Source organism: Hypanus sabinus, chromosome 2, assembly GCF_030144855.1.
Source record: "Hypanus sabinus isolate sHypSab1 chromosome 2, sHypSab1.hap1, whole genome shotgun sequence".
Classification (NCBI taxonomy): Eukaryota; Metazoa; Chordata; class Chondrichthyes; order Myliobatiformes; family Dasyatidae; genus Hypanus; species Hypanus sabinus.
Window position 1 is genome coordinate 173,332,010 of NC_082707.1, and position 276,687 is coordinate 173,608,696.

The 276,687-nt window shown below is 40.7% G+C and overlaps 7 protein-coding genes and 1 long non-coding RNA gene across 15 annotated transcripts; 4 read left to right on the forward strand and 4 right to left on the reverse strand.

Moving 5' to 3' along the window:
- The first annotated feature begins 3,564 nt into the window (after nucleotides 1-3,564).
- Nucleotides 3,565-43,965, forward strand: tpp1 (tripeptidyl peptidase I). Its single transcript, XM_059959561.1, has 13 exons — nucleotides 3,565-3,703; nucleotides 3,827-3,913; nucleotides 19,585-19,724; nucleotides 20,964-21,114; nucleotides 25,086-25,207; nucleotides 29,221-29,399; nucleotides 30,542-30,740; nucleotides 32,837-33,025; nucleotides 33,561-33,633; nucleotides 34,822-34,939; nucleotides 35,927-36,088; nucleotides 36,367-36,504; nucleotides 42,994-43,965. The coding sequence occupies exons 1-13, from the start codon at nucleotides 3,693-3,695 to the stop codon at nucleotides 43,147-43,149; spliced, it is 1,725 nt and encodes a 574-aa protein (XP_059815544.1). The 5' UTR covers nucleotides 3,565-3,692; the 3' UTR covers nucleotides 43,150-43,965.
- A 10-nt stretch (nucleotides 43,966-43,975) lies between these two features.
- On the reverse strand, nucleotides 43,976-175,352 carry fancm (FA complementation group M). Its single transcript, XM_059959537.1, has 23 exons — nucleotides 174,650-175,352; nucleotides 153,664-153,836; nucleotides 153,491-153,568; nucleotides 151,020-151,178; nucleotides 118,105-118,236; nucleotides 113,604-113,736; nucleotides 112,323-112,433; nucleotides 109,044-109,142; nucleotides 103,598-103,788; nucleotides 97,930-98,136; nucleotides 85,026-85,272; nucleotides 76,848-76,999; nucleotides 75,618-75,770; nucleotides 65,370-67,575; nucleotides 60,913-60,992; nucleotides 57,800-57,865; nucleotides 56,636-56,737; nucleotides 54,671-54,815; nucleotides 53,571-53,671; nucleotides 52,237-52,833; nucleotides 49,732-50,110; nucleotides 44,751-45,042; nucleotides 43,976-44,135 (listed from the first exon to the last, which is right to left on the reverse strand). Exons 1-23 carry the CDS (start codon nucleotides 175,194-175,196, stop codon nucleotides 43,991-43,993), a joined length of 6,495 nt encoding a protein of 2,164 aa, XP_059815520.1. The 5' UTR covers nucleotides 175,197-175,352; the 3' UTR covers nucleotides 43,976-43,990.
- Nucleotides 123,112-137,665, forward strand: soul3 (heme-binding protein soul3). 3 transcript variants are annotated; one of them, XM_059959584.1, is made up of 6 exons: nucleotides 123,112-123,522; nucleotides 123,693-123,915; nucleotides 124,725-124,816; nucleotides 131,745-131,886; nucleotides 132,417-132,600; nucleotides 135,422-137,665. In XM_059959584.1, the coding sequence occupies exons 2-6, from the start codon at nucleotides 123,708-123,710 to the stop codon at nucleotides 135,591-135,593; spliced, it is 798 nt and encodes a 265-aa protein (XP_059815567.1). In that variant the 5' UTR covers nucleotides 123,112-123,522; nucleotides 123,693-123,707; the 3' UTR covers nucleotides 135,594-137,665. The 3 variants fall into 3 exon arrangements, with proteins under 3 accessions (XP_059815567.1, XP_059815555.1, XP_059815564.1); XM_059959572.1 differs by having other exon boundaries at nucleotides 123,115-123,522; nucleotides 123,669-123,915; XM_059959581.1 differs by having other exon boundaries at nucleotides 123,118-123,522; nucleotides 123,708-123,915.
- An 8,232-nt stretch (nucleotides 175,353-183,584) lies between the features above and the next one.
- On the forward strand, nucleotides 183,585-202,586 carry LOC132387123 (serpin A3-1-like). Of its 2 annotated transcripts, XM_059959480.1 has the most exons (5): nucleotides 183,585-183,672; nucleotides 193,493-194,148; nucleotides 196,378-196,651; nucleotides 196,766-196,916; nucleotides 200,935-202,586. In XM_059959480.1, the coding sequence occupies exons 2-5, from the start codon at nucleotides 193,512-193,514 to the stop codon at nucleotides 201,133-201,135; spliced, it is 1,263 nt and encodes a 420-aa protein (XP_059815463.1). In that variant the 5' UTR covers nucleotides 183,585-183,672; nucleotides 193,493-193,511; the 3' UTR covers nucleotides 201,136-202,586. The 2 variants fall into 2 exon arrangements, with proteins under 2 accessions (XP_059815463.1, XP_059815458.1); XM_059959475.1 differs by lacking the exon at nucleotides 183,585-183,672 and having other exon boundaries at nucleotides 192,305-194,148.
- On the reverse strand, nucleotides 193,927-209,912 carry LOC132387140 (uncharacterized). Of its 2 annotated transcripts, none has more exons than XR_009509783.1 (3): nucleotides 209,466-209,912; nucleotides 202,807-202,916; nucleotides 193,927-194,054 (listed from the first exon to the last, which is right to left on the reverse strand). It is a non-coding gene; the product is annotated as an uncharacterized LOC132387140 (long non-coding RNA). The 2 variants fall into 2 exon arrangements; XR_009509787.1 differs by having other exon boundaries at nucleotides 208,627-209,912.
- Nucleotides 209,913-210,291: 379 nt separating this feature from the next.
- Nucleotides 210,292-221,367, forward strand: fkbp3 (FKBP prolyl isomerase 3). Its single transcript, XM_059959503.1, has 7 exons — nucleotides 210,292-210,451; nucleotides 210,808-210,909; nucleotides 212,542-212,655; nucleotides 213,387-213,522; nucleotides 215,003-215,070; nucleotides 215,893-215,990; nucleotides 220,938-221,367. The coding sequence occupies exons 1-7, from the start codon at nucleotides 210,347-210,349 to the stop codon at nucleotides 220,990-220,992; spliced, it is 678 nt and encodes a 225-aa protein (XP_059815486.1). The 5' UTR covers nucleotides 210,292-210,346; the 3' UTR covers nucleotides 220,993-221,367.
- A 1,507-nt stretch (nucleotides 221,368-222,874) lies between these two features.
- On the reverse strand, nucleotides 222,875-225,856 carry faua (FAU ubiquitin like and ribosomal protein S30 fusion a). Its single transcript, XM_059959511.1, has 5 exons — nucleotides 225,730-225,856; nucleotides 224,568-224,649; nucleotides 224,212-224,356; nucleotides 223,498-223,553; nucleotides 222,875-223,149 (listed from the first exon to the last, which is right to left on the reverse strand). The coding sequence occupies exons 2-5, from the start codon at nucleotides 224,640-224,642 to the stop codon at nucleotides 223,024-223,026; spliced, it is 402 nt and encodes a 133-aa protein (XP_059815494.1). The 5' UTR covers nucleotides 224,643-224,649; nucleotides 225,730-225,856; the 3' UTR covers nucleotides 222,875-223,023.
- Nucleotides 225,857-235,803: 9,947 nt separating this feature from the next.
- prpf39 (PRP39 pre-mRNA processing factor 39 homolog (yeast)) lies at nucleotides 235,804-264,661 on the reverse strand. Of its 4 annotated transcripts, XM_059959517.1 has the most exons (14): nucleotides 264,586-264,661; nucleotides 261,170-261,630; nucleotides 257,974-258,099; nucleotides 257,159-257,277; nucleotides 254,162-254,329; nucleotides 253,314-253,476; nucleotides 251,258-251,365; nucleotides 247,602-247,766; nucleotides 246,910-247,036; nucleotides 246,489-246,757; nucleotides 244,371-244,555; nucleotides 241,921-241,995; nucleotides 240,021-240,138; nucleotides 235,804-236,276 (listed from the first exon to the last, which is right to left on the reverse strand). In XM_059959517.1, the coding sequence occupies exons 1-14, from the start codon at nucleotides 264,596-264,598 to the stop codon at nucleotides 236,220-236,222; spliced, it is 2,154 nt and encodes a 717-aa protein (XP_059815500.1). In that variant the 5' UTR covers nucleotides 264,599-264,661; the 3' UTR covers nucleotides 235,804-236,219. The 4 variants fall into 4 exon arrangements, with proteins under 4 accessions (XP_059815500.1, XP_059815504.1, XP_059815508.1 ...); XM_059959525.1 differs by lacking the exons at nucleotides 235,804-236,276; nucleotides 240,021-240,138; nucleotides 241,921-241,995 and adding exons at nucleotides 244,663-244,767; nucleotides 244,876-244,958 and having other exon boundaries at nucleotides 244,417-244,555; XM_059959521.1 differs by lacking the exons at nucleotides 235,804-236,276; nucleotides 240,021-240,138; nucleotides 241,921-241,995 and adding an exon at nucleotides 244,876-244,958 and having other exon boundaries at nucleotides 244,412-244,767.
- Between the last annotated feature and the right edge of the window lie 12,026 nt (nucleotides 264,662-276,687).

The window sequence follows — 276,687 nt, forward strand, 5'->3', positions numbered from 1 at the left end:
TTATATTTGCCAAATATAATTTCCAGAATTGATATGTAGAGAATTGGTCTAAGCAGATATGTTCTCTGATCCTATCAACCAGAATGTGAAGTAATTTCATTCAGTCCAGAAGAAAATACCCTGACCTAAAAGTTGTTCCACTGCAAAAGTGGTAGTTTGATTCTGTTCTTTTCCATTTTGGCTTTGAAATAAAGACTACTTTTGGTTACTCATCTTTGTCAGCTCATCCTAAAAGCTTGGTTTATCTTTGAAAGAGATTCTTGAATTTGAGGGAAGGAACCCATACGTACATTCAAGCAGCCTATTTACAACATATGCTTCTGTAAAGGTATAGGAATCCTGCCAGTTTTTCCAGTCCTCTCATAAGTACTGTGTTTGTCAGCAGTTTCTCTATCTTTGTGTATTTTTGCAGATAAATGTAGAATAATCAATAATCTTTTAACCAATTTTAATAGTGTGATATTTTCCTGTTGTCTAATTGCACAATCTACATATATATCAGAACTTTGGTTGTGTTTAAATGTTAGATCTGGCCATTCAATAAATATGCTGGATGCAGTTCATAATCTTGGTTATATAACAGAAGCTGGTGTCAATCTATATTCCTTTTTGTGCAAAGAGAGAGCACTGAGTAGCGCAGGTCGACGCAAAGCAGGTACCAATCATTTGAAGACAAAGAACAATGTGGACTGAGATGCTACTATTACTTAAGAAATGAGGTTTAAATTGGCTCTTTAAGAGAAATGCATTGACATATAATTTGGGGAGATTTTGATTACCACTATTGGAAATATGTAGCAAACTAAAGCAGAGAATGAGACTTTTGGTGGAAAATGAGTGGTTATAGATAGAACATGACCAAGGAGGGGAGTTAAGACTGTTGCAGCTACTGCTGTGAATATCCATTGTAAAGTGCCATCGTCACCTGAAGGGATCAGCTCTAAAACTTTGAATCATCCATTCTCAGGAAAAGTATTTCCACCCTTACTAATAAAGACAATTCTACATCTTGTGATGATGGTATTAGAGGAGGTTAGCTAGATCAAGGGCTACAAACATTGTAGAGAACATAAGGGCCTCTTGAATGCAGTCAGAGTATATAATAAATAACATGACTCCAAGATCAGTCTTCCGAATAGCGAATCTGCAAGGCATTCTGTGTCCTTAGATCCTGCACTTTTTTAGGGGCTCTGGCAGATATTTAAAACAATCTTGTCAATGGGTGAAATACAGAGGATTAGAGGATACCAATGTTCTTCTGTTTTTTTAAGAAAGGCTTTAAAATTACACTGGAAAATTATAATCCAGTGATCCTGACATCAGTAGTGGGTGAGTTATTGGAAGATATTCCAATAACTTAAGATAAGGGATCAAATATACAAGTATTTGGATATTCAGGGACTGACGGGGTAGTCAATGTGCTAGGCCATGTCTAACCAATCTGATAGTTTTTCAGGGAAATTACCAGGGAAGTTGATGAAGGCAAGGCAGTAGATGTTGTTGACATGGACTTCAGCAAGGTCCCGCAAGGGAGGTTAACAAAGAAACAGAAAACCTACAGCACAATACAGGCCCTTAAGCCTACCAAGTTGTGCCGAACATGTCCCTACCTTAGAAATTACTAGGCTTATGTATAGCCCTCTATTTTTCTAAGCTCCATGTACCTATCCAAAAGTCTCTTAAAAGACCCTATCGTATCCACTTCCACCACCGTTGCCGGCAGCCCACACCACGCACTCACCACTCTCTGAGTAAAAAACTTACCTCTGTACCTACTCCCCAGCACCTTAAACCTGTGTCTTCTTGTGGCAACCATTTCAGCCCTGGGAAAAACCTCTGACTATCCACGCAATCACTGCCTCTCATCAGAGGTTGATCTGAAGGTTAATTTACTTCGCACTCAGGATGAGGTGGTTAATTGAATTAGATGTTGGCTTCATGGGAGTGGTAGGCCTCTCTGAGTGGAGGCTTGTGCCAGTGGTTTGCCTCAGGGATAGATGGTGGGTCCATTGTTGTTTGTCATCTATATCAATGATCTGGATGATAACATGGTAAACTGGATCAGCAAATTTGCAGATGACACCAAGATTGGTGGTGTAGTGGACAGCAAGGAAGACTATTAAAGCTTGCAGCAGGATCTGGACCATCTCAAAAAAAATGGCAAATGGAATTTAATGCAGACAAGTGTGAGGTGTTGCTTTTTGCAAGACAAACCAGGATAGGACTTACACAGTGAGTGGTAGAGCACAGAAACGTTCACTAGAACAGAGGAATCTGGAAATACAGATTCATAATTCATTGAAGATGGCGTCACAAGTTGATAGGACCGTAAAGAGATCTTTTGGCACATTGGCCTTCGTAAATCAAGTGTTGCTTACAGGAGTTGGGATGTTATGTTTAAGATGTTGGAGTATTGTGTAAAGTTCTGGTTACCTACCTACAGAAAAGGTATTAATTAGTTTGAAAAAGTAGAGAAAATTTACAAGGATATTGCCAGGACCTGAGGACCTAAGTTATAGGGAAAAGTTGGATAGCTTAGGAATAGTTTTGTTTCCTAGAGCATAGGAGAATGAGAGATTTGATAGAAGTATAAAAATATGAAGGGTATAGATAGGGTAAATACAAGTGGGCTTTTACCACTAAGGTTGATTGAGAAAGTCGGGTGTTAATGGTGAAAAGAGAACATGAGGGGGAGAAGTGGTGGATTCAGGTTTGATTTCAATGTTTAAGAGGAGGCTGAGGTCCTTTGGAGTGTGCAGGCCTCTCCTTCACACGTTCTACCAGTCTGTTGTCAGCAGTACAATCTTCTATGTGGTGGCGTGCTGGGGCAATGGCATCAACATGGGTGATGCCAACAGAAAGGCTGGCTCTGTTTTAGGAGTCAAACTAGACACACTGGAGGCTGTGGAAGAACAAAGGCCCCTATGAAAATCCTGGCAATTCTGGACAATGTTTCTCACCCTCTGCATGCCAGCTTTATGGAACAGAGGAACACTTAAAAGTAATAGATCAGGACAACAACGCTGTCCCAAAGAGCACTCATTGGGCTCTATAACAGATCATCCTATAGCCAGGGAAGTGCTAACACCCTCCTCTTAAGACTGTTCTGAGGTAACTTATTTTTTCTTTTTTTTTGTTACATATCTCCTAATACAGTACTTGTACATCAGTGCACTTGTAATGCTAGTGTGGCACTGCAGTTTCCTTTGGGATCAATAAAGCATCTATCTAGCTATAGAAAAACTGTTGAAAAGTTATTTAAATTAATTGTTAAATAATTACAAAAACAATTTTAATTTGAGTTTTTTTTTAATGAAATCCTGAGAGTCACTTCAAATGAATGATACTGCGCTGAAGCACCGTTCCTCTCCTCCGATGGTTCGGGGGCTGGCCGTGCCAACAACGGCTGGGCTGCCATACCAGGTCATTTCACCAACAGCAGCGAAATCTGGCAAATAGTTTTAAAATCAGACATTCCAAAAATGTGTTCATTGTAAAGTATTTGGCTGGGAATGCGTCTTGAGAATCTTTTTGTCATTAAGTGAGTGCACCCTGCTCCTCTGTTCATTTCCCGTGCAGATTGGAGAGCAGGCGCGCAGGCGTCCAGCCCGTACTCCCGGAAGCGTTTCTGCAGACTCCCCGTCAGACCGAGTCGATGTGAGAGGTGATTCTGGTTCTCCCGACCTCCGGCGATGGCATCGGGGTGAGTGATAACCTGCCAGGAACAAACTCGTGATTGCAAAGCGATTTCTAAAACTTGTGCTTGTCCTGGTATTTTGAGGTTGCATACTAGACTTGTCGCTAATCTCAATGTTCATCTGGCTAGGAGGTGCTTGCTGAGCTGCTTTTGCTTATATTGTTCCGTGATCTCTTCCATCCGTGGTGTCTTTCTCGAACCAGATCAAGATGTTAGGTAAGTCAAATACTGTACTATGATCCCTGCAAAAGTAAACCCTATCAGACAATCTATGTAAGTAAGGAGAACTGCAAATGCTGAAAACCTGTGACCTGAAAAAAAAACCGATATTGCTAGAAAATCGCAATAGGTCAGACACCATCTGTGTGGTGGGACAGTTAAAATTGCAAGGTCCGGGACATTTGATTAGAATTTTCTCTGACGAAGAGTTTCAGATTGGGAATGTTAACTTTTTCTACAAGTGCCGCCTGCTTTGCAAGATGCTTCAGCATTTTCGGGTTTTGTTCCGTCAAACTGTTCGTTTGACGCGCTTTGGAGCGTTTAGTCTGTCAGGGCCACACTTTATTCCAAATATAGTCAGGGTACATTTTTAATGAACTTTCAGCACAAGCTGAAAAAGAAATGCAGAAGAGATTCCGCAGATGCTGAAAATCTAGAGCAACCCGTTCAACCAGGATAAAATACTGGTGGAATTAAGCAGGTAAAATCAGAATCAGGTTTATTATCACCGGTATGTGTCATGAAATTGGTTAACTTAGCAGCAGCAGTTCAATGCAATACATAATCTAACAGAGAGAGAGAAATAGTAAGTAAATGCTGCTGATAATAAACCTGATTCTGATTCTGAAATAAGTAAATTACACTGTGCATATATTGAATAGATTAGAAATCATAGTAAAAACAGAAATAATACATATTTTAGAAGTGAGGTGGTGTTCAAGGGTTCAATATCCATTTAGGAATTGGATGGCAGAGGGGAAGAAGCTGTTCCTGAATCGCTGAGTGTGTGCCTTCAAGTTTCTGTACCTCCTACCTGATGGTAACAGTGAGAAAAGGACACGCCCTGAGTGCTGAGGGTCCTTAATAATGGACACTGCCTTTCTGAGACACTGCTCTTTGAAGACGTGGTGTGTACTTTGTAGACTAGTACCCAAGATGGAGCCAACTAGATTTACAACCCTACTACAGCTTCTCTCGGTCCTGTGCAGTAGCCTCTCCATACCAGACAGTGATGCGGCCTGTCAGAATACTCCGTGACAGGCTTCTGTGGAAATGAACAAGCATTCCACATTTCAGCTGAGCCCCTTCCTTGGGACTGGAAAAGAAATGGGAGGAAGTGAGGATAAGCAGGTTGGGGTGGGGGTGCAGGTGGAGGACAAGTTTGAAGATGATATGTGAAACCAGGTGGGTGGGGGAGGGGGGGCGAGGTAAGAAGCTGGGAATTGATAAGTGGAAAACGCAATTAGCCCATGCATACTTTAATATAAATTGGTTTATCATTTAAACTTGTCTTGCATTAGGTTCTCACAGATAAATTCATTACAATGGTACATTGAGGTAGTACAAAATAAAAACAACAGGGAGCAGAATAAAATGTTACCAGGTAGATCGTGAGATCAAGAGTCCATCTTATAAGAGTCCATCTTATAGTACCAGGGAATCATTCAATAGTCTTCAATATCCTACTTTTAGTTATTTTGTGAATTCTTAGTATTTCTTGTCTCTAATAGTAAACGGTGTAATCTGTACAGAGGGGGATTCCATTTCTTAAGCAGCCACACCAGCTACACCAGCAAGCTTACAACCTTTGCGATATTTAGGGAACCTAGTAGTCTGTCCAGAGGAAGCAATACTCCGCATACACTTCTAATATATGGCATTCAGTGTTCTTAAAGTGGTCTCCTCTGTGAAGGAGACACCCAGTGCAAATAGAGTGACTGCTTTGCTGAGCATCATTGTTCAGTGTGCGTGGTCAGCCATTTTAATTCCTGGTACAGCTCTCACTCCCGTCTGTGGTCTGCAGCAGTATAAGAGCCCCAATGCAGAGAACACCAACGCCTCACCTTCCACCTGGGCACATAGCAGCCTTCCAGACTCACTATTGAATTCTCCATCTTCCGATTACCTCAACCCCCCCGTCTGTATCAGAACCGGCTATTTCTACCACAAGTTAACCATCGGTATTTACTTGGGATTTTCTGGTTTTATTCTACACTTCCAGTTTCTGCTGATTTTTTTTTTGTTCACTGAGAAATGAATTGTAGATGCACTTTTTCTTCATTCTAAAGTTGTTTCTAGATAATAGAATTTGATGAAATAAATTTGTCTGATACCGCTAAAGCTGCAATTTTGACTTTTTGGCAATTCTTCCAAGAGAAGGAAATCTGCTCTGCTTTGAACACAAGAAATGGAAATAGATTTAAGCCATTTAGCCCCAGTGTAGAAGAGCACAGTTGTTTTTGTATGTCAGCTCTACCTTTCTGCACAAACCCAAGATAATTTAGTTCTTTAATCATCTTGAAATTCTCTCATCTCCCAGTTAACTTTTCTAATTGTTTCAGTATTATGCAGTATATGGGCCGCAACTTCCTGATTTTGTGTTGCTAAACTCTTTAGAATGGTTTCTTATATTGCAGGGCATTTGTGGTTTGCCTTTCCTGACATAAATGATGACAGAGAGAAGACACAAGAGACCACAGATTTTAGAATCTGGTGAAATTCAATCCCGATGTAGGGGCTTGATCCAAAATGATGCATGGCCCTCTATGGATGCTGCATGAATTGCTGAGTTCCTCCAGCAGTTTGTGTGTTGCTGCCATGGTTGCATATAGAATTTGTGAAGAAGTTTCTTAAAAACACAGCCCTGATTAATGTCAATTGGTGGATGACAGTTCCTTGACTCTTGCCAGCATTTGTCATTGTCACTCAACATCCAAGTCCTAATGATTGGAAGTGCTTTATAAGTTGATACAGAAAAGCTTTACATAAGCCTGTTGGAATTCTGCATTATTATGTATTTATTTTCTTGCTTAGCAATACAGCACTATTGGATCTGACTGTTTAATTCTTAGATTAAACTGTTTAATTGTTATCTCCTTTGCAGTTTAACAATTATCTTCATGTATTTTAAGTAGCTCATATGCATATAACAGTGTACTATGCCGCTAGCAGCGATGCAAAGTATAGTTCTGGAAAGCTCTGGAAGCTTCTTTATTTGTATTACTTGAATAAGTTCTTTCTCATTGGAAAAAGAGCTTTGACCAGTGGTCAATCCAGACATGAAGTTTGGAGAAAAGGAGACTTCAATCAGGTCCACTGTCCGAGGACCAAAAAGTGGCAGCAAGAAGGAACTTTGACCAGCAATCAGTCGGCATTTGGGATTGATTAGTAAGAGCAAATTAAAGGAAGATGGACAAGCACACTGGCCTTTGGTGGAGTGGACATGGAGTGGTGATCTTGAGGCTTTAGCTCTTCGAGGTTTCATCAAAGAGAAGCTTCAGTCAGAGAAAGCAAAGGAAAGAAAAGCTCAAGTTTTTTTTCCCTTCTCTTCTTTATATCTGCACAGCTAGGACAGTTGAGATGCTAGGCAGGAAGGTGTTGTATTTGAATGCGTGCAGTGTACAGAATAAGGTAGAAGAACTTGTAGCACAGTTACAGATTGGCAGGTATAATCACTGAATCACAGATGGAAGATTATAGCTGGGAGTTTAATGTCCAAGGATGCACATTGGATCGAAAGGGTAGGCAGGAAGGCAGAGGGGGTGGCATTGCTCCGTTGGTAAAATATGAAATCAAATCATTGGAAAGAGGTGACATAGGGTCAGAAGGTGTTGAATCATTGTGGATAGAGCTAAGGAACTGCAGGGGTAAAAATACCCTGAAGGGAGTTGTGTACAGACCCCCAAACAGTAGTAAGGATGTGGCCTACAAACTACAAAGGGAGATAGAAAACACATACCAAAAGGGCAATATTACAATCATCATGGGGGATTTCAATATGCAGGTAGATTGGGAAAATCAGGTTGCAGCTGGGTTACAGGAGGGGGAATTTCTAGATTGCCGGCAAGATGACTTTTTAGAGCAGCTCATGGTTGAGCCCACTAGGGGATCAGTATTCTGAATTGGGTGTTGTGCAATAACCAGAATTGCTTAGAGACTATAAGGTAAAAGAACCCTTCTTTGATGATCGTGATATGATCAAATTCACCCTGAAATTTGAGAAGGGCAAGCTAAAGTCAGATGTATCAATCTTACAGAAGAGGAAAGGGAATTACAGAGACATAAGAGAGGAGTTGGTCAGAAATAATTGGAAAAGAACACTGGCAGGGATGATGGCACAGTAGCAATGGCTGGAATTTTTGGAAGCAAAGGCACAGGATATATACATCCCAAAGAGGAAGATGTAATCTAAAGGCAAGATGACACAACTATGACTAACAAGAGAAGTCAAAGCCATCATAAAAAGCCAAAGAGAGGGCATATAATAAAGCAAAAATTAGTGGGAAGCTTTCAAATACCAACAGAAAGCAACTAAAATGTCATTAAGAAGGTAAAGATGGAATAGGCTAGCCAGTAATAGTAAAGAAAATACCAAAGATTTCTTCAGATAGATTCATAAAGTGTAAAAGAGGGGTGAGAGTGGAGATTGGACCTCTGGAAAACAATGCTGGAGAGGTAGTAATGGGGGGTGACAAAATGGCAGATGAACTGAATAAGTATTTTGCATCACTGTGGAGAATGCTAGTAGTGTGCTGGAAGTTCCAGGTGTCGGGTCATGAAGTATGTGTTGATCTTGTGTACTTGGATTTTCAGAAGGCCTTTGACAAGGTGCCACACGTGAGGCTGCTTAACAAACTACGAGACCATGGTATTAGAGGAGAGATTCTAGCATGGATAAAGTAGTGGCTGATTGGCAGGGGGCAAAGAGTGGGAATAAAGGGAGCCTTTTCTGGCCTTTTCTGTGGTGTTCCAATTTTTTTTACGTTATATATTAATAATTTGGGTGATAGAATTGATGACTTTATTGCAAAGTTTGCAGACAGTATGAAGATAGGTGGAGGGGCAGGTAGTTTTGGGGGAAGTAGAGTGGCTACAGAAGGACTTAGATTGGAGAATGGCCAAAGAAATGGCAGATGGAATATAGTGTCGGAAAGTGTATGGTCATGCACTTTGGTATAAAAAATGAAAGGATTGACTATTTTCTAAATGGAGTAAAAAGGTCCAGAATATAAAAGCAAAGATGTAATGTTGATACTTTATAAAGCACTGTTGGGGCCTCACATATTTTGAGCAGATTTGGGCCCATTAGCTTAGAAAGGATATGCTAAAACTGGAGGGGGTTCAAAGGAGGTTCACGAAAATGATTCCAGGATTGAATAACTTGTCATATGAAGAGCTTTTGATGGCTCTGGGCCTGTATTCACTGGAATTCAGAACAATGAAGGCTGACCTCATTGAAACCTATGGAATGATGAAAGGCCTTGACAGAGTGGATGTGGAGAGGATGTTTCCTGTGGTGGGAATGCCTAAGAGGATACAACCTCAGAATAGAGGGGCATCCTTTTAGAACAGAGATGAGATGAATTTCTTTAGCCAGAGAGTGGTGAATCTGTGGAATTCTTTGCCACAGGCAGCTGTGGAAGCCAAGTCTTTATGTATATTTAAGGCAGACATTGAAAGATTCTTGATTGATTAGGGCACAAAGGGATACAGGGTGAAGGCAGGAGATTGGGTCTGAGAGGAAAATTGGATCAAATGCTGGAGCAGGCTTGATAGGTCAAATGGCCTAATTCAGCTCCTATATCTTATGGTTAACTTGGTACTGCAATATTCAAATAATAGCTTTCTAATTGGTTAATTCTTATCTATAAATCTGAATGAAATGTTTCCTTATCTCTTTGAGTATAAAATTGCTAAACACAAAGCAGCACATCTTAGTATCTTTAATCTTAGCTTTCTCCTCACTGGTGGACCCCTATCACTGTCTGTTGAACTGTACTCTGTTCTATGAAAACAATCATGAAGCAACAAACTTTGCACCTTTTCATGAGTTCCTAAAGAATCTTGGATCCTAAACATCAGAATCCGACAATTGGCATAGGCAGCTGAATATTACGGAGTTTAGGACTTGGAACAAATGAAGACAAAGGAGGAATTTTTAGCGCACCACAAGAAGGGTAAGAACTTCCTCTGCTCCCCTGTTGTCTGAGAGAGAAAGGGTTTTTGTTTCGAATATCAGGTGGAAATTAGGATTGAGAACTGCTGTGCTCCTACTTAAAAAGCAAAACAGTTGGGAAAATATTGGTTGCAATCTATTCGGTCACACTTTATTTTGGTCGCTAGTTGATCTATTAAAAATATTGGGTTTATATCTACTTGGCTGTGATCTATTTGATTGTTGAATCAACCTATTTGGTTGCTGGATCCATCTGTTTAGTTACAATCTGGTAATATTTCAGGATCGTATATGAATTAAGAGCAAATCCAACAATGGCCAAAGTCATGAAATTTACGAAGAGCTCTTAACTGCAGAAGTCTGATACAATTAATGAAAAAGTCCAGACTAAAAATACCAACAAAGTTAAGTTTATTAAGAAGGCCTGTGTTAAGATCCAGAAAATGCCTACTACTGATTTAGAGATATGATAGCGTGGTTGGTTTTATTGAATGTATGAGCAATTGAAAGAGTTAATAGACTCATAGAAAAGTACAGCATAGAAACAAGCCCTTCAGCCCATCTAGTCCATGTTGAAACCATTCAAACTGCCCACTCCCATCAACCTGCACCAAGACCATTGCCCTCCGTACCCCTACCATCCATGTACCTATTCAAACTTCAGTGTTGAAATTGAGCTCGGTTGTACTGGCAGCTCATTCCACACTCTCACGATCCTCTGAGTGAAGAAGTTTCCCCTCATGTTCCCTTTAAATTTTTCACCTTTCACTCTTAATCCATAACCTCTCGTTGCAGTGGAGAAAGACTGGTTTGCGTTTATCCTACCTAAACCCTTTTATAAAATTTCCTCTCAATCGTCAATGCAGTCCTAACCTATACAGTCTTTCCTTTTTTGCACCTCCATTTTTATCTCTCATACGATATGTGGATGCTGTCCTAATTGCATCTGAAGCTGCAGACCAGCATGAACACGATGTGCTTTATTTGTTTGGTTATCTATCCTCCAAAGGTCACAAAGCAAACACACATTTGCAACAAGAGGAAGTAATTTACTTGGGACAAAATATTTCGAGTCAAGACAAATCATGTCAAGTCACTTTTATTGTCATTTCGACCATAACTGCTGGTACAGTACATAGTAAAAATGAGACAACGTTTTTCAGGACCATGGTGTTACATGACACAGTACAAAAACTAGACTGAACTACGTTAAAAAGACAATACAGAGAAAGCTACACTAGACTACAGACCTACACAGGACTGCGTAAAGTGCACAAAAACATTGCAGGCATTACAATAAATAATAAACAGGACTATAGGGCAAGGTGTCAGTCCAGGCTCTGGGTATTGAGGAGTCTGATAGCTTGGGGGAAGAAACTGTTACCTAGTCTGGTTGTGAGAGCCCCAATGCTTCAGAGCCTTTTCCCAGATGGCAGGAGGGAGAAGAGATTGTATGAGGGGTGCATGGGGTCCTTCATAATGCTGTTTCCTTTGCAGATGCAGCGTGTAGTGTAAATGTCCGTGATGGCGGGAAGAGAGACCCTGATGATCTTCTCAGCTGACCTCACTATCCGCTGCAGGGTCTTACGATCTGAGGTGGTGCAATTTCCGAACCAGGCAGTGATGCAGCTGCTCAGGATGCTCTCAATACAACCCCTGTAGAATTTGATGAGGATGGGGGGTGGGAGATTGACTTTCCTCAGCCTTCGCAAAAAGTAGAGACGCTGCTGGACTTTCTTTGCTATGGAGCTGGTGTTGAGGGACCAGGTGAGATTCTCTGTCAGGTGAACATCAAGAAAATTGGTGCTCTTTCCGATCTCTACCGAGGAGCCGTCGATGTTCAGCGGGGAGTGGTCGCTCTGTGCCCTCCTGAAGTCAACAACCATCTCTTTTGTTTTGTTCACATTAAGAGACAGGTTGTTGGCTCTGCACCAGTCCGTTAGCCGCTGAACCTCCTCTCTGTAAGCTAACTCGTTGTTCTTGCTGATGAGACCCACCACGGTCGTGTCATCGGTGATCTTGATGATATAGTTCGAGCTGTGTGTTGCAGCACAGTCATGGGTCAGCAGAGTGAACAGCAGTGGACTGAACACACAGCCCTGGGGGGCCCCCGTGCTCAGTGTGATGGTGTTGGAGATACTGCTCCCGATCCGGACTGACTGAGGTCTCCCAGTCAGGGAGTCTAGGATCCAGTTGCAGAGGGAGGTGTTCAGGCCCAGTAGGCTCAGCTTTCCAATCAGTTTCTGAGGGATGATTGTGTTGAATGCTGAACTGAAGTCTATGAACAGCATCCGAACGTATGTGTCTTTTTTGTTCAGGTGGGTTAGGGCCAGGTGGAGGGTAATGGCAATGGCATCATCTGTTGAGCTGTTGGGATGGTACATAAACTGCAGGGGGTCCAGTGAGGGGGGCAGCAGGGTCTTGATATGCCTCATGACGAGCCTCTCAAAACACTTCCCCAAATAAACAGGAAATCAATGAGGATTGTGCAAAAACCATTGAATCAGCAAAGCCTCTTACACCAATTCAGCAACTTCGGTCATTTCTGGGTTTGTGCAATTATGACAGAGCATGGGTCGATTTATATGCTGAAATTGCTCAACCGGTCAACAATCTGCTGATGGGCTATGAATGCTGAGACAACCCTGTGACTTAATGAAGAACAACTGAAAGCATTTCAGACTTTAAAGACATTGTGTACTGCATCTGCATTAGGAATCATTGGTACAGATAGACTATTTATCCTGAATGTCAACAATAAACATGGCTTCATGATGACAGACTTAACTCAAGAACATAGAGACCAACAAAGCCCTGTTGGTTATTACTCTGTTAGGTTAGTTAATATAGCATTAAAGTGGGGTTCATGTTTGCAAGCAGAGCAGGCAACCCATCTGGCAGTCATGGCTGTTCCTAGCATTGTGCTGCATCAAACTTCAAACGTTTGATGTCCACCCTCTGTACACACTTTACTGACAATGAACAGGACCTCTCAGGTAACAGCTACTCAGCGGTCCAAGTGGTCTACCGTTCTTTGGGGCACCTAATATCATCATTCAGCGAGCAAGTCTGGCTACTCTGTTACCATTGGACACAGAAGACAATGATGACCATGACTGTGAAAAGACAAATTATTACAAAGAAGTGCCTTTATTGAACCTGGATCTGATTCTGTACTCTGATTGAGAGAGGAATTGGAATGGCTGGGTGAGCAGTTGTTTCTGAAACTGAAATGCTGGCGTCAGGAAGCATAGCTCCTGGTACCTCTGTGCAATAGGCTTTAATAAAGCCTGTAAACAGGCAGAAGGAAGATCAGCTAATATCTACACTAATTCTCAATTTTCTATTCACTAATTCTCTTTTGGAGTTATTCATGACTTTGGAAACTTATGGAGACAAAGATGATTTCTTATGACCTTAGGAACCCCAATCAAGAACTTACGGATGTCATACAACTGTGTTCAGAAGTTGGTGTATTAAAATGTAAAAGCTACTCCAAAATGACTACAATGGAAAGGCAGCATAGGAACGAGTAAAAGAGGTACCAAAGGCGTATGCAGTGAATGTGACAACTGGAATTACAGAAACGAATTTGAACTCGGTATCACAAACAAACATACTCGATGTCCAAGCAATGCAAACTCAATGCTCTTCACAGAATAAAGGTTCCAAATGGAGAGAGATGGGAGTGAGTATGGAGATATGGCAACAGTCACAGACTGGTAGTCCCAACTATGTTGCTTCCTCATCTGGCACAACAAATACACACTCTGGGACACATTGGAGTGGAAAAGATGATCAACAGATTCTCCTAATGGTGGTGGAATCCAAAGTCCAGCGCACAAGCTCAATAAACATTTGAGAGATGCATGACATGCCAGAAAATGAAAGCTGGAGCTGTATAGGAGCTACCACAATTAAATGCTCCTACCCTACGTGGTCCATTTTCACACTTACAAGTGGACTCTTTACCAAAGTCTCAAGGATACGCAGGTATACTATTAATAGTGGACAAGTTTTCAAGAAGTGTGAAAGCTATTGCAGCAAAGGAAAGCCACTGCTTCTGTTACGATGAGGCCACATTAAGGTTGGAGAAGTAATGGCTTCCCTTCTTTCCTTTCTATTCTATTTCATAGAAACATAGAAAATAGATGCAGGAGTAGGCCATTCGGCCCTTCGAGCCTGCACCGCCATTCAGTATGATCATGGCTGATCATCCAACTCAGAGCCCTGTACCTGCTTTCTCTCCATACCCCCCGATCCCTTTAGCCGCAAGGGCTGTATCTAACTTCCTCTTAAATATAGCCAATGAACCGGCCTCGACTGTTTCCTGTGGCAGAGAATTCCACCGATTCACCACGCTCTGTGTGAAGAAGTTTTTCCTCATCTCGGTCCTAAAAGGCTTCCCCTTTGTCCTTAAACTGTGACCCCTCGTTCTGGACTTCCCCAACATTGGGAACAACCTTCCTGCATCTAGCGTGTCCAATCCCTTCAGAATTTTAGATGTTTCAATAAGATCCCCCCTCAATCTTCTAAATTCCAGTGAGTATAAGCCTAAAAGTGAAAGTTCCACTTTAACCCCTTCTCCTCCTCTGTCCATCACCTCCCTCTGGTGCCCCTTCTCCTTCCCTTTCTTCTGTGGTTCACTGCCTTCTATTACCCATTACCTCTTCCACCTATCACCTCCCAGTTTACTTAATTCTTCGTCACCTGGTCTCGCCTATCACCAGCCAGCTTGTACACCTTCCCCTCCCCCACCATGTTATTTTGGCTCCTGCAGTTTTCCTTTCCAGTTCTGATGAAGGGTCTTGGCCCAAAATACCAACTGTTCATTCCTCTCCATGGATGCAGAGCACTTTGTGTGAATCGCTATAGTGTGCAAGTTTTAGACTATAAGACAGAAGAGCAGAAGTAGGCCATTTGACCCGTTGAGTCTGTTCCACGATTCCATCATGGCTGATTTATTCACCCTCTCAACCCTATCCTCTTGCCTCCTCATCCTAGAATCCTTTAATGCTCTGACCTATCAAGAACTTGTCAACCTCTGCTTTAAATATACTCAGTGACTTGCCTCCATAGCCCTCTGTGGCAATGAATTCTACAGGTTCACTACTGCCTGGCTGAAGAAATTCCTCATCATCTCTGTTCTAAATGGGCGTTCTTCGATTCTGAGCCTGTGCCCTCTGGTTCTAGGTTCACTCAAATTAGAAAAAAATTTTCTCCAAATCCACTCTATCTAGGTCTTTCAATGTTCGATAGGTTTCAGTGAGCTCCCCCCTCATTCTTCTAAGTGAGTACAGGCCCAGAGCCATACAATAACCCTTTTGTTACTGGAATTATTCTCATGAATCTCTTGCACCCTCTCCAATGAAAGCACGTCTGTTCTTAGATATAGGGCTCATAATACTCCACAAATGCAGTCTGGCCAATGCCTTATAAAGCCTTAGCATTACATCCTTGTTCTTGTATTCTAGTCCTCTTGAAATGAATGCTAACATTACATTTGCCTTCCTTACCACTGACTCAACCTCCACATTAACCTGTAGGAAATCCTGCACAAGGACTCCTTTTGCACCTCTGATTTTTGAATTTTCTCCCCGTTTAGAAAATAGTCTACGCTTTTACTTCTTCCATTCTATCAGCTTCTTCTGTGCCCATTCTCCCAATTTGTCTTCCTGCAGACTCCCTGCTTCCTCGACACTATCACCCCTTTGTATCATCCGCAAACTAGGCCACAAAGCCACCAATTCCATCATCCAAATCATTGACGTACAGCATGAAAGGAAGCAGTCCCAACACCAACCCCTGTGGAATACCACTAGTCAGCACAGCCCAACCACAAAAGGCCCCCTTTATTCCCACTCTTTGCCTCCTACCTGTCGGCCAATTTTCTATCCATGTTAGTATCTTTCCTGTAATAGCGTGGGCTCTTGTTAAGTGGTCTGATGTGCATACCTTGTCAAAGGCCTTCTGAAAATTGAAGTGAACAACATCTACCGACTGTCCTTTGTCTGTCTTGCCTGTTACTTCCTCAAAGAATTCCAGCAGAGTTCCCTTTAAGGAAACCACACTGACTATGGCCTATTTTATCATTTGCCTCCCAAGTTCCCCAAAATCTCAGCCTTAATAATGGACTCCAACATCTTCCCAGCCACTGAGGTCAGGGTAACTGGTCTATAATTTCCTTTCTTCTGTTCCCCTTCCTGCTTAAGTAGTTAAGTGACATTTGCAATTTCTGAGTCGCCTGGAACCATTCTAGAATCTCATGATTCTTGGAAGATCATTACTAATACCTTCTGCAATCTCTTCAGCTAACTTTTTCAGGACAATGGGGTACAGTCCACCTTATCCAGGTGACTATCTACCTTCGGCACTTCCAGCTTCCCAAGCACATTCTTCTTAGTAATAGCAACTGCTCACTTCTGCCCCAACACTCTTGAATTTCTGGCATATCGGTAGAGTCTTCCACAGTGAAGACTGACGCAAAATATTTATTAAAATTGCCCGCCACTTCTTTGTACCCCATTATCCACCTCTCCAGCATAATTTTCCAGGGTTCCGATAATCCACTCTCACCTCTCTTTTACTCTTTATGCTGTATATTTGAAAAAAACTTTTGATATCTTTTATATTATTGGCTAGCTTTCCTTCATATTTAATCTTTTCTCTCCTGATAACTTTTTAGTGGCCTTTTGTTGTATTTTTTTAAAGCTTCCCAATCTTCTAACTTCCCACTGATTTTTACTATATTATATGCCCTCTGTAATGCTTTTACGCTCTATTTGACTTCCCTCGTCAGCCATGGTTTTCTCATTCTCCCTTTATAATATTTCTTCATCTTTGAGATGCATCTATTCTGTGCCTTCTGAACTGCCCCCAGAAACTCCAGCCATTGTTTTTCTGCTGTCATCTCTGCTCGTGCCCCTTCCAATCAACTTTAGCTAGCTCCTCTCTCGTGCCTCTGTAGTTCCATTTACTCCACTATAATCCTGATAAGATAAAACTTTATTTATTCCGAAGGAAATTATTGTTGCAAGATTGCACAGAAATATATACTTTATACAAATATGCATTAAAAAATAGCGCAAAATGCAGATGTGCAATGAAACCATATATTTATACATCTGACTTAAGCTTTTCCCTCTCAAATTGCAGGGTGAATTCTATCATGTTATGACCACTGCCTTCTAAGCTTTCTTTAACTTAATCTGCCTTATCAATTCTGGTTCATTACACATCATTCAATGCAGAATTATCTTTCCCCTAGTGGGCTCAACCACAAACTGCTCTAAAATGCCACCTCTACAAATTCAGTCTCTTGTGTCTGCACCAAACTGATTTTCCCAATCGATCTGCACTTTGAAATCTCCCGCAACTATTATAACATTGCCCTTTTTACATGCCTTTTGTATTTCCCAATGTAATTTTTATCCCACACCCTGGCTACTGTTTGAAGGTCTGTATGTAACTCCCATCAGGGTCTTTTTACCCTTGCAGTTTCTTAAGGATTCTACATCTTTTCAAGGATATGATTTCATTTTTTACCAACAGAGCTACCCCACCCTTGGTCTACCTACCCGTCCTTTTGGTACAATTGGACGTGAAGCTCCTACCTATAATCTTCTTTCAGCCACAGCTCAGTGATGCCACAACATCATACCTGCCAATCTTTAAATGCGCTACAAGACCTTTTTCCATTCAAATATAACACCTTCCATCCTGTATTCATCACCCTTTTCAATTTTGCCCCCAAGTTGCACTTAAACTCATCCCACTGACTGCAATTTTGCTCTATCATCCTCCCTCAGTCTGCATCTACTTGTATACCAACTGTCCCATTGCTCTGGTTCCCATCCCCCTGCCAACTTAGTGTAGGTTAGTATTGTTCAGGAGACCAGGTGTCAATGCGAGTCCCCTCAGGACCCAATGGTGAGAAAATAGGAGCTGAAGTTTACTGAGTATAGAGAATTGGAAACTGACTATGCCAGTTTTGGAGTAGTCACATCAAGAAATGATAATGGCATAGATGAGGTTTTTAACTGAAGTATGGACAGAGGAAGTTAATGTCATGATGCCAGAATGTTTGGCTTGCAATGAGTCACAAAGGACACTTGATTGCAAAACACATTGATTCAGACTAAGGAAGGTGGACTTGGTGGCAGATGTATGTAGCAGAGACCAAATATCATTTTAGCATTATAGCTAATCAATCCCAGTGACCACACATTTTAATTTCACGTCCCATTCCCATTCTGATATGTCTATCCATGGCCTCTTCTATTGTCAAAATGAATCCAAACTCAGGTTGGAGGAACAACACCTTATATACCGGCTGGGTAGCCTCCAACCTGATGGCATGAACATTGACTTCCCTAACTTCTGTTAATGCCCCTCCTCCCCTTCTTACCCCATCCCTGACATATTTAGTTGTTTGCCTGTTCTCCATCTCCCTCTGGTGCTCCCCCCCTTTCTTTCTCCTGAGGCCTCCCGTCCCATGATCCTTTCCCTTCTCCAGCTCTGTATCACTTTCGCCAATCACCTTTCCAGCTCTTAGCTTCATCCCACCCCCTCTGGTCTATTCCTATCATTTCACATTTCCCCCTCCCCCCACTACTTTCAAATCTCTTACTATCTTTCCTTTCGGTTAGTCCTGACGAAGGGTCTCGGCCTGAAACGTTGACAGCACTTCTCTCTGTAGATGCTGCCTGGCCTGCTGTGTTCTACCAGCATTTTGTGTGTGTTAATTGGATGAAATGATGGCTTTATCAAGCAGATTATATGACAAGCTGGAAGCTTGGAACTGGCTTCGCAGAGCTAGTGTGTTATATAACTGAAGGAGGAGTGGAGATGAGGGGTAAGTTGGATAGTTGGCTACACTTGGATGGTTAGAAGATTTCCCACTGACCTGCACTGCAGACAATAGAAGAGGGTATGACTCATCATACTTAGAGGCTGCAGAAATGCATTATGCCCATAGAGAATATTACTGTTTTAGTGCAGTTACAGGAAACTTATTGGAGAGACTGAGGTAAGGAGCATAAGAAAGATAAATATTTGGGAGGTACAAACTCATTTGATGGGATTGGGGGAGTTTGCAGTGACAGGAGACTCAAGTGGGGAATATTGATGCCAGCGATTAAAGCGGTGGGGCTCGCAGAGGCCGGAAGGGGGTGTACCTGAGGAAAAGGATGTGTTTATGTTATCAGCAACTTAGTAAAGGGGAAAGCTTCAAGAGGGAAGGTTGGAGAGAACAAATAAGAGGAAGTAACTTCAGCAAGAAAAAGTTGTGACCTTACAGCATGCTCCAGGGATAGTGGGTAGCATCAATCGACTTAACAGCAGTCGATGTAATGAATGGTAAATCTGTTGTGAACCGAGCATGCATCAGGTAACGTTAAAAAAGACAGCAATTGAAAACAGAACAGACTAATTACCATAATGGTATATACTAAGGGTGTTACCGTGTAGCAAACCATCAAAGCTGAACGGGTAATTGCACAAATGCATAGCAGTGTAGGTATTGTGAGGAATCAAATTCAAGTGTCACTTTCCCACTTGACTTGAGCCAACTTACAACTAATTTTGGATTACTTAATTATTTTATTTGACAATGGGCTTTCTATTAATGGGTGTGTAAATAGCAAACCTGGGAAATTCCTGAGTTTAAAGTATTGCAGAGGCCTTTTCTAATGTATTTGCTGGTTTTGTGCAGTCTTCCTGCCGGGTGGAAATACGTGGAGCGGGCTTCATCCACGGACCAAGTTCTTCTCACGTTTGCACTGAAACAGCAGAATGTCGATAAGCTGAAGGAAAAGCTGGAGCAATTATCCAACCCAGATTCTTCCCAGTATGGTAATCTGTTGTTCATTTGGTGACTTTTGCATTAGTATTGCTGAATGGTTTGGTGACTTTACTCAGCAAGTATTTAATCAATTTAAGTGCTTGGCATAAAATCTGGTGGTTACGTGAGGAAAATCTTTTCAGGCAGAGATCTGTCTGAAAGAATGGCAGATGGAGATTCCTTTATGGTTTTCAACAGGACATTGAATAATTTTTTGAAGATAATATTTACAGAGACATGGGAAAAGGACTGTTGCCCTAATACAAAAGTTAGCACAGACCCTGAATCTCTGCTGGAATAACTGATTCTAAAATAATTAAGAAATTGCTGCCTAGGTTGGATAAAACTTATCAATGTGTATTAAAATAAAAGGTGGAGATTAATCCACTCAAGGGCTTCACAAAGAAAAGAAATAGATGATATAAATGCTTCAGGAATGCAGCTGAGATGGTTAACAAAGGCCTGGGAGTGCTGGTAGAGATTGTGCTTTACATGTAGAACAAATACAACGATCACCAAAAATGAGGGATAGCGAATTACATCACTAAAATGGTGCTACAAAGTCTAGACATCATGCTTTAGTGAGTCATATAATGTAATAGAGTATCTGTCTCTGATCACCAAGGAACAAGTGTTTGTAGCAGTGGAGAAAAACTGCAGTTCAATCCTCAGGGTGAGAGATTTGTGTTGTCATGAAAGGCTAGTGAGTACAGGACCAAATTATTTGGAAACATCTGTAACCATCACGTGGAATAAGTTTCACTCTGGGGAGCAGAGGCAAAACTTCTAGAATAATTTCAGAAACAATGGGATGCCTGCCAGGGAAGTTCTGGACATAGGGGATGAACCCATTTTGAATAGGTGAATTAGGAATTGAAGTTTTTACAATTTGTGTATTTATAGTCATAGAGCACTACAGCTCAGAAACAGGGCCTTTAGCCCAACTAGTCCATGGCAAACTATTGCTCTGCCTAGTTCCATTGACCCAGGCCTGGGTTACAGCCCATACGACTCCTCTTCATGTACTTATCAAACTTCTCTTCAATGTTGTTTTTATATTTCAGATTTCCAGCATTTGCTCTATGGCTTTTGTTGTGCCAAATCCAACAAACCAATTTAAAAGAATGTAACGCATCTGATTATATTTCCTCAGAGTAGATTTTTTAAATATTTAGTGACAATTTCTATGCTTTTAGGTGTTTTTTTTTTGTAAAATAATTCTTTAGACAAATTCACTGCTTTGTTTTCAGGTCAATATCTCTCCCTGGACAAGTTATCCAGAATGGTTCAGCCTTCAGAAGAAACTCTGCAAACTGTTTGGACGTGGTTGGGAAACTTTGGCGTGCAGAACTGCTCCATCGTCCAGACCTTAGATTTCTTGAATTGTTTCATGTCTTCCAGGTAACAACAGAACTGCACCATGGAATGTTCATTGTCTTCTGATTGTTAAGTTGTAAATGACTTCAAGGGTTCTGCTACCAATTGAGAGTTAGGGTATTTTTCCACAAATTGTATTTTAGGATGTAGAATTTTGTAATACATCCAAAAACATTGAATGTAACATAGTGGAATCTTTTTACATTTTAAGTGAATTCCATTTTCCTTTGTTACAACATTTAAGTTTGTTCCACTTGATCAAGTCCCATGCATCTCTTTAGAGATTAACACTGGGCTTTCCTTCATTGAGTTCTGCAGTACTGCATCTAATCGCAAAGATTTAATGTTCTTCAGTGGGACCTTTCACAAGGTTCCACATGGGAGACTAGAGCATAAGGTTAGGGCCCATGGGATCCAGGAGTTTGTAAATTAGATCCAAAGTTATTGGCTATTGGAAACAGAAGGAAATGGTAGAGGGTTGTTTTTGTGATTTGGTGTCTGTGGCTAGGAGTGTCCCACAAGGACTGGTACAGGGACCTTTGCGGTTTATAATGATTGATTTGAAGGATGCAGGAGTCGCAATTATTAAGTTAAAGGAGGGACCTTGCAGGTGACAATGCAGGTAGGTAACATGGTTAAGAAGCTTAATGGATTGCTGACCTTCATTAGTTGGGGCATTGAATACAAAAGCATGTTCCAACTTTATAAATCACTGGTCCGACCTCAGCTGGAGTCTGTGTGCAGTTCTAGACACCACGCCAGAGGAAAGAGGTGATAGTGTTGGAAAGGTTGCAGAGGAAATTTACCAGGGTGTTGCCCAGGATGGTGCATTTTATTAATGAGGATTTGTTTTCACTGGAGCAGGTAAGGTTAAAACTGTTCACAATTGAGATGTATACAATTACGGAGTATAAGTGGGTAGTTTTCAAGAAACTATGAGCCATATCGGAGGGTCATCTCAGAGGATATAGGTTTAGGGTAAGGGGGTCAGAGGGGATCTGAGGGGTCCTTTTACTTCCAGAGAGTGATAAGTATTTGGAATGTGTTGCTAGAGAGAGTGGTGGTAGCTTATAAGGAGTGTCCAGACAAGTACTGGAAGATGGGATGACTTGTGGATCAGCATGTGCGTGGTGGGCTGAATGGCCTGTGTCCATGCTGTGTGGCTCTTTGACTGGTTACTTTCTCAGGTGACAAATCACTGTCAGCTGGAACTTGCACTCTGTGGAGCAAGTCGTCATCTGGGGCTTGCAAAAAGGATTTAGGAGATCAGTTTTAGAATGCCAGAGAAAGAAATAGAAGTATTGCAAAATACTTGGATGTTTTTACTGGACTGTGAACTGCCTCCCGTATTGCATCATTTATCTGGTTTTTTACATGGCAATGCTGATAGTGGTTGTAAGAAAAATTATAAAGTGTAGTTTATGGATTTTAGAATTTTATCAGTTGAAAGGATTACACACAACAGGACCAAGTGTTTCTGATTAAAGATTAATTTGTCACACAAACATCGTAAGGTACAGTGAAAGGATTTAATTTGACAACCGAGTGTCACCACGCCTCTGGCACCGTCATAGCATGCCCAATTCTCAGTAACCCTGAGTGTGTGTCCTTGGAACGTGGAAGAAAACCGGAGCACCCTGAGGAAACCCACACGGGAGACCATACAAACTCCTTACAGACAGCGGTGGGAATTGACCTTGGATCTTACAGTTGTGCTGTAAAGCCATTGTGCTAAGTTTTATAATGTTCTGACTGATCACGTGAGAAGTAAGATCAAGTATTGAAACAATGACCATGAGGAGGAAGTGAAGCATACACTCTGATCCAGAATGAGTGGAGAGAGGCTGCGGGCCACTGTGTGGGTGATCCTTCAATTAAAGGGAGCTAGGTAATGCAAGATCAGGATCTTAAATTTGTTCAGTTGGCCAACAAAGCACGGCAATGATGAATAGAGAAACTAGACCATGGGTTAGCTTATATTTGTGAAGAGTGGCTGTCAAGGTTGGCTTTGGAGTAATTGTATTGGCAACTAAAGTAAAGATGGAGCTAAGTATTTTCTGTTTGAACAAAAAAAAACACATTACTTTAGTGAATCACCAGAAAAGGATTCTTCTTAGTTCCTACCTGACAGGAAAAGTCAACCATGTGATACTTTGCTTTGAAAATGCCACAGCTGGCTCTCAAAATAAGAGTGCAGACTGGCGACCAGTCCAGTTTGTCTGAGGAATGTACTGGTCAATAATACAATAGTGGTAACCTGGTAGACAGTGGTAGCTTTGATAAGTTAATATGATTTTGAAAGTAAATATTTTATTTTGAAAAGACAAAATTGATGCTTGACCAAGAATTTTTTAAATAATCCCAACTACTCAATTATTTTGAACATCATAAAAGTATTTTAAAATCAGAATCGGGTTTATTATCACCAGCATGTGACGTGAAGTTTGTTAACTTAGCAGCAGCAGTTCAATGAAATACATATTCTAGCAGAGAGAAAAAAATATATAATAATAATAAACAAGTCAAATCAATTACAGTATACATCTATTGAATAGATTTTTAAAAAACCATGCAAAAAGCAGAAATACTGTATATTAAAAAAAGTGAGGTAGTGTTCAAAGCTTCAATGTCCATTTAGGAATTGGATGACAGAGGGGAAGAAGCTGTTCCTGAATCACTGAGTGTGTGCCTTCAGGCTTCTGTACCACCTACTTGATGGTAACAGTGAGACAAGGACATGCTCTGGGTGCTGGAGGTCCATAATAATGGACATAATCTCTGAGGCAGCTCTCCCTGAAGATGTCCTGGGTACTTTGTAGGCTAGTACCTGAGATGGAGCTGACTAGATTTACAACCCTCTGGAGCTTCTTTCAGTCTTGTGCTGTAGCCCTTCCATACCAGACAGTGATGCAGCCTGTCAGAATGCTCTCCATGGTACAACTATAGAAGTCTGAGTGTATTTGTTGACATGCCAATTCTTCAAACTCCTAATGAAGTATAGTCACTGTCTTGCTTCTTTATAACTGCATTGATATGTTGGGACCAGGTTAGATCCTCAGAGATTTTGACACCCAGGAACTTGAAACTGCTCATTCTCTCCACTTCTGATCCCTCTATGAGGATTGGTGTGTGTTCCTTCATCTTACCCTTCCTGAAGTCCACGATCAGGTCTTTTGTCTTACTGACATTGAGTGCCAGGTTGTTGCTGTGACACCATTCCAGTAGTTGGCATATCTCACTCTTGTACACCCTCTCGTCATCACCTGAGATTCTACCATCAATGGTTGTATCATCAGCAAATTTATTGATGGTATTTAAGCTATGCCTAGTCACACAGTCATAGGTATATAGAGAGTAGAGCAGTGGGCTAAGCACACACCCCTGAGGTTCACCAGTGTTGACCATCAGTGAGGAGATGTTATCACCAATCTGGACAGATTGTGGTCTTCCGGTTAGGAAGCCGAGGATCCAATTGCAGAGGGAGGTACAGAGGCCCAGGTTCTGCAACTTCTCAGTCAGGATTGTGGGAATGATGGTGTTAAATGCTGAGCTTTAGTCGACGAACAGCATCCTGACGCAGGTGTTTGTGTTGTCCAGGTGGTCTAAAGCCATGTGGAGAGCCATTGAGATTTAAAAATTCCCTAGGCTGCATTAAAAATTAAAATTTGAACAATTGAAGACCCTCCCCAGGAAAATCGGGATTTTGCATTAGAATAATCACAGGCACGGCAGGAAAATGAGTATATGTAGTAGTGCTCATTTTGTAAATGTGAGGCAGGAAGATCAGCTTGCAACTGAGCAGGCTGTTATGCTTGACTCTCATTTGGTTCATTTTGAGGGGGCAATCGGGGTGTTTTATGAACCTAGTTGCTGCCAACAACCTGAAGATATGATGTTGGTTTTCCCTTTATTAGGTGGTGGGAAACATTGATCTCACATTCATGGATTGTTACTGTATGAATTGTGACAGCATTGTCTTTTATCCTCTATTTCAGCACTGCTGAAAAACTGTTGATTGGATCAAAGTTTAATCGTTATACAAATGGCCATCAGACCCTGATACGATCTAATTCTAGATATGAAGTCCCTGATGGAGTGGCAGAACATATTGATTTTGGTGAGCAATTATAACAATATCCTCATGGACGCTGCACACACAAAATGCTGGTAGAACACAGCAGGCCAGCCAGCATCCATAAGGAGAAGCACTGTCGACGTTTCGGGCCGAGACCCTTCGAAGGTTTTGAATGTTGTTTGAATTTCCAGCATCTGCAGATTTCCTCGTGTTTGCTCCTCATGGACACTGTTTGTGTTAGAACATAGAACAGTACTGCACAGTAATGGCCTATGTGCCCACGATATTGTACCAAACTGTTAACTTACTCCAAGATCAGTCTAAAGCTTTCCTTCATTTTCTTTCATCCATGTGCCATTCCAAGAGTCTCTTAAATGGCTGTAGAGTGGCACCACCCCTGACAGCACATTCCACGTACCCACCACTCTCTATAAAATGAAATACCTAGCTCAGATTTTTCCCTTTAATTTATTCCATTATGTAATCTCATATGAGCTGTTCCTGACCTGGGGAAAAGGTACTGGCTGTCCACTGTATTTATGCTTCTTATCATCTTATACAACGCTGTCAAGTCACCTTCATCTCTTTCGTTCCAAAGAAGAAAGCCCCAGCTCACTTAAGCTTTCCGCATAAGGCATGCTTCTAATCCAGGAAGCATCCTGGTAAATCTCCTCTGCACTCTCTGTGAAGCTTCCACCTCCTTCCTATAATGAAGCAACCGGAACAGAACACAGTTCTCCAAGTGTGGTCTAACCGGGGTTTATGAAGCTGCAACATAACCTTGCAGCTCTTGAACTCAATCCCCCAACTAATGAGGCCGACTCGCCGTACGCCGTAACAACCCTATGAACGTGTGTGGCAACTTTGAGGGGTCTGTGGGTGTGGACCACAAGATCCTCTGTTCTTCCACACTGCTAAGAATTTTACCATTAACCCTGTCCTCTGCCTTCAACTTCGACCTTCCAAAGTGCATCAGTCCATGTTTTTCCAGACTGAACTCGAAATACCACTTCACAGATGAGCTCTGCGTCCTGTCAATGTCCCAAAGTAACCTTCAACAACCTTCCACACCATCCACAACACCACCAACCTGCATGTCAGATGCAAACCTAGTAACCCACTCTTCCACTTCTTCATCGAGTCATTGATAAAAATCACAAAGAGCTTGGGGCCCAGAACGGATCCTTGAGGAACACAACCGGTCATTGATCTCCAGCAAAGTATGCCCCATCTACTACCACCCTCTGCCATCTGTGGGGAAGATAATTCTGAATCCAGGCAGCCAGGTTTCCCTGGATCCAGACATCCATTTCTGAATGAGTTTACCTTTGGGAACCTTATCAAGTGCCTTAATAAGATCCATATACATCAAACCCACTGTTCCACCTTCAACCATTTGTTCTGTCGCTTCCTCAAAGCATTCAGTCTGACTTACAGGGCACAACATGACCCTCCCAAAACCATACCTAATCAGGCTGTGCTTCTCCAAATGCTGGTAAATTCTCTCTCTTAAGAACCCTCTCCAATAGTTTGCCCACCATTGGTGTAAGACTCACTCGTCTTTTATTCCTGTAACCTTTCCTGCCACCCTCCAATCCAATAGCACTACTCCGGTTGCCAGTGAAGAGACAGATTGTTGCCAAAGCCACAGCAATCTCTTGCCTCTCTTCCTGTGGTAACCTGGGGTGTTTCCTGTTTGACCCTGGGGACTTGTATATCCTAATGTTTCCCCAGTGTTCCAGCTTATTGGCCTGTTCTGCTTTACACTGCCCTCACGTTCATTCGGGTCCCTCTCATTGGTGAATACTGAAGCAAAGAATTCCTTAAGGATCTCCCTTAACTCCATCAATTCCAGGCACGTTTCCTCTTTTATTCCTGATTGGGCCCAACCTCTCTCCAGTAAACCTTCTGTTCTTTATGTATTTTTTTTTATTAATTTTTTTATAAGTTTCTATAATGCAACAACAACAAAAAACAATAAAAAAGAGAGGTTCATACAGTGCAAAACAAATGTATCAAATGTACAGTTCATAACAGTTAAGGAAAAACACCCTTAGCAGAATTGTATAAAATTAGTTACCACCCCACCCTCCCACTACCCAACTCCAAGCAAGCCAACCTTACGATATATAGGAAAGTCAATCAGAACTTTTATCACCACAGAGCTGTATTTATAAAAAGGAGGTAGATTGCCTACTACCTGAGCTATAATATGTTTACACATCAAAAAAAACGTAAATCTTAACCAAAGGAAGCCAGAAGTAAGGGATCTAAATGCAAAAAAAAGGAGGGATGAACCCTTAATCTAAATGGGAATTATGAAAATATTCAAGAAAAGGTTCCCACACCTTTTGGAACTTTATGTCCGAATTAAAAAGTGAATAATAAATGTTTGTAATAACGTATGTTTTGAAGGCTTTAAGGTTTTTCTTAATCCCACTCAGCAAGGCATTCTCATGTCCCCTTCCAGTCATCCTAAGAGCTCTATATGCCCCTCCCATTGAATCTCCCATCTGTACCACTCCCCTCTTCTTCCCCCCCTTCCCTTCAGATCCATACTCAGTGCCAGAGACCTGGTTGCTGCAGCTTTCCCCTGCTGGATGACCTCCCAAAGTGGTATAATTGTTCTTGAGGAGACTGGCCACAGGGGTACTTTGCACTGTCTATCTGCCTGTTCCCTTTTCCTCTCCACACACTCACAGCCTCCTGCAACTTCAGTATTACTCCTTCCTGTACTCCTGTCTATCATTCTTTCTTTGAGTAATCGTTTGAGTTGAACAGATGGTTGTTTTGGTTAGTTGGCTATCTCCTACTTTGGTGTAAAGACCGATTGAATCTTGCAGTAGCTGTTGAATGTGCAGGGAGATTGTGAAGAAGGGCATCCAATAATTTCTTTTGATAATTAACATATAGATAGACCTTAGATTTTTCCATTCAAACTCAAACCAAAACAAAAGCTCACTGAAAATATTGGCGGAAGATAAACTAAACCTGGCTGTCAGTAAATGTCAATCATGCAGAATTTATGTTTTCATTCATTTTGCTCTGTAAATGCCATACTGGATTTCAAAATATAGATGCAGACTACCGACTGATCCTGTTTGTGTATGAATGTGCTGCTCATTGATATTTATGAGTTTTAAAACTAAGCTACTGAGAAATCAGCTTTTTTCATTATATTGCATACTCATCCTCTTTATTTAGGGCAGCCACTAAAACTCGTCCAGTAATCCATTTACAATGTAATTCTCTCTGAGCGCTCTAAAACTGGTTCCTCAACCATTTTTAAAATCACTTTCTACAAATCATCAGTCAACTTACAGATTTTTTTTCAGCTGAATGTTTTGTTGTGCTTTTGGGCGGTGATAACTTCTTCGAACTTGCCTTGGTACACTCTTAGCTCGTCAAGCAAACCTAGTCCAATCTTGGGTTCCGGTTTCTACCTTTCCACTTGTTTCGTACACTTTATCTTGGTACTGCTTGCCCATTTAAACAAATCTTTTCTTTTTGCTCTTTATCACAACTATAATCAAAAAGAGCAGTCTCTCTGCCTTTCTTCTTTGAAAGTCTGCTCGTGCGCATTTTAAGAATTACATTTTCCATTGACTCATTTGTCTACCAATCAAAAAGAGAATATTACTCCTTATTGTTTTTTTAGCCTGGTCTCATTTTTCCATCATCAGCCTAACTCTATTTCTTTATCCAGCATCTTATTTTAATATATATTCTCCAAACATGCTCATCAACATCCAGTGGGTAACCTGCCTCTGGTGTGAACTAGAGGCCAAGACAATTTACTCCAATGTCTCTTCATTTGGCCTCTACTAAAAACCATCTTGCACAAGCCTACCCACATTCTCCTAGCGATTCTCTTGCCTGCTCAGCATTGTGTTCACTATTGTCTTTTCCAACAGATCTGTCACACCAGCAATACATTTTGTTTGTATTTCCCCTTTAGAGTAAAACATAGCAATTTGTAGAAAGGAGATAAGAAAACTTGCTTTTCAGAGTGTATATTGTACAATTTTTTGAAGAAAAATATTTATTCATTGCAGTTGGAGGAGTGCATCGATTCCCTCCTCAAAAATCTGTGATAAGCAAGACAAGGAAAGTTGGCCAGCACAGCGAGGCAACCTTTCACTTGGGTGTGACACCTTCTGTTTTGAGGAAACGCTACAACCTCAGTGCGAGTGATGTTGGGTCTCATGAGAATAACAGCCAAGCAGTGGCTCAGGTAGGGTGTAAAATCGTCACTCAAAGAGGCAACTCTGCCTGCTGCTGGGTCTCAAATATCAGGTTCCATACAAAAGCTTGCAGCGTTCAAAAAGAAGAAGATGCTGACAGAAAGCGAAAACAGTCTATGGAGGGAGAGAGAAAGAGAGCAAAGATGGGGGTGGAGCAATATTATGGTATACCTGCTATATGCATTTCTCCAGTGGGAGCTCTGTAAGCATTCAAGTTTTCTACCACATCCCAGTGGGTTAGTAGGTTAATTGTCCATTCTCAATTGCCCCTGATACGTAGGTGAGGGGATGAATCTGAAGGTGGTTGATGGTGATTTGGGGGAGAATAATGTAGGATTTGTGTAATTGGATCCACGTGGATTTGTGGGGCTGAGGGACCTGTCACCATGCCTTACGACTGCATGCCCTGAGCTGGAACTGTGCAAAACTATTTGTGATGAAGGTGGAGGCAGTATGATTTCCTCGGTTACGGAGCATGGTTGTTGATGGATGTGGGGCTAGATCAGGAGTTCCCAACTGTTTTTATGCCATTGTCGCCTGCCATTAACCGAGGGGTCCGTGGACCCCGGGTTGGGAATCTGTGGGTCTAGATGTTTTCCATGCAGAGTGGGTCAATGGTAAAAAGGAACCTAGAACCAGATGCAGCAAAACTCCAGTCATCTAAATGTTACACATTATTATAATAAATGTTCCAGTGAATCCAAATGTTTTTTTTTAAATATGTCTATCAGTTTAGAAAGAGTGCAGCAAGAGAGAGCTCAACGAGTTGAAAGGGAGAACAGGAAAGGGAGTACCAAGGGTATCAGCTGTTGAGCCACGTGCTGAACCATCGGCATTGCCAGATAGCTGAATGATGAATTATTGGTGTTTCACTGCAATTTCCATTCATCTCAGTGCAGCGTCCCGGTGACTATTGACTAAGTTACGGCAGGGATCTTTTGTAATTCGTTTCTTTAATTTTATTTCCTCTGAACTTAATTTTGTTTTCACATTTTTTATTTTTCAGACATGATGCATTTATTTTACTATGAAATAATGATGGTGATCCCTAATAGAAATTGTAGAATTCAGTTAAGTTGATCAGTTGAATATTTCTGCAAATTAACAGTATTTTAACTGATTTATCCTTCAGTTTCTAGAGCAGTATTTTCACCAGTTGGACCTTGCAGAGTTTATGCGATTATTTGGTGGAAACTTTCTCCACCGCACCAGAGTAAATAAGATAATAGGACGCCAAGGAGGTATAAAGGCGGGTTTGGAAGCTAGTCTAGATGTGGAGTATATTATGAGCTCTGGTGCAAACATATCTACCTGGGTCTTCAGTAATGCAGGTAGGTTTTTATTGAATTTCAGACTATTTGCCAAACCATAGTGTTTTCTTCTTGAAATATTATAATCCACTGCTTATTCAAATATTTCCAGACTGGACCAAAACAAACCAGTGGTGGAATTCAGTGGAGCAGGCAGCATCTGTGGTGACAGATGGATAGTGAATTATATCTCTTCTTCCACAGATGCTGTCTGACCTGCTGAGTTCTTCCAGCATTTTGTTCTTTGTTCCATATCCCAGCATCAGTCTTGTGTTAGTTCATTCAAAGCAAAATGCTTAGAATTAATGAAGACTTAAGATGCTTTTTATTCCTGTCCATTACATAATTTAACATGTAGTTAGTCATTCAGGTTCAGTGATTGAAAGTTTGTATATATTTGCTGAGTAATTACCAAGGGTAAATCTAAATGTAGTTGTACAAGATAATTTATTTGAAACGTTTATGATTAGATACTATGAATGTAATAGTGACCTTACAAAGCAGTCAGAATCCAAGACAACAATTTTTTTTGAGTCTTTGACCATTTTCCCCTTTATTATTCGTTAAGTTACAAATAAATTCCTGGAAGATAAGCCTCAGGAAGAAATAATTGCTGACCCGTTGACTCTTACTATTTCACCTCTCATGTGGTCAGTCCTGTGCTTTTCTTCCTCTTTTTCAGAGAGCAAGTCCGTGTAACTGCACATCAGCTGAGTCTTAATGTGAAGCACCAGTCAGCATATGCATTTGAAAATAGCAACTCAGTCCATTGGTCGCCCCCAAGTCAATTTAACAGTCTCTAGAGTCTCATGATAGCAGACTGAGTCACACACATGAAGATCTAAGTCACTCTGGCTTTTGGCCTCTGCTTATGTTTGCAGGTTTTAAGATTTAATGTGCAGAAATAAGAAACTATGCTCATTCTATCTATATAAGGAGCCTGTGCATTATTTTAATTTAATTCATTCTAATTTAAACTGAACAATTTTTTAGTTCGCTTAAGAAGTTTACAGCTTATCAAAATTATTCCAAAGAAAGATTTAACTTTTGATTATTACTTTTTTTTAAAAAAATAGAAGCAGTAGGCCAGTTGGCCCATCAAAACACTCAAAATTCTGGAGGAACTCCACAGGTCTTGGCCCGAGGGGTCGATTATTTATTCCTCTCCATAGCTGCTGCCTGACCTGCTGAGTTCTTCCAGCATTGTGTGTTACTCTGGATTTCCAGCATCTGTAGAATCCCTTGTGTTTATGATTTGGCCCTTCACAACTCTGTGCCATTCAGTATGATTATGACATTCTCTATCTCATATTCCTCAAAAGATATTCAGCAACTTGGTCTTCGCTACCTTCTGAGTGTGGATATTTCTCCCCATCTCAGTCCAAAATATCTTAACCTTGAGACCGTGATGCCCCATTCTAGTCGCCTCATTCCCCACACGCCAATATTTTGTTGTATGGGTACGCTTCCTAGGCTTCCAAACTCCAGTGAATAGAGGTCTTGTCAACCCAGCTTCTCCTCAGACAATACTCCAGCCATCTCCAGAACTCAGTCAGCTGAACTTTTCTTTACGTTCCCTCTGTGACAGATATACTCTTCCCTGTGTAAGAGGGCTGAAACTGCAGCCAGTACACCAGCTCTGATATAATTGTAGTAAGATGGATTGTTTGCTAGCTTGTGCATTTGCTTTCAGTGACCGAATTCTCAGATTCCATTTGCATATCAACATTTCGCAAACTATCATCATTTAACCAACGTTCTTCCTTTTCGTACCTTAGTGGATCGCTTAATGCTATCTCTGTTACTACTGAATCTTTAGTGCATTTGCCCATTTACTCAACCTCTCTGAATTGCCGGGAAACCTCCTTGTAATTCACAATCCCACCAGGCTTGTGACATCTGCAGACATAGAAAGATTACGTTTGGTTCACTCACCCAAAGCATTGAATTGTACTGAGAATGTTAGTTGGGTGTTGTGAATGAAAGAGCTGGGGGTTTGAGCACTGCTCTCTGTGTTATCTCAACATCCACTGCCTTCCATGCCAAAAAGGATGTACTCTGTTTTCTGTCTGGAATCAATGTTGAATCCATGACGATCTATAATTTGACCTTTACAGGAAGGCACGAATTGCAGGAACCCTTTCTGAACTGGATTACTTTACTGAGCAATATGTCATCCATCCCGTGGGTCCACACCATCAGTTATGGAGATGACGAGGACAGTCTGTCAGTGGCGTATTTAAAGAGAATCAACGTCGAGTTTATGAAGGCTGGTGTCCGTGGTCTCACCATACTCTTTGCTTCTGGTAAATATCTTTCTCAGCATCTGATGACAAATAGCTTTTAAAGCAAGATTTTTGGGTTTTTTTAATTACAACCTACTGGGCGTTGGATCTGCAGGCCACCCATAAACCACTTTAGCCACGGTTTCTGTTGATGAATTGTCATGAGCAAAAAATAAAAGGAAGCGGTGTAGTTCTTACATTTTGTATTATTACAACTGCACAGGACATTTCAAACCTTGTTTGGGAATAAATAAAAAATAATAGATTTGTAATCTCTCATTGCTCTACAACCTGGTCTGTTTTTGTTTTGCATACAAAGGCCATTGGTTTCCTCTATTTTATCCTTGAGGGCAAGGTTCTTTATTTAGATAAAAGCTTTGCTTCCTGACAATAATATTGGATTAAGTATGCCTGGATTTAAATCCAGCCTGCACTTTCATGAAAGTGCTGAGCATTTTAGATGGGGATAATGCTCAGAATATTATTTATATACAAGAGAGATTCAAAGTCAAAGTTTAATTTCATCTATCATTTTAACACTTAATTCCCTTTATAGGTGATGATGGTGCAGGCTGCAGAGAAATTAAAAAAGGCAAAAATATCTTCAGGCCAAGTTTTCCTGCATCTAGGTAATGACAGATATGCACTATGCTGTTTTAATCAGTGTTTGGCTAATACCTTACCATCTACTTTGTATGATCAAATATTTAAATATGCTAGCTAATATATTGATTAAAAGTGATCCTGCTAAAACTGCTTGCATTTATATGATTTTACAGTTCATTATTATTCAACAGCTCATTTATATTTTAGAAATAAAATATGGATAAAATAGAGCTTTTGATGCCCTGCTAAACTAATATCTGTTGAAGGCCTATTATGAGGTCTTAAGATGCTGAATTACTATTGTAATAAATCAGAGGTGGCAACATGTCACTTCCTCACACAGAAGAGTTGGATTTCACATTGATGTCCATTAGTTATAGTGCTTAGTTGTGGCAATGGATAGTCTCAAACAGTTAAGGTTTTCCTCACAAAATTTAATAAAAGTTATAATATTAATTAATTAAGTGATGGTTGCAAGACTGACTGGCAGACACCTAATAGAAGGAACTTCCATGTTCTCTGGTGTACTGAGGAATATAGAAAAGTGCGAGGGATTATCTCCAACCTTTGCTCCAAGTAGCTGTAAAATGAATGGGAAAACCAAATTTCCCACCAAGGTCAGTGAGAGCCCCGAAATATTTTCAGGCTTGTGTCTCACCACACTGGCTTCTCCACTGCAGTTATTGTTGTAAAATAAAAATCATCTGGCTTCCACGCAAAATCCGTTGGTAGGCTGGGCCCTTTAGTGTTTGTTGCCAGTCCCTGAGAGCATTAATGTGTGCACACTTATCACTTCAAGTATTGAAATTTAAGCTGCCCAACATCTCCACCCCACATTCCACCTATTTATACATTAACATTGCTATGATGGATAAGACCCCTATGGCACATTAAATTCAGTCTTAATCTGTTTTAGACAAAGGTTAAAGGAAGTTGTGCATGAAAGTCAGATTTGGAGGGTCTTGCTGTCAAAGGGATATGTGAGCCCCCAGTCACTCCTTAGATGTTCACTTTTTTTTGACAAGTTTCAAATTTTATTTTACATAAGTTATATACATCCAAAAGGCAACATTTACTGAATGGTCATTGTTACAAAAGAAATTAACAAAAATGTGGATTTTGGAAAAAAGAGCATCCAATGAAATTGGAAAGAATGGAATCACTGAATATGATGCTCTAACGTAAATTAATATGTAACTTCTCTCTTTTAGTCCTTATGTTACCAGTGTGGGAGGAACTTCCTTCAAAAATCCATTTCAAATTACATACGAAGTCACAGACTACATCAGTGGTGGTGGATTCAGTAATGTGTTTAAAATGCCTGCCTATCAGTTAAGTAAACTAGTTGAACATTGCTTTTTGTCTCACTGAAGTAAACTTCCTAAGGAATTGGTTAGCTTAATAAGATTGGCTTAAAAACAATCTGGATAAAGGTTTCAGCTAAGATAATTACCATGTTCCAATAAAGTAGTTATGTTAAATATCATATAACACATTGTTGCATGATGATATGAGAATAAAGCTTGGTAGATCACTGACGTAGATTAAACCAATCTATTTTTCTTATTGTTTCATTTCTGCTTTGCTGAGTTTGCGTCAGTAAAATTTTCAATTTAAATAATTGATTTTCTGAATTGCAAATGAACCATATAGACTGAGTTTGTTGAAAATGATATACTTTGAGATATTAGTGACAGTGAAATGACATGGCTTAATGGAAATGTTTTGGAGTTTAAAAAAAAATTACTAACTTGTTGGGAAAAAACTATGTGAAGACAAGAACAATGTTGTAGTACAACTTAAACAGACTGACAAATGAACTTGAAAACATTCTTAGAATGAGTCATCCCGATTATTTTTCACTTTCCATTTGAACAAATGGAAAGGAAGAATTTTAAAAACTTAGCACAAAGGGACATAAAATCTAACTCTCCTCCCTTTGTTACAATATACTTGAATTTCTGTGTAGGATGTATTTTAAAGTGATATTTTAGGTGAAAATAATAGAAATCCAAGATATTTTGCACCTTAGCTTTCCAGTATATTTTTTCTTTGTTCATTTTAATTCCCAACATATTTCTGTTATTTAACCATATTTAAAAATTCTATACTCATGTGTACAAACATAACGCTGAAAATTTATTTGAGTGTTTTTGTCTATGAAGCAATGAAGATCAAAATATTATAAGAACAATTCAGAAAAATAAGAAACTGAAGAAAAGATTTGATCAAATGTCCTTTAACTTTCTGTTGAGACACTAGAAATAGATTTAATATATTTAGGGTAATGGTTATACAAATTGTACTTTTTTTTTACAGGCTGCTGCTGTGAAGTCTTACCTCAAAAGGATGAAATCTCTACCTCCAAAGACCTACTATAATGCTGGTGGTCGTGCCTACCCTGATGTAGCAGCACTCTCTGATAACTATTGGGCTGTGGTTAATTTAGTCCCCATTCCTTGGGTTTCTGGAACATCAGTGAGTGGAATTATTTACATATATAATTTATACATTTACATTTATATTTAAAACTAACCTTAATTAGATAAAAATCATTACTGTAGTTATAAATCCAGTCTAGTTTCTTTTTTTTATTAGGACACAGCCAGTTCCCATCAACATCATTGAATAAATATTTGTATATTAGTATTTTCTGTCTATGAAGTTTGATTTTTTCATTAACATATTAGAAGACAAGTAATTGAATTTTGTGTTACTGTATTTATTAAAATGCTTTTTTATTATTTTTGTCTCAGGCTTCAACCCCTGTATTTGGTGGTATCCTGGCCCTTATTAATGATAATAGATTTCAACGAGGTCTTCCAGCTCTTGGTTTTATAAACCCGTTGCTTTACAAAATACACGAGAATGGTACATCTGGAGCATTTTTTGATGTAAGTTAAAACGTGACTATTGACTCAAAACCACCATTGTCCTTTGTTATATTACTTTTTGCTATTTTTTTAATATGTTGGAAGAATTTCTCGAAAAGGGTTTCCTTTTTTTCCCTTTTCTAACAAAAGTTGCTGAGCCAGTGTAAATACTCAGTAAACTCCAGATGAACCGAAGACATGGCAAGTTCAGCATCTGCATTGCAACAACTGTGCACCTTGACCCTGTAGAATGGTGCTTCTAGCCTCTGTGTAGTTTTGTGTTGTAAGTACTCAGCTCACAATGTAGCGTCAGCAAAGCAAAACATAATTGTTCATACCTTTTAATTAGACTGGAGCTTAAGCTATTGGAGGTAGTGTGGGATAATGTGCTACATGGACGGATTGGCAACTTCACAGTCTCATACTGCTTACTTTACAGGAGGTGGCAGCATTTATCATAAATCTTCCTGAATTAGCGTTTGATTAAGGTAGTGAGCAAAGGTTTATTTGTATTAAGGAATTTGTAACTATGACTTGTAGAAATTAAACAAAATTTATATGAATAGGTCCCTAATTTTTTTCCAGATGGCCACACAGATCTGGATTTGGACGCATGTAAGGATTTTATTAAAAACCTGAGATGATTCATTGTACCTCAGTTCATGTGACAATAATAAACCAATTCAATTTAGCTTTTCTGCAGCTGACTGAAATTCCATTGAGGAGTGTTGCCAATATCCTACACTGCAGTTAATTGAGAGAAATGGATAGTCACATTAAAAAATTATTTCAGTCCTGCTAGTGTTTACTGCTGCATGGATTGTTCATCAAATAGTGCTGGGGAAATGTAGTATGTAAACATTTAAATCACCTAGGAAAACAGTGCTGATCTATTGTCTAGGTTCAATAGTTCCATTAATATCAGAGAATGTATACAATACACAACCTGAAGTTCTTGCTCTTTGCAGACATCCATGAAAACAGAGTACCCTGAACAATGAGTGACAGTAAAAACAGCCTCAAAGCCCCCTTCTCCCCACATACAGCAGCAAAGCATCAACCCACGATCTGCAGTACAACAAAAGTGTTACTGTTTTTACTGTGCTCAAATCTGTGCCCATGTTCCTTGCAACTCCAAGAATGAAATCTTCTAATCAGATTTGCATTCTTGCCACATAATATAATAGTTTTAAAGACATTTGAATGCTACAGGCGGATCAGTTTAAGAACTGTTGTTGCAAAGCTTTTGGAAACATTCATTACTAAGAATCAAATTTTTTTCCCATCACAAACAAGATTTAAGCTGAGAGGAAGGAAATTTTAAAGGGATGTAAAGGATATAAAATTTTAACACTGAAAGTGGTTAATACAAGGAAGGTGCTGTCAAAAAATGTAGTGGAATGAGATGTAATTACTTAGGGTGCATTTGACATAGGCATGACATAAAAGGTACAAATCTATTGCTGCAAATGGGATTAGTGTAGACGGGGACAGAAATTGAGTTGGGCCAAAAGGCCTGTTTTCATGATCGGAATAGGTTTTTGGAGAAGTTTGAACTTGGAGAGGTTGGTGACTGACTAATCTGATTCAAATTTACTGTAATCTCTAATGTTTCTGCCTCTACTACCTGTACATTCGAGGCGTCCACCACTCTCAGTGTTAGAAATTTGTTCCACACATCTGCTTTGAAATTACCCCTCTCTCACCTTAAATGCATGCCCTCTGGTATTAGACATTTCAACTCTGGGAAAGGGATGCCGTCTGTCTACTCTATCTCTACCTCTCATAATCTTATAAATCTGTACCAGATCTCCGCTCAGTCTCTACTGTTCCAGAGAAAACAACCCAAGTTTTCCCAACCTCTCATTATAGCACATGCCCTCTAATCCAGGCAAAATCCTGCTAAACCTCTCTTGAACCCTCTCCAAAGGTTCGACATCCTTTCTGTCCAGTACTTTATGCAATACTCCAGATGCAGTCTAATTAGAGTTTCAGAAAGCTGGAACATAACTTCCTGACTTTTGAACTCAATGCCTCAACTAATAAAGGCAAACCTGCTACATGGCTTCTTAACCACCCCATCAACCTGTACAGCCACTTTCAGGGAGATATGAATTTGGGCCCCAGGATCCCTCTGCTCATCAACGCTATTAAGGATCTTACCCTAACACTGCACTGTCTCTTTGCGTTTGACGTATCAACGTGCATCACTTCACATTTGGCTGGGATAAATTCCATCTTCCATTTCTCCGCCCATATCTACAATTGATCTATATCATGTTGTAACCTTTGACAGTCTTCTATGCTCTCCATTTCACAACCAATCTTTGTATAATCTGCAAATTTACTAACCCACATTTTCATGTAGGTTACTTATAAACATCACAAAGAGTATAGGTCTCAGCAGAACCCCACTAATCACAGACAGAATAAGTCCCTTCAACCACTACCCTGTTATGTGCAACCCAGTTCTGTTTGGCATTTAGGAAGAAATGGTAGCACCTGAAGAAATCCAGAAAATGGAAAATCCATTAAACTCCTCAAAACTGCAACAACTCTAGCATCTTTCCTAGAATCTTTAATGGTACTGTATATGTAAAGCAGTCCTGCAAGTGGCAGTGTTATGCTGTTTGTAGTATCACCTCAGGTATCTAGATGTTGAAAATAAGTGCAAATCAAGCTTAGGATTCTCTGTCTATTTTAAAATAATTCCTCTCTTATTTACATTCTTGATCCTATCCACATGACGCACTGACATTATGGGACACAAGGTGCTTCTTTAATGGGACAACCTGTTTGTCAAGCTAACTAGGTCATCATGGGGATAAGACAAGATCCTAGCCTTAATTAGAACATAGTACAGGCCCTTCAGCCCACAATGCTGTGCTGACCCTTAAACCCTGCCTCCCATATAACCCTCCACCTTCAATTCCTCCATATACCTGTCCGGTAGTCCCTTAAATTTCACTAGTGTATCTGCCTCCACCATTGACTCAGGCAATACAATTCATGCACCAACCACTCTCTGAGTAAAAAACCTTCCTCTAATATCCTCCTTGAACTTCCCCCCCCTTACCTTAAAGCCATGTCCTCTTGTACTGAGCAGTGATGCCCTGGGGAAGAGGCACTGGCTGTCCACTCTGTCTATTCCTCTTACTATCTTGTATACCTCTATCATGTCTCCTCTCGTCCTCCTCCTCTCCAAAGAGTAAAGCCCTAGCTCCCTTAATTTCTGATCATAATGCATACTCTCTAAACCAGGCAGCATCCTGGCAAATCTCCTCTGTACCCTTTCCAATACTTCCACATCCTTCCTATAGTGAGGTGACCAGAACTAGACACAGTACTCCAAGTGTGGCCTATCCAGAGTTTTATAGAGCTGCATCATTACCCTGCGACTCTTAAACTCTATCCTTCGACTTAAGAAAGCTAACACTCCATAAGCTTTCTTAACTACCCGGTCTACCCGTGAGGCAACTTTCAGGGATCTGTGGACATGTACCCCCAGATCCCTCTGCTCCTCCATGCTACCAAGTATCCTGCTGTTTACTTTGTACTCTGCCTTGGAGGTCGTCCTTCCAAAGTGTACCACCTCACACTTCTCTGGGTTGAACTCCATCTGCCACTTCTACATCCTATCAATGTCTCTCTGCAATCTTCAACAATCCTCTACACTATCTACAACACCACCAACCTTTGTGTCGTCTGCAAACTTGCCAACCCACCCTTCCACCCCCACATACAGGTTGTTAATAAAAATCACGAAAAGTAGAGGTCCCAGAACAGATCCTTGTGGGACACAACTAGTCAAAACCCTCCAATCTGAATATACTCCCTCCACCACGACCCTCTGCCTTCTGCAGGCAAGCCAATTCTGAATCCACCTGGCCAAACTTCCCTGGATCCCATGCCTTCTGACTTTCTGAATAAGCCTATTGTGTGGAACCTTGTCAAATGCCTTACTAAAATCCATGTAGATCACATCCACTGCACTACCCTCATCTATATGCCTGGTCACCTCCTCAAAGAACTCTATCAGGCTTGTTACACATTGTAGATTTGTTAGAATCTACATTAATGTCCACAATTCCTGAACACACACTCAAATGCATTTCTGGAGTTTTTACTTAGAGGAAGCAAAGGGAGTTGTATACTAAGGATGTGTGGGGAAGCTGCGCTTTCCAGCTGAGAAAGTTATCGGAGCACTTATAAAACACAGGAGTAGAATTAGGCCACTTTGCCCATCGAGTCTGCTCCAACATTCCATCAAGGCTAATTTAACATCCCGCTCTACACCACACCTCTGCCTTCTCCCCATAACCTTTGACGCCTTTACTAATCAAGAACCTAGCAACCTGGTGCCACAACCAACAGTGGCAATGGATTTCACCTCTTGGCTAAATTCAGATAGTGTCTATGTAGTTGTAAAACTAGTTTTGAAGAAGAGTTGAAGGCATTCTTATTAATGCTGGTACACATGTGTGCAAGTGTCAGTCACATGCATCTCTGCATCAATGTAAATCTAGGCATTTGTCAAGAAGTGTTCAGCACTCAAGAATCTGGTAACCTCTAGCACAGATGTCTTTTTTTAAATTCCTATTGTGAGTTTCCCAATTTCATTTAACTATGTAAAAATGGTTCTCGCTGTGGCTGTAAATTGTTTCAAGAGAAACCTGGTGGAAGTTACAATAGTTGCAGAAAACACAGCAACAGGAATACACCATTTAGTTTCTGAAGCTATTATAGCTATCACAGAAATTGTAGGTAATCTGTAAACCAAATGAGGTATCATAAGAGTCCAAACCTCTTCTGCAGGTAGAAGCATTTCCTCACAACATCTTTGAAATGCAGATGGCACATATTATCTACAAACTTGTATATTTATGAAAATTAACTTCTCCCAGGTGCACCAATGAGATTACAGAAGGTTTCTCAAATTGTACAAATTGGAACTATGACATTCAGGAAAGAGGCTAGCAAGCAGCATCTTACATTTAATTTATCCCAGTTCCTCTTATTGTAAGAATTGTTATTTTGAGATCAAGTCACACATTATACATCTTTGTGTGCAATAGCATAGTGGTCAATTCACTGGACTTTTGGGCTGTTGATTTAGAAAATCAGTTTAAATTCCACCACGATGCTCTAAATTCATGTAATAAAATTCACAACTATTTTAGGTTCACTAGCCATGAAATCTTCCAATTGTTGTAAAAATACCTCATTCATTCATATCCCATGTCCATTAGGAAAACAACCTTGCCTTTTTGTGACTCAGACCTCAGGCTGTAGTCGACTAAATGGTCTCCTCAGTTTAGGGGTATTTGGGATTGCCAATAAATGCCATCATTGCCAGAGTATTCACATCCTGTAAACAAATCAATTCAAAATCCCTACACAATGTGAGTGTAATATAATCCTAAAACCCAGCTTTCAAATGGGCAACCTACACAGCTTTCTTCCAAGGCCAACATTTTTTGTCCTCTTTTAAGAAAAAAAAGACTTTAGTTAACAGCAAGGACAAGAGTAATACAGGAGCTGAAGACAGGAATACAACCAGGTAACCTTGACAGTGATAATGGACAAGCTTGGAGGATGAATACAATGGAGAAAGGGAGAGAAGAGTTGAGGCACAAGAGCTAGAACATTGAAGGAGAAAATAAAGCAGTCCCAATTTAATTTCCAGAATACAATGCATTGTAATGTAAAAGGTAAAGTCTCCTATCTACCAAATTGTTTTCAGCATCTAACAGTACAACATTGTTTATACTCTTCTTGAAATTTCAAAACACCCAGGAGAAACAAACGAACAAGATAAGCTGAATACTATTTCCAAAAACTGATTGTCCCAGTTCTACATGATCTCCCTTAAGCATCAACAGTATCTCACAGTACCTAGTCCAAGTATTTTGCTTATGTCTAATCATTAATATTTAAGATATTGTTCATAAACACCTCCCTAACATACATCATTAATAAACAAAGCATACACCAGAAGTTAAGTTTCAATATTTTTTGTTGACAAGCACTTTAGATGTATAGAATAAAAAAGGGAGAGTGTGGCAGCAATCCTCTTACTATCAGTAGAGATCAGGTCAATTTATAACATAAAAAAATTTAAGTTTTGTACTTTTCAATTTATTGTTACAGGATTAGTAGACTCATCTATTTAGATATTTTCATGATTTTATTCTAAGCAACTTGTACCCTAAAAGATCTTGTTCATTTTTAAAATTATGACATAGATGTTGGTGTTGGAAAATATTAAGTGGGAGTGAGGGAGATTTAATTTGCGTTGCACCTATGGGCCATTCTGCATAATGACATTGAACTTTGAGGTGCTCTTGAAGAGATGCTTTATTCTACGAACTCCAGTATACCCTTATTGCTGTTTCTCAGCTCACTTTTTTTCCTCCCTCCCCCTTCCACCTGTAAGCACAGGCTCACTGGAAGTACTAGATTCTTCACATCTTGGGTTCTGTTGTTAATGTGAATCCATTTTATATTTAGGTAACTATTGGGTGCCATTACGGTTGCTTGGATGAAGAAGCGAAAGGGAAAGGATTCTGTGCTTCTCAGTCTTGGGATCCTGTGACAGGATGGGGGACACCGAACTATCCAGAGCTACTCAAGGTACTACTTCTGGATAAAGATCATCATCCCTGACCTGAAGAAACCAAGATAGAGTAAAATCTAAATGAAAAATCACATGCTGAATTTCTTCTCCCACCCCACTTTAAGAATATTGCCTTTTGTGAGTGTGTGGATACTTAAATCATTGATGCGCTAGTCTGTTCCATTTTAATTGATGAAAATATTTTAACAGCATCTTAATTATTCAGTTGTATTATATTGAAAACAAAACACTGATGTTCAAAGAAATGATTTTGCTGCTTAAAATTTAAACTGATACTACCTATCTTAAACTTCCAGTATTGTACATTATGACTACCATATCCATGCCAACCAGCAAGCACAGATCCCTATCTGTTCCACACTACCTTAGGGGCAGGGTACAATTGCTCATTAACCTACTGACCAGTATGTATTTAGCATAAGGTGTGGGGGAAGGTCACAGGGACATCATGCAAACACGCAAAGCACCAGAGGTCAAGAATGAAGCTCCGGTCTCTGCAGCTGTGAGGCAAGTGCTAACCACTAAAGTACAGTACTTCACTCATCAATAGTTCTTTAACTAACTGACGTTCATAATATAATACTGGTTTATAGCTAATCAAGCCAGGTACAGTGACAAATATTATAAATCTACATTACTGAATCCAAGTTGCACAATGGAGTTTGATTACATTTTAACTAGATCTGTCTAGATTTAAATTTGCAAATGCTGAATTGCCCAAGTTAGAGATTACAGTTGCAGTTTTTTGATAGAGATTTTAAAGTAAGCATTTCAGTATGTTGAAAATATGGTTGAAAGATTTTATTTACATGATTTTTACATTAAGCTGTACACAAAGTGCATATAAGGAATCTTCGAATTGTAAAAAAATTATGATGATGAGCTTCGTTTCTCATTAGTCTGGCCTGTTTGATCAGGTACCATCTGTGGATCAAACAGATAATGTAGGTATCGGTAAATCTTCTCAGCTCGTGGGTGGCTGACCTTTGCTCGAGCTGCAATTTCAGCCACTGAACTGAAAGTGCACAAAAAGTTACCATTAGTTTAATAGTAATCATAAACACTAATCATTATTAACAAATTGTAATATAAATTTTGATGACTACCATGCCCCCAGATGTTAATAACTATCTTAATACGTGCAAGACATATTTCAAGTAAATATTTTTAATAAGTTCTTGTGACACCTTTGCATTAGATTTTCCAGTCTTATTTACATATTAAAAACACTGCACCTACAATAGAATTTAAATTAGCTTGAGCAACTGTGGGCCTTGGAACATTAAATTTCTTTGCAAGTGAGGATAAACTTCATGAATGTTCCACTAAGTATTAGAATTTGTATTCTAGACAACAGTTTAAGGAAAATGAGGTACTTATCTGCACTGATGTCAAGCAATTTACCATAATACCTCGAAATCACTCACACAACTTGAAAGAACAACAAATCTTGAGATCACAAATAATGAACTATATGCTAACAAAATAACTTTTATCCTCTACTACTGATTTAATCTGTGAGGGAAGTTATATCAGCAAATAATTTGAATATGGATGGAGGAAGATAATGTTATACCACCAACTTTCATTTAAGATGTAAATAAAACTGATGGAACACAAAACATTTTACCTGTTTGCAGCTTCTTTCACAGAACTGAAGAGGTGACAGAGATTTAAAGCTGTTATATAACTGATGTCAGGGATGCTGAGGTAGAACTGTAAAATCTGTTGTCGGAGACCGCTAACCTCCAATGGTACAGTAATGGCAGCATTCTTTCTCTCTTCAACGCGGGCAAGTTCAGCAAGCAAACCAGCTGTTTCCTCCTGACCAGAGCTAAACAAGATTCTAATTCCAGCTGTGGTCAGAGCTGACAACAAGCTATCATAGTACTTGGTCCTCTGAAAGGTTCTAGATGTATCTCCTGTAATTCATCGATATTATAGAGATCAGCACAACTTGTTTGGCTTCAAATCAAAAACAGAACCACTAATCTTATTTTTTTTCTTATTGTGAGGTAGGACATTACTTATTCATATCTCATGTCAATCTTAGATCTCACATTCTTTTATGCTTTATACGAAATTGACATATTTCATAGTAGTACAGTCACAGATCTATGGTTATACCCAATCTAGTGATGGAGTTAGAGCCCTTCCACACACCCATGTTCTATTCCAAACCATTATATACTTACCCAAACCAAATGCATTTACCAAGGCACAGTTGGTTAAAAAACAAGTGGTCATCCAACTGCTGTTTAAAAGTTTGCTTACCAGTGAAAAGGACCTTGGCAATTGTGGGAATGGCTTACAGCAGACTGAAAAACTTGAGTGTATAAACTTTAAGAAAAAGGGTGTGATGGAGCTTTTGAAAGTAAGTTAGGTAAGTCGCTGGGACCGGACAAGATGTACCCCAGGCTACTGTGGGAAGCGAGGGGGGAGAATGTTGAGCCTCTGGTGATGATCTGTAGCATCATCAATAGGGATGGGAGAAGTGCCGGAAGAGTGGAGGGTTGCAAATGTTGTTCCCTTGTTCAAAAAAGGGAACGGAGATAACCCAGGAAATTATAGACCAGTGAGTCTGACTTTAGTGGTGGGCAAGTTGTTGGAGAAGATCATGAGAGGCAGGATTTATAAGCATTTGGAGAGATATAATCTGATTAGGGATAGTCAGCATGGCTTTGTCAAGGGCAGGTGTCCCTTACGAGCCTAACTGAATTCTTTGAGGATGTAACAAAATCATTCATGAAGGTGGAGCAGTGGATGTAGTGTATGTGGATTTCAGCAAGGCATTTGATAAGGTTCCCCATGCAAGGCTCATTCAGAAAATAATGAGGGATGGGATCCAAGGAGACCTTGCTTAAGAGATCCAGAATTGGCTTGACCACAGAAGACAAAGGATGGTTGTAGATAGTTCACATTCTGCATGGAGAATGGTGATTAGTGGTGTTCCACGGAGGTCTGTTCTGGGACCCCTCCTCTTAGTGATTATTATAAATGACCTGGATGAGGAAGTAGAAGGGTGGGTTAGGAAGTTTACTGATGACACAAAAGTTGGGGGTGTTGTGGATAGTGTGGAGGGTTGTCAGAGGTTACACCAGGATATTGATAGAATGCAAAACTCGGCTGAGAAGTGGCAGATGGAGTTCAACCCAGATAATAGTGAAGTGGTTCATTTCAATAGGTCAAATTTGAAGACAGAATATAATATTAATGGTAAGACTCTTGGCAGTGTGGAGGATCAGTGAGATTTGGGGTGCGTGTCGATAGGACACTCAAAGCTGCTACGGAGGTTGACAGTGTTGTTAAGAAGGCGTATGGTGTGTTGGCCTTCATCAATTGTGGGACTGAGTTCAAGAGCCATGAGGTAATGTAACAGCTATATAAGACCTTAGTTAGACCCCACTCGGAGTACTGTGTTCAGCTCTGGTCACCTAACTACAGGAAGGATGTGGATACTATAGACAGAGTACAGAGGAGATTTACAAGGATGCTGCCTGGATGGGAGAACAAGCCTTGTGAGAATAGGTTGAGTGACCTTTTCTCCTTAGAGCGACAGAGGATGAGGGGTGACCTGATAGAGGTGTATAAGATGACGAGAGGCATTGATTGTGTGGATAGCCAAAAGCTTTTTCCCAGGGCTGAAATGGCCACCATGAGGGGGCACAATTTTAAGGTGCTTGGTAGTAGGTACAAGGGGGGTGTCAGAGGTAGTTTTTTTTTTACAAAGCGAGTGGTGGAGGCGTAGAATGCACTGCCAGCGAAGGTGGTAGAGGTGGATACAATAGGGTCTTTTACGAGACTCTTAGATAAGGTACATGGAGCTTAGCAAAATAGAGAGCTATGAGACAGGGAAATTCTAGGCTATTTCTACAGCAGGTTGCATGGTCGGCACAACATTACAGGCCAAAGGGCTTGTAATGTGCTGCAGATTTCTATGTTTTACGTTTCTGTTTATTGAGATGCAGTGCGGAAGAGGCCCTTCTGGCCATTTGAACTGTACTGCCCGCCATCCCCCGATATAACCTCAGCCTAATCACAGAACAAATTACAATGACCAATTAACCTACCAACTGGTACATCTTTGAACTGTGTGAAAAAAAACTGGAGCATCCAGAGGAAATCCACCCATTCACAGGGAGAATGTAGAAACTCCTTACAGTCAACAGTGGGAATACCCTGCCGTCACCATCACCACCTACCTACTCTGACAGTGTGTTCCAGATTGTAAATGCCCTCTGGTGGGGAAAAAAAGTTCTTCCTCATCTCCCCTCTAACCTCTTACTCCTCACCTTAAGCTTATGTCTTCTCGTCTTGAACATCGCTGCCATATCTAGGCTTTTTTTCATTTCTCAGGATTCTCTTTGGCCTTTTCTGCTCCAAAGAAGCCAAAACATAGTCTTTCCTATGACTGAATCAATCCATAACATTCTGGTGAATCCCCTCTGCACCACCTTCTGTGTGGTCACATCCTTCCTACAGTATGGCAACTAAATCTCCATGCATTACTACAGTTGTGGCCTAACTAATGTTTTATAAAACTTTACCAAATCCTCCTTGCTCTTATATTCCCTGTCTAGGCTAATGAAGCAAACATTTCTTCACCATCCCATCTACCCGTGTTGCCACTATGATGGATCTTTAGACTTGTACACCAGTGCCCCCTGTTCCTCAATACACTATTAGACATTAATTAATACAGCACAGAAAGTGATCCTTCTGCCCAACTTGTTCCTGTTGACAATGTTCCTCTAAACCTTCCCTATCCACAGCTTACCGAAGTATATTCACCTTCTCATGTATCAGGATTAAATTCCATCTGCTACTGATGCCCAATTTAGCAACTAATCAGTATCATCCTATAGGCAATAACTATTCTTCTCACAATCATCAACACCACCAATTTTCATATCATCTGCAAACTTACTAATTATGGATCCAAATCATTCATGTTTATTTACATTAGTGACTTAAATGCAGAATTAATAAGTTACAATCACAAAAATAGCTAGCACACTCTGCCTGTTATTTCTAACCCAGTTTTGGATCCAACTTGCCATTTTGCCTTGGATCCCATTGCACTCTAACTTTTTGGACCAGCTTTCCATTTGGATCTTGTCAACGGCTTTACTGAAGTTCATATAAAACACATCAACTGTACTACCTCTTCAAAAAACAACTAATCAGACAAGATCTTCCACTAACAAATCTGTTAACTATATCGGTTCGATCCCGGCCCTTCTAACTCTAGATTAAGCCTGTCCCTCAGAATTTTCCCTACTGACATTAGAATAACTGTCGTATAATTGCCAGGTTTATCCCTGTGATAACTACAACTTGACACAGTACAGCACCATAAAAGGCCCTCTGAGTCACAATCCCTTTTCAACATGCCCCTCTCACCTCAAATGCATGCCCTTTGGTATTAGACATTTCAATCCTGGGAAAAAGATATGACTTTCTAATGTCTCTCTTAACCCTCAGTCTCCACGGTCCACAGTAAATAATCCACATGTACTCTAATCCAGCAGTCATCTCAATGAACATCTGGACCCTCTCCAAAGCCTTGACATCCTTCCTATAAGAGGGTGACCAGAACTGTATTTAAAATTTTAGCCTAACTGGTGTTTTATTAAGCTGCAATAACATCTTGACTCTAAACTCAATTCCTGAACTAATAAAAGACAAGCATGCCATATGCCTTCTTTATAACTCTGTCAACCTATGTAGCCACTCTCAGTAAGCTATGGACTAGGACCTCAAGATCACTCTGCACATCAATACTTTACAGGTCTTTCCATTAACAACGCAACCTCTCTTCACATCTGATCTCCGAAAAGCCAACACTTCAAATTCGGACTGATTACCCCCAATTTATCACAACTGACCTATATTCTGCTGTATCCTTTGCTAGGCTTCTCAACTATCTACATCACCACCTCCTCTCGTCTTATAGCTATGTCCTCTAGCATTTGACATTTCCACCCTGGGAAAAAGACTATCCTGCACATACTCCCACACAGATTAAACAAGTATTTTTGAAGACACGCAAAAGACATCAATCACTTTGAGAGAAAAATGTCACACACAGGTATGTGATACAATAATGCTAGGACTATAGTTTCTGCACAATAGAAGGACGATGACAGTATGAAGTCACTGAAAGGCCAGTAGGTCCCATCCTTTTTCCACCTCTGCTAAACTCCACTTAAATTCTGAAGAATTAATAAAGCAATTTACTAGGTAAATACACTTCTATATTCTAATATTCACCAACCTCTCTCCCCTATGGGATACTTGAACAGCAAAGCTCTATTCTCAACATCTTAAGGAATAGGTTTATAAAAATAGTCTTAATACATGTGCACATTTCTCCAGTGTCCAGTTTAGTATTTTGCTTTGTGCACCTATACTGTATTTGATTAAAATATTATGAGAACCTTACTATAGTGATATCTTCAAATGTTTACACCTAAACGAGTCATTTTTGTGATGTTCTCAACATTGCAGTTGAAGAATATCACTTTTATGTCTTGGAAACTTGAAAAGAAAAGATAAGATTTTGTGAAATACTATCTGATTCAAAGAATTTAAAAAAAAAACATTCTCACCTGGTTTGGATCTGTCCTTTTCCACAATGACACATATACGTTCAAACATGGCCTGAAGGCGCTGAATACGGTCGATAAACTTGCTTCGGTTTGCACTGCTTGCAAACTCCAATAAGAATATCCTTTCCACAACCATTCTCTCACTTACTATATAATCACATCCATTGAGAGAACAAATTTCAGCTTTAATACCATGTTGAATACGTAGAGAAGAAACCAGATTTGGTCCAGAGGAAATTTCTCGACTATCTACAAGAATTTGCAGTGGAGCTGTTCCAGAAGACATTGGGTGTGTAATAGCAGTTACATGGTCTTTGTACAGAGCTTCACCTGGTCTTGAAATTGTGGAGGCATCGTTGTTCACCAATGATTTGCCCATCTGTAATAAGAAATGGATTTTATTGTACTATTGCTTACCAACATGCTTACAAACATCAGATCACTCACAATCCAAATTGTGAGTGATCTGATGTTTATAAGCACATCTGCAGTTAATGCTGGTATTGTTTTAGGAAGTGTTTAAACTAATTTGGTTGGAAAAGGGAACTGGGATATTGATTAAGAAAAAATGTGAACATCAGATTGAGAGAGGCAGATACAAAAGCAAATAAAAGTAGCATGACATGATTCCAGATGAAGAGGGAAAATAACAGTTTCCAGGAAAGTATTGTGTTTGTAAACACAAAGTTTGGGATACAAGGCTAATGAGCTGAAGATGCAAAAACAAAAATGAAATTTTAAAAGCATTGTGATAGATCTGATACAAACCAAGCAGGTATAGATACTTAAATATCCCTGAATATATGTTCCACAGAGATGGGGAAGTAAGGAGAAGAAGAGCAGGGTGGTGGCAGTATTGATTAATGGGAATATTTCCAGGAGTGTTTGTTTGTTTCATTACATTGCTGGTCATATTCTATTGGCCTCAAGCAAATGGAAAGGATTACTCAAATGTGCAGGGAGATGCAAAAATAAACGAGTAACACTGGAGGGATTCAATTGCCTAATGGACTTCGATAATACAATAATCAACAAGACGGGGAAGAAATTTTGAAGTGTGATCAGTATGTTCCTACCCTAGCAACGTAGGTAAGAAACAGTGCTGGAGAATAAAGTCAGTCAAGTGAAGTAAGTGTACCTGAAAGAACACTAGAATATCACTGGCATATGTTGTGAATTTTTTTGTTTTGCAGCAGCAGTACATTGCAATGCAGAATAATAATAACTGTTGTACTGCTGTTGCAAAACATAAAGTTTCACAACATATACCAATGATATTAAACCTGATTCTGAATGTTCTTTCAGATACACTTGCTTCATCTGACTGACCTTATGTAAATAAATAAGTAGTGCAGAAAGAGAGTGGAAAAAGTTCATGGGTTCATTGTCCATTCAGAAATCTGATGGCGAAGGGGAAGGAACTGTTCCTGAAATACGGAGTGTGTGTCTTCAAACTCCTGTACCTCCTCCTTGATGGCAGGGTGTTGGGGGACCTTAATGATGGATGCTTCCTTTTTGAGACATCGCCTTTTGAAGGTGTCTTGGATGCTCAGGCATTTAGTGCCCACGTTGGAGCTAACTGAGTTTACAACTTCCTGCAGCTTTTTCTGATCCTGTGCAATGGCCTTCATACCAGACAGTGATGCAACCAGTTAGAATGTTCTCCATGGTACATCTGCAGAAATTTACAAGTGTCCCTGGTGCATTACCAGTTCTCCTCAAACTCCTAATGATACAAAACCACTGTCATGCCTTCTTTGTAACTGCATCAATATGTTGGGCCTTGGAAAGATCCTCAGAGAACACAGGAACTTGAAACTGCTCACCCTTTCCGCTTCTGATCCCTCAATGAGAACAGGTTTTCGTTCCCTCAACTTCCCCCTTCCTGAAATCCAAAATTAATCCTTCATCTTCTATCTTAGGTTCACAAGGATTAGGGTATGAAAAGGAGCAAGCAGAAACTTGCAGTAAGAACACAAATGTAGGAGGGAAATTTCAAGGTGTTGGTAACGGAGCCGGTGTAATAAATTGATAAGCAATTTGTAGGCAACGCCCAGTGTACAAAGCAGATACAATTCCTACTAGTAGCAAAACTAGGAAGAAACAAAAAAAGAATAGGATGATACAAGAGGGAATAAGATGAAGCAAGGAAATGCTGAACCAAAAAAGGTGGAGGAGAGTTTGGATATTGCTGAGGTAATGATCCTAATATTTCAATCATCCTTCAATACAGCTTTGATGCTAGAGGGCTGCATGAAATGTAAACGTTAAACACATTTTAAAAAAATGAGCAAGAATCATCGCAGCAATGACAAACCAATCAATTTAAGCGTAATAAATAAGAGAAAGTTAAAGAAACGTTAATCAGGATGCAATGTAGTCAATTAAATTCATAGAAGCCAGTTAGACTTTAAAGTTAATTTTGTATATTGTACAAAAGCACACTCATTCAACAATCCTTACAACAGGATCAATAAAGTGAAGCTCATCAGTTTGGGATTTTACCTCTGTTTTGTCTTGCACTGTGTTGCATTTAATCTTTGAACTTTCTGTGGTAAGAGTTGAATTGTACCTTCTTGAACATTTTTGCTCCACTTGGAAGTCCAAGGTTTCAGACACACAAGACTGGAGATTCAACCTGAACGTGCAGCTTCTGTCCAAGGAGCAAAGAGCTGAAGGTTTCTTTTTATCACTTCCTGTTACTTGTAAAGTATTTTTTGAAATGGATTTTTTAAAAGAGCTATCCAATCTTTGTCTAGAAGAGCATAAAGTAACATTTTTATCTTCAGGAGTCTGTTTACTCTTGCTGTCTTGTATCAGAACACTTTCTGCCAATTGACATTTCATATTTGTATCTAATTCCTCTTCACTAGAATCATCCAATAAAACGATGCGTCTGCTTTTCTTTTTCTTGGATAATTCATCTTTGCCATTTTGATTTCCTGCCTTTTTTGATCTTATTCTGTGCCGAGTTAAATACCGATCTTTTTCTCCGATGAGATCAAAATTAACAATATCATCATCACTTAATTCAGTTTGATTTTCATCTTCTTCCCGAACACAAAAACTATCTTCCAAGTAGGTTTCATCCTGTTCAGGGATCTGAGATCATGAGAGGAACATTATAATAACAGGTCAGAGGGTAAACTTGTAATTATTGGCTTAGAGTGTAATTCCCCATCACTATTAACACTAACAAATTTAAGGAAACAAAAGCAAACACTGGAAATCAAGTAAGAATACAAATGCCAAAAGCACTCAGAGTTTTCTTGCTTCTTCCCCCCTTCCTTAACGGTCCTGATGAAGTCTTAGGTCAAAACATCTATTCCTCTCGTTATATAAAACTGGTTAAGATATATTTAGATTACTGTATACAGTTCTAATCAGTGCATTATAGAAATGACATGGAGGCTTTGGGTAGGGGGGCAGAAGAGGCTCACCAGGATGTTGCCTATAAGGGGAGGCATCAGAGGCTGCGGGGCAACTAGATAGAGGTAAAATTATTAGAGACATAGACAGAGGAACCAGTGTTTTTCTCAAAGTGGAAATATCAAACACTAGAGGACATAGCTTTAAGGTGAAACATAGCTTTAAGGAAACTCCTAAGGCAGATTTATGAAGCAATTTGTTTTAAACAGAGAGTGGTACGTAGATAACTGGAACATGCCAGAGGAAGTCATGAAAGCAATACAACAGCAACATTTAACCTGTCCTTGTACAACACGAAAATCAGTTTTATTGACTGATGCAAACAATCATTATATTATACTCCCACCCACTCAGACACTGTGCTGCAACTTTGTAGCTTCTACTCTGCTAGTAACACAAGACACACCTACCTGTGAAAATATGGCCATGTTATTTTTGCTATAGACCATTTTCTTCTTGCAGACATTTGGACTGCGTACAGATTTCAAGTAAATTTCTTGCATATCAATGTCTAAGGAAAACAACAAATAATTCATTCAATATGATAACAACACTGCACTTCTCCAGAGAAGCTCCAACAGTTTAAAAATTTAAAAGATATATTAAAAACACTAGTACCATGACAAACATGTAACCCAAACTTAGTCAAACCAACTTAATGTTGGGAGATAATTTAGTTTCAGCTTGTCTTTCAAAAGCAGATCATTCTCTTGGAACCAGAATGGCCCATATTCCTTTTAATCTAAATCAGTCTCCACTGCAGAATCATCCAACAAATAATAATCTAATGTAAAAATATTGAAGTAACATAGCTTGCTTTATGGAATTTAAATACAAATACTTTTCTTTATAATATTACTACTTTTATAGTGACAAAATTTTCAGAAATAACACTTTCTCTGACTACAGATGCAATGATAAGGAATCATGTACCTCTGAATCTGTTTGTGAACTAATTATTGAAAAGTTGGCATTTGTAAGGCAATACTTTTACACAATAATCTAACTTGGTTCTGCATATATCTTGCAAAGAAAAGTTTAGATCCCATTCTTGCTAATAGCTTAGGTTTTCCATGTAAATCCACAGAAGATTTAGTCACTAAATAGTGATCTAATTTCTCTATAAAGGTAACTTTATAGAGACAAAAAAGGTAATTTTATTTCTAATTTGTGTTCGTATTGATTTTTCTGTTCATTCCTTTTCTAAATGTGATTGTTGGTTTTGTTCTGTAATGCCTCTCCACAATGTTATTTTCAAATCTAGTGAATCTTGACAGCATATCAGCAGGCTATATATCTGCAGTGTTAACAAACCAGATTTTGTCCTGAACAGATATACAAACATAAACAGCTGGATTTAGCAGAGCCTCGATTCACTGCACTATCAATAACTAATTAATGATATATTTTGTGAAAAATACAACTGCAAATCATATGGACAGAACAGAGCTTTTTGTAAACAGTAATACATAAATGTAGATTTCATATTTAAATTATTCCAAAAAGTTACCCTTTGAAAATTGTGACTCATCATTGATAAAATTTTTCAAAGAAGTATCAGCAATGTTATTGGATTCATCTTCATCAGAAGACACATTTTCTGCTCCTTCCGAGGAAAGTTCAGCCTCTTCATCAAGAAAGTATCGAGCAGAACGCTATCAGAGAAAGATAATTAGTGTATTCAATAATCACAAATATGCCTTTTCAAAATTTCAGTTATCTGCACTGTATTAAGGATATGTTGGTAACAAGTTGTGCTCTTACAAAATTAGAAATGCTTATAAATTTGAGATTTTACACTTCTACACATCAGAACTACAAACTTAAAAGTACATTTATTATAAAGTATATATCTTTTTATCTTAAAGGCATACAATGTAAACTGCCAATAAGTGAATGATGCTTTATAGAGGGACTTTCCTGAGGGTTAAACAGTGGCCCGATAGGCAACTTCTTCTTCAATGCCTTACTCATTTTATGGGACCTATGTATAGCTAACAAAACCAGCATTCAATGACCCCCCCCCCCTTAGATCTTGAGGATGTAGCAATAAATCACCTTAACAGCTCCTGTTCATTGGATGACTGTACTCCCATATTGCCCTAGGATAGAGAGTTCAGGAAATAGAGGAACAGTAATTATTTTCCAAGTCAGAATGAGGTGTGAATTCATGGGAACTTGTAGGTGATTATCCCTTGCCTTAATGGCAGAGGCCACAGAATTATTAGTGAGTGAATGCAGTTTAGTGTGGTAGATGACTGACAATCAAGAGAGATTCCTCCACCCCCACCCCCAAGATCAGTTTTACTTATCACCTGTACATCAAAACATACAGTGAAAGAGTTGTTTACATGAAATAAAATCACTAAGAATTGTAGAGGGCAGATTGCAAGTGTCACCACGCTACTGAAGCCAATATAGTGTACCCACTGTAAAGCATTGTGCTAACCACTACGCTACTGGGCCACCAATAGATTGTTTCTTCTGGATAAAGCTGAGTTCAAGGCAAATGGAGACAGTGGAAAAGCTTTGGAGTGGCAACTGGTGCATCATTTGCCACAGGGAAACCAGATTCTGACTTCCTCTTACAACGATAATTTACATCAAAGATCCATTCGAGTTTCTGGTCAATGATGACTTCCATAATGTCAATGGTGGATTCTCAGCAATGGTAATATAAGAATTAAATGTTTATATTTCCATAAATTAAGTTTAAAAATTAAGAGGTACTTGTGTCGAGGAGAACAATACACCAAGTTTATTGAGTTCCAAATACAGTTTCCCTAAAATAATCTGAATTCACTGGTAACATTGATAACATAATTGGAGCTGTGCCATTTTACACAATTAGCTATAGTGAGACAACCTTTGAATGTTACTGGCTTTACTGCAATATTGTCAAACTTAATTTTTATACAACTTTTTTCCCTAAGCACTGCAATGTTAAAATTAAAGAATGATGTAAAACTTGTTTTCAAAATTAGAGGGCTTAATAGTTTGCCCTACTAATTTTGCATGCAGGAAGCTCAGAAACAAGCCATGTTTGAATAGTTTGCTGTTCGCTAAATTCAGAGGTTTTGCTCGAAGGCAAAAACTACGCCTACAATTTAAAAAAAGGCCATTCTCAAGCTCGAATCTTGTGATTAGTCCACATCAACAGTGAATTCATTATTTGCACAAACAGCCATTTTTAAATAACTGGAACTAAACTGGAATGACATCTGCTCAAGGTTATGTTTCCATGGTAGCAAATCACTTGTATAACAAATCCAAGATCAGAATCATTATGGATTTTTTAGGTTAGCAATTTTATTTTAAAACTATATAGGGAAGTACTATTTGTGACTGTTTGTCATATATATATATATATAATACTTATTTGTAACAAATCACTTACCTGCAGCATATACCAGCAAAAAAGAGCCTGTATACAATTTCATGTAATAATTAAATTTGTGACTGGGGTTTAACCAACCTTGCTCCAGGGATGATGAATATTTCTGGACAACTTGGTATCTTTATTATTCTTGCTTGAAGTTGCTCTAAAATCGTCATCTTCACTATCTGTGAAGCCTAACTGAGAAGGTAAATCACCCACAGATCAAGCTTTAGTTCCCTTCCATTTACCCAGTATATCAGTGTCATATTGGTGTACAGACAAACCTAGCTGTATACTCGGTGGCCACTTTATTAGGTATGCCTATACACTTGCTCATTAATGCAAATATCTAATCATGTGGCAGCAACTCAATCCTCAAAACCACACTGACATGATCAAGAGGTTCAGTTGCTGTTTAGACCAAACATCAGAATGGGGAACAAGTGCGAGCTCAGTGATTTTGATCACGGAATGATTGCTGGCGGCATACATGGTGGTTTGAGTTATCTCAAAAACTGTTGATCTCCTAGGATTTTCACGCACAACAGTCTCCAGAGTTTACAGAGAATGGCTTGATAAATAAAAAATATCCAGTGAGTGGTAGTTCAGTGGGCAAAAACACCTTGTTAATAAGAGAGGTTAGGGGAGAATGATCAGGCTGCTTCAAGCTGACAGAAAAGAGTCAGTAAATCAAATAACCATGTGTTACATTAGTGGTGAGCAGAAGAGCAGCTCCGAACACACAACACATCAATCTTTGAAGTGGATGGGCTGCAGCAGCAAAAGACCGCACCAGGGTCCACTCCTGTACCTAATAAAGTAGCCACAAAGTGTACATCTAATTAAAAAATTAATACAGTTTCATACATTAGAAATCTAATAAAAATTATGTGAAAAAATAAACATTTAGTGCTTGCAGCATTAGTATTTCTTATTTCTGGTCCTTAGGGAAAGTCAGATTTGTAAATTTTCAAAAAGAATTTATGATGGTGTATATTCATAAATTTCATTTTTTTCCTTTTAACAATATAACTTTTTACAATAAAAGATAAATTAATTTCCAAAATTTTAACTTGTTTTAATATGACAAAAAGATCTTGAATTGTGCTCAATATTCCATTTTAGATTCTAAAAAAGGTGCAGTTAAAATTATTTCTCCTTCTTATTATAAATAAATACCAACATAGGCTAGCTTGAAAACCCTCAGCTTCTAGAACCATTAATAAAATTATGTTCCACTGAAAATGTTAATTTACATACATCAGGCACTTTTCTTTGTTTTCGTACAGCCAAAATAGGCGAATCCATGTCACTGGCACCTGTCACCTAAAACATTGAACACTTGCATGAAAATTACATTTACTTTCCACTAATTATTAAAAAAAAAGTTCATCAGCAGCATACAAACAAGAACATACGAGATTCTACAGATGTTGGAAATCCAGACTAACGTACAAAATTCTAGAGGAACTCAGCAGGTCAGGCAGCATCTTTGAAAAATAATACAGTCAGTGTTTCAGGCCGTGACCCTTCATCAGGACAAAAAGAACGTCTTCCCTTATTCTCATTTGTGGGTGCAGCAGGTTCATTTTCATGTAGGTATATTTTTATACCCATGTCTTTTATCTTGTTTCTTTTGGCTCTCTCCAATACCCAGAACTGAACAGAAAAACATTTTATGCCAATTGCTCCAAATATGACAGAAATAATTCCATACTGAGATGATTTAAACCTCTTCTATGATCAACAGCTGCAGAGTGAATATTGGAGTCCTTAGAATGTACTTCAATGTAGTACAGCCCCACTGAACTGTGCCTCCAATGAACACTACAAATCTAAATATGCTCTCAGTCAATGGTCAACAATCACTTGATGGATCGTCATTCGCATTGTCACATGCCTTTAGGAATAATAGGATACATTTTAAGCAGATTTCACCAAGGATACAAAGAGTAAGTTAAAAGATCTGCACAACATCATGGGTCAGAGGACCTATACTGTGCTGTAGCACTCTATGTTCTATGACACAGTGGTCTTTTGAAAGGCTAGGATGCTGATTCATCGGATGAATATTGGAATGTAAAAGGACTTTGTTGCAAGACTAAGTTGCATGAATATGGAATTCGAAGGGGATAAAAGCCTTTAAAATAATAAAACTAAGTTGGTTTAAAACCAATTTTTTTTTATTGACTAAATCCAGACAGGAGTATTTAATAGGAATGTCAAAGCATTGAGGAGTGTCCGCTAGAAGAGTTTCCACCCACCTCTGTGCCAGAACCCCATAACTCAATTTTTTGCAAATATTTCACCAACATTACTTCAGTTACATGCAATTAATTGGCTTCCACCACGCACAGGAACAGAGAATTCCAGGCATTTAACAATAAAAAGAAATTCCTGCAGACTTCAGATTTATTTCGCAGTTACATCCCTTCACTTTCCCACAAATGAAAAAATCATAACATCTCAATCCCCCTCAGGATCTTGTGTGTCTGAATAAGGTCACCCTTCATTCTTCTAAACTCAGAAGAATACAGATCCAAATTATCTAGCATCCCTTGATAGAACAATCCTCTTATCTCAGGAAATAGCCCTGTGAATCTCCTTTGAACAACCTCCATCCCTTTTTTATTTAGAGAAAGAGGGCCAAAGCCATATAGTATTCCAGGTGAGGTCTTACCAATACCCCGTATAACTGCAACAAAACCTCCCTATTCTTAAACTCCAAGCTTTTTGAAAAATGTTGGGTTGCTTTTTTTTTTGTTGGACTTGCCAACTTTTTGTGATTCATGTACTAGAAAACCTAGACCCTTTTAACCACACCTATTTGCAATCTAATAATCTGTCAAGTTCATAACCTGATACTTCCCTCCATTTGTCAGATTTTCACCTGGTCACTCAATCCATCAATATTCTTTTGCAGAATCCAAAGTCCTCATCACATTTTTGTATTGACAAAGTTGGAAAGTTTGCATTTCATTCCCTTCTCTAGATCACTCATATCAATAGTAACCAATTAAGGGTAGATAATCAATCCCTGCAATACTTCACTATTTACATCAGTTTAAGACGGCTACGTTCCTGTAGCAAACAAAACAAAGAAAACTACTAACATTAATCACACTCTTTCTGGTAAACAATCACTGCAATCAATAGCCTGTAACTTCCTTTTCAGAGTTAGGCTTTTGAACAGCCTGTATGACCTGACAAAGTCTCGAAGGTGCAGGAAGGTAGCCGAATCAGGGGAACAGGGCCCAGGCATGAGAGCAGGGAATGAACCAAAGGCTAGCCATTGCTGGAGCGAACTTGGAGGCAATTCGATGCAGCAGATCCAAGGCGAGCTAGTCAAGGCGGTGGGGCCCCGGGTCCAAGAGTGAGGACAGACCTGAAGTTCGATCAATTTAAACACAGGACTGAACGGGGGAGGCTGAGAACGGCTGACTCGAGATGACGGGGCCCAGGTCTGAGAGTGTAACAAAGCAGCAAGGCCTGGGACTGAGATTGAGGAACAACCCAAGGGTTGGACAATTTAAGCGCAGGGCCAGATTGAAAAGGAGTCAAGGAACGGGCGGGTTCAGCTCAGCTCGCCACTCCACGAGGTTTACGAGTCTTGGGGCTGAACTGAGACTGTGACCTGCGACTAATCAGCTCCTGAATGGGCTGCAGTGATAACTGACTTTGTGGCTGTGGATTCACTTTGGTGAATTTCAGTTGTTGCTTGCTTTTGTTGCACAATTTGTTCTTTTCTGCACATTATGTGTTTGACAGTCTTTTTTTAATAGAATTTAATGGGCTTGATTGGTCTTCTTACAGGCAGCTACAAAACAATCTCAAAGTTGTATATGGTATAAATACTTTGATAATAAATGTACTTTGACATCTCCCCAGGCTATAAAGGACTCCTTATTCCAACACTCTCCTTTCTGTCACACAGGAAAACACTGAGAACTGGCCATCAAACTTATTCCTCGAACTCTTAATTTGCATATCACATGTGGAACCTTGTCAAATGCCTTTTGGAAATCAAAACACACTGTATCTACGAGTTTCCTTCCAACTCTTCAAAGAATTCTAGAAAATCACTGAGTACTAAACCAAACTAAAACTGGCCAACATTTAATTTAGTATGATATCAGACTGCACCCTAGCAAGATATCATGCAACATATTAGGAAGATTATGGGGCAAAAATTAGGTTAATGGAGGCAAAGTACAGTTAACCATAAGTTATATCAATGGTGGAACAGAATCAAGTGGCAGAATACCAACAGCATAAAACTACAATTTTTTTTAACCACTCATTCTTAGTTAAGTGAAAAACTGCTCCTTCTGGTGAAGGAAAATGCTGCAACAAGCTGTATTCTGGTGACCCACCTCAGGAGACTCAAGAGAAGAGAATTTTCTTTTATTAGGTCTTCTGATAACATCTTCATCACTCTCACTGTTGCATTCACCTGGGGAAAGAGATGCATTTTACCAAATATTAAAAAGAATGATTATTTTTCTTTAAAAAATATTAAACTAAAAGTTCAAAACCACTGTTACTTAATGATCAATTTTAACTTTACAGCTGTGTTTTATGCCTGAAGATATAATTTTTCCAACAAACTACCAGCACTGATCAAATCATGAAACCGTACATACAACAGTTATTCCTGGTGAATTCTAACTCAACACTTCTTTGCTACTTATCCATATGTGCCTAATTCTCTGTGTTCTCATTTGCTTTCTACTTAAGTTCTACATAATGCCTTCCAATGCTCTGTCAATGCTTCAACATTGCTTTCTACATTGTTGAATTCTCATAGAAAAATTACTCCTTACACATCATCCATCGCAACATATCTGACCATGTGTAATTGAGAACAAAGTAATCACATTTGAATGCAATTCCAAGACAGCAGGAGAAAGGCCTTTTGATATCAATTATCATCAGGAGAAAATAAGACACAAAATTTACTGTAACCGTTCATAAAATCTTATTCAAAATGAAAGACATCATCACTAATTGACTCCTAACCATTTAAGGAATGCAAGTATTATAGCAAGTAAGAATGAAAAGTTTTGTAATTAACTTGATATTAAAGTGTAAAATAGCTGTCCGTGAGAAGTTCTGTCCCTTTTACACACTGGGTCACAACCCATTAGCTCCAGCCAGCTATCTTATTTTTATTAGAACCATGGAAGGAAGATACAGTGCGCAGGAGGTTACAGCACAGGACCAAATCTTTCCTCCCACAATGTTGTACCAAACTAATTACACTAATGACACCAATTGTCTTTTGCTTCCACAGATCCACATTGACCTGATCCAATCCAATCCCTGCATATTCATAACATAAGAGCCTCTTTAACGCCTCGATTTCATCTACCTTGACTACTACACCTGACAGTACATTCCAGGCACCTATTACTCTGTGTGGGAAAGAAGTCTCATAAACCTACTTTAAACTTTCAACTACTCACCTTAAATCCATTTCCTCTAGTATCTGACATTTCCATCCTGGTCTATGCTTCTCATAATTTTATATACAGGTTGACCACCGATTTTCTGGCACCCTCGGTTCCTGAGCCTTGCTGGATTAATATTTTTGCCAGATTTAAAGATGTCATATAATAATAATGGCAAAAATGGACTGTAGCTTAAAAAGGATTATTAAACAAAAATTAAATGTATTTTTGTTAATTACTATGTTTATGAAGAATGTTGCTTCACGGTTATCTTGTTAAACATTTCATCTAGGTGATATTGTTTCATGTGTTTTGATCTCTGTGTAATTAATTATTCTTGCATCAAATAAAAATTCATTAGCTTTCTGTCACAAAGGTACATTTATTTAACCCTTTGACTAAATCACCCAACAACTCAATTAACTTGTCAATTCAATAGTAAATCCTACAGTTTCATCATTCCTGCCATCTTCATCACTTGAAACCTTTTATCAGCATTCAGAACACTGTCTATAATTTCTGAGTCCATAAGGTGATGCACAACAGGTGTTTTGTCATTGACAATCATCCACTCATGTAGATTTTCTTCATTAAGACTACTTGCTATATCTTTGAAAGCAGGTCCTGTAACACTTTTTGCATACGCAAGCAAATCATGAACAACATCTTTCTCCTTTGGTACACAAGGTCCTGAAAAATCATCGTCAAGCTTTTCTTCAGGCACATTACAAAACCTCAAGACAGGCCACAACTTATGACAGCCATTCTTCAGTGTTGAAACTTCTACCCTCTCTCACCCTCGAGCAATGAACCAAAGAACGTCGTTCATGTTAAATTCTTTAATAAATGTTTGTACAAGAATGGCCAGCATTCACCTGATCTAACCAATGTTTCAAGCAATACTTGGCTTTTAGAGAGCGCAGAATTCCTCGGCCTTGGGGTTACATAAGTGATGTACAGTTTAGTAGTAAATACACTGTAAAAACATCATTGGTACACAGGAGTTCAGCTTTGGGGTGAGCTGAACAGTTATCCAAGATAAGAATTTTGCAATCTTTGGGTAGCCCTACAAATGCGCAATGTGCTCTGGCTTCTGGCACAAACTATTTTTCAAATCATTGGTAATCCAACCGTTTTTATTTGCTTGATATGTTGCTGGGTAAATTTTAAACTCCTTTCAAGGCCCTAGGACATTTACTTTTTCCAATCACCAGCAGTTTACATCTGAGTAGCTGCTGCATTGAAGTACCCTAAAATGGTAACTCTGTCCTTAGATTGTTTGAATCCTTTGGGATCTCCTTCATCTTCTGTTGCTGATGTTTTCTTAAGTGTGCACTGCCAGTTTCAGCTGCCTTATACACATGCTCAGGACTGAGGTTTTTGTCAGCTACGGTGGTTTGTAGACCGTTTTTCTCCACACACTTTATGCATGGAAATTCCATGGCACTTCTTAAACCTTTGAAGCCATCCTTCACTATAGTCGCATGCATGTTCTAATTTAAGTTCTTTATGAAACAATTTAGCTTGGCAATTATCATACCACCCAACAAGTCGACTCCATCACACCAATGCTGGCGAAACGATTTGATCATCACTCAATCATGCTGAGTGCTCTTACCAATTTTCAACGTTTTTCTAATGCACATTTGTTTTAGCAAATCACCATTTGCATAGAATTGCAAATTTTTCCTCTTTGGTGTGTTATATCATACATAGTTGACGTACCAATGCCATGCAAGTCACACAGCTTACGCATGGAAACAACTTGTCTTTTCAACATTTCAACCTTCTCTTGGATCGATATGGACCGATGTTCATGTTTGACACCACCACTGTTACTTGCGCTTATCTTAGAAGCCACAGCTAGGGTTAAATTTACATAAAATAAGCAAAAATAAGCACAAAATATGGGGACTGTGATCAACAAGTGCAATGTAAATAATAAAAATAGTGTGCTTTTGCCAAAATGAGTCTTGCCACAGATGGCGCTGCATGCGCTACACACAGCACCATCTGGTAGCCACCCAGTAAACTACATCTCGTAATTCCATCCGAATTAAAAGAACCATCAGTTTCCAGAAAATCAGTGGTTAACCTGTATCTCCACCATGTTGCACCACAGCCTCTCCAGGGAAAACAACCCTAGTTTGTCCAAACTCTCCATATAGGTCATAACCTCTAATCGAGGCAGCATCCTGATAAACTCCTCCTGCACCTTTTCTAGGACATTCTTATTATGGGACATTCAGAAATGAAAGCAAGCTACCAAACCAGAGTTTTATAAAAATCTGCAACATAATTTCCTACCTCTTGAACTCAGTGCCTCGACTAATAAAGGCAAGTGTGTCATATACCTTCTTTACCACATTAACTTGTGCAGCCTATTTCAGGGAGATTTGGACTGGATCCCAAAATTCTGTGTACATTAATATTGTTAAAGATCCTGCTATTAACTGGGTACTTTCCCTTCACATTTGATCTCCAAAAGTGCAACACCTCACACTTGCCCAGATAAAACTCCTTTCTCCAATTTGCCAATCATATCTGCAGTTGAACAATATTCTGTACAATCTACAACATCATCCATCTTTGTATTATCTGCAAACTTACCAACTTGCCCATCTACATTTTCATCCAAGTCATTTATACATATCACAAACAGCAGAGATCCCATAAGACACAGGTACAGAATTAGACCACTTAGCCCATCGAGTCTGCACCACCATTCAATCATAGCTGATTTATTATCCCTCTCAATGGCATTTTTCCATCTTCTGCCAGGAACCTTTGATGCTCTTGCTAATCAAGAACCTACCAATCTCCGCTTTAAATAAACCAAATAGCACACTGAGCAGCGGGCCCCAGCCCTCTCTCAAACCAAGCCTCTGTAAAGCTGATGCACCATCAATAACTCTCTGAAACGTGAGGCGAGAGATAGGCTTTTATTAACTGGAAGAAAGCACTTTCAGCAGCAAGAGACTATCATACAACATCCTGGAGACTGAGGGAGGAGCAGTGCCTCCAATCGCCTTTATACAGGGGTCTGTGGGAGGAGCCACAGGAGCAGTCAGCAGGGGGTGCGTGTCCAAACAGGTATATGTAGTTCACCACAAAAGCCCACAGTTTTGTAGCTTCATGTACTGTTAACTGCTTTTACCCTTCATACTCCTTCCATTAAAATAAAAACACGTCAACCCTTCTGTAGATTACCTTGCTCTTGTCTGTCATTGTCCATAAACGAAAGATTGTCAGTAATTACTTAAAAATACAATAAGATTGTTTCCAGTCAGGTTACCTATCTTACACATTTAAGCTATAACTGATAAATTTTTTTATTAATATATGCTTAATTTTAAAAATTATTAAGTTAAGTATCTTACCATTGATAGATGTTAAAGGATTTTTGCAGAAAATATTCAGATTGTTATTTTTAAGTGCTCTCTCTCCGTGCTTTCCACTTGCATGGTATTTCGTGGCAGCCTCAGAATTGTCAGGACAGTCTTCCAATTCAGAAAAGAAACCATTTTTAACAGCCTCAATGTTTTCTGTAACATTCCTGATCACAGCATTTTGAGAAGTCACTGGATTGTTTTTAAATAGCACTTTGCTGAAAGTAGTATCACGGAAGTTGGGAGAAGATTTTCTTTCTGGTGTAATGGATGCAAAGGCTGGAGATGAGGTAAAGAAAACCTGGCGATCATGCTGGGGAACCGGAGAAAATAAATCCTGTGTTGTCGAAGGTTCTATTTCATTACAAGGCCAAGTATCCATTTTGCCAGGTTGTAAAGACGCATGTTTCGAAGAAATTGGTGTAGAGTACACTCTTTTTAATTTTGCTGCTTCAACAAATAATTCTGAATCAGCTACGTTGCTGAATTCATCTTGAATCTCCACATTTTCTGAAGATATTTCTGCAAAATGTTTTGAGCATTCAGTGCTTTTGCTGTACATAGTATTAGTCATAGAAGTCTCGCCATCTTTAGCAATATCTTCAAATGAAAAGCCTAGATCAAAGTTAACAGAAAATAATTCATCGCAACAGTTGTACCTACTACTGCTACTATCATTAGTATCAGGTCTATGCTGATCAACACATATATTTTCATGCAGAAGTGACTCTCCTGTTACACCTTGTTTAGTTTCTCCATTTTCCAAAGTTTTATTGGTGGATGATTGCACATTTTGGATAGGCTCATTCAACACAGTGGACTGCTGCTGGAGTCCAGAGATATCCTTTGTGATTGCACAGGTTTTATTGTTTGGAATGCAGAGAGTTGAAAGATCAGTATGTGACAGATTATCTTCAAACAAAGACAAACTGTTATTGTATTCAAGTAGTTCATCCTTTATAGAGTCCTTCAATGTTATGTTTTTGCTTTTATTTTCCTCAATCTTGTTATGACACTGGTGTGAAGAATTAAATATTTCTTCTTCAATTACATTTGACTGAGCTTTACGATCTTGTTCCAAATATTCAATACTGTTATCAAATAAATCATCCCAGGAGGGGCTGGATCCTGCATTACCATGATTGGTCAATGGTTCATAGGTCACACTCTCTTTGCAAGTCATTAAAGCTGGTGATTTAATATTGACTGTTGGTGAACCACTTTTCAGGGGATTTAAAACATTAACTGCTGCAGTTTCTAAAGTAGTTGATTGCCAATAATTCCCTTCTTCCAAAAAAGGAAACCCGTCTTGAGGAGGAGAGGTATTAAGAAAATTTGTTACATTTTCCAGAACTATTTCGATGCTTGCAGGAACCTGCTTTATTAAATTGTCATTGGGATATTCTGATTCATAATTGGAATGTTCAACATTGAGTGAATAATACCCATTTCTTGTTCGGCTTGAATTTGAAGAACTTTGATATATATCGTGGTTATGAAATTCGACAGATGCTGGGAGATAAAACAATTTGGATAGATTCCTTTCACACATTGCTGATTTCTTTAATTGACTATCATGGCCAGAGTCAACATTGTTCAATTCATCGCACTCTCTATTTTCTTTCTTCCTTGTGTAATCAGTTTTAGGTTTGGTGTTAGTTGATCTGTTTTCAGAAGAAACATCTTCCAAATTGAACTTAATGTAATCTTCCAGTATTTCCCTTGATCCTAACAAATCAAAGCAAGATATACTCTGCACGTTGTTATTTATCTCTACTTCAGTTTCTCCCTCTGACAGACAGATCTGTTCATCAGGTTTTGTTATAGCATCCTCAGAGGGAACATCTTCACCTCTATAATTCCCTGCAACACACAATGCAGACTCCTTTGTTTCTTTGGAATTTACAACTTCAAGACTAGAAGAGGAACAAAAACCCTTAGACCTTTTTATTTTACTTGTGTCAACAATAGAGCTTTCCTCATCTTCATCCACTAACGTATACCTATTTTGGTTTCCACGATTATTTTTAAATTTCTTCCTCTCTTGCATAGGCTTCGTTAACTGATCCAGCTTACATTTTTCTTGATTGCTTGCAATGGATGTAGGTGTAAATTTAGATTGTGGTGTGATGGCCGTTTCAAAAACATCATTCCTATTTAAATAAGGCATAATTTCCAATGAATAGCCACAGCCACTCTGCAAATAAAAATATAAATTATTAAAAGATTAAACATTTAAAGTAATCAGGTTTAAATAAACATACAATGGATTCAACAGTGGCTAGATGGGAGATGCCAGAGAGTAGTGGTGGATAATTGTTTATCGGGATGGAGGCCAGTGACTAGCCTCAGGGATCTGTTTTGGGCCCAATGTTGTTTGTAATATACATAAATGATCTGGATGATGGGGTGGTAAATTGGATTAGTAAGTATGCCGATGATACTAAGGTAGGAGGAGTTGTGGATAGTGAGGTGGATTTTCAAAGCTTGCAGGGAGATTTATGCCGGTTAGAAGAATGGGCTGAACGTTGGCAGATGGAGTTTAATGCTGAGAAGTGTGAGGTTCTACATTTTGGCAGGAATAATCCAAATAGAACATACAGAGTAAATGGTAGGGCATTGAGGAATGCAGAGGAACAGAGAGATCTAGGAATAACTGTGCATAGTTCCCTGAGTGGAGTCTCATGTAGATAGGGTGGTGAAGAGGGCTTTTGGAACGCTGGCCTTTATAAATCAAAGCATTGAGTACAGAAGTTGGGATGTAATGCTGAAGTTGTACAAGGCATTGGTAAGGCCAAATTTGGAATATTGTGTGCAGTTCTGGTCACCGAATTATAGGAAAGATATCAATAAATTAGAGAGAGTGCAGAGACGATTTACTAGGATGTTACCTGGGTTTCAGCAATTAAGTTACAGAGAAAGGATGAACAAGTTAGGTCTCTATTCATTGGAGCGTAGAAGGTTGAGGGGGGATTTGATCGAGGTATTTAAAATTTTGAGAGGGATAGATAGAGTTGACGTGAACAGGCTGTTTCCATTGAGAGTAGGGGAGATTCAAACTAGAGGACATGATTTGAGAGTTAGGGGGCAGAAGTTTAAGGGAAACACGAGGGGGTATTTCTTTACTCAAAGAGTGATAGCTGTGTGGAATGAGCTTCCTGTAGAAGTAGTAGAGGCCAGTTCAGTTGTGTCAGTTAAGGTAAAATTGGATAGGTATATGGACAGGAAAGGAGTGGAGGGTTATGGGCTGAGTGCGGGTAGGTGGGACTAGGTGAGATTAAGGGTTCGGCACGGACTAGGAGGGCCAAGACGGCCTGTTTCCGTGCTGTGATTGTTATATGGTTATATATGGTTATACAAATTTGCTACGTAAGCATTTCTATGTACATGGGCTATGAACAGATAAAGTGCTGATGAGCAGAAGGGTCTAGGGGTCCGAGTTTGTAACTCCTTGAAAGTGGCTACACAGGTTTATAGGATGATTAAGAAGGCATATATCATGCTTGCCTTTATTAGTCGAGGCACCGAGTTCAAAAGTCAGGAAGTTACTTTGCAGCTTTATAAAACGCCAGTCAGGCCACACCTGGACTATTTCATACAGTTCTGATTGTTGCATTATAGGAAAGAGGTCAAGGCTTTGAAGAGGGTGCAGAAGAGGTTTACCAGGTGCTCCCTGAATTAAAGGGCATGTGCTTTAATGAGAGGTTGGACAAGCGTGTTGTTTTCGCTGGATTGGCAAAGGTGGAAATGAGATCTGATAGAGTTTTATAAGATTATGAGAGACAAGCAGTATCTTCCCCCCACCCTCAGAGTTGAAATGTCTAATACCAGAGGGAATGCATTTCAGGTGAGAGAGGGTTACGTTCAAAGGAGATGGGCGTGGCAAGTTGTTTTTAAAAAGATAGTGCTAGGTGCTTGTGAGATGGTGGTAGAGGCAGATACAGCGTGATTTTTAAGAGATTTAAATACACACACGAATGTGAGAAAAATAGACGGATATGGACATGGTGTAGGCAGAAGAAATTAATCTAGTTGGTCATTTGATCACTAATTTAATTGGTTAAGTATAACATTGTGAGCCAAAGGGCCCTGTTCCTGTGCTGTACAGCACTATGCTCTAAATGTTACGCCAGAGTTCAGGAAAGATGTAAAAGCTCTGAAGAGGATGCAGGAAAGATTTACTGTGGGACGTTAGATATGGAGATAGACCAGACAAACTGGGGTAGTTTTTGGAACAGAGTAAGTAATAAGGACTAGGTTAAAACTGTGAAGTATGTAGACAAGGTAGATAGGAAAAAAAACCTGCTATTTATGGAAAGATCCAGAGCTACAGGATGTTCAAGGTCCAAATTAAATTTATTATCAAAGTGCATATATGTCACCATATACAACCCTGAGATTTATTTTCTTGTGGGCATACTCAATAAATCCAATAACCATAATAGAACTAATGAAAGACCACATCAACAGGACAGACAACCAGTGTGCAAAAGACAACAAACTGCAAATACAGAAAGCAAGAAAAATAATAATCATAATGGTAAATAAATATGCAATAAATATTGAGAACATGAGATGAAGAGTCCTTGGAAAGTGAGTCCATACATCATGGAAGCAGTTCAGTGCTGGGGCAAGTGATATTGAATGAAGTTCATGTAGAATGATAGTGAATGGCAACAAAAGAACAAAAGTGACAAGAGGAAAACAGTTTTACATCATGAGTGGTTAGAGCCTGGAATCACTGCCAATGGTTAGACTGGAGGAGGATTCATTTGAAGTGATCACATAAACTGAAAGAGCAATTGAGAGGGGTCAGGTCAGCATATTAGTTGCACTGACCTTGTCTAGGGCAGAAATAGACTTGAATGAACTCCCAATTCTGTGAACCTTCTGGCCTGTATCAAATCTTAGTAATTTTGTTTGAACCATGCGATTGCTTGAAACTTCTTATTTAAATAATACAGTGCAGTTTGTCTGTTTTTAGCTTGTTGATTAAAGATAATAGTTATGCCATATATTAAGGGTACTGGAAAACAGCAAGAGACCAAATGAAAAATAAAGCAGAAATGTTGCTCTGAGCCTGCCTCGTTAACCCTCATTTCAGGTCATGGATTCACTGGTGTCCATGCTGATCAAGTATCCATCTTTACTAACATAATTTATCAACACATGGCCCATAGTTTTTCAAGACCATAAGATATAGGAGCAGAATTAGGCCATTTGGTCACCAAGTCTGCTCCAATTTTCCTCTCAGCCCCAATCTCCTGCCTTCCCCTCGTATCCTTTCATGCCCTGACCAATTAAGAATCCAGCAACCTCTGCCTTAAATATACATGAAGACTTGGCCTCCACAGACACCTGTGGCAAAGAATTCCACAGATTCACCATTCTCTAGCTAAAAAAACCCCTCCTAATCTCCTTTCTAAAAGGATGCCCTTCTATTCTAAGGCTGGGTCCTCTGATCTTGGACTCCCCCTCCAAAAGAAACATCCTCCTCACATCCATTCTATTAAGGCCTTCCACCATTCAATAGGCTTGCCCTCATTCTTCTGAATTCTAGTGAATACAGCCCCAGAGCCATCAAACTGTCTTCATTTGACAGCCATTCAATCCTGGAGTAATTTTTGTGAACCTCCTTTGAGCCCTCTCCAGTGTCAGCACATTCTTTCTAAGAGAAGGGGACCAAAACTGCTCACAATACTCCAACTGAGGCTTCACCAGTGCTTTTATATTCTAGTACACTTGAAATGAATGCTAACATTGCATTTGCCTTCCTCATCACTGACTCAACCATAGAACACCACAGCACAGAAAACAGGCCATTCGGACCTTCTAGTCTGTGCCAAAACTTCGTTCCACTAGTCCCATTGACCTGCACCCAATCCATAACCCTCCAAACCTCTCTCATCCATGTATCTATCCAATTTATTTTTAAAACTTAAGAGTGAGCCCGCATTTACGTCAGATGGCAGCTCATTCCACACTCCCACCACTCTCTGAGTGAAGTTGTTCCCCCTAAACCTTTCCCATTTACTCTGTCTATACTCCTCATAATTTTGTAAACCTCTAACAAACCTCCCCTCATTCTTCTATGCTCCAAGGAATAAAGTCCTAACCTGTTCAATCTTTCCCTGTAACTCAACTCCTGAAGACCCGGCAATATCGTAGTAAATCTTCTCTGCACTTTTTCAATCTTACTGATATCCCTCCTATAGTTAGGTGACTAGAAATGTACACAATACTCCAAATTTGGCCTCACCAATGTCTTATACAACCTCACCATAACATCCCAACTCCTATACTCAAAACTTCGATTTATGAATGCCAGGATGCCAGTAGCCTTCTTTACAACCCTGTCTACCTGTGACACCACTTTCAGGAAGTCCCAGATCCCTTTGTATCTCTGCACTCCTCAGTGCCCTAACATTCACTGTGTATGTCCTACCCTGATTTGTCCTTCCAAAATGCAACACTTCACACTTGTCTGCCATTTTCTGGCCTATTTTTCCAGTTGGTCCAGATCCCTCTGCAAGCTTTGAAAGCGCTGTCCACAACGCCTCCAATCTTAGTGTCAACAGCAAACTTGCTGATCCAATTTACCACATTATCTTCTAGATCTTTGATATAGACAACAAACAACAATGGTCCCAGCACAGATCCCTGAGGCACACTGCTAGTCACAGGCCTCCAGTCTGAGAAGCAATCATCCACTAACACTCTCTGTCTTCTCCCACACAGCCAATTTTGAATCCAGTTTACAACCTCTCCATGGATACCTAGTGTCTGAACCTTCTGAACTAACCTCCCATGTGGGACCTTGTCAAAGGCCTTACTAAAGTCGATGTAGACTACATCAACAGCCTTCATCTACCTTCTTGGTAACCTCTTTGAAAAACTCTACAAGATTCGTTAAACACGATCTACTACACACAAAGCCATGCTGACTATCCTTAATCAGCCCTTGGTTATTTAAGATAAATAACCTTTATCTTAAAGGTTATTTATTACCGGCCTGTAATTACCTGGTTTAGTTTTGGAGCCTTTTTAAACAACGGAACAACATGAGCTACCCTCCAGTCCTCCAGCACCGCACCTGTGGCTAAGGGCATTTTAAATATTTCTGCCAGGGCCCCTGCAATTTCTACAGTAGTGTCTCTCAAGATCCAAGGAAATATCTTGTCAGGCCCAGAGGATTTATCTACCTTTATTTGCTGTAAGGCAGCAAGCACCTCCTCCTCTCTAATCTCTCTATGTTGCATGACACTACTGCTTGTTTCCCTTCCTTCCATATACACAATGCCAGTTTCCCGAGTAAATACTGATGCAAAAATACTGTTTAAGAGCTCCCCCATCTCCTGAGGCTCCACACAAAGACGGCCACTCTGATCTTCTAGGGGACCAATTTTGTCCCTTACTACCCTTTTACTTTTAATATACTTGTAGAAACCCTTCGGTTTAGTTTTTACCTTCACATTATCTGCCAAAGCAACCTCATGTCTTCTTCTTGCCTTCCTGATTTCCTTCTTTAGTATTTTCTTACATTTTCTATACTCTTTGAGTACCTGCAAATTAACCTTTATGGAATCCTACACAAGGACTCTCAAGTCCCTTTGTGTCTCACTCTTTTGTAATTTCTCTTCATTTAGAAAATAATCAACCCTTTTATTTCTTCTACCAAAGTGCATAACCATACACTGTATTCCATCTGCCATTTCTTTGCTCATTCTCCTAATCTGTCTGTCCTTCTGTAGCCCCTCTAGTTCCTCAAAACTACTGCCCCTCCACCTATCTTCATAACATCTGCAAACTTTGCAGCAAATCCATCAATTCCATCAACCAAATCATTGACATATAACTTTAAAAGAATCAGTTTCAACACAGACTCCTGTGGAACACTGCTAGTCAATGGCAACCACCCAATGACCTGGCCTCCATAGCTGCCTGTGGTAATAAATTTCACAAATTCATCCCCCTCTAAAGAAATTTCTCTGCATCTCTGTTTTAAATGGACGCCATAAGACACAAGTTTAATTTTCATGGATTAGCAAACATATACAAGACACACAACCAACCACACACAGGCACAATGATAACTGAATGTATATGATGACAGCTAACCTTATTTTTTTTAAATATGTAAAAAGGAGAAATGGCATAAAGGATTGAGTATATATTTTGGAGGACCTGGGAGTTCATAGAAGGCTCAGAACATGGCAATGGTGCTCTAATTGATACTGAACACCAAAAGTGGTCTCAAATAAATGCCAGCAACTTTTGATCTCCTCTCCTTTAGCTCTTCTTATGGTCTGAGTTTGACACAAATTTGATGGTAATGACAAATGGCGTGAGCATCAATCTGAGGTTTTCCCATCATTCTTAGTTCCTTCTACACACACTGTGTCCCCAACCCCCACCTTATATCCAACAGTTGGTGCAGCGTTTTGTTTGGATTTAATTCCTCTTCTTATTGCTCCTGGAAGAATCTCACAACAATCCTCTCCCACCTCTTGTTGATTCCAGTAAAATTTCCAAATCTGGTATCACAATACTAATTTGTGCAAAGTTCTCAATTGAATTTCTAGAACAAACATTTAAACTTTGGGGATGTTCCCTTGCTTGTATCAAAAGTCTACTTCTAACAGATGATTCTACTAGCACAACTTTAGGTAGCAAATCAGTCCTCAATCTTTTTTTGATCTTTATCTTAAAGGTTATTTATTACCGGCCTGGCCAGCAAAAATGGCACACCACCTCCTTAATGTTAGGAAAATTATTTTTAATTAGTAAGGTTCTTAACCATGTTGAGAGTGACTATTCCTAGCATGGCTCAACTTTTCTAAAATGGCAATTTGTAGGAAAGACACGCTCAGCACACGTTGCAATTCAAGTTTCTATCTTGGCCATCTCAGATTCTGTTGAGTACCAAAGATGAAAAGCTGTTGCTTTTGACTTGTATACACATGCGGGCCTCATCACTAACGTACTGTAGAACTAACACCATCTCATGCAACGGTTTCCTTGCCAACAGAGATCTGAAAGCACATTAACCTCTTTTTGTAACAAATGGCATAAATAATAATATCATAAGAAGACTAAATGGAATACAATCATTTGCAAATGTGACTCCCTTTGTATATGCTTTTTCAAGTTACTATAGTAACTAAAGGAATACCAAAGTTCTAGAGGAACTAAAAACAGATTTATTTACATTCATTAAATCATGGCATCACATCATACCTGAAGAACATTCAGTTCAATCAGTTGTGTTTTAATTTTGGAAAGCAGAAATTAAATGCTAGGGAAAAAAATCCTGCGTCATAAGCTATAATCAATTTAAAACCTTTTGAGGTTATCTATTAACTACTTAAAACTAATTTCAAGATATTGTTCTTTAAAAAATGTATTTTTTAAACTTTAAAATCAAACCCTAAATTTGCCACTGTTTAATTATACAACCATTAAATTGCAATAATTGCTTGAAAAAATTTCATTGTTAATATTTGATGCAAAAGTGACATTTTTCTACTAAATGAAGAATTTAAGAAAATAAATTTCACAAAAGCTTGTACTTTTTTCATGTTATGATATAGTTGTTCTCAGGGGAGGGTAAAGAGGAAGGGAACGTGGCTCAAATAATTTCCATCCACTGATGATCCCAATCACTTTTGCTTTAGTGCATCCATAGCCTCAATCCCGGAACTGAGTCTCTTCCTGTCAGTTTTGCTCATGATACCAACTGTGGTTAGGGAATGAACTTGTGACACAAAGTGGCAAGAACAAATGCAGGATGAAATTGATGTGCCCAACTAAACAAAAACAGCATATACCAGTAAGTCAGGAAGATGTTCATATTAGGCTGTGACCAATGCAACACAACACACTCAAGTGTGGAAACCTAGCTTTTGTTTTGACTTGATCTATGATGTATGTTATTTGGAAATGCAAAGAGCAGGTTTTATGTCTGGTTTCATTACCTGATTTCTTCTTCATGCAATATAATTTGAAAGCATGGGTTCTTTTATCTAACTAGTCAAGAATGCTTTGGTACTTTCTCAGTAAATCAGTCATAACATGTAATCTGGAAAGAACTCGGGAGGAGGACAGGATAGAAGACTGTTTATTTTAACAAACATAGAATTTAAGTGAATGTTAACTCTGTATTTAGTAATTTATTACAGATTAAATACCAATTTATGTTCAGAAAATAACTGCAATCTCCACTCCGTTGATTTCACTGACCTCTTCTTGTCTCATCAAATCAATCATGTCCATAATACTTATGAAGTGCTGGCAGCGATCAGAATGGTCAACCAGATGGGTAGAAAGTGGATGATTTTGCCAAAGACTCCACTCTGTCAGAGAAAGCTCACGAGTGTTACCACTTTCCTGTTCCTATATAAACCAAATACATTAAAACTTAAAATAACTGCACAGGATCATGAATACACAACATAAATGTAATCAAAATAGGAAGTTTTAATAATGTAATTGGTTAGGCAGGTTTTAGCAAATAAGTTTCACAGCATGGCCACCAGCAATCCACATGGAAGCAGTGCACAAAACAGTTACAGGGTAATCACGCTTAATGGAGATATGAAAGGGCATCCCCACAATAATCTTAATTTTCACCCACACTTCAAAATCACCGTGTAGAAAAAGGCAAAGAGAGTTTTGGATGAGGACAGCCCAAGAAGAACACGTACGGGTAAATAAGTAATATTGGGGTACAGAAGAATATTGTAAAATGAAATTTCTTTAATGAAAATCTTCTCAAAATGCAGGAAACATTTCTCATACAAAAACTATTTTACTTATTATTATACATACACACACAAGACTTCAGATACAGTAATATTACTCAGAAGTGTAAAGAACATTATTTTCAACCAATTTTCCATTAAAACATGTTCCCTCATGTCAGTGACTGGCACCTTCCATTTGAGGAGACCCAAGCTGCCATTATGAGCTCTCAAGAATTCAGAAAATCAGGGGCATTATGTGAGCATAAGAATAAAAATCCGTTCTTGTACATAAGCTTGAGTGACAGCAATTAGCAAGATCCCAGTCAGAGATCCAAGAGTCTCTCTCTAATTAAGCTCCAATTACATGTTGCTCAGACAACCACCATGAAATCTAGAAGAGGAGAAAAATGCTCAAGACGATTGAGAATTAAGAATTAATTGAAAATCATTTTTTTTCTTTGTGTTAATAGATTATGATGCTACTAGAATTGTTGACAGTAAACGACGCTTAATTATAAATAAAATACTGGTGAACAAATAAACATTGATAGTTCAAAGGAAGAAACAAGCATGTCTTTCAAAAATAATCCATATATACCATGGATTAAGATCATTTGTTCAGGAAAGAGATGATATGGATAACATTTTTTCTCACCCCCCCACCCCATCACATTCCTTGTTGTGCACTAAAAGTGGAAAAAAAAGAAAATCTTTGGTTTCACATTACCATATCTTTTGATCCATCTTTCACAAATTCAAATGGAAGCAATATTAATTTTGGTTCTCTTAAATCATTTTTCAATCGGAATTTTCTGTCCCAAATTTCAAATTCTTCAGCGGTTAATAAACCATCCTCCTTTCTCCTTGTTTGCTTATTCACTGCAGGGAATAAAATATATATATATTAAAAAAATGATCAGAAACCAATGATTTTGAACAGTTTAAAAAAATATGCTTAAAGATTATTTCAAATACTTATTTCCAGTTCATTTCCTTTAGGAAATAAAACACAGAAACACAGGCCAACCTCAGATTACAAATGCCCAACTTATGGACACCCATACATACGACGAGCTCCTATAAAATTATTACATTCAAAAGTTCAAAACATGTTCCTACTTTTGTTATTAAGAATAGCAGAAATAATTTCCTCTCTCTTACCCCGCTTTTAACTATTTCATTTTAGTCTTAAGTGCTTTTGACATTAGAACACTGTGGCGGTATGGTTACTTTATCAATTGTTCGTGTATTTTTTGACAGATTGACAAAATTGACTTATGAACATCTGTAAAATTGGATCCCATTTGTTACCTAAAGAAGACTTATCTATTTTAAAACAAAGGTATCAGGGTCAAGACATGGTAGATCATTGAGCAGATGATTTTTCTATTGCTAAAAAAGTTCTAGGAAGATAGCAACAGAGAAAGAGAATGGGAAAAATTGCCTGGTGGACCTTTTTCACCTATTTTATGTTTTAATATTATGCATTAAGAATTCAGGCTAATATTACACACTTTCAGAACAAGGGTAACATTAAACTTTAACTCAGTTTTCCATTCCATAGATGATCCCCCAGTACTGAACACTAGAACATTTTTTGTTTGATAATTGGATCAACCACTATGAAACTAAGAAAAACAATCATTAAAAGAACCTAGAATAGTTATTTGACACAAATGTCCTCCTGAATGAGACAGAAATGAATTCACGTCTGGTTTCTAAAGCTTGATTTTGCCTCAAACTTCAGCATCATATTAAAGGTTAAAGTTCTACAAACACAACTTGGTTAAAATAAAGGCTAATGTCCCAATTGTATTTTCCAATTACACCCAAAATCTTCCTGTTTTCTAAAAACAGATGAATTAATTTTTGGCTGCTTCTGTGAATTACAAGACCATAAGATATAGGAGAATAATTAGGCCATTCGGCCAATCAAGTCGCTCCCTCATTTCATCATGGCTGATCCACTTTTCCTCTGAGCCCTAGTTTCCTGCCTTTCAAGCCCTGAACAACTAAGAATCATCTCCTTCTAAAAGGACACCCCTCTATTCTGAGACCATGTCCTCCGGTCTTAGACACTCCCACCATAGGAAACATCGTCTCCAGATCCAGTCTATCAAGGCTGTTTATCATTTGATAGGTTTCAAAGAGGTCACCTCTCATTCTTCTGAATTTCAGTGAATACAGGCCCAGAGCCATCAAAAGCTCTTCATACGATAAGCCATTCAATGCTGGAACCATTTTCATGAACATCCTTCGAACCCTCTCCAACCTCAGCACATCCTTTCTAAGTTATTCTAGTCCTCTTGAAATGAATGATAACACTGCATTTGCCTTCCTCACCATAGACTCAACCTGCAAATTAACCTTTTGGGAATCCTGCAGAAGGCCTCCCAAGACCCTTTGTGCCTCCGTTTTCATATTTTGTCTCCATTTAGAAAATAGTCAACCCTTTCATTTCTTCTACCAAAGTCCTTGACCGTACACTTCCTGACACTGTATTCCATCTGCCATTTTGTTGCCCATTCTCCTAATCTGTCTGTCTTCCTGTAACCTCTCTACTTCCTCAAAACTACCTGTCCCTCCACCCATCTTCATACTGTCTGCAGATTTTGCAACAAAGCCATCAATTCCATCATCCAAATCACTGAGATATAACATAAGCAACACACACAAAATGCTGGTGGAATGTAGCTGCGTTTTGAGTGTGTTGCTTGTATTCCAGCATCTGCAGATTTCCTTGTGTTTGCGAGATATAACATAGAGAGAACTGGTCTGTGGAACACCACTAGTCACCAGCAGCCAGCCAGTAGAACTACCTTTATTCCCACTCTTTGCCTCCTACCTATCAGCCACTGTTTTATCCATGCTAGAATCTTCCCTGTAATACCATGGGCTCATAGCTTGTTAAGCAGCCTCATGTGTGGCACCTTGTCAAAGGCCTTTTGAAAATCCAAGTGCAGTACATCAACCGATTCTCCTTTGTCAGGAAAAATCTTGCCTGACAGATCTGTTGGAATTCTTTGTTACTATTTCAAAGAATTCCACTAGATTTGTCAGGCAAGATTTTTCCTTGTGGAAACCATGCTGACCACAGCCTATTTTATTATGTGCCTTCAATATCCTGAGACCTCATCCTTAATAATTGACTCCAACAGTTTCCCAACCACTGACATCAGAATAACTGGCCTATAATTGCCTCTTTCCCTTCATTTGCAATTTTCCAGTCTTTCAGAAACATTCCAGAATCTAATGGTTCTTAAAAAATCATGACTATTGCTTCCGTGATCTCTTCAGCCTCTTCTCTCAAAACTCTGGGGTGTACACCATCTGGCTTGAGTGACTTCTCTACCTTCAGACCTATCAGTTTCCCAAGAACCTTCTCACCAGTTATGGTAACTTCACACATTCATGACCTCTGATACCTGGAACTTCCACCATACTGCTAGCATCTTCCACAGCAAAGACTGATTCAAAATACTTATTCAGTTCACCCACCACTTCCTTGTCCCCCATTACTATCTCTCTATTGTTTTCCAGCAGTCCAATATCTACTCTCACCTCTTTTTCACTTTATGTATCTGAAGAAATTTATGGTATCCTCTTTCAAGATTATTGACTGCAAATTAATTGTATGTCTGCAAATGGATTGCACTCTTAACTAAGCACTGTAAAACAAAACTGGAGCTTTCATGTTTTTATCTCACTTAAAGTTAGGTTACAGTTTAACTTTATTCACACTGGAACAAAGAAGGCCAGGGAGCACTGGCAGAGAACTAGGTATTGTATCACATCTTCAAAACAGTCTCCAAAGATATCTTGGAAGAGACAATGAAGCTTTCAAATCACAGCAACACACACAAAATGTTGGTGGAACACAGCAGGCCAGGCAGCACCTGTAGGAAGAAGCACCGTCAACATTTCGGGCCGAGACCCTTCGTCAGGACTAACTGAAAGGAAAGATAGTAAGAGATTTGAAAGTAGGAGGGGGAGGGGTGAAGCTAATAGCTGGAAAGGTGTTGGCAGGGATACAGAGCTGGAGAAGGGAAAGGATCATGGGACGGGAGGCCTAGGGAGAAAGAAAGGGGGGGAGGTAAGAGAAACTAAATAAATCAGGGATGGGGTAAGAAGGGGAGGAGGGGCATTAACGGAAGTTAGAGAAGTCAATGTTCATGCCACCAGGTTGGAGGCTACCCAGACGGAATATAAGGTGTTGTTCCTCCAACCTGAGTGTGGCTTCATCTTGACACTTTCAAATCATTAGGATACTCTAGCAAACAGTTACTTTGCCTTTAACTAGAATATATACAAAGCAATGACTTATAGTTCCTAATGAACCTTATTTATGGTTAAGTTAAATGATTGGGGATATTTCATTTGAATTCTCACTTACAAAATCACATTTGCTGTTCATGTAAAAAGGAATGTAAAGAGCTGAGCTGCAAGGTAATACTGATAAAGGAAAAGGCACCAAAAATGTAGATAATTTTCGACTTGAAAGTTTCAGTGATGCATATTTACTGAAGAAAAACAAACAAAATCGAACTTGTGTTGAAAAGATCAAGCACAGACTACAAACTTGATCACAGCCTTGGTCCAAACGTGGACCAAAAAGCTAAACTCCAGAGGTAAAAAGTGAGACATGACACCAAGAAGTCTGGTATTATGAACACGTAATTAAACTGCAATCAGTATGCATGAAGGACAAAAACTACACAAATGGCTGGAGTCATACCTCACACAAAAATAAGGTGGCTGCTATTTTTGCTGCAGGAATTCCAACAACAGTTTCCAAGACATGAACTGCTGCCTTTCACAAAGTAAACAATGGGGTGTTCACCAATGTTTTCAATTTCATGCAGCATGACAATGTTTAGCAAATAAGCTGGTAAACAGCAATCAATATGCACAACAAAGTGCTGAGCGATGACCAGAAAGCCAGAATCTAACCAACACAATTAACATTCAATGGTATTATGTTTGCAGTCACCCTCAGCATCGACAATCGGAGGGAGAAATAGTCAGAAAAATTGTAGCTACAGTTGGGGGTTGGTGCCTGGAGGAAAAGTTGAGTAAGCTAGGGGTTCTAACTTCAGAGTGAAGAAGCATGAGAAGAGACTTGATAGAGGTTTATAAGATGATAAGAGGCATACACAGAATGGCCAGCACCTTTCTTCCAGGGTGGCAATGGCTTATAGAACGGGACAACTCTTTAAGGTGATTAGACGAAACTATAGGGAGCATGTCAGAGGTAGTTTTTCTCCCCCCTCATAGAGTGGAAGGTGCATAGAAAGCACTGCCCAGGGTGGTGGTAGAGATGCATACATTACAGACATTTAAAAGACTCCTTGGGACACAGATGAAAGAAAAGAAAAAGGCTATGTGGGAGGGTAAGGTTAAATTGATCTTGGAGTATGTTAAAAGGCCGACAAAGATCATGGGCTGGAAGATGCTGGAAATTCTGCTGAAGGGTTTCAGCCCAAATGTCGACTGTACTTTTTTCCATTGATGCTGCCTGGCTCTCTGAGTTCCTCCAGCATTTTGTTTGTGTTTCTTAAAACCTTACAAAGATTTGACTTGACATCTAAAACTTGGACAAACTTCAATAGATGGGTAGTGTAGCGTATATTGACTGGTTACATCATAGTGTATGGAAACACCAATGCTCTTGAACGGAAAATCCTACATAAAGTAGTGAATACAGCCCAGTCCATGTGTAGTCCTCTCCACCATAGAGCACATCTACACAGAGTGTTGACACAGTAAGGCAGTATGCATCATCACCACCCAAGGCCATGGTCTTGAGGAAAAACTTTTTCACCCAGAGAGTTGTGGATCTATGGAATGCTCTGCCTGAGAAAGCAATGAAGGGCAATTCTCTGGATGCTTTCAAGAGTTAAGATAGAGCTCTTAAAGATAGCGGAGTCAAGAGATATGGGGAGAAGGCAGGAATGGGGTACTGATTGTGGATGATCAGCCATGATCACTGTGAATGGTGGTGCTGGCTCGAAGGGCCAAATGGCCTACTCCTGCACCTATTGTCTACTGATCTCTTCTCACTGCTGCCAAGAAGAGACCTCAGAACCCATACCAATGTTAGAGAGCAGATTGACTGGTTGCATCATAGCCTGGAATGGAAATGCCAATTCCCTTAAATAGAAAAGCCTAGAAAACGTAATGAATGCAGCCCAGTCCACCATAGCTAAAGCCCTCCCCACCTATGGGCTGAGATCACATGATCTGAGATATGAGAGTACATCTACATGAACATCTGCCACAGGAAAGCAGCATCCATCATCACGGAAACCCACCATTGAGGCCATGCTCTCTTCTCACTGCTGCCATCAAGAAGCAGGTACAGGAACCTTGGCAGTCACAACACCAGATTCAGGAATAGTTATTACCCTTCAACCTTTCATAATAAATATACTTTGAACTATGAACCCCATAAGAAAATATCAACTTCCACCTTAAATATACCCAATGAGTTGGCCTCCACTATCATCTGTGGCAATGAATTCCACAAATTCACCAACTTTTGGCTTTTGGCAAATTCTTCTTCATTTCTGTTCTAAAAGAACTTCTAAACTTAGGTCTGCAACTTTTGAGAAGAACAGTGTGGGAATGGAGATGTATGTGGACTGAAGGATTGAAGATTCAAGTTTTTTTTATCATGTGTATATTGAAACATACATAGAACTGCATCGTTTGCATTAACAACCAACACACTTGAGGGTGTGCTGGGGGCAGCCCACAAGTTTTGCCACACATTCCAGCGCCAACATAGCACGCCCTCAATGCTTGGCAGAACAGTACAGAACACAACAAGCAACAAAACAACAATAGCAAAACAAACCCTGTTCCTCTCTCCAATCAGCACACACAGTTCTCTAACCCCAGAAACAGGCCTTCTTCAGCCTCCAGCCTCCAGTGAGTGGGACACACAGATATTGGGCCTTCAATTTTCCCAGCAAACTAGCAGAGATTTACAGACTCAGGCTTCGGCCAAAGCCAAGTTAAAAACCTATTGCCTGAGACAGTTCAGCCTCCCCTTCCTGGTTTAGAAGCAGTACTTTCATTCCTTATTTTACCACCCAGCTGGTAGGATGATAATAAAACCAGAAGAGCATGCTATTTACATATTAAAAACTGATTTGCTTGCAGTAAAAGAGACATACTGAAGATTTGATTGACTGATTGATTAGGGGGTCAGGGCAACTAAAGCTACACACAGATCATGTTCATGACTCCTGCATAAATACTGTGGAATAATTTATACATATTAAACCCTTTTATTGTCAATGACAATGTGGCCCACCACCATTAGTTAACAACTGAGGTTAATAAGGCTCTGCAGTTATATCACACGATGACCTGTGTTTATGATTGTCATGACATTATATTATTCATTAACACCATCTGCTAGATATTACTGAATATCAAAAGAAATCAAGTTCAGCCCAGTCTTAAATCACTTGCAACCCTCAGTTCCTGCCATCTGTAAGATGTCTGTCACCTCAGAGAAGAACCTAAAAATATAACACACAGTAGTGATTTTCTTTGACAAAGCTCATAATTCATTCATGATTTGAAACTCAGCAGGATGTGACATTGCGAGGAAACCAGTGATAACTGCTGGCTCCAGTCCATACACTTTCAGTCCCTCCTTTAACTGAATATCATCAAATATTTCAATACTATTTGTTAGGCTAAAAACTTCATATCTAAACATTGACTGATACAGGGGAGAATTTGAGTAAAGATGAATTTTAGTAAGTCTGGTCTTCTGTAGCCCTTGAACTCATGCACAGGAATTGCTGGTCAGGAACACGTTATAAATAAAAATGCATGCAGATATGATGGCTTATCTACAAAACTGAATGACCTTCTAAAGGAAAATTGGCATTTTTGCTTAAATATTCATTCACTGAAAATGGGGATGTGGGGATTACTTAAAATCAAGGATGTCGAATTAGTGGCACTGAAAGGCCATAAATTTTTTGGAAGGCTTGAAATGCTTCAAAGTTCATCAGGGCTCTAATTTAAAAGGAAAACATCAAAACTATTTGTGGATATGGCCCAGTCCATTATGTGTGAAGCCCTCCCCACCACTGAGCACATCTACACAGAGCGTTATTGCAGGAAAGCAGCATCCATCATCACCACCAAAGGCCGTGGTATCTTCTTGCTGCTGCCATCAGGAAAAAGGTACAGGAACCTCAGAACACACACCACCAGGTTCAGGAATAACTAATACCCCTCCAACCATCAGGATCTTGAACCTGAGAAGATAACTTCACTCACCTGGTCACTGAACTGTTTCCACAAACTACAGACTCACTTTCAAGGACTCTTCATCGCGTGTTCTCGATATTTATTTACTTTTTCTCTCTTTTGTATTTGCACATTGGTCTGTAAGGTGCGGTCTTTCATTGATTCTATTGAAAATCTTGGAGTTACTGTGTATGCCCGCAGGAAAATGAATCTCAGGGTTGTATATGGTGATATTATGTACTTTTAAAACAAATTTACATAGAACTTTGAAATGCTAATACTATGGATCATTAAATCAAGCTGCAACTTCAAACAGCTACATGATTGGGCAAATATGCTGATGGCACCATGACAAAAAAGTCTTTTGATCAATTACTGTACTCACATGCTACATTCCATATCCCTAGAACTAAACTTTGATGCTGATCAAAGTCAATTTTAAGCTTCCCAAAATATCCTCCGAAGATATTAAGTCTGCAGGCAAGAATTTTGATCTTAATCAGCCACCGTTTAAATGAGTCTCTTGTAAACACAGTGGAATATTATTCCCTTATTTCCAAATTTAAAATCAATGAGTAAGATTCACTATTCCATTCACAAAATTCGAAAATGGGCTACCTATACATCATACCTGGACATCGGCTGTACATGAATGATTCTGGAAGTGCAGCACCCGACTTTCTTCCATGCTTTGTTGTAATTCTTGATATATTATTTGATTCGTATTCTCCAGTAGTTATGTACATCTTGTGTGCAACAGGATTTAGACCACTTGGAACCATTCGTGGACTATTAGCATAAAGGTGAAACGACTTGTTACCATTTCCTAGAATGGTTTTGTAAATGCTCCTCTTGGAACACTGACTTTGGTTGTAGGTCTGAAATTGGATTTAAATATCCATTATTTCAAAACAATTTTTCAAATACCCAAGTAAGTTCTATTCGACCCTCAACATATTTTCCTTCAAAAAGTACTTTAACATTTGCTCCATCCAAAACCACTGTTCAAAGCTGGAACTATCACAAAGATATTTTTATAACAATTTTGTTGCAATTAATAAATTCTTGATCCATTTTCTCCTAACCCTCTAATAATTAATCTAAACAGTTTTGACAAGCGTTACAGCAGTCTATATTGCTTTCTTTTAAAAATTCAGCCTGGCAAAATTTATTGTAACAGGGGATCATGTTAACCTGGAACAATTTAGAAGTTCAATCTACCTCACAAAATAATCTAAAAGCCAAAAAAAAAACAAGACCATGGGCAACCCCATCCTCCCGCCATGCTACCAAGGTTAGGGTTCCTCTTGTTCACACCTACCAGCCCACCAGCCTCCACATTCAGCACATATTCTCCAAAACTTCAGCCACAACTTTCCCATACCCCACTTCCTGCTATCCACAGGGATTGCTCCCTACACGACTCCCTTGTCCATTTGTCCATCCCCACTGATCTCCCACCTGACACTTATCCTTGCAAGCGAAACAAGTGCTACACCTGCTCCTACATCTTCTCCCTCATTACCATCCAGGGTCCTAAACAGTCCTTCCAGGTGAGGTGACACTTCATTTACTGTGTTCAGTGCTCCCAGTGTGGACTCCTGTATATTGATGAAACCCGACACAGATTGGGAGACCACTTTGCCGAGCATCGACACTCCGTCTGCCAGAACAAGCGGGATCTCCCAGTGGCCACCCATTTTCAATTCCACTTCTCATTCCCATTCCGATATGTCCATCCCTGGCCTCCTCCATTGTTGTGATTAGGACACACTTAGGTTGGAGGAAAAACACATTGTATTTCGTTTGGGTAACCTCCAGCCTGATGACATGAAAATTGATTTCTCAAACTTCCAGTAATGCACTCTACACCACCCACACCAACACCCCCCAGTTCACAATTAAACATCCCCTCTTCCCTCTCTCACATTATCTCCTTGCCCGCCCATTGCCACCCGCTAGTGCTCCTCCCCCCTTCTTCTTTCTTCCGCAGCCCTCTATCTCTTTCACCATCAACTTCCCAGCTCTTTACTTCATCCCTCCCCCTCCAGGTTTCACCTATCACCTGGTGTTTCTCTCTCCCCTCCCCCTTTTAAATCTACTCCTGAGCTGTTTTTCTCCAGTCTACTGAAGGGTTCTGGCCCGAAACATTGACTGTATTTTTTTCCATAGATGCTGCCTGGCCTGCTGAATTCCTCCAGCATTTTACGTGTGTTGCTCGGATTTCCAGCATCCACAGATTTTCTGTTGTTTGTGAAAACACTGGTTATTCTCACAAAACTTAAACTATAATTTCATTAGTTCTACTTTTTTTAAAATCTGATCTTGCATTCTTATCCCTAACTAACTCTGGCTACGCAAACAAAATTGTTCTGTATTTCTTAACGTTCAGTTCTTTTTACAAAATTATTCATTACACACTTCATGTCCAATGTTTTAAACACTCCTGCACTGGTTAGAAAACATAATACTCAGTGGATTATAGTCAATGTTAAAAGTCAAATGGAATGTCAATGCAAATTAGATTGATATAATTAAAAGTGCAATTTAGCTGCAAAACTTGAATTCATAGAGAGCACAGATCAAAAATGTTTCAACTACACAAAAACTTCTATCACCAAAGATACCATGCTTTCACTAAAGCACATGAGAGGAAGGGCATTATAGTCAACATCTGCAATAGAAAGATTCTCTACCGATCCTTCTCTGCTGCACCATACTGCCCTCAAAACCATAGAAAACTTAGATTACGTCCCACATCTCAGTGACGAAAGACACTAATCATGCAATTTACCATGCTTGCAATGAACCGGCTCAGCCTTTGCACTAAAGGATATTTGAAGATAGAGGAATGGAACTTGGCACAAAATTCATGGTTTACAGAGCAAAAGAGCATAGATGCAGGCCCTTCAACCCAACGAGCCCACGCTGACCACGGTCCCACTCAGCAAGTCCCAGATTTCTGGGTTTGGCCTATATCCCTTTAAGAAACATCCTTCCTATCCCAGTGTTCCTTAAATGACAAAACTCTACATAGCTCAATGTATTCTGCTGGCAGCTCATTCCATGTACTCATCACCTTCTGTGTAAAAAATCAGAATCACAATCAGGCTTATTATCACCGGCATGTGACATGAAATTTGTTAACGTAGCAGAAGCAGTACAATGCAATACATAATCTAGCAGAGAGAGAGAGAAAAAAAACGTAAATAAAATAAAACATAATAAACAAGTAAATCAGTTACATATATTGAGTAGATTATTTAAAAATGTGCAAAAACAGAAACACTGTATATTAAAAACAGTGAGGTAGTGTCCAAAGCTTCAATGTCCATTTATGAATTAGATGACAGAGGTGAAGAAGCTGTTCCTGAATTGCTGAGTGTGTGCCTTCAGGCTTCTGTATCTCCTATCTGATGGTAACAGTGAGAAAAGGGCATGCCCTGGGTGCTGGAGGTCTTTAATAATGGACACTGCCTCTCTAAGACACTGACCCCTAAAAGTGTCCTGGGTACTTTGTAGGCTAGTACCCCAAGATGGAGCTGACTAGATTTACAACCTTCTTACAGCTTCTTTCGGTCCTTTCAGTCCTGTGCAGTAGCCCCTCCATACCAGACAGTGTTGCAGCCTGTCAGAATGCTCTCCACGGTACAACTGTAGAAGTTTTTGAGTGTACAGTCGTCCCTCGGTATCCGTGGAAGATTGGTTCCAGGACCCCCGTGGATGCTCAAGTCTAAATGCATAGTATTTGCATATAACCTACGCAAATCCTCCCGTATACTTTAAATCATCTCTAGATTACATATAATACCTAATACTATGTAAATAGTTATTATACTGTACTGTTTAGGGAATAATAACAAGAAAAAAAGTCTGTACATGTTCAGTACAGATGCAAACATCACAAATCTTCTGGGAATGCGGATGCTGATTCTCCCATGATCTTTAAGTTCTTGAGGCTATAGCACTTTACATAGCTAGCCAGCCATCCCTTACTAACCTTAAACTTCTTCTTCTCACTCACAAGTAGCAAATGTAGCGAGGTGAACAATGCTCAAACAACTAGAGCTGGAGAGAGACTAAGGATCAATGAAATGGTGGGACGCTACAGCAGGGTATGCCTACACATCACTTCATTCGTGTGGATTCAGCGTAGCGCTCGCTGCACGGCAAGTTCAAGTTTTGCTTTTTGGAACTTTCTGGAATTTTTTTTTTCCGAATATTTTTGATCCACAGTTGGTTGAATCCGCGGGTGCGAAACCCACGGATACAGAGGGCCGACTGTACTTGTTGACATGCCAAATTGCTTCAAACTCCTAATAAAGTATAGCGCTGTCTTGCCTTCTTTATGACTACATCAATATGTTGGGAGCAGGTTAGATCCTCAGAGATCTTGACAGTTGCCCCTCAATGCCCTGGCTGATGAAGATCAACCTTTTTCACCACCCCTTTTATGTGTGAACTTACTTTCAGTGAACAATGCACTTATACTCTTTAAGACCCTTTGTTGCATTACACACCCTGGTGCCCCATCATTCATAGTGCCTGGGTGTCATCATCTCTGAAAATCTTTCCTGGGCCCAATATATTGTTGCAGCTACGAAAGGGGCTCAGCAGCAGAGTTTGAGGAGGTTTGGTATGTCACCAAAGATTCTAACAAATTTTTATAGTACCTCCTACACTGGCTTGCCACTCCTCAGCCACATCCTAATTGATACAGATCATCCTGTAATCTATGACAACCTTCATTACCAAGAATGCCTCCTAATTTCTTCGATTTACTGACCAAGCCTTGTGCATTTGCATCCAAGTCCTTTATATGAAAACTAATTTTTAAAAAAAGGTCCCAACACTGACCCTTGCAGCCAGGACAAGTCACCGGCCTCCATTCCAAGAAATAACCTTCAACCACTGTTGTGTCTGCGCACTGTCATCATGAAACACTGAAGCTGGTGATAAAAAACCCTTTATTCAGCACACAAGCAGGCTTCATACTGAAGACACTCTTAGAAGAGACTCCCTGACCCTATTTTACATAACATTTTTATATGCTAAAGATCAAAGGACAACTCTATACTGACACTGTATGCATAATGCTCCTTTTGAATTACATATAATTTTCAAACACCAACACACCAGACACCCAAAATGTATGGTAATCACCGCTGCCTCTTCATGGGGTTGTTCTTGGTTTGCAATGAAACCCAGTCTGCAGCTCCAAGAACATTATCATTCTGAGCTGAACCTTAAACTCAATCTACAATCCACTTTCAGGTCTGACGACTGGTTGTTGTTGAAATTAAATTCAATGAATCAGAGATCCTCAGATCTTTCCAGAAAGAAATGGAGAGCTTTGAGGCCTTCCTGGTGGGGGATAGAGGTGTATAGGGACTGAACTCCAGACCTAACCTTCCCTTTCACCACCACTTTCCTCTGCCTAGCAGAATGTCCTCACTCTAAATAATTTCTCCTTTGGCTCCTCCCACTTCCTTCAAACAAAATGTGTAGTCACGGGCACTCACATGTGTCCCAGCTATGCCTGCCTGTTCATTGGCTACGTGGGACAGTCTATGTTCCAAGCCTACACTGGTGACCATCCCCACACTTTTCCTACGTTACATTGATGACTGCTTTAGTGCCGTTTCCTGCACCCATGCTGAACTCATCAACTTCATGCACTTTGCCTCCAACCTCCACCCTGCCCTCAAATTTACCTGGTCCATTTCCGACACCTCCTTCCCCTTTCTCAATCTCACTGTCTCCATCTCTGAAGACAGCTTATCCACTGATGTCTATTATAAATCCACGGACTCTCACAGCTACCAAGACTATACCTCTTCCGTTACTTCTAAAGTGCCATCCCCTTCTTTCAATTCCTCCATCTCCACCGCATCTGCTCTCAGAATGAGGCTTTTCATTCTAGACTGAGATGGCCTCCTTTTGCAAAGAAAGTGACTTCCCTTCCTCCACCATCAACTTAGCCCTCAACTGCATCTCTTCCATTTCATGCACGTCTGCTCTGCTCCTATCCTCCCACCACCCTGCCAAGTTAGGGTTCCTCTTGTCCTCACCTACCATCCCACCAGCCTCCACATCCGGCACATAATTCTTCAAAACTTCCGCCATCTCCAATGGGATCCCACCATCAAGCACATCTTTCCCTAACCTGCCCCCCCCCACTTTCTGCTTTCCACGGGGATCATTCCCCTCCGCGATTCCCTCGTCTATTCGTTCCTCCCCACTGATCTCCCTCCTGGCACTTACCCTTGCAAGCAGAACAAGTGCTACACCTGCCCCAACACCACCTCCCTTACTACCATTCAGGGCCCTAAACAGTCCTTCCAGGTGTAGCGACTCTTCCACTTGTGAATTTGTTGGGGTGATATACTGTGTCCGGTGCTGCGAGTGTGGCCTCCTGAATATCAGTGAGACCCAATGTAGATTGGGAGACTGCTTCGCCCAGCATTCTCACTCTGTTCGCCAGAAAAAGTGGGATCTACCAGACCAGTGGCCACACATTTTAATTCAATTCCCATTCCCGTATGCCCAACCACTGCCTCATCCACAGTTGGGATGAGACCACACTTAGGTTGGAGGAACAACACCATTGTATTCTGTTTGAGGAGCCTCCAACCTGATGACATGAACAACATTGATTTCACAAACTTCTGGTAATGCCCCCCCATGCCCCCCTTTCTTTCATCATTTCCCATCCCCCTTTTCCTCTCTCACCTTATCTCCTTGCCCACCCATACCTCCCTCTGGTGCTCCTCCCCTCTTTACTTTCTTCCATGGCCTTCTGTCTCTTTCACCAATCAATTTCCAAGATCTTTACTTCATTCCTCCCCCTTCAGGTTTCACCTATCACCTTGAGTTTCTCTCTCCCCATCTTTTAAATTTACTTCTCATCTTTTTTTTCTCCAATCCTGCTGAAGGATTTCGGCTGAAACATCAACAATACTTTTTCTCATAGATGCTGCCCGGCCTGCTGTGTTCCTCCAGCATTTTGTGTGTGTTACTTCAATGAACCAGAATTGATTAGAGAGCTTAAGGTTAAAGAACTTTTAGGGGAAAGTGATCACAATGTGATCGAATTCACCCTGAAATTTGAGAACAAGAAGCTGAAGTCAGATGTATCAGTAAAGGGAATTACAGAGGCATGAGAGAGGAGAATTGACTGGAAAAGAACACTGGCAGGGATGATGGCACAGCGGCAATGACTGATATTTCTGGAAGCAATCCGGAAAGCACAAGATGTATACATCCCAAAGAGAAAGAAATATTCTAAAGGAAAGATAACACAATTATGGCTTACAAAAGAAGTCAAAGCCAACATAATACCAAAGAGAAAGCATATCGTAGAGTAAAGATTAGTGGGAAGTTAGAGGATTGGGAAGCTTTTAAAAACCAACAGATGGCAACTAAAAAAAGTCATTAAGGAGATAAGGAGGGTATACAAAGTAAGCTAGCCAAAAATTTTAAAGAGGATACCAAAAGTCTAAAAGAGAGGTGAGAGTGGGCACTGAAAATGCTGGAAAATGATGCTGAAGAGCTGGTAATGGAAGATAATGAAATAGCAGATGTACTGAATAAGTATTTTGCATAGTCTTCACTGTGGAAGACACTAGCAATACAGTGGAAGTTTCAGGTGTCAGGGAGTATGAAGTGTGTAAAGTTACCGTTACTAAAGAGAAGGTTCTTGGGAAACTGAAAGCTCTGAAGTTAGATAAGTCAACTGGACCAGAAGGTGTACACCCCAGAGTTCTGAAAGAGGTGACTTAAGATATCGTGGAGGCACTAAGTAATGATTTTTCGAGAATCTGTAGATTCTGGAATGGTTCCAGAAGATGGAAAATGGCAAATGTCACTCCATTCATCAAGAATGGAGTGAGGCAGAAGAAAGGAACCCAAAGCCAGTCAGTCTGAACTCAGTGGTTGGGAAGATGTTGCAGTCAATTATTAAGGATTAAGGTCTCAGGGTACTTAAAGCCACATGATAAAATAGGCCATAGTCAGCATGGTTTTCTCAAGGGAAAACTTGCCTGACAAATCTATTGGAATTCTTTGAAATAGTAACAAGCAGGATAGATAAAGGAGAATCGGTTAATATTGTGCACTTGGATTTTCAGAAGGCCTTTGACGAGGTACCACACATGAGGCTGCTCAACAAACTACAAGCCCATGGTATTATAGGGAAGATTCTAGCATGGATAAAGTGGTGGCTGATTGGCAGGAGGCAATGAGTAGGAATAAAGGGAGCCTTTGCTGGTTGGCTGCCGGTGACTAGTGGTGTTCCACGAGGGTTCTGTGTTGGGTCCGAGTCTTTTTACATTATATATCAACTATTTGGATGATGGAGCTGATGGCTTTGTTGCAAAGTTTGCAGATTATATGAAGGGGCAGGTAGTTTTGAGGAAGTAACCATAGTAGAAGGACCAAGTAGAAGGACTTAGACAGATTAAGAGAACCAGCAAAAAAATGGCAGATAGAATACAGTGTCAAGAAGTGCATGGGTATGTACTTTAGTAGAAGAAATGAAAGGGTTGACTATTTTCTAAATGGAGAGAAAATACAAAAAAACGGAGACACAAAGGGACTTGGAGTCTTTGTGCAGGATTCCCAAATGGTTAATTTGTAGGTTGAGCCTGTGGTGAGGAAGGCAAATGCAATGTTAACATTCATTTCAAGAGGACTAGAATATAAAAGAAAGGATGTAATGTTGAGGCTTTATAAAGCACTGGTGAGGCCTCACTTGGAGTACTGTGAGCAGTTTTGGGCCCCCTTATCTTAGAAAGGATGTGCTGAGATTGGAGAGGGTTCGAAGGACGTTCATGAAAATGATTTCAGGATCAAATGACTTATCACAAGAAGAGCATTTGATGCCTCTGGGCCTGTATTCACTGAAATTCAGAAGAATGAGGGGTGACCTCATTGAAACCAATGAAATCGTGAAAGGCCTTGATAGAGTGGATATGGAGAGGATATTTCCTATGGTGGAAGAGTCTAAGACCAGAGGACACAGCCTCTGGAACAGGGATAAAGAGGAATTTCTTTAGCCAGAGGGTGGTGAATCTGTGGAACTCTTTGCCATAGGCAACTGTGGAGACCAAGTCTTTAGGTATATTTAAGTCAGATTAATAAATTCTTGATTGATCAGGGCAAGATGGATAGGAGGGGAAGTCAGGAGACTGGGGCAGAGAGGAAAATTGGATCAGCCGTGATGAAATGGCAGAGAAGTCTCAATCAGACAAATAGCCTAAATTTAGTCCTATATCTTATGGTGTTGTAGAACTTAGTATTTGATACACCCCAACAACCACCATCCTCTGTATCCTATCTTCAAGCTTATGAATCTGCCTTATCTCCCTGGATTCCATCAAATCTAACGTTCCACATGTCCTATAATGTGGCACCTTATTGGGGGTCTTGCAAAAGTTCAAATAGACAATACCCTCATCTACTTTGGTTACTTCTTCAAAAAAACTCTCAAGTTCATTGAGTATGATTTTCCATACACAAAACCATGCTGTCTCCTAATCAGAAACTATCTATCCAAATGTTGGAGATCCTGTCACTCAGAATTCCCTTCAGTAACTTCCCCACTACTTATGTCAAACTGACAGGCCTGGAGTTCTTCGGCTCGTCCTCACTACCCTTCTTAAACAAGGGAACAACTACAGCCATATTCCAGACTTCGGGAACTTTAACATTGGCTAACACTGAAGCAACTATCTCAGTAAGGGCCACTGCAATTTCCTCTCAAGCCTCCCACAAAATCTGAGGAGGCAATTGGTCAATCTGGGGATTTGTCTGCTTTAATGTGCTTTAAGGGCTGCAAATACCTTTCCCTCTCGAGTATTCCTAATTATTTTTCAGTCATCGAGGGATTCACTTGATTCTGACTTCCTACACCTTCATTTTCCTGACGAGGGCCTCAATATTTATCATCAGCCATAGCTCTCCAGTTACCCTTCACCAAAATGGGAACGTACTGCTCCTGGACGCTTGCTACCCCACTTTCCATTCATTCCTTTCCCTTCAAATAGGCTTACATAATCAGCCTGAGCTAGATCCCATCTTATTCCTCCAAGGTTAGCGCTGCTCCAGTTTAGGACCCTAATCCGTGGATCTGTCAGATTATGGTCAGGAGAGTCAAATTGTTCTGTGAATGCCACCACAGTTACTTGCCCTGTCTTGTTTCTTACAAGGAGGTCCAATTTTGCAACCCTCTTAAGTAGGGCTGTCTATATTCACACCTGGACATAGTTCACAAATTCCGCCTTGTCCGGGCCCTTGATACTCCGGACAATCAAGTCAATATCAGGCAAATTATAATCATTCACTAATACAACCCAAATATTCTTACAACTAAGAATATTCTTACTCTACACATCTGCTCTTCAAGTTCCTGCTAACTACTAGGGGGTGGATCTATATACAGCCCACAAGACTGTATAATAAGATATAATACTCCCCTTCTCAGCCTCAAGTTCTATCCATATAGCCTCACCACATGAGGATGGTAGTTGAAGGTTGTTTTTCAGAACAGAGGCCAGTGATTATTGGTGTGTTGCATCACTTGGAATTGGAACCTTTGTTATTCATCTTTTTTGTAAATGTTTTGGATGCAAGTACACAAGGCTTGATCTGTAAGATTGATGATGACTTGAAATTAGGAGGTTGTCACAGATTACAAGGAAGAGGCCAAGGAGTAGCAAATGGATTTCAGTACAGATAGGTGTAAAGTGACGCATTTTGAAAAGTCAAACCAGGGCAAGACATCAGAACCAGAATTAGGTTTGTTACCACTGACTCATGTCGTGAAATTTGTTGTGTTGCAGCAGTACAGTGCAATACATAAAAAGTAAAACAAGTTACAAGAAATACAAAAAAATAAGTAGTGCAAAAAGTGAGAAAATATTGAGGTACTGATTAAGTGTTCTGGACCATTCAAAATCAGATGGTGGAGGTGAAGAAGCTGTTTCTAAATCATGGAGTGTGATTCTTTGAACTCCTGTATTTTAACCCTGATGTTGTAATGACAAGTGGGAATGTCCTGGATAGTGAAGATTCTTAATAAAGGCTACCACCTTCATGAGATATCGACTTTTGAAGATGTCTCTGATGGTGCCCATGATGGAGCTGACTGAGCTTATAACCCTCTGCAGCTTTTTCCAGTCCTGTGCATTGCCACCTCCATAACAGGCAGCGATGAAATCAATCAGATTGTACATCTGTAGAAACATGCCAGTGTCTTTGGTTAACTAATCTGCTCAAACTCTGCTGGTGTGTCCCTTTTGTAATTGCAACAATATATATTGGGCCCAGGATAGATCTTTAGGAATGTTGACACTCAGGTACTCATAGGGCATTAGGGATCGTAATGGAACAGAGGGACTCAAGAGTATAAATGTACTGTTCACCTTAAAGCAGGGTCATCAGTCATCTCCAAGAATGTCACCTCCAAGTACTGCTGTTATGTCCTCCCTGATCAAAAAGGGAGAAAACCCTCCTCACTTATCTGTACTTCTGTTATGCCTGTAGCATTTGTACCTGGAATATTGAGCTGCTAGTTCTGCCCTGAACTCCTCCATGGATGGTCCCAAACCCAGCTGTGAAAGACAGTGGTTTAGGCATAAGGCTAGCAACACTATCCCATAAAAACAGTTCCATAAACAGCAACAGAAGCTCCAAAGACCTCATCCCTAGAAGAGGAAGGATCTCCCAAGATGGGCTACAGCTGGGAACAAATGGAAAAACTAGTCCAGGATAGAGGACTCTGGCCTCCTGCTGTTGGCAGCCAATGGCTTTCAGAGAAAGTCATCCTGACCTACTATCAGCCAAGGTTCTATTATAGTATAACATTCTAGTCCTCAGAGCCTATCGGCAATGAGTTTGTTTCCCTTACCTGTTAAACCTCGAGCATTGAAATAAACACAAGTATTCCTTTCACTGCCTTTAGTGTGCCCCTGCCTATCAACTTTATCTCATAACATGCCCATTCCTGCTCAGATTTCTACCCTTGCCAATATAGATTAAACTTTCCCATATAACACTAGCAAATTTCCCTACCCAACAATATCCACTGCCCAACCTTCATCCACCCCCTTAGTTACCTTATTTAAAGACCAGATTATTGCTGTTTGCCCCAGGAAAAGCATCTGCTCAACAGTATCCAAAGTGAAGTATCTGTTAGTGAGGGGAATGACCACTTACTGCCCACTTCCCTTACTTTTCCTCATGGTCATCCATATATCTATCTGAAGCCTATACCCTGGGTGTGACCACCTCATTAGAAGTCTCATCTATCAAGTAATCAGCCTCCCAGATGGTCCTGAATACCTCCAAATCCAGTTCCTTGACTCAGTTTGTTAGCAGCTACACCTGGGTGCACTTCCCACAGTTATCATCATCAGAGAGACCACAAGGGTCTGTCTTCCCACATGTTGTAGGTGGAGAATTCTACTGCCTGACTGTCATCTTGACTACACAATCAAGTACCAAGAATGAAAAGCAAAATAAAACTTTATTTGTTTTACTTGTGCTCCATCAAAGCCTCTTGAGCAAGTCTCAATTCTGTCTCATTATTTCTGCTCCATTTAACCGTGTACCCTGCATTTTATTGGATAAAGTGCCCTCCAGTTAGTCAATGAATGAAAGTTGCCTTTTTAATGTTCCTGCTCTCATTCCACATACCCAGGCCACTTATTCAGCCTCCTCATGCCAATGCCTTCTACTTCTACAGTGGCTCATTCTCATAATGGCCACTCCCAAAATAGCTGCTCCACCTTGACACAATCTTCTTTTTAATGTCTCCTGATAAATAGTTAATTAACTAACATTTAGCTGATTTACCTCTTAAATTCCCATAAAGTGACACTCACAAGCCCCGAGACCTACCTCTTTTATACTCTCCCACTCTCACCGACCCTTGCCCTGCTACAGGCATCTGAAACTTGACTAAGCATCTCAAGGGGCATGGGAAAACTATTGTCAATGCCATTTCGGAAAAATCTGCCAATTTCACTGGAAGGAGAAGTGGACTATTCTCAGTGTTCTCTTTCCAGTATTAGGGCTCTAGTTGCACTTAGCCAATCTAGACAAGATAAATCATTCTCATGTCCAACAGCAGAATCCTGGAACAGGAACTTCATTCCAAGCTGTGTCACAGAAGGACATTATTAGTCAGAAAGAGAAAAAACATTTGTGAATGTTCTTAAGCCTCTCTGAAGAAACATAACAACTTCACCAAACCCTGGGAATCTTTGGTCCATATCATTCCAAGTATAAGAGTATTCAAGGAGTATTGAGAACCAAGGCCATGCATCAAAAGCACAGAGAGGTCCTAGGTTAAGTGTCAGGAGGAGTTCTCCACCTCACAAACTCTCTATCATCCACCAACCCTCCCCATCAGCCATCACCTACCCGAGCTATAGAACAGTCTTCTGTTCCCACATTAGCCATCTCAGAACCCACAAAAGTTAATCATTCCCAATCCCAATAGATTGTTGAGACACATACAAAAGTAGACTCACCCGTTCTTCTCTTCCTTCAGCAAGAAGAACCACAATTCTGCCCTCTCGCTTCCGGCCTGTTCGGCCCATTCTTTGTATCATTCGAATAGGGCTCTTTTGAGCATCAAAGCAAATAATGAGGTCAACCTCCCCAATGTCCAGCCCTTCTTCCCCCACGCAAGTAGAAACCAAAACATTATATCCACCTTCACGAAAGCACCTCATTACCTAACAATAAAAATAGTGGAAATAAGAACATATTAGAGCATAATATGGAATATTGAGTTTATATTAGTGAGTTTCTCCAACATCAAATCAGGACAATTATATTTATGTTTTAATGGATTTTGAGAGATTTCATCTAGACGAAATTATCCAGAGCCCCTCATCAACGAACTAAGTTCATTTAACTAGAATGACAGTCTGCCTTGTACTGTACTTCCAGCAGACACCATGACTGAAGGAACCTGTTTCAAGCATTTAATATTTTAATCACATACAATAAAATTGATTGTTTGACGTCACGGGGTCAGGTGGAACCATTATTATTTAAATCAACAAAGCACAAGATTAGACTTTCAGATTTTTCATATATTACCCACGCCCACCAAAATTCAGTTTGTTGACTTGATCATGGACTCATTATTTGCATGAAGGCATTAGGTAAATAACTGATAGTGTTTGACTAGAACAGAAAGAGAGTACAGTACTCAGTTTGGAGTCTCAGTGCTTATCTAATTACTTTAAGAGGAATAAGAGTTTTTTTTAACAATTTCTGAATTGGCTGTGACTATTGTGAAGTTGGGAAGCAGTACAGGAACAGTGGAGACAAAAGTCAGAAAATATTTGGGAAAAACGTAAAGGTATATGTGTAAACATAATCTGAAGCATATTCCATAACATTTAACTATGTTCAACATTTAGAGAATGTTAAGATCAATGAACAATGAAAGTGGTTTGCATCATGAACAGTCAAGGCTGACGGAATCTGGAAGGCCCTGAGGATTATTCAAAGAGGCAGAATCCATAATTAGATCTCTTTAAAAGAGAGCGTAGACTTAAAAAGTGAAAATTTACATGGATATGGGAATGGTAGCAAGTTGAATGCACAGATCAGTCTGAAGGGCTAAACAGCCTCTTACAATGCCAAAGTCTACTGGGGTAGGACCCAATTCAGATTCTGACCGAATCATCAGTCAAGACATATTGAATAAATCTGTTGGGCTATCATAGATTTCATGTTTGGCAACTCTAGGAGTCTGCAGGTCCAGGGCACCTTTAACCTTATTTCAATAAAAGTAGTTAAACAGTCATAAAAGTTATGGGTTTTATCAATAGAGGCATAGGTATGATAGCAAAAAAGTTGAAGGGTCTCAGTCCAAAATACCGACTGTTTAATCTTTTCCATAGGTGCTGCCTAGACAGCTGCATTCCTCCAGCATTTTGTGTGTGATGCGTTAGATTGCCAGCGTCTGCAGATTTTCTTGTACATAAAAGTCACGCTGAAACTTTATGAAACACTGAATTGGTTTATTGTGTTCAGACATGCCATGACAGGATGAATATTGAAACACTGGAGAGGGACCAAAAAAGATTAATGAGAAATATTTGTGCGATAAGTTACAAGGACAGAATGGAAAGACTGGATTGTTTTCTTTGAAGAAATGATTAAGGGGAGAGCCTGCAGAATTACACTCGATGTGTAATTAGAATTAACTTGAGAATTACACTTTATTAGGTACCTCCTGTAGTCAAGTCAAGTTCAAGTTTACTTTCATCTGACTGTACATATATACAAACAAATGAAACACTGGTGTGCACATAACAGATGATTTAACCTGGACTCACAACACTACCTCACTAATCAAGAAGGCATAGCAGTATCTATGCTTTCTGAGGAGATTGAAGCCATGGTGCATTCACAAAACATACATTATACACACCACATAAACCAAATATTACCAAAACCAAATTAATAAAATATAATTCAAAATGCATGTAGTGTACAACACATAAACAGGGCAGTAAACAGCTTCCTGTCCTAGTGACAAGACGTTGGTTGTGACAGGGTATTCATTAGTCTCAGAGCCTGACAGAAGTAGTTGTTACCCAGTCTGGTCGTCCTAGTCCTGATGCTTCTGTACTTCCTTCCTGTCAGTAGAGGGTCAAAGAGATAGTGGGGTGGGTGGTAGGGATCCTCAACAATGCTTCAGGCCCTTTGCAACGCTCTCAGTAAATGTCACAAGTAGAGCAGAGGGAGACCCTGAATATCCTCTCAACTGCCTTTACTATCCTCTGTAGTGTCTTGCAGTCCAATGACTTGCAGCTTCCGTACCACAGAATGATGGGAGCCAGATAGTTCTCACTCAATCGTGCTGCTGTAGAATGTTTTTAGAATGGGGATGCACACCTCAATCTCCTCAGAAAGTATAGATATTGCTGTGCCTTCTTGACTGATGAGGGGTAGTTTTTGAGTCCAGGTTAGATCATCTGTTATGCGCACACCAAGGAACTTTGTACTCTTCACTCTCTTCACGGCAGAGCCATTGATGTGCAATGGAGAGTGATTGACTTGTGCTTGCCTTAAGTCCACAATCATCTCTTTTGACTTGTCCATTTGTTGTTGTTCTCATACCATTCGACAAGCCTCTCTATCTCCTCTCTGTATGCCAACTCATCATTGTTACTTATGAGGCCAACCACTAGTATTATCACTGAATTTGAAGTATGGTTTGAACTGAATCTAGCAGTACAGTTGTGAGTCAGCAGAGGGATGAGCACACAGCCCTGGGGTGGGGGGGGGGGGGTTGTTACTAGTGCTCAGTGTAATGGAGCTTGAGATATTGCTGCCAAATTGGACCAACAGCAGCCTTTCCGTCAAGGGGTCCAACATCCAGTTACAGAAGAAGGTGTTTAATCTCAATGAGGACACTTTACCAACCAGACATTGAGGGATGATCCTGTTAAGTGCCAAGCAGAAGTCAATGAACAACATCCTGGCATACGAGGTATCGTTTTCTAGGAAGGACAGGATGGAACGGACGGCCAAGGCTATGGCATCAGAGGACTGGTCTAAGTGATAGGCAAACTGTAAAGGGGCCAATGTAGCTGGAAAACAGGATTTAATACGATCCATTACCAGCCGCTCAAAGCCCTTCATGATTGTTGAGGGCAGTGCCACTGGGCAGTAATTTAGACCAGTTACCATTGCTCTCTTGGGCACCCGATCGCTGGTGGGTACCTTGAAACCTGCAGGGATAGCATGCTGTTTCAGAGAGATAAAGATGCCCATCTTAGACCACAAGACCATAAGAGATAGGAGCAGAATTAGGCCATCTAGCCCATCAAGTCTGTTCCACCATTCAGTCATGGCTGATCCTTTTTTCTATCTCCTCCTCAACCCCAGTTCCTGGCCTTCTCCCCGTAATCTTTGATGCCACGTCCATTCAAGAACCTATCAATCTCTGCCTTAAATACACCCAGTGATCTGGCCTCCAGTTGCATGTGGCAACAAATTCCACAAATTCACACTTTGGTTAAAGAAATCTCTCTGCATCTCTGTTTTGAAAGGACTCCCTTCTATCCTGAGGCTGTGCCCTCTTGTTCTAGACTCTCTCACCATGGGAAACATCCTTACCACATCTACTCTGTCTAGGCCTTTCAACATTTGAAAGGTTTCAATGAGATCCCCCCTCAACCCTCTGAATTCCAGTGGGTACAGACCCAGAGCCATCAAATGTTCCTCAAAGATTTCATCTTTGGTAAAGAAGTCCTGAACCTAGTAAGGTGGTCACCTAGTTTATATTTTTGACTTTCTGCGACTGCAGCCCATCCACTTCAAGGTTCGATGTGCTGTGCGTTCAGAGATGTTCTTCTGCACACCACTGCTGTAAAGGAGATTATTTGTCAGCTGGAACCAGTCTGGCCATTCTCCTATGACATCTCTCAGGAATTAAGTGTTTTCACCCAAAGAACTACTACTCTGTAGATTTTTTTTTTGCACCATCCTCTGTAACTCTAGACTGTTGTGCATGAAAATCCCAAGAGATCAGCAGTTTCTGAAATTTTCAAAATGCCCTGCCTGGCATCAACAATCATTTCATGGTCAAAGTCACTTACATCACATTACTACACCATTCTGATGTTTGGTCTGAATAACAACTGAACCTTTGGGCCATGCCTGCATGCTTTTATGCACTGAGTTGCTGCCACGTGATTGCTGATTAGATATTTTCAGTAACAAGCAGGTGTGCAGGTTTACCTATTAAAGTGGCCACTGAGTTGACAGAGTACTGGTAGAACAATCAAGGATGAGAGACTACAGACAGGCAAAAAAAGAAAGAAAATGTAAGAATGAGGAATATATTCCCTGTATCCATGGTGAAAAAGTTCTCTTGCTCTATAATTATACAGCTAGGAGATGTGCGTAGGGCTTGTGGAGAAGTAGCCAGGTGAGGGTTGAGAGCAACACATAAACAATTGGTCAAATAGTCTCCTTCTGTCATATTGCCATTCAATGACTGAAAATAGCTTTATGGAACTCTTCACCACTAGTTATAAGCAGTGTCTAATTAAGTGACTAATTGGTCACTTAAGAACATGGATCAATCCACAAGCATTCATTCAATAAAGTTCCCAATTTTTTCAGGGTTTAATTGGATGTCTCTTATCATCCAAATGAAGGGTTAGTGGCAGCATTGATTAGAACACAATTTGAAGGTAGAAAACAAATAGCAGTAGTGAATGGCTGTTTTTCACGCCCTCCAGATTGGAGGCTGGCAGCAGACATGCTTGGACATCGACGTGCAGTGCATAATTTCCACAACCGTGGATGACACAAAGCTTGAAAATACAGTAGAACGCTGTAGTGTTAGTATCAGACAACAAGATGACATAGATAGGGGTTGGATGAAGAGACAGACAGTGGTAGAAGAAATTTAATGTAAGAAGTGTGAAATCATAAATGTTTGGCAAGAATGATGATATAAACTGAGATACAATACTAAAATGTGTACAGGAAAGAGGAAATGTACTTAAATTCTTGGAAATGACAAGGCATGTTGAGAGAGTGGTTGGTAAAGCATATTAAATTCCTAAGATTTATAAATAGGTGGCATAGAAATCAGGAGTAGTAAAGTTAAACTTAATGCTGTACAAAAAACTGGAATATTTTTATCCTCAAGTATTGCTACCACATTTTAGAAATAATGTGCATCTTCCCAGATGGTGAAGAGTATTTTACTGATTTAAGATTATAGCTGTAAAGTTAGACTAAAGAAGATGAGGTGTTTTTTTTTCTTGGATTAAAGGTTTTGAGAGGAAATGAGATACAAGTGTTAAAGATTATGCTGGTTTAAATAGCTGTTCTTATCAGCACATACTCCAAGAAGAACATGAAACAAATTCAAATTTTTTTTAAAACTGGGTACTTTTATAAACTCAGAATATATTCATAATCGGGAATTCACCACCAGTCTAGATGATGGAAAGAGAAACGGTACCTTGAACATATACATGAGAACAAGTAATTTACAGGGCTTTGGGTTTGTACTACTACTATGAATCCTTTTCTAAGAGCTATTCCAGACTGATGGCCTCTTGTAATGTAAAAACTCTATGTTTCTATAGTTTGTTTTAGCAAATACATGCATTAACTATATCATTTTCTTGGTTCACAAATCCAAGTTACCTCAAGCTGTTCTTTTTGTGTAAATCCTTTAGTGTTCTTTCCTGAAGCATGCCCAACAAAGGTCATGACTTGCACAAGAGGCCGATGATTGCTAAGCATCTCAGCAATCTCTTGAACACTGTGCCGATACGAGGAGAAGATCATAACACGAGTATTTCTGCTATCATCTTTTCCACCAGAAGTATTTGGATCTAGGAAAAATAAGCCACAAAGACATGCTGAAAGTATGCTTCCACCTGTGGGGAATCTGGAATGAAGGCACATGGTTTTAGAATAACTGGTCACTTATGCATGACAGAGAATAGGAGGATCATTCTCCTCATAATGCTCATGAAATTCTGCAAATCTCTACCACAGAGACCCAATATGTTTATATTCAAGGCCAAGATGAACAGATTTTTTTGGAATGCATGGGAAATAGGCAGCAAAGTTGACAATACTCAATAAGAGACAATGCTGTTTGCAAGCCATTCAACACAAATCACATTCTAACTGGGACCTCCAAAACAATTGCTTGATCATCATAAAAAAACTTCCTAGAAGTTCCTACCTAATACATAACATAAGCATCAGTACGAAGACTGTGTGATCTAAGGAGAAAGTCTATACCTTTGTACTGAAAACATCTACATGCAGACAATACAAACTTGTCAGTACCATAGATAGTCATGATGAGTGTCTACTATTGGTACAGTAAAACTCCAATAAGGACATTGGTGGTCAGTATACAGAATAAGGCACGATCAACAGATTTTTCAGACGAACAGATGTTAATTTCGAATGGCCAAAAAAGTAATATTTCTAAGTAGTCAGACAACAGGCTACTATAATTTTGCTGTAATTCACATCTTATCCAATGTTAATTTAACTAGAATGCATTAGCATCACGACTCTATAAAACATATAACTGAGACATTACCATTCAAATAACCTAGAAACATTTTAAGAAGTAATAATCTCTGATTACTCTCAGTACCATGTGCTAGTCAGGGAAGAAAGGATGATAGTACAGATATATAAGTGGCTGAGGAAGTGGAGCAAGGGTTTCAGATTTCTGGATCATTGGGGAAGCTATGACCTTTACAAAAATGACAGGTTAAACCTGAATACCTGAATATCCTTGCAGGCAGGTTTGCTACAGCTTTGGGGAAGGTTTAAACTAACTTGCAAGGGGGCTAAAGATGCAGCAATTGGTATACAAGTATTGACAGTGTGTAGTGATACTGCCAGGAATGACAAGCAGATGAATTGGCAAAATTGCAGTCAGTGGGATGAAATGAAGTGTAACATGGGGGCAAAATCGAAAAGGGTGATGAATACAGGATGGAAGGTGTTATATTTGACTGCACACGTTATACAGAATAAGGTCTTTTCGCAGTTAGAGATAGGCAAATATGAAGTTGTGGCCATCAGAGTCATGGGTGAAAGAAGATCAAAATTCAGAGCTTAACATCCAAGGATATACCTTGTATCAAAAGGACAGGCAGGTGGGCAGAGGGGGTGGAGCTTCTAAAAAGAAATCAAATCCTTAGAAAGAGGTGACATAAGATTGGAAGAGTTAAGAAACTGCAAGGGTAAAAAGACTGATGGGAGACATATGCAGACCCTCAAACAGTAGCCAGGATGTGGGGTATAAATTAAAATAGAAAAGACATGCAATAAGGACAATATTACGATAGTCATGGGAGATTTCAATATTGGTACTGAATCCTAAGAGAGGGCATTTGTAGAATGCCTATGAGATGGCTTTTTAGAACAGCTTGTGGTTGAATCACTTCTGGGTTGCGCATTGTGCGATAAAACAGATCTGATTAGGGAGCTTAAGATAATGGAACCCTAAGGAGGGAGTGATCGTAACATGATAGTATTCACTCTGCAGTTTGAGGGGAAAAGATAAAGTCAGATGTGTCAGTATTACAGTGGAGTAAATGGAATTACTGTGGCATGACAGCAGAGCTGGCCAAAGTTGATCGGTATGGGACACTATCAGGGATGACAGGAGACCATTAATGGCTAGAGTTTATGGAAGAAATTAGAAAGATGCAGAATAGATACATTTCAAAGATGAAATTAAAAGGGAGGATGAGGCAACCACGACTGACAAAGAAGTCAAAGACACCATAAAAGCAAAAGAGGGGACATTATAATACAGCTAAAATTAGTGGGAAGTTAGAAGGTTGCAAAGCATTTAAAACCAACAGAAGGCAGCTAAAAAGCCATAAGGAGAGAAAAGATTAAATATGAAGGTAAGCTAGCCAAAAAAAAAAAGATAGCAGAAGTCTTTTCAAATATGTAAAGAGTGAAAAAGAGACCAGAGTGGATATTGGAGCACTGGAAAATTACGCTGGAGGTACATAGAAATGGGAGACAAAGAAATGGCAGATGAACTTAGTAAGTATTTTTGCAACAGCTTTCACTGTGTAACACACTAGCAGTATGCCAGAAATTCAAGAGTGTCAGGGGGCAGAAGTGAATATAGTTGCTACTACTGGGGAGATGGTGCTTGGGAAGCTGAAAGGTCTGAAGATAGATAAGATGGACTACAGCCCTGGGTTCTGAAAGAGGTAGACTAAATGATTGTATAGGTATTAGTAATGATCTTTAAAGAATCACTGAATTCTGGAATGGTTCTGGACGACTGGAAAATTGCTAACGTCACTCCATGAAGGGAGAGAGATAGAAGAAAATAAATTATAGGCCTGACATCATTGAAGTCTATCATTAAGGATGAGTTTTGCAGTACCATAAGACCATTAAGACATAGGAGAATTAGGCCATTCAGCTCATGGAATCTGCTCCGTCATTCCATCATGGCTGATCCCAGATCCCACTCAACCCCACACACCTGCCTTCTCGCTATATCACTTGATGACCTGGCCGATCAGGAAATGATCAACTTTTGCCTTAAATGTACCCACGGACCTGGCTTCCACCGCAGTCTGTTGCAGAGCATTCCACAAAATTACTTCTCTCTGGTTAAAAAAATTCCTCCGTACTTCTGTTCTAAAAGGTCGTCCCTCAATTTTGAGGCTGTGCTCTCTAGTTCTGGATAGCCCCACCAGAGGAAAACATCCTCTCCACATCCATCTTATCTAATCCCTTCAACATTCAGTAGGTTTCAATGAGATCCCCCACATTCTTCTAAATTCCAGCGAGTACAGGCCCAAAGCTCCTCATATGTTAACCCCATTCATTCCCAGAATCCTCGTGAACCTCTGCTTGGTCACTGCTTCCTCAGGGTTACTTTAAGTTAAACACCCTGATAAGATCTGGGTTATTACACAACATCCAATCTAAGATAGCCTTTCCCTGAATAGGCTCAAACACAAGCTGCTCTAAAAAACCATCTTGCTGGCACTCAACAAATTCTCTCTCTTGCAATCCAACACCAACATGATTTTCCCAATCCCCTCACGTATTGAAGTCCCCCATTACAATTGTATCATTACCCATATTACATGGCCTTTCCAGCTCCTTTTGCAGTACCAACCCCACATCTTGGCTACTATTTGGAGGCCTATATATGATTCTCATAATTTTTTTTCCACGCTTACAACTTCTTAACTCCACCCACAAAGATTCAATATTCTCTGACCCGATGTTACCTCTTTCTAAAGATGTAATTCCATCTGTCACCAACAGAACCACATCACCGGCTATGCCTTCCTGCCTGTCCTTTCGATAGAAAGTACATCCTTTGATCATCCTTGGAGGTGCATGATAAAGTAGGCCAAAGTCAGCAAGATTTCATTAAGGTTTGCTTGACAAATCTATTGGAATTCTTTGAGGAAATAATAGGTCAGTGGATGGTGTTTACTTGGTTTTCGCAAAGTCTTTGACAAGTGTTGCATTTGTTTCCTTTCTAGGAAATCAGAAATGTCCTCCTTCTTCAAAGAACGGTGTTTTCCCTCCTCTATCATAGCTGCTGCCCTCACCTGCATCTCCTTCATTCCATGAACATCTGCACCAACCCTATCTTCACGAGACCTTGACAGTGATCAAATCCTCTTGTCCTTATCTACCACCCTATAAGCCTCCACCTTCAATAAAATCTCCCCAACATCCATCATCATCATCCTACCACCAACACATCTTTACCCGCCTCCCCCCCAATTTTCCACTACCCACAGGGATCACTGCTTCCATGATTCCCTTGTCCACCCACCCCTCACCACAAATCTCCCACCTGGCACATATCTCTGCAAGCGACCAAAATGCTAAGCCTACCCATTCAACTCTCCCTCACCTCCATTCAGGGCCCTGTACAGTCCTTCCAGGTGAGGCAACACTTCACCTACGAATCTGCTGGGGTTGTCTGTTGTGTCTGGTGCTCCCAATGCAAACTCTTCTACATTGGTGAGACCCATCGTAAACTGGAGGAGCATTCGTCGAGCACCTCCACTCCATCCACCATAAACAGAACTTCCTGGAGGCCAAACATTTTAATTCCAATTCCCATCCCAACATGTTGATCCATGGCTTCCTCATTCTACGATGAGGCTACCCTCAGGGAGGGAGAGGACCAATACCTTGTATTCCATCTCAGTAAGCCTCCAACCTGATGGCAGAAACATTGATTTCTCCTACTGGTAAAAAAAAAGCCCCTCTTTTTTTCTGTTCCCCAGTCTAGCCTCTTACCTCTTTATTGGAGTATTGTGAGCAGTTTGGGCCCCTTACCTAAGAAGAGAAATACTGGCATTGAAAAGGATTCAGAGGAGATTCATAAGAATGATTCCAGGAATGAAAGGGTTAACATACGAGGAGTGTTTGATGACCCTGGGCATGTACCCGCTGGAGTTTAATAGAATGAGAGGGGAATCTCATACAATCTTGAATTTTGAAAGGTCTTGATAGAATGGATATGGAGGAAATATTTCCTATAGTGGGGTATCTAGGAACAAACTCAGAATAGAGAGATGTCCATTTAGAACAGCAATCAGGAAGAGTTTCTTCAGCCAGACGGTGGTGAATCTGTGGAGTTCTTTGCCACGGACAACTGTGGTCAAGTCCTTGAGTACACTGAAAGTGGAGGTCGCTAGGCTCCTGACTAGTCACAGCATCAAACTTTATGAGAAGGCAGGAGAATAGGGTTGAGAGGGATAATATACCCGCTATGATGGAATGGTTAAGTAAACTCAATGAGCCATGTGGCCTGGTTATTACGTTCTCCCCAAAACCACGTTGTTCTCCTCTCGGTGATCCAGTTTCCTCCCACAGTCATAGGACATATCAGTTGGTAGGTTAATTGGTCATTGTAAATTATTCCGTGATTAGGCTAGGATTAAATTGAGGCTTGCTGGGTGGCACAACTTGAAGGGCCAGAAGGGCTTATTCTGACCTGTAGCTCAATAAATAAGTAAATTATAATATTTTAAACCTGGGTGAAAAAGGGATTTACAGAATTTTTTGACTTCACAATCAACAACCATGCACAGATCCACATTACCTCTAGATGCCGCCCAAGACTGGAAGTGGTTCACTACAACTTCTTCGAGCTTTTTTAACTTAGGGTGACTGTAGATGAATTGCTTTTTATTTTCTGATCCTAAAATAAAACATTTTATTAAATTGATGAATATTGGAATGGCAAACATGCCAAAAGATGCAAACCATTCACAACAAGATATAGTTGAAGCAGGATTATTAATAAGGACCAAAATTACAATGTCAGGCAAAAAAAATTACGCTGCTCCTTGAGAATGGAGATACTTTGCTGTCTACCAGTTTATTTTCTATATAGACATTAAATGAAAGGGTAAATCAAATAACTCAGTTTTGTTATGTTGTAATAAATGATTGAATCCTCTAGGATCAGTATGAACCAACAAAAATGCTGCAATCATTCCTTAAGAGCCAATTTATGTATTGTTGCTTGATTGTTACAAGACTAATAGTAACCCCTTTTCAGAATTTAAAAGTTATATTTCTATTTTTGTACCAAAGTGAACAGAAGCACTGTAAATTATGCACTGGCTCCTGGAAATATTATCTGTGCAGGTTGCCCAAATACTGGTAAGTATTTATGGGAGACGAAAAAAAACTGTGTACATCATCAGAGCATGTACGTTTATAAATATAGAACAGATGGCCAGGCATTCTGCCAGTTCCGGAATCTCGTTTATTTTTTAATCTGTGCACAAGTTTTTCATTTCATTTTGGGATCACAAAGGTAAATATATGTTGTAGTTTAGCTTATCACCACATTTTGTGTTCACATTTCATATTTTCTGTCTAAACTAATCCTCATATACTTACAACTCAAGAGCTGAAACTGAGGACCAACATACCACAATTATACAAGGGTTTAACAAAGTGATCCTTTTTTCATCACCAGCCAGTCTACCCAGGTTCACACATCTTACTATTCCCTGCTCCTTTACATAATATGTTCATAGACAGAAACAGGCAGAATCCATTCAGTCTCTCGAGATGGTTCAATCTTTTATTTAGATTACTGCCAGCCTGTCCTTCAACTCTGTTTACCCATTTTGGTTACAAAATTTAGTAAATTTGTCTAACAAAACCAATTAATCTTGCCACAGTGGCTTTTTGGCACTGATAATACCAGAGTTTCATTAAACTTTTTTTTGAAAAGAAATGCTGCTTGATATCACCCCTGAGCTGCCAATCAATATATTTTAACTGTGATAACGCTCTCATTCAGTGTTAAGAGTGTCTGGGCTCAGGTTCCATTCCAGAAACCTTAGTCGAAATTGAGGTTACCAATCCAGTGCTGTGGATTTACCATCTTTCAGGTAAGACTTTAAAGAGAATCGATGTGCCCTCTCAGGTGAGCATAAAGAACCTGTGGAATTATTCCAAAGGAGAACAGAGTTACTCCTTGTGCCACTGACATTAATTACACCTCGCACACAATATAGGAATTCTGGTCATCATACATACTAGAAATAAAAACTTGCAATGAGCAACTTGGCCTTCATAACAATAGAGATGACTCCTGGAAGACTATTAAATCAGCTGTAAAGTTGTTTGGGACATCACAAAAACATCAAAAAGAGAATGTAAAAACATTAATGATAAAAGGCCATTACTTCTTTCCCACAATTTGAATTCTGCACTAGAAAAAATAGTCAAGATTCTTTTTCCCCAGGGTAGAATGTCAAATACTGGACAGCATAGCTTTTAAGGTGAGAGAAGAAAATCTTCAACTGGAGTTGCATGGGCAGAAAATGCTGGGAAATCCTAACAGGTCAGACAGCATCTGTGGTAGGAGGAATAAAAAGTATTTCTTTTTCCACAGAAGTAGTCCAAGACTCAAAAATGTTAATTATTTCACTTTCCACAGATGTGTTCTGTTTACTACTTCCAGTTATTGCTGTTTTCTCAATTTTCAAGTTTAATTAGATGTTGATAAACTACCCTGTGATGCCCAAGGTAGCACTGATCCCCATGACAATATTGTTAGGAAAATTCATTCTACTTGGCTATTTTTGTGAGTTTGCCACATTTGCCAGTATGATAATGGAAAATGCAATTCAAAAAGAAATTTGGCAAGAAATGCATGAAATCAGACTTTGATCAAAATATATAGGTGCCCATAAATTATCCAAGGCATTTCTGTGATGGAATGAAGGATAGTTTGTCATGGTCTGGATCGGTTCCCCTTTAAATTTAGTTCGGTTGCAATCTGGACCATTGACGCCTTGTTCCCTTCTAATTCCATTTCACGCGTCCCTTGAGCAATCAAGGTAATCTCCCCTCAACCCGAACCGGCAGCTTATAAGCCCCTGGCTTTAGCTGTTCTGGGCAAGAATGTTAAGAAGCCTTCGCAAGTCGCCGCCGCCACTACGACAAGCCAGAGTGATCCAGCCCACATCGGAATACCAGCAGTTCGCCTTCCGTCGCCAGAGTGGGTCCGGGCAAGGTCAATCTGCCAGGAGTGAGTCGAAGGTGGAGTCCTGACTCGACGTTCATGCCCCTTGTCCGTGTCTACCCCTCGAAGAGTCCCGGCTCGGTGCCTGAGTGGAAGGCAGAGTCCTGGCTCGATGTTCATAACCATTGTCTGTGTCTACCCCCTGAAGAAGAGTCCCAGCTCGGTGCCTGAGTTGAAGGCGGAGTTCCGGCTCGATGTCATGCCCAGTGTCTGTGTCTACCCCCTGAAGAAGAGTCCTGGCTCGATGCCTGATCTGGAGGCGGAGTCTTGGTTCGACATTCCTGCCCATTGTCTGTGTCTACCCTTCGAAGAGTCCCGGCTTGATGCCTGATCTGAAGGAGTCCTGGTTCAAAATTCCTTGTCCTGTGTTTTGGTGTCCACGTTTCTAGCTGCAGCAATCCATGGTACCCAAGTGTCTGGCGGCAGTGAATCAATGTTCTCATTGTCCAAGTCCAAGGGCCATGACGATCCATGTTCCCATTGTCCAAGGTCCGCGGCTGTCCATGTTCCTGCTGTCCAAGTCATGGCCGCGATGATCCCAGTTTCCTGTTTCCAAGTCCCAGGTCCGCGGTGATCCTAGTCCCTAGTCTGAGGTTCGTGGTCCTCTTTGTCCTCCTTGATTTCCCAACCTTCTGTGTAGCGAGTAATAAACACTATTTTATTATACCTAAGAAAGACGTGTTTGTGTCCTGCTTGTGGGTCCTCTCCCAGCACCCTTGTCCCCACCCCGTGACATAGTTATAATTTTTCCCTGCATATTAAATATGTTTTCATTTCATTATTATTGCAGTATTCAATGCACATATCATAAGGTAGAGTAAAATAAGTTACCCATATGAGAACTTGCAAGACTACTTCTACTTGAGAACATGGCTTTCAACTGCTCATACATCTCCATAAAAACAGCATTCCTGCAAAGTTCATTGCATGCACGTGTCATTCCTGCAAAGAGCAGAGTTTGATTGGTTATTTCATATATATAAAAATGCTTTGGGTTATTGATTTGCTTCACACAAGTGGGACAAATGCTATACAACCCCTTCACCACCATTCAGGACCCCAGACCGTTCTTCCAGGTGAGGAAGAATCATCTACAAGTCTATCAGGTGTACCTGGTGAAGTATCCTCTATGGTACATCTGTGAGATGCGATATAGATTGGGGACCAATCTACACTATGTCAAACACCTTTGGTCCACCTGGTGGCCACCCATTTAATTCTACTTCCCATTCCCATTCTATCGTGACCTCCTCCACTGCCACAATAAGGCCACTCTCAAGGTTAGGAGGAACATCTCATATTCTGTCTGGGTAGCCTCCAACCTGATGAGCATCAATTTCTCTAACTTCTGGTAATTCCTTTCTCTCTCCCCCTTCTCTCTTTTTCTATTCCCCATTCAGGCTCCCCTCCTCTTCTCCTCACCATCACAACCTTCTTCAACCCTTTGCCTTTTCCAGCTATCCCCTCCCAGCTTCTCACTCCATCCAGCCCTCCCTCACCCACCCCCCCCTCCACAGATACAGACTGTCTTGCTGAGTTCCTCCAGCAATTGTGTGTGCTGCTCTGGGAGTCCAGCACAATCTCATGTGTTTAAAGTTTATTCAGTTACTTTGTAGATTGAGTTTGCCTGCACAAGTCCCATGTGATGTAATTACATTGTGGAAGGTTCTGTCATTGTGTAGGATCTCAGTGCAATAAAGGAGTCAGCTTCTCTCTGCAAGTTCCTGCTGAGAGGATGGTTTACTTGCTGCCTATCAAAAATTCACTACCAACATGCTGTTATCAAAAGTAACTCTACTGTACTGCCTCAGGTACTTTTGGTGAATGATTCATAAATAGAAAAAAGAAGCAAATAATTTTGTCCCGGAATTCAAATGATAAATGTTCCATGGAATTAGCTAATTCTAACTACGCAGGTTCTATTTAAAAACATGCTAAATTTACAGCTAAAAATTTCATTCAAGCTTAGGCAAGATTTCTTCACTGTATACGAATTGCAACAGATATCCACCTTATTTATTGTCTGCATGTTCACTTAGCAAGCTGAGCAGGTGGATAATAAGATTTGGTCCCTTGGTTCAGTACTCAGAACTCACGTCAGTACAGTCTTACCTTTAGATCCATCCATAATGCCTTCAAGGTATGTATACAAGGACCACATTCCCATTTGTAACAGAAGTTCATATCCATGATAAAGACTAATACAAATAGCATAATCTCCTTCTATCATACCTCGTTGAACTCCCTGACAAGAAAAAATGTAATGAGAAAGTCAGAAAGCTGATATGTTAATGCAACTTATTCATTTTAGCAAATTTCACCTTCAATTTCTGTTACATATATGGTTCTGTTCTTGATAATCTTTCAGGGAAAATTGCCCTATTGGCCAAGCTTCTTCCCCTAGGCTATGAAACTACTGAACTCCCTGCCACCACCCATATCTCACCACATACTAAGTGAGGCAGTTTACTTTTAACTTGTCTTGTAAGTGCACCTTATGCTAAATACAAACCTTATGGAATAAATTTTATTATTTGGAATATATTTGTGGTAATATTACTATGAGTTGTGAGTATATGTACTGTGTTGAACACCTTGGTCCAGAGGAACACTGTTCATTTGGCAGTATACATGTAAATGGTTAATGACAATAAAATTGAACTTAAGAACACCATACAACCTTCTCAAACAAAATTCATATTTCTTCTCTGTTTGCTTCATCAGTTTCTCTCTTTAAGCAATGTACATTTCTTGTGTTTTACCAGTAACAGACCATTTGGTCCTTTACACAAGTACATGCATGCACAAGTGCAGTGAAAAACTTAATTGGAGCAGTATTTCCAGCACACAGCATCAGATAAACCACATACACAAGAAAAACAAATTAAACATAATTTTTATAAGAAAGAACCCAATTTGAACCCAGAAAAACAAACATTCCATTGTAATGCAGAGTGGTCAAGAGTTGATATACTGGAATAGTAATTATGGTGGTGCAGATTGGTTCAAGAACCAAATAGTTGAAGGGAAGTAGCTGTTCTTGAACCTGGTGGTGTTAAGATTCAAGCTTCTGTACCTCTTGCACAGTGGTAGCCTAGATGGTGGAGTTCTTTGATAATAGATATTGCTTCTTGAGGCAGCCCCCATGTCGATATAACATTGGTAGTAGTATGGTACTACCATACTATGGCAGTCGATACTACAACGGTAGGGAGGGGTGTGCCCATGCAATACTGGATTGAGTCCACTACACTCTCTGCAGCTTCTTACATTCAAATTTCTGTAGAAGACCATGATGCAATCAGTCAAGATACTTTCAACCATATACATGTAGAAGCTTGTTATAATGTTTGGAGACATGCTGAATTTTCTTAACCTTCTACAAAAGAAAAGATGTTGGCTTGCCTTTCTTGAGAAGATCATGAATAATCTTTTACCTCAATGTTATTTTCTAGCACTGTTCACATTTTTCTAGATTCCCATAACATCCAGAAATCCATTGCTCTGCTTTGAATATAGTACATTGGAGATTGGTGGGTAAAATCAGAGCTCATGGCATTAGGGGGAAGATATTGACATGGATAGAAAACTGGTTGGCAGATAGAAAGCAAAGGGTAGCGGTGAATGGGTGTTTCTTGGAATGACAGGTGGTGACTAGTGGGGTGCCACAGGGCTCGGTATTGGGACCACAGCTGTTTACGATTTACATCAACAATTTAGATGAAGGCATTGAGAATAACATCAGCAAGTTTGCTGATGATACTAAGCTGGGTGGCAGTGTGACATGTGATGAGGAGGTTAGGAGAATTCAGGGTGACTTGGATAGGCTGGGTGAGTGGGCAGATACTTGGCAGATGGTGTTTAATGTGAATAAGTGTGAGGTTATCCACTTTGGGAGTAAGAACAGGAAGGCAGATTATTATCTGAACGGTGTAAAGTTAGGTAAGGGAGAAATACAAAGAGATCTAGGAGTCCTTGTTCATCAGTCACTGAAGGTGAATGAGCAAGTGCAGCAGGCAGTGAAGAAGGCTAAAGGAATGTTGGCCTTTATTACAAAGGGAATTGAGTATAAGAGCAAGGAAATCCTCTTGCATTTGTACACGGCCCTGGTGAGACCACACCTGGAGTATTGTGTACAGCTTTGGTCTCCAGGGTTAAGTAAGGACATCCTGGCTGTAGAGGAAGTGCAGCGTAGATTCACAAGGTTAATTCCTGGGATGCCCGGACTGTCTTACGCAGAGAGGTTAGAGAGACTGGGCTTGTACACGCTGGAATTAAGAAGATTGAGAGGGGATCTGATTGCAACATATAAGATTATTAGGGGATTGGACAAGATAGAGGCAGGAAATATGTTCCAGATGTTGGGAGAGTCCAGTACCAGAGGGCATGGTTTGAGAATAAGGGGTAGGTCATTTAGGACAGAGTTAAGGAAAAACTTCTTCTGCCAGAGAGTTGTGGGGGTCTGGAATGCACTGCCTCAGAAGGCAGTGGAGGCCAATTCTCTGGATGCTTTCAAGAAGGAGCTAGATAGGTATCTTATGGATAGGGGAATCAAGGGATATAGGGACAAGGCAGGAACTGGGTATTGATAGTACATGATCAGCCATGATCTCAGAATGGCGGTGCAGGCTCAAAGGGCCAAATGGTCTACTTCTGCACCTATTGTCTATTGAATGAACCCAACAATCTCCACATGGCTTCAGGATGAAGAATTCCAAGATTCACCACCTCTGCAAGAAGAAATTTCTCTTCTTCCACATTCTAAACAGTTTACAATTTATTCCACGATTATCATCCTAGTTCTGTAGGCAAGAGAATTTACTTCCCTGCATTCAGCCCATTGAGTCCTGTAAGAATTGAGTGAGATTTCCTCTTATACTTCTAAACTTTGGAGAACACAGGCCCAGTCTACTCAGTCTCTCTCCTCATACACCAAGCCCAACATCCCTGAAATCAGTCCAGTAGATCTTTCTTGAAAGTTCAGTCTCACCAAAAATCTACATAATTGCAGTAAGATACTTACTCTAATACTCAAATCCCCTCATGATCAAGGTCAACAAATCACTTTGCCTTCCTATATTCACTTACTGCATCTGCATGTTGGCTTTCAATGATTTCCATAGTGACACAAGAGTCATTTGCTATGTCATATTCAGATACATCAGAAAAATCTGAAGATATTTCCATCCAGATAAGCCATTTACTATATATAATTTCTTTTTCTTTCCTCAGTCTTCTTCAGCATCAAGGAAATACATTCTTTTTTAAGAAGCAACACACACAAATGCTGGAGGAACTCAACAGGCCAGGCAACATTTATGGAAAAGAGTAAACAGTTAATGTTTCAGGCCGAGATTCTTCGTCACACCCTTCACCCTGCCCTGGTGAAGGGTCTCAGCCCAAAATGTTGACTGTTTACACTTTTCCACAGATGCTGAGTTCCTCCAGCATTTTGTGTGTATTGCTTTAGATTTCCAGCATCTGCAGATTTTCTCCTGTTTTGTGACATTTCTTTTTAAAGCAGGTCCACATCTCAAGGCTGGGAAAGGATTTTGAATCATTGGTGGTACCTCTCAAAGTTTGAGGTAATGTTAGAAAATCATTCTAGTTTTACATCCATAAAAGATAGTGATAACAATCAAGCTGCTTCACAAATAAGGCATCATCTATTGAATAGCAAGGCAAGGGACATACTTGTCTGTTTCCTGGCACTAATTCTTTAGTCTTCATTAGTTATGGGAGATTTCAGTTTGGAGTAAAAATGTCATACTCAGATGGAGGCATTTTTAAAGCCTCTTCCTTCCTTTGGCTGTTTAGACACCCATTCACACCTGGATGAGGTAGCACACGACTATACTCATGCTCACTGAATCAGGACCCTACTCATGCTCAGTCTCTCTGCCTCTCTGTGAGGAATATGCCACTCCACACAGCTATATGCTGCAGCAGACACACAAGCTTTCAAATGTAAACACTAAACCAAGCCTCTGCTATCTCAGATCAAAGGAATGAAAAAGATCTGTGGAACTATATAAATTGCCCGTTCATTTCAATGAAGGAAAATTATTTGGTCACAATCACATTGACGCTTATCAAAGTTTTTTACTCATAAATCGGCTACCATACATCTTACATCACAATAAGCTACAGTTCAGAAACATCACATTCACTGCAAAGACCTTTCAGATTCTCCGAGTTTGTAAAAGGGAGTAGAGGAAAAAAATGGAAATCTTTCTTTGCTTCATCACTTTCAATCACAGCTGTTAATGCATAACTTCCCATAGAATGTACTTAACCAAAACAGGAACTGGCAAAAAAATACCAAGTAGTGTCGGGGAATACTCAAAAAGTGTTTAGAGAGTGTCTAATCTACTGTACAAATTTACAACACTTACATTATTTAATATTAATGAGAAAAACTAGCCAAATTTATCATTCTTTTGTTTTGTTAATATTGAAGTCAGAACGTAATACAGGAAAAATATACAAATTATCAATTTATAAAAGGACAAGAAAATCCACGTAACAATATCAGAGCTCCTATACAATTTCAAAATGGCAGAGGAAAATCAGATTTACTAAATATGTTAAAGTTAATAGTGCAGCCATTTACCGCAATGTTTGGTGGAGGATTTTTTCTAAATTGTTCACGTGAAAGAACAAGTTGGTATTTCGTCAAATTTCCTACTTCTTTATGAAAAAGAGTTCCAGTCTTGAGCAGACGTCTTGTGAATGTTTGCAAGACCTAAAATTGAAGCAGAGGATATCATATGGTTGAAAGGTATTTACAAAAATTCAATTACTTTTAGTTTGATTTGTCATAACATTATTCGTTGCCAACTGGAATATGCTATTCCTTCCCATAACCCTATCATAACAACTTATTGTAATGGTGCTCTCTCCAGATACTCATGTAGTAGCATCTACATTGCTGCTATCCAGACAAACGTAGAAAGCATTTTTAATATCCTCTCACAGCAAGTAGCAAGCTTGGGTAGTGGGGTGAAGATACATCTCTCCCAAAGGAGGTGCAAGGCATTCCTTCCCTCCACTTGCCTCCCTTAACCGTCCAATCAGGGTCACAAGACACTGTCGGAGCAGTAGCAGGTGGCAACATGAGCAGCTAGTGTATATCACAAGTCCTAGTTACACAACCACTGACGCCAGGCAGACAACCTCTGAAGAGTATTGATAACGGCTGGGGTCACCAGTCTTGTAAAGACATTGCCCAGAAGGCGGCAACTGCAAACCACTTCTGTAGAAAAATTTGCCAAGAACAATCATGGTCACCTACAACATACAACACGACACATAACGAACTTGATGTTGACTTGAAATTGATGCCCTTGAGTAGCCAGCCATTCCTCACCTTAATCCAATCAAACATCTCTGGCACGACCTCAAGATCTCAACCTGGCACAGCTTGAGCAATTTTACATGGTGGAATGGGCATATCTTACTCCATCACATTGTGCAAAGCTAATAGTGACTTATCCAAAAAGACTACCGGCTCTAATAGCTGCGAGAGGTGGTTCAATTACGCACTGAGCAAAGGGGAATGTATACTTTTGAACTGCTGACATTTCATTTTGTGAGTTAATTTTTCATGCTTTACAATGTTCCCTTTTTTTGAGGGCTCGACTGTGAAAAAAGGAGCACATGCTACACAAATAAAAATTGTCAGTAAAGTTGTTCAAAATCCTGGTTGTAATATTCATTGATGTTAACAAAGGGTTAGGGACTGAATACTTTTACAAGGCACTGCATTCACATTCACTGAAAGACAATCACATTCCATCTCCCATGCTAAAATTCAAATCAAGCTTACAGAAAAGTGTCCACATTGCGATAAGTATATAATGACAATGCAGTTACAGAATTCATAATAAACAAGCTAGTACACCACTTCAGAAGAGGATCCAGTAACTATCATCTCCTTGACCACCCTCAAAATCTATAAATCTATTAATTGGTACACCAGCAGATGCCCTCCCCTTCAGAAACAATTTAGGAAGAAATAAGGGTTTAGATGACCCATGACATAATCAAACAGAATTAAGGCTATGACCACCATGTTCCATGTCACAATCCTATTGGGATCCAGAGTACCATGACGACTAACCGTAATTATAGAATTAAGAGTAGAAGTGTTGCTGAAGCTACATGTAATCCAGTAATATAACAAAATGCCAGAAATTCTAAAATACTGGATGAAACTTTATTTTTCGCCATATTCAATACAAACTAAATTAACTGACCATATACTTGCAATGTCCTTAATTGCATTGTTCACAGACAAAAATACACAAAAACAACAGCTTTCAAAACTATCTAATCCCAAGAAGTCAAAATGAATTCTGGAAGAGTGTGCCTGAGAATATTTTCCCACTTAAAGTTCAACAGTATAAACTGCTAGGCCTATTCTAGCAGTAAATTAAATAAAAGGATTTCCCTACTACTTGAAATTAAAGTACTGATTATTATGAAAGGTATTTAGCAATTTCATTAATAAATTTTGATGTACTTTAAACCAGGGATACATTTGCTACAAAGCTGCAGACAAATCTTTCAATGTTTCATCACAGGCTAGTTTTAATCTATCGTACTGACCTACTTACTAAATAACTGGCATTCAGAAAGAAGACAAAATGAAATCCTGGATCTGGAGTAATTTAAAATACAGTCACAATCCCAAAGGAAACCAGTTGAACAACTAAGCAAAGACCAAAATTCTACTAATTTATTTTAATTACAAAACAAACAAAATCACACCTCCCCTGAATAACACTAAGAGTTTGAGGACTGAGTACATACATCTACTGATGCCTCTGGACACATCTTCAGTGATGTTCCTGGAATCATCGAGTGCTTCGGGTCTTTCAACATCATACACCCTTCTCCAGGTGACCCAGCCGGGGCTGATCAGTCCCCAGCTCATGTCCAGATGGCTGGCGACTTATGACCATGGCTCCCCTCGCTTGAGCCACAGCCATCTTGAGGCCCTCTCTGCGGATGGCTCTCCTCCTCCTCTCTCCCTCGATACCCAAATTGCTGAAGGCTCTGGCTAAGGAACGGGCTGCGAATCCTCTACGACCAACCTCATCTGGGAGACATTTCACTCTCCATCCAGCCTGCTGGCAGCTGCTGACCAGTCCTGTGTACTTAGATAGCTTCCTTTCAAAGGCCTCTCCTAAGCCATCTTCCCATGGGACTGTCAGCTCCAGCATCACCACTTGCTTGGTAGACTCAGATACAAGGACAGTGTCTGGTCGCAAGGTGGTGGCTGCGATATGATTGGGGAACTTCAGCTACCTTTCGAGGTCCACCAACAGCTGCCAGTCCCTTGCAGAGGTCAGGATGCCTGCAGATGCTATTTTGGCGGGTATTGGCTGCTCCCCAGCTCCGACAAAGGCAATAGTCTGCTTGGAGGGTCGAGACCACTTCGCCCACTCAACTCCTGCGCTGATGGCTTCAGTGATGATCTTCAGGACCTGATCATGCCTCCATCGGTACCATCCCTCTGTGCAGCCGCTGAGGATGTGCTCCAGGGTTCCTCACTTGGAACACAGTGGGCACGCAGATGACTCTGCTTTGCCCCATGTGCGTAGGTTTGATGGGCTTGGAAGCACACCATACACCGCCTGGATGAGAAATTGGATGCGGTGTGGCTCAGCTTTCCAAAGCTCAGCCCAGGTCACTTCCCTCTCAACCGCATTCTCCCATCTTGTCCAAGCTCCCTGTTGCTTCATTCCCACCGCCTTAAAGGATTCAGTATATCACTAAAGTCTTACAAATTTCTATACAACACATACAAAATACTGGAGGAACTCAGTAGGCCACGCAGCATCTATGGTAAAGAATAAACAGTTGACTTTTTGGTCCAAGACGCTTCACCAGGACTGGGGAAAAAAGATGAGAACTCAGAGTAAGAAGATGGGGGAGGGGAGGAAGAAGTACCAGGTGGTTACCAGAAGTTGGAAAAATTTATGTTTATGCCATCAAGTGGAGGATGGAGGAACAACATCTCATATACCATCTGGGTAGTTTCCAGCCCCTTGGTATGAACATCGAATTCTCCGACTTCCGTTAATTCCCTCCCTCTCCTTTCCCCCATCCCACCCTCAACTCTGTCTCCTCTTCTAGCTACCTATCATCCCTCGCGACTCTGCCTTCTTCTACTACCCATAGTGCTTTCCCCTTAGATTCCTTCTTCACCTCTCCTGCCTATCCCCTCCCCCACTCCTGATCTTTCCTCTGATCGGTTTTCCACCCTCCCCCCACCTTCTTTATAGGGCCCCTGCCCCCCTTCTTTAGTCCCGACAAAGGGTCTTGACCCAAAATGTTGACTGCTCCTTTCAACAGATGCTGCCCGACCTGCTGAGTTCATCCAGCTTGTTTGTACGTCTTGACCTTATATCCCACCTGGGTAGATTCCAATCTGATGGTATGAACATTGATTTCTCAAACTTCTAGTAATTGTTCCTCCCCCCCACCCCCTTTTCACCATTCCCCATTCCCATTACCCTCTCCCACCTTATCTTCTTAACAGCCCATCACCTTCCCTTTCTTCCATGGTCATCTACCTTCTCCCATCAGACTCCCCTTGATCCAGCTCTTTATCGCTTTCACCAATCAACTTCTCAGCTCTTTACTTCACCAGCCCTCCCCCTCTCCCGGTTTCACCTATCAACTTGTACCACTTCCTCTCCTCCCCCCACCACCTTCTTACTCTAACTTCTCATCTTTTTTTCCAATCCTGATGAAGGGTCTCAGCCTGAAACATCAACTGTTTACTCTTTTCCATAGATGCTGTCTGGCCTGCTGAGTTTCTCCAGCATTTTGTGTGTGTTGCTTGGATTTCCAGCAACTACAGATTTTCGTGTGTTTGCGTTTCTACAAATTCATATAGATGGCTTCTTCTTTTCTCAATCCTTATGAAGGATCTCGACCTGAAACATCAACTGCTTATTCCCTCCATAGATGCAGCATGACCTGCAGAGTTCCTCCAGCATTTTACGCAAGTTGTTTTATAGATGAACAGCTACATTTCATTGTATGCTTTCGATGTGCACATGACAAATAAGGCACACCATTTTTATGGCTGGTTGCATCACAGCCTGGTAAAGAAGTTCCAATACAAAGGATTACAAGAGACTTGTGATCTTCCACTAATTCAAAGAAAATCTCCAGCTTTTATTTTAATGTCCCAATTATTGCCACCCCACGAGGTGTATTATTACCTCAAATAGAGACATGACATTGAGTTTTAAGCAAATCTCACTCCAACTTCACCAGACCTAATTTGATAGAGGATTTTTTTGTCACCATCACAAACTCTATTCTTTCACCACCAATTATTTATTCCTCCTCAGTCAATACTTCAGGTTAAAGGTTGTTCAAAAGTTCAGATCCCTATTGAATCAGAAATCAAGCAAACTATGTACTACACTGATTAACCTGTTCTGCTGCTACCAGGCCCCAGCTTCCACCCTCATGCCTCACTGCAGTGCTGTTCATTAACAGACACAAATATTTATCTTCGTGGCTTCCATTGAGCAATCATCCACGAACTGGACTTCATTCCAACCAATACTACCTATTTCACCTCAGTAACCCATCACTTCCGTACTGACTGATCTGTGGCTGCTTCCTGTACACCAACAACTTAGCTTAAATGGGGAATATTAGATTCAGTTCTTCACTGATTTTTCCCTTCACTACTTCAGTCAAAACCATGTCTTTGACCGTCTAAAGCCCCAAAAAAGTCTTCCTTGTGCTTTAACACCTCTCTTCAAGCAAGCTTTGAACGGGTGCAAATGCATGTGGCATGTGGATAATTACGCTTCAGCGAACTGCCTCAGGATACTTTCAGTGTTACGTTGCTCCAGAGCTCCACCCCTTATTCGACGCTTGATCAGCGTAATACTTGTGTTTCTCATTTTAGTCCCTCCCCCTCTGTGAAGATCTCTACAAGCTGTCCCGGCTCCTGACAAAAACAAACTCCTGGGAGTAGACAGCGCTTCACTTCGAGGTAAGTCCCCAAAGAAGCGACTAGTAAAGTATTATGCCCGAGTTCAATACCAGATAGTCCTAATTAATTTTATCTTCTGGAAAGTATCATGGCTCCTGCATTCACGTATCCTTAAATAAAATACATCTTTACTGCACTATCTTTAGCTCGTTTAAATTTATCACAAAAAGATCCGGATTTCACAGATGGAGGGTCAGGGACGGAGCGATGAAAGCGGCAGGCGGTCGGGTCGCTTTCTGATCAGCTTGGAGGATTTAGAGTCGGTGACCGATGATATGGACTCGGAGTTGGTCTACCACAACAGCGGAGACGACGAAAACGAGCATGATGACGGCGATCTCTTCACACACTGGCGAGACGTTGGCCGCTGTCACCAGGTGGATGTGCCAAGAGGTAGGATATATCATTTCCGCGTTTATATCGCAATTGGGCAGTTATTTTAAAACTTCTCTTTCTCCCGCCATGGGGGTTGTTAGCACAAAACATTACTGGTTCATATAATCGACATTAATTTACCACGTTTCCAAATCAACGTTGTAAAAAACGGCTATTGTGGCACGTCTCCAATGTAAGATTTTCTGAAGGACTAGTTTACTACGATTGGGCACCTTTAAAGGAAACAACCTGATTGTTTCTAATTGAATTAGATCCTACACCCAAATCAAGAAAATTGTTGATTTAAAATCCCTTCTACAAACAATTGATCAACATTAGTAAATAAATTGTGTAAAATAAAAGCAATCTTAAACTTTCATTTTCTCCATTAATCCCCCCCCCCCCCAACCCCCGTCCACGTAGTACCTACTTATTTTCCATCAGTGCAAGATAGCTATGAAACCTTTTTTAGGAAATGATTTGTTACTCATTGCAATCCCTCTCAATAAAGTAAACATAGTTTAGTAGTCTGCATCATTCTCAGATGTAAACCACACAATAAAACTGTAAATTCCACAGCAATAGAAGCAAATAGAACCAAACTCCGTAAGTTTGTTAAAAGGCAGTTTATATATTGTGTATTTCACATATTTCTACAGTAACTTTATTCTGTCCTGTTTAAAATGTAGAGTAAAAATTGTTGAAATTAATAAAACACGAAATGCTGACAGAACTTCTGCCAGCATTTCGTGTTTTTTTATTTATTTCCAGCGTCTGCAGATTCACTGTTGTTGCTGTTGAAATTAATACTTACTTTTTTATCTTAGACATGGAAGAACCAATTCAACAGATGACAAGAAATTGCCAATCTCAAGAGAGGCAGGCAGTCCCATTTATATCATTGGGTCATAAAACAAAGGTAACAAGCAACAGCGAAGACCGGTTTTAAGGGGCCACGTAATAACTCTATGGGAACGTTTTCCTTTCTGTAGTTTGCCATAAAGCAGTCTCTTGGGCAGCCAATGGTCTGGCATAGAAGCTACATAGACTGCCCTGTGTAACTGGGACTGCTACAGGATGGTATGATGATGGGCTGGCCCACCTTGGTAGATACCTCAGTGTCAGCAATTCTGTCTTCCCAGTTAATGTTGAAGAGCTTTGGAGGCAGACTTTGTGGAAATGATCAGTTTCCTGGCATCCGTTGGTACACTGTACATGTTGGTGTAAAGCAGAGTAGGAAGTACTATGGTCCTATACACCTTCAGCTTTGTCTGTAGACTTACCCATCTGCAGTTCCAGACATTGGTATAATGTCTGCCAAAGGCTACACTTGCTTTGGCTTCCTGGCGTTTACTTCATCATAAATAACAATGTTTTGGGACAGTGAGCTGCCAAGATACGTGAACCTGTTCATTGGGTTAAATGTTTGACCATTGATTCTGATGTTTGGCTCAATGTATGATTACCTTGGAACTAGCTCATGCATTACTTCAGTCTTCTTGGTGTTGATGGTAAGCCCAAAGTTAGTACACACATCAGAAAACTTATCAGCAAAGTGCTGCACATCATCGTTTACATCTTTTGAACTAGCATTGAGGGCACAGTTATCAGAAAAGAGGGAAGTCTTTGATGGTGTCTGTCTTTACCTAATTTTTTACTTGAAGCCTCCTGAGGTTGAACAGATTCCCATCAGTGTGGAATCTGATGCTGATGCCTACATAGTTGTCTCTGGAGGCATCAGTCAACATGGTGGTAAACACCAAACTGATTAGCGTTGGCACCAAGACATAGCCCTGCTTAACCACCTTTGAAACAGGGAAGGGCTCCGATGTCTCACCATGGTCTCTAGTTTGCATGTCAACATGGAAATGCTACATGGAATTTCCTTGGACATCGGTACTGCAGCATGATCTTCCACACACCTTCTCTGCTAACAGTGTCAAAGGCCTTAGATCAACATAACGGGACAGCAGGTCAACATTTTGCTCCTGACATTTCTCTTGCAGCTGCCTTGCAACGAACACCATGTTGATAGTCCCACTCTCTTTCTGGAATCCATACTGGCTCTCCTGTAGGAGTCCCCAGTTAAGGTCTGATGTAAGATGGTTGAGAAGAAGCCTGACGAACATCTTGATTGTGATAGACTGCAAGGATACTCCCCGACAGCTACTGCAGGACTGTTGGTTTCCCTTTCGCTTCTACAGATGGATGATGGATGCACCTTTTAATTCTTGTGAAATTGTCACTTGCTGCCACAGGAGCTGGAAAAGCTGATGGAACTTTTCTGTTAACACTGCACTGCCTTCTTTGTAAGCCCCAACACATTGTGCGTCTGATCCAGGTGCTTCACTGCAAATCCAATCCCAGCCTCTTACATCAGTCTTAATTTCCTTTTCCATCCAAAAGAATGTGTATCCTGTGCCTTTTCACAAAGTTTGCCTTTTCCTGCAAGCCAGGTCTCACTCAAGGTTGTGATATCAGTGTTATATCAGGCTCTCTCCCTAATACAGCAGATCTCCTCTATCAGCATTGATTCTGTCCAACAGTGTGCGTACACTCCATGTATTGAGAGTGGGTGGAATAGTCCTTAATTTTCTCTTTGATGTATTTCAAACACTTTGATAAGGTCTCTGATCCACAGCATCTGCAGTTGTATTTTTGTGTTTTGATAAGGTCCCCACCAGCCAGGGATAGAATGGAGCAGCCAATGTTTAAGGCACTCTTTCTAGGCCCATCTCATATCATAGAGGTGAGCAGTGCATTCCTGACAAGGGCTGTTCAGTCACCCAGGTGGCTGCTGAAAACCACAGCTGCTCCATGTCAGTGGATAATTACCCTAGGGCCTGAGCCACCCCCAGTGTGCAGGGTTGCAGCTACAGCTGCCAGTGTACCCACACTTGTTGCTTCATCGCTAGCCTGTCACCAGTTTGGGATGGGGAGGATAGATGAGACTGACTTGCGCAAAGACAGTTTAAAGTGAGGAAGAGTTGTGCAGTGTCAACCTCACTCACTCATCGGTGATCATCTGCATCCAATGGCAAGACAAAGTCCAGACGACTGGAGATGGGGTTAGATGCAGAGGATGATCATGACATTCTTAGTGCTTCATCACACTTTAAGAACTCCACAGTGCCTTGCTGGGTCCACCCTACTGAACCAAACTAGTGGTTACCTCAGCACAGTCTGCCAGGTCCTGTCTTCACTAGCTTGGGTAGGCAAGCCCAAACTCACTAAGGGTTTAAGACCCATCAAGTTTAGCACACTCAGCAAAGCTGTCTACCAGGGTGTGGCCACTGTCACTAGTAAACAGCTGCTTGGAGCCATAAGTGAGAGCTGAGTGCCAAGTGGGGACCAATGGTGGGCAAGCTACTCCACAGGAAGCATGACGCATCCACCCCACCTGACGCCCCTTACGTCCCTCAAGCCAGCTGATCCCTCATTTTTACAGTTAGTCCTCCATCCTGTCATCTCCCACAATTCTATGAGATAGTTTAACATTTTAAATCCAAATTCAGTATTCAAACAGAGGGGGACTAACTCTTGGAGAAAGCAAATCAGAATTCCATGCCTCTCAAAATTAATAGAATCAACTAGATACCAAGACTACCTAGGAGACAAAGAGGTACAACTTGTTTCTAAGCATTACAGAAAAAAGAAATCAAGTCACTTGTCAAAGGTAAAAGACAGGACTGATTTATAAACACAACTAAGACTGCAGATTGCTGGAAATCCAAAGCAACACATACAAGATGCTGGAGGAACTCGGCAAGTAAGGCAGCATCTATGGAAATGAATGAACAGTCAACGTTTCAGGCCGATTTATTCCTTTGGAACTGGAAAGGAAGGGGGAAGATGCCACAATAAAGAAGTAGGGTGAGAGGAAGGAGCATAAATAAAAGGTGATAGGTGAAGCCGGGTGGGAAGGATAAAGGGCTGGAGAGGAATCTGATAGGAAAGGAGAATGGAGCATAGAGGATAGGGAAGGCGGAGGGGATCCAGTAGGAGGTAATAGGCAGGTGAGAAGAGGAAAGAGGGCAGAGTGGGGAATAGAAGAACAGGGGAGGGGAAGGGATTTTTTTTTTAAATGGGAAGAGAAATCAATATTGTTGCCATCAGGTTGGAGACTACCCACATGGAATACAAGGTGTTGCTCCTCCACCCTGAGGGTGGCCTCATCTTAGCACAAGAGCCAGCCATGGATCAAAATGTCAGAATGGGAATCAGAATTAAAATGTTTGGCCACCAGGAAGTTCCGCTTTTGTCGGATGGAGCAGAGGTGCTCGACAAGATCCCCCAATTTACGACAGGTCTCACCAATGCAGAGAACGTTTTGGGAGCATAGGACACAATAGATGACCCCAGTAGATTGGCAGATAAATTGTTGCCTCACCTGGAAGGACTGTTTGGGCGCTGAATGGAGGTGAGGGAGGAGGTGAATAGGCAGGTGTAGTACTTTGGCCACTTGTAGGGATTAAGTGCCGGGAGGGAAATTAGTCAGGGGGGAAGAATACCCAAAAGAATCTCGGAGGGAGCGATCCCTGTGGAAAGCTGGTGGGGGGAGTGGGGAAATAAAGATATGTTTAGTGGCAGGATCCCTTTGGAGATGGCAGAAATTGTGTTGACTGCGAAGGATCAAGGGGTGGTAGGTGAGGACAAGAGAAACTTCATCATTGTTAAGGCGTTAGGAAGATAGGATGAACGCAGATGTTCAGGGAATGGAGGAGATGCGGGTGAGGACAGCATCTATGATAGAGGAAGGGAAACCCCATTCTTTAGATGAGGAGGGCATTTCTGATTTCCTAGAAAGAAAAGTCGCAACCTGGGAACAGATGCAGCAGAGACGAAGGAACTGAGAAAAGGGAATAACATTTTCACAGGAGACAGGGTAGGAAGAGGTATAGTCATGACAACTGTGGAAATCAGTAGGTTTACAAGAGATGTCGGTCGACAGTTTGTCTCCAGAAATGGAGAAAGAAATAGAGAAAGGGGAGGGAAGTATCAAAAATGGACCAAGTGAATTTAAGGGCAGGGTGGAAATTAGAAGTGAACTTGGATGAAATTGACGAGCTCAACATGGGTGCATGAAGCAGCACCAATACAAAGAACTAGGGAACATTACTGGGGAAGGATTGCAACATGGACTGCTCTACATAGCCAATGAAGAGGTAGGCATAGCTGGAGCCCATACAGTTTCCCATGGCTCCTCCTGGAGTCTGGAGAAAGTGGGAGGAGCTGAAGGAAAAATTTTTGAAGGTGTGGTCCAGGTCTGAAAGATGGAGGGTGGTGGTGATGGAGGGGAACTGGTTTGTTCTTTTATTGAGAAAGAACAGAGAGCTTTAAGGCCTTCTTGATGGTGGGATAGAAGTATGTAGTGACTGGACAGGTATGGTGAAAATGAGGCAGTCAGGCAGGGAATTGAAAGTTACTGAGGAAATCGAGAGCATAAGAAGTATTGCAGATGTAGGTGGGAAGGGACTGAACCATGGGGAATGGAATGCAATTAGCAAATATGAGAACACGAGTTCACGGGGGGCAAGAGCACGTAGAGACAATAGGCCTACTTGGACAGTTAGATTTGTGGATCTTAGGTAGGAGGTAGATGCAAGCAACACAGGATAGAGAACTATGAGTGTAGTGGCAGTGGATGAGAGTTCTCCAGAGTAATTTCAATTCAATGCTTACAGTAAGCTTTGAGGTGTTTTAAGAGGTGTACAAGGGGTGATTGATAAGTTCGTAGCCTAGGGTAGGAGATGAGTTATTAACTTCAAACCTTCTGCATAATCACTCAGAGTTGACCTGCATGTGCACGTAATGAGAGCTGTATAACTCATCTCCTTCTACATTAGGCCATGAAGTTATCAATCACCCATGCTTTGGACACTTTCTGGAGGTCCAAGATCCGTATGCTCCATGACCACTGGACTAAGTATGCAATGTAGGAGGGGACAATGTTGAAAAATAAATGTGCTAGCTTTTCTAAAATTGACTCCTACCTTAGGCCACGAACATATCAATCACCCCTTGTAATATCATAAAAATTAGAATATTTAAAGTCATGATCTATAATCAATAATTTGACCAGGAACCAAAGTGTCATATTCATTAGTCTGATAGTAATCAAAAACTATGTGGAACTATGAGTGTGGAATATACAAACAGGCTTCAAGATTGAGACCAGCTAAGCATGTGCACAAAAATATGGCATATGGAAATATGTGGAGAAGTAAGAGGTATTGATTTAGGTTCACAAAACTAGAGTAGTTTTTTTTTTAAATGCTGACAGTTTGGGAAATATTATATTCAAAGCAATGAGGTCTCCATGTGTACTATTCACTGAGGGTTGGAACAGACAGTTAGGAAAATAAATAGAATATTGACCTTTATTTGAGTAAAGATCTTTTACTGCATGTATAAAGGCTTGATAAAGCAACAACAGTATTGTGCAGTTTCGGCCTCCATAACTGAAAAGGGTATATAATTACTCATATGGATCAACAAGATGGATGCAAGAGTGCAGCAGTGTCAAAAAGCCATTGAGAACCAATGTGGAAATCTCCTTCACTCAGAGGACAATGAATATTTGGAATTCTCACACTAGAGGGCTACAGATGTTTAGTTATTGAGTTCATTCAAAACAGGGATTAATACATTTCTGGAAATTACAGAAATCTTGGGCAACAGTGCAGAAAAAGTGAACTCTAGTAGAAGAACAGTTGAAATCTTGATGAATGGCAGAGCAGATAGCTTGCACCAGCACCTAATTCTTATGATACCACACTTCTTAAGCACTTCAAAGAACATTGCAAAATCTAATTGAAGTGGCCCCAATTCCAGGAATTATTTAAATATTGTTTAACATCCATTTGAGCTATATAATTTCTTCTTAAATGTTCATTCAGAGCATTGTGCTTCAAGCAATCCCACAAGGGTCAGCCTAGATAATGTCCTGAAATCCTAAAGAACTTAATCTACTCAGTTTAGACAAAACAACAATTACACTGCAGCACCAGCATGCATTCACAATCACATTCCAGTGATGTGTCAAAATAGTCGGGAGAGTAGGCAGCGAAGCAAAATAAATTACAGTTCCCTCTACAAACATATACTTTACTGATAGTATGTTGACAAGTCCCACAAAAGGCAATGAAAAATAAAACTAAGCAGAAAAGTACTTAATACTTCATTCGATTATAGTGTTAAATGACTAATGGATATACCCAAAGGGTCAAACATTTATTTCTTCCATAAACTAGCAAAAAAAATTTACACTAAAGCTATTCATCTGAAAACAGTAACTTGAAATTACACACTGCATGAACATATCCATCAACATATAAATGCTAAATGGAATTTATAATATAACCTGGAATGTTATATAGATTATTTTATGACTTTACATAAAAAATAATAAATGATATATATTTTCTTACAACCTTACAGCTGGCCTCCTCCCACTTCCTTTCCAATCCTGAAAGGTCTCAACCCAAAATGTTGACTGTTTATTCCTTTCCATAGATGCTACCTGACCTGCTGAGTTCCCCCAGCATTTTTGTATGTTACTTCAAAACAGGGTAGTAGTTTTATATTTGCTGATAGTTCAACAATTTTTAAATGCACTTAAGTTAAAATTATTTAACAAGAGAGTCTATATATTTACAGGTAAACTAGAGACAGAAAAACAAGCTTCAATAATAATTTTTATTTTACCGTGGTGGTCTGAATTACAGGTTATTATTGAAATCTTAATTCAAACACAAAAATGCCGACCATTTTCACATCTCTCAGTATTTGGTCACACTAAAATTACTTTGGATGACAGAAAAATAATTTCCACATTTTCTTGACAGACTGATGAGCAACCTTATGAAAAACGTCAATATGAGAAAGCTAAATGGGCTTGCGTAACCGAGAATGAACCTCGCTATGAACAGAGCATATGCAAAGGATTTATGAAATTGATGAAATACATTTGTCAACAAAACTCATCAGGTGATTTTCAGAAATGATCATTTACACCCTGCTGATAAATGCTCTACAGTAATTGAAAAAGCAAGGGAAATAACTTTCAAAAGTATCTTTACCCATTGGTATTTAGAATGATATTTGATTGATCTGAACTAGCTTTAATCCCCTTAATATTAAGAAACAATACTTAAAATTTACTAATTTAGGCAACCTGCAATGAAAATATTATTTACTTAGTGCATTTGGTTAAGCTGAAATATTGTCAATAATTTAGGAATTACTTTGATTTGAGTACATTTCCAGTACTTCATTTCCTTTATTACAGTTGTCAAAGAGAAAATTAATAATCTTGATTAAAGTTTGCACATAATAGGAAAATATTTTGAAGAATTTGTATACTGTTAGTAGTATTCTTCTTCAGTTCTTTTAAGTTTTTTCCTAAGTAAAAGGAAATATTCCCTTGCTTTTGATAGAAAAGACACAGCTGATATTCCTCTGCCAAAATGTATTATGTATTATACATTCCCATTAAACTACAGGCCTTCTTTTTATAGGTCTGTTCCTGGGAATGACCGTACCTGTTGTTACCACTGTGCACACCAACCACACCAGGTCAGAGCTCCTACCTAGAGTAACCATTGCTTACTACCTCCCACCACAATTCCAAGATCAGGTTCCGCAGCCCTTTGATGCAGACATCGTCATAGAAGAGTGGCCTGCACAGGTCATTTACGCAAGGCAAGTTTCTTTACAAATGATTACACACTAAAGCCTAGTGCATATTGCCAACTATTAGTACTAAGTAGCTAAGCAAGTATTTTTAAAGAAGGACCAGACCTGAAAAGGTATAACAATAAAGTGAAGAATTCACATTAAAAGGAACAAATGATTTCCAGCAATATTGCTGTTTTGGAAAGTGTACTGATAAGTCATTTAAACAAGATCTAAACAGAAATACATGCCTGGGCATAAATATTTCCAAACAGTGCACGTTTTTATGGATAGCATGTCATAGAAAACTTATCAATTCTTAGTTAGCTTTTTTTCCAAAGTAAATTCTGTTATGGATTAGACATTTAAAAAGAAGCAACATGCATTTTAGTCAATTTGAGTTTACCAGATAGGCAAAAGACCAATCGACTTAATACACTTACATCTGTCTGAGCTGCATACAATGTTTCTAGAGACAAGGGCAATACAAAGAAAAAAATCAACAGAGAAAGCTTTAAACTAACAAGACAAAGATAGAAAGGATCAACAAAAAAAACAAGAAGCCTAAATATTAATGGAACTGCAAAACCAAAACAAGAGTAAACCAAATGTACATGAATGGCTGGAAATAACATTAAAAAAAGGATGGTCAAAAATCAAGTGAAAAAAAATTATTTTATAATTAAAATAAAAATCAAGAATTTAATCGAGATATATAGAGAAAAGTGTTAGGGAAAAAATATCAGGAATAGCTATCAAAAAGTGAGTTTTCACACAAAATAAGGTTGGATAACTATCACAAAATGCTGGTGGAACACAGCAGGCCAGGCAGCATCTATAAGGAGAAGCACTGTCAAAGTTTCGGGCCGAGACCCTTCAATTCAATTCAATTCAATTCAAGAGAATTGAAGGGTCTCAGCCCAAAACGTCGACAGTGCTTCTCCTTATAGATGCTGCCTGGCCTGCTGTGTTCCACCAGCATTTTGTGTGTGCTATTTGAATTTCCAGCATCTACAGATTTCCTCGTGGAATAACTATGCACAGAGACCACAAAAGGCAAGTTTTATATCTGGATCACAGAACCCAAATATTTTCCAAAAAAATAAAACTTGAAAAATCTCCACAATTAATTGGGAGCCAAGACCACACGCCAAAAAAAAAATTTGCAGGAGCCCATTTACCCTTTTCACCTGCTCCACCATTCAACTTGATCAGTGCTGATCTTTTATCACTTTTCCCACAAAACACCGGATCCCTCAGTTCCCTTATCTAAAAATCTATTTGGACCTTTTAAATGTACTTAGCAAATGAGCCTCCATAGCTCTCTAAAGTAGGAGATTCACCATCCTGCATATGAAAAAAATCCTCTCGTTTCTGAAGCAACACAAAATGCTGGAGGAACTTGAGTAGCATCAATGGAGGGAAATGATCACTAGGCATTTCGGGTCTCAATCTGAAACCCAAAAAGCTAACTGATCATTTCTTCTATTGTACTGCAAGGGTCTTGACTGAAATATCGACTGTCCATTTCCCTTCACAGACACTGCCTGACACGATGAGTTTCTCTAGCATTGTGTATTGCTCCAGATTTCCAATGATTGCAGTCTCATCTCTTTCATTTCAGTCATTTATGGCCATTCAATTGTTTTGAAACGGACCTTAATTCCCGCATTTGCTCCATCAAAACCCAAGAGAATATTATGTTTCAATGAGATAATTTCTCATTCTTCAGAAATCAAGCCCCAGCTCAATCTTTCTTCCTTTCAGAATTCTAATTTCTCTTGCTTGAAAATTCTCTCTCTATTCCCTACCCTCTTTAGCACCAACTGTAGTGCCAGCCCAGAAAATAATCCACTACATATTCATCCAAGTATAGTTCTACTTATAAAAGGAGAACAAACTTGTACACAATATCTCAGGTGCAGCTTCACCAGGGCATTATATTACTTCACATCTTTCCTCTTGCAATAAAAGTCAGCATACTCTGTGTTGTCTTAATTGCTTACTTTACCTGAATGTAAAACTTCAGCAGTTTATCTACAGAGACACCCATGTCCCTCTGAACACCAGTACTTTTCAATCTAACAGGAGTCAAATCAAAGGAGTTCCAAAATACATTATAGAGTTATTGAACTGGGTTTTAAAAAAAAATAAAAATAGAAGTATACTCGGTACACAATCTGCTCTAGATTGTGCAGTGCTCAGGAATTCCCAGATCGATCTCAGCTGCTTAAAAATGGTGTTAGTGTGACATCATCAGGGAGTTTGGGAAAAGGCAATCATAAAAGAGAAATTACCTCAAATTTGCAAGGGTTTCTTTACAATAAATAATATTTCAGTGTCTTATATGGTATCATAATTAAATAGCTATACATTTACAAATGTGTTTTAAATCAAGACACTTTAAAGAACAAAACCCATTTATCTCATACTAGATTACTTATTGTGTATTTTTACCCTACACAATGCTAATATTGTAGACTGCTAATGTAATAAGATCAGTTATTATGTTACTGAATGGCCTACTCCTGCTTCCATTTTGTACGTCTTATCACAGTTTAAGATTGGACATTCCCTCTTGAAGGCAGTAAAATAAATAGAAAGAATGTAACATTAAAAACAGTACATCTTTAACAGATACAAATATTGACATTGCTTCTGTATTTTGAGACAAAAATTGATAAAAAACTAATCACACAAATATGCGATACTCGACTTAAAACAGTTAAGCATAGAGGAATTCTTTAACCTTCAAAGCTCATTTAAAGCTCATTATTAAGGCAGTCAGTACTGCAGATTTACCAGAAGAAGTAAACAATATTAATTACTCAATTTTCTGCTTGTGCAGATCTTTTAATGGCACCACTAATGAAGAGATTATTTTACGAGAGATAAACCATCTAGCAGAGCACCTTGATGTTCCTGAGCTGTTACTGCAAGATACCTTTATTGTGGCTGGTTACAACAATCCTTCTGTTCCAAACCGACATAATGAACTCTGGTTTATCCAGAGGCCTTGAGCAAATTGTTCATATCTGGTAAAGACCCTGTGCAATAACTTATTTTGTGAAAATGTATATGTACTATGTGATGGTGTAAGCACGTGAAAACTTACTCCAATTATAATTTTGCCTCAGTAAATGAATATAAGATGATCACAGTTTGACATTTAAAATATAAAGTAGAATCAGTTTTCCATGAATAATCTATATCACCAAATAACATCCACAATTTTCACAATTTTGGTTAAACCTAATGGCACTGGAGATCAGAAGTAAATCCAAATCTCTGGAACTATGAGATAGCTGCGTGATCTACTGTACCACTGTATAAACTGTTTGTAAAAGCGAAACAAAAGAGACTAGAGCTCCAAGAGAAATAGTCCTCCACTTAAATCTCAATTTTCTATAAATTCTCTCTTCTGGAATAGAATTGTGGTTCTGCAAGGAGTGCAGTTGCTTCATAGCCCAAGCAATGTGGGTTCAATACTGAACTCTGGTGTTGTATGTATGGAGTCTGCAAGTTCTTCATGTGAGCATATGGGTTTCCCCAGCTGATCTGATTTCCCTCCTCCCCATCCAAAAAATATGCTGGCTAAATTAACTAATTATTATAAATTGCTGCTGAAGTAGATGGACATTAATGGGCCTGTGTAATGGGGAAACAAGTTGGAGAACAGGATTTGTTCTGACAGCCAGCATTGACTCAATAGGTCAGATAACTCTTCCCCACCACCCCCCACCCAAGTCGTAAGATTAAAAAAAACTGTGTTCTTTCACTGTAAACAGAGAAATAGAAAATAACAGCATTTAATTTAACTATAAATAACCTAATATTTCTGGCAAAATAAATGGTTATGAAATAGATAGTCCTTCAATGGAAAACTATAGACATTTGAAGGAATACACTGTACTGTTTGCTTGCACAAACGAGTAGTAACATTTGCTTGTCAACCTACATCTCCTATGCCATTATTGGATTCCTCTGGTTTAAGAACTCTTGTGCTGGCTAGACCAAAAAACATTAAGTGTCGACTAAGATACTGCTGCACTATGCAACCAGCATTTGATTGAAAGAGGCAAAACAGATAGTTCTCACACTAGATACCCTCCTGTATAATGTATTTTACCCTATACAATGCAGATATTGCATGGTGATAATGTGATGTGTAGCAGTAGTATTAATAGCTGTTGACCAAAGTTTCCAAGTCACTCCGTGACCTCTACAGTCAATGTAGCAAATTCACCACATCTTGGTTCATATTTCCAAAAAAAGTAACAAATCATAAAGCATTTTTAGTAAAATACTGGAAACAAATAATTATTCATTCTCAATACTCATTAAAACTCAATGTTTTAATGTAAAAAGTTATTACCTCTGTGTAAATAAGAATCCATTTAAAAATATGACAGCTGGTTACAGAGAGAAAAAGAATCCCAATTAATGATAGCTTTTGAAGTCCTTTCATCAATATCAACCTGCATTTATTGAAACACGCTCAGGTGCTTGGTAAAGCACCAAGAATAAAAACCTGACACTGTGCCACTAAGAAAGATATCAATACAGACAACCAAATGGCATGGTCGAAGGATTGGCAATGAATCTTAAGGAGAGATTTGGAAAGAATCAGAGGTAGGGGAAGAAGAAATTTAAGCACTAAACACCAATGCAAATGAAAAGATTGTTACAGTGAGAGTTATTAAAATAAGAACCATACACAAGGCCACAAATAAAGCAAAAAGATTTAGTTATCATCTGCAGCTGTAAGGTGGTAAAGCTTGGGATAGTTGATAAGTGGTGATGGTGCAGTTAGATCCTGGACAAGGATTTGAAAACTGAGGCATTGTTGGCCTTCAGAAACCAAACAAAACTGTTCTTCCGACTGAATTAATTGTTGATTTATTGTTACAAAGTGAATGAATACAAAATTTGATAGCCTTTCTGTTTATGATTAGAGGTTGATATTTATTCTGCAGATCTGTGTCGTAAAAGTTTATAAGATGAATAGTTGTAAAAGGTTTAACTGTAAACATATTAAAACATTTATAGTTACGAACTCAAAGACTAAATTAAAATTTGCTTAGTGTCTCAAGATGATTTCATTAATAACTGATTCCAGAAGATACCCATGACTCCTGTGCCTTATCGTGCTATTCATTCTCCATGAAGCATTGCAGAATCGCCTTGGTCACTGGAATTCACTGTTGATCGCAACCACCCAGTCCACCGAAGTTGACTTCATATGCTATGACAGGGTATGAGGCCTGCTGGCATCCTCACCTGGCTTCGGTCACCTGTCAAAGTGGTGTACCAGGGTGTGGGCGCTATTGCAAGCAACAACAATTTAGAGTCACAGGTCAGAGCTGAGTGTCTGGTGGGGACCACAGGTGAGTGAGCTGCCATTGAATGGACACGACAAGCCCCTCCAGTTTGTCCCCAACTACCATGCCAGTTTTATCCTGTTCGAGACACTCAATCCTTGTGCAGCTCAACTTCTTTTGTCTTCTTCCTTGTTCTAACGTCGGGTCTTCCATTTGAAAAAAACTGCTAGTTTCTCTTCCCATGGATGCTGTGGTTATTTTTGCCCATTCAAATTAAACCCCAGTCAGCAATTACCATCCCCACCCCACCCAATCACAATTTTAGTGTCAAGAATTAAATGTTAAAATCTCTTGGTAATAAATTAGAACTGCGCATACTGAGTAAAGCCTGAAACACTTAGCAATTGAGGCAGCCTCTGTGGAAAGAACAGTTAACTATTGATGATCCAAACTGAAGACATTATAAAAGCAGTTTTAAGCTGCAGAGAAGCAGCAGGATATGGCAGAGGAATTATCTGTGATAAAGCAAGATCAGAGTTGATGGTGTCATTAGAGGATAATAAAAAACAGAAGTATAATGTATTGCAAATATGAGGACTCAGTCCTGCTCAGGTGAGCTTCTTTAACTCTTTACCTGGCATATTAATGCCTGCATTAGTGCTAATGTTCTCCCTCAAACACAATCAAAATTTTAATACTTTTGCATTCACTTATTTTCACTTAGTCCACTTACTCATGCATTATCTTCCTGGAACTCTTTCCTCCAACTCAGGAGATGAACTTCTCAGCCATTACAAGCCTATAAACTCGCACTGTCTCCCACCCTACCTTCTTCTAGATCCCACTCCAGTCTTCCAGCTTACAGTTTTTCTGTTTTTGAGATTTTGAGTGCATCTGAAATGTCTTCCAGGGAGGAGAGCACAGCAATGAAGGTGCAATACAGACCTAAGGAACACCACTTCATATTTCATCTGTGCATACTGCAGCCCTTCTGTACTATTTTCCCTCATTCAGAACCAGTAATTTATGCTACAAGTCATTCATCTGAGGAAAATGGTTCACATTTTCCTCTCCTCAGCCCTTTGTTTCCCTCTGCTGAATGTTTCCAGCTTTGGATTTACTTACATTAGATTTTCCTGTTGAAGATGGTGTTCGGTACTTGTGACATCCAACATTTGTGTCACATCATCCCAAAACGGAACCATAATCACTTTTGGAACATAACATTTCAACAATGCAGCCAAGACTTAGAGGCTGAAGGGTCTTGCTGAACTCAAAATTCAGGCATATTTAATATAACAGAATTGAATCAATCTGGCATAGACCAGGTTTTGAGCAGATCAATTGGCAATACCGTCTGTATTCAAGATTCAAGATTCACCATCAATGAGAATGAGGGCATTCATGTAATTCTACCTCCCTTGTCTACCACCATCAGGGCTACAAGTGACAGATTTCCAAAGTCTGCAGCTAATCCCTTAATTGAAAATTTGTTTCATCATGCTGCAGATGAACAGCTTGGTTTACAGTTCTGCAATATTCAAATGTGCAAGATCAAACTGAAAACTAATTTGATTTTAATTTCCTTTCCTAGAAATACAAAAAATAGAGCTGACTGCTCTATTCCTGCTCCTTTGATCCTGATGGCCTGCAAAATACAATCACAATTGATCATCAAAACTCAGTACCTTATACCTGCTTTCTCACCATATATTTCATACCTTTAGCACCAAGAATAATATGGAACTACATGTTATACACATTTGATGATTGACTTCAACGACATTCCTTGTTAAAGAACTTGGCAGGTTCACTACTTTCTGGGTTAAGAAATTTCTTCTCATCTGTTTTTCACAGTTTAACCCTCATTAAAAGGCCAAGATAGAGTGGATATTGAGAGGATGTTTCCTATGGAAACATAGGAAACCTACAGCACAATACAGGCCTTTCGGCTCACAAATTTGTGCTGAACATGTCCCTACCTCAGAAATTACTAGGCTTACCTATAGCCCTCTATTTTTCTAAGCTCCATGTACCTATCCAAAAGTCTCTTAAAAGACCCTATCGTATCCCCCTCCACCACCATTGCCAGCAGCCCATTCCACACACTCACCACTCTCTGCATAAAAAACTTACCCTTGACATCTCCTCTGTACCTACTCCCCAGCACCTTTAACCTGTGTCCTCTTGTGGCAACCATTTCAGCCCCTGGGAAAATGCATCTGACTATCCACATGATCAATGCCTCTCATCATCTTATACACCTCTATCAGGTCACCTCTCATCCTCCGTTGCTCCAAGGAGTAAAGGCCAAGGTCACTCAACCTGTTCTCATAAGGCATCTTCCCCATCCAGGCAACATCCTTGTAAATCTTCTCTGCACCCTTTCTATAGTTTCCACATCCTTCCTGCAGTGAGGCGACCAGAACTGAGCACAGTACTCCAAGTGGGGTCTGACCAGGGTCCTATACGGCTGCAACATTACCTCTCAGCTCCTAAATTCAGTTCCACGATTGATGAAGGCCAATGCACAGTATGCCTTCTTAACCACAGAGTCAACCTGCGCAGCTGCTTGGAGCGTTCTATGGACGCGGATCCTAAGATCCCTCTGATCCTCCACACTGCCGAGAATCTTACCATTAATACTATATTCTACCGTCATATTTGACCTACCAAAATGAACCACTTCACACTTACCTGTGTTGAATTCCATCTGCCACTTCTCAGCCCAGTTTTGCATCCTATCAATGTCCCGCTGTAACCTCTGACAGCCCTCCACACTATCCACAACATCTCTAACCTTTGTGTCATCAGCAAATTACTAACCCATCCCTCCAATTCCTCATCCAAGTCATTTATAAAAATCACAAAGAGTAAGGATCCCAAAACAGATCCCCAAGGCACTCCACCGGTGACCGACCTCCATGCAGAATATGACCAGTCTACAACCACTCTTTGCCTTCTGTGGGCAAGCCAGTTCTGGATCCACAAAGCAATGTCCCCTTGGATCCCATGCCTTCTTACTTTCTCAATAAGCCTTGCATGGGGTCCCTTTATCAAATGCCTTGCTACATCTACTGCTCTTCCGTCATCAGTGTGTTTAGTCACATCCTCGAAAAAATTCCAATCAGGCTTGTAAGGCGTGACCTGCCCTTGACAAAGCCATGCTGACTATTCCTAATCATATCATACCTCTCCAAATGTTCATAAATCCTGCCTCTCAGGATCTTCTCCATCAACTTACCAACCACTGAGGTAAGACTCACTGGTCTATAATTTCCTGGGCTATCTCTACTCACTTTTTTGAATAAAGGAACAACATCCACAACCCTCCAATCCTTTGGAACTTCTCCCGTCCCCATTGATGATGCAAAGATCATCGCCAGGGACTCAGCAATCTCCTCCCTCGCCTCCCACAGTAGCCCGGGGTACATCTCGTCCAGTCCAGGTGACTTATCCAACTTGATGCTTTCCAAAAGCTCCAGCACATCCTCTTTCTTAACATCTATATGCTCAAGCTTTTCAGTCTGCTGCAAGTCATCACTACTATCACCAAGATCCTTTTCCATTACAGTATATTAAGTCCCTCTGTTATTTCCTCCCGTTCCATACACACTTTCCCACTGTCACACTTGATAGGTCCTATTCTTTCACGTCTTATCCTCTTGCTCTTCACATACTTGGAGAATGCCTTGGGGTTTTCCTTAATCCTACCCCCCAAGGCCTTCTTATGGCCCCTTCTGGCTCTCCTAATTTCCTTCTTAAGCTCCTTCCTGTTAGCCTTATAATCTTCTAGATCTCTAATATTGCCTAGCTCTGTGAACCTTTTGTAAGCTTTTCTTTTCTTCTTTACTAGATTGATTACAGCCTTTGTACACCACAGTTCCTATACCCTACCATAACTTCCCTCTCATTGGAATGTACCTATGCAGAAATCCACACAAATATCCCCTGAACATTTGTCACATTTCTACCATACTTTTCCCTGAGAACATCTGTTTCCAATTTAAGCTTCCAATTTCCTGCCTGATAGCCTCATAATTCCCCTTACTCCAATTAAACACTTTTCTAACTTGTCTGTTCCTATCTCTCTCCAATGCTATTATAAAGGAAATAGAATTATGATCACTATCTCCAAAATGCTCTCCCACTGAGAGATCTAACACCTGACCAAGTTCATTCCCCAATTCCAAATCAAGTACAGCCTGTCCTCTTGTAGGCTTACCTACATATTGTCAAGAAACCTTCCTGAACACACCTAACAAGCTCCACCCCATCTAAAGCCCTTGCTCTAAGGAGATGCCAATCGATATTTGGGAAATTAAAATCTCCCGTCACGACAACTCTGTTATTATTACACCTTTCCAGGATCTGTTTCCCTATCTGCTCCTCGATATCCCTGTTACTATTGGGCGGCCTATAAAAAACACCCAGTAAAGTTATTGACCTCTTCCCGTTCCTAATCTCCACCCAGAGACTCTGTAGATAATCCCTCCATGATGTCCACCTTTTCTGCAGCCGTGGCACAACTTCTGATCAACAGTGCCACACCCCCACCTCTTTTGCCTCCCTTCCTGTCCTTTCTGAAACATCTATAATCGGGCACTTTAAGTAACCATATTGTGGCGACCCACTTCCCAGCGCACTCGAACCGGCTCACAAACTGGCATGCGCCAGCATTGAGGCTGGTCGCAAAAAGGGCGCCAAGCCTGCTTCACCAGCAAAGGGAAAAGCCCGCGCGCGGTACGGGACTGTGAATACGCCCCGGGGAGGGCGGGATCAGGAAGGCTTTAAAGCGAGGCCACGAAGTTTGAATAAATCTCTTTTGCAACCGCAGCTCACCAACTGTGTGTCATTATTTCAGCGCTGCGTGTAGCACCGATACAATTGGTGACCCCGACAGCCCAAATGATATTTGGGCTGAAGATGAATGACGCCGCATATGTTCATGCAGTTTCGTTGAAACTGCCAAGCTTCTGGACGCTACAACCTCACCTATGGTTCCAGCAAGCAGAAGCCCAATTCCACATTCGGCAGATAACCTCGGATGACACACGTTACTACTACGTGGTGAGCTCCCTCCACCAGGAAACAGCGGCCCAGGTTGAGGAGTTCATACAGTCGCCCCCGGAGGACGGCAAATACACAGAATTGAAAGCCTTGCTCATAAGGACTTTCAGACTCTCACGGCGTGAGCGAGCTGCCCACTTACGGCACCTGGATGATTTGGGAGACAGACCGCCATCGGCTTTGATGAACGAGATGCTGTCCTTGGCCAGAGGACACAAGCCCTGCCTCATGTTTGAGCAGGCATTCCTGGAGCAGCTGCCCGAGCACATATGCCTGCTGCTGTCCGACGCGGATTTCAGCGACCCCCGGAAGGTGGCGGCCCGGGCGGACTTGCTGTGGAAAGCCAAGAAGGAGAGTGGGGCATCCGTCGCACAGGTCACCAGGCCACGCTCCCAGCAGCAAACCAGACCAGGCCCGGCTGCAGAGCCCGCTAACCCCAGAGGCAGGGGTGAGGAGACCAACGAACAATGTTGCTTCTACCACCAGCGGTGGGGCACAGAAGTCTGCCGCTGTAGCCCACCCTGCAAGTTCCCGGGAAACGCCAGGGCCAGCCGCCGCTGATCACTACAGCAGCTGGCCATCGGGATAGCCTCCTGTATGTCTGGGACAAGCAGTCAGGACGCCGCTTTTTGGTCGACACCGGAGCCAAGATCAGCATCTTACCTCCGACGAGTTACGACACCAGCAACAGGGCACCGGGTCCCACCCTGAGGGCCGCGAACGGCAGCACAGTAAGGACCTACAGCACCTGTACGGTGCAGCTACAGTTCAGCTCCAGCCAGTTCATGTGGGACTTCACACTGACCGCCGTAGCCCAACCGCTCCTGGGCGCCGATTTTTTGCGGGCTCACAGCCTACTGGTCAACCTGCAAGGGAAGAGACTGGTCCATGCCGAGACCTTTCAAACGTTCTCCCTGGGTGAAGCCCAGTTGCCAGCCCCACACTTAGACTCCATCACGCTGTCCGACAACGACTTCACCAGAGTCCTGGCGGATTTCCCATCGGTTCTGGAACCGCAGTTCATGGCAGCCATGCCCAGACACGGCGTACAGCACCACATCCCAACACAGGGACCACCTCTCCATGCCCATGCTCGAAGGCTTCCCCCGGACAAGCTCCGACTGGCGAAGGAGGAGTTCAAGAAGATGGAGGAATTGGGGATCATCCAGCGGTCTGACAGCCCATGGGCCTCCCCCCTGCACATGGTGCCCAAAGCAACAGGGGGCTGGAGACCATGCGGCGACTACTGCAGGCTAAACGAAGCTACAACACCAGACCGCTACCCTGTGCCGCACATTCAGGACTTTGCAGCAAACCTGCATGGCGCACGGATCTTCTCCAAGGTAGACCTCGTCCGGGGATACCATCAAATCCCGATGCGTCCGGACGACGTCCCCAAAACGGCACTCATCATCCCTTTCGGCCTTTTTGAATTCCTCCGCATGCCGTTCGGCTTAAAGACTGCCACACAGATGTTTCAACGATTAATGGACACGGTGGGACGCGACCTGGACTTCGCTTTCATCTATTTGGATGACATCCTCATAGCCAGCAGCAGTCGTCAGGAGCATCTGTCCCACCTCCGTCAACTCTACGCCCAACTGAGTGAATACAGCCTGACAATCAACCCAGCCAAGTGCCAGTTCGGGCTCCACACCATCGACTTCCTGGGCCACAGGATTACTAAAGACGGGGCAACCCCTCTGCCCGCTAAGGTAGATGCAGTCCGCCATTTCCCCCGACCCAACACAATCAAAGGCCTTCAGGAATTCATGAGCATGGTAAATTTCTACCACCATTTCCTCCCTTCCGCTGCCTGAATCATGCGCCCCCTGTTCGTCCTGATGTCGGGTAAGGGCAAGGACATTACCTGGGACGAGAAGTCCGCCGCCGCTTTCATTAAAACCAAAGAAGCCTTAGCAAACACCGCGATGCTAGTGCACCCCAGAACGGACATCCTTAGCGCCCTCACAGTGGACGCATCTAATACGGCAGTTGGTGGGGTGCTGGAACAACTCATCGAGGGTCGCTGGCAACCCCTGGCGTTTTTCAGCAAACACCGAGGACTACCTGAGCTTTCGACCGGGAACTGTTGGCGCTCTACCTGGCAATCCGGCATTTCAGGTACTTCTTGGAAGGTAAGCCCTTCACCGTGCTCACGGACCACAAACCACTTACCTTTGCGTTCACGAAAGCGTCCGACCCCTGGTCGTCCCGCCAGCAGCGACATCTGTCCTACATCTCTGAATACACGACAGATATCCGGCATGTCTCGGGAAAGGACAATGTCGTGGCGGACACGCTCTCTCGCTCTAACGTTCATGCCCTTTCCCAAGGGGTAGACTATGAAGTACTGGCAGAGGCGCAGCAGGCAGATGAGGAGATCCCTAGTTACAGAACTGCAGTCTCCGGTTTGCAGCTCCAGGACCTCCCCGTAGGCCCAGGTGAGAGGACCCTACTCTGTGACGTAACCACCGGCCAACCCCGCCCCATCGTCCCAGCAGCCTGGCGGCGACGCGTTTTCTACTCCATTCACAACTTAGCGCACCCCTCCATCAGGACAACTGTCCGGATGGTTTCCAACAGGTTCATTTGGCACGGACTCCGCAAGCAGGTCAGTGAATGGGCCAAAATGTGCATGCACTGCCAAACAGCCAAGGTGCAGCGGCACACCAAAGCTCTGCTGCAGCAGTTCCACCCCACCCACCAGCGTTTCGACCACATTCATGTGGATACCATGGGCCCCCTGCCAGTGCCGCGAGGAGCACGGCACCTCCTGACTATTGTGGACCGGTTCACAAGATGGCCAGAGGTGGTCCCGCTCACCGACACCACCTCCGAATCTTGCGCCCGGGCACTGATTGCCACCTGGGTATCTCGCTTTGGTGTACCGGCCCACATTACTTCCAACAGGGGCGCCCAGTTCACCTCCAGCCTGTGGTCATCTATGGCCAGCCTTTTGGGGACACAGCTGCACCACACAACTGCCTACCACCCACAGTCGAACGGACTGGTGGAGCGTTTCCACCGTCACCTGAAGTCGGCTCTCATGGCCCGCCTGCGAGGAGCCAACTGGGCGGACGAGCTTCCCTAGGTCCTGCTCAGAATCCACACGGCGCCCAAAGAAGATCTGCACACCTCATCGGCCGAGTTGGTGTATGACGCACCCCTGGTCGTCCCAGGGGAGTTCATACCAGCCCCAAGGGGGCAAGAGGAAGAACCCGCAGCAGTCCTGGGCAGACTACGCGAGAGGCTCGGTAACCTGGCCCCCATACCCACTTCACAGCATGGGCAGAACCCGACCTGCGTACCCAAAGACCTGCGAAACTGTAAGTTCGTTTTAGTACGACGGGGCGGACATCGGGCACCACTACAGCGGCCCTACGAGGGCCTGTTTACGGTGATCAGAAACAACGGGTCCACATTCATACTGGACATTGGGGGGGGGAAAGAGGAGGTTTTCACGGTGGACCGACTCAAACCAGCCCAATGCGGACGTGACGCAGCCGGTCAAGATTCGGGCACCGCAGCGCAGAGGCAGACCTCCCAAACAGAGTCTGACCCGGACTGTGGACATTGGGGGGTGTATCGCTGGTTCTGGGGGGGGTGGGTTATGTGGCGACCCACTTCCCAGCACACTCAAACCGGCTCACAAAGTGGCGTGCACCGGCATTGAGGCTGATCGCAAAAAAGGCGCCAAGCCTGCTTCATCAGCAAGGGGAAAAGCCAGCGTGCGGCATGGGACTGTGAATACGTGCCCCTTATAGTATTCCCGCCCGTGGAGGGCGGGATCAGGAAGGTTTTAAAGCGAGGCTGCTAAGTTTGAATAAATCTCTTTTGCAACTGCAGTTCACCAACTGCGTGTCATTATTTCAGCGCTACAATATAACAATTACAGCATGGGAACAGGCCACCTCTGCCCTTCTAGTCTGTGCCGAACGCTTACTCTCACCTAGTCCCACCGACCTGCACTCAGCCCATAACCCTCCATTCCTTTCCTGTCCATATACCTATCCAATTTTACTTTAAATGACAATATCGAACCTGCCTCTACCACTTCTGCTAGCTCATTCCACACAGCTACCACTGTCTGAGTAAAGAAATTTCCCCCTCGTGTTACCCCTAAATTTTTGCCCAACTCTCAATTCATTTCCTCTTGTTTGAATCTCCCCTACTCTCAATGGTAAAAGCCTATCCACGTCAACTCTATCTATCCCCCTCATAATTTTAAATACCTCTATCAAGTCCTCCCTCAACCTTCTACTCTCCAAAGAATAAAGACCTAACTTGTTCAACCTGTCTCTGTAACTTAGGTGCTGAAACCCAGGTAACATTCTAGTAAATCTTCTCCGTACTCTATTTTGTTGACATCTTTCCTATAATTCAGTGACCAGAACTGTACACAATACTCCAAATTTGGCCTCACCAATGCCTTGTACAATTTTAACATTACATCCCAACTCCTATACTCAATGCTCTGATTTATAAAGGCCAGCATACCAAAAGCTTTCTTCACCACCCTATCCACGTGAGATTCCACCTTCAGGGAACTATGCACCAGTATTCCTAGATCTCTCTGTTCTACTGAAACAGAGAATCTCCCTGTCCCTGAGCCATCCAAGTCTCTGTAATGGCCACCACATCACATCTCCAAGTACTGATCCACACTCTAAGCTCATTCGCTTTGTTTACAATACTCCTTGCGTTAAAATAAACACATCTCAAACCTTCAGTCTGAGCGCGTCCCTTCTCTATCATCTGCCTATCCTCCCTGTCGCACTGTCTCCTAGCTTTCTCTATCTGTGAGCCAGCTGCCTCTTCCCCAGTCTCTGCAGTTTGGTTCCCACCCACCAACAATTCTAATTTAAACTCTCCCCAGTAGCCTAAGCAAACCTCCCGGCCATGATATTGGTACCCCTATGATTCAGTGCAACCCGTCCTTTTTGTGCAGGTCACACCTGCCCCAAAACAGGTCCCAATGATCCAGAAATCTAAATCCCTGCCCCCAGCTCCAATCCCTCAGCAATGCATTTATCCTCCACCTCATCCTATTCCTATTCTCACTCTTGCGTGGCAAAGGCAGTAATCCTGAGATTACTACCTTTGCGGTCCTGCTTCTCAACTTGCTTCCTAACTCCCTGTAGTCTTTTCTCAGGACCTCTTCCCTTTTCCTACCTATGTACCAATATGTACCACGACCTCTGACTGTTCTCCCTCCCACTGCACGATACCTTGGACACGATCAGAAACATCGTGGCACCTGGGAGGCAAACTACCATCCGAGCTTCTTTCTTGTGTCCACAGAATCGCCTGTCTGGCCCCCTAACTATAGAGTCCCATATTACTACTGCCTTCCTCTTCCTTCCCCTACCCTTCTGAGCCAGAGGCATGACCACTGTCGCTTCCCTCAGGTAGGCTGTTCCCCCACCCCCCCCAACAGTACTCAAACTGTTGAGTACTATAGTGGGAGAATCTGGCACCAGAGTGCACAGTCTCAGAATAAGGCATCTCTTTAGAACGGGAAAGAAGAAAAATTTCTTTAGCCAGAGGGTGGTGAATTTGTGGAATTCACTGCCACAGAAAACTGTGGAGGTATGTTTAGAGTGGAGGTTGATAGCTTCTTGAATAGTAAGGGCATCAAATATTACGGGAATGTGGTTGAGAGGAATAGTAAATCAGCCATGATTTATTATCATCAGAATAATAAATCTTTAATGGTGGAGTACAGTTGACATAGGGGCAGGCGTAGCACTTTTTCTGCTCGCAAAGGTAAATGCGAGGAGGGAGATCAGTGGGGAGGGACAAATGGACACTTCACCTATGGGTCTGTTGGGGTCATTCTAGAATGAAGGAGATGTCTTCCTTTTTCAAAAAAAGGGGCTCCCTCCCTCCATGATCAACGATGCCCTCAATCGCATTTCCATTTCACACGTTTACTCTTACCCCATCCTCCCATCACCCAACCAGCGACAGGGTTCCTCTTATCCCCACCTACCACCACACCAGCCTCCACATCCAGCACATAATTCTCCAAAACTTCCATCATCTCCAACAGGATGCCACCACCCAGCACATCTTTCCCTACCCCACCCCCAACTTTCTGCTTTCTGCAGGGATCACTCCCTACGCAATTCCCTTGTCCATTTGTCCCTCCCCACTGATCTCCCTCTCCTGGCACTTAACTTTGCAAGTGGAAAAAGTGCTAACCCTGCCCCCACTATTCCCTCACTACTATTCAAGGTCCTAAACAGTCTTTCCAGGTGAGGCAACACTTCACCTGTGAGTCTTTTGGGGTCATATACCATGTCTGGTGCTCCCGGTGTGGCTTCTTGTATAATCGGTGAGAAACGACACAGATTGGGAGACTGCTTTGCCGAGCACCTACACTCTGTCTGCCAGAAAAAGCGGGATCTCCTAGTGGCCATCCATTTTAATTCCACTTCCCATTTCCACATGTCCATCCATGGCCTCCTCCACTTGAGGGGTACACTTAAGTTGGAGTGACAACACTTTGTGTTTCGTTTGGGTAGCCTCCAGCCTGATAGCATGAACATTAATTTCTCAAACTTCTGGTAAAGGCCCCCACCATTTCTCCATACCCTTTTCCACCTCTCACCTTAACTCCTTACCCGCCCATCACCTCCCTCTGGTGCTCCTCCCCCCTCCTCTTTCTTCCATGGTCTTCTGTCTCTTCCACGAATCAACTTTCCAGCTCTTTACTTCATCCCTCCCCCTCACATTTCACCTATCACCTTTGTTTCTCTCGCCCCTCTGCTCACCTTTTAAATCTACTCATCTTTTTTTCTCCGGTTCTGCTAAAGAGTCTTGCACCAAAACATCGACTCTCTTCCATAGATGCTGCCTGGCCTGCTGAGTTCCTCCAGCATTTTGTGTATATCACTCAGATTTACAGCATTTGCAGATTTTCTCTTGTCTGAAATCCACCCTTTTTATTCTAGTATTTAAGATTGGCACTACATCAGTTGGATTTGTATTGTCGCAGTACATCTACCACAATAGTTTGCCTATGGCTAACTCAATACAATTCTATTAGATTCTTTACAGAAATGCAATTCATTTTTTAAACCACTTTTGGAGTATCAGCAATTCCAGCAAGGCCTACGTTTATTGCCCATTCTTAAATGTCCCTTGAAAAGGTGGCAGTGAACCACCTGGTTAGATCATTGCACTCCTTTGTGTGAAGACAATCCCATTATACAATTCAATAGGAAACTCCACAATATAAAGCCAAGCAAAGAAATATGTTGGGCGACTTGGAGAGGCTCTTGCAAAGGGTGGTACTCTGCTGCACCCAAATCTTTGATGTTAAGGGTAGGGAGAAGCAGTAAGATTAGCCTGGAAGGGCAACAGTAGTGCATTTCGTGAATAATACACTATAGTGCTGGTGGAGGGAATGAGTATCAAGGATGGTTCATGAGGTGTCAATCAAGCAGCCTATTGTCCTGTATAGTGTTGGGTTTCTTGAGAGCTGTTGATTGGTGTTTTACTTATCCATAACATTCCTGACTTGTGCCTTGTAAATGGTGGAAAGGTCTTAGGATATCAGAAAGTGGATCACTTACTGCAGGATCCCAAGCCCCCTACTCTTCTAACCATAGTACTTATGAGGCTGGCCCAACTAAGTTTCTGATTAATGCCAATTCCAAAGATATTAATGGTGGGAAACTTGCCAATGGTATCACAATTCAACTTTACATGGGTTTTGCCATAACCTTTGACAGCAGAAAATGACTTGCCTTAACTTTAAATACATTTAAGCTTCAAAAATATTTCTAAGGGGTTTTGTATTCTATAGCAAATACAACAGAGGAAAGTGAATATATTAAACATCTAAAATTCACTCAAATTATAAATTAAAATTCACTTTTTCTATTTTCAAAAGTTGAAAATTATGCTAGAAATCTAGTCTGGGGAGCAAAACTTTCTAGAGAATATAATGGGTTAATATCTAAGCAGTCAGTCATTTTACTGAGCAGCTGAGTTACACATAAGCCACGTAATTTATGTCCTTCTACAGGAGAAAATAACACTCACCTCTAGGTATAAAGACTGAATCGCAGTGAGCTCAGGTCCCAAAGGAATTACAAACTTCTCAACATGTCGCTGATGTGAGTAGGGCTGAACATCCACTGAATCTTCAGACCTCACCTCCAGATGTGCAATCATAAGGTTTGAAATGACTTGCTGTACAGCCTGTCAAAAACAGGAACAATTTCATATTTTTGTGGTGCAGCCTTTCTCAATGAATGAGTTGTGAATTTAAGTCTCACTCCAAACTGATATTGCCAATTTAGTATTTAATAGTTTACATTATTATGGGCTGGTCTTTTTGGATACAATACTAAAATTAAAGTCTGTCCTGAGCCTTATAGGCTCATCAGGCCGGTGCTTATGTTGGTCTCTGTGGCGTGAAGCGACTGATAGTACGAGACTTCCCCCCAGATAGGACGCCCATCTATCATGAGCATCTTTGCCAGTACCCATTTTCAGCTGGGTGGACTGGAGCAGTGTTTGGTTAAGTGCCTTGCTCAAGGACACAACATGCTGCCGCGGCTCGAACTCACGACCTTCAGATCGCTAGTCCAACGCCTTAACCACTTGGCCATGCGCCACATACAATTCTAAAACTGAAGTTTTGTCCATTTATAAAATGGACAATATATTTCTCAGGGTAGAGATCAGATTATAAGCAACAACTTAGCAAGAATATCCTTCCTAAACAGATTTGTAACTTAAGATACATTAGCTATTAATAGTCTAACACAGTTTGTAAAATACCTAAGCAATCCTAATCAACATCAATTTAATTTTATCCAGATGGGATACAGGATGGAAAAATAGGTCTCACTTAAAAGAGATCATTGCTGGCTTATCCACAGAAACAAGGTTAACAGTAAGAAGGTATGGAAAAGAGTATGTTACATTAGCACAAGTCTACTAAAGATGCATCAAGTAATATGATGGCCAAGAGGTGTAATGTTGTTCCATTTTTTATTTAGAACTCATTGGACAGTTTTCAATTTTACCTCTTTCACAATGGACAATACTGATCTTAAACAGAAAAACATCTAAAGGAAGATCACTAGAAAGATTGTCGAAAAAAGCTTTTTCTTAGCACTAGCTTTCAGAGCTTCAGATTATTAATTCTAAAAGGTTTCAGGGAAGTTTTAAATTTTAAAAAAATGAAAGGAATAGACTATTTGAACTGGATAGGCGGCAGAAAAAAATGGGTCATGTACACAAGTCTTCACTTAATGTCAAAAAGATTTTACTATATCTGAAAGCTGCCCTCACTTGAACCAACAGTGGATAATGGACTTACTGTAAAAGTTCAAAACAGAACAGGAGCTGCTTCTTTATGTATCAAGTATGACTTTGTCCAGTATCAGTGAGCAAATGGGCAAGTATCACTGTGATGTGGAGAATGAAGTTTAGTCATCCTTGAGGTTGGCAAGAAAATTTCACAGTTTTGTTCTCTGAACAAAATTTTATTTTAAAAAACGACTTTTCACCACTCGGGAGAATGCATGGCTATAAATGTAAACATAGATGGGAATTATTTCTCACGTCATCAGCTTGGAGTAGGTTTGACCTACTCTACAGTCATAATACATTTCTGCATCTTCACAGGCAGCCAATTCATTTGATCTGCTTCCTAATACAAGATGCGAACTCATATTTCATACTCTCAACCTGGGTTTCACACAGCCAGTTAAAAGCGGAAGGATCCTTTCAAAGATATCCTCAAGACCAAGAAGATGGTTTGTTTTAAACCTAGCTTTTCAGGATTCTGCTCTTAGCAAATCCTCATATTTTACTATATTGGACATGGTTCATTGCTGACATTGATTAGGCTCATTTTCAAAGACTGCCACTGAAACTGGAACTGTTAGCTCAGAAGTGCCCAAAGCTCACTCAATCTCTCTCTGATCTTTGAGTACTTTGACCCTGCAGAAAATAGTTTCAATACTTAATTTTGGAGAAGTAAATTAACAGCCTATTCATTAAAATCTATCACCTAAAATAGTAGAGCATTTTTTAGTCACATAATTACATAAAACACTGCCTTAAAATAAATCAAGTTAAAATATCTCAGGATATCTCTGGGACAAAAAATATGAAAACTTATCTTTGTAGCTCTCTATAAGAACATAGCAAGAAAACTTTGGCAACAGTATTTATAAGCGTCCTCACATCTATCATGGTTGACTTGCATTGTCATAAACCATAGTCCATAAAGATATTTATATTTATAGGCATGTTGATTTCTAATACAATATGCAAAGAGAAGCACTTCAGAAGCTGCATTCAGCCAAATCCCAATAAATACTCAAGTACAAAAATTGCAAAGCTGCTGAAATTAAACATATGGGTATTCTTCATCTCAACAGTGATTGTACCTTCATCGTCCTTATGCTACGATTTCTCCTTTTGTGTACCTGATCTTCGGAAAAGCATGAATTCTAATTAATTTATACCTGGCACCAATTGTGCAAGTAACTAACCTTTACATCCCCACCTGGAGTGGCAGTCAAAGCCAGAATGCGGAACTGAAGTGTATGGTTGCATAGCTCCTTAACCACCTTCAACAGAAAAAAGTGGAAGTTATTAAAAATATTAAATCATGCCAGTATCGAGTAGCAAAGTAGCTACATACATATCCGTAATCATACTGTACCTGGCAATATGCATGATTTCCCAGTGCCTTGTGTGCTTCATCAACCACCAAACACTTTACATTAGCCGCTGGACAAGCTCCTCGAGAAAGATCATTCATCATAACCTGTGGTGTGAGGAAGAAAACCCGTCTGGTTTTCCAAATACCCTGACGATTCAATACCTGTGTATGCCCTGAAAAAGTTATTGAATACTTAATTGATATCAATTTTGGTACATGCACTTTTGTAAAACTAACAGCCAACTACCATGATCACTTCCAACTAATGGCAGTACTAAAATATTGCATTGACAATTGGTTTTCTAATGCCTAAAAAGATTTTGGGACCTCAGGATGGGAACACTTGGTCTAGATAGCTTTCAATTTTGCTGAGGTTTCAAATCACAGTCACAGACTATGGAAATAATAACGCTTTTAAAACATCTTCCTTTGGAGAGAACAAGTTAAAATAAATAATCATGCACTCATATAGTCGGCCCTCCTTATCCGCGGGGGACTGGTTCCAGGACCCCTCGCGGATACCAAAATTCGCGGATGCTCAAGTCCCTTATTCAACCTGTCTCAATGCGCTGGACCTCAGGACCCAGCGAAACCCCAGACCTTATTTAACCTGTCTCAGTGCGGTGGACATTAGGACCGGGCGGTAGAGATCTGAATCCGCAGTGTTTCTGTTCGCGAAAATAATCACGAACACGATTGAAAATAAAGTGGAAATAATAAAGCAATCGGAAAGACGTGAAATGCCATCGGTCATTGGAAAAGCGTTAGGCTTCCTCGGTCAACAATCGGAACGATTTTAAAGGATGAAGTGAGAAAGGCTCTGCCCCGATGAAAGCTACAATTATTACTAAGCAACGCAGTGGTTTAATTATTGGGTTTTGGGTTTTTGATCCTCCAGATCAACCCGGCACGATGGAGAGCGCACTCGGGAGCTATCTGTCCCGAGTCCTGAGAACTTCCGTTCCCAAACCCAGCGCTGAAACATACGTTAAGTGTTTTATATGCATAGAAAGGTAAAATATATACTACATACTAAGACAAATGTTTAACTAATTGATGCTAAATAATACTGGACTTCCGATTTTTTTCGATCCCGATCCACGATAACCCACGCACATCCTCCCGTATACTTTAAATCATCTCTAGATTACTTATAATACCTAATACAATGTAAATGCTATGTAAAATGGTTGTTATACTGCATTGTTTAGGGAATAATGACAAGGAGAAAAAAAGACTGCACATGCTCGAACAACCAGTACTGGAAGAGCACTTCTGGGATTTTGTGATTCGCGGTTGGTTGAATTCGCGCATGCGGAATTCGTGGATAAGGAGGGCCGACTGTATTTAGTTTCTTTTTAGCCAGCTTTGGAACACTGGAAGCAGATCCCACACATCAACAGCAGAAATGTCATGCTAGGAGGTTTAGAGATGGTGTTTCAGAGTGCACTTTAAAAGTTGAGAGCAGATCAACTGGCTGCCTCTACAAAATCAAGTAGCTTAAATGAAGAACGGGAGGTACTGCATATTCTCGTTTCATCCTTTGTCTTGTGCAAATATATATAAAAAAGGTGAAAGAATATTCTTAAGTTGAGCTAATAATAGCAGACTAAAAAAACTCATGGGTAACCCTATTTGAGAATTCTACCAAACAATGACAATATCCTTCATTTACCAAATACAATGGATTCTGGTTAACTGGACCATCGGTTATTCGGGGGAGTTGGTTATTTGGGGCAAATCTTAAAGAACAAAAACTAAATTGAGAAAATTGCCAGGATTCTTTTTGTTTATTTGGAATACTGCCACTTAATTGGGGCAGGAGACTGTTGCCGAACAGGTTGTAAGTAGCATTAGTCACGAGCACTTGTGTGGCATTTAATGGCATACCAAACTTTGAGTGAACAGTTTTTAAATAACGTTAGTTGCATGTATGTGTGTTCATAAAAGTGATTTTTGTCACTGATAGTTAGTGAGAAATAAGCAGTAAGAAAATTCCAAACTGTTTTCTTCACTGCAGTTTCAAGCATTCAAGCTTAATCGTGCCAGAAACACCCAGGAGTGAAAACTTAGACCATTTCACTATTTCAACCAGTTCAGCTGGTGGCACAGTGGCATCAGCGCTGGACTTCAGAAGCAAAGGCTCCCAAGTTTGAACCCAATCGACCCACCCCTCTCCTTGCCCCGGGCACGCTTTCCATCCATATCGGTTTGGGTAACGAGACAGCCACTCGGCCTCGTAAAAAACAAGGGTTGAATCAGGAACGTTCATACCATGACCCGGTTAATCCGAAAGGAGACCAATTCTGACACTACGCGCCAGACAAGAATGGCCGACTGTCTGGTGTGACAAGCTATGAAATGAACAAGTTCGAAACAATAACGAATTTGAAGGAAACAACAATCATTGCATTGTATGAAGGCAGTCCATTTTCAGCACTTACTGTCTGCGCTGAATTTTTTTCTCATGTACACCGGATGAATTTCTGTGTCGATAACACTGGACAACAAAGATTTTGCTTCCTGAATACCTTTGAGTGTATCTTATGGATTTTCGGCTGCTGATCATGAAAATCACTATGAAATGATACTATTACACTGTGGCGGCTCATTTCCTAGCGTATCCGAACCGACTCACAATTAGATAGCCTACGGGGGTTTGCGAGCACAGAGCTTTGGAGCCTCTTCGCCATGGGGGGCCGGTTGACAGAGGCTTAAAAGTGAGGCTGAAGTTTTCGAATAAAGTTTTTTTCCTTCGACTGCAGTTACCGACTCCGTGTCGTAATTTTAGCGCTGCGTGTAGCACACCGCTACAACACACCATTTATTTCAACTCATAACTCAAATTGAAATAACTGATGCCACGATTAAGGAAGCCATTTTTGTTAGTCCACAAATCAAACAAATCATCAAAGACAGGCAATTCAAAGAATTTCTAGTGGGACTGGAGAAAATTGCATGGAAGGCATTCAAGGATGTTGTTGAAAATCTTCTGGCAACTACATAGCACCAAACTACATGAAGCTGGTCAACAACATGCTTCAAGCATACAAAATCATGAAGTGCAACATGTCACTAAAGCTTCATTTTCTGCTTTCCCATTTAGACTTCTTCCCTGCAAATCTTGACACTGTCAGTGACAAGCATGGTGAAAAGTTTCACCAGGACATTGCGGTCATGGAGAAATGGTATTAGGGCAACTGAATCCATCAATGTTGCCTGATTATAGTTGGACACCTACCTGAGAAGCCTCAGACACTGAGTATAAATGAAAATCATTAACATCTTTAGCTTAGTTGAACTACTGCAAAGCGTCAACACTGTTATGCAATTAAACACATTATGTTCAAAAAAAAATTAATTTCTTGTTTCTCCAATTCATACATGATACAAGTAGTCTGAAATTATATTTGTGTTTGGCTTCAAGCAGTCTATCACAAACAAAAAAAATTCTGAGGGAGCAACATTTCCAAAAATATTTGTTGTCCAATGTAACTATTAGGAACTAATAAAGTCTTATAGTATACTGTTGGTAGTGTTCCAATTTGTTCTGTATATCATTTAAATACATCACGTGTTATTTAGTTTGTCTTTTTTCTATCTTTTCAACTATTTCCATGAAACCGGCTAATTGGGGCAGCTACTTAATAAGGCCAAAATGTACTACTCCTGATGTGTCCCAATAAACCAGAATCCACTGTGCTAAAATTTGTAATAATGGCTGGTTCCTGGTAACTAAGCTCAATCTGAATGTTTTCAACCAGTTATTTTGAGTTTTTAAAATCACTAAAGCAATTGAACATGAAATCTCTGTTCATGTTCATCTCTGTTCAATTGCTGCTCTGTTCATGAGCAGCAATTGTTAGAAATGGCTCTGGATTTACATAAATCTGAAATAAAACAGAACTGATCATAGTAACACTTTTAAAAAACCAGCAGCACAATCTTTACCTTTAAAATAATCTATGCAACTACAATATGTAGATCCTGAGTCATGATTTTTAACAGAACAAAACATAGCTTTGCAGGTGAACAGGTGGAAATAATTTACAATAAAGAGATATCCAAAATGGATTGTCAGTCATTTCAGAGAATTAATAACCTTTCCCCTATGGAAATATAATTACCTTGTACATCTGTATCAAAAATAATGTTTTACTGAGAAGGCAAGGATTTAATGCCTTCTAAATGAGATAGAATATGGTGGTGGTGAACTACTGTAGCCCACATGATGATAATCTTTCTCATTCTTCTGAGCTTCAGCAAACTTGCCTCATTTATTTGCAAATATTGATAAACATGTGAACAGGGAAGACTCTTCAAATTTTTCCATCCTCAATGATGATAGCTATGAGGAGAAGTGAAAAGAGTATGTCTGAAACTTTTGGAACCATCTTTAACCAGAGTCTGACTAATTCAGCTTCCAAATTTTAATCACAATCACAGAGGACAAAGTGTGGAACTCTGGAAATTCCTCTGCAAACTGTTTTTCCTCTCTTTCCTTCTTTAGAATGCTATTTTGGCAACTTTCCCCAATATTCCTTCATGTAGCTCCATAGCAAGTTTGGACTGCTGCCCCAACTTACATAGCCAATTACCATCTATGAGGTCACTATGTCTCATGCAAATCGGCTGGAGAACTCACATGTGAGGAAGTGGCTTGGGCTACCAAGATAACTTAGCAGCATAGGACTTTACGGGAACGGAGCCCTTTCTCTGCTAATTTCTAGTCTGGTGGAGGAATACAAATGTGCCAAAGCAAAGCTGGAAATGATGCTCAAGAAAATATCGGGACCCAATTGTAAGAGGCGTTGCTCCTGCTCTAGCAACAGGGAAGAAACGGACCCCAGCAACAGCAGTACTGGACGCAGAAGCTGCCCTCCGACACCAGGACATAGTGGGCAACAGGGCAGAGGAGGCTTTGGCCTTGGAGCAATGAAACCTACCTGACAAAAGGCTACTACAACTGAACACCGGCACCTGGTGGTGGAGGAGATGCGCCACCAAGAAGCAGCAGCCAGATGTGCCAAAGCAATATCCCAAGCCAAGCAAGGCTGCTGGATGAGGTGGAAGAGTGTTGAAAGGAGGAAAATTACATGGAGTGAGCTGTGGAGCATAGAGTCAAACAGATTGAGCTTCATCATCAGAGCAACATATGATGTCCTGCCCTCTCCTATAAACCTAAATCTCTGGCTGGGAGAGGATCCAGTCTGTCCTCTGTGCACATTTCTGGCATCCCTCGAGCACATCTTGGTTAGTTGCAAGACCAGCCTAACACAAGGCAGATACACCTGGTGACACAACCAAGTGCTGAGGTGTTTGGCAGCTGAACTTGAGTGTAACAGTGTAACCACCAATGCCAGGCCCCTCAATGCCCAGACAACAGTTCCACAACTACCATCCTTCATCCAGGAAGGAGAGAAACCGGGGGCTAATGCCTTGCCTCATGACTCATGCCCACTGAGTGCAGCCAGGGACTGGGAAATGTGTGTCAATTTAGGCCAGGAACTTACTTTCCCATCTGAAATTACAACAACCAACCTACGGCCTGACCTGGTCCATTGGTCCAACTCCTGTTTTTATCACAGAGTTGATGGTCACCTGGGAGGACCCTGTGGATGAGGCTTACGAATGGAAAAGGCTGCGATATGCCAACCTCACACTTGAAGCAGAGGAGTGAGGCTGGAATGTAAAAGTGCTCCCAGTTGAGGTGGGGTGCAGGGGCTTTGTAGCCAGTTTCACCGTAAGGCTGCTGAGAGAAGAAGGAGTCAGAGGGCAGGCCCATAGGAAGGCAATCAAAGCACTTGCTAATGCCGCCGAAATGAGCAGTCACTGGCTGTGGCTGAAAAGAAGGGATTGTGGCGGCTCATTTCCTAGCGTATCCGAACCGACTCACAATTAGATAGCCTACGGGGGTTTGCGAGCACAGAGCTTTGGAGCCTCTTTGCCATGGGGGGCCGGTTGACAGAGGCTTAAAAGTGAGGCTGAAGTTTTCGAATAAAGTTTTTTCCTTCGACTGCAGTTACCGACTCCGTGTCGTAATTTTAGCGCTGCGTGTAGCACACCGCTACAATTGGTGACCCCGACGGTCCAAACGATTTTTGGACCAGAAATGACCGACGCCGCCTCTGTTCATGCGGTTTCGTTGAAACTGCCGGGTTTCTGGACACAGCGCCCGGACCTATGGTTCCAGCAAGCCGAAGCCCAATTCCACGTTCGCCGGATCACCTCAGAAGACACCCGCTACTACTACGTGGTGGGCTCCCTCGACCAGGACACAGCTGCCCAGGTCGCGGAGTTCGTACAGTCGCCCCCGGCAGACGGCAAGTACACGGAATTCAAAGCCCTGCTCCTCAGGACTTTCGGACTCTCACGGCGCGAGCGGGCTGCCCGTTTACTGCACCTGGATGGCTTGGGCGACAGACCTCCATCGGCTTTAATGAATGAGATGTTGTCTCTGGCCGAGGGACACACAGGCCTCATGTTTGAGCAGGCATTCCTGGAGCAGCTGCCCGAGGACATACGCCTGCTGCTGTCCGACGCGGATTTCAGTGACCCCCGGAAGGTGGCAGCCCGGGCGGACTTGCTGTGGAACACCAAAAAGGTGAGCGGGGCGTCCATCGCACAGATCTCCCAGCCACGCTCCCGGCAGCAAACCAGTCCAGGCCCGGCCGCAGAGCCCACTATCCCCCGGCCCAATGAACACTGGTGCTTCTACCACCAGCGGTGGGGCGCAGAAGCCCGCCGTTGCCACCCGCCCTGCAAGTTCCCGGGAAACGCCAGGGCCAGCCGCCGCTGATGGCTACGGCGGCTGGCCATCGGTATAGCCTCCTGTATGTGTGGGATAGAAGGTCGGGACGCCGGTTTTTGGTCGATACTGGGGCTGAGATCAGCGTTTTACCTCCGACGAGTTACGACACCCGCAGCAGGGCACCGGGTCCCCCCCTGAGGGCCGTGAATGGCAGCACAGTAAGGACCTATGGCACCCGTCAGGTGCAGCTACTGTTCGGCCCCAGCCAGTTCACGTGGGACTTCACACTGGCCGCCGTAGCCCAACCGCTTCTGGGTGCGGATTTTTTGCGAGCTCACAGCCTGCTGGTTGACCTGCCCAGGAAGAGACTGGTACACGCCGAGACCTTTCAGACGTTCTCCCTGGGCGCGGCCCAGTTGCCAGCCCCTCACCTCGGCTCCATCACGCTGTCCGACAACGACTTCACCAGGGTCCTGGCGGAGTTCCCCTCGGTTCTGGCACCGCAGTTCACAGCAGCCATGCCCAGGCACGGCGTACAGCACCACATCCCGACACAGGGACCACCCCTCCATGCCCGTGCTCGGCGGCTTCCCCCGGACAAGCTCCGACTGGCGAAGGAGGAGTTCCAGAGAATGGAGGAATTGGGGATCATCCGGCGGTCCGACAGCCCCTGGGCTTCCCCCCTGCACATGGTGCCCAAAGCGACGGGGGGCTGGAGACCGTGCGGCGACTACCGCAGGCTGAACGAGGCTACCACACCGGACCACTACCCTGTGCCGCACATTCAGGACTTTGTGGCAAACCTGCACGGCGCCCGGATCTTCTCCAAGGTCGACCTTGTCCGAGGGTACCATCAAATCCCGATGCATCCTGACGACGTCCCCAAAACGGCTCTCATCACCCCGTTTGGCCTCTTCGAGTTCCTCCGCATGCCGTTCGGCCTGAAGAATGCCGCACAGACGTTCCAGCGGTTAATGGACGCGGTGGGACGGGACCTGGACTTCGCGTTCATCTATTTGGATGACATCCTCATAGCCAGCGGCAGTCGTCAGGAGCATCTGTCCCACCTCCGTCAACTCTGCGCCCGACTGAGTGAGTACGGTCTTACAATCAACCCTGCCAAATGCCAGTTCGGACTTGATATCATTGACTTCCTGGGCCACAGGATTACTAAAGACGGGGCAACCCCTCTGCCCGCTAAGGTAGATGCGGTCCGCCACTTCCCCCGACCCACCACGATCAAAGGCCTTCAGGAATTCGTCGGTATGGTCAATTTCTACCGCCGCTTCCTCCCTTCAGCTGCCCGGATCATGCGCCCCCTGTTCGCCCTGATGTCGGGTCCGAGCAAGGACATTACCTGGGACGAGGAGTCCGCCGCCGCTTTCGTTCAAACGAAGGAAGCTTTGGCTGACGCCGCAATGCTAGTACATCCCAGAATGGACACCCCTACCGCCCTCACAGTGGACGCATCAAACACGGCAGTCGGTGGGGTGCTGGAGCAGCTCATTGCAGGTCGCTGACAACCCCTGGCGTTTTTCAGCAAACACCTGCGGCCACCCGAGCTCAAGTACAGTGCTTTTGACCGGGAACTGTTGGCGCTCTACCTGGCAATCCGGCATTTCAGGTACTTCCTAGAAGGTCGGCCCTTCACCGCGTTCACGGACCACAAACCGCTTACCTTTGCGTTTACGAAAGCATCCGACCCCTGGTCATCCCGCCAGCAACGCCACCTGTCCTACATCTCTGAATACACAACGGATGTCCGGCACGTCTCGGGTAAGGACAATGTCGTGGCGGATGCGCTCTCTCGCCCTACCGTTCATGCCCTTTCCCAAGGGGTAGACTTTGAGGCACTGGCAGAGGCACAGCAGGTAGATGAGGAGATTCCGAGTTACAGGACTGCAGTCTCTGGTTTGCAGCTCCAGGACCTCCCCGTGGGCCCAGGTGAGAGGACCCTACTCTGTGACGTCGCCACCGGCCAGCCCCGTCCGGTCGTCCCCGCAGCCTGGCAGCGACGTGTTTTCGACTCCATTCATAACTTGGCGCATCCCTCCATCCGGACAACTGTCCGGATGGTTTCCAGCAGGTTCGTTTGGCACGGACTCCGCAAACAGGTCAGTGAATGGGCCAGAACGTGCATGCACTGCCAGACGGCCAAGGTTCAGCGGCACACCAAAGCCCCACCGCAGCAGTTCCATCCCGCCCACCGGCGTTTCAACCACATTCATGTGGATATCGTGGGCCCCCTGCCAGTGTCGCGCGGAGCGCGTTACCTCCTGACTATCGTGGACCGGTTCACAAGATGGCCAGAGGCGGTCCCGCTCACCGACACCACCTCCGAATCTTGCGCCCGAGCCCTGATCGCCACCTGGATATCCCGCTTTGGTGTACCAGCCCACATTACCTCCGACAGAGGCGCCCAGTTCACCTCCAGCCTGTGGTCAGCTATGGCCAGCCTTTTGGGGACTCAGCTGCACCACACCACTGCCTACCACCCACAGTCGAACGGGCTAGTGGAGCGTTTCCACCGTCACCTGAAGTCGGCCCTCATGGCCCGCCTGCGGGGAGCCAACTGGGCGGACGAGCTTCCCTGGGTCCTTCTCGGCATCCGCACAGCGCTCAAGGACGACCTGCACGCCTCGTCGGCCGAGTTGGTATACGGCGCGCCCCTGGCCGTCCCCGGGGAGTTCCTACCAGCCCCGAGGGGGCAAGAGGAAGAACCCGCTGCAGTCCTGGGCAGACTTCGCGAGAAGCTCGGTAACCTGGCCCCCATACCCACTTCACAGCATGGGCGGCACCCGACCTGCGTACCCAAAGACCTACGGAACTGTAAGTTTGTGTTTGTACGAAGGGGCGGGCATCGGCCACCGCTGCAGCGGCCATACGAGGGGCCGTTTACGGTGCTCCGGAACAACGGGTCCACGTTCGTGCTGGACGTTGGGGGGAAGGAGGAGGTTTTCACGGTGGACCGCCTCAAGCCGGCCCATGTGGACCTGGCGCAACCGGCCGAGTTTCCGGCGCCTCGGCGCAGAGGCCGACCTCCCAAGCAGGTTCTGGCCCAGGCTGTGGACATTGGGGGGTGTATCGCCGGTTCTGGGGGGGGGTTATGTGGCGGCTCATTTCCTAGCGTATCCGAACCGACTCACAATTAGATAGCCTACGGGGGTTTGCGAGCACAGAGCTTTGGAGCCTCTTCGCCATGGGGGGCCGGTTGACAGAGGCTTAAAAGTGAGGCTGAAGTTTTCGAATAAAGTTTTTTCCTTCGACTGCAGTTACCGACTCCGTGTCGTAATTTTAGCGCTGCGTGTAGCACACCGCTACAGGATGCTGTCTGGCTGCTGAGTAACCATCTAGAGACTAACCATGTGACACATACCCAGGCCTGATCAGCTTGTGGTGGGCTTGCCTCAGCTGGGGCTGTCCTGTGATAAAAGGCCGAAACACACAGTGATATCGAGGTACACAACTGAAGATGTGTCGTAATGGTAGTAACATCATCTAGTGGTCATCTTTAAGAACTACTTCCACTCAAGTCAAGTGCAGTGCAGAAACTTTAGGGATTGTAACATCCAGTCCTATTAATCAAAATTGTTGGATTATGCTCAGGAACATTTATGCTTTGGAACATTTTGTTATAACTAAATGGAAGTTGGTTGTTTTCTGATTTACAGAAAACTTGGGCTTCTTTTTGCATGAAGAAGTGCAGCCTTGATATCAAGAAAAGTCACTCTCATTCCAAATTGAATGAAATTAAGCTTTGCTGTCCTCTCCTCTCTTCCCCACCCACCATCCACATTATGTTTTAAATTTAATCATAATTAATAGATTAGTCCAAAGGCTTTTGTTATTAATTGAAAAAATACTTAATTTATATAATAATTAATATATTTATTATTTGACTGATGGTATAATTATAAAATAAGGGCATTTCTCCTAATCTGGAAGACACCAACAATGGAAGGAGAGAATAAACAAGGTTGTAGACTAACTAGTTTTGAAGTTTTCTGTAGCAGAATAGACAAAGGCAAAACAGTTAGTGTTGTGTATTGGAATTTCAGAAGGTCTTTGATTTTAAAAAAAAGATCCATCAAAAGATTCAAACAAAATTAGTGTACAGGGTTAGAATAAATTGAACACATGAGACTACAGTTGCTGGAGGAATTCAGTGGGTCACACAGCATCTGTGGGGTTTGGAGGGGACGTGAGAAAGAGGGGAGAGAAAAGGGGAAAGAATTATCAATATTTAGGGTTGAAAGACTGCATAAAGGCACCTGAGGATTGATTCACGGAAGACACAGGAAACAGATCATTTTTGGGTTAGTGAGTTCTGGAACCCCCATTCTTTATAATCTACATCAATCATTTGAATTTGGGCATTAAACATCATATCAAAGTTTGCTGATGTTACAAAGCCATATGGATCAGTAAAATGAATAGGCAAGGAAATGGAGGAAAATGTGGGAAAAAAATTGGAAAAACCTGAGATCATTAAGTTTAATAGAAAAAAATAGAAAAGAAGGGGTTTATTTTTTTAAATAGTGAGAATTCTCAGGGTATTTGTACATGAATCACTGAAAGTTAACAGATAAGTATAGCAAATAAGGAAGGTGTTAACCTTTAACACAAGAAGGTTTGGGTATAGTAGAGAAGTCTTGCTCACATTATTAGGGGCTTGGTAGAATGCACTGCACAAGTCTACTTTTCCTAACTATGGAAGAATATACCTGCAAAGTACAGCAAAGCTTCAAGAAATTGATTCCTAGAATGGAGATTGTGGCCCTGTAATATTATACTCAAATTATGACAAATGAGTGATGACTTAATTGAAACACACAAATTCTTAATAAAATGCAGATTTATGTTTCCTTTGCCTGTGGTGAGTCTCATAATAAAATGTCAGTCATTTAGAAAAGGTAGGAAAAAATATTCTACCTAGACAGTGGTGGATCATAAGACTTCATTATCCAAGACAGTTGTGGAGGCTTAATAGATTCAGACCAAAAAACAACAGATTTGTAGATATTAAGAAATTGGGTTAGTGCAGGAGAATGGTACCAAGATAAAAAATCAATCTTAAGGCAAGCATCACTAAAGTAAGACTATGCAGTTTAAGAAAATATAAGAGAGAAACATACCACCATGCTGTCAGAGGAATATTACTTAAGGTATCGTTGGCCATTTCAACTGGCGTAAGATCCGAACAGAAAGCTGCAATTTGAAAAGCAACATATTCAAGTACTCAAATGAAAATGGAGAAAAATTGAGAGGGACATGAATTTGAAGTAAGTGGCTCTTGATTCAAAGATTTACCATCCATCTACATGCTCTTCGGTTTAATAGAATTATTGGTATGATCCATGTTTCATAATCTATTTCTTAATATGTATCTACTATGAGAAACTGTTGGATTAGTGCCTAAACTACATTAACTGTTACTGCCAAGAACCTTCTGGAAGACCTTGCTGCAGCTCTAGAGTAGAAAAATCTTATTAACAATTCATTGCAATGTGGATTAGGCAGCACAGAACTAAAGGAAAGCCAAGTACACAGATGTGATTTGTAAATTTGAATTACATGGAGGCTTCACTAAAGAGAACACCGCAAAATTTTTTCTTTCCACACAAAGAGGATATCAAGAGTGGAGAAAGTTAGAAAACACAAATTAGGCAATTAGTTAATTGAGAGAATTGTCAGAGAAAGTCTGGTTGATATATTTATGGAAAAAGGCACTTAAAAATAAACAAATAGTATAAATTAATGACCAAATATCTACTCTTTTGGTGCAAAGTACTAAATGGCAGCAGTACATAGAGTCAATATCAGAGTTACTCAGATGTCATAGCACTTGGGCTGATACCTCAGTTTGTTTCTGACCTGGGAGAGAATTTCACCAGGCCCAATCCTCACAAAATTCAAGCATTCCAATTATTTGCAATGTTTCGACACCTAATGATCAGATGAAAATCCTTGATCTGTCAGCAGTTACATGGCAGAAACTGCTAACAAGGCACAAGCATAACTTCTACTTTAAAAAAAAGGTTCAAAAACTCACTCGATGCAAGTAAATATACAGACTGCTTGAAAAGCTACGTCAAGGAACACCTGTGAAAGAATATTCCAATGAAGGGTCACTGATCTGAAATGTTAAATGCTTTCCTTCCACAGATGCTGCCCAATTTGCTGAGTTTTCCAGCATTTTCTCTTATTAATTACAGATTTCTAGCATCTGTAATTCTTTTGGTTTACAAGAATTTATTTACTTATATTTAATCAATGGTTAAAGAATTACAGCTCCGATTAAAATGCATTAACTACAAGATTGCCCAGTTATGCTAAACTAGACAGGTGCTAAGCCATTTAACAAACATGATCAAAGCTCTGATGTCCTACCACATCTAAATCATGAAAGATGGTGAACAAGTAAACATCAAACATGAGGAGGTGGTAACTCCAAGAATATCCTGAGCCATACACGAGTGTGAAAGAAATTCAATGCATTCACAACAACATTGAGGCAGACGAGCCAAATACTTGATTATCTCCATTTCTTCGCAAGTAACCCATCTTCAGCAAACTCAATCAACTTCACATGATGGCAAAGAAATGGCTGAGACCAGTGCCTGCTGCTGTAGAGCTAAAAATCTACACTGCTGAACTAATAGAACCTCTAGCCAAACTGTTTTACAATTACAACATTGAATTCTAGCTAAATGTAGACGTTACTCAGTTATATCCTATTCACAAAAAGCTGGACCTATCAACCTACTCTCAATAATCAACAAAGTAACAGCTTCATCAATCTGATCGGGTAGCATGGTAGTTACTCACCAGTAACGATTTCTTAAACTCCTGGTAATGCCCCCCCCCACCTCCCCCCTTCACCATTTCCCATCCGCTTTTCCCTCCCTCACCTAATCTCCTTGTCCACTCTTCGCCTCCTTCTGGTGCTCCTTTCCCCCATTCTTTCTTCCATGGCCTTCTGTCTCTTTCACTAATGAACCTCCCTGCTCTTTACTTCATCCCTCCCCCCTCCAGGTTTCACCTATCACCTTGTGTTTCTCTGTCCCCTCCCCCACCTTTTAAATCTACTCCTCAGCTTTTTTCTCAGCCTGGTCTGCTGACTTCCTCCGGCATTTTGAATGTGTTGCTCGGATTTCCAGCATCTGCAGATATTCTCTTGTTTGTGATTGAGTTACTCACCGATGCCCAGTTTGGAATAAACACAACACAATAGAACCGAGTCAGTCAAGCAGCATTTGTCACAAGTGCTGTATTTGTTGGGGCTGTCACATGTCCTAAGGGGGCATTAGTGGAAATAGAAGTTGTCAGGGGCATTTAAGATTCTTTGAGGGGAGGGGGAGGGGGAGGTGCGGTAAGTGGCATCCTAACTTGATGCACGAGAACTGACAGACTATTATTCCAAAAAAAAAGGATGAGGCACTGGAACACAGGAAGAACCCATAGTTCTGCAGGCAGTGAGCACTCATCATCACAATGCATCTGAAACTCGGCAATCTCATCCAAGCTTACCAACCAAACAGACATTACTGGGGATGCATAAATTAGCAAACAGGCTGCCCAACAATTCACTTTGACTCATGGCATGGAACGAATTCATACAATTTAACAGTTGCTAGTCAAGTACACCCCCACCCTCTCAACTTTCTCTACAGAACTACAGAAAATAGGTTGCATAACAATACAGCGCTGGCTGGAACCAAACAGTGAAATAGAGACAATTAGTTTACCTGCCGACCCCAAGGATTCCACTTGAGGCGTACAAAGCAACCTCAGCTTCATATGTGCGGTCAAGAACCATCTTTGGGGATTATCTATTCATTACATATTACTGACCTATCACTGGCTGCCTTGATTTCTCCACTCCCCTCACCCATCTGAACCACTCTCTGCACAAAAGTCAGAATCAGATTTATTATCACATCGTATTATACAAACCCCATTTCCAGAAAAGTTGGATTCCAAAATGCAATAAAATCTGATATGTTAATTCACGTGAACCCTTACTTAACTGACAAAAGTACAAAGAAAAGACTTTCAATAGTTTTACTGACCAACTTAATTGTATTTTGTAAATATACACAAATTTAGAATTTGATGGCTGCAACACACTCAACAAAAGTTGGGACAGAGTTAAAATAAGATTGAAAAGTGCACAGAATATTCAAGTAACACCGGTTTGGAAAACTCCACATTAAGCAGGCTAATTGGTAGCAGGTGGGGTATCATGACTGGGTATAAAAGTAGCGTCCATCAAAGGCTCAGTCTTTGCAAGCAAGGATGGGTCGTGGCTCACCCCTTTGTGCCAAAACTCGTGAGAGAATTGTTAGTCAGTTCAAAAGGAACATTTCCCAACACAAGATTGCAGAAAATTTAGGTCATTGTCACTTAACATAGTCCATTACTGCATCCAGAAATGCAACTTGAAACTGTATTATGCAAGGAGGAAGCCATACATCAACTCTATGCAGAAGCGCCGGCGAGTTCTCTGGGCCCGAGCTCATCTCAGATGGACCGAAAGACTGTGGAACCGTGTGCTCTGGTCAGATGAGTCCACATTTCAGATAGTTTTCGGAAAAAACGGGCGTCCAGTTCTCCGTGCCAAAGATGAAAGCGACCATCCTGATTGTTATCAGCGAAAGGTGCAAAAGCCAGCATCTGTGTTGGTATGGGGGTGCATCAGTGCCCACGGCATGAGTGAGTTGCATGTATGTGAAGGTACCATTGACTGTGAGGCGTATATTAGGATTTTAGAGAGACATATGTTGCCATGAAGGCGACGTCTCTTCCCGAAACATCCATGCTTATTTCAGCAGGACAATGCCAGACCACATTCTGCAAGGGCTACAACAGCGTGGCTTTGTAGACACAGAGTGCGTGTGCTTGACAGGCCTGCTGCCAGTCCAGATCTATCTCCTATTGAAAATGTATGGTGCATCATGAAGAGGAGAATCAGACAACAGAGACCACAGACTGTTGAGCAGCTGAAGTCTTATATCAAGCAAGAATGGACAAAATTTCCAATTGCAAATCTACTACAATTAGTATCCTCAGTTCCAAAATGATTAAAAAGTGTTATTAGAAGGAAAGGTGATGTAACACAATGGTAAACATGCCTCTGTCCCAACTTTTGTTGAGTGTGTTGCAGCCATCAAATTCTAAATTTGTGTATATTTACAAAATACAACTAAGTTGGTCAGTAAAACTATTGAAAATCTTTTCTTTGTACTTTTGTCAGTTAAATAAAGGTTCACGTGAATTAACATAACACAGATTTTTGTTTTTACTGCATTTTGGAAAATATCCCAACTTTTCTGGAAATGGGGTTTGTAGTATGAAATTTGTTGTTTTGTAGCAGTGGTTCAGTGCAAAGACAGACAGAATCCCTGACCGTTGTAACATGAGGGCGCTCCATTCTCTTCTGCCTACGATCTCAGATCAGGTGTGGTGACCACTGAATTTAAGCATATTACTAAGCAGAGGAAAAGAAACTAACGCGGATTCCCTCAGTAATTGTGAGTGAAGAGGGAAGAGCCCAGCGCTGAATCCCCAGCCACCTGGTGGTCGCATGAAATCTGGCGTATAGAAGACCTCCTTTCTCCGATTTCTGCTTCTGCTCACCCAGATGTGCTGCCACCATCATCAACAGTTTTTGAAGAAACTGTTGAGCCAGTTTCAGCACCAGCTCCTGATACTTCACTCATTCTTCAAGACGAAGATGTTGATGATCCTGACAACCTCACACTTGCAGACATGTAACTTCGCCTAGAGGTACAGCTATATTAAACATCTCTCTTTAGAAGCAGAAGTGCTCAACTGTTCTGAATAATTCCTGTACATTTACCTGTACCCTTTATTTTATCTGTGCCTGTACTGTATATTACTTTATTAAAATTTCACTTGCTACTCATTTAATATTTCTGTTTCATTATTATCTAATTTGTACTAATTTACATGATATTTTAAAGGTATGATGAGGCGGTTAGCTATTGCTCAATGTGATCCTTCTGTAATCTGGCATTTTCACTACTCCGGCACTCCTCAGGTCCCTATTATGCCCGATTATAGAAGGTCGACCTATACAACGTTAATTCAGTTCACAATGTAACATACCTGCACACATCTAGACCTAAATAACAATCAGGCATGGGCTCACAGTTGGCAACATACTAATGCCAGGTAGTGACTACCTCCAACAAGTCAACCCTCAACAGTGAACAGCATTACTGTAGCCAAATACTCCATCACCAACACTTGTGGGATGAGTTGGAGCTGTCATGAATGATAAACTCAACTGGACTAGACACAGATATAACAGGCTCACCAGGTCAGAAACTGGATATCCTACATCAAGGAGCTTAGAATTTGGCCTGTAAAGGCCTTTCTATCTGCAACACACACATGACAGAACATTCTTCATTTGCATGGATGAGTGTAACTCCAGCACTTCTCAAGAAGCTTAACACCATCCAGGACAAATAAAAAAACAGTTCAGTTGATTAATGCTCATTCCTTCCATTACCAGCACACTCATGCTACAATTCATATCATCTTCAAAATTCCCTCTCTTGACCACTGTGAGAGTACTTCCCTTTTGAGGAGGTAACAAAGTGAATTGATGAGGGTAGGACAGTGGAAGTTATATACACAGAGTAAGGCATTTCACAAGGTTCCTTATGGTAGGCTGATCATACCACGATCAGGAGGATAGGACCTGCGGCAACTTGTTAGCTTAGATTCAGAATTCCCTTGCCCATCGAAGAAAGTGATGGTGGAAGGGTGGTACTCTATTCTGCTTGAAGTCTGTGGCCTATGATGTTTTGCAGGGATCTGTGCTGGGATCTCTGTTATCTGAGTACATGTAAATAACGTATGAAAACACAGATGGATGGGTTACTAAGTTGTGCAGATGATAAGAGTTCTGCACAAGTCAATTGGATAGTAAAAAATGCATATGACATGCGTGCATTCATTGGTAAGCCAGTGAATACAAGAGTCAAGTTGCAACTACGGAAATCTTTGGTTAGGCCATGCTTGCTGACAGCAGCATTCGAGGCTGAATGGAGCCAGACCCGAACCTAAAGACCAGGGGATGATTTAGATATCACCCTTCCTGGCTTCAGGAAATCCAACCATCTAGCTGCTCCAGACAGCATTGTGTGCAAAATAAAAATCACAGCATTGTTCGCAATTCTGATCTTCTCATTACAAGAAAGATGTGGAAGCTTTGAAAAGAGTGCCAAAGAGATTTACTAGGATGCTGTCTGGATAAGTCAGTATGGGCAAAAATGGGAAGATGGACAAACTGTTTTCTCTGGGGTGGCAACATCTAAGAATTTTATAAACTGAGAGGCATTGATGAGGCAGACATTCAAAATCTTCTCCCCAGTCTAGAAATGTCAAGCACTACATTACATTTAATGTGAGATTGGGGAAAGCTTAAAGATGATGTGTGGAACAAGTTTTTGTTCGGAAAAATGTAGTGGTAGTGGTAGAAGCAGATACAATAGTAATAGAAGCATATACAAGAGTGGTGTTTCAGCAACTGTTAGACAGACATGACTGCACAAGGAATGGTGGGATATGGATCATGTACAGGCAGAAGAGATTTAATTTAATTCAGTATCGTTTGGTTAGACATTGTGGCCTGAAGAGCCTATTCTTGTGCTGAACTGTTTTCGGTTCTAAAGCCCTGACCGAGCAACAGAAACATGGGACCAAGATGCACTTCATCCTAATTTTGAAATGACACTCAAGAGAAAATCTGCAGATGCTGGAAGTCCAAGCAACACACACAAAATGCTGGAGGGACTCAGCAGGCCAGGCAGCATCGATGGAAAAGAGTAAACAGTCAATGCTCCCATCAGAGACCCTGGGATGAAGCATCAACTGTTTAATCTTTTCCACTGAAATTACATTGCTTCTTTATTGTCACTAGGACCAAATCCTGGAACTCCCTCTCAATTTGCATTGTAGTGTACCTTCTTAAACTGCAATAGCTTCAAATGCCATGTCTCCATCTCAAGGGGAAATATTGATTGGCAATAAATACTAACCTAGCCAGTGATGGCCAAGAGTACTACAATAAGTGCAGGTGCAGTCTGCAAGCTATCAGAGAGCTAAATGGCTATTCCATGCAAAGGTAGGGACACAATCAGATGTACAACAGCTGGGGCAGGGTTTGCTTGTCATTACTTCCTACAAGGTGAAAACTAAAGGCACGTATCATTCCCAGATGAGCTGAAAACCTTTTATACACGCTTTGAATGGGAGATTAACGCATTAACATCTATTGAATCTGATCTCTGTCTCAAGAGGCTGATGTCAGAACATCTTTCAAGAGGATGAACCCTCATAAGAAATCAAGCCCTATTGGTGTATACCTGGCAGGGAAATGAAAATCTGTGCCTATCAAATGGCTGGAGTATTTGAGAACATCTTCAACCTCTCACTGCCGCAGTCAGTTTCCCACCTGCTTCAAAAGGCCATGAACCCCTGCCCGACAGCAGGGTGAGCTGCCTCAACAACCATCACCCGGCAGCACTCACATCGACTGTGATGAGGTGCTCTGAGAGGTTGGTAAAGACTGAACTAACTCCCGCTTGAGCACAGCCACTCCAATTCTGCCTATCACCACAGCAGGTCAACATCAAAAGCAATCACTGGCTCTCCTCTCTGCTATGAAGCACCTAGACAACAAAACATACATCAAGCTGCTGTCAATTAGTTACAGAATCATACCATCAACGAGTTCAAATCCTGGGCCCCTGTACCTCCCAATGCAACTGGAGCCACAAATTCCTTAATGGGAAACCACAGTCAGGTCGGATAGGTCTAGTACCTCCTCTTGCAGACAATTAACCTCAAGGGTGCCTATTTAGCCCACTACTCCATCCTTGCTACACATGACTATGTGGCTAAGCTCAGCTCAAACACCATCTATGAATTCATCAGCGACACCACTGTTGCTGGCACAATCTCAGACGGCGACAAGGAGGTGTACAGGAGAGAGACAGATCAAATGCTGGTTAAGTGCCTCATCAGCAAGACCAAGAAATTAATCCTGGCCTTCAGGAAGCAGAAGTCAGGAGAACACAGACGAGTCCTCACTGAGGGGTCAGCAGTGGAAACAGTGAGCAGTTTCAAGTTTCTCAGCATGAACGTCTCAGAGGATCTATGGTGGGCCCCAACGCATTCACACAATCATCAACAAGGCATGCCAGTGGCTCTGCTTCCTTACGTGTTCCTCAGGGTCAACATGTAACAAAAGACTAGCAAATATCCATGGATGGACAGTGGAGAACATTCTGACTGGTTGCAATGTGCAGAGAGGCTACATGGCACTGTACACTCAGCTAGCCCCATCACAGGCTAACATCCACCGAACAGGAAATCTTCAGGAGGTGGCGCCTCAGCAAGGCAGAACCACCACCACAGGAATTTATACTCATTTCTGTCTTGCACTGTACTGGCGCAAGAAAAATTTCATGACGTCAGTGGTGATAATCATGATTCTGTAAAGTGTATTTCTAAGACATTAATATAAATGCAAAGTTGAAGCACACACATACTCACCAAATGAATAAGAAATGTGTGATCAGCTGCCTGACTGCATTTACTACTTCATGTAAAAACAGGTTTATAAAGACATTATAAAGCGCATTATAAAGACATTATTAATATGTAGCAGCCTCTCTGGACTCTGGATTGAGGATTGCGTATAGTCTGTTTTGTTATATGCTCTTGCGGTATCATTCTGGAGCAACGTTGTCTCATTTTTTAAACTGCATTACATTTGTGCTTTCAAAATGACAAATAAACTGAATCTGAATCTGAATAAAACGGAGAACTATGTTTTAAGGGATCTATTCACTACAAACAACCTTTGGCTAACATCAGAAAAAACGCTACCTCATTCATAGTGCCCAAGAGTTTTAAGTAATGCCTTTATAAAGCTTTGAGCAACACACAAAATGCTATGGACTCGGGACTTCATCAGGATTCAGCCTGAAACATCAACTGTACATTTCCTTCCATATGTATTGCATGACTTGCTGAGTTCCTCCAGCAGTTTGTGTGTCTGTTGCTCAAGTGTGTTTCCAACATTTGCATTACTTCTTGGTATGTATACAGCCTTGAGTGGAATAATTTATCAAATCTGATCCCAGCTGGGCTCAGTCACCAGTGTTCACATAATTTGCTATAAACAATAATTACCTGTCATCTCGGCCATGTGATTCTGCGGGATGCCCATCACTTTGTAACAAGCTTCGATCTGCTGAGCGACCAAAGGCTTGGTCGGAGCCATGAATACAATCTTCCCCGTGGGATACCAGCGGTAGAAGTTGTACATCAACACGGCGGCGATGAAGGTCTTGCCCATGCCGGTGGGCAGACACACCAGCGTGTTTTGGAAGAGCGCGGCACGGACCATGGCGAACTGGTAAGTGCGGAGTGGCCAGTTGGTCGGGTAAATCCACATGTCGCCCGAAGACAGATCGAAGCCGGGAAGGGTGGCATCGGACCCGGCCCTCGGGGCCCCCGAACCCTGTCCGCCGCTGCCCAGGCTCTGCTCCGCCTCGAACACCGCCACCAGCAACACATCGTCATCCTCGCCGTCCTCGAAGCCATCCGGCGCGGCGGCAGCAGTCGCGTCTCCCGGCCGCGGGCTGCGCTCCGGCGGCCTGCCGTCAGAGCGGGACTGCGATGCGCCCGGTTTGGTGCCCCAGCTCTGGAACAGGGTCCGCTGCCGCCCGCCGCTCATTCGCAAAGCTCCTGCCAGCCGTCAAATTCAAACGCTCGGCGCCGTTCAGCATCGTTTACCGGCGGCGGTCAACCACCGCTCGAATCCGGCGCCCTCCGTGACGCGCCGGGGTCAAAGGGGGAGCGCGCAACTCCTCCGTCGCTTCTTCGCAGGGGGTTGGCAGGCCAACTTTAAAATAAAGATGCATTACCGCCACCTACTGAAATCGAGTGTGAGAACGATCAAGAGAGTGACTAACTCTTAGCATCACCACCCAAAATAAATAATTCTAATAAATATCTAAGTCAATAATACTAGATCCTTTTTCACATTATACCCAAGTTTACTGATAATACAAATCAGAATCAAGTTTGTCATCAGTAACATATGATGTGAAATTTGTTGTTTTACAACAGCAATACAGTACAAAAGTATAAATATGTATAAATGACAAAAAAAGTGCATAAAATTAACAAGGTAGTGTTCATGGTTTCGTGGACTGTTGGGAAATCTGATGGCAGAGGGGAACAATCTGTTCCTGAATCGTTCAGTGTGGGGTTTCAGGCTTCTATACTTCTTTGTTGATGATAGTATTGACATCCCCCACCTCTCCCAGAAGTTCCGGGACTCTCCCGCATATTGACAGCGGCTCCCTGACCCCGCAAATTACATACAAAATCCCGGAATCTGATTTTTTGGCGAGGGAGAGAGGGGGGGGGGGGGGAAGAGCAAGAGGGAGCATCCTGATTGGTCTCTCTTTGTACTAAGTAGACCTCTCTCTCTCTCTCCCTCTCCCTCCCTCTCTCTCTCTCTCTCTCTCTCTCTCTCTCTCTCTCTCCCCCCTCTCTCCCCCCTCTCTCCCCTCTCTCCCCCTCTCTCTCCCTCCCTCTCCCTCCCTCCCTCTCTCCCCCTCCCCCTCTCCCCTCTCGCCCCCCCCCCCCCCCGTGGAGAACATTCTGACTGGTTGCAATGTGCAGAGAGGCTACATGGCACTGTACACTCAGCTAGCCCCATCACAGGCTAACATCCACCAAACAGGAAATCTTCAGGAGGTGGTGCCTCAACAAGGCAGAACCTTCAGATTTCAGAAATCAGCTGTCTCACAAAACACTTGTGAATCTGATGTCTTGCAAAATTAACAAATTCATTGACACAGACTGCGATGAGACTTCCGGCAAAGTGTTCAAGCCACATCACAGTACAAGGAAAGTTTGCAAAATAAATAGAACAGCTATTTCCATTAGCATTTAGCTATTGGCATTGAGACTGCCAACAAAATACTCAACAAGGAATATATGTGTGTGTGTGTAAATAGTTTCAATATGTGATCAAATAAATTGGTGTGTTCTTTCATAATCAAATGTCCTGTATACATACACCCTTGGAGGTTGTTGACCCGGGGGGGAGGGTGCTACCTCCATGAAATGAGTTTTTGCAGGGTGGGATGTCTTTATTGAGAAAGGAGCATGTCATAAACAGTGAGGATCCTTAACAATGAATGCCTTCTTGAAGAGCCATCTTTTGAAGATGTCCTCCATGGTGGGAAGGGTTGTGCCCATGATGGCTGACCCTGCAGCCCTCAGCGGCCTCTTGTGACCTTGGGCACTGAGGGCTCCACACCAGACTGTGATGCAACCAGTCAGAACGCCTCTGCCATACATCTATAGAAATTTGTAAGAGTCTTTAGTGACATACCAAATCCCCTTATACTCCTTACGAAGTAGAGCCACTGGCATGTCTTCTTCATGATTACATCAATGCATTGGCTCCAGGACAGATCCCTTGAGGTGTTGACACCCAAGAACTTGAAGCTGCTCACCCTTTCCACTGCTGACCCCTCAGTGAGGACTAATGGCTGTTCTCCCAACTTCCCCATACTGAAGTTCCCATCAGTTCTTTAGTCTTGCTGACTTACCTGTTGAGTGTTAGGTGGCAGTGTGGGCTGTGAGTACGCTGCAGAGAGACTTCGGCTAATATAGACTTGTGAATTGACACAGCAACAAAATAGAGAGCTGGAGTATGTTTTTAAATGGTAAACAATTGGAAAATGCCAGTATGCAGAGGGCCTAGCAACCCCTTGTATATGAACACTGAACATTACATGCATTCACAACAAGTAGTTAGGAAAACAATGGTTCAATGGTCTTACTTAATATCAGAGAATGTGTACAGTGTACAACCTGAAATTCTTACTCTTCACAGATATCCACAAAAAAAAACAGAAGAAAAACCCAAAGCATGAATGACAGAAAATCATTTGAAGCCCAAGGCCCTTCCCACCCCTACACACAGGAAGCAGCAAAACATCAACCCTTCCCCCATCTGCATCAGCAAAAGAATTAGAGCCCCCAACTGCCCCACCACCACCACCACTTGTCATACAAGCAATAGCAAAGCCCCCAGAGACCAGGATAAAAAAAGACACTGTTCATCTCAACACTTCAACATACCACAGTACCCCTCTCCCTCCCTCTGCCTCTCTCTCAAAACAGGCATCACTCCTTCCACAATGAGGAGGGACGCCAACAGCTTCCTGTTTCGATGTTACAGTCTGCAGCTTCACACACTTCAACAGCATTGACATTCTGATCTTCCATGACGCTTCAGTCGGCGACACAGGCAATACCTGCATCAGGCTGCTGTTTATTCATTACAGTTCAGTGTTCTACACCATCATACCCTCAGTACTAACCAACAAGCTCCAAAATCCTGGGCCTCTGTACCTCCCTCTGCAATAGGATCCTTGACTTCCTCATCAGGAGATCACAGTCAGTGCAGATTAGAACTAATATCTCCTCCTGAACAAAAGTCATCACTGGCGCACATCAAGGATGCATGCTTAACCCACTGCTCTACTCTCTCTGCACCCAAGATTGTGTAGCTACACACAGCTCAAACACCGTCTATAAATTTGCCAATTAAACAAGTATTGTTGGCAGAATTTCACACGGTGACAAGGAGGCATACAGGAGTGAAACAGATCAGCTGGTTGAGTGGTGTCGCAACAACGACCTTCAGTAAGACTAATGAACTGATTGTACACATCAAGGAGGGGGAAGTCGAGGAAACACATATTAGTCCTTGTTGAGGGATCAGCAGTGAAAAGGTTGATCAGTTTTAAGTTCCTGGGTGTCAACATCTCTACAGATCTGTCCTGGGCCCAACATATTCTTGCAATTACAAAGAAAGCACCACAGCAGCTACATTTCATTAGAGGATACTTGATATATCACCAATGACTCACTCTAATGAGTGGCATCACCCCTCCATATGGAGGGGCCACTGCACGGGATTGGAGAAAACTGCAGCAAGTTGCAAACTCAGCCATCTCCGTTGGGGGCGCCAGCTTCCCCAGCATTGAAGACATCTTCACAAGGCGATGTCTCAGAAATGCCACATCCATCATTCAGGACCCCTACCACCCGGGACATGCCCTTTTCTCATTGCTAACAGGGAGGAAGTACAGGAGCCTGTACACTTATGATTTTAGGAACAGCTTCTTCCCCTCTGCCATCAGATTTCTGAATGGACAATGAACCCATGAACACTATCTCAGTATTATTTTCTTTATTTTTGCTCTCTTTTGCACCAGTTATTTAATTTAACTTTATATATTTTTTATTATTATGTATTGCAATGTATTTCCTCCACAAAACAACAAATGTCATGACATATGTCAATGATATTAAACCTGATTGTGAAATGAGACTAGCACAGTCAGATAACTTGACAGACATGGATGAATTAGGCCAAAGCTGTACAGCTCCATCGCTCTGTTTCCCTCTTATCTACCCTAATAATTGGATACTCAAAAACTGTTTGATTATAATTCACCTGCTTGCACAGGATCCAGATTTATTTTTCTCCTACCTCAATCATGCAATTCCTGAGGTTCTTACAATCTGTTTTCTAGTACTCTCTTATTCCATCTTTTGCCTCTTCATCACTTTTTTTTCATCAATTATTTGGCATTCTTAACGCTCTCACAATTCTTTTCTTTACTAATTATTGACAGGATTAAAAGTTCCTGTTTTTTAGGAGCTTTAGGAGTTTTAACAGCTCCTAGCAACTGTTTATTTTGTCATGGATGGATCAATTTTACCCATGAAATTTTTAATTTTTTAGCATACAATGTTCAAACCAAACATTGACGATATACGGCATGTACTGTATATGTATATATACTGTAGCTAGGGTGTCTAAGACATTTGCAGAGTACTGTGGTAATTTTATGTATTACACTGTACTGCTGCCACAAAATGAAAAAATTTCATAATATATGTGAGTGATGATAAATCTGATTCTGATATGGGTCTTTATTGTGGACTGAGAGTGGGAAGGGGACAGGGAGAGGGGAATCATGGTTGGGAAAAGGGGAAGGGGTGGGAAGCAACAGAGAGACATTCAGTAATGATCAATAAACCAATTGTTTGGAATTAATTGACCTTGCCGGGTGTCACAGGGCTGGGTGTGTCTGCACCCGCGCTACACCCACCCCCCCCCCGTCCCCAACGCTCCGTCTCTACCACCTGAACCACACCCCTCCCACAATGCTCCACCCTCACCATTTTCAACATCCTTTGCTCCTGCAAGATTTACAAACCCATTCTTCACTCCATGTTTACATGAGTACTGTGCAAAAGTCTGAGGCATCTTAGCTATATATACTGCAAATGCCTAAGACTTTTGCACAATATGTATAGTCTGCCCTGCCTCAGGCCTATGGTAATTATCTCATTGATTCCATCAAGCTTTGCTCCAGAAAAACTTTTCAAATTCATTCTCTTCAAGGTACATTGACAAATTTGATCTTCTCAGTATGGCATAGATACTGCACTGCATATTGTACCACCTCCTCTTATTTATAGTTTACGATAATTTTACCACTACTTAAAACTACACTCTTTAAAACTACACTTCTAATGTTTATTGACTGTTGTCATGTCCACCGTACTAATACTCATTTCAGTTCTTCTCAGTCAAGATCATTCCACTGCTTTCTTTCCATCCTTTCTCTTTATAATTGTACCACTTCCTTCTTTCCTGACATTAGGTAACCCGAAATACTAATTTCCCAACCCTGGTCATCACGTAACAAGACCTTATTAAGGCTGAAAGCATTGTGCCTAACAATTAGCTGAATAAATGCTTCTTCTATGTTTGTAGGTCAAGGTCAAATCTTTTACTGCCCAGAGCATTTTTTTTTTTGCGTTGTACTTTTGTTATCCAAATGCCATTCCACATAGGCCTGTAGGCTTTGCCCAAATTTTAACATTACTGTTTTATTTACTCCATCTTTGTTGCACAAATATAAAACTTCCTGTCGCATTCAACGTATCATTTTCAGCTGGCTTTGCCATAATTCCAAAACTTACACTACCTTATTTAATTTAAATCTTTATCTACAGCCTTTGGATAACTGACTTAGCTGACTTAGTGGAACCTATCAAAATGGAACAGTCCTTGTTTCCTTGATATTATGAATTGTATAACCCTTTCTCACACACTGCCCTTCAAGTCACACTATCATCCACTTAATTCATTCAAATATATTTTGTCATCTTGAATGCGGCTCTGCTAGAAATAGTGTGCTGGATCATGCTGGCCTCATGCACGATTGCTCTTACCTCGTCCCTTCACTCTTTGGATTTCAATAATGCGACCAAGTGGTGTGTGTAAACAGCAGAGGCCCTCCCTTGAAACCTTGTGTGGTGAACTATGTGCCTGTCGGGACACGCCCCTGCTGACTGCTCCTGTGGCTCCTCCCACAGGCCCCTGTATAAAGGAGACCTGCGGCCTGAAGATCGGCCTCAGTCTCCAGGACCTTGTATGATAGACACTCACTCCTGGTTCCTTCTTCCAGTCAATAAAAGCCGATATCTCGCCTACGTCTCAGTGTGAGTTATTGATGGTGCATCACCTTGCAAAGCTGGGAGACAGAGGGAGGGAAGACAGCTTTCATAGTTCAAATACCTTTCAAAATGTTGAGAGACATTTAACATGATTAAAATTGAAGAAAATAATCCATAAACTAAAATCGCTTGAAGTAAGAAAAATGATGTTAGATAAAATACAAAAAAATTTTTAAAAATTAAACTGATGCAAAATAAATTTTAAATCATAAATATTCTTACCTCTTTACCCTGTGAGTCGGTTAAAATGTTGGTAGCTGCACAGGATCCAAGTGGCCTTCTCCCCAGCAAACATTGGTCTATCCTGCTGTTCAACATGTATTCAGCCATGCAGAGTTAATAAGAGGTGTTAGAAAGACCATTGAAATCCCATTCAGCAAAGCAGACATCAAATCAGATTTTGCTCCTTGACTGATGCCACAGTTTGACATCCTATATCTTTCAAACAGGTGAATGGTCACACCTTATTTCCACTGTAGGACAGTCTAAACATAAAGGGTACAGGTTTAAAGTGAGAGATGAGAAATTTAAAGGGAATCTGAGGAGCAACTTTTTCTGACAGAGGTTGGTGGGTAAATGGAGCTGCCAGTGGAAGTGGTAAAGACATGTACAGTTACAATATTTAAAAAATATTCAGACGGGTACCTGGATAGGAAAGCTTTAGAGCAGGACAGGCCAAATTCAGACAAATGGGACTAGCTCATGTGGCTGACTTGGTCGGTATGGACGAGTTGGGCTGAAGAGCTATTTTCCACGCTGAATAACTCTACAAATCTAAGTGCTAGAATTACAAGAACAAATTACCCTTGTGAAGGCTGACACAACTTGTATTTGCAAAAACTGAACTTACCCAAAATAATATTATGCAATATTTAACATTCACCCATGCATAGTATGTTTATTAGACTGGGCATACAAGTTACTGGACTATCTCCCTTTTCCTGACAGACATAAAATAACTCTCTAGAGGGTGCACTGAATGGGTCCAGAGTACATTTAGTGGATCATTTAGCTCAACATGCAGTGAAAGTAGCTTGAATCTGCAGTAGAATAAATAGCTTTTGTCAATGCTCCTGTACTGATTATTACAACAAGCAGAGCTTAGCAGAACCCCAGCAGTAGCTGAGATCTACCTTCCCTGCCTGAGGTAAGTTAAACCCATCTTCTACACATTTTCAAAATCCAACATCCTCGTTACCCTTCCAGCAAATCACTACACACTCCCTAAGGCCGAAATATTGTTCTAGGCTTAATATCCAGAATTAAATATAGCAGTCCAAGGAGCATTTTAGTAAGTATTATATTCCTAGTGACTATTCATAGAGACAAGAATTCCACATGCCTTTTTACCAATCTTCTCAGTTTATCTTGTTACACTCAAAGAGGTGCCCATCCATACCAGGCATTTCTGCCATTTACATCAGAAGGGTCATAGAGTCATAGAGCACTGCAGCAAAGAAACGGTCCATCTAGTCTGCACTGAACTATTATTATACCTAGTCCCATCTATCCACACCTGGGCTGTAGCATCCAATCCCTGTACCTATCCAAATTACTCTTAAATGTTGAAATTGAAGCTGCGTCCACCACTTCCACTGGCAGCTCGTTCCACACTCTCACCACCCTCTGAATGAAGCATTCCTCCTCAGGTTCCCCTTAAATGTTATATCTTTCACCCTTAACCAATGACCTCTAGTTCCAGTCCCACCATACCTTAATCAAATCTCCCCTCATTCTCCTATACTCCAGAGAATAAAGTCCTAGCCCATTCCTATAACAGGTCCTGAAGATGGGACAACATCCTCGTAGTCAGGTGATCAGAACTGCACATAATATTCCAAATTACCAAAAGCAACACCACACATTTGTCAGCATTAAATTCCACCTGTCACTTTTCAGCCCATTTTTCCACCTGGTCCAGTTCACCCTGCAGGCTTTGTTAGCCTTCCTTGCTGTCCACTATGCCCCCAATCTTGGTGTCATTCACAAATTTGCTGTTCCAGTTTACCACATAATCACTCCAGATCGTTCATATTGAAGGCAAACAATAATGGGCCCAGCACCAATTCCTGCAGCACATCACTAGTCACAGACCTCCAGTCAGAGAGGCAAACACCTACCACCTTTCTCTGGCTTTTTCCACTAAGCCTACATCGAATCCAATTTACTATCTCATCCTGAATGCCAAGCAATTGAACCTTCTTGACCAGTCTTTAAAAAACTTGAAGAATTTCCTGATTAAAATTTTCTAACAAATAAATTATATGTGATTAAAACAAAATACATTCCAATGTGAGAAATAAATCAGCATAATTCTTTTCCAAAAGTTCAGCAATGTGATTCCATTTAAACAACAAAGTTAAACGTTAATAATTAATACAAAAAGAGGTTTTGCAAACTAAGCATGTGTATCAAGTAAATAACATTACTGTTGACTTTCTAACAGTGACCTCCCTGCCAAGACCCTAAAGTCCAACTATTTCACAACTGTTCATTTACTTAAATTAAAAACAAGAGAGCAAGAAATCACAAATACCACATTGCCTCTGAGAAGAATAGCTAAAAGGTGGATCTGGAAACTATTGGTAAAGTATCAGTAAAATATTTTGTTGAGCAGTGCAGTTTATTTCAAGAAATCATTAGAGTTATTTTTGAACAGCTTTAAAATGCATATTGTTCATATTATTGGGAATCATAATAATTGATTAGCTCAATTTAGAGCTATCATCTATGCAAGAATCTGTGCTTATTTACTTCACTAAACTGAAGGCGATATTTCAGGTTTCCAAAAAAATTGTTCAAAGCAAGTGTTCATGATTTAATAATCATGAGCAGAAAGTTTTTTAAAAAAATTATATTTTTTTTTGCTCAGCATAATAAGACTTCCAATTTCCCCATACATTTACATTTCCTCCCCTCACAGATATCAGATATCACTTCTGTCAAAATATAGACATTACCACAACATCCTATACAAAAGCCCTTATTAGTATAGCAGACAGGTTTACATCTATATACTGCAGAAAAGGTTGCCATGCTTTATGAAAACTATTTGTTTTTGAGTGTACCATACATGCCAAAAAGTCCAAAGGAATGTATTCCATGATTAATTTACACCAACCAAAAGGTCCAGGGACCTTATCGGATATCCAACAAAGTAAAATGTCCTTCCTTGCACAAAAAGTCAGGACATTAAAAAGTTTTTTCTGATGTGCATTAATAATCTGACTGCTGGGTAAGCTTAAGAGAAAAGACACCAAGTCCAGTTCAAACTCCATCTTCAGAATCTTTTCCATTTCACTCAAAATATCACTCCAGTATGCCTGAAGTTTGGGACAAGTCTAAAATCAGTGGGTGAAAGATCCAGTATTTATCTTACATTTAGGACACATTGGAGAATCCCCCTTCTTAAATTTCGAGAGACGATCTGGAGTCAGATGGACTCTATGCATCACCCTTCACTTCTATAAAATTTTGAGTTGCAATGCTATTACAAACTGAAATCTTCTTTGCATTATCACAAATGTCTTCCCATGTTTCCGCTGTAATTTCTACTCCCAGCTCTTCCTCCCAAATCCCTCCCAGGGGCTCCGACTCTCCACAAGAACATTTCCTCAGGATGCTGTAAAATGTACTAATGGAGTCTTCACCCTTAGAACAAAACACCCTCTTTTCTATGTCAGAACTATAGAAATCAGTTAGCAATGTTTTTTTCTGTAAGAAACAAAAAAGTTGGGTATGTTAAATTTCTGCACTATATGACTGAAAGACATCATCATTCCTTCATCACACAAATCTCCTAGATGGAAAATACCCTTAGAAATCCAGAATCCATTATGCCAGGCTGAAAATCTGGACTGCCGGTTATTGAAGTGAAGGGTGATATTTTCACTGTGTTGCCCTCAATTTGTCCTCCAAGCCCTGACTGTATTAATTGTTATTGAATTGCAATAATATTCCTTAACTAGTTTCATCTTATTGAGGAAAGGCAAATTAATAAGAGGGCATTTTGCTTGTGAAGCTTCAATGTCTAGCCAAATTGAGGAGGGGTCCCTGCAAACCCAGTCAACCACATAATATAAAAAGGATATTTTTTTATAAATAAAATTGATATTTTTTGATGTCTAGAAAATCCAGACCCCCTAGACCACTGGGAAGTTGTAACTTGTACATTTTAATACAGGGTCTTTTTTTGTTCCAAATGAAAGAAACAAACCAACTATTTATTTTTTTAAGTATTTGTTGGGTAAAAATGACTGGAATCATTCATATTGGGTAGAGCAGACGAGGAAGAATGTTCACTTTGAGCAAGGATATTCAGCCAAGCCAAGAAATGGGAAGAGTGCTCCATCGCTCCAGATCTGTTTGATTTTGTCAAATAACTGTTAAGTTAGCTTTGAACAATTGATCAAGCGTAGGTGTGATAAATATCCCCAAGTAAACAAAACCTGTCTGCAAACACGAGGAAATCTGCAGATGCTGGAAATTCAAACAACAACGCACACAAAATGCTGGTGGAACACAGCAGGCCAGGCAGCATCTATAGGGAGAAGCGCTGTCGACGTTTCGGGCCGAGACCCTTCGTAAGGACACATTTAAATGGTCTGCGACCACTTAAAGGGGAAAACACCCTGAGTGTCAGGTACCTGTTGCAGATTCCCCAGAAGCTTCTGATTTAGTAAAGTTGATTTTATAACCTGAAAAGGCGTTAAATGAATTGATGCATTGTATCAGGTGGTGCACTGATACAGCAGGATTTGATAAGAAAATTAGAACATCATCCGCATACAATGTAATTTTATGTGACTTTAGCCCTATGTCTGGAGCAGATATTTGGGGTCTCGCCGAATAGCCCCAGCCAATGGCTTCAAGATGCTGTGGGACTGATGCTCAGGCTTTAATATATGAGGGATCCAGGCTGATGATTTTTCAAGATTTTTCGGCAGCCATTATTTGGAAGCGCAAGGAATTCGACCAGGAAAAGAAGCGGCTGAGAGAATCCAGAATCCAGAATTTCCTGATATTCCCAGCGGCGCTGAAAATCACCTACAATGGGACCACCAAGATAATTGATTCTCCTGGCAAAGCTAAAACTTTTGTGGACACATTGGGCTAAAGAATGTATACAGTATATTGTGTAGCCCTGGTTATGGACAATAACATGCTCGATGGTCGCTTTATTTTACCTTTTCATTACTCGATGGCAAGATATCTTATAGGATGAGTAATGTCTTTGTTTTGATTATTGATTACAGTTTCATTATTTGTTTAAACTGGCGGTGCTGCTCCAGCCTGAAGGAGCTTAAACATGACGGTAACAAATCGATGGATTGATAAATTATGTCCTGTTTTCAGTTTTGACTATGTTAAATGCCATATTGGCAGTGGGGCAGAATATGGGGCACGAGAAGGTTGATATCCCCTTTAAGTGTGGGGTAAGTCCTCTTGTTCAGCACTGTTGGCGCTTTGTTTTTTTATTTACTTATTGTTGCTCAGCTGATCTTAAGTTGGGTTTCTTCTCCTCCGGAGTCTCATGATTGTTATAAAGGGTTATGACCAGTAATATATTAAAATTGTGCACTTGGAACATTAAGGACAGTCATTCACCAATCAAGAGAAAGAAAATCCTACTAAACCTGGAAAAGGAAAGGGTGGATATAGCCTTATTGCAGGAGACACTTTTAAATGATAAAGAACATCTAAAACTGCAACTGAGTGGATTTGATCATCTTTTAATACCAGGAGTAGGGGGTAGCCATTTTAATTAGGAAAAACTTACCTTTTAAGTTGTTAGACTGCATTAAGGATAAGTATGGGAGATTTGTGATTGTTAAGACTTGAATATATGGGGAGGAATGTGCTATTCTCAATGTTTACTGCCCTCCAGCTCGTCCTCTCAAATTCCTAACAGATGCGTTTTCCAAACTTACAAGCTTTTCGGTAGAAAACATTATTGTAGGTGGGATTTTAATTGTCTCATGGACCCATTGATGGACAGAGTGCCTAATGGTCCCCAATTGCTCTCCTCACAGTCCAAACAAATAGAACCATAGAACATTACAGCACAGAAACAGGCCTTTTGGCCCTTCTTGGCCGTGCCAAACCATTTTTCTGCCTAGTCCCACTGACCTGCACCTAGACCATATCCCCCCATACACCTCTCATCCATATACTTGTCTAAGTTTTGCTTAAATGTTAAAAGTGAGCCTGCATTTACCACTTCATCTGGCAGCTCATTCCACACTCCCACCACTCTCTGCATGAAACCCCCCCCCCCAATGTTCCCTTTAAACTTTTCCCCTTCACCCTTAACCCATGTCCTCTGGTTTTTTTTCTCCCCTAGCCTCAGTGGAAAAAGCCTGCTTGCATTCACTCTATCTATACCCATCATAATTTTATACACCTCTATCAAATCTCCCCTCATTCTTCTATGCTCCAGGGAATAAAGTCCTAACCTATTCAATCTTTCTTTGTAACTCAGTTTCTCAAGTCCCACAACATCCTTGTAAACCTTCTCTGCGTTCTTTAAACCTTATTAATATCCTTCCTGTAATTAGGTGACCAAAACTGCACACAATACTCCAAATTCAGCCTCACCAATGCCTACACAACCTCACCATTACATTCCAACTCTTATACTCAATACTTTGATTTATAAAGGCCAATGTACCAAAAGCTCTCCTTACTACCCTATCTACCTGTGACACCACTTTTAGGGAATTTTGTATCTGTATTCCCAGATCCCTCTGTTCTACTGCACTCCTCAGTGCCCTACCATTTACCTTGTTTGTTCTACCTTGGTTTGTCCTTCCAAAGTGCAATACCTCACACTTGTCGGTATTAAATTTCATCTGCCATTTTTCAGCCCATTTTTCCAGCTGGTCCAAATCCCTCTGCAAGCTTTGAAAGCCTTCTTCATTGTCCACTACACTTCCAATCTTTGTATCATCAGCAAATTTGCTGATCCAATTTACCACATTATCATCCAGATCATTGATATAGATGACAAATAACAATGGACCCAGCACTGATCCCTGTGGCACACCACTAGTCACAGGCCTCCACTCAGAGTAGCAATCCTCCACTATCACTCTCTGACTTCTCCCATTGAGCCAATGTCAAATCCAATTTACTTCTTCACCACGTATACCTAGCAAATGAATCTTCCTAACTAACCTCCCATGTGAGACCCTGACAAAGGCCTTACTGAAGTCCATGTAGACAACATCCACTGCCTTCCCTTCATCTATTTTCCTTGTAACCTCCTTGAAAAACTCTAATAGATTTGTTAAACATGACCTACCACACACAAAGCTGTGTTGACTCTCCCTAATAAGTCCCTGTCTATCTAAATACTTGTAGATCCTACCTTTTAGTACTCCTTCCAATAATTTACCTACTACCAATGACAAACTTACCAGCCTATAATTTCCCGGATTACTTTTAGAGCCTTTTTTAAACAATGGAACAACTGATCTATCCTCCAATCCTCCGGCACCTCACTCGTGGATACCGACATTTTAAATATATCTGCCAGGGCCCCAGCAATTTCAACACTAGTCTCCTTCAAGATCCAAGGGAATACCCTGTCAGGTCCTGGGGATTTCTCTACTCTGATTTGCCTCAAGATAGCAAGCAGCTCCTCCTCTTCAATCTGTATAGTGTCCATGACCTCACTACTTGTTTGTCTTATTTCCATTGATTCCATGCTAGTTTCCTTAGTAAATACAGACTCAAAAAAATTTAAGATCTCCCCCATTTCTTTTGCTTACATACATAGCTCACCACTCTGATCTTCAAGAGAACCAATTTTATCCCTTACTATCCTTTTGATCTTAATATACCTGTAGAAGCTCTTTGGATTATCCTTCACCTTGACTGCCAAAGCTACCTCATGTCTTCTTTCAGCCCTCCTGATTTCTTTCTTAAGTATTTTTTTGCACTTTTTGTACTCAAGTACCTTATTTGCTCCCTGTTTCCTATTCATGTCATACATCTCTCCCTTCTTCTTTATCAGAGTTCCAATATCCCTAGAGAACCAAGGTTCCTTATTCTTATTCACTTTGCCTTTAATCCTGACAGGAACATACAAACTCTGCACTCTCAAAATTTCTCTTTCGAAGACCTCCCACTTACCAATGACATCCTTGCCAGGGAACAACTTGTCCCAATCCATGCTTTTTAGGTCCTTTCTCATTTCTTCAAATTTGGCATTTTTCAAGTTTAGAACCTCAACCCGAGGACCAGATCTATCTTGATCCATGATCAAGTTGAAACTAATGGTGTTGTGGTCACTGGAACCAAAGTGTTCCCCTACACATACTTCCGTCACCTGTCCTAACTCGTTTCCTAATATTAGATCTAATATTGCATCCTGGTACCTCTATATATTGATTTAGAAAACTTTCCTGAACACATTTTACAAACTCTAACCCATCTAGACCTTTAACAGTATGGTAATTCCAATCAATATGTGGAAAATTAAAATCCCCTACTATTACAACTTTATGTTTCCTGCTATCTCTCTGCAGATTTGCTCCTCCAATTCTCGCTGACTATTAGGTGGTCTATAATACAACCCCATTAATGAGGTCACACCTTTCCTGTTTCTCAGCTCCAGCCTTGGTAGACGAGCCCTCTAATCTGTCCTGCCTGAGCACTGCTGTTACATTTTCCCTGACTAGCAATGCCACCCCCCCCCACCCTTCATCCCTCTGTTTCTATCATGTCTGAAACATAAGCCCATGAAAAATCATAGGCATATGTGGAGAACTAGGACTTGCAGATGTCTGGAGGTTGTTATATCCCTCAGATAAAGACTTCACATTTTTTTCTAATCCACACAAGTGTTACATCAGAATAGACTTTTTCTAACCCCCAAAATGCTCCTAGATTTAGTTGTATCCTGCACAATTGAAAATATCGCTATTTCTGACCATGCAGCATTATATTTAAATATTAAGCCCAAAGATAATTCAGCACGATCTAGACATTGGAGGCTGAATCCTTTTATTCTAAAAGATAATAAATTTATAGACTACTTCCGAATTCAAAACTTTCCAATCTATTACAGTAATTCCAAATCAGCTAGTAGTCCATCGATGCTCTGGGAAACCACTAAGGCCCATGCAAGGGGATTAATTATCTCCTACTCTGCTAGTAAGAAGAGACAAGCTGTGGAACAGCAGTGCCTACTGTAAGCAAGGCTTGCAGCAGCTGAAAAGGATTATATTAATAAGCCTTCTGCAGCCAAGTTACAGAATAACACAGCTCTACACTGTACACTAAACTCTTTACTTACACAAGCAGCCAAAAGAAAATTGACATTTGCTAAACAATGATTGTCTGAACATGGTGAAAAACCAGGTAGGTATTTGGCTTATTTAGCTAGAAAGAAAAATGCCTCTCAGACTATTGCTTCAATTAGGGATGGGACAGGAGCCCTCACTAGTAATTCAAAGGATTCATGTTGTGTTTAAGAATTTTTATTATAAATTGTAGCAATCTGAGCAATGTAATGATGGATGATCTAGGATGGAGTCCCTTTTCAGGACAGGCATTTCTTCTGAACAAGAGTCCCTCCTCAATGCTCCGTCATCAATACATGAGATACAGGAAGCTGTGAGACAGCTCCAAAGTGGGAAGGCCCCTGATCCTGATGGACTCACTAGTGAATTCTATAAAGATTTCACAGGGTTATTATTAGAGCCTGTGGTAAACTATGTATACCTTTCTGGACACGCCCCTCTGCTGACTGCTCCTGTGGCTCTTCCCACAGACCCCTATATAAAGGCGATTGGGGGCACTGCTCCTCCCTCAGTCTCGACATGGTTGTGGTCCTTTTTTCACTGTAATAAAAGCCTATCATTCACTTCCAGTCTCCTAGAGTTATTGATGGTGCATCAGAGCCTATGCTAAACATGTTCAATCATGCATTTAGTTGTGGTCTCTTCCCACCATCATTAAGAGAAGCTAATATACCCCTAATTCTTAAGAAAGGAAAGAGCCCTGAAGATTGTGCCTCCTACAGGCCTATTTCACTGTTAAATGTTGACTTTAAAATCTTATTTAAAACCTTAGCATTGCGATTAGAAACTGTGTTACCTTTTCATCATAAAAGAGGATCAAACGGGTTTCGTAAAAGGCCGTAGATCATCTAACAAAATCAGAAGATTACTTAATGTAATTCAGGCATGTCAGCAACGGGCAGCGGACAGCTTGGTGGTTTCCTTAGGTGCAGAAAAGGCCTTTGATCGTGTCGAATGACCGTATCTTTAGAACGATTTGGTTTGAGCAGTAATTTTATTACGTGAGTGAAGGTTTTTTATAATGACCCTTTGGCTGCGATTCTCACTAATGGTATTAGGTTGGATAATTTTAGTATTCTGAGGGGCAGCCAGCAGGGCTGCCCTTTATCACCACTACTTTTCACACTAGTGATCGAGCCATTGGCAGAGCTGAAACAGGTTAAAGAAATTGCAAAAATGATATCATGAGCTGCAAAACTACAGGATGGCAGATGAGGTTGTCATCATTCTCTGCCCCAACTATTTGTTTAATTGTTATCATGCAATGGGAGAAAAATGAATACCATCATGTGAGAAATGGTGTGTGTTTGTATGAGTATGTCAGCGGTGGTTTGATGTTAGGTTGCACTGAGATATTAAATTGGATCTTATGACTAAGGATGCTTTTATTCCCACTTTGTAGTTTTTGTTTCACAGCTTACTGGGGAAATAATGGAGTTTGAATGTAGCCAGTTGAACAGAGTAAGTTTAGGACCCACACTTCTAGGATGTACAGTATGAAGACTGAGACGGAACATTGTAATTCTGCATCCTTTGCAACCATGGAGTACAGAATCTTACTAATTGGGCTAGGTGTTACTCAATCAGGGCAACAGACCGTATTACTGATAGAATTGCTGGAAATCCAACTGCCAATGTATAGTACAGGCAATGGTGAAATTCTAGACTTGGTGAATTGCAACTAAGGATGTATTTGAGTGGGATTTAAGTATTGAGAGGTAGAGCAGCAATAAATGAAAGGTGATTAGAGCACAAGGCTTCAATATTAAATTAGGCAAAGAAAGATGAATAACTAAAGTTGAATAAGTCAGTGAAGTAAGAAAACAAAAATCAAATTTAAATTCTGATCTTTTAAAAATATTCTAAAGCATTTCACAATCTTAAAGATTAAAATCATATATTTGTACATGTTTCCGGTTTGAAAAAGTAGCTGATTGCCTGCCATTCATACTTATAACCCTTTTAGAATAATACATTTACTGTTTATAAACACAAGAGATTCTGCAGATGCTGGAAATCTTGAACAACACATATAAAATGCTGGAAGAACTCAACAATTCAGACCACATCTATGGAGGGGAATAATGATCCTTTATCATAAGGGGAAAGAAGCTGGAATAAGAAGCTGGGGAAGGGGAGGGGAAGAAGTACAAACTGGCAGGTGATGAGGGGGATGAAGTGAGAAGCTGGGAGAGAATAGGTGGAAGAAGTAAAGGGGGAACGTGGAAGGAATCTAATAGAATTTGAGATCCACTGAAGAATCAGAATAAAATGCTGAATTTGAATTACTCAGCAATTTGTGGTGAATTGCATCTCTTCCTCACCTCAGCAGCCCGCTAATTTGCATGCTGTTAGTGGTCTGGATCATATTTGCTCGAGCCCTTGCCGGAATACTCCATTCCTGCACGTCTTGCAAATTCACTTATTTTTAGCAGCCATGTGGTTCCTTTGAAAATCTTGAGGGCTTTCCTTCAGTGGAATAATGGAATGACCTGTGGGCAGCAACTGGGCCTCAGATGGTGGATCCTGAAACTCTACCCCTGAAATGTCATGATGGCCTGTTGAGACCTAGTGCTGTCAAAGGCCCTTGTTAGTTACTTCTAAATGGTATCAATATATTGAAACAATAAATTAAATTAAAAGTGTATTTTTTGACAAAATACCACCTGCCCACCCACTTAAACCAATGCCAAGATGAATGAGATCACTTTAACAACTTCAGACAAGGCAGGTTAACAATGGCATTAAGAACCTCACCATCCACAGCATGCTATCTTCTCATTAATACCATCAGGAGAGAGGTATGGGAGCCTGAAGACACACAGTCAATGTTTCAGGAACAGCATCTTCCCCTCTGCTATCAGATTTCTGAACTATAATGAACCATGAGCACTATATCACTATGTTGTTCTCTTTATGCAGTACTTTTTATATTTCTTATTGTAACGTATTTTTGCACTGTACTACTGATGCACAATGACAAATTTCACAACATAATCCAAGAAATATAATTTAAACACAATCCAAGAAATATAATTTACAAAGAAGGCAGAAGAAAATATATTAAAATAATCAAATTTCCTTTCATTTGAAATAGGAATCAGCTGGAGAAAATTATGATGCCATCAGTGATTTTGCTGTTAATCATTACCTTATTAACTGGGACAGAAGCTTCTACAGTAAAGAAGAAACGTCATGAGAATTATGAAGAAAATATTCAGGGACATGGTGAAGAATCTGCTTTGGCAGAAGTTTCATCAGCAAATGTTGATTTTGCTTTCAGTCTCTATAAGGAAATTGCTAACCAGAGCTCCTCAAATGTCCTCCTCTCACCTTTGGGCATTTCCACAGCTTTAGCCATGCTGTCTCTGGGAACCAGGTCGGCAACTCAGGAACAGCTTTTCAAGGTACTTCACTTTGAAAACATGACACAGGAACGAATAATACAAATGAGCAGAGGATACCAGCAACTCCTACAGGCCCTGACTGCAGAAAACAGTGAGATGCAGTTGCTTATAGGAAACTCTCTTCATATTCAAAAGGGATTTGATGTATTGCCAAGGTTTCTAAATGAAACCCAGAAGTTTTACAATGCAAAAGTTTTTACTTTAGATTTTAAGGATGATCCTCAGAATGCCAGACAACAATTGAACGATTACCTTAAAAAGAAGACAAAGGGGAAAATTACAGAGATGTTTACCACAATTCACCCTTCAACTAAACTATTGCTTATTAACTACATATTTTTTAAAGGTGAGTCAAGTATAGTATATTAACATTATACATGCCATTTGTTAACTATACTTTCAGAAGTTCTTTGACATTACAATATAAGCATTATAAATAATTTTATTAGAAATTTGATACAGAAATTCTAGGCAACAAAATCTGCTCAATAATTCCAACCATGGTGTGATTGATAGATGGATATAGATACTTTATTGATCCCAAAGGAAATTACAGTGTCACAGCAGCATCACAAGTGCACAGATATAAATATTAGAAGAGAAGTAGGAAGAATAAAAAATAAGCTAACTCAAACAATCTAACAGGAAAGGGTCATCACTTCCCCGGCTATAGGTTGACTCATTATAGAGCTAAATGACCGAAGGTAAGAATGTCCTCATATAGCACTCTTTGGAGCAGCATATACATCTTAGCCTATTCCTAAAAGTACTCCTTTGTTCAGCTAAGGTGGCATACAGAGGGTGAGAAACATTGTCCAGAATTGCCAGGATTTTCCATAGGGTCCTTTGTTCTACCACAGCCTCCAGTGTATTAGAGGCAACTCTGGCCTTCTTGTAAACAGCCTTTGTTTTGGTGCTCCACTCAAGTCTGTCATCCAGGTGCACCCCCAGGTACTTGTAGGTCCTCACCTCATCCATGTCCTCACCAGCAATAGTAACAGGGAGCAATGCAGGCTCAGTCTTCCTAAAGTCCATCACCATCTCCTTTGTCTTACTGATATTGAGCTACAGATGATTCAGCTTGCACCATTCGACAAAGTCCTCTACCAGGGCCCTGTATTCAACCTCCTGTCCTCCCTTATTACACCCAACTATTGATGAGTCAGACCCTGACTGCCCCACACCTAACTGTTAGGGTCACTCTTCTATTACTAAAAATGTGGGTTAAACACTTTACGAGGGGTGATTGATAAGTTTGTGGCCCAAGATAGAAGGAGATGTGTTATTAACTTCCAACTTTCTGTATAATCACTCAAAAAGTTGACGTGCATGTGCAGGTAATGAGAGCTGTATAACTCATCTCTTTCTACCATAGGCCACGAACTTATCAATCACCCATGCTGTGGACACTTTCTGGAGGTCCAAGATCCGTATGCTCCACGACCGCTGGGCTAATTGTGTAAATGTAGGAGGGGACTATGTTGAAAAATAAATGTGGTAGACCACAAACTTATTAGTCACCCCTCATATATCCCTTTACTGTTATGTCCCTTTAATAACCACATTCCTAATTCGGCTTTCGACTTTTTTCTTTGAAACTATTCCTTCTCACCTTTCCCACTCCCATACTGACTACAATACTTATTATCCAACTTGCAAGTATATTAGATCCAGCCCTGGTTCAGCCAAGCCATTCTTAAAGGAGTAGTTCCTTAATTCCCCCAATAAAAGATACAAGTGATGGCCATTCAAAATGCCTCTCTCCCACATAAATCCTTTCAGCCATGCATTCAATCCTGTGCAACAATCAAACTTGAGCTAATGTACAAACAGCATAAATTACTAACCAGTTCTACCTTTTAATTCTTGACATCTTTTCCAACAGATGGAGCCATGATAGAGTCCAGTCCTAATCCATTTTCTATCAACAACCAGGTCGTGCACAATATCAGAACTCCTAATCTATCTAAGTCTTTCTGCAGCCTTCCTGTTTCCTCAACACTACCTGCCCCTCCACCAATCTTCTTATCATTTGCAAACCTGGCAACAAAGCCATGTATTCCATCATCTAAATCATCAATATACAGCATAAAAAGAAGTGGTCCAAACACCAATCCCTGCAGAACAACCAGAAAAGGATCCTTTTCTCATTGTCTCCTACTAATCAGCCAATGCTCTAACCATGTTAGTAACTTTCCTGTGATACCATGGGCTCTTAACTTGGTAAGCAGCTTCATGTACAGTGCCTCATCAAAGGCCTTCTGAAAATCCAAATATACAACATCCATTACATCCCCTTTATCCATCCTATTTGTAATCTCCTCAAAGAATTCCAACAGGTTCATCAGGCAAGTTTTTCCCCTAAGGAAACCATGCTGACTTTGTCCTATCTTGTCCTATGCCACTGAGTACTTGATAAACTCATGCTTAACAACTGACTCCAACATCTTCCCAACCGCTGAGGTCAGGCTAACTGGTCAATAATTTCCTTTCTGTTGCTTCCCTCCAGAAGAAAACTCCCATGCCTTTTGGATCAGTCACTGAGAATGAACTCTGTTTCATTTATGTCTGACAGGAAAATGGAAGGAACCATTTGATACAGCGCACACTCAAGAAGCATTTTTTAATGTAAATAAAACCAGAAAGGTAAAGATTCAAATGATGTTCCAAGAGAGTCAGTTAAATAAGATGAACGACTATGAACTTTCCAGCACTGTAATCAAACTTCCTTATTTCGGAAATGCATCCATGATCGCCATCCTGCCAGCAGAAGAACAACTAGAATATGTAGAACAAAATCTTTCCAGAGAAAAATTTGAAGAGTGGCGTCAAAAATTGTCTTACAAGAAGTAATTAAAAACTCATTCTCAAAAGTCAGTTTAAATTATCATACCTGTAAAACTGCCGTTTGATTGAAAATATTTGTGTTTTCTTTCTCCCTTGTTCGATATTTTGTGGAACAGGGAACACCAAAGGATCTTCTTTCCAAAACTATCACTATCAGAGTTGTATGAGTTGGAACACACTCTCACAGAAATGGGTGTAAGAGATTTATTTACATTCAATGCCAATCTGCTTGGAATAAGTGAAAATGAAAATATGAGAGTTTCAAAGGTAAGTTGTAGGATTTGTTTATCCTGATATTTTGTTCCATTTCAGTGTTGAACAATTGAAGTCAAACAGAGTGCTTCTTGGCCTTGGGGAAAAATGATTTGAGTGGATTAATTTCAGGAATCAACAATGAAAGGCAACAATATGGTACTGTCAATTCTGGGGCAAAAAGCAAATTGCTGGAGCATTTCAGTGGGCTGAGTTGCATCTACAGGGGAAAGGAACTGTTGATGTTTCGAATCAGGTCTCTGCATTAAGACCTAGAGTACAAAGGGAAGGTAGCCAGTATAAGGATGAGTGGGAGAAAGGGGTAAGACTGGTGTAGAGCGGTGAGGAATGATCGGTAGGTGAAGTTGAGTGGGGAAGGCAGAGGGGTAGAATTGGGAGACAGAGTGTGGTGAACTACATCTACCTGTCTGGACACACCCCTCTGCTGACTGCTCCTGTGGCTCCTCCCACAGACCCCTGTATAAAGGCGATTGGAGACATTGCTCCTCCCTCAGTCTCCAGGATGTTGTGTGGTGGTCTCTTGCTGGTAATCGTGGTCCCTTGCATCTAATAAAAGCCTGTTGTTAGCCTCCCGTCTCCGAGAGTTATTGATGGTGCATCACAGAGGCAGATGGATTACAGGTGGAAGTACATGGGGAGGAAAAAGGAGGGGGCTGGTGAATGTGGAGACATTAGCTGGACGATTATGAGTGGTGACACAAAGGCTACAAGTGCCAGAATCTGAAAAGAAGCTGATAAGGGAGTACTGGGCAGATGCATCCAGATGGGGGTGGCAGGTGGATGAAACCATGATGGGAATAAAAATGAGTGATGAGCAGGGGTGCAGTAGATGGGACAGGGAACTGTAGTGGGAGTAGTAAGGGTGGATCAGAAGGAGAAAGAGAGAGAGAAGGGATTAGAGGGGAGGGGAGAGGTATTGGTTAAGGATTATCTGAAATTGCAAAGTTCAACTTTCATATAATTGGGTTGTAGGCTACCCAGGTGGAATTTGAGGTTTGTTATTAATTCGGTTCTGGAAATCGCTGGTCCCTGGTAACTGTCTTAAATCTGATGGTATTTTTGAGAAACTGGGATCTACTTGTTAGTTCCGAAACATTTCAAACTGCCCATCTGTTTCAGATACTGCAAGGACTGATGAAACTGCCTAATTACTCAGGGTAGTGGAGGGACGAGGAGTCACTCACCATTTCAGGGTATTGCAATGACAGAGAGCTGCTGGTCAATAGAAGATATTGTTGTAACTGAGAGCTACCGGTCAATCTCAGCAATTGATGGGATATAAAGCTGTGGGTTATTTCAGACTGTTGTTATTTCAGTTACTGATGATAAACCTATAGAGCTATTTGAGATTTTGCAAAAATATTAAGTTTCTCTTTAATCTGCCCAAAAGTGTGAGATTTAGAGCAGGAAGTTCTAAGTATAAACTCCAAACTTGGGCATAGCTATATTTTGACTCAAGTTTAGTAAAGGGCTGCTATTTTAAGCATACACCATTGCGGTGTAAGAAATAGATAATGTGACGCCACTGCTACTAGAGGTGCCCCAGTGATGACTTCAGTTGGTATTTCAGGACAGCATTGTACTGGGCAGCGTTCCAAATGAGCCAACTGGCTCCTGTCTCAGTTTTCCTTTCATTCACTCCTTGTGTGTGAGCATTATTAGGAAGGCCAACATTTGCAAAGAAGAAAAGAAGAGATACAGGAGTTCTGCAGATGTTAGAGATCTTGAGCAACACAGACAAAATGCTGGAAGAACTCAGCCTGTCAGGGAACATCTACGGATGGAAATGAACAGAAGACATTTTGGGCCAAGACCCTCTTTCAGCCAGAAGTATCTATAACTTGTTGGCTCATCTGGATGAATAATGTGCACAGCTGTCCAAAATATAGGAGCAGGAGCCACTGAATATGATCATGGCTAATCATCAATCTCAATACAAAATTCCTATTCTATCCCTATAGCACTCTTGTGTCCAGAATTATTTCAATATGCTTTAAAAAAAATGGAGTGACTTGGCCTCTATAGCACTCTGTGGGACAGAGTGAATACTACTCTCAGAGTGGTATTTCACCCATACACCATCCTGAGTGAAGAACTGCATATCTCAGTCCTAAATCTCTTGTTCTAGAAATTGAGAATCTGCCTCTGAGACCCACCACCTTCTCCATACCTCCAGTACGTCTACCCCTGTCAGAACTTTGTATGTTTAATTAGATTCATTCTACCAGGCTACAGCCAATTCAACCCAGTCCCAATGAAGGGTCTCAGCCTAAAACGTTGACCAGTTATTCATTTCCATAGATGCTGCCTGACCTGCTGAGTTCCTCCAGCACTTTGTGTGTCTTTTAAATTCTAAATGGTTTGTGGCTGGGAGGGGAATTTATCAGTAATCTATAGATTATTTATTTCCTGCTTTAAGTGTCTTATTGTTGAAAAGGCATTCGTAGCATAGACAGAGTGATAGCACTGATACTCTTGGGATACATTTTCAAAAGATGAGGCATACACCATGTATTTTCAATCAAACTATCTCATTGCACATCTGCAATATGTGTACTTACCCTATATTAGCATCTTTCATAATAAAAGTGGAAGATCAAAGGAGAGATTAAGGAAACTAATAAAGAGATGGGAGATGGGGCACCTAATAATTAAGTGCTATACACTCAAAAAAGAATTCTGCAAAGATGATGTATTAAATTAATGATGAGCCTCCTTCCAAACAGTGGGAACACTATTTCTGTGACACAATAGCCAACTGATTAAAAAGACCCAAACTGGTAGAAAAATTCTACCAAGCACACACTGGCCAAATCAATAGGAGAGTCAAGCATTGACCCTATCCTCTTATTCTGGGAAAGGTATTGCCTCACTCGATGGGCTGCTACAAGATGACCAATGAGGAGACACTTGAGATGTTGTAGTTCCAGTGATGTTACAACTTGATTGAAAACAGATTAGGAGATAATATTTACATTAAAACTGTATGTATAGCGACATACATGTACTTTGAATAAATTTACGCTGATTTTAATTTGGAGACTTGCCTCTATAGACCTTTATGATGGAGAATACAAGGTTCATCACCCACTGAATTCTAAGGGGTTTCAAAGGGGAATAGGAAAAATTATTTCCTGTTATAGCAGAATTAGTAGAAAGTCATCAATATATTGGCCTGGTGTTTCCTTAAAGAGGCTAACTGTGTAGGTTGGTGCCATTCATAAACATGCAAATGTATCCAAAAACTTAAAGAACTATTAGTAATTAAATCTATTTAAATTAGCGCAATTAAATCAAAGCCAGCACACTGATAAAATCACAAGGAAGGCACACCATTTTCTGAGAAAGTTTACAAGGTTCAGCATGTCACCAAATACTCTAACAAACCTCTACAGATACACTGCTAAAAGTATCCAAAATGGTTGCATTATGGTCTGGTATGGCAATTTGATGTACAAGCTGCAGAGAGTAGTGTACTTACATCATGGGTATATCCTTTCCACTATCAAAAGTATAAGAAAGCAACATCTATCATCAAAGAACCCCACCAACCAGGCCATGCCCCCTTCTGACAGCTACCATCAGGCAGAAGGTACAGAAACTGAGGACCACAGCTACTTCTCGTTGATCACCGAGTTCTTGAATGAACTTGTACAACCCTAAGGACTACCTTAGTACCTTAGTCTGGCAACATGATAAGCACTTTGCACAACAATGGACTTTGGGATTGTTTCCAATGTAATTCATATTTACTTTATGCTTTTCTTTTTAACCAGTTGGCAACACTTGGAGTATTGTGTGCAGTTTTGGGCTCTTTATTTTAGAAAGGATACACTGACATTGGAGAGGGTTCAGACAAGATTCACAAGAATGATTTCAGGAATGAGAGGGTTACCGTATGAGGAACGTCTGGCAGCTCTTGGGTTGTATTCCTCGAGTTCAGGAGAATGAGGGGGGGATCTCATACAAACATTCCAAATGTTAAGTTATTTGTAAAATTTCATTTCATTAGGTTACTCATAAAGCAGCGCTGGACATTGATGAAAAGGCCACTGAAGCAGCTGCAGTCACTGATGTAAAAATTGTTCCTTTGTCCCATCAGTCTTCGATCAAATTCAATAGACCATTCCTCCTCATCATCTATGAAGAGAATACAAACAACATCCTCTTTCTTGGAAGAATAAAAGATCCATCAAAGAAATCCTCTCCTTGAATCTAACATGTATCTGGAATAATTCAGGCTATTCAACTTTAGAGCTTAAAATGATAAATCTAATGTTGTAGTACATCATCTTGATAATTATTTCATCATTAACTTCATAAATTGGTGGGAATACACAGGAGATCTACCAGTAGCTGTAAAAGCACATTAATTTGTCACAACAACAGAAGTAACTACATTAAAGAAGAATGATTCTACACATTTCCTGGCCAAATGGATAGGAATGTTAAGCCAAACAGAAAGGAAAACTAAAAGTTAAGCAAATATTTCAATAAGTAACATTAGGGAGAAGTTACTCAAGCAACTCATACAATGAAAGCAGGATGAAGTGATATGAGTTTTGAAAAAAAAACTGAGGAATTTCAAGATCTGAAATACTTCCAAAAATCCAAGATTGAGAGAGAAATACATTAAAAATTAAACTGGTCTAATGAGCCTATTCTGCACAACATCTTCTGTGCAGTGATACCCTCTGTCCAAAAAATAAAGTCAGAAGGGTATAACAAAGATAGAAACTAGCAAGTTCTTTGAGGATAATGTGCAACATAAAATACAGGACAGTGGAGGACATGGGAAGAAAGTTATAAATTCTTGCATGTGCTGAAATTGGTCCAGAAAATGCTGTAAATACATAATACACATTAATTTTAGACAAGGTGGTTCTTCTCTTCTATACTTAATTAGAGCTCCTGATCTTAAGAGATCAAGTCAAACTTGCTCTCCCAGAATGCACAACCCTGCATCAGAGTAGTGAAGAGTACTAAGGCATCCTTCTGAAATTAATGTTTCGATTAGAAAACAGCAAAATATCCAGGAAAACATATCCTGTTTATTTGTAGATTTCTTTATTTTTTGTTGATGAATCAGCTGAAATTAAGTAATTATCACCAAAAAAATGTTAATATATATTCAGGAAAGATCTGTTGACAGTAATTAATAAAAAATAGATTTCTGTGTCTCTATATCTGGTCCCTGTAGAATTAGTTTTTTAATGACATTTTCTGCTTTCCTGGTAGTAGTTTAGCCTCTGATTGACATATTGTAGACATCTATCATAGATAAGGTTATGTCCAACATTTCATAGTTACCAGCCACTGGGACTATTTTGTCAGTAAATGATATTAGTAAACTATTAGTAAGCTGTCATATATAGTAAATTAGTAGTCTTTATTCATGTTGACTTCTAATTTTTTTGATGAATTCAAAATAATTTGATATCTCTGCTCTTAAATTATCTGTACAAAATGATTAAAACCTTCACAAGCTTCAATATGTTGCAAACCTCTTCACAGTAAGTGAAACTATGCAGAACATTCTTCAACTGTGCAGACCTCTGCCTCGATTTTCATGAAAAGAATTTTTAACCCACTGTTGCTGATGTGTATTTAATATGTCAGTAATATTTGAATAATATTGTAAATATATTGTTTGATTAAGCATTCCTTATTTGTTTACATAATTCATTGTGAGTTATATGTAAGAGTATGTAAATTTCATAGTCACAATTCTACCACATCATGTGTGCACCTCACTAAAGTACAAACGAAGTAGACACATTATTCCCAGCTCTGTTTTTCTTTTAATTACTTTTATGTTTTGGAGTTACAAAACAGAACAGTGGTAATGAGTAAGTTTTAAAATGAACCCAGGACAACTACCTACCTGTTGAACCACAGCATATTTTTCTTCAGAAGCGCAGTGAGATGTACAAGTTTTTTTTTTTAAAAAAGCAACGTAGCATGTGTCTCTCCAGAAGGAGAGAGACGGCTGAGCTGGAAAAAAGGCAGAAAATGGATGAAATTCATGGATTCACAAACTGTGAGTACCAGGTGATAATGATAATAAATAAAACTAGGAAAATCAGAAATAGCTGGCTACATTGTAAAGATAGATGTGTTCAATTGAACAACTCGTAAATGGAATATGTATACTGAGACAATTGAGCAGTATTTTGAAACAAATGAAATAGGCAATGCATAACAAATGCCAGTGGTACTTAGTGTAATTCATGGGTGAAATTTGCTTTGAAATTTCACTGCACCAACCAAACCAACTGAAATCAGCTTTATCATGAAAGTAATGCAGGAACATTTAGAATGAAAATCGTTGTTGATTGCAGAACGCTTTAGGTTTTATAAGTGGAATCAAAAGGAAGGGAAATCCACTTCAGCTTATGTGGCTGAATTAAAGAGTATCTGAGCATTGTCAGTTCAGTGTTGTGCTTAATGATGCATTGTGGGATCACTCAGTTTGTGAAATCTTACAAGAAAGCTCCTAAATGAAGCACAACTCACATTTAAAAGAGCAGTTGAAATAGCTGTATCAATGGAAACAGCAGTCAGAGACACAATTGAGTTGCAGTCAGGAATGGAAGTGAGTGAACAAAATAGCAACATTTAAAAAGAAACCTGCCTGGCTGAACAAATTGTATTTCTGCTGTGGCAAGGTTTCACGTATACGGCATTCACGTATAATGCCGGTTTATAGGTGAAACTTGCAAATAATGCAACAAAGTAGGATGCATACAAAGAGCATGTTGGGCACACTTCACAAGGAAGAGAAAAAAGGTAAACAGTGAAGTTGCAGTTTCAAGAATTGCACTGATCTGCATATTGTTGATAATGATGAGAGTGACATGGAAAAGAATAGCCTTTAGATTTACAACGTGAAAACAAACAATGACGAAGAAGAAGTATAGCGTACATCAGAAGTGAACTGCAAATTAATTAAAATAGAATTGGACACTGGCTTGGCTGTTTCAGTCATTCCACAGAATGAGTCTGAATGACATTTCAAAGATACTTAACTGAAGCCTGCAGACATTCAGCTAAGAACTTAACTGGGGAAAAAAGGTAACTCCTGTGGGAATGACATCTGTAACAGTGAAACACACAAGCCACGTTGAGCTTGTATGTAGTAAAACAGGAGGGCCAACGTGGTGGGGCTGTGAGTGACTGAGACAACTATAATTTGATTGGAGATCCATCCACAATTTGCATGCCACATCCCCTGCAAGAAAATCAACTGAAAGCGAATTAAGAAAGGTACTGAATGATGCCACAACAGTCTTCAAGGGTGTCATTGGAAAACTCAAACATATCAAGAGTAAAATAGTGTTAAATTAAAATGCCAAGATTTACAGAGCCCATCTGGTTCCTTATACCATCCATGAGCTAGATTGCATGGAGGCCAAAGGAAATGTTTCCAAGATTGAGCAGAGCCCATATGGACAATGCCAGTGAATGGGTCTGTCAGGATCTGTGGTGATTTCAAGGTCACCATCAACCCAGCACTGAAATTAGATCAATACTCTCTGCTCAGGATGGAGGACTTCTTTGCAAACCTTTCTGATGAAGAATTTCAGCTGAGGCCCATCTACAGATGGAGATGGAAGAACAGTCCAAGGTGTTTCTCATCGTAAACACTTACAAAGGGCTTTATCGCTATAATCGGCTTAATTTTGGAGTAGCATCTGCACCTGGTCTCTGGCTGAAAGCTTTGTACCAACGAACATATCCAAAACCTCAAGACAGTGTTAAAGTGATAAGAACGCCTTAATTAACTTTTATTCGTTGGGTTAAATTAATCTACTTGTCTCCTACCGCTCAGGTTATTACTAGCTACCAAATTTCCTTTAAATTACACCGGGGAACTAGACAAGGATGTCCTCTTAGTCCTTTACTTTTTGCTTTAGCTATAGAACCCTTAGCAATAGCACTTTGAGAAGCTAAGGACATTTCTGGTATACTAAGGGAAGGTCTGTCTCATAAAATTTCATCATACGCTGATGATATTTTACTTTTTATCTCTAACACTGAAACTTCTTTACCTTTGGTTCTTTCTTTAATCTCCCAGTTTAGTTCTTTTTCAGGATATAAGCTGAACCTACATAAAAGTGAGCTATTTCCTTTAAATGACCTAATATCATCAAATGTCAAATTTCCGTTCAAAGTTGTTACAAGTCAATTTACATATCTAGGTGTAACAATTACTAAAAACTTCAAGAATTTATTCAAAGAAAACTTAAACCCCTTATTGAATTATGTGAAAAAGATGCTTTCTAAATGGTCCCCTCTTTCTTTATCCCTAATTGGCCGTATTAATTCGATTAAAATGAAGGTTCTTCCTAAATTTTTATATCTTTTTCAGGCCTTACCTATTTTTATACCTAAGACTTACTTTGATTCTTTAGATTCAATTTTAACCTCTTATATTTGGAATAATAAAGCTCGTTTAAGTAAAGTTTACTTACAAAGAAATAAAGAGATAGGTGGACTAACCCTACCCAATTTTAGGTTTTACTATTGGACTGCCAATATAAGGAATATTACTTTCTGGTCCTATTATATTTATCGTAAAGATTGCCCATCATGGGTCTCCTTAGAAGTTAATTCTGTAAAATATTCCTCTATTGTCTCTCTTCTTGGATCATACTCTTCTTTTTCAGCAAATAAAACAACAGATAACATAATTGTTAAGTGAACTTTAAGGATTTAAGGATTTAGAAAATTTTTTGGTTTAGCGAATTTTTCATTATCATCTCCCATTCTCCTTAATTTTTTTTTATCCCTTCCATGACTGATAAAGTCTTTAAGGATTGGGATGAACTAGGTATTAAGTGTTTTTGGGACCTATTTATCTCAGGATCTCTTGCTTCATTTGACCAATTGTCAAATAAATTTGCACTCCCAAAATCACATTTTTACAGATATCTTCAAATCAGAGATTTTCTACGTTTCCAATTAGCTACTTTTCCTATAGGTCCTGATAAAAATTTACTGGACGATATTTTAAATTTAAAACCTTTTGTTAATGGTTCTATTACTGGTATCTATAACTTGTTGATTGATTCTAGACAAGACATTTAAGATAAAATAAAAAAAGCTTGGGAAAAATTGTCAGATTTCTGATGATAGATGGAATAAAATTCTTAAATGGGTTAATAAATCATCTTTCTGTGCTCGTCATTCTCTTCTACAATTTAAAGTGGTTCATAGAGCTTATATTTCTAAACAGAAGCTCTCCAGTTTTTACCCGAATGTTTCTCCACTTTGTAATAAATACAACTCTGCTGATGCCTCTTTAATTCATATGTTTTGGTTTTGCCCTACAATTGAAACGTTTTGGCGGAAAGTATTCCATACCTTTTCACAACTTTTTAGGGTCCAATTTGACCCAAATCCCCTTACTGCCTTGTTTGGTATTATTGCAAATGAAGATATAACTTTAAATACTCCTAACCTACAGGTTTTAGTTTTTACCTCTCTTTTAGCAAGAAGAGCAATCTTGCTTAAATGGAAGGAGTCTATCCCTCCTACACATCTTCAATGGCTATGTGATATTATGTCGTATTTAAATTTAGAAAAGATCTGCTGCTCAGTCTTAAATTCGAAACAATCTTTTTATGATATTTGGGGACCTTTCCTAAATTACTTTTCCGATTTTTGAAGTTTAACAGTGCACAGACTTTTATGTATATTTTTATCTTCTCTTCTTAAGTGAATATGTTTTTTTTCTAATTATCCATTGTCATCTATCAGCTTTTTTCTTTGGTAGTTGGTAGGGGGTTGACTTTTTTTATATATAAAAAATTTCTTTTATGATGTATGACCTATCTTTAAATTTTTGATTACAGAGTGGTATACCTTTATGTGTTATGCTTTAACATTTTGATCAATTTTATTATGATATATGAATGTACACAAGTTATGTTGAGATGTATCTATGTGTTGCACTCTGTAAATCTTGTTTTTTCTTCTGAATAAAAATATTGTAAAAAGAATTAACCTCAAGCATTTTCCCAACTACAGATGTTAAACTAACTGGCCAATAAGTACCTGCCTTTTGCCTACATTTTTTTTTGAACAGTGGTGTGATATTCACCATCTTCCAATCCACCAAGACCTGCCCAGAGTCCAGAGAATTTTGGTAAATCATCACCAAAGCCTCCACTATAACTTCTGCCGTTTCTTTCAGTATCCTGGAATGCATTCCATCAGGACCAGGGGACCTATCTATTTTCAGGCCCACAAGGCTACCTTAGTGATAACTAGTATCAAGGTCGTCACCTCCCATCGCATCCATAACATCTCTCTCTGGCATGTTAGGCGTATCCTCCACAATGAAGACTGACACAAAATAGTCATTCAAAGCCTCGGCCATTTCCTTGTTACCCAATATCAATTCCCTCTTCTCGTTCGCCAAGGAACCTATGTTCACTTTAGCCACCTTTTTCTGCTTTATATAATTACAAAAACTTTTATCATCCATTTTTATACTTTGTGCTAGTTTATTTTAATAGTCTATCTTCCCTTTCTTCATTGCTCACTTAGTGGTTCTTTGTTGCTTTTTAAAGTTTTCCCAATCTTCCAGTTTTCCTCTACTCCTACCGACTTTGTACACACGAGCTTTTAGTTTAATGACTTCTTTTATTTCCTTAGTTATCCAAGACTGGCTCTCCCTACCCTTACTGTCCTTGTTTTTAACTAGAATATACTTTCATTGAGCACCGTGAAAAATTTCTTTGAAAATCTTCCACTGTTCCTCAATCGTCACACTATATAGCCTTTGTTCCCAGTCTACACTAGCCAAATCCTCCCTCATCCCATTGTAATCTCCATTGTTTAGGCATTATACATTGGTTTTAGATCTAACTATTGCACCCTCCATTGTATGAGAAATTCAATCATACTGTGATGACTCTTTCCAAGAGGATCCCTAATTACAAGATCACTAATTTTACCTGTCTCGTTGCACAGGACCAGATCTAAGATAGTACATTTCCCTTGAAGGTTCAGTAACATGCTGTTCAAGAAAGCTATCATAGATGCATTCGATGAAGTCCTCCTCGAGACTGTCTCGGCCAACTTGACTCACCCAATTTATGTGCAAATTAAAGTCCCCCATGATAATTGCTGTTCCAGTCTTACATGCCTCAGATATTTCTGTTTATTGCCTGTGCCACTGTAATGTTATTATTCTGTGGCCAATAGACAACTCCCACCAGTGATTTTCTGTTTACTATTCCTAATCTCGACCCAGATGGATTCAATATTCTGATCCTTAGATCTTATATTGTCTCTCACTATCACCCTGATCTCATCTTAATTAAGAGCACTACCCTACCTCCCTTAACTTCCTGCCTACCCTTCCGTTTTACCTGATATCCTTGGATACTTAATTCCCAGTCCCCTCCACCTTGCAACCACGTTTCTGTAACGGCCACTAAATCATACTGACCTGTGCCACAAGTTCACTGACTTTGTTTCGAATACTACGGGTATTCAGATAAAGTGCCCTTACATTGTGCTTTTAAAATTTTGTAATCTTTTTCTCTTTTGCACTCGACTCTTCACTCCACTCTTTATCTTTTGCTTTTACTTTATCTTTATCCACACTTTTCTCTTTTACTTTATCCATAGTTCTCCAATCTGTTGAACTCCCCCCCCCCCCACCATTTAGTTTAAAGCCCTATCCACAGACCTAGTCTTGTGATTCACTAGGATCCAGGTCCCAGCACGGTTCAGGTGGAGCCCGTCCCATTGGAACAGCTCCCTTCTTCCCCAATACTGGTGCCAATTTCACAAGAGCTCAAATCCTCTTCTCACACACCAATCGAGCCATGCATTTAACTCTCTCATCTTCTTGACCCTATGCCAATCTGCACGTGGCTTTGGTTTTGCTTTCTTAATTTAGTCTCTAGCTGCTCAAATTCCTTCAGCAGAAGCTCTTTCTTCACTCTGCCTATATCGTTGGTACCCACATGGATCATGACAACCGGATCTTTCCCCTCTCAAAGTAAATTCCTCAGATGTAATCCGGCTTGGTGGTGCAATAATATCAGCACTAGACTCCAGAGCGAAGGTTCCCGAGTTTGAATCCAACTCGCATTGAGCGTTGAGCTAGCAATTCGGCCTCGTAAAAACAAGAATAGCTTGCTAAGGAAACACCGTCATGATGGTGTCCCGATAACTCTATTGCCGAGACCTTTACACACAGACTCTGAGGCTGTAATTGCTACCAAAGGTGCATCTATTAAACGCTGACTAGAAGGGGATGAGTAATTATGGAATCAATTATTTTGTGTTCAATAATTGTAATAACTTAGACCAATCTGTAGAAATTTGTTTTCACTTGGACACAAAAGAGACTCTTCTGTTGATCGGTGTCAAAAAAGCCAAATTAAATCCACTGTGATTCATTGATGTAAAACAATAAAACATGAAAACTTCAAAGAGGAGTGAATACTTTCTATAGGTACTGTAACTCAGGTCCTATATACCCGGCAACAACTTTGTAAATTTTCTTTGTACTTTTCCAACCTTATTTACATCTTTCCTGTCGGTAGATGACCAAAACTGCGCACAATATTCCAAATTTGGCCTCTCCAGTGTCATAGACAACTTCAAGTTGACAAGGCCTGGAACAAAAAGATATCTCCATGAAGATCTCCAGTCATGAATCCTCAAAGGAGCATGCAACAGGAAACATCAGAAATTCTCTAATCGCGACCATCTTCAACAAAGGAGCACACACACGCACATCGCTGGAAGATCTCAGTGGGTCAGGCAGGATCACAGTAAACATGATTTTGTCCATCATTGCATCTATGAACTCCCAGAGCGGAACCTCAGCCTAAGTTCTCAGACATCGTTGTTGTTCCGGTACCCACACGATGCACCTGCACCCCACAGGAGTGATTTCGGAAAAGAGCGGGTAATGAAAAGCAAACGCTTCCAGCTGAGAGGTCGCCTGGAGTCCGGCGGGCCTTCCCAGGACGGCGGCCGCTGGATGGCGCTGTCCCGAGTGGAGGCTCCCGGCAGGCCTTCCCAGGACGGCGGCCGCTGGGTGGCGCTGTCCCGAGTGGAGGCTCCCGGCAGGCCTTCCCAGGACGGCGGCCGCTGGGTGGCGCTGTCCCGAGTGGAGGCTCCCGGCAGGCCTTCCCAGGACGGCGGCCGCTGGGTGGCGCTGTCCCGAGTGGAGGCTCCCGGCAGGCCTTCCCAGGACGGCGGCCGCTGGGTGGCGCTGTCCCGAGTGGAGGCTCCCGGCAGGCCTTCCCAGGACGGCGGCCGCTGGGTGGCGCTGTCCCGAGTGGAGGCTCCCGGCAGGCCTTCCCAGGACGGCGGCCGCTGGGTGTCGCTGTCTCGGGCGGACTTGCTAGAATGAGCCTGCCAGACGCCAGTCTGGGAGACGGCGGACGGTGATGGCCGCGGAGCCAACGAGGCAGTGGACCGACGAGCAGCTGCGGAGCGAGGATGTAGCTAAAAAGGACATCATCCAGTTTTTGCAGCAGAATGCCTCGGACCCGGTGAGCAGTTGCGGCGGCGGCAGCGGCAGCGGCAGCGGCAGCGGCAGCGGCGGCGGCTCCCGAGGGCTCGGCGAAACCGCACATGGCTTGGCCTTGTCCCGCCAGTTGCTGCAGAACTGCCCAGCTTTTCTCTGTGCAGCCCCCGACCGCACCGAGACTTGAACATATTTCGTGTGCCGCGTTGTAAACTTACTGAATGTCATAGTAGATTTGATATTTTCAATACAAAAGTTACTTTGCACATTTTATACATTGAAAATAATAAAATTAAGTTTTAAGTTAAAAGGACTAGGTATGCGAGAACGTTAGCTGTTGGTTTTTGAGAAAGATACTCAAAATTACTTTTTTGATAATAGTTTTTAGGTGAATATAAGTTAATGGGAAATATCAAGAATGTTGCCAAGACTGCAAAGAAGGAACAGCTAATAAATGCCTACAATCACCTTTTTGAAACTAAGGTAAAGGATTGTTTTAAATATTCGTTGCCCATTTTGTTCTCAAATGCAACAATCTCGAATTAATTGACTCCATATTTCTGCTTTGCAAACATTGAAGATGTTCTCTTTGAATGCAATGAATGATATGCTAATTGCCTATGATGATGTAATGTTTTATCTTTGTAACACCAGATGGGGGTGTGACACAAGAACACTACATAATTAAGTTTGAGGTCATTGACCTAATGAAAGAAATGTATAAAAACAGAACGTGCACATCCTATCTATTACATGTCATCTGTATCTCACAACATATATCAAATTAACATCACTACCTGTAAGCTCTTTATTTGCAAAAGCCCTGTTTTAAATGTGAAAGGCCATTGGAGAAATTCCTTGTTCACTTCCTTACGGTGATCAAAAATCTTCCAGTTGTAATTGCAGTTATGCAGTGCCCAACTCGTATACAATGTGATCTTCATCACTGCTGAACAAGATCTCAGCTGTTGTGTGAAGGGATTTAGCAAAGAAGTATTCGGCTTGAGTTGACAGCATGTTCTGTGCATGCACTGTTCTGCGGGAACAGCTGCTAGATGTTCATATTTTGCTCAACTCTTAGCTTTTGAGTTGTATGGTTTTGTTTGAAGACCAACCAGAAAATCCACAAGTATTGCCGGCCACTCCAGTGCATTCTGTAAGTGCTGTGCTATTGGAAGCTGACAACTTTGGGGGGGGGGGGGGGGTAAAATGTTAAACTAAGGTTCCATACAAGCACTGGTGAGGATGTAAAGGAGCACTTGGCCATATATTAAGAGGAAAGTGAAGAATTTCCCTGCTGTCCTGATAATATTTGTTCCTCTTTACTAACAACTGACCACTTAGGCATTATAATTAGAGTGATGCAGTTCCATTGTATATTTCTCTTTGAAAGAACAATTGTACGTATCTTATGCCCCTTCTTTTTGAGTTGGGTTCTTAAAGCTCCATTGCATCTTTTTCAAGAATTACTTATGGAATCTGCACTAGAACCTTGTGCAACATTCCAGATCCCCGTTCCAGTGGGTGTGTGGAGATAATTCCCATTCTCTGGATGTTCTGACAATGATTTTGATACTGATTTACTAACTCGAAGGTAGTGCAATTTCCTGACAACTCCATGTAAATGTTTCATTGCTTTGAAGCTTCATTTCGATCACCTAAGAAACATCTCAGTTCCTATTATAACAGTCCTATCATTGCCAGCCTCTTTTTTTTCTCATTCCAAGAAAACGCCTTGGGGGAAAGTAATCCGCTGCCGTTTTTTAAGTTTATTCTGGTTATTACATGTTTATATAAGACCATCCTTCGTGTGGTAAGACAGACTCCTGACATCACATTCTTCCTCACTTTCTCTGTGGGTGCTGCCCTTTATTCTGCCTTGTACTAACACAGTGCACTGTGTACTGATTTGTTCTGTGAACAATATGCAAGATATGGTTTTACACCACTCTTCTGTACATGTGACAATAATAATCTAATTCCAAATTCTTGTTTTGAAGTTCTCATGGCCTCTAACCAGATGTTGCTTTGCTTAATCAGAAAACTGCAATCCCGGGTGTTATAGAACATTACAGCACAGATCTGGAGAAATAACTCGTGTTCCTTGACCTGCAGAGATTTAAGGGCACAGAATCCACAGAAAAGGTCACCCAGCAGCTTAAAGATGTGAAAGTGGGGGCGGCTCAGGACAAAGTAAAGGCGAAAAAAACTGAATTGCCTGCAAGTGAGGTTAGTATGTGAAATTGGAGAGTTTTGTTTTCCAAAATTGATGAATTTATATTTCAGATCTGCTGATTATTTAAATTGATTTACTGGGTTACAACATGGCATTATAGAATTAATCAATAGATGTCAGTTAAGCAGATCAGCTTGCAGCTCCAGCTTTCGATTTTCCACTGTTTTATTAATGCCATTGCTATTGCTGCAAACTGATAGGAGCACAGCAAAGGCATTTGGGTTCCAGTGGTCAATAGACGAAATAGACATCTCCTTAACCAATTCTGTCAAAACTCTTAAGAAGAAAGTGAATTAGAGCAGGTAAATTCAGTGACAAATGATCTGCATAAAATGGAATAAAGAGTGGGAAAGAAAGATTGATTATGAGGTAAAAAATGCAAACTTTTTTTTAAAGCTAAAGCCTTTTGCAGTCTGAATAACTGAAACTTAATGCTTATCATTTTCTGAATTCAAACCTCATTTGAATCTTGTTTATATAAACCTGCATAAATAACACCTGCATAAATTATAAAGGACAGAATTTGTAGTCAGACCATTTTGCTGAGACTTCCTTGCAGATTGTCCCCATCTGCAGGCAGTAGTTTGAACTTGCCCACTCTTAACGTTTCACCTTTGATTCCTTATATTGCAGTTTAGTTTATTTGAAATTATAGATTTGTAAGTTGAGAATAAAATGTTATACAATACAGCAGTTGTTAACTGTGTCTTTTCATCAATTTCAGGAACCACCAAAGTATACCAAAACAATGTTGCAAAAAGGTGACAAAATCAACTTTCCCAAGAAGGGCGACACGGTTCACTGCTGGTATACGGGGATGTTAGAAGATGGGACCGTGTTTGACTCAAATGTTGCTTCTGGTAAGCAACAAAGGGAGCAAAAACGTTTTGCTAATTTGGGGTATAATTGCCTGTAAGATACGATGTTGCCTCTTGTGCCAATGTTCAGAATCGGGTTTAATATCACCAACGTATGTCGTGAAATTTGTTGTTTTTGTGGCAACAGTGCAATGCAGTACATGGTAATAGGGGAGAATTGAGAATTACAGTAAGCATATATATTAGTTAAATAAGTATTTGTAAGAATAGCAATTTTAAAAGTTAGTGAGGTGGTGTTCATGGGTTTAACGTCCATTTAGAAATTGGATGGCAGAGGAGAAGATGCTGTTCCTGAATCACTGAGTGAGTGCCTTTATGCTTCTGTACCTCCTTCCGGAAGGTAGCAATGAGAAGAGGGCATGACCTGGTGATTGGGGTCCTTAATGATGGATGCTGCCTTTCTGAGGTACCGCTCCTTGAAGATGTCCTGGGTACTATGAAAGCTAGTGCCCATTGTAGAGCTGACTTAAGTTTACAACACTCTGCAGCTTATTTCGATCCTGTGCAGTGCCCCCCCCCCCCCCCACCCATGCCAGACGGTGAATCAGCCAGTTAGAATGCTGTCCACACTACAGCTGTAGAAGTCTGCAAGTGTCTTTGGTGACATACCAAATTTCCTCAAATGAAATTTGTAATTTCCTCCTAATGAAATATGGCCACTGTTGTGCCTTTGTAGCTGCATTGATACGTTGGGTCCAGGTTAGAGGCTCAGAGATATTGACACCCAGGATCTTGAAATTGCCTACTCTTTCCACTTCTGACTGCTCTATGAGGACTGGTTATGTTTCCTCGTCTTAAACTTCCTGAAGTCCACGATCAGTTCTTTGGTACTACTGATGCTGAGTGGAATGCTATTGTTGCGACACCACTCAACTAGCTGATATATCTCGCCCCTGTACACCCTCTTGTCACCATCTGAAATTCTGCCAATGTTGATGGCAAGGTGGCATTTGCTGCACATACCTACTGTTTCCTCGAATGATCAGCAAGCACTGGTAAGCTTGTGGCCTAGGAGATGTCATGAGGCTGGGGAGAGCTGGCAAAGCAAGGTAGCAGCTTCCATCACATCCAAGAGGAGATAATGAGCTAGACTGTTGAATCAAGTGCTGCCAGTCCCAGCACATTCACCTTCCCAGCCAGGGTCTAACCCTGAACCTCACATCTCATGCTAAATGTGCCCCTGCCTGCCCAACAACAGTTCTTATAGGCAGCTTCTGTAAGCTGAGTCCTGGATGATTTCTTGCTGTGGGAATGCAAGTGGAACACGGGTGCATGGCAGCAGCATGCAGCACAAGTGGGTATCTATTTTAAAGTTCTTGAAGATGCATACTTACAAATATTCAAACAGGAGGACCAAGAGCACTGTAGCAAATTATTGCCCTTTGAGGTACCAGTGTATTGCATGCATAGAAGAACTTTAATAATAGAGTTAGCTTTTAAATCATTACTTTCTTTTTAACAGGCTCAAAAAAGAAGAAGGCAGCTAAGCCTTTCAGCTTTAAAGTTGGAGTTGGAAAAGTTATCCGAGGGGTTAGTACATAATTTGGATTTGAGTAGCACATGCATGAGCGGGATCTGTCTTCAAGTTAGTATGAATTTCTGTTTTTTATTTTTCACTGCATTTGTCTTCTGCAGAGAAGGTGCTTTGTTAATCTGCACTGGCAATTATTATTTCACAGTAGCGTGGTTAATGCAACTCTATTAACACCACGAGACATAGGACCAGAAACAGGCCATTCGGCCCATCATGTCTGCTCCGCTATTCCATATAGTCAGTTTTTCATCCTTCCTCAAATAAGCCCATAAGATTACAGCTCAGGGTGTTGGAGTTTGTAGTTCAGTTCCGACGCTGCCTGCAAGCACATCCTACTTGTGGGCGGGTGTGTTTCTTTCACGTGCTCCATTTCCACCCACGTTCCAAGGATATACTGGTTAGCAGTCATAGCAAATTGTCCTTCGATTAGGCTAGTGTTAAGTAGGTGGGTTGCTGGACACTGTGTCTCATTGGGCTGGAAGGGCCTGTTCCTCACCATATCTCAAAATAAAATAAAAACAGGAATGAGTGATTGCACAAGTTGGCAATAGAGGGAACAACTATCTAATCTTGTAGCCATGCAATGAACAGACACTTGCATATTAAAGCAAATCTACCAGCAGAATTCTTCAGTATAATTTCCCTTCCATTATACTATTTCTGGCAAGCCCGTTTAACGAGTGTCAGCAAAGACCAGTAATAAATCTAGGACTTTCTGGGATGGATTGAGAATGATCACATAAGTTGGGAAGATTCCTTTGAATGTTTAGTATTCATCTTCTATTTGCTGCTGAATCAACAGACTTGTCTCTCAACAGTGGGATGAAGCACTCCTGACTATGAGTAAAGGAGAAAAGTCCCGGATACAGATTGAATCTGATTGGGGTTATGGTAAGAAAGGACAACCAGAAGCCAAGTATCCTTTTCTCTGTGATACCTTAGTGAAAATCTTAATATTACAGATGCAGAGAAGCATGTCCATAGTACTTCTGTAGAAATAATTTATAATTTCACAATTATAAAAGTGATTAATTATTTTGTACACCTAAGCTATGTTTTCTGGTGTTACGAACCCCGTAACTGGGTTACTTACCAGCAAAGATAGAAGTATCCATTGGAGTCTGATGATACTATTTTTAACAGTATTTTTTAATAAAAATACACAAAAATATCAATGCAAATATACAGATAATATATGTCATCAATACTAAACCTAAAAGTGCGGGTATAATAATAATTGATAAGAAATAAGCTCTATCATTGTCTAGGGGATAATGAACTGTCCGATGGAAATCTAAAGTTCATTTCAGTTCATACAGGCTACAGCCGTTGTTTCTTTGTCGCTGTGTTGCAATTGTTGGAGAGAGAGTGAGAAATAGAAGAATAACTTGCCGACTTTCCATGGTACGGTCTTGATCCGTATCCGTCCTTTAGCTAGACCGTTCCGTGGAGGAGACGCCACCCAGGCAAGGATGGACACACACACACAAGCCCCCCCCCCACCGGTCTCATACGTTTCTCCTGGTGTGTCTAAGGGGTGTTCCCCAGACCCCTCTTTTATCTTCACTCACGGGGTCTCAGATGTCAGTCAGGTTGGGATGATGCAATCCCTCAACCAGACCACTCTGGTTGTCCCCTGAGGGGTTTCAATGAATAGTACAGTACTCAATACACAATTCCTTCTCCAAGAGACAATAGCAGTGATCATTGGTTCCGTTCCACTTTTTGTTAGGAGACATTCCAAGCCTTGTATATTCTGCATTGTCTATAACTGCCTTTGCTGTGATCCTGCGTCTCTCTCTCTCATTATTGACATGATGTGTATCTCTCTCATTTCCTGGGTCTCAGGCCCGAAATAATAGCAATCCTGCAATTCTCAAAAAGGAGGGGGCGACTTTGCATCCTTCGGCCCCCTCAGAGTTGCTCCACATTCGTAACACTGGTTCTATTGGTACATCTTTCTGGACAGAATGAACTCTTTAGGAATGTGCTCTGTAGAAGACATGTAGGAAGGGTGATTGATAAGTTTGTGACCCAAGGTAGAAGGAGTCAATTTGTCCTAGGACATTTATTTTTCAACATAGTCCCCTCCTACATTGACACACTTAGTCCAGCGGTCGTGGAGCATATGGATCCCTTCTTTGTAGAAGTGGTCCATGGCAGGGGTGATTGATAAGTTCGTGGCCTAAGGTAGAAGGAGATGAGTTATTAACTTCAAACTTTCTGCATAATCATTCAAAGAGTTGAACTGCACATGCATGTAACGAGAGCTGTATAACTCATCTGCTTTTACCTTAGGCCACAAACTTATCAACCACCCCTGCTGTGGACCACTTCTGGAGGTCCAAGATGCCGACTTCTACAAAGAAGGGATCTGTATGTTCCATGACCGCTGGACTAAGTGTGTAAATGTAAGAGGGGACTATGTTGAAAAATAAATGTGTTAGTCATCTAAAATTGATTCCTTCTACCTTAGGCCACAAACTTATCATTCACCCCTCATAGTGTGCAATCTTGCAACAGGAGTCTCCAGTTTGCTGCTATGATTGTATTAAATAAGCAGATTTGTCTCTGCTGTTATGTGAATATAAGTTAGATTCACAGTGTTTGAGCTAAATAAACTTCCTAGATTTGCAATGCCAATTCATGCCATAGAAATTTTGGCTATTCTAATAATACATTGTTTCAGTCTTTTGATTTTGTTCATTAGAATATCCTTGTAGCTCAACTCCAATGCTGCTTATCTGAAGTGATTATGTAACTTTAGTTCTGGAGTTCAAAGTAAATTTATTATCGATGGACACATGTCACTATACACATCCCTGAGATTTGTTTTCTTGAGGGCAGTCACAGTAAATACAAGAAATAATAGAATCAATGAAACACCATACCCAATAAGGCAGACGTCAACCAATGTGCAAAACTAAAACAAACCACAGAAACAAAAAGATAGAGAAAAATAGAAGAAATGGTTTTTAAAAAGATATCAAAAACATGAGACGAAAAGTCTTCAAAAGTGAGCCCCTAGGTTCTGGGAACAGTGCAGTGATGGGGTGAGTGAAGTTATTTTCTCTGGTTTAAAAGTCTGTTGGCTGAGGGGTAATAACTGTTCCAGAACCTGGTTGCGTGGGTGCTGAGGCTCCTGTACCACTTTCTCGATGGCAGCAGAGAGAAAAGAGCATGGCCTTGATGGTGAGGTCCTTGTGGATGGAAGCTGCTTTCCAGGAGCAGTGCTCAATGATGCCTTTACCCTTAAGACCATAAAATATCGGAGCAGAATAAGACCATTTGGCCCATTGAGTGTACTCTGCCATTTCATCATGGCTGGTCCATTTTCCCCTCAGCCCCAATCTACTGCCTTCTTCCTGTAACCCTTCAAGCCCTGATTAATCAAGAATCTATCAGCCTCTGCCTTAAATATACCCAATGACTTGACCTCCACACCTGCCTGTGTCAATGAGTTCCACAAATTCACAACTCTCTAGCTAAAGAAATTCCTCTTCGTCTCTGTTCTAAGTGGACGTCCCTCTATTCTGAGGCCATGTCCTCTGGTCTTAGACTCCCCTGTCATTTCAACATTCAAATGGCCTTTCAAGATTAGATAGTTTTCAATGACATACCCCTTCATTCCAGTGAGTATAGGCCCAACACTATCAAAAGCTCCTGTGATGGACTGGGTCGTAGCCACAGCTTAATGTAGGCTTTTCTATACAAGGGCATTCTTTTTTCTATATAGGTTGTGATGCATCCAGTCAATATACTCTCCACCGCACATCTATAGAAGTTTGTGAAAGTTTTAAATGACATTCATAATCTTCACAAATTTCTAAGAAAGTAGAGGCACTGTTGTACTTTCTTTGTAATGGACCCAGGACAGATCCCCTGAAATGATAACACTCACCTCTGATCCCCAGATGAAAACTGGCTAATAGACCTCCAGTTTCCCCCCTCTTGAAGTGAATAATCAACTCATTGGTTTTGCTGACATTGAGTGAGAGGTTGTGGTGGCAGTCTCCCTCCTATATGCTGATTTGTCACCACCTTTGATTCAGCCAATGACAGTGGTGTTGTCAGCAAAGTTAAATATGGCATTGGAACTGTGCTTAGCTTTACAGTCATAAGTATAAAGTGGGTAGAGCAGGGGGCTAAGCACACAACCTTGTGGTACACCTGTGCTGAGGGATATTATGGAGTAGATGTTGTTGCCAATCTGAACTAATGGGTCTCCAAGTGTGGAAATGGATCCAGTTGAAGAAGAGGATATTAAGGCCTACGACTTGAAGCTTATTGATTTAGATTCAAAGGGATGATAGTATTGGATGCTGAGCTGTAGTCAATGAAGAGCATCCTGATTTATGCATCTTGACTGTTCAGATGTTACACAGTTCAGTGAAGAGCCAGAGAAATGGCATCTGCTGTTGACCTATAGTGATGGTAGGAAAATTGGAGTGGATCCAAGTCAGTTCTCAGCAAGGAGTTGTAATATTTCTTATCAACCTCTCAAAACACTTCATCATAGTGGATGTAAGTGCGGCTGGACAATAGTCATTGAAACAGGTTCTTCTGCACTGGTTTAATTGAGGCAGGTAGGTACCTCAGACTGTCAAAGTGAGAGGTTAAAGATAATTGGTGAACATTCCAAGCTGTTCATTAGCACAGGTCCTTGTACTCAGCCAGGTACTGCACCTAGGCCAGATGCTTTCCATGGGTTCACGCTCCTGAATGATGCTCTCCTGTCAGTCTCAGACTGAAATCATCGGGTCATTAGGGGCTATGGGAGTTTGAGAAATCTCCTCCATGTTTTGATAGTCAAAGTGAGCATAAAAGGCATTGAGCACATCTGGGTGGGGTCAAAGCCCCAAGCCTTGTTGTCACCTATGTCACTTGGTTTCACTTTGTAGTAGGAGGTGACAGCATTCAAGTCCTGCCACAGCTGTCGTGGATCCTTCAGTGAATCAAGTTTGGTCCAGAATTGCCACTTCACATGTGAAATGGCTTTCTGGAGATCATTTCTTTGTCACTAGACCTGAATGCCACTGATCTGGCCCTCAGTAGATTGCAGATCTCATGGTCCATCCAGAGCCGGCTGGTGACGTAGTGGCATCGGCACTGGACTCTGGGGCAAATGGTCCTGAGTTTGAATCCAGCCACACTTTCCATCTGTGCTGGGTTGAGCATCGAGCTAGCAACTCGACCTCATTAAAAAAACTGGAGAATGCTACAGAAACGCTGCCTGATGAGCAATCGATGCTTGTCATGACAGCGCCTCGATGTCTCCACCAGGAGTTAAGGATGGTGCAAGGGAAAGTCTGAATGATTTTATAGGGACACATTAGTCTACAACTGTTTTTATTAAGTGCAAGACAACCGTTGTGTGTTGAGTCCCTGAACGCGACCCAGTCTACCAACTCGAAGCAATTGGACAGCCGTTCCTCAGCCTCTCACTACCACCTCTTGGTTGTATTTATCATTGGTGCCCTGCTCTTCAGCCTCTGCTTGTATGTGAGCAGGAGGAGGACAGCTAGGTGATCAGATTTCCCAAAATGATCTCTAGGCATGGAACGGTGGGCTTTTTAAGACAAATGTGTTGGGTTCCCTGGTGCTACAGGCGATGTGTTGAAGATAATTGTGCAGCTTTCTTCAAATAAGTCTGATTTAAGTACCTGACAGTTATTTGAAAGGTGCCAAGGTTGGCTGTTTCTTGATTGTTAATTGTGGCATCAATTGTTTTTTTTCTGCTTTGGCAGTATGTAAACCGTCAAAAGATCACAGGTCAAGAACACATAGAATTCTTTGAGTGGAACAGTTGCTTGATAAATAGAATTCTCAGGATATGAACTGATTCTCCTTAACTGTACATCAGGATTCCACCAAATGCTAAACTTATTTTTGAAGTTGAGCTCGTAGATATTGAATAACCCCAAATCATGCTTGAGAATATTACCTCTAAACTGTCCACTGTTGCTCAAAAAGATCTCTGTAGATCAAGTTAATTGAATACTAAAATATGCATCTTCTGGACAAAATTGTGAATTTGTACAAAGCCTACGTGAATTTCTGTATGATTACCTACTATGCTGATGGTGGAATGATGCTTGGAACAAGATTAAAAACTGCCAGACAAAATAAAGCTGTTTTGGAGCCTCCAAAGATATTCTAAACTGAATTGTGTTGTTTTACTGAAAGATAACATTTTGTATTGTGTTGTTATTTATCAGCTTTTCATACCTCTACAAATTATGCATTGATACGTTCTCTTAAGGGGAATGTTATGATTAAACAACCTGGCAGCATCTCTGCACTTGATCTGTATTTAATGCAACAGATGGAAAATATGGCTGAGGATGGAGAATTAAGAGCAAGCACGAAAAACAGTCATGAGAAGGCAGACAGCTGTTCACTCATAACATCTGTACAATTCACTTTTGTGTCTCCCCCTCTAACCTTAGATGCAGAGGAGTAGGAAACTAATTCCATTTCAAATGCGAGTGGGTTTGCTTCCAGTATTTTTCCAGGCAACGCATTCCAGAACCTAGGAACTCATTAGATTAAAATGTTGTTCTAATGTTCTGCGCTCCCCCCAGTACTTTTTTTTTGCCAGTCATTCCAAATCTGTTGTTTTGAGATCCCTGATTTTCCATGCTGTCCAGCTCCTCCATTATAATAGGCATCAACTAATCTATTGGTTTTTCTCATTTTAGAACAATGTTCAGTTCCTTTCACCTATGCACTTAATTGAATTCAAACACTCCTTAGTTCTATTAATTTTTGGTAGCTACTGGTTGAACCATTGTTTTGTTGAATTGTGACATCTCAGGGATAGTTGGCATATCTTGCATAGTTAAGTTTTAGCTTTCAGTATAAACTATGTGGCTTTGTATGCAGAACATGCTTCACACATATGCACTGTAAAGAATATTATTTCTTGGTCGGATCCCAAATCTCTGCCACATTAGTGAATTCATGTTGGACATGACCACTCTCTCCAGCTATGCTGTTCTCTCTCCTTACATCACTTGAATAATTAGTTCTGCAGCACACAGTAAACTGGCAGTTTCTGCTTTCAGAGATGCTACTTACTACTTCTTAGCTTCCAAAATACTGGCTGCAGGATCTTGCTGTCTGTAGCTAATGGTGCCAGTAATCCATTCTAATTGTCCTGACCCCGATGTTTATGTCAATGATACCAAATCTCCCATAGATGAGAATGCCCCATTGCTGTTGTTTTCTAGATCTTTCTCCATTTTTACATATTATACAGAACCTTCTATTCCAAGGAGTGGAAACCACAGTGATTGAGTTAGGACATGCTTGAAAGATGTGGCACTCCTGGTTTTGCTCCTTGGGCAAGGGTACTAGTTTTACTGTTAACAGTTCAAATTATTTTTCTACATGTTAGAATCACAAGACAGATGCCCAGATATCAATAGTAATTTTGCATTTATTCAACAATGTCCTGAGATCTTCAGGACATTGGTAATTAAAGTGAAAATACTGTGCCTATTTTAGAAGTTGGGAGTTGACACCAACCTTATTTAGGCATCTATTGCCATTGGAAGGGAATTTTATATTGGTCATTTTACATGGCATATATGGATAAATAATAAACAATTCCATTAGGACTGGTGATTATAAGCAGACAACATTTTGAAGGATCTAGACATGATTTAAAGGCATTTTTGCAATCAGAACAATTGACATCTGAAACATTGTGTGGGGACAGGTAACTGATATAGGCAGAGCAAATCACATTGTAAGCTTTGACATGAATACACACAAGTATAAAACTGGACAAGAATGTTATGGTGGTAATCTCTTTATTAATCCTATTACAGAATATCATGAGGCAAGCCAAAATTTTGCTGATTTTTCATATCAACTCCAATACATGTAATCATATCTGCAGAAGGCAAAATTAAACTTCTATCAAAGAGTTTTAGGTGACAAATTTAGGAGTTTGAATTTGGCCCCTTCCTCTTGCCAAAGTATGGCACAACATTTACAAAGCGGCGATTGTACTGCATGCGCCTCTTTGCACGGCCAGTCTTCTTTTTCCTTTTTTCTTGCTTTGCCACCTGCAAAAATAATTGGTTGTATTAATTTGTGGAAATTCAAGGCAATTATAACAAAATCAGCTTTTATATTTGGCTGTAATGTTAGAATGCTGGTTTTGAGTTACAGCCTACTAGACTGGGAACCGTGCAAATACTGTTCCAAGCAGACGGTATTTTGCAAGAAAACTAACACTTAAAGTACACCAAAATGAATGCAGAATACATTTCCAAGCTAAAATAAGGATAGGAAGACAATTTCTTAAAAAAATAACCTAGTTAAAAACTTTCTAATCTCCCACTAATACATCAAATTTACACATACACAACCCCCAAAGCAGCTTCACTGAGCATTCCTTCAGTTAATCTTACCTTTGGTGTTTGACCCTTCACTTTACCAGCACGAGCAAGGGACCCATGAACTTTACCTAGCAAGAGACAGAAGCCATTAATTCCTAGTAGTAAACAACGACTAGAGTATTTAACTAGCTTATAAAGTAGATTTATTCCCAAGGTAACTAGATCCACAACAAATGTTAGGTAATGGTAATTTAGACCTTCGTTAAATAGGTGGATTGTTAGTTGTACAGGACAAGGCCACACCCAGAATACTACACTAGTTTGCTCTCCTTTATGGAAGGATATTCTAGCATTGGAGGCATTCCAAAACCGATACACTGGACCCAATTCCTGGGATGTTTTTCTACAAGAGCAACTAAAGATATTAGATTGATATTCTTTGGATCTGGTATTATGATCTTACTGAAACACAAGGGGCCATTGTCACAAAACTAGGGGTGGTCATTTAAAACTCAGGTGCACAGGAACTTCTGAAAGGGTAGTTGATTTACAGGATGCACAACTCTGGAGGGCCATGAAAGTCAGATTAAGTAAAGGTAGAAAGAGGAAAGCTAACTTTCTGCCCACGAAGTTGAAAGGATGTAAATACCCCATATCCAGCCTCATAATTGTTGAGAAAAGGCAATTGAAAGGAAACTATGGACTGAGACATTCTGAAAATGTAAAGTACATCACATGCTTAGACAGTAGGTACAATAAGGAAATTCGAGTCAACAAAATACATACCACCCAATAATCGAGCAACTACTTCCAGAGTAGTGTGCTCACTGATACCACACTGTCCAATAACGGCATCATCATCCAAGGGAGAGCCAGCCAACAAGATAACTTGATCTACAGAAGAGACACCTTCCAATGATTCAATATGGGCCTGGATGAGTTTTTAAGAAAAGATAAATTCTTAGGCAATTCTTAATTCATTTCAAGAATTAATATGCAACAACTACTTTCTATTACAGGCCAAAATTTAACTTTGCTATGAGTATCCAACAAAAAAAATCTGCACAAAGACTAATTGCTGCAATCAAGAACTGTGATCAAAATGCCAAAAACAGACTCATACCTGTGTGATAACAGCTTACCTTAAGTTCCCCAACTGTCTCTTCCCCAGTCACATCAAGTGTGTGGGTGTTTTGAGCTCGTACAAATAGCTGCATGGTGGTTCTGTGGGGTTAGTAAAAAGTTATTGATCAGAAATACCCCATGGCCTGTATATTTTACGCTTTTAATTCAGATCTCTCATTGTACACAAAGCTAATTTCCCATCTTTCAAACTGTCCTAGGTGCACTGGTGTAATAGACAATCCAGAATCAGGACCAAAAACATTTAGTGGCATGAATTCAATCAAGAAAACCGTGAATTTAAATTAATACTATTGTCTTAAAGTGTGTGGGGTGGTGCGGGCGAATCGTGATGGGAATAACCCGAAGTATAACCACGTAAACGAGTGAGTTGAGGGGGGAAAAAAGCATCGTGTTCGCTCATATTCTTTAGGGAAGAGGTAATCTTTCATCCTTTCCTTTCTACGACTCTTGATGTACCCGAATTTCGCTCTCAATATCTCTGAAAGGGCCAACTCAGTCGCCATGTGAACCGCAGGTGCAGATCAACGCACACCAAACGAGGAACTCAACAGGTCAGTCGGTGGGGAAACAGTCGAAACCCCTCATCAGGACAAGACTGGGCGAGGGAGGGTCTCGACCCGAAACGTCGCCTGTTCACTTCCCTCAGCAGAGTTCCGCCAGCTTTGTGCCTTACTCCACACTTCCAGCCCCCTTTCTTGCGCCTCCTTCTAGCCGCGTGGCTACCGACTCCCGGTAGGAATTGCAGCTTCGGCACGACTATCACCGCCTTCTCCGCACCACCCCCCCAACCCCAACCCCTGGCGAAAACCTCAGCGGCCTCACAAATAAAGTCGCGATTCCCGTACAATCAGCCTGATGTCCGTAGCCCGAGACTGGCCAGCCGCGCCCGGGGTCTTTGGCCCAGAGACTCTCGATTTCCCGTTGTCCCGGGCCGTGGCCTCTCGGCCGCAGTCGATCGAGTGTGCCCATTAGGTTAGAGGCCTAGGACGGTGGCCCGGGGCGGGCCTTCATACCGCGCCAGAGTAGCGCACCGGACTCGGCGCCATTTGCCTCCTTGCACTCGTACAAGCAGAACACAACGGGCGAGGAGAAGATGGCTCAGCTAGTAAAAAGCCAGTCGGAGCCCAAGAGCAGCTCCGCGTCCTGTGTAACACTCACCGGAACCTCGGGGCGCCTCCACCACAGCCACTCGCCACTCCAGCCGAGAGAGAAAGAGCGACTGCGCACGCGCAATTTAACAGCACCCGGCAGGCTGTGCACAACCGCGGGGCGAAAGTATCGCATTGCGCATGTCCACCACCGCTGGGCGAAAGTATCGCAATGCGCATGTCCACAACCCAGCCGCTGGGCGAAAGTATCGCAATGCGCATGTCCACCACCGCAGGGCGAAAGTATCGCAATGCGCATGTGCACTGGGGGGTTGCAAATACAGATGTGTATGAAGACGTAAAGAAGGTGGACTTTTATCAGGCAGCATCGTAAAGGAGAAAAAGAGTTAACACTTTTGGTCAAAGATTTTTTTCAGTGGAGTGGGAAATAGAGAAAGTTAGTTTTGAATAGCAGAGTCAGTTGAGGAGGAATATACTGTTGGGGAGTGCGGTTTTTAATTTGATTCTATTGTGTTTCAATTCAACTTTGGATACCCGCAAGAAAATGAATCTTGGGGTAATATATACTGACATATGTGTACTTTGATAATAAATTTACTTTAAACTTTTGAACCTTGAATACGTAGAGCAAATGGAAATATGTGTGGGGAGGAGAAACTTCCTGGTCGGTATAATCAGGACAGATTGAGAGGGCGAGAGCGAATAGGAACTTTAAGAGAGAACCACTGAGCCCGTGTCGCAGATAAATGGACTAAAAGCATAAATTCATGCTTCTGAGACTCAGATACCAAGTTACTAAATTCAATTTTGAAAACAGGTGATCACAATCTACCCCTACAGGGATATGTTAACCTCGTTATAACAATGCGATCAGTAAGATGCATAAATGTGGTAGGCAACAGGAAACGCAGATTCTGCCCTACGGATTGAACATAGTGCTCAAGAGCAAAAATATGTGTGGACCTGAGTGAGAAGAGTTAGACAGATACGAAGAGAAAGAGTGGAACTCTAATCAGGCTGAAATCACTAGTCAGTTTAGCTGAAACTCAGTATAGTTGCTTGATTGATTCAAAGGTCAAAGTAAATTATCAAAGTATGCATACATTACCATATACTACCTTGAGATTCATTTTGTAGGTATTTACAGAGAATTCTGTTGTATAAAAACTACATAAACAATCTCTGACAAACACTAATGTGCAAAATCAATCTCTGTAAATAAAAATAATACTGAAAGCATAAGCTATAAAGATTCCTTGAAAGGGGTTTTTAGATCATATAATCAGTTCAGAGTGGTGGCGAATGAAATTATTCACACCAGTTCAGGAGCCTGATGGTGATAAGTTAACACCTGTTCCTGGACAGAGTGCTGTGAGACCGAAGGTTTCTGTATCTCCTACCCAGAGGCTGTATTCACGTGGATGGTTGACTGACACTAAACTTGAACTGGACTGAAAAACTGTACACGAAGATGGACACATACCCAATGTGAAAAATATGCAGGGATGTGTGCTTAGCCCCCTGCTCTACTCCCTTTAACTGTGTGGCTAAGTACAGCTCTAACACCATATACAAGTTATCTGACGACACCACTGTTGTGGGCTGCATCAAAGAGGGTGATGAATCAGCATACAGGAGGGAGACTGAAAACTTGACTGAGTGGTGTAATGTTAACATCCTTTCACTCAATGTCACTAAGACCAAGGAACTGATAGTAGAATTCAGGAGAGGGAAAACCAGTGGTCCATGAGCCCGTAATCATCAGATCAGAGGTGGTCAGTAACTTTAAATTTCTAGGTGTCACTATCTCAGAGGATCTGTCCTGGTCCATGATGGGTCCCATCATGTAAATATTATTGCAAAGAAAGCATGGTCGTGCCTCTACTTCATCAGGAGTCTACAGAGATTTGGCATGTCATCAAAAACCTTGGCAAGCTTCTATAGATATGTGGTGGAAAGTGTATTGACTGGTTGCTTATGGCCTGGTATAGGAACGCCAATGCCTTTGAGTGGAAAATCCTACAAAAGGTACCTGATTTGGCCCAGCACATCACGGGTAAAGCCCTCTGAACCATTAAGCACATCTGCGTGAAAGGTTGAAAGCAGCATTCATCATCAAAGATCCTCACCTCCCAGGCTATGCTCTTATCTCACTGCTGCCATCGGGTGGAAGGTACAAGTGCCTCAAGACTCGCACCACCGGGCTTAAGAACAGTTACTACCCTTCAACCATCAGGTTCTTGAACAAAAGGGGATAACTACACTCATTTAAGGACTCTATTATATTAATTCATGCTCGTTATTTATTGCTATTTATTTATCTGTATTTGCACTATTTGTTTACAGTTCACAGTTATACTCTTAGCTGTGCTAAGTATGCCCGGAGAAAAAGAATTTTAGGGTTGTATGTAGTGGCATATATGTATTCTGATAATAAATTTTACTTTGAACTTTGAAATTGTGCAAATATGAAAAAAAAGCCCAAGATAATACTGTAATAAATATTGGGAACATGAGTTATTGAAAGTGAGTCCATAGGTTGTGGAATCAGTTCAGTGCCAGGATGAGTGAAGTTTTCCACTCTGGTTCAGGAGCCTGATGGTTGCAGGGTGATAACTGTTCCTTACCCTTGTGTGGGACCTAAGGCTGGTATCTCCTTCCTGATGGCAGCAGTGAGAGGAAAACGTGGCCCACATGATGGATACTGCTCTCCTGTGACACCGTGCATTGTAGATGTGTTTGAAGGTGGGGAGGACTGAGCTGTATCCATTCCTTTTTTTACACTCTTCTGTTTGAGGGCATTGGGGTTTCTATACCAGGCGTCAATGCATCCAGACAGTATACACTCCACTGTGCGTCTACAGCAGTTTATCGACGTTTTAGATGATATGTGAAATCTTCACAAACTTCTAAGAAACTGAAGGTACTGCTGTGATGTCTCTCTAATAGCACATATGTGCTGGACCCAAGGTAATGCTGAGGATTGCAGAGTTACTGATTTTCTCCACCTCTGATCCCCTGTTGAGAACCGGCTCATGGACCCCGTTTCCTCCTGTAGTCATCATCAGCTTTTTGGTTTTGCTGACCTTGAGAGGCTGTTGTAGCGCCTGCTAGATTTGTTTCCCCCTTATCGCTGATTCATCACCACCTTTGATTCAGCCAACAGTGGTTTCATTAACAAACTTAATTATGACACTGGAGTTGTGCTTTCCCTCACAGTCATAAGTACAAAGCAAGAAAAGCAGGGGGGCTAAGCACAAAGCCTTGTGGTGCACCAGTGCCGATGGATAATTGTGGAGGAAATGTTGTTGTCAGTCTGAACTGGCTGGGGTCTGCAAGTGAGGCGATCGAGGATCCAGTTGCACAAGGCGGTAGAGGCCAGTGTCTTGCAGCTTATTGATTAGTTTTCGGGAAATGAGTGTGTGCATCTTTACTGTACAGATGTTCCAGAGTCAAGTGAGGAACCAATGAAATGGCATCTTCTCTTGACCTGCTGTGATGGCAGACAAATTGTAGTGGATCCAAGTTGCTCCTCAGGAAGGAGTTGGTATCTTCCATCACCAACTACTCAAAGCACTTCATCATTGTGTACGTACTGTTAGTGCCACTGGACAATGGTCACAGGAGCAGGGTGCCACATTCTTCTTATGCACTGGTATAATTGAAGCCTGCTTGAAGCAGGTGGGTACCTCAGACTATCAAAGCAAGAGGTTAAAGATGTCAGTAAACACTCTAGCCAGTTGATTACCAGATGCTTCCCATGGGTGCACACTCCTGAAGGATTCTCTCACATCAGGATCAGAGACTGAAATCATTGGGGTTTGTGTGAGTTTGTGAAGGTGTGAAGATTTATCAGAGAAAGACAGCATAAAAGGCATTGAGGTTATCTGGGAGCAAAAGCTTATGGTCACATGGTTTTACTTGGTAGGAAGTGAAAGCATTTAAGCCTGGTCACAGCTGTTGAGCATCCTTCTGTGATTCAAATTTGGTCCTCTTTCCTTGGTCACCAGACTGGAACACCTCCAAATCTAGCCTTCAGCAGGCTACGGGTGTCTTGGTTCATCAGGAGTTTGCTTCACAACAGACATATAATTAGCCTTTACAACAATGAAAGGCACAGATGAACACACACTCCAGTTACACATCAGCTTGATAGTACACCCTGCTTTGTCACCAACTACTTGATGTCACTGCAATGTGTAGACAATGTTACCTTCTCCCAAGTCAGTATGGCTGGTCACATAGGCAATGCCTCTTACCTACAACCACCAGATTCTTGAACAAACATGTAAAATCCTAAACTTACCTCAGCAACAGAACACCTCTGACAACCTCTTTCACCACCACAGAGTTGTTTCTGATCATGTTTTTGTTTTGCACCGATGTCTTTTTTCCTCGTTGCTTTTTTATAATTTACATTGTCTGCTTAAGACTGCAGATACCAGAATCCTGAGCAATAATTAATCTGCTGGCTAAGCTCCATGAGACAGAGCATCTATGGAAGGAAATATCAATGTTTTGGGTTGAAACCCTGCACTAAGGTAGGTATTTTGTATGTTGTCTGAATTTCTGTGCCTATGATTCTGCTGCAAGCTTTTCATTATAACTGTACCTCGTAGTACCCATGCACAAGACAAACATCAGTACCCTATGCACAAGTTATTTTTTTTTAGGTAAAAAGAACAGGGTTCTGGCAGTATACACATATCATGTTGTAAACAAACAATTCAACATAACGTGGCCATAATAAGTGTTCTGCCAAGGGACTCAGTTCTTCTGTACACAGGCTATTTTGCATTATCTCAACAGACTGACCAATCTGATTATCATAAGACTTCAGTTATCATAACACAATCATTCACTATCTACATGCCCATTAGGATATACATTTTATTTGCATTGCAATGAAACATCAGTTCAGATTAACACACACAAAATGCTGGTAGAACTCAGGTCAGGCAGCATCTATAGAAATGAATACAGTCGACATTTCAGGCTGACACCCTTCACTTGGAATGGATAGGAAGGGGAAAGAAATCAGAGGGTGGGGGTTGAGGAAGGAGTTTAAACTGGGTGATAGGTGAAGGCAGGTGAGTGGGGGAGGGGTATGAGGTAAGAAGCTAGAATGTGATGGGTGGAAAAAGGTAAATGCTGGAGAAGGAATCAGGAGAGTGGACCAAGGTAGAAAGAGGAGATGGGTCACCAGAGAAAGGCAATAGGCAGGTGAGGAGAAGAGGCAAGATGGGGGACAGAGTGCAGAACTGAAGAGGAGGGGGAAAAATTACTGGCAGTTTAAGAAATTGATGCTCATGCCATCAGGCTGGAGGCTACCCAGATGGAATTTGAGGTGTTGCTCCTCCAGCCTGAGAGTGGCCTCATATTGTGGCAGTAGAGGTGGCCACGGACTGACATATCAGAATGGAAATAAAGTTTAGAATTAAAATGGTTGGCCACTGGGAAATCCAGTTTTTTTTGTGGATAGAGCAATCCCTAATCTACATTGTGTCTCGCCAATGGAGGCCACATTGCGAACAATGGATATAATAGATCACTCACCTGGAAGGACTGTTCAGGACCCTGAATGCAACTGAGGGAGGAGGTGAATGGTGAAGTTTAGCCCTTTTTGCACTTGGCGGGGCTAAGTGCCTGTAAGATTAGTGGGGAGGCACAAATGGTTGAGGCAATTCTCAGGCAGAACTATCCATGTGGAAAGTGGAGAGTTGGTGGGGGGGGGGGGGGTGGTTAAAGATGTATTTGATCCAATTGAAGCTGGCATAAGTTGTGGAGAATGTGTTGGATGTGGAGGCTCATGGGATGATAGGTGAGGACAAGAGGATTTGAAGGATATTGACATCTCTGACTTACCAGAAAGAAAATGTTGGGAACAGTTGCAGTAGAAATAAAGGGAATATATACAAGTTAAATTAAATTAGTGCAAAAGAGAAAAAAAACAGAAGATAAAGTAGTGAGGTAGTGTTCGTGCGTTTAATGTCCATTCAGAAATCTGATGGCAGAGCTTTTCCTGAATCGTTGAGCATGTACCTCCTTCCTGATGGTAGCAATGGGAAGAGGGCATTGAATTTATTTGAGGATGCTCATTGGGAAAGGAAATGGAGTAAATCAAAGGGAAATCAACAGCAGAAAAGTTTAAAATTATTTTATTTTACAATAGGATAGGTAATAAATCCAGGAAAATTTGGATACTTTTAAATAACTAAAGAAAGATAAATAGCAAAAAATTCTAAAGACATCTTAAAGCAAAATTATGTAGGTTCTGCACATTTAAGAACAGAAAATGCTGGAAATGCTCAACATGGTCAAGCAGCACAATAAAAAGCCATTTGAAGTGGATAAATTTCTGGCAAAATAAATTAATTTAATGCTTGCATGTGCATTGTTCTTGAGGGAATTGAGAGGAAGTAGATATTACTATAATACAAAGCAAAAGATTTATTTCAACAATGCATAGGAGCCTTTACCATGAACATTTGTGGAAGAGAAGCCCAAAATGCCAACCTGCAGATGCTTGTGTGAACATTTCACTGTTTAAAATGACAATGCAGAATAAAGATGTACAAGCTGCTTTCAAAAATTAAGTAATGAATGCAGAAATTGTTGGTAACTCCCAGACAATTAGCAACTGAAAGAATGATTTTCATAGGTTAATCATAAACAACATATTCTGCAGATGCTGGAAATCCACAGTAGCACAAACAAAATGCTGAAAGAACTCAGCAGGTCAAACTACGGAGAGGAGTAAGAGTTGAGGCTTCGGACGAAGACCCTTTCGTCAGGACGTTTAAGGAAACAGCCAGAATAAGAAATTAGGGGGAGGGGAAGGAATACAAGCTGGAAGGTGATAGGTGAAGTCAGGTGATAGGGAAAGTAGGTAGGTAGGAAGGGGAGTCCGGATGAAGTGAAAGGATGGGAGGAAATAGTTGGAAAAAGGGCTGAAAGAGGAATCTAAAGGAGAGAAAAGTGAAACGAGAGAGGAAAAAAAGGAGAGGCACTAGAGGAACGTGAAGAGAATGGGGTAAGAAAGGAGCCGGAATAGTGGATGGGAAAGGAAGAGGAAACTTATATTCCAGATTTATGGTGTTTGCTAATTGTATCTGATGCAATACAAGAATAATAGAATGTGGAGCTACAGGACAAAATAGGTGAGTGGAACTACATGGATAGCTCTACCAAAGACCTGGCATGTGTACTATTGCACATGGTCCAAACAGCCCAATGCATTTAATAACAGCGTTAAGCATGGTCTTGACAACCATATTTAGTGCTGGAGTAATTCTTGAAAGAGAATTCACACTTCCACTTTTTCCCCACCTATTGCCTTCCAGGTTTCCCACTTCATTTCCCTCTTACCCATCTTCCTTGACACCTGGATTCCCCATCACCTTCCAGCTTGCACTCTATAGCTTCCAACTATTTAAACTTAAGCTTCAAAGATGCTGCTTGAATTAAAAATTTGATTAACCACTCTTGCCATGTAGTATCCCTGCTATACATAGTTATTTATTACAAGAATCAGAAAGCATCACAAATTTCATTTTAAGGATTTATTTTTGCACCACTCAGCAACGTTAACATGGTGCACAGTTGCAAAGAAAACAGATTTAGAAAATGGAAGGTCAAATAGAAATGTTATCAAATGGATGTGTTTCTGCCTAAAAGATTAATTCTAAAGAAGGACAAAATTCACTTGTATAATATTTCAAATTGTTTAGATGGCTTCATCAATTAAAAAAACACATAATAATTCTGGGCTTCAACTACTAAGAGGTAATAAGGATGAAAGAATAGTTTTCTTTCATCAGTAAAAAAAATTATTGCGAAGAAATGTGTATTAAATTTCACAGGAATCAGAACATGATTTACAACTTCTATCATGTGCTGTAACCTATTTTCAGCTGACCTTTACAGAGAAATTTTGGATTAAACTTTCTCTTAACAATTGTAGGGTTACTTTGGCTATGGCTTAAGTATGCCACAATGGAACAAATCTAGCAAAGTTACTTTAAGACCTTTTCCTTATTACCTTCTTGTGCAATTGGACCCTTGATTTGCTAACTTGCAGACACGAGAGAGTTTGGAATGGCAAAACATCTCCACAATCTCCACCGGTAGAGCTCCTGCTCTACTTGCTTTATACTTTTCACTGAGGCTAGTCACAGCTCCAATGCCAATACTGTACTGTTGTATGCCAAATCAAAGGTGGTGACCAATCGGCATGTAGAGGGGAGATTGAAAATCTGGCTGCATGGTGCCACAACAACCACCTTTCACTCAATGTCAACAAGAACAAGGAGCTGGTTATTGACCTCAGGAGGAGGAAACCAGAGGTCTATGAGCCAGTCCTCATTGGGGAATCAGAGGTGAAGAGAGCCAGCAACTTTAAATTTATCAGATTTATCATTTCAGGGGAATTGTCCTGGGCTGAGCATGCAAGTGCAATTAAGAAGAAGGCATGGCAGTGTCTCTGCTTGGAAGCTTGCAAAGATTTGGCATGACATATAAAAGTTTGACAAACTTTGATAGATGTGTGGCGACTGGCTACATCACATCCTGGTATGGAAACACCAATGCCCTTGAATGGAAAAGCCTTCAAAAATTAGTGGATACAGCCCATTCCATCACGGTTAAGGCCTTCTCCACCAGTTAGCACATCTGGACTGAGCGCTGTCACAGGAAAGCAGCATCCATCAAAGATCCCCACCACCACCCTGGCCATGTTCTCCTCTCGATGCAGCCATCAGGAAAGTGGTACAGGAACCTCAGGACCCACACCAACCAGGTGCATGAACAGTTATTACCCTACAACTCTCAGGCTCCTGAACCGGTGGGGATAACTTCACTCACCCCATCACTGAACTGTTCCCACAACTAATGAACTCACTTGCAAGGATTCTTCATCTCACATTCTCAATATTTATTGCTTATTTATTATTTTTTCTTTTGTAATTGCAGATTTGCACATTGGTTATTTGTTCATCCAGTCGGGTGTAATCTTTCATTGATTCTATGTTTCTTGAATTTTCTGAATATACCAACAAGAAAACAAACCTCAGGGTTATATATGGTGACATACAGTATATGTACTTTGATAATAAATTTACTTTGAACATCAAATACAATACTGATATAGTAATACAACCAATTTCCATTAAGAAAAGCCATTTGATTCAAATAATCGCATGCTTCCAGAACAGAGTGACCGTACCTACCCCAAAAATAATTCCCTTAAATCCACAGGCTTACCCTGTTTTGATCCTGAAAATCCATGGTAACTATTGTTTACCTGATAGCCTATGACTAAGAAAAAAAAATTCTGGTGTTCACCATAAATTTATTATACTGAGGCTTAAAATGGCACATTTGTATGAACATTTTGTGATACTGCTAGCAGATTATAGCTATTAGAAATCCCTTTAATAAAACTGATCTGAAAATTGCATTGACGAGGAAATCTGCAGATGCTGGAAATTCAAACAACAACACACACAAAATGCTGGTGGAACACAGCAGGCCAGGCAGCATCTATAAGGAGAAGCACTGTTGATGTTTCCGGCCGAGACTCTTCGTCAGGACTAACCGAAAGGAAAGATAGTAAGAGATTTGAAAGTCGTGGGGGGAGGGGGAAATGTGAAATGATAGGAGAAGACCGGAGGGGGTGGGATGAAGCTAAGAGCTGGAAAGGTGATTGGCGAAAGTGATACAGAGCTGGAGAAGGGAAAGGATCATGGGACGGGAGGCCTCAGGAGAAAGAAAGGGGGTGGGGGAAGCACCAGAGGGAGATGGAGAACAGGTAAACAACTAAATATGTCAGGGATGGGGTAAGAAGGGGAGGAGGGACATTAATGGAAGTTAGTGAAGTCAATGTTCATGCCATCAGGTTGGAGGCTATCCAGCCGGTATATAAGGTGTTGTTCCTCCAACATGAATTTGGATTCATTTTGACAATTGCATTGAACTGGTTTTACAAAAAGCATGTTTAATTTTGAACAAAGTAGTCTAAAGTAGTTAGGAAATATCCGCAATATCCCATTGCTTACTAAGTTTAAGATGACTAATAACATTCACGAAACAACTGACACTTATGCATGAAAAGTCAAGACTCCCAGATGTGCAATGATACTTTAATTTAATCCAAAAAGAAAATACTTCTTTGAAGTTAACCTCTTAGAATTACAAGTACACTAGTGTACTTTGAAATTAATTACACATTTTCTCAGCAACTTTCCAAAAATTTACGTTAGCACAAAATTGTCAATTAAGAAACTATACCAGTGGTATTCTGTAACACTTTAAAGATGTTTCCCCTATTAACAAATTAAAGGAGAATTTAAAAAAAACTTCCAAAAAGATTCATTTATGTGAATACAAACAATGCCTGACCTCCAGTATTTTGCATTAAACATTTTCCCCAGCTTTATTCATTGAAAAAAATAATTCCACAATTTTGGGTGACATCTGTTAAAATGCAGTATTCTTAAACAAAAAGAGAAATTCTTCATGCCCATAGTAAATACCAGAAAATTATGTAGAAGGTGGTGGATAATACTGCCCATAGTTCCAGGGTGTTTGATAATTGTACTGTTGGAGAAGAAAACAAAAACTGGTTAAATATTTAGCAACAGAAATTTGTAAACAATCTTTTTTCCCTGAAATGACAATCAAAAATAGATTGGCGGCCGTTCCAGTTTGTGCTTCCAATATGAAATTTAGCTATTCCAATCAAAATCAACATTCAACTGTACACAAGTCTATTTGAAATGTCAATGTTGGAGCACTAACTTTTGATAAGGAACCCTAATATTCTAATAATATTTTATCATCTCCCACACAATATCTATTTGTATTAAATGAGAGGAAGCTTTTAAATGCTAAGCAAGTAAGAGACAGGGCAGTCAGCTTAAGCAGATGGGATACTGGTTATGGCCCACCATATCTGAATGGTGTCAAGCCTACAGTTGCATTCAAGATAAGCTTTTTTGTCACATGTACATTGAAACATATAGCCAGCCGCAATACTTGCTTCAAATCAAGTCAATGACAATTGTCCTGGGCAGGCTGCAAGTGTTGCCACACTTCCAGCACTAACATAGCATGCCCACAACTCACTAACCCTGACCATACATCTTTGGCATGTTGGAGGAAACTGGAGAAATATGGTGAAACCTATTCAGTCATGGGAAGAACTTACAAACTTCTTACAGGTACTGGTGGAATTGAACCCTGATCAGTGATCGTTAGCACTGGTTACACTAACCACTATGCTATCATACTGTCCTGCCACTCATCTAGAACCACATACTTCTAATCTGCAGCTTGTAAGTATTTAGAAAGCCAACAAATTACAAGTTGACACAAAATTACCAGCTTTGACTTCTAATTATGACAATGACCGGTTGGGATTGAGTTTTAAATCAGTGGTAATCCCTGCTAGATGTCGATGGGGAATTGGGCACATTAACAGGGAATGATGTTGTAGGCGACTTGTCTGTGCAATCATCCCTTGCGATGCACAAGTTCACATACAACTTGCGTTGCATTTGCATTGTCTGATGAAGTGTAATTAGAACTGAACACTGAACTCAGCCATAAACCCTTGCTTTGGAATAGATGGAGATGGCCGCTGTTGAATCAAAACTAAAGACAGATAATGTTAGATGCTGCTCCGAGGCATTCCTCAACAAAACCTTATTAAAGGTGAATCAAACAAAAATTAAAGCTGATACCTCTGCTTTAAAAGATTTTATGAGATTGAAATGGTTCATTTAACAGCTGCAAGTTTTAAGTGCTTCCATCACCTCTTTTGCATTCAGTTGCCGATAAGTTGGACTTCAAAGATGACATGATATTCATAGAGTGTTAATCTCACAGAAACAGCGTTCATGTTTTTTTTCTATCTCAGCTCATACTACCCCAAGATGCTTGTGGTCATTCAGAGTAAATACAAAAATACACAATAGAATCAAAGCAAAATTACACAAAGATGGCATGCAACTACTGTGCAAAAGACAACCAATTAGAAGAACAAAATATTAATAAAGCAACAATAAATAACAACGAGAATATGAATTGTGGAATTCTTGAAAATTAGTCCAAAGGTTCTGGAATCAGTTCAATGTTGGGGTGAGGAGAAGTTTTCTACTCTGGTTCAGGTGACATAACTGTTCCTGAACCTGGTGGTGTATGTCCTTCCTGATGACAGCAGTGACAAGAGAGCATGGTCTGGGTGGTGGTGGTGGGTGGGTGGTCATTGATATTGGATGCTACCTTCCTGCACAGTGCTCCTTATGGATGTGGTAGTGGGGGGGGGGCTTCACCAATGATGAATGGGGTATGTCCACTATTTATAGACACCCAGCGATTTTTTTGTGTACAATTCAATTTATGAACTTCTGTAAAAATGGCACTGGCTCACAAGCTTTCTACAAGGCTTTGGAGTACCTGACAACTGCAATACATACCGCAGGCTGCTGATTGAGTATAGCACAGCATTAAGCACCACAATCCCCTTTGAGCTCATCAATAAGCTTTAAAACCTGGGTCTCTGTATCTTTCTCTACAACTCAATCTCTGCCTTAACATTCATCAGAAAACAACAGCCTGTGTGAATCGATAATAATAACACCTCTTAACTGACAATCAACAAAGGCACAAAGACACATGCTTAGCCCACTGCTCTACTCTCTCTATTCATGACTGAGAGGTTACACACAGCTCAAACACCATTTATAAATCTGCCAAAACCACTGATGGCAGAATCTCATAGCACCAAGGAAGCATGCAGAAGTGAACTTGAATAGACTCTGCGGGGAAGTCAGGAAAGCATTCACCAGTCCTCCTTGACAGATCAGCCGTGAAAAGGATGAGTAACTCCAGGTTCCTGGGCAACACAGTAGTGCAGCAGCTAGTGTGACCCTATTACAGTTGGAGTTCAGAGTTCAATTCCGGCATCCTCTGCAGGAGGTTTGTACATCCTCACCGTGAAAATGTGGGTTTTCTCCCACAGTCCAAAGGCGTACTGGTTAGTAGGTTAACTTGTCGTTGTAAGTAGTCTGTGATTAAACAAGGGTTAAATTGGTGGGCTGTTGGGTGCTGGACTAGAAAGGCTGCTCCGCACTATACTGTATCTGTAAATAACCAACTCACAGGACCTATTTTTGGCCCAACACATTGTGGCAATTACGAAGGCAGCTATAATTCATTAGAAGTTTGATAAAATCTGTTGTCACCAAAGACTCTAGCAAATTTCTACTGATGTGCAGTGGAAAACATTCCGACTGGTTCCACCACTGCCTTGTATGAAGGCTCCAATATGCAGCACTGAAAGAAGCTGCAGAGGATTGAGGACTAAGCTGGCTCCATCTAGAGCACAGCCCTCCCCAAAAGATAGCAACTTCAAAAGCTGGTACCTTGGGCAGCTGACATCCATCATTAGGGATCCTTTCTATCTGGGACATGAACTCTTATCATTACTACCATTAGGGACAAGTACCGTAGGGACATAATGTTTTAGGAACAGTTTCTTCGCCTCCGCCATCAAATTTCTGAAAAGTCCACAGATCAATGAACACCACCTCGCTTTTCCTCTTTCAATCTATTTATTTTTGAACCTCTCTGTCATAAATTTAGTTTTTAATGATCCGCACTGCACTGCTGTCACAAAACAACAGCTTTCAAGACACATGTCAGTGATAATGAGCCTGATTCCTATTCTGTTACCCAAGGCTGACCTTTCTTATAAACCCAGAATTGATTACTTGGCTTGATGGAAGGTATGTGGCAGATCACAAATTGTTTTATGTATACAATTTTGCAGCTGCTGATCTTTTAATCTTTTAGATTTCCCATTAACGTGACAAAATGCCCATTTCCTCAATATGAAAACAGAATTAGGTCTTTGTAACATTATTAAAGACAAACAAAAGGCTAACATTTAGATTATCAAGACTCAAAATTTGCATGTCATCTGAAGCCATAAAATATCACAAGCATGATCATCTCCCCAACCTTACTGAAGTTGACAACTGGAATCCAAATTCTTGAGGGTCTGTTGAGCAAGTTGAATACCAGTTTTATTTTTTAATGGGAGATTGGCATCAATGTGTGTAAAATCAATGTCTGACTTGGTCTGTGGGACAGCTGTCACTGCTCTGTCACCAATTATCAGAGGTTAGAAAGAATAGCTAAATTCAAGACAATATTTCTTTTTCAGAATTGCAGCAATACAAGTATTAATAAAATATTACACTGGATAAAGAAATGTAATGATCTTTCTATGCCAAAAATTAGTTCCTTAGCAATTTAATTTGATCAGAGATTACCCACCTGATACCAAGCATTATAGTTATATGCAGCTGAATTAGCCTGCAAGTCCCCACTCATCAGCTGGGTAGAGTCCAATGTTGCATCAGTTCTTTGCTTTTTTTCCTCTGGTTCCTCTGACCTGTTAAATTTAGACAAATGAGCAAAGATATTTGCCATGAAAATTTGGAATTAAATGTTATATTTACATGTTCAAAGATTACAAGAATACATTCTAAGATAAGATTAGGGAGATCTATTTAATCAGTTTTACAAAGTGTTGTACAGTAAACTGGTGCAAAAAGTTGAGCACGTGGGATCCAAATTTCTAGATGTACCATGGAGAGCACTCTGACTGGTTGCATCATCGTTTGGTATGGAGGTGTCAATGCACAGGACTGTAAGAGGTTGTTGTGGACTTAGCTCCATCACAGAGACAAGCCCCGAAACACAGAGGAAATCTTCAAAAGACAGTGCCTCAATAAAGGCAGCAACCATCATTAAGGACATGCCCTCTTCTCATTAATACATTTGGTGAGGAGATTCAGGAGATTGAAGACTACGTTTTAGAAACAACTTATTCCCATCTCATCAGATTTCAGAACGGTGATGATATGAGAATTGAATAGTAGAGAGTGAAAAATATGATGAAAGTAAATGAAGGGACCTGACAGAAATTTGGGTGGAGCCATGGCAGATCCAGATAATTTAATCCAGAAAAACCTGAGTCAAAGCATTATGGTAATTCAAAAACAAACAGGATGTGCACAGTAAGTGGCAGAAAACTCAGTATGATAGACGGATAGGAAACCTTGAAGTACAAGTTCACAGCTCCCTGAAAATGGCAACATAAGTGAAAAGGGTAGTGAAGGTGTCATTCAGCAGGCTTGCCTTTTTAGGCCATGGCAATGAGTATCAAATCTGGGATATCAGGTTCCAGATAAACAAAACAGTGGTCAGTCAACTCCTTAACTATTGTATACCGCTCTCGTTGCCAAACTACTGGAACAATGTGGTAGCATCAGCAAAAACGCGGAAGAGAGTCAGGATAACATTGCCTGGAAATGATGGCTTTAAGTCGCTGGAATGTAGAGGGGGTGGAGAAAGCGAGGTCTAAACCAGGAGGTCATAGGTTTAAGGGAGAAATTTAAAGGAGATCCAAGGGTGGTGAATATCTGGAATGAGCTCTCAGAGGAAAATACAAACATTTAAAAAAACATATGGACAGATACTTGGAGAGGAAAAGAGAAGAGGGATATGATGTAATGAGAGCAAATAGAATTAAAATCAACATAAATCAGTCAGCATGGATGAGTTGAGCCAAAAAGACCCCCTTCGTTGCTGCACAACTCTATGACTTTATTAGAATCTTATTAGACTGGGCAAGTTAAACACCTTTTTTATATTTGTACTCAGGTTAGAAAATAAGCAAAAAATCAAAACCTTTCATTGGTGGCCTCAGAACTTACAGCCTGATGGCTCTCTTTTCTAGTCTATATTCCACTGCCTAACCAAAATCTGTCATCATTTAAGACATAGGGTTCAATTCTCACTATCTAAATGTGCATCAAAAGGCGCTTAGTTCATTCTTTCTACAGCTACTGCTGAATCCACTGAGTTCTTCCAACAGGTTGTTCGCTTTTTCAGATTCCAGCTTCAGCATTTTCATGTCTCTGAAGAACTAGATGCTCTGTACACCACTCACACGGAGCATTTCAGCCAAGGGCAATTCTTGTTTCGAAAATTGTCTGATGATGCCTTTATGATGAGAAAATCAGTGATAACACCAAAAGAATTCCCTTAGGAAAGAGATGATTCAACTAACACAATCAGAACAACTGTATGTCACTAATATTTTGGATTCCTAAATCAACTTTAATCTATTGCTATTTAAGTATTTTCATGGGAGAAAAACAATACTTGCCCATTTTCCGCTTTTCTTTTCAAGGACTCCTGATCTTTTAAAAGCTGTTGATGATCATCATAAGCCACCATGAGTCTGGGAAATAGAAAACAATTAATGCCTGTTCCAAGACAAAGGAGATCTTAAAAAGTATTTTGTTCAAACAGATCAAAGACTGCCACTAATGTTATTCCAGGAGAAGGAATTAAGACAAATACTTGTTTCTTGAAAATTGACACTTACTTCAAAATGCTCCAGTAACATATAATAACCATATTTAATGCTCACGTGAAGATTGTGCCCAGGGTAGGAGATCTTTATTTTATGTTTGCTATCAAAAGCAGGGTATAACAGCACATACAGTACCTATAAAAACTATTCACCCCCCTTTTAAGTTTATGTTTTTCTGTTTTACAACTTTGAATCACAGTGGATTTAATTTGGCTTTTTTTTTGACACAGATCAATAGAAAAGACTCTTTCATGTCAAAGAGAAAACAAATTACTACAAATTGGTTTTAATTTATTACAGTCATGAAACATAAAATAATTGATAAGTATTCACCACCTTCAAGTCAGTATATAGCAGATGCCCTTTGGCAGCAATTACAGCCTTGAGTCTATGTGGATAGATCCCTATCAGCTTTGCACATCTTGACACTGCAATTTTTCTCTATTCTCCTTCAAAAAACTGCTTGAGCTCTGTCAGATTCCACTGGGATTGTGAGTGAGTAGCCCTTTTCAAGTCCAGCCACAAATTCTTAATTGGATTGAGGTCTGGACTCTGACATGGCCACTCCTGGACACTAATTCTGTTGTTCTTAAGCCATTCCTGTGTAGCTTTGGCTTTATGCTTAGGACCATTGTCTTGCTGGAAAACAAATTTTCTCCCAAGTCACAGTTCTCTTGCAGACCACATTAGGTTTTCCTCCAGGATTTCCCTGTATTTTGCTGCATTCATTTTACTCTCTACCTTCACAAGCTTTACAGGGCCTGCTGCAATGAAGCAGGATGCAGCTACCATCATGCTTTGCGGTAGAGATGGTGTGTTTTTGATAAGGTGCGGTGTTTGGCTTATGCCAACAAAAGCATTTAGTCTTAATGGCCAAAAAGCTCAATTTTGGTTTCATAAGACCATAGAACCTCTTTCCAGTTGATTTCCAAGTTTCCCCACAAGCCTCAGGTAAATTCTAGTTGAGATCTCATGTGAGTTTTTATTTCAACAGTGGCTTTCTCTTTGCCCATAAAGCTGTGACTGGTAGAGCAACAGTTGTTGTATGCACAGTTTCTTCCATCTCAGCCATTGAAGCTTGTTACTCCTCCAGATTTGTCATAGGTCTCTTGGTGGCCTCCCACACTCGTCATTCAGTTTTTGAGGACAGCCTGCTCCAGGCAGATTTACAGCTGTCATATTCTTTCCGTTTCTTGATGATTGACTTAACTGTACTCTAAGGGATATTCAGAGACTTGGAAATTTTCTTGTATCTATCTCCTGACTTGTGCTTTTCAATAAGCTTTTCAAGAAGTTGCTTGGAATGTTCTTTCTCTCTTGATGGTGTAGATTTTGCTGTGGTACTGACTCCCCAGTAGTTAGACCTTTCAGATACAGGTGCATTTTTATTACATTCAATTGAAACACCTTGACTGCACACGATGTTCTCCATTTAACTAACCGCGTGACTTATGAACCATCGATGATTTGGTGTGTTATTTTGAAGGGGATCAATTATTTTGTGTTTTAAACTTCAGACCGCTTTGTAGAGATCTGTTTTCACTTTGACAAAGTCTTTTTCTGTTGATCAGTGTAAAAAAAAAGCCAAATTAAATCCACTGTGATTCAATGTTATAAAACAATAAAACATAAAACCTTCTGGGGCGGGGGGGGAGGTGGTGAATACTTCTTACAGGCACTATATGAGCTCTTGTCACCGTGGATTCTGACTCAGTTCTCATGTTGTATATTGTATGCTATCACAAACATGGAATGTGGATCGAAGTGAATCACATGTCAGGATATCAATCTAATCTTTAAAATGAATTAAACAGTAAACAGAATGATGCATCAACATTACTGTTTGATAACATTCTATCTCCATAGTCTTACTTCTCACAAAAGGAATTACTAATTAACAGCCATTCAATGACATTTTCCCCAGTTCTGCAAAATATTCAAGAATTCACCTATAAAAACTCGAATTTTATATTCGAGTAAAAAAAATTATATTCGATGTAAAAAAAAATCCTTGGATTTTGGATTAGAGGGAGAGAAAATACTCATAACATCAGTATAAACGTGAAAATTTGTCCAAAATGCTACATTCTTCAAATGAACATTCTTCTAATGTTTGAGTCTTTTTAAAAACAGAAAAAATTTGAAGAAAACGAACATATTCACACAGTTCACCACTAAGCACATGGATTTAAAACTACATTATGTTTCACAATGCTCATAGAAATAAAACTAGAAGTAACCTTTTCACATCTGAGCCAAAGTCTTCCAAAAATTCCACTTTTCGCTGGGAGAAGGCAATCCTTGTTTCAATAGGCAATGCGCTATTTACAGCAATGTCAAATGCATTCAAAATGTTTTCTTCATTCAGTTTGAGGTCTGAATTATATTCAAGTTCCAACAAATTCAAATACAGTTTGGGGCTTTCCTAAAAATCAAAACAAATCATCCAGCATTATCCAAATAATTTCAACATACAAAATACTACCTAGTTAAAATATGGCAATACTTATTTCATAGAAACTAAACGACTACATTTAATTGTTCAGCTCCCAAGTCAGAATCCCGAGTTGGATTCCCAGTCTTGTCAACAATTTGCACTTGGGCTTCCATGGAGAAGTTGCATTCGTCTTAGTCAGCCTGGAGAATGGGAGGGAAAATAAAAATCAGCACTTTTTTGAAAATACACATCCTGAACTGGTGGACTGTGGCAATTTTTTGTCACAGGATGGGAGTAAGAGAACATACCCAGCTGTACACAGCATGGTATATAGTAGTAGAATAAAGTCATTACAGATGATCCAATGGGTCAAAATACTGTAGAAGGTAATCTGAAAATACACAGGAATGGCGAAAGTGAAAGCTCAAGAAAATATATTTGTTCAAATTGTCCACAAATGTGTTAATTAAAAAGACCAATTCCTAGAGAAATGCTCCACATTAAGATTGAAACATTTAACTAGATTTTTATCTAACACATAAGTTCATACTAAATTCTGCAGAAGGCATAACATTCACTATTAATAATGCTGCTGATTACAATAATGGCTTTTAAAACATTAAGATATTACAATAGTTTTATTCTTGATTTTACTGTTACGCATATTTTCACAGAGGAGTAAATTGGAAATGTACTGAGTACAGTAACTGAACTCAAGGAACAGACCTAGCCTGGCAATTTGAGAAAGTCTCCATAGTTTGTCCCTCTTCATGCAACAATACATTCTCAGGTTTGGGTGATAATCAGGTTCAGGAGTAGTTATTACTCCTCAACCATTCACTTGTCTTCATCACTGAACACAACTTATGGAATCACTTTCAAAGACTCTTCATCTCAAGTTTTCGATATTGATTGCTCTTTTTTTGCCTTTGTATTCACAGTTTGTTATCTTTTGCACATTCTGTTGTCTGCCCTGTTGGGTGCAGGCTTTAATTGATTCTATTATGGTTATTGGATTTACTAAGTATGCCTGCAAGAAAACGAGTCTCAGAGTTGTATATGGTGACGTGTATGTACATTACTTCAATAAATTTACTTTGAACTTTATTAAAATCCAATAGTGATTAAAAACAATGCTGACATTTCACAGTATGATTAACCATACTTGTCTTTACAGAAGCATTCATACTGGTATAATATTTGAATTTGAACAGCACATTTTTTCTCACTAGCAATTCAATGTCTTGGTTGGGGGAGAGTAATGCGATTACCTCACAAATAAAATAAGTGGGCTTAAAACATATCCGTCATTAAACTGAGATAAGGAGATAATTGTCTGGGGATTGTGGAGAGAACATGGGAAAATAGATAAAAGCCAAGCAAAAGAAACTTTATATTTTAGAAATAACTCTGAAATGGCGTCATTCCAATATGTTTTTCAGTGATGGAGTTAAACATACTGCATGTTTGCCCATAAATCCAACTAATTAACAGTTCAGTGATTCAATTCAAATACAAGATAATCATTCTTGCTCCATGACACAACTGTATTTAGTACATTCTTTGCTCTTTGTAGTGTTCACCTTTTCTCGCAGCATTCGCTTGTAGTGATGAAATAGCCTCAATATGAAAAGACCCTCATTAGTTTTGAAAGTAATGTAATTGGTTTAGAAAGCAAATGAGTTATAGCTGTATTTTTCACAAGGAGCTGGCTAAAATATTTTGCTAATTTAAAATTTTATATTAGAGTTATATTTACAAGTTTATTAAAATCAGTGTTATTCTATTAATACAGAATATTTCCAGACATGTAAAGTGCTTCTCAACTTCACCAGAACTGAAATTTACAACTCTGCTCCACTAGCTTGTTTGCAGTTGTATGGGCTTTAAAAGTTTGAGTTCCAGATAACTTAATTCATACCTTATCAAAGTCTATTGCTTCCACTAGAACCTTCCTGGCCTTTGGAAGACTCTTCTGTACTTTGAATAAAAGACGAGCCAACTTCACAGCATAGAAAGATGCCTCATTGGGTGTTTTACTGTTTTTAATGGCATCCTGCAGCAGAAACTCTGCTTCATCAATATTTCCATGACGGCGTTCTAGACTCACTCGCCTTAGGCGGACCATGGCTAATCCTGGCACTGATTCTTCTAATGCTTTCAAGATTCGCCTTGCTTCATTAATGTTCCCTGTGAACAGAAATACCAAAAAATCCTTAAAATTAGGCTTGGCAATGTATCACAACTATCATTTTGTTAAGTTATACCAATCCTGTTACTACAAGGATTTCCTTCCAATGAAATGTAATGGAATAGCTGATGTGGGAATTATAGCAGCTTACCTTGTTGTTCCTCAAAAGCAGCCCATAGTAAGTGAACCATTGGTTTCTTTGAAAGATGAACTGTGCATGCTCTGCTAAAAACATGTCTTACACCTTCATTGCTGTGGTTCTCCATATATTTGGCATACTGAAAGAATATCAGAAAGCTCGTAAATAATTTTCATTGTGATTCAAATTAAAGATTGTGTTAAAAGCCTGTATTTTGCTTTAGAATGTAATTAGTCAGAAGTAAATAACAGCTCCTTTTGTTGAAAGGTAATGGTCTATCAAATTCAAATTTCAACTCCAAGACCAAATTTTGGACGATATAACATTTATTTGAACATTAGTAATAAAGGCCTTACAAATTATAGCACGTCTCATAAATTAAGGACGTTGAGTCACAACATTCAGCAGGTACATTTAATAATCTTAACATCTGCGGAAACCCAAGCCAATTCATTGACTATATTTAAAGCGAAGGTTGATGGGTTTGAGATTCGTCGGGACATCAAAGGCTACGTATGGAGAGAAGGCAGGAGAATGCGGTTGAAAGGGATAATAAAGCAGCCATGGTGGAGCAGATTTGATGGGCCAAATAGCCCAATTCTGGTTCTATGTCTTAAGTTCTAATTGAGATTATAAAAAATAATTTCAAAATAATTGAGTAAAAATAGCAGCATATTGAATAAGATTAAAATACCGACACTTACTTTTATCCAGAAGTCTTCATAAAGGGCACAAGCAACAAGGCACCTCTCGAACAAAACTACTACTCGTTCAAGAGTTCCATTTTCTATCTCAAAGTCGAGGTAATCTTTCCAGTTTTTTAGCTGTGCTTTCTCCAGCGGCTTCACATGAAAGTAAGGACGTTTAATCTATCACATAAAGAAACTCTTTTTAAAAAAAGTTTAACCAACATAAAATTTGGATCTAGCTAGTCCACAATTTAAAAACAATTCAGCAAATGAAGCATGAATTGATAATTTCCCTCACAGGAATAATTATCTCATTCCATGTTTTTGCAATTTAATTTTTTCCCTTTTTTTTAAAACAGGTTAGGTAGTAGAGGTAAAAAGTGAAAATGTTTTAACTTTCAAATCAATGACTTTCCATTGGTTTCTGATACAAACCACAAAATGTTAAACTTGTTGTTGAACATGCTACTTGGCCTGTCCTGGTCTTAGCATATCAATGTCACAACCAATAAAGCTCAGTCACCACTCTACTTCTTCAGGAGGACAAAGAAATGTGTTATGTTTCTATCAACTCTTACAAATTTTTAATCATGCACCAGTGAAAGCATTTTACCTTGATGCATTATGGCTTGGTGTTATTTATTTAATGACAGTGTGGAGTAGGCCCTCTGAGCCACGCTGCCCAGCAATCCACCAATTTAACCCTAGCCTAATCACAGGACAATTTACAATGACCAATTGACCAGCCAATCAGTACATCTTTGGAATGTGGGAGGAAACTGGAGCTCCTGGAGGAAACACATGCGGTCACTGGGAAAATGTACAAGGACAGCTTTTACTCTGCTGTTAACATACTCTAAATGACCTCTGTATGATGTGGATTCTTGACTAACATTCTACCTCATGATCTTGCCCTCTATTCAGCAGCACTGCACTTTCTGAGGCATTTACATTTTATTCTGCACTGTTTTACTTGTTCTATTTCAATGTGCTATGCAATGATTTGATCTGTTTCAACAGATGGCAAGACAAGTTTTTCCACTGTGTTTTTGGTATGTGGCACTAATAAACTAATACCAATACCACCAAGCCCATTCTAGCCGTCCAAGAGGTTTAGCAAACTAACAATTTTTCTATTAAAACTGAATAATAAACCTATTTGACACTTAATGAAATGGCTTTTTTAAATACACATAATCCTCTTCTACATTTGTCTATCTTTCATTACAATCCAAACACCATATATAATCTATATACTTTTCAAGTACAGAATTGGATCTAAAAAATAGCATTTCTTCAACGACTTGCTAATGGCACCTATTTTATAGATAGAAATTTATTCACAAACAAAGCAAACTGTATGATTAACTTCCTTGCTATGTTCTCCTTCATGAATTGAGTAAAATATTTTCCAGATCATTGGCACAAATATCAATTTCTTTATGTATATTATGGCATTGGAAACAGTCCAAAAGAGATTACACAAGATAATATCTGGAATGATAAACTCATTATCACATGGCTCAAGAAATTATATCTATATTTCTTGAAGGTTTAGAAAATGAGGGGTGGTTTATTGAAACAGGTTCCTTAGTGTGCAGCACAAAGTAGATGCCTATACTGTATCAAACATCAGAGATTTAAAGGCTCTAGGAAACTGGCACAAAAGAGGAGTTAGGGGTAGATGAAGGCAGAGCTGGACTGAGGGACCCAGTAGTCAACTCCTTGCCTGTTTTCTTATGTTCTTATCCCTTCCATAGAATCATGGAAAATTATAGTTAGAGGTGCCATTGTTTCTTTAAACACAATGTGCAAGTGACTGAACAAAATGTGAGACTATGTTTAAAACATATAGTGGCCTTTTTATGGTGAACACAGCTGTTGTGATATAATAGTAAGCAGTACCAAATTCAGAAGTACTTTGAAAATTATGAGATCTAAAATGCTTTAAAATGAAAGGCAGAAGAATCACACAAAAGACTAAACAGAACAGATGACTGTTGAAGGATTGAATGCATGTTGCCTTTGCTTGGCAAAACAGCTTAATCTTGTCATGTGCTGTATGAAATGTTTCTATTCAAAACAAAGGAAAACAAAACCAGTAAACATCAGTCAGTTAATCTAATGTTTGTGTTGGAAACAAATGCTGGAGACTTCTGAAATAATTTAAAAAACTGTACAGAAATATGCAGAGTTGTTGCCCACTTGCATATCTGTACAGGCAATCTCTAGGTTACAACAGTTTTTCATTCCTGAGAACAATTTGTAAAGTGAATGTCTGTAAGTTGGAAATAAACAGGTGATGAGTGAGCTGATACAGGAAGAGCAGACAAATCATGTATGAGTAACCTAGGGGGATGTGTAATCCAGTAATACGAGTAGAGTATAAAAATGTAATAAAAAACAGTTCTCATTTATGAGTAAAAATATACACATATCAGTTGGGCAGATGGCAAAGTGTTTAATATGACTATAGAATGATTTGATGAACAACTGTGAATTAAAGACTACAAGGATGTAGAAAAGGATCCACAGCAGATGCCATCTCCCTGGCCCTACACTCATATCTGGAGCATCTGAAGAGTAAAGATACCTACATTAGACTACAACTCTGCCTTTAATTCTATAATTCCAAGCAAGCTCACCTCCAAACTCCAAGAGCTGGAATTTAATACCTCCTTTTGCAACTGGATCCTTGACTTAATGAATTCAATCAGTAAAGATAGGCCGCAACACCTACACAATGATTATCCTCAACACTGGCGCCCCAAAAAGCTGTACCCTTAGCCTTCTCCACTCGCTATACAATTATGACCACATGGCCAGCTACCTGCAAGTTTGCAGATTATACCACCATAGTGGGTCATATCTCAAATGATGAGTCTGAGTACTGGAAGGAGATGAGAGAGCCTACTGACATGACAATTTTCCCTCAATGTCAGCAAAGCAGAAGAACTTGTTATTGACTTCAGGAAAGGATGAGGTACATATACTTCTGTTTACATTGAAGGTGCTAAAGAGCTTCAAGTTCCTAGATGAGAACATAGCCGATAACCTGTCCTGGACCAACCACATAGACATCATGGCCAAGAAAGAGGACCAATGACTCCAGGGCCAAGGACTGGAGGCCCAGAGTCAGCCTGTCTTGGGGTTGAAGGCCTGTGTATGTGAGAGGATGGATGGAAGGCTGAGAAACAGGCTTTGTTTTGCTGTTATCATCTTGTTTTGCTCTGTTGTCATTCTGTTGAATATTGTGGGCATGCTATGTTGGTGTTGGAATGTGGAGACACTTGATGGTTGACCCCAAGCACATCTTTGATGTGCTGGTTATTAATAAAAACCACACATTTTAATGCATGCTTTGATGTACATATGATAAATTGTATCAAAACATCTGTTGTTATCATTGTTCTTAAGAGTACAAAACATTGATGTACAAAACTTTGAGTTTGGGAGACTACCAAGAGGCTTTCCAACAGCATGTCTGCTTGTCGTAACATCCATCAGTTTCTCCAGCGACTTAGTCACAGTTACAACAATTAGTCTTTCTTTTCACCTCAAATTTATGCTTGAAAAATCTTAGAAATCTTCCAGACAATACAACTTATAGATGCTAAGAAATATTAGTTAACTTGCTTTTGTTACTATTTAGTTCTGTTAAAAATACTTACTCCTTCCTCAAATGCCCATCTTCGGCTAACTTCATTTTCATTATGATTATATATTTCCTGACGAACTTCAATAATCCTATGGCGCATATTTTCTATTTCAGAAACAATCTAAAAAGGAGTATAAGAAATTCTCAAACTTAAAACACTGAAAACCAACCTTAAAGAGATTAAATGAGGTAGAAAGGAAGCATACAATTCCACATTCTGTAAACATTCATGAAATCTGAAGACCAGTTTAATAATCTATGGACAGCTACACAAATGCAGAATCTCTAAGCGATGTGCATAATAAATAAATTGAAATAAAGAGAAAATGAACAAAAAAACAACAAAAATATGGGGCGAAAAGATAAAAACAGAAAATGGGGTATTTTAAGTGAAAAGTAATAAAAAAGTTGAAGTGTGTAAAGAGAGGAAAGAAGCATAAGAATACAAGAGTATCAGCCCATTGACTCCTTAATGTTACTTTGTCATTTACCATCCTAGTAAACTTTCCTGCATTGCTGCTTTTGTTTATATCCATATATATACACACACTAACACCACCTCCAAAGCCGCCTTGGACTCACAGATGAGGAAATTTCTTCTCATTTGTACTGTTAGGCTGGTTTGTGACCCTGATTCCAGACACAGACAATAGAAAATCTGGAGATCCTGGAAACAAAAGTAATGTGCACAAAATGCTGGGGGAACTCAGCAGGCCAGGCAACATCCACAGTAACCAGACCAAGTGTCGGGTCGAGACCCCTTCATCTGTCCTGATGAAAAGTCTCAGCCTGAACCATCAACTGTTTGCTCTTTTCCATAGATGCTGCCTGGCCTGCTAGTTCTAGGCACCCCAGCCAGAGGAAATATTAACTATGTAACCCACCAAGCTGTGAAAGAATGTCTGTTTTACTGGGACTTCCTCTCATTCTTCCAATTATTCTAGTCCAGTTCGCTCAATCTTTCCTCAGAATACAAACCCAGAATCCCAGGAATCAATCTGTTGAACCTTTGTTGCAGCATTCCATCTATCATAAAAAATTCCTTACTAGCAATGTTCGACCTAGCAACAATATGCCAAGTGTAGTCTCACCAGGACCCTGGATAACTGCAACAATGTACTCTAAATGTATTTAAGGCCAACATACAATTTGGCTTGTTGTACCTGCATGTTAACCATCAGTGAATAAGGCAAAAAACAGGTTTCCAATATGAGAGTGTAGAAGGTTGAGGGCGGACTTGATAGAGGTATTTAAAATTATGAGGGGGATAGATAGAGTTGACTTGGACAGGCTTTTTCCATTGACAGGTAGGGGAGATTCAAACAAGAGGACGTGAGTTGAGACTTAGGGGGCAAAAGTTTAAGGGTAACATGAGGGGGAATTTCTTTACTCAGAGTGGTAGCTGTGTGGAATGAGCTTCCAGTAGAAGTTGTAGAGGCAGGTTCAGTATGGTCATTTAAAGCAAAATTGGATAGGTATATGGACAGGAAAGGAATGGAGGGTTATGGGCTGAGTGCGGGTCAGTGGGATTAGGTGAGATTAAGCGTTCAGCACGGTAGAGAAGGACCGAGATGGCCTGTTTCCGAGCAGTAATTGTTATATGGTTATATGGAGTGTACAAGGATATCCCTTTGGAACAGAAATGAGGAAGAATTTCTTTAGTCAGAGGGTGGTAAATCTGTGGAATTCATTGCTACTGACGACAGTGGAAGCCAAGTCATTTGGTGTATTTAAGGCAGAGATAGACAGATTCTTGATCAGTCAGGGCATCAAAGGTTATAAGGAGAGGGCAGATTTGACAGGCCAAATGGCCTACTTCCACTCTTATGTCTATGGTTTAGATTTGGGTGCCTCACAACACCAATAGCATTTCAAATAGAACTGGAGTCAAGGATCCTGGGGTCAGATGGCTAAGGTAGCACAACAGAACTTTGGGGGGATAAAAACTACTAGAACAAGTTTATGACTATTTAATTAATGTCTAACAATGTGTTAGTTACATTCATGCATTTGAAAATTCTCAAAGTTATCCAAAACATTCAGACTAATTGCTATGTAGTTCACATTACTTGAGCAGGATCATTTATGTCAATTGCAGCTGCTGGATTGCTTCTTGGAGTACCATCACTGTCAAAGTGTTCATTTGTGGACGCCAGCTCATGTCGCAGTTTAATAAAATCCTCTGGAGAGATTAAATCTTTTGGCAGGTGATTCTGAACATGCTCTCTAAACCTGAAAAACAGCAGCAACATTTACACTGTGGCTATCTCCAAAAAATAAGCCTTTTTATTACCAGACAAAAAGTTAGGAAAGAAAGTTCCAGTTTGTAATACAAAATATTGGGATAAACTATAGGAGATTTCCTACCCTGAGGATTCAGTTTATTGTGAATTTCACATTTAATCCTTTGTTGAATGTAGTATAATTTATGCATAAAAATAAAAATAAACTATTACAATTTTTAATTTACTAAGAATATGGAGAATTAAAAAAAATATTTTGAAGTTTACCACAGCTCTTGAATTTAATTTCTTAATGATTTTTGCAGATGTTATCAGTCATGAAACAAAGGAATTTAAAAATTGAAACTGTTGTTATGTGAAATCGTTTGGCACTCAGGAACAGCCCAACATAATACAACAGTGTCCACAACAATAAAATTCTAACATAGATAAACTGCAACAAAAAGCCATTAAAAAGATGGAATCTGTGCCAGCGGCTTCTTTAAATTTTGTCTGCCAGGACGGAAGAGTCCACTTTCCATATGTAACTAACAAACATTGCTCCTATTTCCCATTTCTATATTTTTGTTATTACTCTGGCATTTATTTTCATTTCTCAAAAAGGAATATTTTCAATAGCAGGAATTCATTTAAAGTATAAATATGAATGGTTTTCAGTTTTAATTCTACCTTACCTTTGGAAGTGATGACTGTAGAGCTGTGTTGGAATACCAAGAATACGATCATAAATTGCTGTCACCTCTTGCAGATTTCCTCTGTCATTTTCCCAGTTAATGTAGGTTTCCCACAATCTATCTGAACGAAAGTCAGTTCCTGCAGCTAACACTGCATGTTCAAACACACTGCAAGAACACAGAAGAAATTATTAAGTTTGTTGCCGTAACCATAAGTTTCCACATGCCTGTATTTTTTTGAAGAGCCTAATTGATGCATCTTTATGGTCAAAATACATTGAATTAAAGTTTCAGCAACCACTTGTGCTCATTTTAGAAATACTTCAGAAGCAAGTATTGCCTATAATTCTGACTACAGCCCAAGTATAAATTCATCACCTTCTGTTGGTTGTGCTGACTGGCAAGACTGAAGAGGATCATAGAATAAAGCTATGTTATAATTGAGAAGTTTAAATATTTATAAAAAAGGAATTGACTACTGTACTGCTCTCTATCAGAAATATTCCTCAATATCTTCTCAAAGCCGTTTTCATTAATTAAATCACATTACTCATGGGTGGTGACAGACAACTTTACAATTTTATTTTATTAGGCCCAGATACTAACAATAAAACTATGCCATGGTCTGTAATGCCTATTCCTTTGGCACTCTACTCAAAATACCAGTCTATCTCTTAATCTCTGCAATCTCATTCCCACCATCACCATTAGGGTTAGGGTTAGGGTTAGGGTTAGACCCAAGAGACAACTTCTTTACATAGGATACTGAGCACCTAGAACAAGCTGCCAGACTCAAAGTTTGTGGATGATATGAAGATAAGTGGAAGGATATAGTGCTGAGGCAGCAATGCGATTGCAGCAGGACTTAGAAAATTGGAAGAATGGGCAAAAATGTGGCAGATGGAATAGTTTTGGTAAGTATATCATAATGAAGGAGAAGGTTCAAACTTCAGAGTTGCAGATGAACTTAGGAGTCCTCGTGCAAGTCTGTGCTAAGGAAGGCAAAAGCAATGTTGGCATTCATCAAGGGGAATATAATATAAAAGCAAGGAGATAATGCTGAGCCGTTACAAGACACTGGTCAAGTTGCACTTGGGAGTATTGCCAACAGCTTTGGGCCTCATTTCAGAAAGGATATGCTGTCATCCGAGGAGATTCACAAGGATGATTCTGGAAGCTCTGGGCCTAGACTCAGTGGAAGTTAAGAGAATACGTGGGGATCTCATTGAAACCTTTCAAATGTTGGAAGGATGAGAAAGGGTGGATGTGGAGAGGATGCTTCCTACGGTGGGAGTATCCAGAACTACAGCACACAGCCTCAAAATTGAGGAGGTGACCTTTCAGAGCAGAAGTAAGAGGAAGGTTTTTTTAAGCCAGAGAGTAGTGAATCTGTGGAATGTTCTGCCACAGATGCAGTGGGGGCTAAGTCAGTGGATATATTTAAGGTGGAAGCTGATATTTTCCTGATCAGTCAGGGCAGCAAAGGATATTGTGCGAATGCAGGTGTGTGGAGTTGAGTGGGATCTGGGATTAGCCATGATGGAATGGTGGAGCAGACTTGATGGGCTGAATGGCCTAATTTTGCTCCTATGTCTTATTGTCTTATGAAGTGGGTGAGGTAGGTATAATTGCAACATTTAAGAGGCATTTGGACAGCAACACGGAGGAGAGGGGTGAGAAGGTTATGAGCCAAACGTGGGCAAATGGGACAAACAGGTGGATCAGTTGGGCCGACCTCTTTCAATGACATAATAAGACCTCTACGTATCAGTTTCTGCCACTCTACTGACATAGCATTGATCAAAAAATGTTTTTAAAAATCCCATGTAGTGTGATAATTCACTCTCTGCATCAGAAACTTCATGCACAACCGACCAATTCTATCCCTGGCCTTTTAATCCATCTTGCATCTCTAACCCAATCCGATACAAGGCAATTATTTTCCTTGTCCTCCTCTGCTACCCCTTCAACCAACAGATTCAATTGTCTATCTTCCATAATTTCTAACATCCTCAACATAAATAAAGCACCAGTCACACTTTCCCTCTCTTCTTCCATTTCAAAGGGAGCTTTTCCTCTTCTATCTCCAGCAACACTCACTCTTTTACACCAGTAACTGATGCAACTGCAGGAGATAATTCTTTCCTGTTGTTTAGAGGTCTCATTGTTATTTACAATAGATGGCTATTTAGCCTAAATAATTTTAAATTGTAAGAATTCAGATCTTCCTAACCTCATTTGAAACTTTACTGGAATGTTTTCTGCTAAAAATGTAATATGCCTTCATGACAAAGGACTATACTTTCAGGAATTCAGAGAAAGAGAGGCAATCTTACAGAAACATAAAATTATGAAAGGGATAGATAAGACAGAAACAGGAAAATTGCTTCCACTGATAAGTGAGACTCAAACTAGGAGACTTAGCCTCAAGATTCAGGGGTAGAGATTTAGGATGGAGATGAATAGTTTTCCCGCAGCAAATTACAAATTTATGGAATTCTCTGCCCAGGGAGGCAGTGGGGACTGCCTCATTAGAAGTATTTAAGATACAGAATTTTTTGTACAGCAGGAGAATTAAGTGTCATCTGAAAAGACAGGTAGGTGGAGGTGAGTTCATGGCCAGATCAACCATATTCTATAGATGGTTTACTCCTGCTCCTATTTTTTATGTTCTTAAATGCGATAAAATTCACTGTGAAAGACAAGCATAAGCTGCTGATAAAACACTTAAACTCAACAATCTCATGACCAAAGGTCATAAAAGTCTGACCTATTTTAAGTTATACCTTGCTGTCCAACAAAGAAACTAGGAAAGACCTTTATGTTGATAAGTTCCAAAATTCTATGAATTATGAAGCTGATGGTTAATATACTTAGAATCAAATAAAACTTCCAGCTTAAATTTTTATTCTAATGAAATTTACTGACGTCAGGAGAAAGTTACCAATTGAATTATCATGTATTCATACCAAAGTACAGGTATGAATCCAATATTACCTTTTTATTCTTGCATCAGTCTCTGGATTGTCACTATCCAAGGTCTCCTTCAAGAAATTGATATAGTGGAGCCAAAGATCAACACTAAGAGGAATTGCTTGCAGTCCTTGTCGGTACACCTGTGACAAAGAGTTTCTAGTAATTTCTGAAATAAATGTAATAAAAAACCACCAGCAGAGTCTGTATACTGAAAATGTTACTTTCCAGGAATTTGTTTGAATAATCATCCATTACCATTATGTGGAGGGTGGTAAGAACATCACAATGTTCTGCTCTCCACGCGTACAGCCTTGATCTTCAGAGTGTGAGATGGCTCCTGCATTCTGACAAGGTAGGGCAGGCTTGGGGTACAGACCATAGGGCACAGACCCATTAGAACATCACTGACAGCCTCTAACCACAAATGTAATAAAATTCAGCAAAAACAAAAACATTAACGTAAATACAGGAAAAAATAATTGGGTTTAAAATCATAGCACCCAAGTAAAACTGTCAGAAAAGCCCTGCCCTACTTGTTAAATTGCATTGATTTGCACTGCAAAGCTTGACAAACTGTAGTACTAATGAACCTGTTAACAAAGAGAGAAGACATTAGCTGAAAACTGCTAAGGGAAAATATTTTCTTTTATTTTAACTCTGAAAAAGTGGATGAGACCATAAATTATTAACTAAAGCCAAAATCAAATTCTCAAAACCTCTTACAAACATGGTTTGCTTTAGTCTTTTGAGTAGAATATGGCTTGTAGTAATCTGAGACATGGCCAAATTAAAAGTGAAATGCAAATAAAGGGACAAAGTTACAAGAAATCATTCACCTCATTTGCCTCTGTCAGGTTGTTATGGCGTCGTTCAAGATCAGCATACTTTTTCCAATAGCCATAGCAATATGGATAGTGAGATAAAAATTGATCAAAGGCTCTTCTGGCTGCCAGAATGTGGTTCTGTAAAATTAAAAAAATGTTTTAAGTTTTATTTTCAACACATTATACACAAATGTTACCTCTCGGGCACCTCTTCATTTGCTGAGTTCACTTATGTGGTTGCATTTTGATTTGTTATATTTACAATTCAATTGCTTAGATTTCCATTCAACATTAATCACCGAGATACACCTTTTGTAAATTGATGCAATAACTATGCACTTTTTAATTAGTTAATTAGTTTATCTTCATAAGCAACAATTCAATGCAGCAACTACTGTTATCAGTAAAGCCCGTATTCCAACCACAGAAGAATACAATTTATATTATCTTTTAATTCCCAGAAGTGTGAATACGAAGTAGAATTTATTCAAACGTAAAATTGAGCTGAGTATTCTACACTAGGCTTACATTAAACATTGATGTAGTTAGTTGCTTCAACTATCCAGAGCACTTTCACTCCGGAGCAAGGGTTAACCTAAATTCCAGATTTACACAACCGAGTGAATGACTGGGATGCCAAAACACATTTTCCACCAAGACAAAATCTAGACAGTTTGTTGAAGAATGAGGCTGCTGTTTGAAAGACCGCATTAATTGGACTAAATCTTGATGAACCAAGAATGTAATGATAGTATGGAATGAACCAATATACATAAAGTGCAATTTAACATCCTCCAAAACTTCTGCAGCCAATAAAAAGTGAGCAAATGCAGACTGACAGATTCTATCCCACATCTTTATCTAGTCAATTCACTCTAATTTCTTCATTTAAAAAATGCTTTCTAGAACACCAACATTTATTTAAACAGAATATTGCATAAAAGCAATCTGCAGATATTTAGGCTAAAATCAGAAAATCATACAAGCCAACAACAGCTGGTGAAAATTCAATGCACTTCCCACAGGATTGCTCCCTCTGTGATTCCCTCATTCATTTGCCCCTCCCCACTGATCTCCTCCTGGCACTTACTCCTGCAAGCACAAGAAGTGCTACACCTGTCTATTCACATCCTCCCTTGGGACCATTCAGGGCTCCTAACAGTCCTTCCAGGTGAGACAATGCTTCAACTGTGAGATTGTCCGGATCATTTACTGCACCTGTTTCAGCCTTCTTGATATTGCTAAAACCCAATGTAGGTTGTGGGGACCATTTTGCCAAGCATCTTTCCTACATCTGCAACAAACAGGATCTCCTGGTAGCCAACCATTTTATGCCCAATCCTAATCTAACATGCCAGCTCATGGCCTCCTCTACTGCCAAGATGAGGCTATTCTCAGGTTGGAGAAGTAACACTTCATTCTGTCTGGATAGTCTCCAACCTGACAGCATGAACATTGGTTTCTCTAACTTATGGTAATTTCTCCCCCATCTCCTCTCACCCCTTCTCCTTTCCTGTCTATCATGTCCCTCTGGTGTCCCTCCTTCTCCTCTTTCCCCCTTGGTCCACTCTCCTCACTTGTCAGATTCCTTCTTCAATCCTTTACCTTTGATGAAATCTCATCTAGTTAAAGTTGAACTTGACCAACAAAGCAATTATGTAATTCCCACAAACACACCTGGCCATGGCATTATTATTATAATCAGCTATACAAAAAAAAAGATTTATTTTTAAAAGAAATATCAACATTGAACATGATCTCTACTTCCCAGCCACCAGAAGAAGAAATAGTAGTGTAGTGGCATTCATTAACAAATGGATCCACTATACCAGGGGTCGGCAACGTTTACCACTGAAAGAGCCAATATGGACCCATTTCCCACAGAAAAGAAAACACTGGGAGCCACAAAACCCGTTTGACATTTAAAATGAAATAACACTGCATACAACGGTTTTTTTTGCCTTTATGCTATGTATAAACAAACTATAATGTGTTGCATTTATGAAATTGATTAACTCCTGCAGAGAAAACGAAATTACATTTCTGCATGCAACAAAAACATTTTGAACTCCGAAAAAAAGACGTTGGGTTGAAGGTTATTCCATAGTTAGCCTACCTTGGATCGAAGAATTAAAAGAAAGCGCGCACTGGCGGGTGTCAGGCATTGGCAGTGGTGATGTATATTAATAGCGATAAAAAAACACATTGTAGCCGTGTGCTACACGCAGCGCTAAAATAACGACACTGCAGTCAAAGAACTTTATTCGAACTAAACAGCCTTACTTTAAAGCCTCCCTCAACCCGTCCCCGTGGGCGCAGATGCTCCAAAAGACACGTACTCACAAACCCCCGTAGGCTATCTCCCTTAGCCGGAACGGTGGCTAATTGTGAGCCGGTTCGGATGTGCCAGGAAATGGGGTCTCCACAATGTTTTATTTAGATTGTACAAGATCACCATAATCTTCAAATTTCGAATTACATTTCAAAAACTAACAAACCACGGGGAGCCGCAGCACAAAGACGAAAGAGCCGTGGGTTGCCGACCCCTGCACTATACCTTCCAACAGCTTAATTAAGCAGAGCATTCAGCAAGTTCAAAAAATATTTGATAAAATGTTATTATAGAAAATGTACGTGGAGTGATGTAATATGGGTAGCTGTAGAATTTCTGACTTATGGGAAAAAAGGCTCATTGATAGAACACTTATTAAACTTGGGAACAGCCTATACAAAGATTTATTCTGATCTCTATAGTAATTTATCCAAATTGTAGAGCTTTAATATAAACCCAAATAACTACAGAACAACCATTAACTATAACATAACTATTTTAACAGAGAAACTGTCAAATTTATTGTTTCACATGCAAACCTCTGAAGATTGACATAGAAGATAACCAGAATTTACTCCAATTTGTCTTATGGTTGAAATTACCAAAAGACTCAGCAGTGAACCTTAATGAAATCTTCATTGTAAATCTTACAGTGATGCAATGGCAATACATCACCAAATGAACATATTTAGTTGTCTGAAATGATGTCTGACAATTATCTAGTTTGCTATGGACCACATTTTTCAATTGACAGAAACTGTTATCAGCACCAGCAATAAAAATTCTGACAGCTGCAGAACTAAGTTTTCAGTATAAAGATGACAACACACTGCACTTTGACCATACATTTTTAAAAATTTTGTATAATTTACTCACCTCTTGCTCTACATATTGCAGCAAATACGTCCAACCTGTAAAGTCTTGGGGATTGTCTTCAACCACCTTCCAAAACTTTTCATATTCCGCAGGAAAGGAAATTTCAGAGTCATTGAGTCCCACATTTTCTATATCTTCAACAGTTCGATCAGGGGAAGAGTTCTCAGCCTGAGATTCAGTGTCCATTGATGCTGAACCTTCAGGAGATTCTACTTGCGATGCTAATGAATGTGGCAAATTTGTTAAGGGCTCCAGACTGGTTTCCTGTTCAGTAACTTCATTTTCACTTTCTAAAGTTTGTGGCTCATAAGTTGAGATCTCATGGGTATCAGAAGGCTGAGAGTTTGGCACGAGCATCTCTTTTGGAAGAGAATTGCTTGTGGTGGAGATATATTTATACAAGTCACTTTCATCAGTAGAAGCAAGTCCATCACTAGGTGACGATGCTGTCTCACTTAAGCCTTAAAAGGTAGATAAATAGAGACACTGATCATACCACAAAGCAATTGTCCAAAATTCAAATTGTCCTCGTTCTTGGTTTACAAATACAAACCTATCGCTAATGATTCCTATCAGAAAAAAGCAAATTAATTCAGTTATAAGACTATTTTACTACCTACCATAAATCAGAGTTGAAATATATGCAACATTAATATTTGTTTTTCTTTAAACTCTCTTCTCAAGATCACTCAATGTAGGAAGCAACATTTCAACATTACTCACGCCTAGAAGCTTAATTTTGATTAAAAGAATACATTTTATCTGCAATTTTAGAAATTTTGATGCTAATCTTACATTTATCTTTAAATGAAAATGAATGGCAATCCCATTAAGATTCATTATTTGGAATATCTTTGTTGACCTTTCTCAAGAGTAACACTAAGATATTCCGCAGATTTAGACAAAATAATGTTTGCAAACAATTCAGACTGGCATCTTTTGCTGGCACCATTCCTTCCAGTGGACTGTTCCACTACTTTTATGATGGACAAAGGGAAAAATCTTTTTCAAAGTTGAAAACTGAAACATTTTAATATAAATTTGCAGGGTGTACAAGGGAGGAAATAGGATTGATGAGAACTGAATGAGAAACCTTTGCTTATATTTTTGAACAGAGAGCGGGGTATTCATAGATTGCAGAAGGAAGCAGACTGATGGAATGAGCAGAGATGCATGGTACGGTAGAAAGAATGGCAAAGTTTACTGAAGTTTATTATTCTCAAAAGAATGCTGGAACAGAGAGACCCAAGGGTACTTGTACATAAATTGTTGAAAATGCAGGGCAGGTTTAACAAGACATACACAATTTGGGGTTTTTAAATCAATAAAAACACAATACAAAAGCAGAGACTTTTATTCAGCCTTGTCTGAAATATTGTGTTCAATTGCAGTCACTACATTATAGGAAGGATGTGAAACCATCAGGGAGAGGTCACAGAAACGATTTTCGAGAAAGGTTCCTAGGATGAGGGATAATAGTTACTAGGGCAAATGTGAGGGTCTGGGGCTGTTTTCTTTAGTAAAGGCTGAGAAAAGATTTGATATTGATGGGTCTAAACAGAGTGGATGATGGAGTGGTTGAGGACGAGAGGTCACACGTATAAAGAGAGAATACAACATATGGCTGGAATCTGGAATGCACTGCCTGCTAATGTGACAGGTTCCTCTGTAAACTTCTAGAGGGAATGGATTATTTGATAAAGCAAAATTTACAAGCTAGGAGAAAGGGGCATCATGGACATGATGGGCTACATGGTCGCCCTGTGTGCAGAAACTACTTTAGAGAATTGTAGTGTTCAGTTTGTGCTGTTAATGGTAGTTATCATATGTCATAAACATTCAATATCCTTCAATCTAAATAGTATAGAAGCTGTTGTGTTTTAGTCAAGTACACTGGTTTTAGACTAAGAATGATCAAATACATCTTAAAGAATAAAAACTACACAGAAACATGTAAAACAGAAGAAGTAGAATATTCAACAAAAAGCATTGAGGAGAGCAAATGAGTAAAATTTACAAGTTATTTGTTGGCTGCTGGTGACTACTGATGTTCTGCAGGGGTCAGCATTGGGTCCTTTACGTCTCAGATCGTACATTAGTGATCTGGCTAAGTTTGCAAGAATAGATGGGCAGGTAGTGTTCAGGAAGCAGGGTGTTGATGGGCAAAGTGTCAGAGGGAATACAAGGTACTGAACCGTATGATCATGAACTTCAGTAGAAAGAATAGAAGTGTAGACTATTTTCTAAATAGGAAGGAAAAAACAAATCAGAGGTGCAAAGGAACTTGGGAATCCTCATGTAGGATTCCCTAAAGGTAAACTTGTAGGTTGGGTCGTAATAAGGAAAGCAAATGAAATGCTAGCATCCATTTCCAGGAGACTAGAATCTAAAAGCAAGATTTCATGCAGAGGCTTTATAAAGTATTGAGAGCAGTTCTGGGCACCATATCTAAAGGAAGGATGTGCTGGTGTTGGAGAAAGTCCAGAGGAGGCTTACCAGAATGATCCCAGGGATGAAATGGTTGATGTAGGAGGAGCATTTGATGGCTCTGGGCCAGCACTCACTAAAACTTTAAAAGAATGAGGAAGGATCTCATTGAAACCTACCAAATTTTGAAAGGCCTAAATAGAATGAAAATGCTTCCATTAGAGGGAGAGTCTAGCGTCAGAAGGCACATCCTCAGAATAGAATGTCACTCTAGAATAGAGATGAGGATCACTTTAAGCCAGTGGGTGGTAGATCTGTGGAATTCACAGACGGCTGTGGAGGTCTCATCATTGGGTATATTTAAAACACCATGATTAATAAGGACATCAATCAGCCATGATCAAATCGGAGTAAACTCGATGAGCGGAATGGCCTACTTCTGTTACGTCCCACTCGGAAGACAGCACTCCTGAAACTCGCATTTCCCCAATATCCCTCTGGCGTGTCAGTCTAATGTTCTGTGCCTAGAACATAATTTTTAAGGCGATATTCCTGACACCAACCTCTGCCTACGGTGGTCCTTATAAAACAGGGTGCTGTAAATTTACTACAATGCCTTGGACGAGGTTTTTAAAAGTTTTGCTTCGTTATACCTGGTGGAACACGACGCTAGGCTAAGACATTTCAATACAAAACTGCAAGGAACGGGTGTTCTTACAGGCAAAGGTGACTCCGGGCTGCCGGAGATGGGATATATTTAGACACAGGCGCAGCCCACATAAGGATTTCGCCGCTTGGCGAGGATCCGGGACTCAACGCGGGCCTGCTACCTTCCCTACAGGTCCCAAGATCAGGCCTCCACTAAGGCCCGAGAGCAAGGCAAGCGGCGCGCAGCCAAGCTGAGAGAACCAGGGGCGGCGGAGGCAGAGGCCGGCGCCCCCGGGGTCGCTCTGCCCGGCCTCCCGCGAGGACTCGCCAGCCACACTCACCTCGTGCCGCCATAATGCGGTCGCCCCGTCGCCGTGGCCGCTCGCAACTCGCACTCCTGACACCCTCCGAGCTAAACCCCGCCCACCCTCTGACATCACCCTCGCGTCACGGGACCAGCGATCCCTTGAAGTTCGCACCGTGACAATGGGATGATTGGATTTTAAGAATAATTTGAAAAACAGCTTGACATGTTCACCTCTTGAAATTGCACGCATTAAAACAACACCAGAAAATGCAGCGTGCAAGGTCATTTCTAGAATACAAGCGTAGAGGAGAAATAAATAATTGTTACTCCGGATCCGATGCAGTACAAGTCAAGTCGTCACTTTTTATTGTCATTTCGATCATAAGTGCTGGTAAAGTACATAGTAAAAACAAGACAAGGTTTTTCGGGACCATGGTGTTACATGACACCATGTAATTGAGTAAAAACTCAATTAGATAAAGAATACAAGAATAAAAACACGATGAATATACAGTAAATACTTGAGATAGCTAAATACATAGATTGATTGTATGTCCATAAAGTGATGCTCTTCACAGGAGTGTCTGTACATAAGGTGACTGAAAAGAAATAATAAAATAGCGGCGATTGGGGGTGTGGAGGCGTAGGTTAGTCGATGGAGGTTTTGATCAGTCTTACTGCTTGGGGAAAGTAACTGTTTTTGAGTATGGTGGCCTAGCTGTATGCTACGTAGTCCCCTCCCTGATGGGAGTGGGGCAAAAAGTCCATGAACAACGGTTTTGTCCAGCCTTCCTGTCCACTACAGTGTAGTTCCCATACCATGCAGTAATGCAATATGTTAGGATGGCCTCTACTGTGCATTGTAGGACGCAAGTACGGATGTGCATAATCCAGCTCACTTCAGCCCCTTCAGAATTTAGAGGCGTCGAGAAAAAACAGACAGGACAGAAATGCCTGTCTCAATCTCAATTTCCAAAGGGGCTAAGAAATGATTCATAAAGCAAGTCTTATTTTGCTGTTTTGCAATGTTCTAGTATGTATTTATATATGAATGTGTCAGTTAAAAAGAATGAATACTTAATGGCTGTAAAACACTTTTGGGGTATACTAAAAGGATGAGAGGACATTGTATGCCCGAAACACTCAGGATACAGTATTCATTTGGAACAGGAGTCCACCGAGTATGGACCAGGCACTGGTAAATGGGATCATTGCAGAGAGTCTCTTGTTGGGTCCTTAATAGATGTGGTGGTCTATGGGACCTGTTTCTGTGCTGTGTACTCTAACTTTTGACCTGCTTGATGTTCAAGAATAGCGCACGGATGTAAGAATGACTTGGTAGCTTTCACTGTGCCCGTTAGCCAAAAGATATGATAGTTTTCTTCTTGCACTCATCAACAAAAGTATGTTGAAAAATACTGCCTGCATTCCACTGGCACAAAGGGGGAGTTGGGGTTAGCATGGATCATGGCAGAAGAGGGGCCTGCTGCCTTACTCCTGAGGTTTTGCTGGCGCTGGGTAGCCCAGGGTGAGGGTACCATCTTTCACCAATAGGTCTCAGGGCAGCACATAAGCTGGCAAAGTGTGTACAGGCCATTGCTGGTGACTGGCATCATCCATGTCGTGTTGGTAGCAACAACCTGGCACTCAGTGTCAGTAAGATGAAAGAGCTGATTGCGGACTTCAGGAAGGGTAAGATGAAGGAACACATACCAATCCTCAGAGGGATCAGAAGTGGAGAGAGTGAACAGTTTCAAGTTCTTGGGTATGAAGAGCTCTCAGAATCTAACCTGGACCCAACATATCAATGTGGTTATAAAGAATGCAAGACAATGACTATATTTCATGAGGAGTTTGATGAGATTTGGTATGTCAACAAATACACTCAAAAACTTCTATGGTTGTACTGTGGAGAGCATTCTGACAGGTTGCACCACTGTCTGGTATGGAGGGGAGGAGCTACTGCTCAGGACTGAAAGATGCAGAGGGTTGTAAATTTATTCAGCTCCATCTTGAGTACTAGTGTACAAAGTACCCAGGGCAACTTCAGGGAGTGTTGTCTCAGAAAGGCAGCGTCCATTATTAAGGACCTCCAGCACCCAGGGCATGCCCTTTTCTCACTGTTACCATCAGGTAGGAGGTACAGAAGCCTGAAGGCACACACTCAGCGATTCAGGAACAGCTTCTTTCCCTTTGCCATCCAATTCCGAAATGGACATTGAATCCTTGAACACTACCTCGCCTTTTTAAAATATATTATTTGTTTTTTGCACGATTTTTAATCTATTCAATATATGTATATGGTAATTTATTTATTCTTCTTCTAGATTATGTATTGCTTTGAAATGCTGCTGCTACGTTAAGAAAATTTCATGATGCATGCCAGTGATAATAAACCTGATTCTGATATCTTACCTGAACTCCCTTTCATCACCAAGTGAAGCTGCGGTTTTTCTTGGTTTGGACTTTTCCTCATGTTTTCTCCATGGCAACAGATTCAATAGACAGTGACCACCAATGAGCTTGTAACCACTGAGAAACAGGAACAAGGATCCGGCTGAAATAAACATTTAAGAAAGCTGTTCTCTTGCTAGAGTGATGACAGCAGGTTGGAGAGATATAAGCAAACTCTAGCAGTTGACCTTTGCGAGGAAAATGAAGTATCCCTGAAGAGCAAAATTACAGTTGATGTGTGGGTAGCCGCAAAGCAGAGAAGTACAGCCACACATGAGAAATGGAAGGCGATATTGTTGCTGTTGTTGGGGTTGGAGTCATATTAGACTACCAGTGAATCTATTAATGTTCTAAAAAAAATTAACATCAAGATTAATTAAGAACCTTGAAAAGACTGTTTAACATAGTATGAGTAGAATTAGACAGTGAATAAATGGGTGGATGAAAGACAGTGGCACAATTGTGTAACTTCCAGGTTGGGCATTGCTTACTGGCAGATAGGAAAATTAAGATGAAATTATTTTGTAGACCAGACTTAATGCACAGGGGAGCAGGCAGGACAGCACCTATGGTAGAGATGGTACTAAAAAATTAGACATTGTAGCTGACAGCATTGGTAAAGTAATGTGATGGTAAATAAGAAGGTGATCCCATGCTCACACTTTGAGAAGTCCAATTACCTGGCTGTACTTTTACTCTCGGTAGAGACAGAGACTGCAGCACCAGTAGTGAGGATCCAGAAGGTCTGGTCAGGAGAGGTGGAGGAGCACTTACAGGTCTGATTTGAGTCGGTGGACTGGACAATATTCATGGATTCCTATTTAGATCTGGATGAATGCGCCACAATTGTCACCAACTTCATTAAGATCTGCAGAGTTGAGTGTGTGCACCTTTGGGTACGTACTGAACATACCCAAACCAAAAACAGAGGATGAATCAGGAGATTCATAGGCTGCTAAGGACTAGATCTATGTCATTCTATGTCTATGTGATCCAGAACTTTACACGCAGAGGTATAACCTACGGAAGGCTATTTTGAGAGTGAAGAAGGGATTGCAGGCCATTACTTCCTATGAGGAGAAAACCTATCGTGAATGGCTGTGATGTTTCACTCCTGGATGAGCTTTTATGCATGCTTTCAAAAGAAAGAGTAGAACTCTACATGTATAGATCCCTGCAATCTGTCTTCGAGGCCGACGTCAAAGCAGCTTTTATGAAGGTGAACCCTCGCCAGGCATCAGGCCCTGACAGTGCACCTGGTAGGGCATTGAAAACCTGTGCCAACAACTGCTGGAATGTTGGAGGCGGCTTCATTCTCTCACTGCTGCAGTCAGAGGTTCCCACATGCTTCAAAAGGGCGACAGTCAACGCTGGAAGAGCAGGGTGAGTTGCCTCAAAGACTATCACACAATTGCGCTCATATCTACTACGATGAAGTGCTCTGAGAGGATGGTCATGGCCAAACTCAACTCTCAAGCTAGGACCTGGACCTGGTGCAATTTGTCCATCATCACAATAGGTCTACAGCGGATGCAATCTCAGTGACTCTCCATTTGGCCTTGGATTACCTGGACAACAGCAATACCCATGTCAAGATGCTGTTTAATGATTACATCTCAGGTTCAACACCATCACACCGTCAGTACTAATCAACAAGCTCCAAAACCTGTGCCTTTGTACCTCCCTCTGCAATAGGAACCTTGACCTCCTTACCAAGAGGTCAGTGCAGATCAGAAATAACATTTCCTCCTTGTTGAAAATCAACAGTGATGCACTTGAAGGAGGTGTGCTTAGCCCACTGCTCTACATTCATGACTGTGTGGCTGGAGACTGAATTATTATTGGCATAATTTCAGGTAGTGACAAGAAGGTTTACAAGAGTGAAATAGATTAGCTGTTTGAATGATGTTACAATGACTGTTTGTGAACTTCAGAAGTCCTCATCAAGGACCAGCAGTGGAAAGGGTGAGCAGTTTCAAGTTCCTGAGTGTCAACGTCTCTAAAGATCTGGCCTAGGCTCAATATATTGATGCAATCACAAAGAAGGCACAACAGTGGCTATTATTTCATTAGAAGTTTGAGGAGACACCAAAGACTCTTGCAAATTTCTATAGATGTACCATGGAGAGAATTCTATCTGATTGCATCACTGTCTGGTATGAAGTGGTCACTGCATAGGGTTGGAAAAAGCTGCAAACTCAGCCAACTCCATCATGGGCACTGGCTACCCCAGCAGCAAGGCCATCTTCATGGAGCAATGCCTCAAAAAGGCAACATCTGTCATTAAGATGCCCATCACCAAGGACGCACCCTCTTCTCATTGCAATTATCAAGGAGGAGGTATGGGAGCCTAAAGACACACAGTCAACATTTTAGGAACAGCCTCTTCACCACTGTCATCAGATTTCTGAATAGACAATGTACATTACCTCAATTTTTTTGCTCTCTTTTTCACTGTATTTATAATATACATATATATTTCTTACTGTATTTTATAGTTTGTTATGTATTGCAATGTACTGCTGCCACCAAACCACTTTTTAAACAATGTATTTCAGTGATATTAAATCCAATTCTGATACTGATATTCTTGGAGGTGGTTTGCAAAGAGTGAGTAATATTAACAAAGAATACATTTTTAGAAACAAAATACTGAGAGTATGTGAGAATCACATCTCCATAGAGTCACAGTTAGCATTGTGGGGTGGTGTCTTGTGCCAAGTGCTGAGCATGTCTGTTTTGCCACTGATCACCAGTGAAGTTGGTATTGCATCATAACAGCAATGAAATGCAATGCCAAAAGATCCATCTAAAGAACCATCTGCAAAGGTCACCGTGAGATCAGGAGTTCTCCTATAAAGGGAAGTAACAAGCTACATGGAAAATTTGAATGGGGGAATATGATCTAAAGAAAATTAATAACTGAGCCCACTTTGATTGGTTTGAGTCAAAGTAATGGAAATATTCACAAGCCTTGAGGGCAAGCAATTCAGAGGAACCTGAACAGCAGGAGAAAGCCACTTTCCAGAAGTTCCAGAAACTTCTGCGCCATTAATAGAGTCTGGTATAGATAATATTAATGGAAACAATAAGACTCCAGCATTTCTGCAGAAGAACTTGGCATCTACAGTGGAAGTACTGAATCATCAAATCAAGTAGTTGGCTGATTTAAGAGAGATCTGCAATACAATGTGGAGGCAGTTCAGAAACTCTGAAGGACGTAACAACAAGAATGGACAGTAATATAAGCTCAGTAAATGTGGCCAGAGTTTGACTGACTCAGAATAGTTGCAGCTAAATTCAAAGCCCCGGAGACAATACAGAGAGTCTGAAGAGGTGACTTTAGTCTCAAAAGGGGCAGCAGGAAAATTGAATTCAGTACCTTGTGTACCTTCAGTGGGAGTCACTGCCAGATGGTGTGAAATCAGAAGGACCAAACCAAGGTGCCTTAGGAAGCAATAAATTGCAACTAGGATTCTGATATTTGAGGACATGTCACTCAGGGACTTGGGCTATATATATTTTTTCTTTTGTGTGACTGTAAATATGCAATGCAATATCTTGAATGTGCTGTGTGCCTTGTGCTGTTTATGTTTTGCACAATGGTCCCAGAGGAATGCAGTTTTGTTTGGCTGTATTCATGTATGGTTTAATGATAATTAAAACTTGAATTTGTGCTATTAAATAATATTTAATCAGAATTACTGCAGGAATTTATGTCATTAGCTCCTATGCAGTTTTACATGAATAATATAGCATATAAAAGCGGTGTCAAGAAAATAGGGCCGCCTCGGTAGTGTAGCAGTTAACACAACACTGTCGCAGCTTGGGGCATTAGAGTTCAGAGTTCCATTCCGATGTCATCTGTAAGAAGCATGTGGGTTTCCTCCCACTTCTAGAGACATACCAGTTAGTAGGTTAATTGGTCATTATAAATTGTCCTGTGACTATGCTCAGGTTAGGTGGGTTGTTGGGTGTTGCAGCTCATTGGGCTGGAAGGGCTTGTTCTGTGCCGTGGCTCAGGAAAAAATAAAATTGAACAATCATGGACATGGATATTAAAAATAATTCGACATTGAAACTGCAGATAATGGAAATCAGAAATAAAAATGCACTTTACGAGCCTCCTGATGAACTGCTAAATCTATATAGAACATAGAAATCTACAGCACATTACAGGCCCTTCAGCCCACAATGTTGTGCCGACCATGTAACCTACTCTAGAAGCTGTCTAGAATTTCCCTACCGCCTAGCCCTCTATTTTTCTGAGCTCTATGTACCCAAGATTCTTTTAAAAGACCCTATTGTATCCACCTCTACCACTGTCGCTGGCAGTGCATTCCATGCACCCACCACTCTGTGTTGAAAAACCTACCTCTGACATCCCCCCTGCCCCTACTTCCAAGCACCTCATGTTAGCCTTTTCAGTCCTGGGGAAAAGCCTCTGGCTATCCACACACCATCTTAAACACCTCTATCATGTCACCTCTCATCCTCCAACGCTCCAAGGAGAAAAGGCCGAGTTCACTCAACCTAATCTCATAAGGTGTGTTCTCCAATCCAGTCAACATCCTTGTAAAACTTCTCTGCACTCTGTCTATAGAATCTACATCCTTCCTGTAGTGAGGTGACCACAGCTGAACACAGTACTCCAAGTGGGGTCTAACTAAAGTCTTACTTAGCTGTATCATTACCTCACAGCTCTTGAACTCAATCCCATGCATCAGCTTTGAGTGTCTATGGACATGGACCCTAAGATCTCTCTGATCATCCTGTTATGTGTGCTGAACAAACCAGATGGAAATAGGGTCCAGAGCTGACCCCCCAGGAACTATGCTGCTAATGAGAGAGATGAAGAACAGAGGTAGAGGCATCTGCTACAGATAAGAGTGTGAGAGCTGGATGATTTAGTATTACGGCTTCTTCAATGATGAAAAGGTAAACAATCTTTTGCTACAAGGACACTTCTTTGCTCATTAACATTCTTGCTGAGACAGCAGGGAGTGGCCTAGTTTGATGGACATAGAGTTGACAGATGGCTGATACCCCATCAGTGGGGATAAAAGACGAGTCTGTGGGAATACCCACAGACACGCCAGTGGACACTGAAAGAGTGTTATGCACCCACAGGAAGGTGGGGGCTTGGAGGATCGGTTCAGGGGAATCGGTCTGGAGCACGATGGATGAAGACAGACCGATGGGGACTTGTGTGTGTGTCCACCCTTGCCTGGGTGACGAGTCCATCACTGAAGAACAGTCTAACCTGGAACGGAAGGGTCATAACTGGTGACCCCAACGGTACAGATGACGGAAGGTTTGCCTGCTGCAGCTGCTCATCTCTTGCTCGTTCTCGCTCTCTCTCTCTCCAACATTGCAACACAACAACAACTACCTCAACACGAACTGAACTCTATATTCTCTTATGACAATTCACTTACCCCTAGACTTTGATACAGCTTGGTTTTGATTCTTATTCCTACACTTCTGTATTTATCATTGCTGACCTGTTTTATATGTATATTTGCATTTTTGATACTGTATGGCTTGGTTTACTAATAAGCACCTTTACAGTACCACCAGACTCCAACGTATCATTCCATTTCTGCTGCTCTGCTAACCCAGTTATGGGGTTACGTAACAATCCAAACTGCCAAGCGTCTTACCATGAATATTATATTCTGTCTTCAAATTTGACCTACCAAAATTAACCATTTCACATTTACCTGAGTTGAACTCCATCTGCCACTTCTCAGCCCAGTTCTGCATCCTAACGATGTCCCGCTGTAACCTCTGACAACCCTACAGACTATCCCCAACATCCCTAACTTTTGTGTCATCAGCAAACTTACTAACCCACCCATCTACTTCCTCATCTAGGTCATCTAAATTTAAAAGTATCAATCAAAATACATATTTCAAGTGTTAATAACCAATAAAATCAATGCATTAAAGATCAATAATAATTGAGAATGAGTAAACAAACTATCCAATAGCTAGTAAATACCACCTGGCTTTTGTTAGCATCCTAAACTAGTTTGGACATGCCTGATGACCTTGGTTCCTAGGCTTGAACAGCATAGCCATGCGAGCCAGGTTCGCAAGATTCAAGTTTTGCTGGATAGCCACTTTCAGCTAAGTAACTGTACAATGACTACAAACTATGTCTGTCAACACATTATCTTAACACTTGCCTTGCTGCAACTTGCACACTTTTATCCAGCAAAGGACAATATTAGCCTTGGCAAAGACTTAATATCATAGAGCAGCAGGAGGACTGTTGGACTGTAATGGAGGTGGTTGATCTTCGGGCCATCATTCCACAGAATGATTTTGGGCAAGAGATTAAAACAAATATCACAATTAACATGAGTGAGTCTCCCATTACCCACTATAAAATGGAGCTGCCACAATCTCCCAGGAGGAAGTGAGGTCTGTTAAAGGGTCCACAAGGTGTAAGATAGGACACAGTGTAATTCCTGCCCAATCTTTCTGACCTTGTCAGCTTCCAATTGAACGTTTATGACCAAATCACTGTTGTTTTCTGATGTATGAGAGATATATGTGCAATACTCCTGGCCAATGATAGTACAAATATCACCTTTTTCAGCCAATCAATTTTCAAGTAGGAATTGTCATCATTTCAGCTATAATGTCTTTAATGGCTCAGCTTGTGACATGTAATGCTGTCATTTCATTAGTTAATTTCTCCATTGCCAGGGCCATATTGATGCTCTCAGGAGTTAGTCCAACAGGTCCCTATAATGGGGACACAATTATCCTGAAATGCTCAGATTCTGTAAAAGTCCTTTGATGGCAGCCTCGGTGCAGTTGGATATAGGGAGAGTGATAGCAGCTGGTACCTATGTGGGATCACGTAGGCCAGATAACAACATCATCTCCACAATTTTGGTTGTGGCCAAAGATCTTTCTTCTAAACTCTAGCAAGTACAGGTCCAGATGCTACTCATACCTTAACCCTTTCATTCCTAGAATCATTCTCCTGAACCTTCTCCAATTCCAGCAGATCCTTTCTTAATGGGCCCAAAAGTACTCACAATACTCCAAGTGTGGTCTGTCCAATGCCTCATAAAACCTCAGCATTATATCCTTGCTTTTATATTCTAGACCTCTCGAAATTAATGCTAACATTGTATTTGCTTTCCTTAACAACTTAACCTGCAAGTTAACATTTAGGGAATCCAACATGAGGACTCTCAATTCTCTTTGCACCTCTGAATTTTTTCCCTGCTTAGAAAACAGTCTATGCCTTTATTCTTCCTACGAAAGAGCAAGACCATGGGCTTACCTACACTTTATTCTATGACTTCTTTGCCTTTTATTTATTTGTCCCCACTGATTGACTTTCCTCCATCACTTCATGATTTATCTGAACTGTTTCCATCTCATTTTCATTTGCTTTCTTCAGTTAATGAGGTCATTAATCCTGACTGTGAAGTCCGCACAGGAGTGATGAGGGCCAGTGACACGTCCCCCCAAACCAGGTCATCAAGGACTGGAGGTCTGTGAGGTTGGCAAAGCTGAAGGTTGAAATTCAGAACTTGGTGAGTTCAGAGATAGAAAGTCTGAAAGGTCAAAAGCTGAAGTCAGCAAGTCCAGAAGTAGAAAGCCTGGAAAGTCACAGACTGAACAAAGTTGAGTAGTTGGCAAGCCCAGGCTAGAGACTGGAGGTTAGAAGCACAAAGTCTGCAAGTTTGGGAACCTGGGCTAGATACTGAAGATTGGAGAGCTGATGTTTGTGCATTTGAGTCTGGGGCCCCGGGGCACCTGACATGAGGTTGAAGATCTCTGTGTGTGATGGGGTAGAAGATAGGCAAGGGGATAGTTCGGCTATTGTTTTGTTTAATTGTTGCTGCTGCTTGTGTTGTTCTATGTTGTGTTGAACATTGAGGGCATGATTTTTGGTACAAGAATATATGGCACACGAACGCTGCCCTCAGCAAACTCTCAGTTTTGTTGGTTGTTATTGCAAGTAACACATTTCACACAGTTTTGATGTATACTGAGTGCCCTAATGAGCTGGCCACTGAGTGTACGTTCATGGTCTTCTGCTGCTGTTGCGCATCCACTTCAAGGTTCAATGTGCACTCTGAGATACTTTTTGCACACCACTGTTGAAATGTGTGGTTATTTGCATTATTGTCACCTTCCTGTCAGCTTGAACCAGTCTGGCCATTCTCTGCTGCTCTCTCATTAACAAAGCATTTTCATCCATAGAACTGCCGTTCATTGGATATTTTTGTTTCTCACATCATTCTCTGTAAGCTCCAGATATTGCTGTGTGTGAAAATCCCAGGTGATCAGCAGTTTCCAAGATTCTCAAACCACCTGTTTGGCATTAACAATTATTCCACCGTCAAAGTCACTTAGATCATATTTCTTCCATATTCTGATGTTTGGTTCAAACAACTGGATCTCTTGACCATATCTGCATGCTTTATATACAGTTGCTGGCTCGTGAGTGGCTGGTTAGGTATTTATATTTACAAGGCATACAGGTGTACCTAATAAAGTGGCCACTGTGTATGTGATAAATAAATTTGTATCATTCTGCCTTTATGTACGCTGCTCTTTAATGTAAGTATGAGGTCGCTTCATAATTAAGCAAAACACATATAATTCATAGTGATTACTTAAGCTGTAAACAGTAATGATCAAATAATTCAGTCCTTGTCACCAAGTTTCTTATTGCCACTGGTTTCCTGGACTGGTAGCCAGAAAGCCCAGGTAGCCCAGCTGGCTTATCATGGACTCGGGTTGGTCTTCCACTAACCTTCAAAGCAGTATGCATGGTTAGCAGTACTTGAACCTGACCTTCCCAAAGGAGTTCAAAGAAATTCTTTCAGTGGTAGGACCTCAGTAGTACCCAGACTCCTGGCTGATAGGTGTGACACTTGGCAGCCATCATGACTTATGGGCCTCAAGTACCTGTTGAGGAAAACCTTTAAGAGTTTGTGTCAGTGCCACACAATGCTGCACCATACTTTCACTTATAGTATTGATGTTCATCTGTTAACCGAAGGTGGAGGAGTGCTTGGTTAGTGCATGGGAGATCCCAATACTATCACGTATGCATTGCCTTGAGAGCCACTGGAAGTGCCTTTAATCACTTCAGTTTCCTCACACAATTTAGCTCATCTATTTCTCAACTGCTCCAGTAAATTGTGGGTGGTACAGACAAGTAAATTGATGCTTTACACAGTAGGGCCTTTATCAACTCTTGTAAAGTGTGGAACATTATCACATTCTCAGCAATCACAAACCTAGGAATAAATTCTCATAATAAAAGTTTAGTAAGTCACAACATCCATTCTATGAGCTGGATATGCCTCTAGTCACTGAAAAAACAAACACTATAACAAGTACATTGTTATAATCCATACATTTAGATGCACAAGTAGATCTCAGGGTGAAGGCCCAGCAGCAGCAAATACCAGTGGTGTTTTTCAGGGATTATGTTTCTGGCAAATAAATCATTTGCTGCAACTTTTTCTGCTATGGTCAGGAATCCTAGCACATGTCACTTATCCTCAATAATATCAGTCCTTGATATTCTTGCACATAGTATTTTAATCCTTAAAGCCTTTGCAGTCTGTGATGTATCATGCTGTAATTGGACTACTTATCAATCACATTTGGAAAAAGCTGGCAGCCTGAGTACACT

Coding starts and splice junctions, on each gene's coding strand:
- tpp1 (XM_059959561.1), top strand. Junction 21,115..25,085: donor AATTGTTTCATGTCTTCCAG/GTAACAACAGAA, acceptor CCTCTATTTCAG/CACTGCTGAAAAACTGTTGA. Junction 33,026..33,560: donor CACCATACTCTTTGCTTCTG/GTAAATATCTTT, acceptor TTCCCTTTATAG/GTGATGATGGTGCAGGCTGC.
- soul3 (XM_059959584.1), top strand. CDS start 123,708: ATGGAGGGTCAGGGACGGAGCGATGAAAGCGGCAGGCGGTCGGGTCGC. Junction 131,887..132,416: donor TTGTCAACAAAACTCATCAG/GTGATTTTCAGA, acceptor TTCTTTTTATAG/GTCTGTTCCTGGGAATGACC. Junction 132,601..135,421: donor GCACAGGTCATTTACGCAAG/GCAAGTTTCTTT, acceptor CTGCTTGTGCAG/ATCTTTTAATGGCACCACTA.
- fancm (XM_059959537.1), bottom strand. CDS start 175,196: ATGAGCGGCGGGCGGCAGCGGACCCTGTTCCAGAGCTGGGGCACCAAA. Junction 113,737..118,104: donor ATCCTCCACCAAACATTGCG/GTAAATGGCTGC, acceptor TTTTCTTGTCAG/GGAGTTCAACGAGGTATGAT. Junction 109,143..112,322: donor TCTTGCAAGTTCTCATATGG/GTAACTTATTTT, acceptor GTTTTATTTTAG/GATCAGAAAATAAAAAGCAA.
- LOC132387123 (XM_059959480.1), top strand. CDS start 193,512: ATGATGCCATCAGTGATTTTGCTGTTAATCATTACCTTATTAACTGGG. Junction 194,149..196,377: donor TAACTACATATTTTTTAAAG/GTGAGTCAAGTA, acceptor TATGTCTGACAG/GAAAATGGAAGGAACCATTT. Junction 196,652..196,765: donor CAAAAATTGTCTTACAAGAA/GTAATTAAAAAC, acceptor TTTGTGGAACAG/GGAACACCAAAGGATCTTCT.
- fkbp3 (XM_059959503.1), top strand. CDS start 210,347: ATGGCCGCGGAGCCAACGAGGCAGTGGACCGACGAGCAGCTGCGGAGC. Junction 210,452..210,807: donor AGCAGAATGCCTCGGACCCG/GTGAGCAGTTGC, acceptor TTTTGATAATAG/TTTTTAGGTGAATATAAGTT. Junction 210,910..212,541: donor ATCACCTTTTTGAAACTAAG/GTAAAGGATTGT, acceptor CTTGACCTGCAG/AGATTTAAGGGCACAGAATC.
- faua (XM_059959511.1), bottom strand. CDS start 224,642: ATGCAGCTATTTGTACGAGCTCAAAACACCCACACACTTGATGTGACT. Junction 224,357..224,567: donor AGACAGTTGGGGAACTTAAG/GTAAGCTGTTAT, acceptor AAACTCATCCAG/GCCCATATTGAATCATTGGA. Junction 223,150..223,497: donor TGAAGGGTCAAACACCAAAG/GTAAGATTAACT, acceptor TTATTTTTGCAG/GTGGCAAAGCAAGAAAAAAG.
- prpf39 (XM_059959517.1), bottom strand. Junction 253,477..254,161: donor TACAGTCATCACTTCCAAAG/GTAAGGTAGAAT, acceptor GCTGTTTTTCAG/GTTTAGAGAGCATGTTCAGA. Junction 251,366..253,313: donor ACATAAATGATCCTGCTCAA/GTAATGTGAACT, acceptor ACTCCTTTTTAG/ATTGTTTCTGAAATAGAAAA.